We start from the raw sequence: 288,358 nt of genomic DNA on the forward strand, positions 1-288,358 counted from the left end.
TTAGCAGTCTTGGCCAGTCTCCAAGTGAATTCTATTTCTGTCATATAATATTAGAAAAACAAAAGTAGTTTGCCATCTCGAGCACTAGAAAAGTGTGCCGTTTTACTTTCTTGTAACCCTCTGTCCTGTCTTTCTCTCCTACTCCATTAAGTTTCAGAGCAGTTAGAATACCCAGACCTAAGTTTTTACTATAAACAAAGCTCCCTCAAGTCCAGAAAAAATAAAGGGGAGCAGACAAAAGACTTCTTCTGTCTTTACATGATGGCTTTATCCATTTAAAGAGCCAACTGCAACTGTGGGTTTGCATTTCTGTTGCAAACCTACAGTTTCCTTTGGCATAATTTTTTCAGATGGCGTAATTTTTTTTGTAGCCATGTCACAGTCCATCTAAATTTGAATATGTGAGACGTGAGAACCCAGAGTTAGACTTTCTGGCTTATTTCTATAGCAACTGGAATACAGCACTAGATACAGGGGAGTCACTCCATAAATATGTGCCAATTTCTGCACCTCTCAGCCTTACGAAGATGCTGGAACATTTGAGCAGTTCCAAAGAGAGGTGGATGAGAATGACGAGCACAAGAAGGCAAAAGCGATGCGTTGTCACTGATAGCTTAGGTGCCTGGAGCCCCCGTAAGTTAGGAGTGTGTGAGCTGATGTCATCTACTGATTACTATGGAAAATGAAAGGGAGATCCCAGTAAATGCACCAGGAAGAAAACGTTTCTGAAACAGATTGAAATATACAACCGGAAGCGTCATTGCTGTTGAAAATGAAAGGATGGGGAACTGTGACCAAAATTTTGATAATATCATTCAATTTAAAAAATCTATGTGTGCACAGATGACAACGACGGAAGGAACAGTGCTGCCGAAGTGCTACCTCACAAATGAGAGACGGGCTACGGTATGGTAACCGTTGAGCCCGTACAAAGGAGCACGCGTGGGACGGGACGGAGGAAAACCACAAAAATGGTGTTTTTATGTCTTACGGCACTTCCGGCAGCCTTGCTTCCTTCCCTCTTCCGTCTGAGTCAGCCGCGGTGTGAAAGCTAGGGCTCAGAGGCCTTGCGCTCTGCAGACACAGCGGCAGAGCCAGGGAAGTCAAAGGAACCAGTGAAAAGTTTATGCTGTCAAAAATGCATTTGGAACCATAGGCTTCCCTTCCAAAATAAAACCAACAGCAGTCTGGAAACTGATGATATAGGAAGGCACAAGAAGCTGAGTCCTACCTCTGTGACAAGAGCAAGTTACGGAACCTTCCTTAACTTCAGGTTCTTCATCTGTCGAGGCGACATCAGGTGTCTTTTTGCTTTCCTTGGGAAGAGTCATTGAAATCATGTACAAGAAAGTACCCCATGCTCAGTGGGCCTCTGGATTATGGTGGTTGGGTGGGGTTACTGGATGTACTCATTTCCCGGGGATGCCATTAAAAAATGATCACAAACTGGGTGGCTTTGAACAACAGAAATGTATTCTTGTTTAGTTGTAGAGGCCAGAAGCCAAAGATCAAGGTGTCAGCAGGTCACATTCCCTTGGAAGGCTCTAGGGGACAATCTTACCTTGTTTCTTTCAGCTTCTGGTGGATCCACATGTCCTTTGGTTTGTGGCTGCATCACTCAAATCTCTGGCTCTGTCTTCCTTATCTGCTTTTCTTATAAGGATCTTTACCATTTGATTCAGGGCTCATTCAGTTAATCCACGGGGATATCATCTCCAGCTCTCTCACTTACTTATGTCTGCAAAGACCCTCTTTCCAAATAAGGTCACACAAACAGGTAGTGGGGGTTAGGACTTGAATGTATTTTTGGGGGTGGGCCACAATCCAGCCTACTGCCCTATATTTCTGAGTCCCAAGACTTCCTGGTCACTTGTAGCTTACTGTGAATTAGTCTAACCAGAGAATAAATTTATGTAAGGAACAATGAGTGTTGTTCTGCTAAAGACTGAGGGAGGGTCTCTTGGAGCTTGGGACATTTCAGGGGAGGGAAGAGGAGAGTGGCATACCACTGGGGGGGTGGGACATTGAGGATCCTGATAGAGGTTGTGATACCCTGTCTTGGCACTGAGGGAGGGGGTGCAGGGGAAGAAAAGTGGAATGAGAAGTGAAAGACAAACATCACCTTCCTTACATTCATTCCCAGGGCCGTGGTGGTTGCTGCTGTGTGGGGCCCAGAAAATCACTTCCGTGCTGCTTTGGTACACTCGTGCCACCCAGGTCTTAGGTCTGGCCTGTTACATGAATGTGAAATGAGATATACTGTTCTCCCTAAAGAACAAGCACACCTTGGAATCAGGTGTCCAAGCCCTGTGCAATTAATAGACTGTCCTTGCTATGGTGAACAGAAGTAAGGGTATATCTGGGTTCCTGAGCCTGTATGAGGATGCTCTCTGTTAGTCCATCTCATTGCCTAACCCTAATCCTGCTGGAAGCTGCACCTCTTCAGCTAATAATGCAGGACCCAGGCAGGGACCTGACGTTGACAAAGTCCATCACCAGGTTCTTAGGTGATCTCTGGGAGTACTTCTATTGACTTGGACAGCTATGCCTTTTCCTAGCACTCCTGGGATAACTGAAATCCAAAGGACATCTTAGAAAGAGGGATCCAGGGGCACCTGGGTAGCTCAGTCAGTTAAGCATCTGACTCTCGATTTCGGCTCAGGTCATGATCTCACAGTTCGTGAGTGCGAGCCTCGTGTCGGGGCTCTGTACTGACAGTGTGAAGCTTGCTTGGGATTCTCTCTCTGCCCCTCCCATGCCCCTCTCAAAATATATAAATAAACTAAAAAAAAAGAGGGATCTGTACTCTGAATTTCTTCTTTGTTCTGATCTCTGTGATATACATTCATTTATTCTAAACAGCTAATATGGGGTGAACATTCAGTTATACTCTAAGCACTGTTCTACATGCTTATGATGCATTATTTCTTTAACTCTCTTAAGAATCTTGCAAAGTAGGTATACTGTTGTCTCCACTTTTAAGGTTAAGAGATTGATGACCAGAGAATTTAAGTAACTTGCCCAAAGTCACACAGCTAGTAGGTGGAGGAGACAGAAATCAAATCCAGATGTTTTTAATAGCAAAGCTCCTGCCATGAACCACAGCCTCAGGGGTTACAGGGGTAATCCATCGACACAGTAGAAAGTAGGATGGGGTCCAGGCAAAAAGAAGCTTCTTACAAGGAAGAAGGGCTCAGAGACCTAAGAAAGGAAACTAGAGAATTTTCAGACCATGTGGCAGGTACAGTTCTGTCACTGCTCAGCACCCTGGCCTCCCGTGTCCTTCGCTGTCAGCACACAGCCTTTATCAAACACTGAGGGGACAGAGTGGAGCTGCCCTCAAGAAAGTGGCAGAAGCTCAGGTCACGATCTCGCGGTCCGGGAGTTCGAGCCCCGCGTCAGGCTCTGGGCAGCTGGCTCGGAGCCTGGAGCCTGTTTCTGATTCTGTGTCTCCCTCTCTCTCTGCCCCTCCCCCGTTCATGCTCTGTCTCTCTCTGTCCCAAAAATAAATAAACGTTGAAAAAAAAAAAAAAGAAAGTGGCAGAAGCTGAGAGCGTGGAAATGTTTCAGGTCAGCTCTTACTGGCATTTCTGTTTTGAAATCAGGATAGCTTGGGAAACGCGCACGCACGCACACACACACACACACACACACACACACAACAGGACAGATGGTTGTTCCTAGGAAAGCTTCCTTGAAGAAATGGCATTCTGTGTCCTTATTTAACACAGCGCAAACCCTAACTTTGAGTGTCTTATGTGTATTACAACTTTTAAAATAGGAGACTGGCCTCTGCACATCGGCGCTGCACACAATGTTGGAGACGGTGAGCAGAAATTCAGACGCGTGAGTCAATGCGCATCGATAGAGACCCTCTTGCCACTTTAACAAGGTGCTGTGAATAATTCTGAACCTGAGATCACTCACTAGTTAACATGCTCAGCAATAATTGAATACAGCTGTTTGAACATTACTGAATGATTTCTAGTTCCGAGGTAGGAAGCATCAGAAAGATTTTGTTACTCTGATGACAAAAAAAGGAATCTCTTCTTGCAAACTTTAGTTCCAGAAAAATACTTGTACACATGTTTGGGGAGGAAAACCATGGCAAGCTTTTTGACATGTAATACAGAAACGCCAGTTCCAGGCCTTGCCCATCAGCTCATAAAAATACATATAATTTGAAATGTCTATTTTTCAAGTTACTCCAGTGAATTATTGTGAAGAAGGCCCATATTTTATGTTCATCAAAAAACAATTTTTTTCATATGTTCACTCCAGAAAAGGTTTAAAATAATAGAACTTTCTCCTTGAAAGAAAGTGTTCCAGTTAACTTCATAATAAACGATCTGAAAATATAGCAGCTTAAAACAATCGTTTTTACTCTGGTCACAGATTATGTGAATCAGGAATTTGGATGTGTTGACTCTGCTCCGTGATGTCTGAGATCTCAGCTAAGAAGGCTTCACACTTGAGGCTGCTGCAAAGGCTGGAGGCTGGAGTCCTCTGGGGAGGCCTCGCTCCCACATCTGGCACCCGGGCTAAGATGCCGTGATGAACACAGACCCGAGCCCCTGCGTGCGTCCTCTGCATGGGGTCTGGCTTCCTCCCAGCATGGCAGCCTCAGGGATCCAAATGCAAGTGTTCCCAGCAAACAAAGCAGAAGCTGAATCACCTGTGGGGACCCGTACTGTCACTCTGACCACACTCTCTTGGCCAAAGCAGTGAAAGGCTCACCCAGATTCAAGGGGAGGGTGACATACAAATATCTATGGATTCTCCATTGCTGATGGAGTCATGACAGGTCACATCGCAGAAGAGCACGTGAAATGGGAGTTATTGTTGTCTTTGGAAAAATACCGTCTGCCATCGGTGGTTCAGGATGCACGTTACCTGTGAGTAGACGACTGGAGGGAAAAAAATTGAACCGGAATAAGCTCCTTGAAGGAATACATGTTTTATCCAGACACAGTTAACAACAATGGTCATAATGACAGTAACTAAATCTTAAAGGGTTCACTGTGTGCCAGACATTTTTCCAAGTGTCTATATTAATTCAGTTCATCCTCAGTGGAAAATGGGCTGCAAAAAGGTTAAGTAACGAGCCCAAAGTCACAAAGCTAGAAATCAATGAAAGCAGGCCTTGAGCCCTGGCAGCTCAGTGCCCCTTGCTGCGTGCTCTCACCACTCGACCGTGCTGCCTCCCCAATCCAGTGGGAGAAATAAGTAAAGTAAAATGAAAAGCAAACTGTGAATTGACGTTTATTGCTAGGCCATGCTAGGGAATGGGGACCAAGATTTATGGATTCCCCACCACCTGCCAGGTACTATGCCCCCCATATCACCCCTTTTAATTCTCACAATAACCCTGTGAGGCAGATATTACTACCGTCACCTTATAGAAGAGCGAATGGAGGGGCAGAGGTGTGAAGTGACCCGCCCCCAGTCACAGAGCCGGCAAATGGTGGCCCTGGAATTCAGATTTATTACTTGATTTACTCAATTTATCTGCTCTTCCCGTCTTTCTATAGCTACAGTCTACCTCCTCTGAAAGGTTTTGGTGTCTGGGTCCATTTGAATCCTAGCTGAAAAATTCACTACGGAGTGTTTTGCTTCTCAGTAGAATGGCATTTGGACGACACAGCTGAATGATTCCGAGCAGCGAAAAATCTCTTAGTTTGATTATGGAGCTTTGGGGACCAGTACTGCCACATTTGTGTTTATCTTTATGAATTCCTGCTGGACACAAACCATGACTTTTATCTTAGATAATAAGCCTGAATTCTGGAAGGATTTTTTTTTCCTCTAAGAATATGACTTATTGAATACCTGACATTTTCAAGAATTTATCCTTTGCCCTATCAGACCATTAAGTGAGCAGTAAGTGCTCTGAAAAGGCCTGTGTTTTACTTGGTCTTCAGCTATAATTTGATAGGCACTCAACCGTAACATTATGATGATGAAGCACTTAGGGGGAGGACTGTGCCTATGCAAGATGCTTTCTAAATATTTTCTCGTCTCTGCTTCTCCCCTCCAAGTCTCCAGTCCTAACTGTGCTGGGGCCCTTAAGTGATTCTAGGAGAGTTTTGTGAGCTGCCATGGAAGAGAGGGGCAATTTGATTTTGGAGTCCATAGATAGTTTTACATCTACTTTATTCTATTAATGTGACTGACAGCTTCAGCTCTTGTGCCAGATTGCCCTCCTTTGACTTGCTTCATGTGCTGACAGCTGATGTTTTAACGCACTCGTGATCTGTGGATTCAGAGGGTTATACTGTTTGCCCTTTTCTTCAACAACAAAAATGGCGTGAAATATATCATGACTGAAAGACTGACACTGTGTTTTCCAGGGCTAGGACTTAGCAGACTATCCTAGGCTTTATCCACAAAGCAAGTTGAGGGGTTTCTGTTGTAATGCTTTTACCAAGTTATAATGACATTATTTGGAATCACATCTGTCCCTCATGGGTTAGAATGTAAACGAGTGACAGGAGGTCAAGGGGAAGTCACAAAGTTCTTAAAACAGTTGCAGAATTCACCAACACAACATTCAGGCATCAATACAAACAGGAAGCTAATGAGTGAATGATCTCTCTTATGTCATATAAAAGGATATAAAATCCATTTGGATGTATTTATTTTAGCTCACTTTCTAGTACAAAAGCTCTTTGACAAGGAGCCAAGCCTTTTTCATCTTAGTGTTTGGTTAGTGCCTAGTACATAGTACATTTTTAATTGATGTCTGTTGACTTGTTCAGAATTCTCAGACACATGCTCACAGGACTTTGTTTAAACTTGGAATCCCTTGCCAGAGAAACTCAAGAAGGAAAAAGCTGTATTTTTTTACATGTGGCTCAACCCTACCCCCCGACTCTCCAGCCCAGTGCTCTCCGTTTGAAATCATCTTTAGCATTCAATGGACTGAGGTATGTTGTATAATAATTGTGATTTACTCTAGTCCTGCTGGAACCCTTATTTATAGCTCACCTCATCTCCTTGAGGGCTCCAGACTGTTCACAGTGTGTCTGTTCACAGAATGCCTAGTGGACACTCAATATAATTTGCAGAATGACTGCAATGACTGAGTCATCTGTCTTATTAGGAAAAGCTTTTCTACTGAGTTCTTTCCTAGTCACAGAAGTTACTCATCAAATCCCATTTGGGATGAAACTGCTGTCCTTTGCAAATACTTAAGATATGGAAGCTTTGGTGTTTGCCTTCGTTTTTGTTTTTTTGTTTTTTGTCCGTCCCCCCCCCCCCCCCCCCCCCCCCCCCCCGAGCACCGGAAGGGGAAGAGGTCATCCCCTTTTGTCTTTTGAGGCATATTAAATGCAGTCTTCATCCAGATTGAAAGCGTGCACACAAAAAACAATTATCTTCTTCTCATTACAAGAAAAAAAATACACTCGGACTAGTGTAAGTAATGAGGACTTTGTTGTAAGGGTCTCATGAAATCCTCTGAATCTGATGATATAGCTGGGGACTTATGGGAACTCAAATATCTGCAAGCAGATCAGTTTTCTGGGTCTTTCTCAGAGTCTTGTCCTTACTTCTTTCTGCACATAAGCTGCATCTTCCCTGTGGAAATGAGCCTCTTCTACAGGCCTTTTGGGGTCTGCTTTCCCATAACTTCGGCTGCGCTTAACTTTGAATTTAGCTATGTTTTTAATTTGGCCAAGAAGCCAATTCTTCTTCTTCTTTTTTTTAATTTTCCTAAATATATTTTTATTCATTTTATTTAAGAATAACACTACTTGTTATTTTATCTGCCAATTTATTTATTTTATATATTTTTTATGAATATAATTTATTGTCAAATTGGCTTACATATAACACCCAGTGCTCATCCCAACAGTGCCCTCCTCAATGCCCATCATCCATTTTCCCCTCTCTCCCACATCCCCATCAATCCTCAGATTGTTCTCTGTATTTAAGAGACTCTTAGGGTTTGCCTCCCTCCCTCTCTGTTTGTAACTATTTTTTCCCCTTCCCCTCCCCCATGGTCTTCTGTTAAGTTTCTCAAGATCCACATATGAGTGAAAACATATGATATCTGTCCTTCTCTAACTTATTTCACTCAGCATAATACCTTCCATTTCCATCCACGTTGCTGCAAATGGCACGATTTCATTCTTTCTCATTGCCACGTAGTACTCCATTGTGTCTATAAACCACAATTTCTTTATCCATTCATCAGTTGATGGGCATTTAGGCTCTTTCCATAATTTGGCTATTGTTGAAATCACTGCTATAAAAATTGGGGTACACGTGCCCCTATGCATCAGCACTCCTGTATCCCTTGGGTAAATTCCTAGTAGTGCTATTGCTGGGTTGTAGGATAGTTCTCTTTTTAATTTTTTGAGGAACCTCCACACTGTTTTCCAGAGTGGCTGCACCAGTTTGCATTCCCACCAGCAGTGCAAGAGGGTTCCCGTTTCTCCACATCCTCACCGGCATCTGATTTGTTCGCTTAAGCCACTCTGACCAGTGTGAGGTGATATCTCAGTGTGGCTTTGATTTGTATTTCCCTGATGATGAATGACTTGAGCATCTTTTCATGTGTCTGTTGGCCATCTGGATGTCTTCTTTGGAAAAGTGTCTATTCATGTCTTCTGCCCATTTCTTCACTGGATTATTTGTTTTTTGAGTGTTGAGTTTGGTAAGTTCTTTATAGATTTTGGATCCTAGCCCTTTACGAAGAAGCCAATTCTATTACGAAGTTTTTATGACCTTATGGCTCTAGAGCCTAAGATGTAGATGATTTGGTCTCTCTTTCAATATCCAAAATTTCTAGGAGACATAATTTGAACAACCTAACTTGAGTCACGTGACCACTATTGGTCCAGCTGCCAAGGGGATGCATCATACCCCTTTAGGGCAGTTAGCAGGGAAAGTTCTCCAAAAGGGGGGTGGGCAAGAGAAAATGATGGATATATCTAGATCAAGAACCTTCAGAAATTGCTCTGAATAAATGTGTTTTTAGAAGAAGGAAATACTTTTGTTTAGATGAATTGTCATGAGAACATTTAAAATAAAAATGATGAAAATTCATTCTCATTCTTTGTACCTAATACTACTTCACTTTTTATTGCTAAAATACATCTTCATCTCTGAATCTGCTATTTTTCTCCCACAAATTATCTTTAGAGGATGATTTTGTGAACCCTGGTCTTGTAGGTCCTAAGTTAGAAGCCAAATAACAAAGATAAATCCTTCGAACATTTCTTGTTCCTTCTGGCAGTTGCATTTGTAATGATCATTTGGCCTGAATTAAAGTGAGGTTAGAGATAGTGGAAATCAAACTCCAGGGAAAGGATTGAAAAAGCTGGGGACACTTTTGAGGCCTAAGAAGATAAAAGAGATTGTAAGTAGCCTTGAACTTTTCTCTGATAATTTACTCATTTAAAAATCTGCTTTCTTCAAAACTAATACATGAATTTATTGAAGAATTATCTTTGTAAAATACAGATAATCTTATATCTTAACAATTAAAATAAAGACTGACTAGCAATGACTGTAAATGTGAACATTAAAAAAATTTTTTTTAATGATACCATTTTAACTTAATTGTGTAAAATTTGTAATTTTAACGCCCTGTTACCAAGAGCTTGCTTCAATTCAGCCCCAAATATCCCACCTACATTTGGTGTGTTTATGGTAACTAATGTAGAAAGGCCAACGGCTGCCAACTGATATTGGACCGTGAAACTTGATAATATGATATTTATTACACTGACATTGATCCTTTCAGTAATGAAATTTGAGAAAATTGGGGGTTAGCAGCCATGCAAAGCATCTTAATGTTGGCCTGCTTTCCCAAAGCAACACGCTTGGACCTCTCCCTCACCCATGCTGATGCAGGCAAACTTCCCAGCCAGCTGCACTAGTCCCTCTGGCAGCTAGGGCAGAATGCTCTGGGAGAAAGCTGGGTATTGCAGACCTCCCGTAACAGGTCTGCAATAACGAGGAGAGCGCCCAACCTGAGTGGAGAGCGTGTGAGTCTGCGTGCGCGTGCACATCTCTGCGCACATGCGTGGTGCCGAGGTAGTCCAGTAGAAACCGAAGATTGAGCCCGTGGTCACTGGCATCCGCCGGGAGAGAAACGGCTCTCTTTCATGCTAAGGGGAAATACTGGGCCCCTCAAATGGCCTCAGAACCCCAAGCTCTTACTGGAGGGTTGACCCCTTCCCCCACCCCTCCCTATAGTATATTATGAATAGGCGTCTTTGGCCCTGTGCTTTTGGCCACTTTAGGACAAGGAAGTATATCCAGTTGGTTAAATGGTCCTACATGCTAGAAATGTATGTATGACACCAACTATTCATGGTGTGGCCATATAAAAGGACATTCAGCCAATATTTCCAAGAAGTATAAATCAAAATATTTTTTAATTTAAAAAGTAATTACAAGGCATCATAGCATATCACATGGATTCTGGAACCAGATATTTTGAGTCTAAAGCACAGTTCTGCTGCTTACTACCTATATAACCCTGGTCAAGACACTTAAATTCTCTATCCCTCAATTTCTTCGTCTATATCATGAGGATAATGATCTATTTCATCTGGTTATTGTAAGGATTAAATATGTTAATTTGTATAAAGCCCGTACAACTGTGCCTGGAAATAATAAACATTCTGTGTTGTTATTATCATTAGCTACTGCACTTCAAAACTAAGGCTTAGAGAGGTAGAGACTTATTAAAGGCCATGTGATGATCAGCCACAAAGTTCCTGTTTGACGCTGGGCTTTTTGTTAATACTCTAAATAAAATCAAACTTTGCTGACTCTGTGAAAGAAGTATAACATTATCCATATTTAACTTTAGTTATAGGCAGAGAAAACTAAAGAATGAAAAGTGAAATTTTATACTAAAGGTGATGTTCCTTTCTAATTTGCTTTTTTTTTTTTTGTCATTGAGCTGTCCTGACTTTACCGTCATTCTCTCTGCAGTGACACGCAAGAGTAGAATCCTTTGGCTGTCCTCCAGGCAGGGTATACCCTTCAGATGCTCTAGAACCACACCACTCAAACAATCCCAGGGTTCAGCACAAGGTCTGGCACACCGTAGACACTCACTGTCTATTAACTTATTTTAAGTGATTGAATGTCAATATCTCTCCTGCCATTTTGACCTCATCACCTCCTGTTTCAAAACCTTCAACAAGATTTTTTTTTTTAAGTTTGAATTATTCATCCTGTGTTTCAGATCTTTCAGATATCTCGCCTGGAATGAACTTCCTTCTCTCCTTTTATGTAGTTGGCCCCTTTCACTATGCCTCACCTACTTTGCTTAATGTGTCTTCTTTGGCTATGTTCTTACTCATTTTTATCCCACACGTAGTACTAAATATAATACCTTCATACTTTAACATTTTGTTTACACTCAAATGTTTCTGCTCTCTTTCCATTGGAATTATAGTTGTAGGAGACAATTGGAGGTGTTTTCTCAGCCCACATCCTGCCTTCTCGCTTGCTCCCATAGCAGCCATGTTAGAACTTCATGGCCCTCACCCTTTAACCTAGGGTGGGACCAAGGGCGGTTTTTGGTTTTTGGTTTAAACCGCTAACTTTTGGGGGGGTTTTGTTTTGCAGTAATAGATAGCTGGTGTATCATTATCCTCAAAAGTTGCTGAATAAAGTCTCTAATTATGAATGAAAAACTATGCTTAGAGCTATCGACATTTCAACTTAATATCCATATGATTTTATTATAAAAAGATTATAGAGTGCAAGAAAGTTCTGTATTGAATATGATGTATAGTAGCAAACATATGGTGAGTCTGTGATAAATGCCAGAAAGATTATGAATTTTAAAATGCCTAGAGAAGGAGGGGAGGGCAAGGGATTTGATTTTTTAAGGTTTTTTTTTTTTTTAACTAGCTTTCAGCATCTGTTGGTCTGAACATAGACGAAGACACAGTTAATAAAACGCTTAACGTGTAATAAAATGTCCATTATTTCATAGAAGAAATAAATGTGGTTAGTTCGGCTAAGATTCTTTGCTTCCCTTTTATGTATTTATGGCTTGTTTTTGGTGAACTGCAGATCTTTGCATATTGACTTTAGTTAATCACAACCTAAGGATTGAGTGCAAGAGGAGAAAGACCCCTCATGAAACTGATTGGTGACCAGGCAAAGAGAAAGGTTAATAGGAACTTAAATTTACCAGGCATGTGGATTTTTGTGCATTGACACTTTTGATTTTGTGGGTCTTAACGTGTTTAATTTCCCCTTTACCATGAATAAGCTGCAACCTTGGTTCAAGGTCCTTCAAAAAGAATGAAAAATGTCATTTTGCCTTATTATTTAGCTTAGGGGAATAGTTACAACATTTACCTGTTATCTGGTGCTCGTGCCGACTTTCACTGTTGACTGTGGGGATCAGTCCCATCTGTGCTGGGCTGTCTGTATCAGCGTGCCCTTGGATTTTTCATGTGAACTGGCACGTGGTAGTGGAGATTAGGTCACTGTGTCTCATGTGTTGATTCTGCAGCTAAACACATCCAACCACTTGACGTAAGCAATTGTAATGGCTGAATCTAAAAGATCATGAAAAAGGAAGAATAAAACAAATGCATCCAGTGTGATTCAAGGTCAGAGGGACACTCATAAGCAAGTTGGAAGTGGATAAAACAGTAGATCAGCATTTTAGATTTAGCTTTCTGATATCAACTGATCTTTTAGTACTCCCTCATAATCATATAGCTGCGGAGCACCTTACAGTGTAGAGAGCATTCTCATTTGGATTCGTTTCTTATTTAGGTTCTAAGGTTCTAGTTGCTACAACTGGAACATCTCACAACTAGCAGGAAAGCCAGAGGCTGCACAGACCGTGCCATCCAGAGTCCCATACCCTCCCTCTGTCCCTTGTTTTGGGATTAAGAGTTTACCTCCAAAATGTGAGCTCCTGGGACTCCTGGTTTCCTGCTGTCTTTCATGCACTTCTATCATTTGCTTTATCTGTCATGGTGCCATAAAATAATAGGTCCTAAATAAATATTTATCAAATTGACTTATTATTACAGGACTGCACAGAACAAGTACAGGAAGTTTTTAACACATTTACTGGTTCATTTTTATTTAATATTTCCACATCCTCCGCCCTACAAAATTTTTCCTGCAGTTTTATTCAAGAAATGACAAGACTATACACGTTTTATTTGCAGCACCCAAGTTACTGTCACATGCATTATTTCATTTGATTTTCTCAAAAACTTTGTGAGATATATAGGCAGGAAATTATTCTTATTTCACAGATGGGATAAGTAAGACAGGAACAAAGGGATTAAGTGATATGGAACTGAGGTCTCTGGCTCTTAAACTTGCCCTTTCTTTACTCTTTTAGGATGCCTTTCTTCTGCCTCAGTTTAACCTCTTTCCATGTGTCCCCGGCTCAGTGGCGATTGACAGTAAGGAGGCTGTCTTCCAGGGCTATCTCACTGTTCCAAGTATGCTTCATTGTCCACAGTAACTCTGGCCTTGAGCTAAGAATGGAAAAATTAATTCTTTAATCATCTATCGTGGAGCTTCTAAAATGTCTGTCTTGATTTTACATGTTATGGTCTCTACATAGGTACATAGGTAACATTGTTAGGTGATTTTGTTTTTATTGTTTCAACACCCATACCTAACTCTCTAGTGATTTATAGTATCACAGAGAAGCAAAGCAAATGTTCACATCATTATCCTGATGACCTGTATGATCTGGCTTCTACCTACATCTCCAACTTAATTTTATAGTACTTTCCTGCTCACTCAGTAAGTTTAGACAACATGGAGTTCATTCTGCTGCTGGTATAGGCCAAGCTCATTTCTATCTTAGGGCATTTGAACTTGCTATATCTTCTAGATGGAATATCATTGTTCCCTTGGATCTTCCACAGATTTTGCACAGGTGACTCTGTCTTGTCATAATTCAGCTATCTGCTCAAAGCCCTCCTTAAAGAGGTCTTTCCTGGTCTCCTTGGTAAGTGGAAGGAGGTAGGTATAGAATAGTATGTTTAGTGTGCTTCCATTTCTGTGTGTTTTCTTAAATATTATTTATACAAATATATACAAGGAATAGCACTGGAAAGATACACAAGAAATTGATAACAGTGGTGTCTACTAGGGAGAAGAATGGCAGGATGAAAATGGGAGTAAAACATTTTTCACTCTGTTGTATTATTTGAATTGTTTACTACCTGTATGTATTACTTATTACAATAATTAAAGCCTCTGTAAAAGGGGGGGGGAGGACCTATACGATAGCCTAAACCTAATAAATTGGAAATATAACAGAAATAAATATTGAATATTTCACTTAGATTCAGTAATTCAGTTATACAGTTCCTGGTGAAATGTGTCCCGCTTAAAAGCAATTCACCTGACAAAAAGTTAAAATTTTATTGACCACAAGTTCAACATGACCCAACCATGTGTCTGTTTAGAAAGTGACTACCTTCACTCAACAGCAGAACACACGTTTTTCTCAAGTACAAATAGAACATTGTCCAGGATAGGTCACACATTAGATATCAAAACAAATGTTAACAAATTTAAGGAGAGTGAAATCATATTCATATTTTTTTTCTGACCACAATGGAATTAAACTAGAAATAGCAAAGAAAATTAGAGAATTCACAAATATTTGGAAATTAAACAACATATTCTTGAATAATCAATGGGGCAAAGAAGAAATTAAAAGGAAGTTACAATATATCTTGAGACAAATGAAAATAAAAGTACCACATACCAAACTTATGGGATGCAGCAAACAGTACTAAGAGGGAACTTTATAATGATAAATGCCTATACTACAAAAGACACAGAATCTTAAATAAACAACCTAATTCTACACCCCGAGGAACTAGAAAAAGAAGAACAAACTAAGCCACAAGTTAGCAGGAGGAAGGCAATGGAGATTAGAGCAGAAATAAACAAAATAAAGAATAGAAAAAATCAACAAAACTAAGAGTTGTGTTTTTTTTGAAAACATCAAAGAAATCGACAAGTCTTTAGCTAGACTAGCTAAGCATAAAAGAGAAAGACTCCAGGAAATAAAATCAGAAATAAAATAAATATTACCACTTCTTCAGAAATAAAAAGGATTACAAAAGTACGAAGAATAACTCTACACCAACCAACAGGATAACCTAAAAGAAATAGATGAATTTCTAGAAACATGTAACTTACCAAGATTGAATTGTGAAGTAATAGAAAACCTGAACAGACCTATAACTAGTAAAGAGATTGAATTAGCAATCAAAAACCTCCAACAAAGAAAATTCCAGGATGATGGCTTCACTGGTGACTTCCACTATCTATCTATCTATCATCTATCTATCTATCTATCTATCTATCATCTATCTATCTATGTATCATCTATCATTTATCAGTTATTTAATTAGGTTCTTTGTAAGAAATCTAGAACACCAATTTGTGAGGGTACACTCCATTTGTGAGAGAAAACACAAAGTGGATGTAGCCCTGAAGTTGAGGAACAGCTTTGTGGGTCCACAGCTTTCTGGTCAACCTTGCAGTGCTCTATAATCTCATGTTTCTCTTTCTCCGTGTGGAAGACCTCACCTTCCTGGTGTCTGAGTTTACACAGCTTCTTCTTGAAGCAAGCATCAGTGAGATATTTGGGGATTTTTCACATTGCTGATATCAATGGTGGAGGTGCCAGTGACAAATTTCTAGTGTGTTCTACACAGAGGAACTCAGTTGAAGGCTAGCAGTCCAGTCACAGATAGCAAGCCACTGCTCAGCTGCTTCAGGAAAACCACCCTCTTGCCCCTGTGGCACCCAATGAGGATGATCAAAATGGTCCCAGGGGTGATACTAGCTTGCAGCTTCCTCACATGCTGACTGAAAGGTTTTTAGCTGTGGCTCAATAGCTTTTGAGGCACATCTTCAGTAGGATTATACCTACGCATTCTGTCACCACCAACTGGTTTTGTGACAGTAGCAAGAACCCTCCCCTTCTTTTTCTTTTCAACCCTGTATTTAGCTGCTGAAAACTTCCTCTTGCACATGGCCTTTCTGGAATACATAGCTGATCGGGAATATCTGCCAATTCCTCTGACTAGGACAGGATTTCAGCTGCAGTGGGGCTTCCCCTTTTTAGGTGTTTTAGTCTTGAGGTTACTTTTTTTTTTCTTTAATGTTTATTTTTGTGAGTGGGGGGAGGGGCAAAGAGAGAGGGAGACACAGAATCCAAAGCAGGCTCCAGGCTCTGAGCTGTCAGCACAGAGCCCCATGCGGGGCTTGAACACATGAACCGCAAGATCATGACCTGAGCAGAAGTTGGACACTTAACTGACTGAGCCACCCAGGTGCCCCAGGTTTCTTCTCTTCAGTATTGAGCTTCTCAGCATTTCACCTGTCATCTTGCAAGATGGGAAAGAGCAATTCCACTAAACATTTAAGGAATTAACATCGATTTTTCTCAAACTCTTCCAAAAAGTTGAAGAAGAGGAAACACTTCCAAACTCATTTTATGAAGCCAGTATTATCCTGATACCAAAGCTAGAAAAAGAAAAACATCAGGCCAGTATCCCTGATGGATATAGATGAAGAAATTCTCAACAAAATACTAGCAAACTAAGTTTAACAGCATATTAAAAGGATCATACACCATGACCAAGTGAGATTTATCCCTGCTGTATGAGGATGGTTTGACACATTAGCAGAATAAAGGATCAAAATCTCATGATGCTCTTCATATGTGGCAGAAAAAGCATTTGACAAAATCTAACACCGTTTCTTGATTGAAACAAAACAAAACAAGAAAAACCTCAAACCAGGAATAAAAGGAAGTTATCTCAACATAAGAAAGACCACATATGAAAAGACTACAGCTAACATCAAACTCAATGGTGAGAAACTGAAAGTGTTTCCTCTAAGATCAGGAACATAAGGCAAGGATGTCCATTCTTGCCACCTCGATTCAGTTAGGCAAGATAACCAGAGCAGTTAGGCAAGACAAAGAAATCAAAGGCATCCAGATTGGAAAAGAAGTAAAATTATCTCTGCTCACAGATGACATGATCTTATATGTAGGCATGCCTAAAAATTCTACCAAAAAAAGCCGTTAGAGGTAATAAAAGAACTCAGTAAAGTTGCAGGACACAAAATCAATATGCCAAAATTAGATGTGTTTTGATGCCCCCACAATGAACTATCTGATAAGGACACTGAGAAAACAATGCCATTTACAGTAGCATAAGAAAGAATAAAATACTTAGGAAGAAGCCAAGGAGCCAAGAGTTTTACACTAAAAAGTACGAAACATCTATGAAAGAAATGAGAGAAGACACAAATAAATGGGAAGACATCTCCTGTTCGTGGATTGGAAGACTTCGTATTGTTAAAATGTTCCTACTACCTAAAACAACCTACATATTTAATGCAGTCTGTCAAAACCCCAACTTTTTAATAGAATAGAAAAAACAATTTTAAAATTTGTATGGAACCACAAAGAACCCCAAAGAGCCCAAACAATCTTAAAAAGAACAAATAGGAGGTCTCACACCTCCTGATTTCAAAACATATTACAAAGCTACAGTAATCAAAACGGTATGGTACTGGCATAAAGATAGACTTACAGACCAATGGGACAGAGTCCAGGAACAATCATACACAAATATGGTCAACAAATCTTTAACAAGGGTGCTAAGAAGACACAATGGAAAAGGAGGATCCCCTCAATAAATGCGCTGGGAAAACTGGATATCCACATGTAAAAGAATGAAATTGGATCCTCATCTTATACCATACAAAAAAATCAGCTCAAATGGATCAAAGACTTGAACGTAAGATCTGAAACTGTAAAACGCCTAAAAGAAAACAAAGGGGAAATGTTTTATGATACTGGTCTTGGCAATGATTTCTTGGATTTGACACCAAAAAGCACCAGCAACAAAAGCAAAAATAGGCAAATGGGACGACATCAAACTAAAAAGCTTTTCCACAGCAAAGGAAATAACCAACAGTGTGGAAATGCAACCTATAGAGTGGGAGAAAATATTTGCAAACCATATGTCTGATAAAGAGTTAATATCCAAAAAACATAAGAAACTCATATAATTCAATAGCAAAAAAAGAAATAACCCAACTTAAAAGTGGGCAAAAGAACTGAATAGATGTTTCTCCAAAGAAGATAAACATATGAAAAGATGTTCAACATCACCAATTATTAGGGAAATGCAAATCAAAACCACAGTGAGATATCTCACACTTTTTAGGATGTTCACGATCAACAAAACAAAACAACCCCCAAAATAGCAAATGTTGATGGGGATGTAGAGAAATTGGAACCTTTGTGCGCGCTTGTGGGAATTTAAAATGGTGCTGCAATTATGGAAAACTAAAGGGAGTTTCCTCAAAAAAAATTAAAAATAGAACTAACTATATGATCTAGCAGTTCAACTTCTGGGTGTTTACTCAAAATAACTGAAGTCAGGCACCCAAAGAGATCCCCACTTTTGTGTTCATTGCAGCATTATTCACAATAGCCAAGTGGTGAGGACAACCTGTAGCTGTCCTGTAGGCCCACTGGCAGATGAACCTATAAAAAAAATTGTAGTGTATACATAAAATGAATATTATTGAGCCATAACAAGAAGGAAATCCTGTTTTATGCCATGTCATAGGTAAACCTTGAGGACAGCTTGCTAAAAACTAAGCCAGCACAGAAGGAGAAATAATGCACGATTCCACTTATACGAGGTATCTAAAATTGTCAAACTCACGGAAGTAGAAAGTGCAATGGTGGTTGCCAGGGGCTGCGAGGAGAGAGAAATGAGGAGTTGCTGTTCAAGGAGTATAAAGTTTCGGTCATGCAAGATGACCAAGTTAGGGAGAGCTGCTGGATAGCACTGTGTTTAGAGTTAACAATACCGTACAGTACTCTAAAAAAATCTGTTGAGGGTAGATCTCATGTTATGCGTTTTCTACCATGATAATAAAAAGTGGGTACACCTCACAATAGCAATCAAAGAAATGCAAATAAAAAATGATCACCTGTCACATTAGCAAGGGTTTTAAAAGCTGGTGCGAGTTCCCTGAGGCAGCTCTCTCATTTACTGCTAGTTACAGTGTAAATTGGCAGGCATAACCGTTTTGGAAAACACTTTGGAAATATGCATCAAAGGGTCTTAAAAGTGTTTGTACCCTTTGATGTAATAATTTTACTTGTAGGAGTCTGTTCTCATGCAGCAATAACAAATGCAAATATGTTTATTTATAAGACCAAAATTTAGAAATCTTCCCAATGTTCCACGAGAAAGGAATGGTTAGTAGAAGCTGACATATATGATAAAACAACAAAAGTGTTTATGAAGTTTATTGACAAGAGAAAACTCACAATATAACATTAGGTGAAAACGGGGGGAGGTAACAAGCCGTATAAAGGGTGATTACAAATCATATTATCACTGCTCTGTCAAAAAATTAAAACTAAAAAAGATGAAGGAAATCCACAAAAAAATGTCATAAGGCTGTTTTCTGGGTAATGAGACTATGGATGACTAAAATAAAATAAGATTTTAATGTCTCCTTTTACTCTTTTAAGTCTGCAAACATAAACATGTAAGGTAGAATATAGAGTGATCAAAAATTAGACTCTTTCTTCTGGAAGTACTGGAAGGTTTTTGATTAGCTTCATTCAGAGTATGGTTAAGACAAGCAAACTTCTTCACTAAATGTTTTCATTCTAACTTAAAAGAGGTAGACATCACAGGGAGAGAAATCAAGGGAACGCCTTACATTATTTATTTGTGTAGTAAACATATGGCCTTTAGTAGCCCAAGAAATAGCATCAACTCCCTGTGGGATGCAGTGAGTGGGCCATCCTCTTTAGGAGAGTAGTTTAGGAGAGATGTAAATGGAATGGCGAGCAGGGAGGGGATGGGCGGATCTGCCCTGGCAGCTAGGTCGGTCAAACCCACCGTGGCTTTCGGTGGGTTGGCAGATGGCACAGCCAGATTGTCCCATCAGCCTGAAGCTACAAACTAAAACAGTTACATTCAAGAAGAGATAAATTTATGCTACAACCGGATTCCTAATACTAGCTAGGGATGGTAGGGGTAATGTTCCAGTGGGCTTAACTTGTGAGCAGAAAACTCTAAAAAGGATGGGTAGAGAAAGGTGCAAGCCGCCTTGCAAAGGGACATAAGTCACCAACTCTGAAAAAGTTAAGTTTATGCCCCACTGCTCTGCTCCCCTCCCATCGCTGCCATTTGATACCACGTAAAAGTGTTCCTTTACTGGGACGCCAGGGTGGCTCAGTTGGTTAAGCATCCGGCTTCGGCTCAGGTCATGATCTTGTGGTTTGTGAGTTCCAGCCCCATGACGAGCCCCATGACGAGCCCCACGATGAGCCCCGCATCCAGCCCTGCATCCAGCCCTGCGTCCAGCCCCACGTTGAACCTCCCATGGAGCTCCATGCTGACAGCTTGGAGCCTGCTTCAGATTCTGTGTCTCCCTCTCTCTGTGTTCCTCCCCCACTCACACAGTCTCTTTGTCTCAAAAATAAAGATTAAAAAAGAGAGAGTGTGTGTGTGTGTTCCTTTACCTTTACCTTTGTAAGTTTCCTTGAAATCAGAGAATGCAAATTTGCAGACCTTGAGCCCAATGTAGTAAAAAAAAAAAAAATGTGTTTTAAAAAAAATCAACTTGAATGAGTTGCGTGACAGTTGGAAATTGGGAAATTTGGCATAAAATTCCGGATATGGGCTTTAAGAAAAGTTAAATTTAGCAACAGTGACCTGTTATTGTCACATGGTAACCATTATCTGCAGAAGAGCGATGCTCATTTTAGATGGCACAGGCTCGGCAATTTGCCGCAGTCCTCACTCAGCCCATGTGCTCATTTGGATTTCCACTTCTGGTGGCTGTATACATTCCTGAGGCTTTCAGGTCTGGGAGTGATTTATAAACCTGGTCTTCAAGCCCTGAGCTGCCTAGGATAAAAGTCTCCCCTGATACAAAAACTTATTCAAAGCAACAGTTCCTAAATAATTCTGATAAAGACAGACCTGCGTCAGAACCATAAACATGCTCAAAGACATGCTGGGTGAACAGAGAGCACTGCCCTTCTGAAAATCAGGGGTACCATGGGCAGACAGCTAGAATGAAGAACCTTCGAAGACTGGGGCATCCTATGGGACACTCTCAGGCTAGTGTTTGGAACTTAGTAGGAGGTTAATAAATATTTGTTTCTATCTTCCTAAGAGCAGATGCAGAGCACAGCAAGGAGGAAATGGAGCCAGAATAGTGTAATGCAATGCACAAAAGCACAGCATGCCAAGAGAGAAGGAGGGAGGAGGTAATTGCAGCCTAGAGAGCAGTAGCAGCAACAGAACAAGCCTGGAGAAGTTAGAATGACAGGGCCAAGTACTATAATAACAGGGGACTGCATAACTATGGCATGATTCCGATAGGTCTTTGCTAGTAACACTTCTACATGGTAAGTAGAAGCATAGAGTCCACAGATGAAGGTAACATTAATCAAACAAATTCAGACAGAAATTCACATCAAAACACTAGTGAGAAGACATTTAACCCGTTAGTGAAGGATTGTTGGTTTGAAGTAAAACAGAATATATATTTAAAAATACAGAGAATTTATAAAATGTGCAGAATAGCTGTATTCAGCTGAAGTATAGAATTTCTGTACTTAGCTGAAACAAGTTAATGGTTTCAGTTTTGTGTGTGTGTGTTTGGCTTACCAACGGTGTAGCTATAGTTATTGAAGTAATTTATTTCTAAAGCCTCAATTTAAAAAATCAGTTAATAACTGAAGTAAAATTTTCTGAAGCATCATGTAACTGTAGTAATAACGTGTCAGAGAATGTTAGGCAAAGGGTGCCAAATGGCAGAGTGGAAGGTGATAGATGTGATTATTATTTTTCTAGCCCTTTCTTAGGGTCACGGCTAATCAGTCATTGTTTATACACAAGGTAGCTTTTGCAGTATTTATTTTTTTAAATATTTAGCAGACTTGGGAGGCAGTGACTGGCAATAATATGCAGTTTCCAGCATGTTACCAGTGCTTAATAAATGGTAAAACAATAAAGTCCTGCATGATGAAAAACAGCAGTGAGTACATCTATTATACCCCAAACCACATTAAAGCCATAGCATAGTGCATTGTCTACATTATGGTAATAAAGGAACATTTATATTCACTAAAAAGTTCACCCAGGTAAGTTCCTCTTAAATTTCTTAGGGTAGTGAAAGAAAGTATGAGAAAAGTGGATGGAGTATGGATTAAAAAAAAAAAAAAGCAAAAAACCCAAAAACCAACCCCCCCTTTTTTTTTAATCCTGTGGAACTTTGCTGACCACAAACCGGGTAGCTATACCCTATACACTGGCAGGGTGCTCCAAGGGCCTTCAAAACTCAAAACTCCCTCTAATCCAGCACCAATTAGCAAAACCCTCCAGATTTCTAGATACCTCCAAGCTTTGAAAGACTTGATTTTGGAAGAGGAGGAGGCGCCCAGGTGCCTGTGTTACAGATGTACGGCGCTACACAATGGCACCTAGAAAGCAAATGCTAACTCCGAGAGGAAGTTCTTTTTTTACATCTAAGGAAACCCGGGACTGCTAGGATAGGCTTGGGAACCTCGAGGACTGCGTTTCCGGGATCCTGTGCAGTTTTCAGCAGCTAGAGAACCGGTTTGCAAGGGCTGAGAACCCCGTGCTGTAAGTTTGGGGAAGGAAGCGAGAGAAAAAAAATAGAGCTGCTCCTTTAAGAACTTCCTTTCCCTTTTACTCTATGTTTACATAACACGGGGGCCGATCCACCGCGGGGCCCGAGGGGGGCGGGAGAGGGTGCTGGCCGCCCCACGCGCCGGAGGGAGGGGGCGCTGGGAGGGAGGGGGGCAGCGCGGCTTCGGGCGGAGGGCCGGGCGGTTCCCACCTGCCCGCGCGCCCGCGGGGCGGCTCAGCGGTCCTGCCCCCGCCCCTCCCCCGCCCGCTGCCCCCGCCCCTCCCGCGCTGGCTTTCTCCCTCCCTCCTTCCCTGGCGGGGCTCCGGCGGCGGCTGCGGCGGCGGCGGCGGCGGCGCTTGGCGCGGGCAGGTCCCCCTGCTGCCCGGTCCCATTTGTTGCCGAGTCCTGCTCGGAGCGGCGGCGGCGAGCGGAGCTCCGGGGAGCCCGGCGGGGCAGCCGCACAGCCACGACGGAGCAGCCGCGGGACTGGCCGCCCCGCGCCCCCTTCGCCGCCGTGCCCTTCCCCGGCGCGCTCACCCCGTTCTCAGGATGGGATTGTAGCGGCGGCGCGGACTCCGCGGGGATCGCGGCGGAGGAGGCGGCGGCGGCGGCCGATCGGGGCTCCATGTTTTCCCCCGGCCAGGAGGAGCACTGCGCCCCCAATAAGGAGCCTGTGAAATATGGGGAGCTGGTAGTACTAGGGTGAGTCCCGAGATCTCCGAGGCGGCGGGCGGCGAGCGCTCGGGGCTGGGTGACTGCCGGGCGCCCGCATCTCCGAGCGGGGCCAGGAGGACGGCTCGGGCGCTCTCTGGGGGCGGCTGGGGCGCCGGGGGCGGCTCAGGGGCCCGGGCGGCAGGCGCCCGGGGAGCGGTGCTCCCCATCAGCGCGCGCGGGGCGCTGCAGAGACCACCGAGACGCGCCTTCCCGGCGGAGGACGGCGGCAGCCGAGGAAGTGGCGGAGCGGGGCCGGCCCCGGGAAGGGAGGGACTGTGGCGACACCGCGCCCCGCGAGGCGCAGCGTTCAGGGACCAAGTCCCGGTCCGTACCGCGGGGGACCCCTGCTCGACTTCCCCGCGCGTCCTGGGTCGGGGAGGGCTGCTAGGGACCGGACCAAGGCGCCACCGTCGCAGGCACCTCGCGGTGTCGGAGGAGACCCCCCAGTTGGCGAAGCTGAAAGGCCGGTGGAGCCCGGTCCCCGGGACCCCTCTGCCCCGGGGGGCTGTGGTCTCGGGTCCCGGAACTCGGAGCGCGGCGCTGCGGGCTTGGCTGTCGCGGGCAGCGAGATCTGCGGGGTGGGCGTCCGCGGGTAGCGCTTTGCATATTGTTATGGTGACCGCCGCGGGTAGCCGCAGCCGGGGGCTGTGAACTGTCTGTGACCTGGGCGTGCAGGCCGGCCCTCTGCTTTCCCAGCCGCCAGTGTCCGGGGGTTGGGGGGTGGGGGGCAGGGACGCGGCTGCGCCTGCCGGGGCCCCGGGGCGCGGGGCCGCATCCCCTCCGTCCCGGGCCGCGGCCTCGCTGATGTGCTCCTGGCGGCGTGGAGCTCGCCCGCCTCGGCTCCCTCTCCGCTTGTGAAAACCACATTTTGAAGATAGTAATTATCCACAATCGTTAAACGGCAGCAATTAGAGACTTCATCTACTTCCTGAGTTTCCTTGTGACATTTCTATTGTTTACCCTTAATAAGCCGGGAGAGAGGCTTCGTAGGATTAAAGCAGGATAAAGTGGGCAGTGAAAGGGGAGCAGAATGGGGAGGAGGGAAGTGCAGGAAACTCGGGAGAGGAAGCAACTTGGATTTAATATTTAGGAGGAGAAAGGATTATTTTCTCCTTTGGATGTGCCACTCCTGGGAACCGCGCTTTTGTCCTCTCTCTTGAAAGACCTGTGTTCAGACCGTCATCTGTGCTGATAGGTAGGCTTCTCACACATACGAGGAGCCACGGGTATGGAAAAACTCAGGGAACTCTGAAAAACGTGTTTTGATAACTGAATGCCTTGAAGTAAGTGTGGGCTTAAAAATAATTTTGAAGAGAATTTTTAAGAGAAGCTTCCAGACACAGTACAGCTGGAAGTTGTCTATTCCTCCTCACTTTGTTGCTACAGTTGCTACAGTATTAAGTGGAATAATATTGGGAATCTCATTACCTATTTTGAAGTTTGCAGATAAGCAGTTTTTGTCACCTGCATCTGAATTGTGCTGAAAAGACAGATGTCAGGGTTCACCGGAAGGAGGGCGGAATGAGGGAGAAAGCAGGAGGTTAGCTGGTCTTATGTAACTTCAGCCCAACCTAATTTTGTGGAGTTTGATTTTGTTTGTGTGTCTGGCTTCAAAGCATGTTTAACATACTGTGTGAACCTGACAGGAAAGATTAACTTATGCCAGAACTTTATTTCATTATTTCCTTTTGAGGAAATCATTGTTGAGATGTTTCAGAGAAGCAGCGTGTGAGTGGGCCTGGAGAGGTTTTGTGTTTCTAGCTGGAAGTGCAGGGCATTCCAAAGCCGTGGAAAGGATTTAGACCCAGGATTGTCTTGGTATCATAGGCTTACTCTAAAGTAGGCTATGTAAATGCATTACTCATTGCATGTGCTTTGTCCCTGACTAATGGTTTTCCAGGAGACACTAAGTATGACATAGTTGGCACTCGAATATTTTGGACCAGACTCTCGGCAGTTATATGTGCACCTATTATGTGCCAGCACTGCTTAGGCATTGAGGATCCAGCAGTGAACAAGCAGCTTTCATTTTAGTGTGGAGGGACAGGGTAAGCAGAAACAAACGAGTAAACAAATGGATAATAAATGGCATTGTCAGGTGTTGCCAAATTTTCAACAGAAGGAGGTTAACTTAGGGAATGTCTGCCCCAGGTAGGCATTGCTTTCTTTAGCTAGGGGGTCAGGGCAGGTCTCTCTGAGGAAGTGAAATGTGAGTTGACATTCAGACTACTGAGAAGATTCTGGTCAGGTTTTTGAATACTTGAGAAGAATTGTTCTTTTCTTTTTTTCCTTCTTGCTTGCTTTCTTTCTTCCTAACTTCCTTCCTCCCTCCCTTCCTTCCTCCCTTCCTTCATGCCTGCTTGCTTGCTTTCTTTCTTCCTAACTTCCTTCCTTCCTTCGTGACTGCCTGCTTGCTTCTTTTCTTTTCTTTTCTTTTCTTTTCTTTTCTTTTCTTTTCTTTTCTTTTTTCTCTTTTCTTTTCTTTTCTCTTTTGTTTCCTCTTTTGTTTCTTTTTTCTTTCTTTCTTTCTTTCTTTCTTTCTTTCTTTCTTTCTTTCTGAGTAGATTTCTGTATATTAAGTACATTGAAGAATGCTGGGGAAATAGTGAGTAGTAGGTAGACTTTAATGAGACCCTTACTTGGCTCAGTCGGTTAAGTGTTTGACTTCAGCTCAGGTCATGATCTTGCAGTTTTTGAGTTCGAGCCCCACATCAGGCTCTGTGCTGGCAGCTTGGAACCTGGAGCCAGCTTCTGATTCTGTGTCTCCCTCTCTCTCGGCCCCTCTACTGCTCACGCTCTGTCCCTCTCTGTCTCAAAAATAAACATTAAAAAAAAAAGAGACCCTTACTAATTCATATCCTATCCATCGGATTCAAGACAGTCCCCTCTTAAAACAACAATAACAATCAAACATCAACTTTGCATATCTGATCATCTGGGATGTAAATATTGGTAAAGAATTTCTAGTAGGTTTTCTTATTGATAAAATTGGTGTTGATGTCTAAAAATGACCAATATTGATATTGATAGAAGCTTTTGCCTATAAAACACAGTGCTTTTTTTTTTTTAAGCTGTTGTGTAACTACCTTTTTGTTTTCCTCTAAATTTCTCCTTTTTTCTTTTCTCTTTTAAATTTCATGGTAAAATGTTAGTGAGAAATCCTGGCAAGCAGACTGAGGAACTATATATATGTATATATGTGTATGTCTATATATGTGTATACTTATATATGTATGTGTGAAGAGGTTTATATGTATAGCTATTTGCATATAGCTATATGTCTAAATCCATATGCAAATATGGGTCTTTTCACATACTGTACAGTACTAAGAGAATTGCCAGGTAGTTAGGATGTTAGTTGGGTCATCACCTTTTTGGTGGATTAATGGAATTTCATTATTTCTTGATTCCAGCCAATGAATGTGTCGTGCCACCACCCCTTGTTGTGCCCATTACGTAATTCAAAGTAGAGAAAATGACTAGTCTAACCGTCAGGTCTTTCTTGCTATTCCTTTTAAGCCTAAATTGGGGAAGTGTCTGGATTTGAGAGTGTAGTGGAGAGAGCATAAAGGTACAGTCAGGAGACCGGGATTGAATCTCTGCTTTCTTGCCAACCAGCGTTGTGACTTTGGATTAGTCTTCTACCTTCTCTGTCTAAAGTGATAATGAAACATGATTGGATTAGGTGATCTTTAAAGGCCCTTCTTGGTGTATACCCTGTAATACTGTTCCTTGGTTTAATGTGGAAAATGCATAGTTAACATTCTGTGTGTTAATTTTGAATATTCTTAAGGTGATGGTGCTAGAATTCTAATGAAAAGACCAACGCTGTGATTACTTTTTTTGAAGTAGATATGTGCAAAACAGGGTTTTTAAAAAAGGTGGTAATGGTATGCGTATATTTGGCTCATTGGTGTTTGATTATATGTTAAGACATTCAGATTTGGTACAACTTTCTGTTCCAAACTTAAGCAAGGCAATAATGTTTTGAAATTAATCTAAATAGGCTACAAAAGCCAGCATAAGGAAGAGATAATCCAAAGATAGGATTTTAGACCTGGAAGGGACCTGGGAGGTCATGGTGTGTGTTTAGCCCTTTTATTTTACTAACGAAAAAGAAACTGAGGCTCCAGAAAGGAAGGAGATTTGTTCAAGTTCACAATTGAGCTGGATCACTGCACTGCCGGGTCACTGTTTTCCCACTTCAAGGCAGACTCCAGCAGTGCTGTCAGTTTCTCAAAGCTTCAGACATTTTGTAACTTGCATGGGGGAAGCTGAATCCCTTTCTGGATTCAGTTTGAAGCGTGCAGCTCTCTTGCTGACTCAGGACCCATCATGGTTTTTTGGAAAAATATTGCACAGTTGAATGGATAATCTGTTTTCCCAGGCTTTATTTTTAATTTGATGCTTCACCAGATATATTTTTATTGGCTCTCCCAAACCCAACCAAGGGGTTTTAGGGTCCTTCAGGAAGCCCTTGAACTTGGATGGGGGCGGGATGCATCTCTATTTTCACTATAGTCAGATTGAAATTTAGCATTTCATGAGTACAGGCAACAAATAGAACTGCTGCTAGATTTGTTATTTGGTGCATTAATACAGAACTGCATACATTATCGTCTCATAACTTAAAACTGTCTTGATAACTAAGTATAATTATTTTCACTTGTAGTCCTTTGTATTTTATTTTATTTTATGCAATTAAACCATTTTTCTGAGAAGGGCTCAGTAGGTTTTACCAGACTGCCAAAGGGAAGTCCTTGGCACCTAAATGGGTAAAAACCTCTACAAATGTGTACTTCTAAACATGACTGAAAATGAAGTATTTTAGTGGAAACTGATCAAGGTCTTCAAAAGGCTAAAAGGTCAGGGATGGGTGGAGGGACCTGCCTTTTTTCCTTTGGATGGTGCAGCATTCTGTCAGATAAGACAAAGCACACTGTTGCTTGAACAGTTTATGGTCTTTGTTTTTTTAAACAAGCAGCTCCAGATTTCTATATGCTGTTTGTGTTTTAACTTTGGCACTTTGCCTTGACTACCCCTCCCTTCGGTAGTAATAAGAAACCTTAAAATATTCCCTAATACTTTTCCTTTTCTCGTCCCCCTCTCTAATTTGGGCCCAAAGACTTCAAACGCTAGTATCCTTTATAAAGTTAAAGGTCTTTTTGTTTTTCATAAATAAAACAAAATCTTTACTGCCACTCAGCGTGTGGGGTGATCTGAAGAGCTCAGATCTGTTCGTGTGGATGGAGTGTCTAATTCTGTAGGCTATTAAGGGTCATGATGTTACTAGCTTTGGGTTGCTATATTTTGCTTTACTAACTTTAGCCTTGTTTGGAGTATGTGGCTGTCTGTGTGGTTTCTCGTCTGGCTTTCTCAGATTTATTTCTCTTTTTAACACATCCAGATTGACACTTTGTTAGGACTTCGCATTTTTGGTTGTATTTCATCATGTGATCAATATTTGGGGATGCTTTATATAAACAGAAATAAAACCAGGCTGATCGAGAGCCCAGCAACTTTACCAAACATATTTTGTCCAAGAGGTAAAACACAAACGCACAAAACACCAAAAAGCCGAAAACATAGCAGTTGCCGATTTTGAAGGAGACCAGTATTGTCACGCTGGTGCAGTGAGTTTGTATTGCTGTGCAGGGATCAGCAACACAGCCTCCTGGAAGAAAGCTTGTGGGGCTGTGGCTTTTGACTGGAGACAACAGCAACTTGGTGGACCTCATTGGTACCGGAGAAAAATAACTGAAAAGGAATTTTTAACGTCGTTTGCTTTAAAGAAAGGTTTCTCCTGGGGCGAGCAGAACCTATTTTATAGAGAACGGTGAGGGTAAGAATGAGTCAGTTATTAGTTCTTACTGAGTGTATTGTCATTTCAGCTTCTGGAAAATAAAATAAGAGCAGAAAGTGCTTCATGTTTCGTAGCTTTGTCTTAATCAGCTATTCTCAACCACTGTCTCAAACCACCTCATTTGTGATGATCAGTTTTGAGTTATGTGTCCAGTAACTTACGACAAGTAATAGAGTGTTGATGTTTCAAATGACTCTGAGATGTCTCTTTAATCATGCCATTTTTTTTACCCACTTGCATTCTGATACGTTTTCTCAAATGGGAGAGAAAAGGGGTGGAGCTACATGGGGCAAGCCAGGAATTTATTCATTCAACAAGTATTTATTGGGTGTCTTCTCTTCCAGGCACAGGGGAGTGAGACAGGGCGATCACGTTCCCTGCTCTCGTGAACTGCTGTCTTACTCTTGTCACAGCTCCTTAGTGAACAGCCATTGCCAATATGTTGTTCATTTATTTAGCCTACGAGTATCTGAGCATCTACTCCTGTGGGATGCCGTGCTTGGCACTAGGGGATGCACTGATGAATGAGACTGGTACAGTTCCTGCTACTTTGGAGCCTGTAGTCCCGTCAGAGACATAGAAGGCAGTCTGCAGAGCAGAGGGTCACCTAACACCGTGCCGGAGGAGGAGAGCATGGCCAGGAGGAGGGAAGAGGGAAAGAATGCTCTAGGCACTGCAAACTAGGATTGGAAGACCCAGAGGTGAAGTGTGCTTGCTCCTATAAGGAAGGGGGAAAGCCCTGCGTAACCACAAAGAGTGGTTGACTGAAATCACAGGTGAGGCTGGGGGCAGGCATAAAGTCATTGGACTTAGTCAATGACTGGGTCCTTAGAAAGATTTTGGGCCTTATCCTAAGGGCATGGGAGCCGGTAGCAGGGTTTTCAGCTCTGAAAGGGGAGAGTGGAGAAGGCACTTTCACAAAGGGGGGATGCGGCCTTGGGAGAGGGAAAAGGAGGCGCAGGGAAGAGCGGACTCCAATGTAAGCCAGCTGGCAGCTGTTTGGGTTCTAGATTCTGGTTCCTGTCCCTTGTGAGACCCAGTTGCACCCCCTGCCCAGAGCTCTGTGTGTTTGGCTCTTCGTTCAGTGTCGAAAGTTCTGATGGGGAACCCGCACTGCCCTAGCACTGCCGCAGACCGAAGCCGCAGCCGGGGAGATAGAGGACACCCGGGCAGTGGGGAGCTTACCTTTTAGTGGGAGGGGTGGGCCCTGTGCAGGAGCCAGCAGACACATAGCTAAAACATGCCATTTCAGAGGGTGCTATGGGGAAAAGAAAGCGGGAGAAGGGGGAAGAGAGTGAGCAGGTTGGCGTAGGGGACTAGCAGGGTGAAGAGCTAGGGATAAGGCCCTTGGAGGCCCTTGGAGGCTGAATAATCAGCAAGGGCTTTTCTGAGAAAATAATCCCGAGTCCTCTGAGAGCACCCACATTTTTCAATTTTTATTTACTGTTTTCTGTTTAAGCCACCCTAGGTGGGTTCCTGTCTTACAGCCAAAGCGTTCCGAGTATTATATTAGCTAAGGATGCAGAGTACATAAACAGACTACCAAAGGGAAAATAGAAGTGAAAACAAATATAAGGACATGTGTCTAACATCCCTAGACACAAACGCGGTTCAGTCCACTGTGCTGTTGCCGTGTGCCCAGACTGGTGATGGCATTCCACTAGTGTTCGTTGAAATTACCTGGCTTTCCCTTAAAGTTTGCCCCTGGAGGGCGGAGACCCCCACCTCTGCCTGCCTTGGAGTGCCAGGCACACCTTTTCAGGTGTATGCTAGGTACTTACCCGGTACCTGGAAGGAGTGGATTTCCGTGACATCTCCAGTGCCCCGCTCGCTTGGCACAGAGGAGTCCCAGGGCTCAGGGAAGGATTTTGGATTTGGAAGGAACACTGCAGTTCTGTAGCACAGCTGCACTGTGTAAACAACCCTCCCAACCGTAAGGGCCCACAATAAAGGCTCCCTGCAATACTAAACACCCACTTTACTGACATCAGATATTCCGTTTCAACTTTTGTTTGTTTCTCTTTCTGTCAGTCACCTAACAGTCATTTTGTCACCTGCAGAAAGTTCTGCCTTGAAGGGAAGTAGGCCATCTGTTCTGATTCCCCCAGCTGCTCTGAGCTGCATTGCAGTGCGCCGTGGTGGCATTGAAAGGCTGTGGTCATTAGTGCCTGTTAATGATGGCTGGCAGCACTATGGAATACAAGCCTCTCGGACGACAAACCTAATAAATATGCATCGGGGGTATTTTTCAGCGTCAGGTTTAAGACTACTGCAAGTCGTTCTTGATTGAGGTTTTATTTCCAGCCATCCACATAATGCGTCTCACTCTCAAACATTTAACTGTTCGTTCCCTGCTTTTGTGCTCACGCAGGATCTCCTTTTAGGATAAGAATCATTATTTCAAGCTTTGTACTTCCGTTCTAATTGGTGCTAGCCTAACAAAATCCAACCAAAGCAGGCAGTTGTGTGTTTGGCTTCTGAGCTGTTGGGCTAAAACTGCTGTTGACTATTACCAGGGGCCCCTGCTCTTTTCCCATCCATACCTGGAATTCTTGTGCTTCCTGCTATGTGGTTGGAGAGCACTCTTCACAATCAGAACTTGTGAGGGGTAAGCAGTTAGGATTTCTGGAGCACTTGATTGATAAACTGATTACCTTGAGGAGGGGCCCTTATTGCACAGGGACCATAGACACAAAAGAGTGCGTTTCACACCAGATCCCGGAAAATTACACAGACCAGGTCTGTGCGGTAGTACATTAGGTTACACTACCATTTGGGTGCTTTCGTTAGTACATGCCCATGGATAGAATTCAGAATTGGAATCTGTACTTTTGTTTTTTTTGGTAAAGATTAGTCTTTATTTTTGAGAGAGAGAGAGACAGAGACAGAGAGGGAGACACAGAATCCAAAGCAGGCTCCAGACTCTGAGCTGTCAGAACAGAGCCCGACGCAGGGTTCGAACTCATGAACAGCGAGTTCGTGACCTGAGCCAAAGTCAGACGCTCAACCAACTGAGCCACCCAGGCGCCCTGGAATCTGTACTTTTGCTCTGTAGCAATATCTAAGGTAAACAGGAAAGTTATCGTACAGAGAGCCATGATTTGTCAGCATGTTATGCTTTCACGTACCAGAGCTCTTTCATTTAATAAGCATTCATTTGTTTGGCCCTTTAACCTGTCCAGTGAAGCACTGTACCTAACGGCCATGTTGTTGAGGTGGACGTTACCCTGCTTTCCCAGCCAGTCTTGTAGTCAGCTGGAGATCAGGTAAGAGAACTCAGGGTTTTGACTTCATTCCATGCTCTTCCCCTGTTGTCTTCAAATATGGCCGGCAGTGGTTCCCCGTGTGTCCTTGTGTGCGTGCACTGGACCTCTCCTTCAGGAGGCCAATCCCCACCGCTCAAATCTGGGCTGGTTTGGTGATTGGCTTTGACCAGTCCACCTGAGGGAAGTGATACTTTGTGACTTGTGGATGTTGCTGTAAGGGGGTGTTGTAGCTTCCGGTTTTGTCCTGTTAGTTTGCTAGAGCTGCCATAACAAAATACCACAGACCTGGTGCCTTAAACAACAGAAGTTCATTTCCTTGCAGTTCTGAAAGCTCGATGTCCAAGATTAAGGTGTTGGCAGGCTGGGTTTCTCCTGAGGCCTCTCTGCTTGGCCTACAGATGACCATCTCACCCTGTGTCCTCAGATGGCCTTTTTCTCTGTGTGCCCACCCCTGATGGTCCTTCCTTTTCTTATAAAGACACCAGTCCTACTGGATTAGGGCCCACCCATATGACCTGATTTCACTTTAATTACCTCTCTAAAGATCCTGTCTCCAAATACAGTCACATTCTGAGGTGTCCTGGGGTTAGGACTTCAACATATAAATTCAGTCTATAATGCCCTCTTAGAAGGCAGCCTCCAGATGGAGAAGCTGATTGCCTTGCTGGGGACCGTGGCCCTGGCGGGTGAGGGACTACAAAAGGGCAGTGGGCCTGGCCAACCTTCAGCCATTCTAGCCACGCAGCTGAGGCAGCTGGCCTGGGAGTGAAGCTGTTTTAGACCCTTCAGCCCATCGGGCTGCCCAGTCCACACCACGTGGAGCAGAGATGAGCCGTTTCCACCAAGCTTTGCCCATATTAAGGAACTGTGGGTGTCAGTTGTTTTAAGCCACCGCATGTTGGGGTGACTTGTTACACAGTGGCAGACAATTCGGACACCACAGTACTCCGTTGCATGTGGCTCTGCTGTCAGACCTGACAGACTAATGTGAAATAACTCACTGGTCTTGTGTTTTGTTTCTGATTATTTTAATAAGCACGATTTCAGCCTTTTGGATGAGTTATTCCAGAAATCAAGTACCGCATGGTCTGAAAATCTTAGCTAACAAAAGCATTTGTGGAATAACTTTATCATGTGTAAGTCATCTGTGAGTCTCCCTGCATTCGATAATCTCCATAATCAGTATTATCTCCTGAAATTCAGTGAGAGCACGGCAGGTGAAGAATGGCCCCCGCTTTGCTGAGAACCGTGCCTCTGGTACACTCGAACAGAAGCCGCTTGAACCCAGGGAGCTAATGCATGACACAGATTTTCAGGCTTTTAAAGGCCACCTGACATGAAATAATAGAACCAACAGAGATTTGAGTGGGGGAGGTAATCTATACTAGCATCCTGCAGGTACAGGGCGATGGATGGGCCCGAAGAATGTTTTCACGCTGCAGTCGGGCGGTGAAGTGACAAGGTGAAAAGCTCATTTCTGTCAGTTGTACCTGTCTGTGGCTGTCAGCCATAAGACGGAAGCACAGTTCCTGAAATACTTCACGTGCCTCATTCACGCTGTGGAGACCCATCATGTGCCGGGTCAGAGGCAAGCAGTGGCGAGAGATCACTCTGGCATGCACGGTCTGGGGTGGGCCCGTGGACTTGCGACAGAAAGGGACAAAGAGTGACGGCAGCCACCTTTGTGGTCCTCACTCCACCACGCCTCTAGAATCCACCAGTTACCACCTCCAAATTGAGCCCATTGCTGGAGAGAGAAAGAGAGAGAGAGAGAGAGAGAGAGAGAGAGAGAGTCCTGTAGTAGCTGACGTGAATATAACTTCGTGAATTTCCCTAAATGCTCTTTAGGGAATTTTAACATTTGCCATGTTTTATCCGAGGGACTGAAACATGTAAAGTTCAGAGTTTTCATTCAAAATGTATAAACTAAGTGTAAAAGAAATTTAAATTTCTAAACGATCTGTTTTGTAAAAAAACTGCTATAATTCTGTGGTTTTTAAAGTTTAACGCTACGCAAAGACTTTTGGGATACCAAATATAGAGATAGATGCGTTTTACTGCATGTGTTTCCTGTACGGATCTATTTAATTAAAAATGGGAGCCCCTGTACCTAGTAGAAATGAAGCACTTATACACACTAAACGTTAAGCACTCAGTAAGGGTGAGTCGATGCTGTTGTTGTTGCTGTTTTGATGATGCTGATGATTTCATGTTGAGGAGCCCACATAAGGAAATGCCCTCCAGGGGCATACGACCGGAGGTCAAGATGAATAACTTAGCAACAAACCATACACGGTGTAGAGGAGGGGTAGATGGAGGCAGCTGTTTTTTCAGACGCACTATGTGCCAGGTTCCATTAGGTGTTTTGCTTGGTCAGTCCCAGGAATTAGATTTTATTGGTGGAAAGTGAGGCCCCTTGGAGGAGCCAAGATGGCGGAACAGCATGGAAGCTTTTTGTGTGTCTCGCGTCCATGAAATACAGCCAGACCCACACTAAACCATCCTGCACACCTAGAAAACTGATTGGAAGATGAACACAACAATCTGTACAACCTGGAAGTGAGGCCCCGGTTCAGGTCACTCGCCTCATCAGTGGCAGGGCCTGGCTGGAAGGTGGGTCTGTACATGTTGCTCTGAAGCTTTGCTTTTTTCCTCCAGGGTGAGGTCAGAAGATATTCCCGAAAGGTTGGGAAAGATATCCTGGAGGAGGTGACCTGGGAGCAGAGCTTTGAAGGGCGACCTGAGGTTTTAGAGGGCAGTAGTAGTAAAGGCATCGGGGTGTTTGGCTAGAGGCTGAAGTGCCCCGGGAAGGAGAGAAAGTTGGAATACCATCAGCTAGTCAGCAACTACTCATGCTAGGGATCCGGTGGGCAAGAACTGCGTGGTCCCTGCCTTCGTGGAGCTTATGGTCTACCACAAAAGGGGGACTTGACACAAATTAAGCCTGGCAGGGCGCAAGCAAGCACAGGGTTTCACGGGCGTGTAGGTTCAGGGGAGAAACCTTGGGTTTGTGCAGAGGGAAGGATTCCATTTAGTCTGTGATGAGGGGGGTGAGTAAGAATTAGCCAAGGGTCCTGGGGGAGAGTGGTGTGTATAAGACACATTTGGAAGCTGAGGAGCCGAGAGACATCCGGTGAGTTTGGAAATTAGGGGGTTGGAGGGCCAGAGTGACGAGATGGACATGATGGGAAGGGTGCCGTGGGCCCTGTAAAGATTCAGGCCTCCGGGGATTGGGAAGCCTTGACGTTCGGGTGGTATTCCGTGTCTTCTGAGCAGTTGCCTTAAAACTCTGAGGAAGGATTTCCAGCTGGGTCTGCATTTTCTCTTGTAGATTATTTCCCCCTCCTTTGTCTCCAAGGGACAGTGGCTTGTGCTGCGTCTAGCGATGAGAGACGGCGGTGGTGGGATACAGTGAGCGTTCAGTCACTCAGGAGTGTGTTTGGAAAACTTGGGCAGGACCCATGCACGTTTTTGTTTCGGACCCCACTCGTCAGAGCAGATCCCAGAACCTTTACACACTCAGCCAACTGTCCTCTGGAGCCTCGCTTTCCCTCAACGCCCAGGTGATGGCCATCCCTGTGCATCGTCTCCCCGGTGGAGGGGACCTGCAACCCATGGCCATCCTTTCCTGGCCCCCCAGGGAGCCCTCGTGTGCCAGCCTTCCAGCGAATCACCTTCAGGGAGTAAACTGGTGCTCTTGCTTCAGGCTGTTACTGCAGCTCAGGGTCTTGGCTGTCTCCGGCTGAGCTGTGCCAGCAGCAGAAGTGGGGGGACAGCTGGGGCCAGCTCGCTCATGGAACAGCCCCTCTGCTGGTGTGTTGATCCTGCTGCTGGGGGCAGAGTTTTATTCTTGCAGTAGGTGCGGGCTCTCTGGTTTCTGCCCAGTGCTTGCTTTGCTCTCCCATCACTCCCATGTCCACTTCTGCCTTGCCTTCAGGGAGCTCTGCACCTTTTGAATTGAAATGGAGGTCCCCATCAGACCTTAAAATCATCATTAAAGAGGGAGCGCCAGGATCTGAGCTCTTTCTTTTTTTTTGCGCGTGGATGAGAAAATTCCGGCTGGTTCTTTCTTTGGGGGAGGTGCACAGAGCGCTGGTGCATTTGGTCGTGACAGTGATGTCTCAGTAGCCTGTGTTAAGTGCTTACTGTTAGTCAGTCCTGTGCAAAGTGCCCCTCATGCATTTAAGTTCTGACCGAGGCAGCTGCATATTATCACTCGTCATTTTATAGATGAAGAGCTTGAGCCATGCATGCTGTGAGGAGCTTGTCTTGGATCGCTGGATCACTGTCACGTGATTCAAACTCTAGGCTTTCTGACTCCAACACCCTTGTTCATAAATCCTGTCTCTATGTGTGTGTGTTTGTGCAGTTTTGCACCTTATTTATTTAGATAGTGTGTGCACCCGCAGAGGAGGGGCAGAGAGAGAAGGAGAGAGAGAGAATCCCAAGCAGGCTCCCTGTTGTCAGCACAGAGCCTGATGGGGCGCTTGAACTCACAAACTGAGATCATGACCTGAGCTGAAATCAAGAGTTGGACACTTAACTGACTGAGTCACCCAGGTACCCCTATTTGTTTTCTAACCAAACCCTTTCCGTACTGCATATTCTCATTAAACGCAGTGATAATAAACCTCACTCATTTAATGAGGTTACCAGTAAGGTTAATTTTTTTTTTAATGTTTACAACTGATATGAACCTTTTGGGTGGAAAATTGCCTACGTATGTGCTTTACCCACTTATGTATTGTGTTCCTAATGTATTTCCAAAAAAAAACCCAAAACAATGTGATCTCTAGGGAATAAAAACATGCATCCTCCTATTTGCCTTCTTATTTGCCTGAACATATTGCAGTTAAATTCAAGAAAGACTGGCGTTTATAATCCAAAATAATTCTAAGTTCATTTCTCTAGTTTTAAAGCCACTTTGTCAAGTTATTGTTCTTTCCTTGAGAAAAAGCTCTTTAATCCCGTTAGCTGTGGCACGCACTCCTGAAGGCTTTCTTTTTTCTTTTGCTATTGTTGATGAAAACGTAGGCTAGCATTTATATTTTGTTCATAGCTTGGAAAAGGGGCTTCAAGCCCTTGTGCTCTCAAGTAAAGGTCTGTTTGTGCTTAGATACTAATGTCGCTGCGCGTTGGTGTTTCCTTCCCTGTCTGCTGATCTTCCTGTTAGTATTGATTAAGCAAAAAGACCCGCACAGCTTCCCTGCATCTCCTCACTAACAGGACCTAATACAAGGCGCTCCTGCAGCAGCACTGCTTTAGCTAATCCGAGAAGTATTGGCCAGCAGGAGTCCAGGAAAAGTGCCTTTTATTTGCTATTCTAAGTGTTAACTTAGACCAGATGCCAACTTGAAGGCTTTGATGAAATTGTTGGCTTAGACCCTTCTGGAAGCTGGTGAAGCTTTATGCTGTACAGTTTCAACCTTCCTGTGAGGGCAGTTAAGCCTTTTTGGTCACAGATGTGGTGAGGTGCGTACGACCCAGAGTTTCTGAAAACAAAACAAAACACAAACCGAAAACAACAACAAAAACCGTTCTTAACTAACAGGCGTCCTAAGATATCAGGGGGTAAAATACAAAAGGACAAATACAGCATCTTGATAGGTGATATTAGATATTATGTGGGGGAAAAGCAGACACTTGGAAGCCCTGCAGGAAAGTAATCCAATCAGGAGGTTCTGATAATGTAATAAACTGCACAAGGGTGAAACTTGTGGTTTACGCACACTGGAATGTCCTTCAGTTGAATTTATTGTCTTACAGTGGTTGTCTGCCCGTGTTCTACTGTTTTAAATATTAAAAAATAACACAACTCACATTGTCCCCAGATGGGAGACAAAAGACACAAATCTTCATCACCTTAATAATTTGTGGGCCCTCCTTCCCACTACCTCTCCCGCCCCCAGGCTTCTAGTGGGCTATTGGTTGGAATTCCTGTCCCGCATAATGAAGCCTACAGACTTCGGGTTGTATAAGAAGTAAAACTGCTCCTCAACAGTGCCAAGTATAGTTTAGCTATGGTGACAAGCCTGCGGGCTTCTTTAGCTCGAGGGGCCCCCCTGGAAGAGAAGAACCTGGCCCCGCTCTTAACCCATGCTTCAGGAACAGCTGTGGAGAGTTGCTCCTTCTCTGGGAGGTAGCGAGGAGGGCTGAGCAGGGGGCTTTCCCCTTAACTGCTTCTCCCGGCTGCTGTGCAGTTTACTGACCGCAGGAGGCAGCAGGAACTTGGGGTCCCTTGCATGGTGTGGGAGGCTCCCAGGGGGCCCCAAGCCCCTGCCAGATGCTCAGTTGCAGCAGGAGTCAGAGGATGGACTATCATCTCCATCAGAGAAGTGGGGAAGTAGAGATGGCCACAGATCCATTGACTCCTGTGAGCCTTCATAGCCAGGAAAGGATTTTGAAGCTCAGGAATTTGAATCCGGATCTCAGATTCTCAGAAGCTTGTGTGTATTCCATTTCTCAAAGCCTGTAACTCACATCACATCATCACATCTGTAATAACTTTTGATAACCACCCGAAGGGTCACGTTAAGGGTGTAAGTCTTTGTATTTTCGTTAGGTTCTGAAGTTGTGATTGTAATGAAAATTCTGGCGAGGCTTCCCAGGACCAGCTGGGAAGGGTGGACAATGGTGCTGGCGACAGCCCTGCAGGGAGCTGGCCCCTCCTCACTGCCTGATGGCTTTGCCTGCTAACCCTTCCCTTTCTGCTCCTCTCCTTCAGGCCCATGGAAAGGGTCAGAGGAGGCCTGCCCTTGTTTTTCCTGTTACCTCCATTCAGATCAAATTCAGACAATGGAGTCTGCTCCTTGCCTCGAAGGGCTCTGCCTGGCCCCTTAAGTTCAATTCAAGTGAATCTTTCTCTGATCTAATTGTGTTTTTTTTTTTTTTATCCACTTGAATACTCACCGTGTTAGTTAACGTGAATCACATACTCTTTGATTTTGCCTGGGTAATTACTTCACCCCAATTTCTCCCAGGGTTAAACCAGTGTTATGTGTCATAGATTCTTGCAACTTAGATGTTAGCAACTAATCATTAATGCTAATCATTTAGCTTTCCTCTACTGATAAACTTGTAAATGCAGATTTTTTTTTAAGGCAGACCATTTATATTCAGGTAACATGGAATTAATCCTAAAAGCGGTATGCTAAAAATATGATTATGAAAAGAGTATTAATGAAAATATTGGAAGGAAAAATCATCCATATGCTAATACTGTATTTTGCATAGTCACATCTGGTCATTATCCATGTACAAAAATATTTTATGTATTTCATTTTATACACGGTGTATATGCTACTTTATAAAGGATTAGCTAACTCACTTTCATTTTAAGAGAATTTGATTAATACTAGAAAAAGCATTTAGAGTAAGCCAAATCTATTTTTTCTTGATCAGAGCAGTTACGTGCTAATAGGTTATATAACACAAATTCTGTGGGGTTTTTTTCTTTTCCTTTTTGAGGTGGGGGTTATTGCGGAATGAAGAAATGCCATGTGATTTCTGAGGCTTTTGTTCTAAGGAAATACATGGGAGGAGAAGAAATACAGGGTCATTCACTGTTTGAGATCCTTAAAAGACCTCTGAAAGACCCATAGTTAAGCTAAGGGTATGACTGACTTCTGCAAATGAGTTTCTTAGGAGCCTAGAGAAAAGGCCACATTTAAGGACACTAAATTCTACCAGCGTGGCCCAGTCAAGCCCAAGGTGACTTACTTCCTTGCCCTTGGGGCCAAACTTCTGGCTTTTTTTCTTGAACTTTCTTCCTCTTTTACGTCTCCCTTCCTCTGCCTGCTGCCTCCGGCTCACCTGATAGGATTTAGCTCAGGTGTCCCCTCTTGCATAATTCCCTCCCAGACTCCCTTTTCCTCCTGCCTGGAGCAGTTATTTCTGGTGAGCTCTCAGGACCTTCGTAAGGATCCTCCTCGGGCCCTGGCCTCACTCACCTGCGCTCTGTCTCAGCACCTTGAGGAGAACGTGGCACTTGGTGGGTGGTGGAAGATATGGATGAACAGACACCGGCCTGGAAATGTGAGCATTCTCATACAGGTGGCCTCTTCCCCCTTTTCTTTGCTCCCGGCTTGGGTTTTATAGAAAGGATTATTCATTTTGAAATAGGCACTTAGCTTATTTCTGTTTCTTTAATTGGTTTCCAAAAAATATTCTCCTGTTTGCATCTCCCCAAGGTAAATTGCAAGGTTTCTAGGCTACATAAATATATTGGGTACTCATTGAAAATTGACTGTTTCAGCCCTGAAAGGAGATGGTGGTGAATTTAAAATTGTTCTTTTAAACTCTAAAAAAGATAAGGGGTTAAAGTGGAGGAGTATCGGGAGGTAGTCTGAAGCTGACACTAATTTCAGCTTTCAGTTTTAAATGATCTTCGTATGGAGTATTAAAAAACCTCCCTTGCAAAATCAACAAATCCAAGAATATTTTGGCAGTGACAAATCTTTATTTTTACTCAAAATTAGTTTCTCTGGTTTCTTACTTTTCCACTCTAAAGTCAGGGAAATATTCTCTGCATTATGTTTTCCGGATATATATCATAACTGGCTTTTGTTTGTAGGCTGGCTGGCTGTGTGCTTTTTCACCTGTACCTTTAACTCTCCAGCTCCTTTCCTTTGATATTTTTTTTTTTTTGAGAGCTTTATGCTTGTGGATGGGATGTCTGCTGTCTAGCCAATTTCAACATGTTCTTTTTTCATGTCCTTACAAACATATTTGTTGTTTGTTGACTTTTTTCCTCCATCACACCGCTTTGAGTACAGCTTGTTAAATATTTGGAGCAAGACAGCTGGGCTATTCTGGAAGCCAACTGGAGCTATTTTTTCATTTTCTTATATATTTAAAAAAAAATCATTACCATGAGGAACCAGAGATCAAGTCATTAAGCAGGTCCTTTTTACTGGAGAGGGGTTGTGTATCGCAACCCTCTTCTCGGGCTTGCTTTTTATTCTGCCTCCCTCTTCCTCACCTTGTCCAGTTTCCCACCCTGTGTGATTGAGTTTGTAGACTCCTCAAACAAATATTCATCTTTCTCCTGCAGACCGTAATAGATAATAAAATGTCTAAAATTTAGGTCATTCGTGGGATTTACAACAAAAAGGGAATTGTGGAGATACTAAAAGAAATTACATATTGGAGAGCAATATGGTGGTCTAAATTACTCTGACTTAAGGTCCTTGTTCTTTGTGGGGTCTCGGCAACCCCAAAGCTGTATTCCAAGTATAAAGGACGCCTAGATCTCATTCTGGGAACACGTGTGCCCTCATGACTTTCCAAGTAGAAGGGAAATGGTCTGTTTCTGTGTGCACAAGTCCTTGGGAGTGAGCTGCCGTCCATATGATTTGTGAATTGTGGTTTTGTAAAGTGGCTTAATGAATCTGTTCATCTAATTTTGATTGGATTACAATAAGAGACTGTCTTATGGCATTTGCCTGATTAGTTTTGCTCTTTAGATTTTCTTTCGAGGGTATTATGGGCACCTGCTCTCAATAAAAAATGATCCAGAAATTGCAGGTACTTTGTCCATATGAGAAATGTTCAGGGATGATAGTCCAGAGATTTTGGTGGAATGTTGGTGGTTGATGAGTCAGTTTATTACTGAGGATCTGTCTAAAGTAAGATTTCTCTGAGAGCTGACATTTTGGGCTTTGTATAATAAATATATTAGCTACACATGGTGACTATTACTAAATTGAAAACAGCCTTTGCTTTCTGATAGACTATATTTCAAAAGCTGGAACTCGTGTCTGTTCTGGACCAGAAGTAACTGGGTTAAAAAAAAAAAAAAACAAAACAATATGCTGCATTTGCTGCTCACTAAGAACATTTAGCCAAGTATTTAACCTCAGCCTTATACTGTAAAGATCTGTTAAACAGAATGCTTCAGGAGTGGCATACTTACAGGCCATCGAGGTTTTAGGTTAACTGGTAGGTTAAGCAGAAATCTCTGAAGAGGACTGAAAAAAGCAATCACCATTCTGCTTTTCCAAATGCAATATATGGAGTCTGGTTGACTCTTTTTTTTTTTTGATGGGTTAGGCTTGCCTTGTTGATCCTTTTGGACATTAGTAATCATTGGATAACACTGTAAATTTTAAAGGTAGAAACCGGGGCCCACGGGAAACCTCTGAAAATCCCTTGCTAACATTTTATCCTATAAATAAAAAATTGTGTTACCGATAATTTGGCTTTCTGTAAAGGTGGATTGCAGGGAAGGCATTTGTGTTGCCCAAGAGATGCACTGGTGCACTTAGGTTCTGCCCATTTGGGTTTTTGAATATCTCCTGGGGGTGTCTTAGACTGTTGGGGGTCCATAGCTTCTTTGGTTCTGCCCAGAGGCTCTGGATTTAGGTAGCGTGGCAACAAAATAAACATGTTTGCCAGGGGAGCGTATAATTTAGAAGCAACCCTGCTAACTGCCAATTTATATTTTTAACCTTTTAAACTGGTAGTTTCTCTTAAAGCATTAGGCTGTTGAGAAGGAGGTAAAATCAAGGTTTCAGCTGAGGAGAATCAGGACCAGAGCAACGTGCTAGAGATGCCCGATGTGATCTATCATTCCCCAGGGCAGCTCAGTTAGTGGAATGCCTTTTGTTTAAGTAAGAATAAAAATAATTGACTACTTCAGCCCACTGACCTTGGTAATTGTGACATCCTCTGATGTAATTTATTGAGTGCCAAGTGTTTTTAATTGACGTATAAAGCATGGAATTTATACAGGACACCTGCCAATGGTCTCTGAAGTTGAATGGGTGCCTTTCTTGTTCTTGTCTTTTCCTTCTCCTCCCCACCCCCTCTTCTCCCTCCTCTTGTACGTGCGCACTCTGAGATCATTCTTTTACTGGGAGACCTTGGCAGTTTGCCTTGGGCAACTTCCTCTAAGAGTGTCACGTGAAGAACCCACCGGTGTAGAGTTCGTTTTTGTTCCAGCTCCCCCTTGGAAAGCCGCTTCACTCTTCTTCTGGAAAGGGGTGACCAATTATGTTGGGCTGGCCCTACAGCCACTGGGAAAGTTTGGTGGGGTGTCAGCATAATAACAAAGTGAATTTCACCCATTCAGTAAGAAGAAACTTGTTTTCATTCACTTACTGCTCTAGAGGTGAGGGCATCAAGCACACTGTGGCGAGTCTAGGATGGGGTTAGTAACCTCTTTCAAAAAGTAGCTCATGGCTTCTCATTAACATGAGAATCTCACAGTAACTTTGCTTTCCTTGGGAGACCCTGTTAGGTGTGCATAGTAAGGTGATTTTCTCAACGTGAAATTTGAAAAACTTCTTTTCTGTCATTGGAGTGGGTAATAGAAAAAAAGCTTTTGGAGCCACGTGACAAGTACAGTAAAACCTTGGATTGCAAGTAATTTTTTCTGCAAGATGAGAAAACATCTGTAATTTTAACTTGATGAACGAGCGAGGTCTTGCAATATAAGTAGTACATGATGCTGAACATCACATGTGCCCATGGTTCTTGAAATTCACTTTCCTATACAAGTGCTTTGGATTACAAGCTTGTTTCTGGAACGAATTATGCTTGCAAACCAAGGTTTTACTACAATTGCCTGGTATCTGGATTAAAGCGGGGGAGAAGAATGAAAACCTACACTGCCTAGAGTTTAATGGGCCGTTGGTCTGTGGCGAGGATGGCACTTTTTTTTCCAGGTTCCCTCTAGGGTATCCTGACCCTGGTTCCTTGTCACCTACAGAATGTTGCTGTTCTGAATGTCTCAGGTTCGATTCTAATGCCGTGTAGAAAAGGTGTTTGTGTACACTTCCCCCTTGTAGAGTATTTAGCAGTATAATTGATGAAAAACGACTCCTTACACGTATCATGTGTGATCTCTCACTCTATCATCAGTTGCTTCACCAAGACTGTGATTGAATTTGGTGCTGATGGTTTGGATTTAAGATCTTAAACTCTTCTGAGTTTAAGTTGCTAGTGTGCTTTATTGAGAGAGTTAAACAGATTCATCTTTGCAGAAGAGTTCAGAGACCTTGAAGAGAGGTGCTTAGATCATTCTCCTACAAATGTTACTTGATGCCATACATGTCAGTCTTGAAGTGGGGGATAACAAGCTGATCTGCACTGGGCTGCAGTTTCCTGCCTACCATCTGTTCTTGACCTGTGCAGTTTCCAGGAGGCTCCAGGATGTGTTCTTCTGGAGGGCAGCCTTTGCTGCAGACAGCTGCCAGGGGGGAGGCTGCTGGGACCTTACGTGCTCCTGACCCCAGGAGCAGCCAGCCCCGTGCCCCGCCCTGCTCCCCAGCTAGGTCTGGTCTCCCAGCGACAGTTCCCAGGTAGCCTGCCTCTGCTCTGTGCTCACCAGAGCATTACAATGCCCAGAAAATTGCTTTCTCCAAGAAGGGACTGTTTTTGTTTGGAGTAGTCCTTTTTCATGAGGAGGTAAAAGTAACTTTCAGGAGTATTCTTTGAAATTGTACACACAGTTGGTAAAAAGTGCTGAGTCCCAAAAGAGACCGTGTATTTTTACATAGGCTTTGACACAAAGCATCTTATGTTTGGAGTTTCAGTCCTGCCATAGAAATAGCAAAAGCATTTTTCAGGCATTGAACATTTTCTCTTTTTGGAATCATCTGCAACTTTTTAATCCAATCAAAGTGTAGGAGGTTCTGTGTTTCTTCTTGTCTTTCAAAGACTGAAAAATATTCATGAATTCTATAATATCTGTCCAGGAAAAGACTATGAGATGGCAGTTGCTTAATAGGAATATCATATTATAGGGCATTTACAAATTTGAATCTGTAAAGCTCTGACTTAAACTTTGTAAAGTGATCTACTTGGCACACTTAAAAAGTCCTCTTTATTGGACAGGTGTGAATAATGATGGAATAACATTGTAAAGATTTCCTCCCCTAAGTTAATAGCATTTATTTTATTTCCTACTAATTTGTGGCCTAAATAAAAGAGAGAGTGAGCAAATTGTTTTTGCCGTATTGTCCCTCTAGGAATGTCCAGATTGTTCATTCATGCAACTTGTTTGAAGTTTTAGTAGATGATTATGGAAACACTTAGTTCATGTTGAAACAATGATTTCTCCTGTGTTGTTGGTTTGTTTTCTCAGGTGCTTTTTCCCCAGCCTGGTTTTCACTTCTTTCCTGCTGACAAAGTTGATAAACATGTTGGGGGGAGGGCCCTGGTAGAGGGGTGGGGGTGGGATAGGGGTTACAAAAGTAATTCAAGTTGGTCTACCTACAGGGAGCCGGAGGGATTTGGGGAACGTAGGCCACAGGATTGCAGGAACAGCTGGGTAGAGGTGGACTCATTGGCTAAACCACAGAAACCTCAATTATCTGACTATACTCCTTGCTTCTCTGACACCCTAAACGATAGGGCCTTCCATACCCAGTCATTTTTCTGGGTTTGGTGCTGGCTGGTGCAGGATGAGAGAGGTAACAAAGGGTGACAGATGGGCCAGGGAAGGCAGAGTGGGAGGGGAGAGGGCGAGAGGAGAGCACCCGGGGGTTGCCGTGCAGAGTGGGATTAAAATGTACTGGGTTTTCTTTGTATTTGGTAGTTTCGAGATTTAGTTGTCTCAGAGTACTTATGAAACCGTATTGAAACTTGGTCTATCTGTATTTTGTATGCAAGTGCTTATTCTCTAAGCGGACCCTGTATTTTATGGTTAGTGCCATTAAAGTTCTCCCCCCCCCCCCCCGCCCCCCAAGTTTGTTTTGAGAGAGCGTGCTGGCGTGTGCACTTGGGAGAGGCGCAGAGAGCGAGAATCCCAAGCAGGCTGTGCACTGCCAGCAGAGTCCAACCTCATGAACCCTGAGATCATGACCTGAGCTGGAACCAAGAGTCAGATGCTTAACCAACTGAGCCAACCAGGTGCCCCTAAAGTTCATTTTTACTGAGCCAACTCCTTTTCCCCTATCTGTTCCTCCTTTCCCTTTGTTCACCATTCCTTTTTGTCCTCTCTGTGGGTATGATTATAGTTTGCTTTATATTTTTAAATCTTAGATTGACTTTTGAGCCTGAAGGCCTTTTTGTGTGTACTTTGTTTTTTTTAATATTTCCTGCCTTTTATGTTTCAGCTTGCCGTTGTTCTTCGATGTTGCAAATTTTTTTTTTTTTTTAAGTTTTAAAGTTTTCTAGGAATGTAATTCTGGTAACCATTGAGCCTCCCCTAGTACAGATGAAGAACGGAAAAACTAGAGCTAATAGGGACAGTGATCCTATCCTACACCTCTCCCATTTAGCAGGTTTTCTAGCTGTGAAAATCAGGGTCCTTTCTTTGGAAAGGGTGGTACACACCAACTTCCTTATTAAAAAGGAGAAGTGGGGTTTTCATATTCTAGGCTTGTCATTGGTAGGGCAATTCACTGCTGTGTAAATTGGCTTTCATCAAAAATGACTGTCTGAAGATGGGCCTTTCTTTCTTCCCCCTCCTGGTCTTTCTTCCCTTGTGAACATGTTAGCGCATGTCTGAATGAAATGAAAATGCAGCCCCGTTAATGATGGCTAAATCATGCATCATGCCTCAAACATGTGAGGTGACTTTACAGAACTGATTCATCTTTCCCATTAATATCTTTGGGACTTGTAAAGAATAGTCAGGAACACTCCTGCCCTGCAAAACACACATAAACTCCTTCCTGCAATCCCAGATTTCCATTTAAAATAATAGTATCAGTGGTTGCTTTAAATAAACTGTTTTGATGTATTCTTGTTAGGTGCAAATCTAATTTTTCAACAGTGGTAAAAGCAACAGCAAATACAACAGGACTGTATCTTTATAGTGAGGTCTAAAAAGAAAAGCATGTGAAATTTAAGCAAATCTTCGAAAATGACTCCTTTGAAGTTATGAACGTTTCTAAGTAAAGATTATTAAAGGGTTATGTGCAGACACAGCACAGCCCTCAAAGATCGCTAACCTTCAAGAGGCTCTTTGTCAACCTCTCCTTATCAAATGACCGCAGGAAAAGAGAATGTTCAAGGCTTAAAATTTTAGTTTTTAACTCGATGCCAAGGACTCAGGTGTATTTTCAGTTGGAAATTTTGGTTCAGTTGCAAGACAGGAAAAAAAAGATGATGCTAGAACTGGAGTGGATAGGGTCTAGTGGACAAATGGGGAGTTGATTTCTTACCAGGATATGACCGTTCTTCCATAGGCATGGGAGGGAAGGCCAGGAGAATGGGCAGATGCTTGGAGCTTGGCAGGGTTGCTGGCCAGAGCATGCGGAAGTTGACCCACCAGCTGAGTGTCTTATTTCTGTCTCTTTCCCTTTGTACCTTACTGTTGAGTTGTCCTGTCCACTGAAAAGCACATTACTTCAGTAATATAAAAACTATATAGTCGGGTCTGATTTGGTTGGAGCCCAAGGGCTGCTGGCAAGGCTTGGGCCCTCAGGCTAGGATGGCACTTTACAGTACGGACGGACTCTTTCCTTGTGAATCTGGGCTTCTCTTGGATGGGATAAAAGTAAAAGTTGTGTTTTGTTTGGTTGGTTTTCTTCCAGTTTTGAGACCATTCACATTCAGTGCTGTAAGTTTAAGGTATACAGAATAATCCCTTGACTTTCCCTATACTGCAAAATGATTACCATAGTAAGTTAACGCCTGTCCTCTCTTTGAAAAGCATAACTTGTTTCTATTAGTGTGAGAGTGATCATCTGATTGAGAAATGAGAATATTTAATACTTCTCAGGCATTGTCTACTATGCGTATTGATCTGGAAAACTAAATGTGGAGTAGCTGTTAGACCGGACGGAGTCTTGCGTGAGCCCTCAGTGAATGTATGTGAGGACGGGCTGGTGTGTGAATGGCCACTTAGGCAAATAAACACCCATTTCTCTTCGGTTAAGATTTTTCTGAGGTGGAATTTGCTTCACTCTTTAGGAGGTAATTTGATCCATGGACCACATTCATGGATTTGAAGTATTTTATTACAAGGAAGATGCTTTATAGCATTGTATCAAGGCATTGGCAAAGCTTAAATGCAGGGCATATTGCCCGTAGCCATTCGGTACGGGATCAGCATAGTTCTGACCTTTTCCAGTTCCAGAGAGTTCTTTCATGAACAATGATCTCTAACTTTAACATGACCTTGCCCATCCTTTATCAGTGGCCATTTGAAATAAGAAGTAGCTGGGGGCTCATGAGCAGAACTTCACGTATTGATAGTGGTCTCTGTTCTACCTTTAAAATTTTTGCTCACACTTCTAAGTTAAAATAAATTCAAGTTTTCCTCAGGAAAATAATAAATTACCTATTTACAGATCTGTGGGGTGAAATTGGGACATGCTACATCTTGAGTGCTGGAATTTCTGACGGGCTTTGTCCCACCCCCTTCACTGCCTGCGACTATGTGGGGCTTTGGCCAGAAATTTGCCCCCTTTTATCAGTGATTGTCCTCCAGTGTCTCACAGTAAATTTTCAGAGCATTAGGAATTTAATGCCTAAAAGCGATAACTTCTCTACTAACTTGGAACTGCTTGCCAACAGATACTAGACTTCAGAAATCTTTGGAGTATGTTTCATATAGAGCCATTTCCTCCAAAATAGGAAAGAAATTTCTGTTCTTTTCCTGAATACTATTCTTAGAAGAAAGGGTTACAATAGGAAAACTCAAGGTTACTGGAAACGTACAGATAGAGCAGTGGCAAATTGAGGTAACTCTTTTTTTTTTAAATGTTTATTTATTTTTGAGAGTGGGAGTGGGAGAGGGGCAGAGAGAGAGGGAGACAGAGGATCTGGAGTGGGCTCTGTGCTGACAGCAGAGAGTCCCATGCGGGGCTTGAACTCACGAACAGCAAGATCATGACCTGAGTCGAAGTCAGGCGCTCAACTCGCTGAGCCACCCAGGTGCCTCCTCAGGTTTGTTTTTTTTGTTTTTTGTTTTTTGTTTTTTTAAACCAAGTAATTTCCTTTTGTTAAGGCAGCTTTAACCTGTTCACTGTTGAAGATGTGGGCAACAGACCTATATGAATGGGGAAAGACAACACTCACAGGTTCCGCCACATGTGGAGACTTCCGCCACCCCCATCCCTTCCTGCCCCTCCGCCAGGCATGCCTACACAGCGGTGGGAGGGCCAGCATGGATCGGATCATGCATGTCCCCACGACTGCTTATGCTGTTCAGTGACTTTCTTGGGCCCTGGCGATCTGGCATATGCTTACGTGTTCTCTCTCCCACCCAGAGTCTGTCACAACATCCTGTTTCCTTTATAGACCATATCCTTGTTGATAGTTATTTTACAGCTGTTTACTGGGTTTTTGTCTATTTCTCACCAGAATGTGAGATCTCAGAAGTGGGAGGCCCGTGTCACAGTAGTATCCTATAGCTGGCAAGTGCCTGGAATATTGTTGGGGGCTCAGAAATTTATCAAGGGATGAATGTGTGAATCTTTCAGACCATTCTCTTTGCACACTTATAAAGACGTAATTACATATATGTCTTTTACAAAATTCTCAGTTCAATTTCTTTCTTTTTTTTTTTTTTTTTTTACAGATCAGTACTGTACAGTTTTTTTTCTCATTTCAAATAAAGAGGTTGAGATTATAATGGCATATTTTTTTAAAGTAACAGTTGACAATTTTTAGCAAAAACAGGAGTACAATCTTTTTAAATTAGATCTAGACTACTGCTATATTTAAAACTTTTTAAAAATGTGGAGCCAGATTTAGATTTAGATTTTTTTTTAAACTGCAGCTCTTTTTTCTTTGAATAATTTTAATTTTACACACAAACTGCAGAAATTGTACAGAGAGTACATGAACGTCTTTCACCCTGCTTCCTCCAGTGTTACCCTGACCATAGAAAAATCATTAAAAACCAGGAAATTGGGGTGCCTGTGTGACTCAGTCATTTAAGCGTCCCTCTCTTGATTTCAGCTCAGGTCATGGTCTTGTGGTTTGAGTTTGAGCCCCTCATTGGGCTCTACACTGGCAGTACGGAGCCTGCTTGGGATTCTCTCTGCCTCTCCCCTGCATACACACACACACACACACACACACACACTCTCTCTCTCTCTCTCTCTCTCTCTCTCTCTCTCTTTCTCTCTCTCTCTCAAAATAAATAAATTTAAAAAAAAAACCAGGAAATGAACACTGGTACCATACTAGACCTTATATGCATTTCACTAGATTTTCCCCTAGTGTGTATTTTCTGTTCTAGGATTTAGTCCAGACTCTCCTCTTAAATTCGCCATCTTGTCTCCTTAGTCTCCTTCAATCTGTGATGGTTCCTCAGCCTTTCATGACCGTGACTCTTTTGAGGAGGATTGGTCAGCTGTTCTGTAACTTGTCTCTCAGTTTGGCTTGGTCTAGTGTGTTCTCATGATCAAAGTGAGGCTATGCAGTTAAGCGCATAGAAGTCATGTGCTCTTTTCTGTGATGTGTATGTCAGCAGTACACGAAGATGAAAGGTCTTACCTTGATCACTTGGCTGAGGTGATGTCTGTGTGATTTCTCCTCTGTAAAGTTTCTGTCTTTTCCTTTCTAATTGATGAGCATCTTCAGGGAAACACTTTGAGACCAATTTTTGTGTTTCTCCTTAAATTTGTCCACCGATTTTGAGCATCCATCAGTGGATCTTGCCTGCAACAGTTACTACTGTGATTTTGGCCTAAGGGTGATCTTATATTTCCTTCATTCCTTTTACATTTAGTTAACTGGAATTCTTCTGTGAAGAAGAGTTGTCCTTCATTTATGTATTTATCATTTACATCAACACGAACTATGTAGGGGCACCTAGGTGGCTCAGTCGGTAAGCATCTGACTCTTGGTTTCAGTTCAGGTCATGATCTCACAATTGTGAGATTAAGCCCCTGCTTACGATTCTCTCCTCTGCCTCTACCTGGCTCATATGAATGTTTCCCCTGTCTCTCAAAACTAAAAAAATTAAAAAAAAATGAATTGTGGATATCTTTATGCATTATAATCCAAAAGTATTACTGTTTCTTTTGTTCAAAATGTTCTGGCTTTGGCCACTGGGACCTCCTTCAGGTTTTCTCCAGTGTCCTTTGGACAGCCTTTGTCAAGTACTCTCTTGTTTTCTGACACCACAAATGTTTCAAGCTTACCTTGCATTTTCCCTGCCCCAGCCCTGGAGTCGACCACTTTTCCAAGGAACCTTGGTTCCTTTTATTGGAGAGTGATGCGTAGAAACGAAGATCTGGGTGTTAAATGAGCTCAGTGCTAGTGGCATACCTACACTTGCATGCACATCTATATTTCTAGATCTGTGTAAATATATCGAGCATTGGTTTATAGTGATACCTGAGTCCAATACTGCACAGTCCATTCTAGACTTCTCTCTTATTTCTAACTTGTTTCTTAAACAATGAGTAACCTGGTTCCTGTTGTCTACAGTGTTATTTTAGTTATTTGTTTCAGCCCTATTAGGTCATTGAGGGCTCAATCAGAGAAACAGAAGACCAAAGAATGAAATATTGCCATTTGTAACCATGTGGATGGAACTAGAGTATATTTTGCTAAGCAAAATAAGTCAAAGAAAGACCAATATCCTATGATTTCACTCCGATGTGGAATCTAAGAAACAAAACAGATGAACATAGGAGAAGGGAAGCAAAAATGAGATCAAAACACAGAGGGAGACAAACCACAAGAGACTCTTAAATACAGAGAACAAACTGAGCGTTGCTGGTAGGGTGTTGGGTGGGGGGATGGGATAAATGGGTGATGGGCAGTAAGGAGGGCACTTGTTGGGATGAGCACTGGGTGTGATATGTATGTGATGATTCACTAAAATCTATTCCTGAAATCCATTATTATACCATATGTTAACTAACTTGGATTTAAATTTAAAAATTGAATAATAAAAAAAACAGAGCGCCTGGGTGGGTCAGTTGGTTGAGCATCCGACTTTGGCTCAGGTCATGATCTCATGGCTTGTGAGTTGGAGCGCTGCATCAGGCTCTGTGTTGACAGCTCAGAGCCTGGAGCCTGCTTCACATGCTGTGTCTCCCTCTCTCTCTTTGCCTCTTCCCCACTCATGTTCTGTCTCTGTCTCTCTCTCTCTCAAAAATAAACATTAAAAAAAAATTGCAAAACACCCCCCAAAAAAAACTAGTAGAAGACCTACTAAAAGATTTGTTGCAAGGAATTCTCTTCTGTGATTGTGGAGCCTGGATAGGCAAGTCTGAAATCCAGAGGGCAGGCTGGCACTCTTGGCTAGGAGCTAAAGCTGCTGTCCACAGACAGAATTTCTTCAGGGAAGCCTTTGCTTTGTTGTTAAGGCCTTTCAACTGATCGAATCAGGCCCACATAGATTATCTAGGACAATTGCCCTTATTAAAACCACCTGATTATGGACTTAAGTCACATCTAAAAAATACCTTCACAGCCACACCTAGAGGAGTGTTTAACTGAATAAGTGGGGTTTGTGGTCTAGCCCAATTGACCCCTGAAACTGACCATCATACCTCCTAAATCAATAAAGCAGTTATAGAATTGCTAACCCATACCTTCTATGAGAAACAGTAAGGTACCCCAGTCTGGTTTTTTTAAGCAATCTGTTTTCTATGTAAAATTTGTAGAGGCAATGATAAATATAGGATAGCACTTGCCAATCTGCAGTTATTCCTATTGTTGATAACCTTGTTTATCACCTTCCTCACTGGATCCTATTCAGTCTTGCCCTATATCTCCAAGACTTGGTACAGTTACTAGAACAGTGACTTGCTGTTGAATGGACAACGTGAATAAGATCATCCTTCCAATATTTCTTTATCACCAATGTTCCCCTTTGCCAGTGTTTCCACTAAACAAGAGGAATGAAGTCACAAGACCCAGTTTAGAAGGGGGCATAATGAGACCAAAAGTTGGGTAGTGGGTTAAATCCTGGATTCCAAGGAAATGTTGGATAAACATCCTCTGGGGTTAATACTGAAATAGTTCACTGAAAGACCAAAATCCACCCCTTTCTTGGAATGCCTGCTTCCCTTCTCTCCCGCCTCCTCCTCCTCCCCCTCCCCCCCCCCCCCCCCCACCTTCTACAAGTTCTGCTTGGTTAGTTTCTGTGCTTTAGAGAAAAGGATACCTTCCAATAGTTTGAAGCTTCAAAACAGATACATTCAGGGTATTACCAAACGGTGCAATTCACTTTTTTGCTGTTTTGGAATAGTATCATGATGCAAGCTGTCATTTCTCCTATGCCATGCATTCGGGCTATAGAGAGGAAAAGATAGGGACTCTGCTACTAAAGCATATATATTCTAGGGCACTGATTTTCTGTCTTCAGTAGTGCATGCTTCTGTTTCAAAGGGGAAAAAATTATCTGGCATGCCCAGTGTTGACTTCCCTTACTTTTGTAATGTTACTTCAGTACGTACAGTCATGCCACTCGGAATAAACCCCTTATGTCTCCTGTCAATTTGCGATGAAGTATAAAACTAGAGAGTCCCTGAAATCCAAATTAACTGTATTAATTTAATGGGACAGATGATACTGTTTTGCTAAAACACAAGCACCCTCTGCAATACAAAATACTGCGTCAACTCCTCAGGGCCCAGACTTTTCAGCTTGGCATGCCTCTACTGCCCTGGCATGACTCAGACTTCCCACCAGCATACAGAAGTCTTTGTTCTGGATTTCATTGGACCTTCTGTCGACCCAGATGCATCGTCAGCATAGTAGGTCTGCCTTTGTTGGTTTCTCGTTAGTGCCCAGCAACTGAAGTGGGAATAGTTTGCCCCGTTTTGGTTCTAAATGCAGAACAACCTGAGATGCCAGAAGAGAAGATAGAAAATATCCTTCTTGATGTGGACCCCTAAGAATATGTGCACAAGTCCCTGTTGGGGAAAATGCTGGCTCAGTAAGAGAGCCGTGCAAGCACAGTTACCACGTGCTGACGTGGTGCCGTACTCAAGTTCTGTGTGAGGGGCCAGGGATGGTGGACAAGATGCTGACACCTGGGACGAAACTTGAAGGATGAGCAGGAGCGAGGAAAGAATAACATGTAGGAGGCCGTGGGGGCCCGGTGGCATGGGCGGTTCAGTACTGTTGGAATGTACCACAAAGGAGGACTTCTGAACTTGATGGTATCCCCCTTACACAGTCCTTATTCTAGAACTCTGGTGTTTACACCAGGGAGAAACTTCACTTGTGTTATATAGCACTATAAAGTCTTCATTTTTCTGCTGAGGAGTGGTTTTTTTTTTTTTTTTTTTTTAAAGCTTCAACTATAATTTCTACACCATTCCATTTCCCTATTTCAGCATACAGTGCAATGGTTCTACCAGTTTACAGTCACTTATAAATACAGTGTAGAACATTTCCATCACCCCGTAGTGTTCCCTCATGCCAGTGTGTGGTGAATTCGTGCTCCTACTTTCTGTTCCTAGAGTTTTGCCATTTCTAGAGATTTCCTGTAAATAGGATCCTACAGTATGGAGTCTCCCGCGTGTCTGCCTTGTTTCATTTAACATCATGTTTTGGAGCTTGACACATATTGCAGGGTGTGTCAGGGCTTCATTCCTTTTCATGACCAAACGAATATTCCATTGTGTGGATGTACCACATAGCGTTCATCCATTCACCAGTGACCGATGGACACTTGGATTGTTTCTGATCTGGGGCTGTTAGGGATAATGTGACTATAGACATTTGCTTGCAAGTCTTTACATGGACAGATGTTTTAGTTTTTCTTTGGTAGATACTTAGGAGTGGAATTACTAGATGTAAGAAGCGTATGTTTAACTTAAATTTTTTTAATGTTTATTTTTGAGAGAGAGACCGAGCTTGAGTGGAGGGGGGCAGGTGGGCAGAGAGAGGGAGACACAGAATCCAAAGCAGGCTCCGGGCTCCGAGCTGTCAGCGCAGAGCCCGACGCAGGGCTTGGACTCACCAGCCCTGAGATCCTGATCTGAGCCGAAGTCGGACGCTTAACCGACTGAGCCACCCAGGCGCCCCGTGTTCAATTTCTTTTTAAGAAACTGCCGAACTGTTCTTCAGAGACGCTGTGCCATCTTACTGTGGGCATAGTCTTACTGGCAGCAAGTGATTGTGTGCATGGGGCAGGCGGAAGAGAGGACGTGAAAGCCACTGTAGGTGGGATGGTTGCTTGTCTCCTGCTAGGTGTTCTGAATTCCCGCACCAGCACTGAATTGTGCAGGATGGAATTCTGAGGATACTGCTCTCTTTCTGTTCATCGTTTTTCTCTTTTTTCAACGTTTTTATTTTTGGGACAGAGAGAGAGACAGAGCATGAACGGGGTAGGGGCAGAGAGAGAGGGAGACACAGAGTCAGAAACAGGCTCCAGGCTCCAAGCCATCAGCCCAGAGCCTGACGCGGGGCTCGAACTCATGGACCGCAAGATCGTGACCTGGCTGAAGTCGGACGCTTAACCGACTGCGCCACCCAGGCGCCCCAATCGTTTTTCTCTTTATGAGCTCTGGTTTTATGTGAACTTTTCGTCTGACACTGGAATCTGGGAAAAAACACCCCTGTAGTGATCTCCAACTGAGTTAAAACAACCTCTTTATAACTCTGTCTTGCTATTACTTTTAGAAAGTTCTCTGGCTCTGCTTTTAGAAAGTTCGGGAAAAGCCAGGAATATGGAGGAGGATGAGTGGATATTTAAGTGTGTGGTTTGGGTGTGTGTCTAAAAGGAAAGCTAGAGTATCTTTATGTCCTTACCAGTGCAGTGTTTTGACCACAGCATTATTAGTGTGACAAGTTGTATTGGAATCAGATTTGGTACAGGACTGGGTGTTTGAAGTGTAAACAGCCGGGGAGCAGACAGGTTGAGGTTTAATGTTTTAATAGCACTAGATGCAAAGTACAGATTACTTCATACCTTTTTGGTCACAATATGAAGTTTGCCAAGTTTGGTAGATCTCTTGCCCCTGCCTCCCTCCCTGTTTTTGGCACCACAAAGCAGTGATGCAAACCAGGACCTGGAAGTCAGCCCGGATGCTTCCCTCCCCTCCCACATCTTGTGGGTCACTAAATTAAAAAAAAAAAAAAATTTTTTTTTTTCTTCTGATTGGACTCCTCTTTGCTGTTCCCCTCCTCTCCCCCACCCCCCGGGTCTTTTGCCCCCTGGTCCCTTTTTTCTCTGTCCGAGTCCCTCCTTCCCCATGTCTCAATGCTACTGGAGAGATCTGTTAGCAGTGAAAAGCAGTTTATGTGCCCCTGTGAGGATCTGTGTAAAAATGTGTGTGGCGCATGTCACCTAGAGGGTGAAGTGTAAACTTTCCATCGTGTGAAAGGGTTTTCACGGTGCCGGCCCCTGCGGCCCGTCACGTACAGCCTGCAGCCTCAGGGAGCTGCCCATGGCTGCTCGGATGCCCCTGCCTCTCTGGAATGTCCAGCCTTTGCAGATCCTGTTCTGGTGGTTGGGGAGACCTGTCCTCCTCCATCCTTGTCCCCCCCCCCCCCCCCCCCCCAACCCCTGAGTTCATCTTTCCAAGACTGCGGTGCCTAGGTGACCCGAAACCTTCTCAGATGCCTTTACCTCCCCCCGCCCCTCTCTTCCTGCTGCCTCCCTGCACTTTTACCTGCCTCTCTATCGGACTTGGTCCCACAACACTGCAACTGTGAGCCTACTGTTCTGTCCCTCACTGGGCTGTGTACTCCTAGGTAGCAGGGAGTTCTCTAGGTTCGAGACCCTGCCATCTCGTACAGTGCGTGGCACCAAGTGTGAACTCAGAATTTGCAGACAAGGAGCTGAGGAGTCTGGGCTAAAGGTGGGTGGGAGCAGTAGATAATTTGTGGGAAGTGAGATGCCATCTGTGAGCACTGGGAGGAGGCATGTTAGGTCACTCTGTGTCTTTCAGGTAAGTGTAGATGCAAACTCACCTGCTGGTTGGAAGAGTGATCCCACCTCATATTCTTTCAGTACTCAGAAGCCCTCATGTTCAGAAATTATAGAATTAATATTTTACCAGATCCTTGTATACTAGGTTTTAAGTACTCTTTTCATGTTGTTGTTGTTAGCTTTAGTATGCATGGATCCTTCTGTGAAGGCAAATAAACATTTAAACGAGAACCGTAATAAAATTGAAACAAGAGTTGTGAGGTTAGATGCCAAAATGTGTGAACCTATTAAGTAAGCTTTAAACCACACATTCCTGATCATTGAAAGGTGAGAGCTTTGCATACAATGTACTTTTTTTTTTCCTATTTAAATTTCTCTTCATGCATAGTTCTGCTTCATTCTAGTTAGGTATTCTGGACACCGCAGTTCATCCTTTATCCTTTTTTATTTCTACAACTTGCCAAGGTAATCGCACATGGAATTACGCTTTATAAAATAATGCCTGCCCGAAGGAGCATGGGGGCCCAGGAAGACAATACTGAGGGCAGAAATGTAAGAATATATCTCATCACCAAGTATTTTTCCATTCGGTTTCACCAGTTCCAGTTTCCTTGGAGATTGGAGCCCACCTTTTACTTTTTCAACCATATTACAATTGTGAAAAATCTTTTTGTCCTCCTGCTAGATTAATTTTTACCCGACCTTTGGGAGTTGTATTGCCTCAGTTCATTTTGAGATTATATCATTTCTCCTACCTTTGCAGCATCTGTGAGTAAGGTGTTATTGATCTCTATTTAAAATATTGTGTACTTTATATTTCTCTTGGTTTAAGAGCTCAAGTGTCTTTAGAGGATAATGCAAATATTTTCTTATTTTTAAAGGACATTTAATGTCTGTCTTCTCGCATACAAAACATACATCTTTTTTCCTGCCTTTGTTTTTTGGTAGTCGTGGGAGACTTAACAGGTCATGCTTCCTATAACTTTGTATGCTGGTCCCAGCTATGTTGTGCACAAGATCAGTGACTTTCCTAGAAATGTGTAGGATAGATATTACCAGTATTGTTAAGGGGAGACTTTAATAACTTAGATCTCTTATTCATGCTATGTTCCTTCTCAAGGCAGGCATAAAGGTAATAAGGTAAAGTGCTTTGATCTCCTCAAAAGTAAAACAGTTTGCGGAGGAAATATTATACAGATCGTGTCACTGGCAAAAGCACATTGTAACTGTCAGGTGTGTGTGGTGGTTAACATGAAGATCCAGTGTTGGGGTGCCTGGGTGGCTCCGTCGGTTGAGCGTCCGACTTCGGCTCGGGTCTTGATCTCATGGTTCGTGAGTTTGAGCCCCGTGTCAGGCTCTGAGCTGACAGCTGGGAGCCTGGAGCCTGCTTTGGAATCTGTGTCTCCCTCTCTCTGCCTCTCCCTTACTTGTGCTCTATCTCTCAAAAATACATACACATTAAAAAAATAAATAAAAAATAGCTGGTGTGAACTGCCAGAACGCCATCTTGAAGGAAATAGTTTCCCCACACATAACCAAAGTAAAGACATTCACTTAGAATTTCAGATGAAGATGTGCTGTAATGAATGCCATTGTATGTTGATCCCATATAATCTCCCAATTGATCACATTGCCTGCTACCCCCTTTTTTGTTGGTGACCTTTTAAAATACATTTGGTAGTCACTTTAACTTTTTCAGGCCAGCTTATATATCTGACACAATACTGAGCAGTGGTGTTATGCCCAGAATTCGCCATCCCAAAAGACCACCAGGGAGCCAAGTCTGATGCAAAAGCAAAGAGCCTTTATTCAAGCTACCTCGAGCTCAATCCCCTACCTGCACCAACGCAGCAGTGAGATGCGGAGAAGCCAGCGAGTTTCAAAAGCACAAAGGTTTTATAGGGGTCTAGGGGCAGTTGGTGAGGTAATGGTCGTGGCGTCCGCCGATTGGCCGGGGAAGGGTCGTGGCGTCCGCCGATTGGCCGGGGAAGGGTCGTGGCGTCCGCCGATTGGCCGGGGAAGGGTCGTGGCGTCCGCCGATTGGCCGGGGAAGGGTCGTGGCGTCCGCCGATTGGCCGGGGAAGGGTCGTGGCGTCCGCCGATTGGCCGGGGAAGGGTCGTGGCGTCCGCCGATTGGCCGGGGAAGGGTCGTGGCGTCCGCCGATTGGCCGGGGAAGGGTCGTGGCGTCCGCCGATTGGCCGGGGAAGGGTCGTGGCGTCCGCCGATTGGCCGGGGAAGGGTCGTGGCGTCCGCCGATTGGCCGGGGAAGGGTCGGAGTCCTGTTATGCAGGTTGCCGGGCATGTTTTGATCGGGAAGTTTGAACGGGTGAGCGGGAGGTTACTCAAGGGGAGGAGGCATGGTCTGAGGTTTCTGCGGTTTTCCCAGAAATGGGGCCATGTCGGGGACATAATCACTCAAGATGGAGGACACAGAACAAGATGGAGTCGGCCGGCATAGGTCCGCTCGGTCAGTGGCATGTTTATTAATGAATTTTGGGAGTAAAGATTTTACATCAATAAGAAAGTCTAAATATCTTTATGTATTTCAAGGTATTTATGGGGCGCCTGGGTGGCGCAGTCGGTTAAGCGTCCAACTTCAGCCAGGTCACGATCTCGCGGTCTGTGAGTTCGAGCCCCGCGTCAGGCTCTGGGCTGATGGCTCAGAGCCTGGAGCCTGTTTCCGATTCTGTCTCCCTCTCTCTCTGCCCCTCCCCCGTTCATGCTCTGTCTCTCTCTGTCCCAAAAATAAATGTTGAAAAAAAAAATTAAAAAAAAAAAAAAGGTATTTACAATACCTGGAAAAGTCTTTTATGATCTCTTATTTCCACAATTCTAAATATCTAAAAGGCTGTCCGGTAGGAAAGGGAAAAGACTTACTTGTGTTGTTTGAAAAGACTTGATACGGACACTGGGTACACAAGGTAAGGAAGCCAAATTTAACTTGAAGACTCGTCACAGAGGCCTGGCCTCCCTTGTGGCTGCCTTCCAGCGGTGGCTGGCCGGCTACCTTCTGTCTCAAAAAGCAGAGTGGACTCTTGGCAGCAGTGGAGATCCCAAAGGTTGCTTCAGACTTGACAGGTAAGACTGAAGTTGAAGGAGATGAAATGAGATTACCTTTTGGACATTAAGGACTTAAGAAAATGAGAGGTGCCAACACCTCTGTCGCGTTTACAGCTGGAGCTTAGAAAGAAAAGGTGAAATGAGATTGAAGGTAAATTGGGTGCTGCTGGCTAGAGGCTCCGGTGGTGTTGCAGCCCACACCCGCAGTGTGGGGTGTGTGGCCTCTTTGAAGCGTCTCGGTAACTCAGCAGCTGCAGGAGCTCAGGTGCACATAGCCTCTGCATATACAGTCTCTTCTGTCTCTCCCTGCCCTCTTCTTCTGTTTACCGGGGGCCTTTGCGCTTCCTATCCTATGCATTGCTCTACGGTTTCCTTCTCTGTGAACCCTTTTGTTCGGTGTTCCTATTTACCCCATGCTTAACTGACTCAGGTGCTCCGTCCTTGGCACTCCCTTAGCACTGGACACAGACCTGTTTCAAAACGGCACTCTGTTTTGTAAATGGTGTATCTGTCTCGGGGGACTGCACTTGCTAAACATGTCGCATGAACTTGACCTTACCTCAACCAATGGAATGTACCTGTTCAGCCAGGACTTAATCAGAGTGTTCGGATTTTCACCCCAGCTCTGTGATGGCGTGCAGGCTGCCTAACCAGTACCTCAGTTCTCATCTATGGGATGAGGATATTAACAAGCCCCATGCCCCTGCAGTCTTGTGAAGGAGATTAAATGAGTTGATACGTGTAAGGTGCTTAGAATAGAGTCAAGTAAGTGTTTAATGAGTTATAGCTATTATCTGGATCAAAGCTGAGAACCAAGTTATTGAGAAAAAAATTACTAGTAGAGCTTATTTAAGAAAGTGGAGCAAATTTTGGGCTAAAAACAAAATAAAGTTCCTCTTAAAGATACTCCAAAACACAGTAAAACCTTGGTTTGTGAGCATTATTCATTCTGAAAACATGCTTATAATCCAAAGCACTTGTATGTCAAAGCAATTTTCCCCATTGGAAATAATGGAAACTCAGATGATTCATTCCACAACCCCAAAATATTCATATTAAATAAGTAGCAATAAATAATAATTACTGTAATACAAAGTAATAAAATACAAAATATTAAAAATTAACCTGCACTTACCTTTGAAAACCTTCGTGGCTGGCGTGAGGGAGACAGAGAGGGGAGGGTTATTGTGTAGAATGACTTTGACTGTCACTAATGAATCACTGCTATCTATTGGCTCAGTGGAATCTTTTTTCTTTTTTTTTTCTTTTTTCCATGCAGCTTTAACAAGGAAGTTATCCAGTGACACTTACTTTTGCTTCCTTCTGAGGATTTTGCAGAAATGTGACATTGCATTGATGGTCACCCACAGTCCACAGTGAGAGAGGGAACCATTGGCTCAGTTATGATCAGGTGATGTTTGGCATCACGTACTACTTGTATTGCAAGACGTTGCTTGTTTATCAAGTTATAGTTTATTAGAAATGTTTGCTTGTCTTGCAGAACACTTGCAGAACAAGATACTTGCAATCCAAGATTTTACTATATACCTAAAATAACAGAGCTGGAAATCTAGTAGCTATTTCCTCTCTCTTGAAATAGCCCACCATTGAGCTGTCCATGATGAGTGTACTTCCTAGGGGCCTTTAGGAGGCCAGGTCCCTTTTCTTTTATTACTCAAAGACTTGGTCTCACATTGTACAGGCTGTCCTATTTTCTGGCCATGTTCCAGCCCTCAGGGAAGAGAAAGGTCGGGGAGAGTGGTCTCCACTGTAAGGAGAGGAGTCAGAAATTGTTTGCATTGCTTATGGTCCTATTTCGCTGTCCCAAACAGTCACATAACCACAACCAGCAGCAAGGGAAACCAAGGGGGTTCTAGCTTTGCCACTGAATGACACTGAGACTTTGGGGAAGTTGCTTAGCCTCTCTGTGCCTTTTTTTTTTTTTTTTGTCTTTAAAATGAGGGTAGGGGCGCTGGTTGGCTCAGTCGGTTAGGCATTTGACTCTTGATTTCAGCTAAGGTCATGCTCTCATGGTTTGTGGGAGCCTGCTTGGGATTCTCTGTCTCTCCCTTTCTCTCTGCCTTTCCCCCACATATGTTTCTGTGTTTCTGTCTCTCTCTCTTTCTCTCTCTCTCTCTCTTTCAATCTCTCTCTCTAAATAAACATTAAAAAATGGGGGTAATAGGAGCACCCACATCACAGGGTTGTGGTGAGGATTACGTTGAGTTAGTCTATGTAGCACCTTGGACAGCACCTGGCACAAAGGAAGCATTGTGTACAGGACCATGATTGTGAGGATCTCACTAAAAGAAGGGAGGGAGATGAGTAGGGAGGGAGATGAGTATGGAGGGACACGCCCGGTTTTCCTCCATGGGAGGAAAACCAGAGACTGGGGTTGGGGCTCCTGCACCGGCCTCCTTACAGGAGGTTTCTGGGAAGCCAGAGCATTGTTGTCATTACTGTAGGTCCCAGGAACTTGTAGGCTCTTGCCCTGTACAGATCTTGCTTAGGCCTCCCTTGGGTCAGTACAAGAAAGGTTGATGACCCTGTTTGTGGTTTTTGACCTCCATTTTTCATTTCTAGCTCCTCTTTTTACTGTAGCTTGTCATTAATATACCAAGAAAGTAAATTAAAAGGAAACATTGCATTTGTGACCATATTAACTTCTAATTGGAACATTCATTCTTCCTTTATGGTAGTAAAATGATGGCTGTAAAGGGATGTTTCCTGTATTGAAACAGATTTATAATTGATGTCAATTAGAAACTGTGTATTAATTGGGAAAGCTAATATGCAATGTGGCTACTTGGAACTCCCACTCTTCTCTCTCGGCCTTCTCATGTGTTTGTGGTAACCGTGAGCAGCATGGGGTGTCTACACACCGACCTTGGCAGCTCCCGAACTTGAGAGTACAGTTCTGGAAACAGTTACGTGTGTGCCATGACAGTGGGACTCGAGGCTAAGTGATCTTGGGAAATACCACTTGCTGTGTGTGCCACATGGAGGTTCGCAGGGCGTAGTAGCATATTAAAGGCTGCGAGAAGGATGGCAGCAGAGAAGCCTGCCTGACTTTCTTTGGTTTGCTTGACAAACTTGGAAATGAACTTTTGGATTTCTTGGCTTGAGTAGTGCTGCTGTAACTATCATGGAAGACTGGGTTCTGTATATACTAGTTTTGGCAGGAGGAAAATTCCTGATCGACCTCCAAGTTTAATATAATATACACACCAGGCTCTGATTCCATGAGTTGCCTGCAGTTCCTGCTCTTACTTGTTCTCTGTCAGGGTGTAATTATTAAGCCCATTTCCCTGTTCATCTGCAGAGAAAGTATCAGGAAAATGGTCACAGGTGAGAGACAGGAAAAGTGTTGCCTGATTAGTGTTGCTGAGAATTCTATTCTTCTAAGAGTTAATCCAGGAGCAGACTTCAGATTTAAAATTTTCAAAGGCCTATGTCTTAGGCCCTAGGGGCCATTTTTATGCTCTAATAGTAATTTATGAAAGGCAAAAATTTGATTAAGATTCTACATATAAGAATTAAGTGTGTATAGAAGTAGAGAACTTGAGAATTAAAAAAAAATTTTTTTTTAATGTTTAATTTTGAGAGAGGGCACACATGCATGGGAGGAGCAGAGAGAGGGAGACACAAAATCTGAAGCAGGCTCCAGGCTCTGAGCTGTCCGCACAGAGCCCGATGAGGGGCTCGAACCCATGATGTAACCTGAGCCGAGGTCGGAATCAACCAATGGAGCCACCCAGGTGCCCTGAACTTGAGATTTTCTTAAATATGAGATTGATAGGTGCAAAGGGCTTTTTGTAGAGTAACCACTTGCCCAGCTGTGGAAAAACCAAGTCCAATTTGTGTGCTAGAGATAATCCATGAACACGTGGTATTTGTGAATGTGACCACTGTAACAATTTAAGATACCTTGTGGCCTTCTACTGAGTATAAATTTAAATCTTCCCATCTTCAGGGTTGATTTATTTTTTTAATTTTTTGAAATTTATGGGTCTTGTTTCAGATCTAAGTTTATCAATACTGTATCAGAAATAATATGAGGCTACCCTATTTACTATATGCTTTTTAAAACGTTTAATTCTGATTTAAAAAAATATGTTCAACATAGCCCTTTGGGAGGTATAGAAAAATATAAAAAATAATATAATTGTCTAGCAGTAATCATTTAATGTATTGGTATATTTCAGTTTTTTCTAGGAATATTAAGTAACTGAACATATTAAAGATACCATATGTACATTTTGTATTCTGGTTTTTATAATCCTTTTTCATCACTATTAAGAATTTGTGGTAAATACGATTTCATCATGTAGAATTATAGGATCTACTTAATCCATGATTGAATATTTAGGTTACTTGCAGTTTTTGCCATTATAAATAATGACATAATTAACATCTTTGTGCATAAAACTCGCATTTCAAAATTATGTTCAGAGAATAGATCTTTCAAAATAGAATTACTAGGTCAAAGAACATGAGTACTTTTGTAAGCATGTTGATACACATCAAGTTATTTTACAGAGAAATTATACCAATTAACCTTCTCACCAGAGGTGTATTAGTGACAAGAGGTCACTTCAACAGTTTGGTAATTTTACTGGCAAATAATTTTATTTAAAATTTTTTTTAATGTCTATTTATTTTTGAGAGATAGGGAGAGACAGAGGTGAGTGGGGGAGGGCGGGGGATGGGGACAGAGAGAGAGGGAGACACAGAATCTGAAGCAGGTTCCAGGCTCTGAGCTGTCAGCACTTGAACCCAACGTGGGGCTCGAACTCATAAACAGTGAGATCATGACCTGAGCTGAAGTCAGATGCTTAACCAACTAAGCCACCCAGGCGCCCCAGCAGATAATAATTTTAATTTGCATTTCTTTGATTACTGCTGAGATTGAACATTTAAAAAGTGTTCATAAGCCATTGTTTGTTCTCTGAAGTTTCTATTCATGTTCTTTATTTTTCTATTATGTATCTAGGGGAATGTCTGGTTTTTTTTTCCTTCTAAAAACATTTACCTATTAAAGGTATTAAGTTTCTGTCATATTATTGCCAATATTTTTTTTCTAGCTTTGGATGTGTATTCTTATAATTGTTGCTGTGCAGAATTTCAGATTTTTACATATTTAAGTGTACTTGTCCTTTTCTTTGTAATTTTTTCCACTATATGTAGAACATTATTTTTCGTATCCTTGAACCAGTGATCAGCTTTGCTTTCTTTAGTTTTATGACTATTGTTCATATATTTGTTGAATATTTCAGAATTTTGTGGTGGAGGGGAACATGTAGCGCAACACTTTTTTTTTTTTTTTTTTCTCCTTTTAAAGTAGTCGGTTTCCGGGGCGCCTGGGTGGCGCAGTCGGTTAAGCGTCCGACTTCAGCCAGGTCACGATCTCGCGGTCCAGGAGTTCGAGCCCCGCGTCAGGCTCTGGGCTGATGGCTCAGAGCCTGGAGCCTGTTTCTGATTCTGTGTCTCCCTCTCTCTCTGCCCCTCCCCCGTTCATGCTCTGTCTCTCTCTGTCCCAAAAATAAATAAACGTTGAAAAAAAAAAATTTAAAGTAGTCGGTTTCCGTACACAATTCACTGAATAATCCAACTTTTCCCATTGACTTACAGACCTTTCTTCATCTTCTATTACTTTCTTATATACTCAAGATACTATTTCTGGAATATTTCTTTGGTTCCATTGGTTTGTGGGTTTTGTTCTCAAGTAATCGGTTTTAATTACTACAGCAATACCACTTAAGTTGTATATCTTTTCCTACAGTTAATACTTAGTTCAAGTTTTTAGTTAGGCAAGGATTTTTAGAACAGTATTTAGTAAAGATGGTAATACTCATCCTTATTTTATTTCTGATTTTTAATACAACTGCTTTTACTGTTTTACCTTTAAATCATCGTGGGAAGGAAATGTTCTTTGTGGCTCTTAAAAACATTAATCTGTAATAAACTTATCAAATGCCTTTTCGGCATCTATATGAAGTCTGAATTTGGAAGTTGTTTATACAGTGAATTTTTGTAAGTGAATCACACTTCGCGAGAACTTCCATTGCATATTCCAAAATGTGTCCCTAGAGAAAATGCTTAGGCCTCAAGCAAAATACATTTTTTTGATGCCAGAAACTTTGCTTTCCCTCAAAGGCAGATAGAAAAACCTCTTAATTACCAGATAGAAAAACCTCTTCTTCAAGCAGAAAGATGGAGTCTAGAAGACCTTGGCACTATTCTGAGGAACTCTTTTTACGAACCATGTCCAAAACTTAAATTCTAGAAATCCTAAAGGCAGAATTTGAACGAAGATTCAGGAACCTACTACCAACCTAGCTAAGTGCCTCAAAGATGCTTCTTGATTTGACTTGAACATCTATTCCAGCACTGTCCAGTCGAAGCTTCTGTGATGATGGAAAGGTTCCAAAGCCCTGCTGTCCAGTAGGGTGGACACCGGCCACATCTGGCTGTTGAGCACTTGAAATGTGGCTAGCATGAAGAACTGAATTTTTAAGTCCGGTTAAAATGTAAATAGCTGTATGCGGCTAATGGTGCTATAGTGGATAATGCAGATCTGTACAATGAGTCAGGATATATCGGAGGTCACTTGTGGCTCTCAAACTGTGCCTCTCTAATATGGCTAGAAATACCCTAAGAAATCTTAGATTTTAAGAATTTGTAAGTTGGGAGATTTGGGATGGAAACCTCGAAGTTCTGATTTCTGGATTTTTGATAAGATACTCCCTGTATTCAGATTATGTACCTGAGCGTTGACTGACTCTAAGTATCCACTTAAAACATCGTATTTGTGGTAATTGACAAGTTAGTATATTTTCCTGGTGAATGTGAAGTTTTTCCTTTTGTAGTTGATGGGCTAATATGCCAAACCAAAACTAACTTCTAGATCATCTTCTATAGCATTGAAGGTTGGTTGTTATAAAATCTTTCACCACAGCTGCTCAGAAGTCCTTTTGTGAAACTGACCTGATTCACCTACTACTGCTTTTCTAAAATGTGACTTTAGGCCGTGCTTTCATTTTCTTGAAATAAACTTGATTTTATATACTAATATTTTCCAATCTTGTATTGCAACTCTTATATTCAGGTGTTCGAGAAATCTTTTAAAAAAGTTATGTGAAAGGTTCTCCATGTAGTCTCAATATGCATGAGGTAAAGCCACCATTGGGTTTATGTTTTGCAGCCCATTAAAGTATTTATATTTGGTGTAAACCGTTCATTCCCCTCATTCTGTCATGGGTAATTGATTCGAGTGAATATATTGTATAATCCTCTTCAACTTAGTTGTTATACACAATAGCAATTATGTATCTTTTAAATCATCAAGGCATTGGCCAGCAAGGTTTCAAAAGTTAGGTGTCTTGCTCTGACACGCCTGTATTTCTAGGAATTTCTAAATTCAGGTGCGTTTGCTAAAGGTTTACGGTAAACATTTGTTTAGGATACATTAGTAAAGGATAGATTAGTGTGATTCTTCGCAAAATTTTAAAAAAGGAAAAGAGATTGTAAGTAATTTAGTTATTAAGAATAGTTAGAACTTATTTATCTGTATTTATCATACAGAAAAGATTGCAATGCTAGTTTTAGTTTCTGGCTTTAATTATTTGGACCAGTTATAAACTCTTTGTACATCAATTTCTTTAGTTGAAATGCCCATAGCTTTAGTACATGTTAGATGATGGGCCCAATGCTAGTTTCAGATGCTCCCTTTTTAGGCAACGTTTGAGATGTTCACTTTTTAGAGGGCTCTTACTATGGTGGAAGTTGTATATGAACAGATTTAAAAGAATCAGTGCTCTGCCAGATAGTAATTTTATCCTAATTCTTTTATGTCTAAATTTGAATTTTAGAGACTAAGATCTTTATATACGCATGTAGCTGACTTGAGGGACCACAGCTTTTGATTGACATAATTTGTTGAAGACCTAGAATTTGATATTTCATTCCCCTCATTAAAAAGTATACATTAAAAAAATTTTTTTTCTTAATTTAAAAAGGGACACATTTGGAATTCTTATCTTCCTTCAGAATGAGAGAGTCTTTATATATAAAACTTTGGGCATGTATTTGATGGTTTATGTGTCTTTAGCCCAAAGTCTTTAGGTACTGAGGGAGCTACTTAATTTGCTTTTGAAATTCAGAACATCATTTCATTTTTGCCATATAATGCTGTGTAACAGGTCATCCCCAAACTCTGTGCCTTTTAAAACAATAATCATTTATTGTCATGAATCCGTGGGTTGGTTGAGACGGCTCTGCTTTAGGCAGTGATGGAGTGGCTTTGCTTCATGCTGCGTATATGTGGTTTGGATCTCCTCCAAGTGTCTCTCCTTCTCCTTGGCAGGCTGGCTGGGACATAGTCTTCCTATGGCCATGTCAGAGATGCCAGAAGATAATCTCAAGTACCAAGCACATCTCAAGCCCCTGCTTGCATCACATTTGTTAACATTCATTGGCCAAAGCAAGTCACATGGCCCAACCCCACGTCCAGGGCAAGGCAGTTAACTGGAGCTATAAAGTCATGGCTAAGGGCGTGTCTTGTTTCATGTCTACCATGTACAATTTATGCACCTGATCATCTTAATTTAGGTGACGAGAGGCTAAAATAAGCAAATGTTAAAGTGATGAAGAATGAACGTTCGGGATTTAATCTGTTTTTCCAAAATGGCGAAGTACGTAAAGGGGTGTAGAGTGTAAGATGGTACTCATTCAAGAATAAGATGAATCTTTACCTGGTTCTCAAATTGTACAATATCTCAAATTGTACTATATCAAATCCATTTTTTGCCACACTTTTTTTTCCCTCTTTGTGATCTTTTCTCTGTTAGGGATCAAATCACTGAAGAGTAATACTTTAATTCTCACCTATAAGTTAAACAGTTGATTCTCTGTAAAGCAGTAAGATTAATAGATATTTAATTGGAGGTGTTTGGACTGTTGGAGCCAATGACCGAATAAAAGAAGTAGTCTTAGATCTTGTAAGAGTAACAAGTTTTCCCTATTCCCAACATTTTGCGTATCTTTAAGTATTCAGTGAAAAATGTTCTGCTGTTGGCCCCCCAGCAATACTTAACAGTCAAAGGTTCAATACAGTAAAAAAAAAAAAAAAAAAAACAAAAAGAAATACAACTTGTGGATTTAACCAATTTGATGAAAAAGGGGGGAGAAATACCTCAAAGGAGCAAATGGCTAAGTGTGAGATGATAAAGGAATGGTTTATGAAAAGAACATTATTTTTTAGGTAGACTGGATTTGCTGTGCACGTTGGTTTCTTTTGAACGGCCCGGTTGGAGGAGGAAGCACGTAGGGAGGGGTGACCCTCTAGAGTCCACAGGAATGGGATGGATGCAAGAAAGAGTGATGGCACAGGGAGGCTGGGGCCATGCCTCTCCTGAGCTCCTCTCCTAGCACGCTGCAGCAGAATCCAAACCATAGAATGTTCTGCCTTCCTACATTATGGGGAAGGAAAGTGAGGTTCTGAGAAGTTCCAGGACTTGTGCAAAGTCCCCTGTGGGATTAGATGCAGGGCCAGGATGGCCGTCCCCGTACTTCTTGCTGCAAGGGGCGTGTGGGTGTACACACCCAGGAAGAACAGCCTAAAAACCTCCTGGTGTGGGGGTAGTATTGTGTTCCTGTTATAAAAAACTTTTTAATATTTCACTTTGGGAAATACTTTGGTATGCGGAAGCTAAAACACCTCCAGATAAGAAAAGGCAACCTCTGAAAATATAGCTGTCGCGAAGATTTGGGAGGCTTTTGGAACTGTGGCAGCCATAAAAGACAGTCATGTCAGTAATGGCTGAAACAGTCACCTTCCTTAGACAAGAGGACGGTATTTTAGTTGGGTGTAATGCTTTCTGTGCCCTTATGTGCTTGAAACACTTGAAAGAGGCTTAGGTATCTTTTTAAAATTTGTAATTTTGTGTTGCTGTCTTCGTAGCTGAAGGAACAGGCCCATCTTCAGTAAGTTCACAGCACAGGATGGGAAAAGGGTTGCAGCTGGAATTGCTGGTGATCCCTGCACCCCCATCACTATCTCCACACTAATGTGGTGACTGTTTCATTGAGCCCCTCCTCAGTTTGAAGGGACCACGTGGAGGTGAAGAGGCTTATGCATATGAAAAGGAAACTTCTCAGGGCGCCTGGGTGGCTTAGTTGGTTAAGCATCTGACCTCGGCTCAGGTCACGATCTCATGGTTCATGAGTTCAAGTCCTGCTTAGGGCTCTGTGCTGACAGCTGAGAGGCTGGAGTCTGCTTCAGATTCTGTGTCTCCCTCTCTCTCTGCACCTCTCCTGCTCGGCTCTCTCTCAAAAATAAACATTAAAAAAAATTAAAACATTAAAAAGGAAACTTCTCAAAAGCATCCACCAAAACGGTGTAAGAAAAATGGAAGATGAACCTGTGCCATCACACAGGTCAGCTATAGCAGACAACCGTTAAAGGTTCCATGAGTCCCATCCCATGTGTAGGGTGTGGCAAGACCTGTCACTGTCCAGGTTCAGAACTTAATGTTTGGATTCATTTTTTCCCATTGTTTTCTAACTCAATTTCAGCAGCGTTTGTCAGTATTATTTTCCAATTCTGTTACCTTGTCTGCCTTTGCCTGACTCTGTTAAGAGGCAAGTACCTTAAGGTTAGTACCCTTAGCCCCTTAGGCTCTGGCCCTGAGGCCTGACTCCCCCTCCCGCCCTCCCTCCCCCAGGTACTACCCGGGATGCATTCTTGAGTGAACATATTCGTTTCATATTGATTGAACGTTAAGTAGCTACTTGAGGCAAAGACCCTTTCCAGCCAGAAGTGGGGCATTGAAAATTCTCATTTTAAGGCCAAGCCCAGGAAGATTTTCTGAATGAACTGATGTTTAAAAAGCAGCAGGTTATCACCAGAGGGGATACACTGTTCCAGTGTTGTCATAATTAGTTCTCTGGCTAGAAATGAACATCTATTTATGTAACCCTACAGTATTTGTTAGGCACAGAGAAATAAACGCTGTTGGGTCCCAGGGCTTTATATATAAAGTTCATTCGGGCAAGGCAAATCCAGATGCGTTATGACAGATGAAATAATGAGCGAGGCCCTAATAATGTCAGGCTGGTGTCAGGCATTTAATTGGTTTATGTGCATTTTCTTACAGTTCCACTGGTGCATTCACTCTCATGGTGAGTTGGTGTGTGCTCTGTCGAAGCAGGTGCCACAGTGCAAGAGTTTATCAGACTGTGTGCCCTGCCTTCACGTCTCTCATCTGTGGGGTCACTGACGTGTTCATCTGCGTTGTACAGCCTACTTTGGTTGTAGTAGTTGCTTGTGATTGATCTGTGCAAGTGACAGAAATGTTGCTTTCGAGGGAGGGCAGAGCGTTCAGGCTGCAGTGGGAAGCCATGCTGCTTCTGGAATGTGGTTCTGTAATGCTCATGATGCCTCCACTTGTGTACCCCACATCTTCTTCCCCGTTTCCGCGTGGACGCTGCTCTGAGCTCAGGCTGGTCGAGATCAAACGTGGTGCCTCCAAAATGTAACCGGTAACCTCTAGCACACGTCTCTTGCCATTTCCCATAGAAAATTCTTTTTGACGAATGCATTTTTAGGTGGTAGGCATCTTAAGACTGCATCTTTGTGTTGTGTGCCAGGAAATGCCTTGAATTTAAAAATTGTCGGTAGCTACCGGAAAGAATTACGCTTGGAGTCAGACAAAAGTAGGTGTGGATTCAGGTTCAGCCTGTCCTTTCCTAGCTGTGCAAGTTTGTGTTTCAACCGTTCTGTCCACTGGGAGTAATAACACCTCCCTCACTGAGTTTCTTGGCACAAAGCATTTGCTGTGCACTTACTACGGAAAACATGCGAACTCTGAATCTTAATCCAGGGAAAACCCTCAATTTGTGAGGCTTTTTTTTTTTCAACGTTTTTTATTTATTTTTGGGACAGAGAGGCAGAGCATGAATGGGGGAGGGGCAGAGAGAGAGGGAGGCACAGAATCGGAAACAGGCTCCAGGCTCTGAGCCATCAGCCCAGAGCCTGACGCGGGGCTCGAACTCCCGGACCGAGAGATCGTGACCTGGCTGATGTCGGACGCTTAACCGACTGCGCCACCCAGGCGCCCCTTGTGAGGCTTCTTAAACAGGGTTTTCATTGTCCTTTACAGCATCCAAATACTTTTACTGTTAAGACCAACTATTTGCTCTGCGTATGTGAAGAGTTAAGTTTTCATCACATGCTTACTAAATAAGTGGATGTTTTTAAAGTCTCCAGAATTTTTTTTTTTTTTTTAATGGGAAGCTTGAAAAGCGACTTGTGGATTTGAATCAAAATGCCCCTGTTAAGCAGCTAAAACAGGTGTGTCAGCAGCACTTGGAAATACTCTTTCTACAAACTGACTGGCTGAAGAGCTTGCCAGACCAGGGAATATTCTGCCCTTCTTTCTTGGAAAGAAGCCTTTTGCCTTTGTAGGCAGAATCACGTCTTTAGCTCTACTCCGTTACACAGAAGATGGTCGTGTCTTGTCATGTAGTAACCCTGGGTGGGTTTCAGTGCCTGTGAGCCCTGTGCGGTGTGCCAGGTGGTGGGGACGGACTTGATGTTCCCTGGTCTGGATGGGGAGGCAGGAAGTAGGGGGGGAAGATTCTGTGATGGTGTTCAGGAGGAGATGACCATGCTTGACAGATCAGGGGATGGAGGAGAGGCTGTGAGGAGGGAGAAGGGAGTATTGGGGCTTGTTGTAGTGTAACCAACTACCCCCAACTCACTGGCTTGATACAACCACCATCTTATTTATTGCACCGTTCTGTGGGTCAGGAATTTAGGCAGTGCTCAGCTGGGCAGTTTTTCTGCCCCATTTGGTAGCCCTTGGTGATCATCAGCTGAGGGATGATCTGGTCTGGAAGGTCCAAGGCTGCTTCATTCATGTGACTGGCGCCTTAACTGGGTGGTTGGAAGGCTGGGCTCTGCTGAGACTGCTGACTGGACCCCCTACGTGTGGCCTCCCCAGCACGGTGGTCCCAGGTCTCTTCCATGGCGGCTCAAGGCTCACAAAAGACCCAGGCAGAAGCTGCGAGGCTTTTTCAGACCTGGCTTGGGAAATCTCAGAACATCACTTCCTCTGCATCCTGTTGGGAAGCAGGTCCCTTACCAGCACAGGCCAGCGCAGGTCTAGGGAGAGGGGAACTAGACTCACCTCTCACTGGGAGAAGTCATGAGCATCTGTGGTCATCTCTGATCTGCCACTCTGATACAAGAGCCAGTGGGAGACTTTTGGAGTGGGGTGGGGGTTGGAGTAGGGTGGTGGCATGACACATGACCAAACGTACTTTTATTTTTTTGTTTATTTATTTGAGAGAAAGGACATGTGCGAGAGCGTGGGGGGAGGGACAGAGAGGGAGACAGAGAATCCCAAGCAGGCTCCACACTGTCAGCACAGAGCCGGATGCAGGGCTCAAACTCAAGAACTGTGAGATCATGACCTGAGTCGAAGCCAAGAGTTGGACACTTAACCGACTGAGCCACCCAGGTATCCCCAAATGTACTTTTAGATTTGGGGCAAAGATCAAATGATAGCGGATTGAAGAGTCTATGAGCATTAGAAGCAGGGCAGTGGGTGAGGAGCTCTCTTGGCTGTTAGGAGAAGGTGCTATGGGAGGGGAGGCTCGGAGGGACACCCAGGGTCTAGGGGCTGGCTTGTGTTGTTACTTGTTTACTCTGAAGATGGGTGAGGTCACCAATGACCCAGTCTGTTCCAGATCATGGAAGTACATTTCTGTTCTATGAACTGGCCTTTTAACTGATTAAACACTGTAACTTCTCTTGCCTCCTTCATGTCTTTCCCGGGATACCCCTGTAATTCCTGTTTGTCTTCCTAATAATGCCATCCCCCTGGCCTAGGCCAGAAGCCTGTATGCCATTACCTTTCTCTGTCCCTCCCTCTGTGCAGCCAGATGGGTCTCCAAATACTATTGACACTTGTCTTCAGAACCAAGGAGCTCAACTGTGGCTGCAAGTGCACATCCCCTGTGGAACTTGGACAGTGTGCACCCCTGGAGCCCTGTACCAGAACTGCCGACTCAGCATCTCTTGAGACCTAGGTGTGCATAGGTTTGTAAAGCTTCCCTGGTGATTCTGATGCTCACTTAGCACTGAAAACAACTCTCTGCAAGCTTTGTCTAATTCTCCAGTTCCTTTCCTTGCTGCTTGGGTTTAGGCCGTTAAAGTTTCCCGTGGCTATCAGGACAAATTCCCACCAACATGGTGGCTTAAGGGGGCAGAATTTATTCTCCCAGTTCTGGAGGCCTCAAGTCTGGAGTCATGGTGCAGGCAAGGCCATACTGCCTCCAGGAGCCTGGGGGGTGGGGGTGGGCGGCAGGATCTTTCCTTACTTCTTCCTGCTTCCTGGAGGCTCCAGGCATTCCTTGGTTTGTGAGGGTCTAGCCCCAGTCTCTGCCTTCATGTTCCCATGGTCCTCTCTGTCTCTTCCCCTGTGTGTCTCTTTATGAAAATGCTTGTTCTTGGGTTTAGGGCCCTCCAGTGACCTAGGATGATTTCATCTCCAGGGCTTTAACTGCATCTGCAAAGACCCTTTTTTCAAAGGTCTGGGACATGGTCCCATTGACTTGGGGGCCACTATGTGACCCGCTCCACTTCCCACATGGGTAGGCTTCTTCTGCCGTCTGGTCATCTTGAGTCCAGTCTGGCTGTCGTCCATCCTGCGCTGTGCTGTCCTAGCGATGACTTTATATCCAATTGTGTTAGTCCTTTGCTTAATCTTACCAGCTCCCCATTCCCCTTAGGGTAAAAAGCCATGCCCCTTATGGAGTGCCAGGCTGTTGTGTAACCTGGCCCCTGCCTTTTACCTGCCCCTCCCCCCCACCGCCGCCCCACTACTTCTCTTCCCTTGAACTCTTTGCTTTCACAGTAATGAACTGCCTATACTCCTTGTCCTTGTATATAGTATTGCCCCACCTTCCCCCTGTAGTGTTGTTCACATTTCAAGGCCGTTCAAGCATTGGGGCTCCTGCGTGGCTCAGTCAGTTAAGTGTCTGACTCTTGGTTTCAGCTCAGGTCATGCTCTCACGGCTTGTGGGTTCGAGCCCCGCATTGGGTGCTGTGCTGACAGTACAGAGCCTGCTTGGGATTCTCTCTCTCTCCCTCTCTCTCTTCCCTGCCCCTCTTCCCACTCATGTTCTCTTTCTCTCTCAAAATAAATAAAATAAATTTTAACAAACAAAAAAGGCCATTCAAGCATTGTATCCTCCATGCAGCTTTCACTCATGCCTCTTCCCACGTGCTTTGTGCCCTAGTGCATCTTGTTGTTTACATACCTTATCACACTTGTTTTTATGCCTTTCTTTGCTTTTAAGTGGAGAGATCTGAAGACAAGGAAACTGATACTCATCACTGTAGCTCTAGTACTTGGTCATTCATTCAGTTTTCATAATGCCATGTAGCTTAACCTAATTAGAAACTTGTCTCATTGGGACCCTATTTCCAATAGGAAATCCCTCCGATTTCCAGTAGGATTTGTTACTGAGCATGGTCTAGATGGATTGAGTAAGTAGGTAACCTGTGTGTAGGCTGGCTTACTATTTGCTTAACCTGCAGGTATCATGCTTGGGCAACGTAAACATTTCTGCGTATGGTAAGATGACATGTCTGGTTTTTGTGGGTTTATCCTCCCCTTTATGGTAGATAGGACTTTGGGGTTGTAGGTAGCAGAAACCAACCTGAGTTAGCCGAAACTAGAAAGAATTTCGTGAACAAGGGTCAGCGTGCATCTGGGTCACTAGAAGCCCTAAGGATCCTCTCTCTATCTCTTGTTGTTGCTTGTCTCCGTTCATCTGCTTCATTCCTCACTTCTCTGTTGCTTCATCATGTGACACATTGTGACATCCCCACAGTTTGTGCACTTCGATTTTTCAGCCCTGGACTTCCGCAGAAGACTGGCTGGGTGTGTCTCAGGGTCAGCGTTGTGTTTTCTGGGATGAGAAGGTCATTGTCAATGTGGGCCAGCTGTCCACCTCCAGCCATTCAGTGACAGTGTGGTGGGGAGGGTGCCGGCCTGGCCATTTCACTCACGTGTGGTGCTCGGGCTCACCTTAGGGAGTTAAGGGATGGATGCCTGAGGAGGGAGTGTGGTGGTGAGTGGATCCCTGAGAAGCATCTGACATGCTCTTGCTAGGTTTAGTGTGCACTTAAAAGATGCAGTAGAGAGCTGGGGAGACTCGACGGGGCCCGGGAAATCCTGCCAGATCTTGTACCATTTGCCTTGAGGCTTCAGTGGTGAAAATGTTCCTGTAAATTGTTGAGAGCCCTAGTAGCTTTAATTGATTTCCACATGTTTCTCTTAGTACAAAATATTCATCTTGATTTAAGTGATTGGGAAATATGTTAAAGCAAAGTGGGATTATAATGGTGGTTTTCTTATGGGTACATTCATTAAAGTAGCAATCACAAACACGTGTAAGAAAACAATGTATGTTTTGATCTTGCCTCAGATAAAGGAGACTGGAAATAAATCATCTCTGTATTCTGGAGACACTTTTATGTAGCGCGTGTTTCTTTGTGATGGAAATGGGAACAGATTAAAAACACAGCAGGAATAACTTCGAGTGATAATTTAAATCCATCCTCAAACTGTAGCTACCAAATTGTAACAAAAAACCCCTTTGTTCCAACTCTTACTGTTAGTGAGCCTGATGTCCCCTTTGCCATACTGGCCACCAGGTACTTCTGGGTGGGGCTCAACAGAGACAGAGGTAAGACTTGGAGGAGAGGAACGAGCCACTAGATGTGCTATCCCTGACTTTGGTGTTCTGAAGGAGCTGTCCTATATATGTAAAACTCAAAAGATTCCCTTCCCTTCCCTTCCCTTCTTTCTATTCTCTTCTTTAAAGGAACTTCTCCAAAGAAGGAGATGGAGAATAGTCATGTCAGTGTGGCAACATGAGACCTTGGTCAGAACTTACAGAGACCTATTAATCAAGTTAGAAGTACAACTGAAAGCAGAATCACTAACTGCAGTCCTGCATTTCTTTTTTTTTTTTTTTTTAAGTTTGTTTATTTTGAGAGAGACAGAATGTGAGTCAGGGAGAGGGAGAGAGAGAATCCCAAGCAGGCTCTGTGCTGTCAGCACGGAGCCCTATTTGGGGCTCTGTCCCATGAACCATGAGATCATGACCTGAGCTGAAACCAAGAGGTGGGCGCTTAACTGACTGAGCCTCCCAGGTGCCCCCTGCATTTCTTTTAAACACTGGTATTTAACTTCAGGTATTAACGTGGGAGAGCTACATTAAGAACATTGTTTTCCAGATGACTTTTTAAGTTATTTGACAGTTTGGACTAAAACTCCTTTTTTTTTTTTTTTTTTTTTTTTTTTTTTTAAATTTCCGGGCCTCTTTACGGGCAACCCTCTTGTGACAAACATAAAATAGGATTTCACAAGTATTTTTGCCTACCTGACTGTATACGGTTCGAATAGCAATGGGAATGAATGTAGAGAATTCAGAACTCTTAAGACTGCAAGTAACTAAATTTGGTCTTCTTACAAATAAAGATCCTAAAGACATTAACATGATTTGGGAGTGAGAGATGAGGTTTAATTAGTATGCTATTTTCTAACTAGTTCATTTAAAAATATTTCTTGAGTGTTTCTCTGGGGTCCATTAGAACAACACTTGCTAAATTGAGCCAGCTCTAATACAGCCTCTGCAGAATTCTCATTTGCTTATTTATACTGTCTCTTTCCAAAAAGATTTGAAGAGTCTGACTTTATAGAATAGGAAACCTATAATTACTTTGTACATCACCCTTAAATTAAGTTTCTGGAAGTGATTTGAATTTCATTACAGCTGAAGTCTGTTTTACAGCCCGTTCCTTCTATGGGGTGTTTAGTGGGCAGCCTTTTATGACCATCCCTGTCTCTCCCCTTTTTCCATCCTTTATTCTTAAAACTTTAAAAACCTACAAGTAAATGAACTCTTTCATCTTTGTTTATAGGTACAATGGTGCTTTACCTAATGGAGACCGCGGCCGGAGGAAAAGCAGATTTGCTCTCTATAAGCGGCCAAAGGCTAATGGAGTCAAACCCAGCACGGTCCATGTGATATCCACGCCACAAGCGTCCAAGGTAGGCGGTTCCTACAGAATTGGGAAGGCCTTGGCAGATGGTAACTTTTGGTACTTCTTGTCGTCACTGCTCTTTTCTTTCAGTCTCTTTTCTCTGTGAGGCAGTTTCTCAGTCATTTAGGCCAGATAATTCTTTGTGGTTAAGGGCTGTCCAAAAATTGTATGTTCAGCCACATCCCTGGCTTTGACCCACTGGATGCCAGTAGCGCATCCCCACTCCCATCCCCTGTTAGGACAACCAAACAGGTCTCCAGACATTGCCACGTGTCCCCTGAGTGGTGAGGTGGGCAGACCCTCCCATCCCGTTACCCCCTGATGGATCACTGCTTGGGATATAGTGGAACCAACATACGTCACTTTAGAATAGTTGTATTGAAAGATAAATGATGTTCCTTAACTTAGTTTTTGTGTTAAGTCTTCGTGAACCTCACTAAGATTTGTCATTTTCCTATTTTTTGAGCACTAGCTGTTTTTATACAATCTACATGTACCTGGAATTTGGGTCATTATTAGAAAGATTGGAAGTAAACAGAGCTAAGTGCCATAGGACGTTTACTATATCTCTTCTCATAGCTTTGAAGTCTATAAAATGTTAATTTTTCTATGATTTTCTGATCTATAAATGGGGAGAAACCTGAGTTTCCATTCTGGGTAATATATTCTACTTGTTTAGATAGGACAGTTTTTTCTTTTAATTCAATTATTTAATGTGTAATATAGTTTCTTTTTCTAGCAAAATTCGATTTACCTGAAATTTCTATATGGTGCATTGGCTAATACATATTTATCATAATGGGTTTGGATCATCTGGAATAAATACGACTTGATTGCCATTTTTACTGAAAACCCGTGGGTCAGAGAGAATCGAAAAGCTTCGTGGAAGTACGTGTTGTTTTGATACTCAGTCTTAGAAACAGATGACCTTTGTTAATGTTTTTTATTAAAAGACCTCCTGTTGCTGAAGGAGTTTCTGAAGCAGTGCCATGAAAAAAGTTTGCTGGAATGTACCAGTTAAGATTGTCTTGTATTAATGAGGGAATGGCTAGATCTGAAAATATGAAACAACTAGGAAAACAGGAAAGATAACTATTTAGCAGCCAAACTTGGCTAGAGAAGGGGAAATTAAGTTTTATGAAGGGAAGGACACTTGATAAGGAAAACAAAAGTCAGATTTACAAAGATCCTGAGAAAAGGAGGAAGTGAAATAACAATCTTGGAAGGCTAATGAGTATGAGAAGTATTTTATAGTGCAAAAATATTTGGAGGATACCAAGACCAAAGTTTTTTTTCTAACTCATTTGTTTACATTCAAATTAGTTAACATACAGTATAGTATTGATTTCAGGAGTAGATTCAGTGGTTCATCCCTTAGATACAGTACCCAGTGCTCATCACAAGTGCCCTCCTTACTGCCCATTTAGGCCCATCCCCCTGCTTACCTCCCCTCCAGCAACCCTCAGTTTGTTCTCTGTGTTTCAGAGGAAAATAATATAAAAACAGGGAGGGAGGCAAACCATAAGACACTGTTAAAGACAAGAGTTTTTAAGCCAAAAAAGTTCTGATATTATAGACCTGGTCCTTCCATTTGTCTGTGTGTTGATCTTCCTCTAGCTCAGTAACTTTACTTTCCTTAATCTTAGATCTTATATTGATACCATGGATTTACATAGTTAAGAAAATGTATAGAAATCTTTGATTACTCAGGCTTCATTTTTTAAATTTTTTTGTTATTTATTTTAGAGACGGAGACAGAGTGCGAGTGGGGGAGGGGCAGAGAGAGAGGGAGACACAGAATCTGAAACAGGCTCCAGGCTCTGAGCTGTCAGCACAGAGCCCAATGCGGGGCTCGAACCCATGAACCATGAGATCATGACCTGAGCCAAAGTTGGACGCTTAACCGACTGAGCCACCCAGGCGCCACCTCAGGCTTCATGTTATGATAGAATATGAAATATGGCTGGAATATGAAATAGATCTTCCAGTAGCTACTATCGGAAGATCAGTGGCTTTTTCTTTATTCACTACCTACCTCCATGTGCTCCAGTTTAACTTTTCATAAAGGTTTTACTTTTTATAACGGAATTTTACCCGAAGTGATTTAAATTCTGAATCTTTTGTTAGTTGTCTGTCTCAATCTGTGTTTATGGTCTACATTACTAGTAGTAAGAGGAAATTGGAACTTTGTCTTGTAACCTGGGAAAATCATACATTCTCAGAGCCTCTGTTTCCTCATATATAAAATGAATGAGTTGGCTATAGGCAGGAGCCATGCTGAATCAGACAAGATACTTCTGTTAGAAGCAACAAATGATTGTGGCTTAAAAAAAAAAAAAACAAAACTGGAGAAATTATTAAAGCTTAAGATAGGAACAGCTCTGCTGAGTATGAACAAGAGTTAATGTGGGTCTTGTTTAACGGGGGTTGTAAAGTGACTTGTCTCCAGCTACCTTCTGTCTCTTTTAGAGGTTTTTAATTGTCAGGAAAGGGAATCTGAGAGGCCTGGCCAGGGTCAGTCAGCTATGACTAAGGGAGATGAGTAGATCAGACACACTGAGCTGATCACCTAGCCCTTACTGCCTTCCGCTTATGCATGTTACTCATCCTGGTGTCTGTACAATGAGGGCCTCATGCACGGTATTCTGCCCTACCTGAGCCTAGCACCTTGCTCACAAATTCCTCACTCCTGTTCCCTCTCAAACTCTCACTTCTGGTCAGCTGTGCCTGCCTCTCCTCCCACCTGCTCTGTTGACCCCTAGACAAAGTCTCTTACATATTTAACCTTTGCTTCAAATGTTTCTCCTCCTGCCTCACCTTTACTGAATGCTGTTTTTTCACAGGTATGGCCTTTTTCCTTTCTTCCATCTCTCCAAGTTTATTGGACTTAAAATGATTTCCTTCTGTTTCCATTTCAGTGTGTTCTTTTTTTTTTTTTTTTTTAATGTTGACTTATTTTTGACAGAGTGAGAGACAGAGCACAAGTGGGGGATGGGCAGAGAGGGAAGGAGACACAGAATCCAAAGCAGGCTCCAGGCTCCGAGCTGTCAGCACAGAGCCTGATGTGGGGCTTGAACTCAGACTGCGAGATCATGACCTGAGCCGAAGTTGGACGCTCAACAGACTGACCCACCCAGGCGCCCCTAGTTTGTTCCTTAAGTCTACTTTGATGTAAGCTGCTGATTACCCTGCTTCTCCTGACCTCCCTGACCTGCAGTCCACTCTTCTGCATATTCCATTGACTTAGTACCTAGTCCCATCTGTTTCTCCCTGACCTTTGCTAAACCGTGCATTGGCCTCCATGGGTCATAATATTTTAGCTCTTCCAATTTGACCATCACTTGCACTTTTCCCACTGATATGGTGCACTTTGTAGTCCATTGTCACTTGAAGGTGACCATACCCTCCAGTTCATTCTACCTGTGAATAAATAGGCTTTCTTACCTGATCTCAAGACCTCTAGCCCTTTAGCCTGTCCTTATTCTTGTCAAGGTTGTTGGTCTACTTGGCTTTTCCAGTTATGTGTCAACTTTACCCTGGATTTCCTTTCCCAGGTACCTGCCGGTTACCCTTCCTGGTGAGTCCTTGCCTCTGGGCCCTTCCCCGGCCCTCCTGTATTGCGTTTTCTTCCCTCTTGCTCACCCCATTTCCTGTCAGAATGCCAGGGTCTGTGGTAAACTTGACAAAAGCTGTTTGACCTGAATCAGCAGTGGTTCATCTGCCCTGAAATTTGATTGTGCAATACTGGCAGCAAAAGGGTCATCTTTGATTGGAGCTGTAAACAGGAGATCTTAAAGGGTAGTTGTGGTTACCGTTATTAGTCAAGAGGCCAAGTGCTCACATTCCATGTTGTTTCTTCCTTCTGCCCCACAGCCCAGTGGCGTATCAGGATGTACCCTTTTGTTGATGGTAGTGGCTGCTGGAGAATGGGGTCTCCATCTTCCATGCATGCCACAGTCCAAGCAAAGTCAGATCAGGATGGTAAATATGTGCTACTGTTGTGTAATCTCTGTGTAATCTCTATTTGTGTGTGTATTTGCTCTTGAAATAGTAATACTCCAAGATATTTCACCTAATATATAATGTGTTCAAAGAAAACCGGAAGTCTTGTTTTGCTTTTGGCATTTAGCAATTTATTCACTGTTCATTTATTCAAAAATATTTATCTAGCACTTTTCTATGGCCAGGCATCATGCTAAGTATTGGATATACTGCAGTGTGCAAACCTTGTCTGCATGAAGTACATTGTCTAGTGAGGAGGCAGACACTAAGTTCTCATGTGAATACGTGCTAACTGCATGTTGTGGGAAGTGCAGTGCAGGAAAAGACGATGGAGCTGTGAGGACAGCGGGTGGTGGGGGGGGGCAAGAGCTTGGATTGGGTAGACAGGGAAGGGCCTCTGAGGGCATGGCACCTGAGCTTGGAGGTGAGGGGTTAGGAGGAGTTAGCCAGGAGAGCAGAGAGATCTGGAGCAGAGATTTGGGGTTTTTTGTTAAAGGAAACATTGAGGGGTGCCTGGGTGACTCAGTTGGTGAAGTATCCAACTCTTGATTTTGGCTCAGGTTCTCTTGATCTCAGATCTCATGGTTCATGAGTTCTAGCACCGTGTCAGGCTCTGCACTGACCATGTGGAGCCTGCTTGGGATTCTCTGTCTCCCTCCCTCTCTGCTGCCTCTCTCTCTCTCAAAATAAACTTAACACCCTTTACTGTTTCCTCTCTTTTTTTTTTTTTTTTTTTTTAATAAGTAGAGGACATGATATAATAGGACTAAGAATTTAAGTCCATTTTTGTTCATTTCCTTTTAAGGTTGTGGGACAACTGTTTTGCTCTTAATTAATCGGTAAATAGGGTCATGGTGGTGGTGACTATTTTGGTAGCAACATGGTTTAAATTTAGCAACATTACAGAGGAAAACTCTTCATCATGGTTTTCCCTTCTAGGCTATGCTTTGTTGAAATCTCCTGTTTTGGGCATTTTTACTTCTTAAAAGTAACAGAGTATCATTTTGTTCCAGTTGGCATGTTTCAGAATGGAAAAATATCAAAGGTCTCCAAGTGACAGTGTTAAAGCAAGAAGAACTATTTCATGTGATTGTTGCAGCCAGGACTGTTCTTGGGTTGTTCACACTGCAGTGGCCCTCCTGGTTGATGCTAACACTCTTCCGTATCCATGAATAATACAGTAGTAATATGAGAAGTGGTGATATAAAGTGCAGTGTAACTCATTTGTTCAAGCTAATTTTGTAGGCTGTAGTGGGGTCTGCTCTTGAAATTCTGTCTGTACAGCCTGGGTCTTGGTGCCGTGGGTGGCATCTCTCTGCTGTGCAATTATTAGGAAGCCGCAGACATCTGTGCCATAGGAGTCATCTGTGTATCATTATCCTCAGACTATTTAATGCAGCTTTTAACTAGTGGGTTGTTGTTTTGTTTTTTTTTTAACTTTGTGTTCTTTTATTGCTAACGGACTATTCTTGAGTTTCGTGGCGTCTGGTGTTTTGATGTTTATAAGTTCAAGAATTTCATTTTATTGTACAGGAGCAACAAGGTGTGGGTAAGTTTTATCCTTCTAGATCACATCAACATGAACATTCTGAATCTGAAAAAAAAAAAAAAAACTAGTAATCCACTGCAGCCTAGAATATCTTTGTGTGCTATACAGGAATATAAACCTAAAATAGTTTGTACTTACAGAAGGGAATACAGCTTAATTATTTTAACAAAATATAAATACGAGCAACCTGACCCTATACCTCAGTGAACTAGAAATGGAACAACAAGCTAAGCCCAAAGTCAGTAGAAGGGAAGAAATAGCAAAAATCAGAGCCAAAACAAATAGAAAAAAGACAAACGATCAACCAAACTAATAGCTAGTATTTTGAAAAGATAAAGATAGATCTTTAGACTCCCCAAGAAACGATGACTCAAAATTAGGAAGACATTACAATTGCTACCCCAGAAATAAAAAGGATAGTAAGAGATTAGCATGAACAAATTTGCCAACAAATTGATCAACGTAGGAGAAATGGATACATTCCTAGAAATACAGCCTGAGACAGAATCGTGAAGAAATAGAAAATCTGGACAGGCCAGTTACTATTAAGGAGATCGTGGAGGAGTTTGATTGCTAATTGAAAGTAAAGACCAGATGACTTCACTGCTGAATTCTACCAAACATTTAAAGGGGACTTTATAACCATTCTTCTCAAATTCTTCCAAAAAATTGAGGGAATACTTTCAAACTCCTGTTTACAAGGCCAGCATTACTCTGATACCAAAACCAGACAAAGACACTATAAGAGAAGAAAATTACACGGCAATATCCCTGATGAACACAGATGTAAAAATTCTCAAAATGTCAATGAATTCAGTAAAAAGATCATGCACCATGATCAAGTGGGATTTATTCCTGGGATGCAAGAATGAATGATTCAACTTTTGCAAATCAGCAAATAAACTACGTTAACAATAGGAAATTAAAGTTGCAGGATGATCTCAGAGATTAAGGGGAAAAAACCCAAAAAATCAACATCCATTTATGACTAAAAATGTGCAACAAATTGGCTACAGAGAAATGTACCTCAACATAATAAAGGTCACATGTGGCAAGCCCACAGCTAATCTCATAGTCAACTGAAAAACTGAAAGCTTTTCCTCTAAGGTCAGGAGTAAGACAAGGATGCCCACTCAGGATCCTTTTATTGAATATCGTACTAGAAGTCCTAGGCAGAGCAATTAGGCAAGGAAAAGAAATAGTCTCCCAAACTGGGAAGGAAGAAGTAAAATGACCTATTTGCAGATGACATTATATATACATAGAAAACCCTGAAGACTACACCAAAAACTGTTAGAACGAAGATGAATCAGTAAAGTTGCGATGTATAGAATCAATATACAAAAATCAGTAACAAATGCAGGTATCAAAACAATTTCATTTACAGTTGCATCAGGAAGAAAAAATAGGAATAGGTTTAACCAAGGAGGTGAAAGATGTGTTCACTGAAAACTATAAAATGTTGATGAAAGAAATTGAAGAATGGAAAGAATAATTCTAACCCATGAGCATAGGCTAATATTGATGACCATACTAGCCAAAGCAGTACTATCAGAATTCCAACAGTAATTTTCAGAGAAGTAGAATAAACAATTTGTATGGAACAACACAAGACCCTGAATAGCCAAGGCAATCTTGAGGAGGAAGAACAAAGCTGGAGATATGCTTCCTGATTTCAAACCATATCACAAACCTTATAGTGATCAAAACAGGATGGTATTTCCATAAAAACATACATGTAGGTCAATGGAACCAGAATAGAGAGTCTAGAAATAAACCTACACATATATGGTCTATTTGTGACAAAGGAGCCAAGAATAATTAAAGGGGGAAAGCTGGTCTTTTCAATAAAATGTTTTGGAAAAACTGGACAGCCACATGCTAAAGAATGAAACTGGTCTCCTATCATATATCCTACACAAAAATCAACTCAAAGTGGATTAAAGCCTTGAGTATAAGACTTAAAACCATAAAATCCTAGAGTCAAATATAGGGAATAAGCTCCTTGACTTAGGTCTTGGCGATGATTTCTTGACACTAAAAGCAAAGGCAACAAAAGCAAAATAAATGAGTGGCACTACACTATGCTAAAAAGCTTCTGCACAGCAAAGGAAATGGTCAACAAAATGGAGAAGCAATCTCAAGAGTAGGAGAAAATATTTACAAATCCTGTATCTGATAAGGAGTTAATATCCAAAGTCTAACATCCAAAGGAACTCCTACAACTTGATAACAAAACAGTCTGATTAAAAAAAATGGGCACAGCATTTGAATAGACCTTTTTTCAGAGGAGACCTCCAAATGGCCAACAGCCACATGAAATGGTGCTCAAGGACACTAATGATCAAGGAAATGCAAATCAAAACCACAATGAAACATCACCTTATGCCTGTTAAAATGGATATCATAAAGATGAGAGGTTAAGTGTTGGTGAAGATGTGAAGAAAAGGGAACCCTCACACACTGGGAATGTAAATTCCCCCATTGGTGGGAATGTAGATTGGTGTAGCCACTGTGGAAAACAATATGGAAGTTTCTCATGTTAAAAATAGAATTACCATATGATCCAGCAATTCCACTTCTGGGTGTATATCCAAAGGAAACGAAAACAGCGTTTCCAAGAGATACCTGCACCCTCGTGTTCATTGCAGCACTATTCACAATAGCCCAAATATGGGATCAGCCTAAGTGTCTGTCAGCAGTTCGAGTGGTTTATAAAGATAAGGTACACAGTTGACCCTTGAACAACATGGCTGTTAGGAGTACTAACCACCCCCACCACCACCAACACAGTTGAAAACCTTCATAGAACTTTTCACTCCTCCTAAATACTGATCGCCTACTGTTGACTGGAAGTCGTACCGATAACATAAACAGTCAATTAACAGCTAGGTTGTACGTTATATGTATTATATACTGTATTCTTAAAAGTAAACTGGAGAAAAGAAAAGGTTAAGAAAATCCTAAGGAAGAGAAACTACATATACAGGACTTTACCATATGAAAAAGAATCTCTGTAAGTGGAACCTCACAGTTCAAACCTGTGTTGAAGGCCCAACTGTATATGTATATACAATGTAATATTCAGCCATGAGAAAGGACATCCTGTATTTACGACAACATAGATGGACCTTGAGAACATCATGCTAAGTAAATAAGTCAGAGAGAAAGCTCAATACTACCGATCATATATATATATCTCAAATCTAAACACCTGAACTCATAGAAACAGACTGGAATGATGGGATCAGAGGCCAAGGGATTGAGGGTATGGGGAGATGCTTGTCAAAGTATATGAACACTTACACACCTCCACTTATAATTTGAATAAGGTTTGAGGATCTTAAGTACAGCATGATGATTATAGTTAATAAAACTGTTTTATAAACTTGAAAGCTAAGAGTAGATCTTAACTGTTCTTACCACAAAAAAGAAATGGTAAGTATGTGACATGATGGAGGCATCAGCTAAGGATATGGTCGCATCATTTTGCAATATATAAGGGTATCAAATTCACGTATTGTATGCCTTAATGTTATATGTCAAATGTATCTCAGAACTGGAAAAATAGAAGCATGAGTTTCAAAGAAATGGAAATAACTTCAAAAAAATCAGAGTATTGTTAAAGGAAAGGAAAAAATATTTGAGATACCAACAACATACTTCATAGTTGAAAATAATATTCTGATTTAGTGTTTATTGAGACTTCAAAAAATAGCTCTTACCTGAATGTACCATGGCAGTTTAAAGTTATGGTCTTGATTCTTACAAAACATGAATTAGATGAGAACAGCTTCTTGTAAAACTCCTAAATCAGGGCAGTAAAATTCCAGTCGTTATTGACAAGGCTCAAACCATTTCACATAGAAATGATTTAAAAATTTGCTTAAAATATGGTGTTCAAGACTTTGAAGATAGGTGATGACTTTTGATTTCATGGAGCTGGGAAGGAGCCAAGTCTGAAATATATTAAACTTTACTGTCATTCAAGAAACATGGTTTCAGTGAGATGGGCAGCTTGTGGCATTATTGACACAAAAGTCACTTTGGAAATCAAAGACCTGAATATTCGCTTTAATAGGAACTGTGAGATAGCATTTAGATGATTAAATACTTTAGAGATTTGGCTTTATTACATGCCATTCTAACCGTTCTTATTTCTTTGGTTTTAGAAGAGAAAAAATTTCAGTTATTAAAATGGATATTTTTACTTGACAAGTAGGTGATAGAATATATAAAACCAAATACAGAAGCCTGTGATAGAGAAGCAGAGAATATTAGGGAAACAAACTTAAAATCAAAATATTCTAAGAGAAAAACTATTAAATTATCCAAGTTACATGAAAATACACTTACTTGATAAATATGAAGAATATAATTAACAGTTATCATTGGAGTTTGACCAACTGATGTTTTCAAAGCACATAGATTGAAGGTGAACAAAATTTTGTAAAATGAAGCTAAGTAATTGAATAGGACAGCTCAATAAGTGGTTTTCATGGCTTTGGTAATAATAGAAAGAGTGAACATAAAAATTACAGTACTGGTTGGGGCACCTGGGTGGCTCGGTCAGTTAAGCATCAGACTTCGGCTCAGGTCATGATCTCATGGTTCATGGGTTCAAGCCCCACATCAGGCTCTGTGCTGACAGCTCAGAACCTGGAGCCTGCCTCAGATTCTGTGTCCTCCTCTCTCTCTGCCCCACCCCTGCTTGTGCTCTGTCTCTCTCTGTCCTTGAAAAATGAATAAACATTAAAAAAATAACACTTAAAAAATTACAGTATTGGGGCTAGGAAAATATTGAGCTTCATTGATACTAGTTCAATAGAAGGTATCTCTATATCAAGACTCTATTTACTTGTTGGCTTTCAATTAAATGGGGGACGTTATTGGAAGAGTTTAGTTCTATTGAATCCTAGCTCAGACATGGCTTAGTTGTGACAGTTATATCAAATAAAGGATCACACCAGTAATTTCTAACAATTAACAGATGACTTGGAAATACATTAGCATGGTTTGTTGAATGATTGGCACTCCAGCTTGCATCACTTGGGAACAGTTTTATACCATATATAGTTCAGATTATTCAGACCATGGAATGTTTTAAAATTTTTGGCTTACATACTTATTATAAATCCTATTGTTAAATATTATCACTCCTGACATGAATAATTTTTATACATATATCTAGGTGATTATCTCATTTTATGTGTTATATAGCTTGAGTTTTAACAGCAAGAATTGATTATTAACTGCTATATTTCTTTTAAAAAAATTTTTTTAACGTTTATTTTTAAGAGGGAGAGAGAGTGTGAGCAAGGGAGGGGCAGCGAGAGAGCGAGAGAGCGAGAGACAGAACCTGAAGTAGGTTCCAGGCTCGGAGCTGTCAGCCCAGAGCCCGATGCAGGGCTTGAACTCACAAACTGCAAGACCATGACCTGAGCTGAAGTCGGACCCTCAACTGACTGAGCCACCCAGGAGCCCCTTAACTGCTATATTTCTATAAATTTTGGGTAACCAATACTTTTATGGTTTTCTAAGCTTTTTGATGGTTTTGCCATTGCAATTTGGGAGCTGTTCTTTGCCCTTTTTGGGTTTAGCTTTGATTTCTGCGCACAAAGTAAACAGTAGACTTTCTTATTTAAGTACATTTTCTTTCAAATCCCCTACATGTTGACATCTCTACTGCTGTGTTTAAACTAGGCAGTTTGACCTGTGCTGGTTGAAGATCTGAAAGGGAATAATTATCACCATTTCCCCATTCCGATTTGTGTGAGAGGCTTTAAGGTGGGTTTTAAGATATTTTATGGTATTTTTAAAATTAAACTTTGAGGTATGATTCGTAGTGAATAATCCCAGAAAGTTGAAGTTGATTCAGAATATCACATTTTTCTTGGTTTCTGCTATTGTAGTTTGACCCTAACATTTTTGTTTTCTCAAATCCTAACATACATTTTCATCACTTCAAGCACTAACAACAAATGGGCTTTTTCGTGTCCGTTCAGAATCATCACAAGGTCATTGCTGCGGTCTTTTCTGTTCATGGATATTTAGGCTAAATCTCCGCTGTGTGGTGTGGGCAGAATTACTGTTTTCTTGCAAAAGATACATTTCTGTCTTCTATGTATTTATGATTTGGTTGGTAGAGAATGCTCCCTCCCCATCAAAGATGTCCATGCCTTGATGTCTGGGAGCTGAGAATGTGTTCTCTCACATGGCAAAGGGGACGTTGCAGATGGAATTGAAGTCTGGGAACTTAAAATAGGGGGGTTACGTTGGGCCTGCCCCATAGTCCAAGATAATCACAATAGTCCTTCAAGGTGGAAGACGTAGGTCAAAGACTGCCAGAAGTGTGCAGGAAGAAGGGGCTGGGGATTTTGAAGCACAGGCAGGACTCCACATTCCTTTCTTTGAAGATGGGGGCAGGGCCTGTGAGCCAAGGAATGTGGGCACCCCTCTAGAAGCTGAGAATAGCTCTGGTAGGAGCAGTTGGGAAATGGGGACCTCTGCCCTATAGTCACATGGAACTCCATTCTGCTAACAGCCTGAAATGTCCCTGGAAACCATCTTCCCTAGAACCTCACAGAGGAACATAGCCCTAGTGGCCCCTTGATTTTTGGCCTCTTCAGGCTTGGGCAGAGAAACGAGGCAAGCCTCTAGACCAGCATGTCTGAGAAAACAAATCTGTGTTTGTAGCTTGTGGTAATTCGTTACAGCAGTGTGAGAAAACTTACAATACCATTGTGGGAAATTAAATTTTTTTAAGTTTTATCTAGTTTTGAGAAAGAGCACGAGCAGGGGACGGGCAGACAGGTGGAGACAGAATCCGAAGCAGGCTCCAGGCTCTAAGCACAGAGCCGGATGCGGGGCTCGAACTCAGGAACCAAACCATGAGATCATGACCTGAGCCAAAGTGGGACACTTAACCAGCTGAGCCATCCAGGCGCCCCCATTGTGGGAAATTAAATACAGAGTACCTTGTTTTACTGAGCAGCCCTTGACTTTGTACTGGGGGGAAAGAAAGGCTGGGGAGCCATCAGGGAACTGGGGCGGAAAAGAGGTTTTGTTTTCTTTTCTTTCTTCAGTTCTCTTGGATCCAGAGTGTTGGAGCGGTTTGTTGGAAAGCTTGACTTCACCCAATAACTTAATTATCAGTGTAATTATCTGCTTTACTAATCCATAATAATTTTACTATTGACTTGATTCATGTATTAGTTAGAAAAATCAGATTTAATTTGTGTTGTCCTTAAAGCACATGTTTATTAAATAGTTGCTTTTAACATGTCAGTGTGGGAGAATACTTGCATTGGTCCTTCCAATTATGCCTTTACTCAGACTTTCTGGAATTATGACTGATTCAGGCACTTATACCCATCCTGTCTTTCCATGGAGGGAGAGAATCTTTTGCTGTAACTTTTCTTTTTAAAAACATGGAAAGTGAACATTGGAAAGACCCTTATGCCCTCTGACTCCATTTTACACAGGAGGGACTTGAAGTGCAGAGAAGCCCAGTAAAAGTGGCCTCAGGTCACGAAGCCAGCTGTGGTGCCCAGGATCCGGGATAAGGAGTGTGTTGCTGCAGGTAGCAGGTGGAGAGTGATCTGAAGGACGGGAACCATGCCCCTGAGTCTCTCACCTCCTGGGAGTGTGGCTTGGAAAATCCTGTTTATTTCTGAACTAGGAATGCTGTAATGAATGTTACATTTATTAATAAAAATGGAAGTTGCTTTGTCAACTCAAGGATTACTGGCGCTGTTAGGATAATCTGTCCAGTCTGGAATCCAGTTCTCTGCAGAGAGAGCCCTCTCTACAAAAAGCACAATGATGAAGGCTTGCGTTTAGTAGCTGGTTGGTTTGAAGTGGTACTTAGAACGGCAAGTAGCATAAGGTACATCAAAATAAATTCTGTGTAGCTGGAAAGAAGTCCTAACCTTTGGAGGGAGGGTCACAGAGGTATCATTGAGTGACTTCAATTTGCTGGTGGCCTCTTCTGTTAACTTCTTTGCCTTTCACGTTAAAGTGTGCTGTGTTGACCTTCTCTTTTTTCTACTTTTTGTGAAAAGTATGTCAGCCTCTTTGAAGTGCTATGTTGCTGACTAATTCACAGAGAAACCTCCTTACAAGTTCTTTATTGATCACATGCATGTCACAGGTGAGGCATGAATAAGCTTCAGGAAGCTTTGGTTTTGTCTTACTGAAGCTGAGTTAATGGGAGCTTGGAGGAGCCTGGGCACAGGTGCTCTCTGATGGATAAGTGTGTTCTTGCTTTGCTTTTCTCCTTATTCTGCTTCCAGGTGAGCCCTCAGGACCAGCTCTGTCTTCTCTGTGTTCTAGCCTGGCATTCAAGTTAAATTCCCCAGGTGGCCATGTTTTCCTTGCCCCTCACACCTTTGACGTTCTCATTTCCTAGAATGTGCTCCGGCTTTCAATACTAACATAGACTCCCACCATCCTCTAGAACATGGCCCACGTGTCCTTTCCCCTAGGAACTCTGACACTCCTCACTCCTAGTCTCAGTGAAAAGCCCTTTTGTGAACTTTTGAAGTTCAAAAGCGTACACGTGTGTGTGTGTGTGTGTGTGTGTGTGTGTGTGTGTGTGTATCTCAGTGCTCTGAGCTGTATTAGAGTTGTCTGTGTCTTGTCATGCTGGGAAACAAGTCCCTTGAAGACAGGGGTGGTCTTTCTTGTCTGTATTCCCAGCGCCCAGCACAGGTTGTTGAATGAGTAGCTAAGTGCTGTGGCCTGCCTTGGGCATGGGTAGGTGGGACAGCTGGTTGTTGTAATGGGTCAATAACTAATGTGTTGGTATTCTGCAAACCCACAGACACATGCATGGGTTAGTTTATATTTCAGGAACATTTGGTAAATTGAAAATTCTTTCTGTTTCTATATCTTCTTCATTACAAATAATGTGATAATTTCCTCTGTACAGAAACTCATGTTAATTTCTCATCTTCTTCCTTTCAATCTCAGGAATCCCATATTTGAGACTTTTAGGAAGAAATTGTTAAGTTTTATAAAATATGAAAACATGAATAGAATGGAAAGTGTGGGCTTTGGGGTTTAGGCTTCCCGAATTCCTAGTTGGCCCCATTTACTACCTATAGACTCACTTGGGCAAAACCGTTTTCTGTGGTTCACTCTCCAGTTTTTTTAGAAGAACAGATTTGTGTCAGTCAATATAGGCCAGGCTATCCTGTAAAACCAACTCCCGAATCTCTGTAGGTTTATGGCAGCACAGCATACTTATTATTAATTCATCCTGTCCATTGTGGATTAGCACAGAGGCAGTGTTCACCATGGGAAATCAGGGATCCAGACAGAGGGTGCATCTTGACTTCCATTTCAAAGATTGTAGAGGGAGGTAAGAGAATATAGCTCTTAAAACTTCCAGCTGGAAGTGACCTACTTGGATTTCTCTGGCTAAAGCATGTCTCATAGCAGACTGAGTTCAAAGGTTGGGACGCATAATCCTTCAGCAGGGAGAGGCATCACGTATTTGCAAATGGTAGTGCATTCTGCCTCCAGGCAGTGGTTCACGAAGGGAAATACTTGGAATGTATCACATACAGCTAGTACATGGTAGTGATTGATTAATGTGAGCTCATATTAGTGATTGGTTTCTCTGGAAAGTATTAATTATCTGTTATAAGAAGATATAAATGGGCTTAGGATATGATGAAACCTAGCATCTAAGTTATTGGCAGTTTGATTATATATAAAAAAAACTTTTATTTAAAATACTGACAGATTAAAAATTAAAACTTCAGCTTCATGATTTGAATATAGGTTTTCTCTGTAAACTTTGTCGTTTTCTCTAGATCACAGCAACAAAGGCTTAATGAGTAATAGTTTTTGAATTATCAACCCCACTAACTTTGAAAATCAGTGTATTTCCTTACTGGAAAATGTACTTAACAATTAGAACACTTTGATAAGCCATTCTTTTGTGAAAGATGTATCCGGCCTGAATCTGTTTTGGTTCCTCATGCAATCTTCAGACTGCCAACATTGACTTCATTCCTTGCTTTTCAAACAAAGGAGTAGTTCTGTATTTTTTCAAAATAGAGTTAAACCTTGGTTTCCCGTGGATAGTTGAGATTTGGAAACCCCTTTTAGATCTTTCCATATTACCTGGTTGACATGAACATGATATCAGGGTTCCCCCCCCCCCCACTTAAAAAATGATCTTACTCTGCAATCTAGTATCCTAAATCCAAGAATACTATTTTTAAATTTCTAAATACCATCGATATGTATGTTTAATGAGCAAGGTGGAACTAATGTTAAATTGGTTCCCGTAAAATGCAGAAGAATGGAAGTTGTGGTAAACAGATCTTACCTAGCTTTTTGTTTTTAAGAAGACTTTCTTTAGGGTACACCCATCGTAAGTGTAGAGTTGGATGGATTTTCGTAGAGTGAACACGCCCATTTAAACAGTGCCCAGATCAAGAAATGGCACCATCAGTGCCCAGAAGAGACGCCCCTCCCCTTGCTCTCTCTCCTAGCCCACACCAGCTACCTGCCATTACAACCTAACACCATAGACTGATTTCTGTTGTTGTACTTTATATAAATTGGATCTGTAGTATGCATATTTTTTATTTCTTTCATTAGCATTGTGTTTGTGAGTGAAATATCCCACATTGGGTAGGTTTGTTTCTTGGTGTATAGTATTCAGTTGTATAAATATTCATTCTTTTATTCAATATGCATTGCAGTATTAATCACACAAAAATCTGAGTTTTTGTAAATTATCAAACTTTTTTTTAAGTTAACTGTTTCACTTTTTTTAATGTTTGTTTTTGAGAGAGGGAGACAGAGCGTGAATGGGGAAGGTACAGAGAGAGATGGAGACAAAGAATTGGTAGCGGGCTCCAGGCTCCAAGCTGTCAGCACTGAGCCCGATGTGGGGCTCGAACTCCTGAGCCGTGGGATCATGACCTGTAGCCGAAGTCCGGCGCTCAACCCACTGAGCCACGCAGGCAACCCACGATTTCAATTTCAGATATGAAATCAAAATAGACACAATAGCTACCAACATCCACATTTATAGCTTGCAGCAGTTGAAAATGTAGCTACCTGTTACACAAAAAATGTATCCTCACTTTGAAAATTGATTAGCCTGCTGCAACAGTAATGATCTCACAGAATTGAATGTTTGGGGGAAGAACTAATTTTATACTAACCTTCGAATGTTACATACGATGTGTTGTTTTCCTCTCCTGATAAAACATATACCTGCATTTCAGCTAGGGGCCTGCATACCAAATTTTTCTCAGCTTTCACTTTTGTGAACACCCAGGAGGACCTTCTTTCTGCCTCTGCCCCCTTCCACGCCTGGGAGATTAGACAACATGAATTCCTCTTGAAGTCACAACCCCACTATAACTTTGAAAATTTGGCAACCCACACTAATTCTGAGAATAGTTTGACTTGAGCTGTGATACAAGATCAGGGTTTGGTGGGTTTTTTTGTTTGTTTTTTTTAAGAAGTTTTAACTCTGGTTGCTCTTTTTTCTTTGTTTTAAAAGAACATAGTCTATTTTTGTTTAATGAGAAAGTGTTTTTGTTTTGAAACATTGAACAAAGATAATTTTAATACCAATTTATTAAATTTTCTTCCACTCAGTCCTTTATTATGGTGATGTATTTCTAGTTTTGTGTGTTTTTTGTTCTTTTAAAAAATTCTCTAACCGTGAAAGGGAGTTTTACTTTGTATACATCAGAACAGCAAGATGAATTTCATTTTTTTGATTCTAAATCAATTCAGTAGCTGTAAGTTGGTGGTGTTGGAGACATTTTTTTTTTTTTTATTGACGTATGCTTACACAATGTCATTAGTTTAAGGTGTGCAACATAGTAATTGGACAAGTTTACGCATTACGCTATGCTCACAGCAAGTATAGCTGCCATCAGCCCCATTATATCACTATTACAATATCATTGACTGTATTTCCTGCACTCTACCTTTTATTCCCATGACTTATTCCCTGCCACTCCGCTTCACTAATTTTTGCCCATTCCCCAACCCTTCTCTCTGGCAGCCATCAGTGCTCCGTATTTATGGGTCTGTTTCTGCTTTTTGTTTGTTTTTTTAGATATTTCATATAAGTGAAATCATGTGATTTGTCTTTCTTATTTCACTTGGCATAATACCCTCTAGGTCCATTCATACTGTCACAAATGGGAAGATCTTGTTCTTTATTATGACCGAGTATTAGTCCTGTGTGTGTGTGTGTGTGTGTGTGTGTGTGTGTGTGTACACACACAACATGTTCTTTATCCATTCATCTATCAACAGACACTTGGGTTGCTTCTGTATCTTGGCCATTGTAAATAATGCTGCAATAAACATAGGGACACATATATCTCTTTGAATTAGTGTTCTTGTTTTCTTTAGGTAAATGCCCAGTAGTAGAATTACTAGATCATATGGTGATTATGTTAATTTTTTTGAGGAACCTCCACACTGTTTTCAGCAGTGGCTGCAATGATTGGCACTCCCACCAACAGTGCACGAAGGTTCCATTTTTCTCCACAACATTGCCAACACTTGGTTCTTGTGTCTTTGATTTTAGCCATTCTGACAGGTATGAGGTGATAGCTCATTGGGTTTTGCTTTGCATTTCCTTAGTGATGTTGAACATCTTTTCATGTGCCTGTTTGTCATCTGTATGTCTTCTTTGGAAAAAATGTCTGTTCAGGTCCTCTGCCTATTTTTTAATCAGATTGTGTTTTTGGTGTGGAGTTGTACAAGTTCTTTATATATTTTGGGTATGAACCCCTTATTGGATATATCATTTGCAAATGTCTTCTCCCATTCAGTAGGTTGCCTTTTTGTTTTGTTGATGGTTTACTTTGCTGTACAAAGCTGTGTGTGTGTGTGTGTGTGTGTGTGTGTGTGTGTGTGTGTGTGGTCCCAATGGTTTATTTTTAATGCTGTTTCCTTTGCTTTAAGGAGGCCTATTTAGACAAATGTTGCTAAGGTCAGTGTTAAAGATTACTGCCTATGTTTTCTTCTAGGAGTTTTATGGTTTCATGTCTTAAATATAGGTCTTTAATTCATTCTGAGTTTATTGTATATCGTATGAGAAAGTGGTTCAATTTTTTTTTTGCATGTTGCTTTCTGATTTTCCCACCACCATTTGTTGAAGAGATGGTCTTTTCCTCACTGTATTCTTGCCTCCTTTGTCATAGATCAATTGACCATATAAGCCTCAGTTTATTTCTGATCTGTCTGTTCTGTTCTGTTGACCTGCGGGTCTATTGTTTGTGCCAGTTACCATACTGTTTTCGTTACTACAACTTTGTAGTATATCTGAAAACCTGAGATGGTATCTCCAGCTTTGTTCTTCTTCAGATTGCTTTGATTATTTGGGGTCTTCTGTGCCTCCATAAAAACTTTAGTATTCTAGTTCTGTGAAAAATGTGGGTACTTTGACAGGGATTGCATTGAATCTGTAGGTTGTTTTGGGTAGTGCAGACATTTTAACAGTATTCTCACAATCTGTGAGCACAGAATATCTTCAGTTTCTTTCATCAGTGTTTTATTTTGGTTTTTGAAGTTTATTTGTTTATTTTGAGAGAGATGAGACAGCACAATTGGAGGAAGGGCAGAGACAGGGGCAGAGAGAGGATCCCAAGCAGGCTCCATGCTGCTGGTGTAGAACCCAACGCAGGGCTTGAACCCATGAAACCATGAGATCATGACCTCAGGTTTGGCCTGAGCCAAAACCAAGAATCAGATGCTTAACTGACTGAGCCACCCAGGTGCCCATCTTTCATCAGTGTTTTATAGTTTTCAGAGTACAGGTCTTTTACCTCTTTGGTTGAATTTACTCCTAGGTGTTCTTTTGTTGCAATTATAAATGGAGTTAATTTTTCTCTTAGCTATTTCATTATTAGTGTGTAGAAACACAACCAATTTCTATATTTATTGTTATTTATCATTCTTTACACTGAGTCAAATGAAACAGTGGTAAAAGAGAAAAAGATTAAGAAGTTTATGAACGCTATTTAGGTTGGGGTTTCTTGACCTCAGCGCTATTGGCAGTTTGGACAGATTATTCTTTGTTGTGAGGCAATGTTGTATGTTGTATTGAGCAGCATCCTTGGCCTCTAGCCATGTGGTGCCAGAAGGCCCCCCCTACTCCCAGTTGTGGCAACCAGAACTGTCCTCAGACACTGGTGAATGTTCTTTTGGAGGGAGGGATGACCCTGGTGAGGACCATTGATCTAGACTCCTAAGTCTAGCCAGTATGTCACCTGCTTCGGAGTGCGAGCTCTGGCATTAGAGTCCTAGGGTTGATATCCCAGCTTTTGGCCAAGTGACAATGACACCGCCTCTCCATTTTCTCATCTCTCAAGTGACAGAAAAGAACATTCAAATCCTAGGTTGGAATGTGTTAATACACGTAAGGTTTTTAGCTTTTAGAATGGTGCCTGGCCTGCTGGAAATGCTCAGTAAAGGTTAACCACGAGTATTGTTACCGCTTATAAGAATACTGGGTATCATATTATATCTTTTCCTTTCCTTCCTCCTCCCGCTTATTTTTTCACTGTGTCACAGAATGGAGACCTAAGGGGGAAGTGATAATCGAGACAGGGTTTCAGCAAATTAATCTCCTTTTTAAAAGCTGTATTGCTGTGTGCTTTGGCTGGCAGGCAGTGTGGCAGTGAATTGGTATCACTCTCCTGACCGGCTTCCTTTCCTTCGGTGATTGTGTGCTGCTTAGCAGAGACCATTGCTTGAACTCGGGTTTTGTGGGGAGTGAGGGCAATGCTTTGCACACGGATGGTCTTTGGCCTGTATTAAGACGGGCTGCTCTCAGTTCCCGTCTCAGTCCCAAGCCTCTCTCTTCCTCAGGTTGGAGGCACATTAAGACCTTCTGTCCCCAGACTGGGATGGAACGTGGTGAGAAGGCTTCCAGCCAAGAGTATGGGCTGGAAGGAAGGAGGATTTTTCTGTTACCCCAGTCAGTTGAAGCTCTCTCTATCTTGAATTTCACCCTTTATCTAATCTGACAAGGACAAATTCATTTTTGCCAAAGCCTTGATGGTGGCAGTGGCTGCTAATTCATAGAAATAAAAAAAACAAAACAAAAAAGGCAGTGTGTGGGGGAGGTTGGGCGGGGGCTTGGTTGGGGGAAAAGGATCAGCAGAGATTGTTGTGCAGGAAAAAAAATTTCTCTACAGTCTGAGAATGAAAAAAGATGGAGTTGCGAACAAGTAGGCAGGTAGTCATACTTACCAGAGGGACTTGAAACAACTTAAATGCACAAAATAGCTCCTCTGATGATACATGCGATTGAATTGTACTGCTTATAGGTTTTAAAAAATCCATTAGTTAGTCCCAAAAATGTTAATGACAGATACTCTTTTAGTATCTTATTGATCTGAGTCTTAAAACACACTTGATAAAGAGTGGGAATTTTCAAAATCTTTAAAATTTAAAACTTTAAGTTGTTAAGTTTAGAAAAATACTTCAGGGGCGCCTGGGTGGCTCAGTCAGTTGAGTGTCCAGCTCTTGATTTCAGCTCAGGTCAGGATCTCACGGTTCGTGGGATCGAGCCCCACACTGGGCTCTGTGCTTGACAGCACAGAGGCCGCTTGAGATTCTCTCTCTTCCTCTCTCTGTGCCTCCCCCTATCTGCACACATGCTCGCTCACTCTCTCTCAAAATAAACGTTAAAAAATACTTTAATACGTAATTTTATAAGAAAAGTCAGCTTCCTTTTTTGTCAAAGGAGTATATAATTTATCCCTAGCTATGATACCATTTTTCTATAATATTAGGAAGACTCTAGAGCTACCTGGTCATTGTTCCTAGTAGGAAAAGTGAGGCCTACCTAGCATTATAGGACCTTTCTAGGATTGCTTGGGTAGCTTGAGCCTCAGGTTCTTAACTGCTACATTTTTATTGTTGGATCTTCATTTGGTCTGAGAAATTAAGTCTTTTATCACCTTATTCTTTTTTTCTTAATCGTTGTTCCTGAACTTTGTGGACTCTTATGTGGTTTAAAAAAAAAAAAAAACAGTTATAAAAGCCACAGCTGAGTATAAGGTACTTTTATGGCATGCAATGTGGGGTATTGACCGTGAGTATACCCCTGTGGTGGGTGGTGTTTTCCACAGGCTCACTGCGTCTCCCTACTAGAACATTACCTCTGTTCCTGTCCTAAGTGTCTGCTTCTCAACCTGCTTCCCTGCGTCCCACTTGCTCCTAAACTTCCTGTCTTTGGTTCTAGTCCCGTCACCACCTACTTTGTAGTCTTAAGTGAGACCCTTGGTATCCTGCTTAACTTTTCTTTCCCGTGATACCTGGGCATCTCCCCCTGGCTAGTGAGCCCCCAGAGCCTACACAATGCAGATTCATTGACCCCATGCTCTCTTTTCCCCGTCTCTGTTGCCAGTGCCTGGTGCTGACATTTGCAGTAATTCTTGGATGGATGGATGAAGCCTTAACAGTTGTTCTTTTACTCCAGGCCATAGACTCTTCATATCTCTTAGATGCCCCTAAAGCGCTAAAATACTTTCAAGATAATGAGAGGTGTGCTCTTCTTCATACTGCTGGGTCTGCCCAGTGCTTCACTTCCCCTAGTTGAAACTTCCATGATGCATACAATAAGGCCCCATTTTCAGAGAATGGCTTGTGAAGTCTTCCACAGACTGGCCCCTATACCTTTCCAGCTTCCTTTGGTCTACCAGCACCTCTTCTCTCCTCCTTGCAAAGTGAGTCAATTGGGAATTGTAAGGGATTAGTACTTTTAAGATCTTGCTCTTTATGTATGTGAAAATAAGGCCTGAGGGTTGGTCCTGGTATTAGAATTCAGGGGCCAGCTGTATCGAATTCAGATATCCCTGTACTCTGTGCACAGAGACAGCCCCGATGAATCCAGGGGCATTCTCCTCCCACTGATGAGGATTAAGTCTAAAGCTTTAAACTGGATGATCCATTAATTTAATGCTTTTCCTTGATTCAAGATTCTACAGTTTTCAATAAATTTTCGGCACCCACACAGACTAAAGGATGCGTGCAAGCCAGAAATAGTTTATAAAATGAGTGTTCCTTTCTGGTATTCCTTGTAAAAATAACCTTGTAACCATCCTGGGAAAAGGGGACCCCCCTGCTAAAATAAGGTAGAACCCCCCGCTGAAAGTCTCTTGTGGTTCAGTCTTTACGCACTGTCTTTGTGTTTGCTGCTTACCATTTCACCATCGCCTTGTCTTCTAGTGGGGTGTGGAGAGACCAGCACTGCTTCTACCAGGAAAGAGCTGTGCTTGACCTTTCCACATGGAGTGTTCTCCTGAGGCACCATTTCTGTGTTTTTGGAGGATGCTTTTTTTGAACCATCCATTCTCACATCGCTCACAGCTGGCTTCAGGCTGAAGCAGTTTCCAGCAGCATCTGTTCACTATGGCAGCTCTGAAGCTAGGTGGGCATTTTAATGGCCATAAAACAGAATTACTGTGTGAAAGACCTTTCAGCAATTGAGCTAAAGGCTTGGAAGCAGTGGAGACATTTTCACTTACGAAAATTGGCACTAAAGGAACATGTGGTGGAGATACCTTTCCTCGAAATGCCACCACTTTCTATGTTAAATAATAGAGACCACCCATCAGAGGAAACTTTGCCACCTTAGCTAGTTTTAGTTTATGTTAAACCATTTTTCAGATTTTAGAGTTGTTCCATAGAGATCTTTTGGTTATTTAAATATGAATCAGACCCAAAGCCATCTACAGATTCAATGCACTACCTATCAAAATTCCAATGGCATTTTCACAGAACTAGAAGAAACAATCCTAAAATTCATATGGAGCCACAAAACCCCCAATTACCAAGGCAGTCTTGAGGAGGAAGAACAAAGCTGGAGGCATCATGCTTCCTGGTTTCAAACTGTGTTCTAAAGCTGTAATAATCAAAATGGAATGGTATTGGCATAAAAACAGATACCTAGACCAGTGGAACAGCATAGAGAGCCGAGAATAAACCCAAAAATATATTGCCAAGTTATGACAAAGGAGCCAAGAGTAATCCATAGGAAAAGATGGTCTCTTCAGTATATGGTGCTAGAAAAGTTGGACAGCCACGTGCAAAAGAATGTAACTGGACTACCATCTTAAGCCATACACAGAAATCAAAGTGGGTTGAAGAAGGGAATACCTGAAAAGGTAAAACTCCTAGAAGGGAACAAGGGGTAAGTTTCTTGACATGGGTCTTGGTGATGATTTCTTGAATTTGACACCAAAAGCCGAGGCAACAAAAGCAAAATAAGTGGGCTTACATCAGACGAAAAAGCCTCTGTATAACAGAGGGAACCACCAACAAAATGAAAAGGCAACCTGCAAAGTGGGAGAAAATATTTGCAAATTATTTCTGATAAGGAGTCTTAATATCCAAGGGGCGCCTGGGTGGCACAGTCGGTTAAGCGTCCGACTTCAGCCAGGTCACGATCTCGCGGTCCGTGAGTTCGAGCCCCGTGTCAGGCTCTGGGCTGATGGCTCAGAGCCTGGAGCCTGTTTCCGATTCTGTGTCTCCCTCTCTCTCTGCCCCTCCCCTGTTCATGCTCTGTCTCTCTCTGTCCCCAAAATAAATAAACGTTGAAAAAAAAATTAAAAAAAAGAGTCTTAATATCCAAAATACATAAAGAACTGATACAACTCAATAGCAAAAAACCAGCTGATATTTTAAAATGGGTAGAGGAACTGCATAGACACTTTTCCAAAGAAGACATCCAAATGGCCAACAGGTAAATGACAAGATGCTGAACATCAGTCATCGTCAAGGAAATGCAGATCAAAACCACAATGAGATACCACCTTACACCTGTTAAAATGCTTGTTCTCAAAAAGATACACACTTGCAAAGATGTGGAGAAAAGGGAATTCTTATCCACTGTTGGTTGAAATGTAAATTGGTATAGCCACTATGGAAAGTGATATGGAAAACTAAAAATAGAGCTACCGTATGACCTAGCACTTCTGGATATATATGCAAAGGAAATGAAAACAGGGTCTCAAAGAGATAGCTGCACTCCCAGGTTCGTTGCAGTTCTGTTCACAGTAGCCAAGATAATGGCAAGAACCTAAGTATCTGTCAGTGAATGAGTCAATAAAGATATGGGGTGTGTGTGTGTGTGTGTACACACATACATACACGCAAATGTTATTCAGGTACAAGAAAGGACATCCTGCCATTTATGAAAATACAGATGGGCCTTGAGGACATTTATGCTAAGTGAAATAAGGCTAAAAGACAGCCAGTGTAGGCTCTTAAAAGGCTGAATTCAGAAACCGAGACTAGCACGGTAGTTACCAGCTGACGTGTGAGAAAAATGGGAGATGCTGGTCAAAGGTACAAACGTCTGGTTCTAAGCTCTGGGGATCTAGTGTGCAGCATAGTGATTATAGCCAATAATACCGTATTATAGAAAAACTGTATCATGTAGTTGAACTTTGCTGAGGGAGTAAATGTTATGTATTCTCACCCCAGAAGAGTAATGGTAATTACATGGCATGATGGAGGTGTTAGCTAAAGCTGTGGTAATGATCCTTTTGCAGTATACGTGTGTCAAGTCAACATGTTGCACACCTTATTCTTATATCACGTTACGTCAGTGATACCTCTGTAAAGCTGCGGAGGAGTAGGAATCACACATCAAAAAGCTTAACCTGTGTAGCAAGCAGTTTTGAACACCATTCTTAGAGGCGGAGGACTGAAGCGGGCTGCACTTTGCACGTGTAGTTGTCAAGCAGGATGTGACTGGAGCCTCCAGTGGGAGAGCACCATTTACGTGAGCACATTCCCAGTTGGCAGAATCGATGTTTTGACTCCAGAAGGTTGATTTAGGATTACTAGGGTAGGGGTGGGAGGAGAGTCCTATAGAATTAGCCATTTATTCATCTTAATAGGGAAATAAAATAGGATAGCAAAATGCTTAAAATATTAGCTGTGTGTTTTTTTTTTTTAATGCAATTTACCAGATTTGGTTCTATAAATAAAAATGATGCCAAGTGAACTGAAAAGCTAGAAAGAAGCAAGATATTTCTTAGGAGTAATTTCCCTCCTCGAAATAACTAGACCTCTTTCCTTCCAAAGCATTTTGGGGGGGAGGTACAAATTGTAGACCCTGAAATGAACATGTTTGGCATTGATTTCTGAAGAAAGTTCTTTTGGTCCACGTTTAGGAAGGAATTGGAGCCATGGAAAACTTTTTAGTCCTTGATATTATACTTCTGGTGATGAGACCATGATTATGTCACTGTCCCTGGGTTGATGAGCTTTGCTTTGGAAAATGTGTGATCCTCTACTTCAAACAAACTCTGTATGGATTCCTTGCAGAGGTGGCTGTAAGGAAACAGTCTCCATGCCCTTGTGTCCCCACATCCCTTCCTCTCATCAGACCTGTCTGGTGCACTGCATGGAACACGTGCACTACTGCTCATGGGAAAAGGGACCAATAGAAGCATGTTTTTAAAATCTGTGTTTTCAGATTTAAAAAGTATTTTTCATTAATTTTTTTTTTTTTTTGTAATTATGTTAGAGGGCAAGCAGGGGAGAAGGGCAGAGGGAGGGAGAGAATCTTAAGCAGGCTTCATGCTCAGCACAGAGCCCGAGGCGGGGCTCAATCCCACGACCCAGGGATCACGATCAGAGCTGAAAGCAAGAGTCAAATGCTCAACCAACTGAGCCACCCAGATGCCTCTCATTTTTAATTCTAAGATGTCAGTTAATTTTTTGCCAATCTGATGGGTGAAGTGTAGAATTTATGTTAATCTCTTGGCATTTGTTAAAGATCTAATGTTTAGATTTCTTGCCTATTTTTAAATTATAGTGTTGGACTTCTTTATATATGTGATGTATATAACAAAGAGGTCTTATCAATTTCCTTTGTCTTTTATTTTTTTTTAAATTTTTTTTTTCAACGTTTATTTATTTTTGGGACAGAGAGAGACAGAGCATGAACGGAGGGGCAGAAAGAGAGGGAGACACAGAATCGGAAATAGGCTCCAGGTTCTGAGCCATCAGCCCAGAGCCCGACGCGGGGCTCGAACTCACGGACCGCGAGATCGTGACCTGGCTGAAGTCGGACGCTTAACCGACTGCGCCACCCAGGTGCCCCATGTCTTTTAACTCTGTTCACTGTATTTGCGGCTTTTTTTTTAACCTTGATGTAATCATATGTGGAATTTTTTCAGTTATGATTTATGTTTCCTGTTATGCTTAAGAAATACTCTATCCTGGGGCACCTGGGTGGCTCAGTCGGTTGGGCGGCCGACTATAGCTCATGTCACGATCTTGCAGTCTGTGAGTTCCAGCCCCGCATTGGGCTCTGTGCTGACAGCTCAGAGCCTGGAGCCTGCTTCCAGTTCTGTGTCTCCCTCTCTCTCTGCCCCTCCTCTGCTTGTACTCTGTCTCTCTCTTTCTCTCTCTCAAAAATAATAAACATTAAAAAAAAAACTTTAATTAAAACAAGTAATACTCTATCCCAAGGTTTACATATCTTATACTTTTTCAAATGCTTTTTTGACTTTGAGCGAGAGAGGGAGCATGTGCGCGCGCACATCCAATCAGGGATGGGATGGAGGGAGAGGGAGGGAGAGAATCATAAGCAGGTTCTACACTCAGCACAGAGCCAAGCACGGGGCTTAGTCTCATGACCATGAGATCATGAGCTGAGCCAAAATCAAGAGTCCGATGCTTAACTGACTGAACCACCCCAGCACCCCTGACTTTTTTAAAATTTCTTTTATTACACTTATTTATTTTTGAGAGACAGGGTGAGATAGAGCAGGAGTGGGGGAGGGGCAGAGATAGAAAGAGATACAGAATCTGGAGCAGGCTCAGGTTCCGAGCAAGCATTCAACACAGAGCCCGACGTGGGGCTTGAACCCACAGACCGTGAGATCATGACCTGAGCCAAAGTCAGACACTTAACCGACTGAGCTACCCAGGTACTCCCCGACTTTATTTTTTATACTTAGATTTTTCTTCCATTTTAATTTTATTTTTAAATCAATTATTAATTGAGCATCTCCTTTGTGCTGGGCCCTGGGTTCTGTACTGATGAGTAAAACTTGATCCCTCAACCAGTGGAGCTTTATCCTGGCAGAGGCAGGCGGTAAATAGGTTACCAAACAAATACATAATTTCCACCTGTGCCCAGTGCTATCAAGGAAACAGCGGGTCTAGGGTCGAGGGACACAAGCTTAAGCCATGCTGAATTATGAAGGGATACATAGAAGTTAGCTTTGCAGAAAGGGGGGCAGAAGATATAACCGGCAGGATATTCTAAGACCCCGAGGCAGATTTGAGGATTGGTAAGTGGAGAGTTGGAGTCTGGGATGAGACCAGGGTTCAGAAGTAACGGCTTCTTCATGTCTTGTTAAGGGGCCTTGGTTTTAATCTAGGTACAGTAGGAAGCTGTGGGGGGTTTAGGGAGAGAATGTATGAAGGACGAGTGTTTTAGTTTTGATAGGGAAGGTAAGGATGGATGCAGAGAAACCAGATAGGCTACTCTAATAGGCTGGATAAGAGATGAACGGCTTAGACTAGCGTGATGGTTAATTCTATGTGTCACCTTGGCTGGGCTCTGAGGCCCAGATATGTGGTCAAACATTTAGAATAATGTTCCTTGAGGTGTTTTTGGAGGTTAACATTTTAACACATGAACTCTTAGTAACAGATTGCCCTGTATAATGCTGGTGGGCCTCGTCTAATCAATTGAAGGTCTGAATGGAACAAAAGACTGGCCTCCTTGAACAAGAGGGAGTTCTGCAGTAGCCAGGTAGACAGCATTCACACTTGAACTGTAGCACTAGCTTTTCCCTGGTCTCCAGCTTGTAGGCTCATGGTGCAGATTTTGGATTTGCTAGCCTCTATAACAACATGAGCCAATTCTGTAAAACACAAAAACAAAAAGCCAAAACTTTGTGTGTGTGCATGCAAGCGCACACATCCCCCCCCCCCCCCCCCCCACACACACACACACACACTGGTTCTGTTTCTCTGGACAGCCTTGACTAATACCACCAGAAGTGGTGACAGTGAAAATACAGAGAACTGAGCCTGTTTTGGAGGTGGAAAGAGTGGGACTCACTGAGAGGAATAAATTGTAATTGAATGGATGGTGAGGTCATTCGGGGAATTGAAAGCACAGAGAGGAGCCAAGGTAGGGGAAATTCAAGAGTTTGGTACCTGTTTCATTTGAGGTGCCACTGGGATATGAGCAGAAGGGTTAAGTATACAAATCGGAGATACGATTCTGAAACTCAGCAGTACAGACAGGGGCAGAAGATGCAGAACTGAGCACTAGAGAACCCCACCTTTAGAAATACACTGACAGCGGGGCGCCTGGATGGCTCGGTCAGTTGAGCGTCTGACATTGGCTCAGGTCATGATCTCACAGTTTGAGTTTGAGCCCTGTGTCGGGCTCTGTCCCTCAGAGCCCCTCTCCCACTTGCGCTCTCTCAATCAATCAATAAAAATAAAAACATTAAAAACACATATAAATACATGGACAGGGAGTGACCAGAAACATAGGAGAACCAAGAGCTTCGAAGAATGTAGCTGATGTCAGATGCTGTTGCGTGGTACCAGAAGACGAAGGCTAATTAGAGGTGACTGTTAGGCTTGACAGCTTGCTGGTTGGTGGTTATTTGACTAATGCAGAGTTGATGGCGTAGTGGGAACAAAATCAGGAGTGGAATGGGCTGAGTGAAGTGGAGCTGAAGATGGGAAGAACGCACCTGTGCCAACCTCTGGATGTGCAGCAACAGGGAACAGCAAAACCAGGGGAGGAGGAGTTGAGGATTTGGAGCTCGGGGGTATTTCACTCTTACTTTTTAACGATGGATGATAGGAAGGCATGTTCAGATTCTGATGGAGATGATCCAGTAGTGTGGAAGACTGAGGATGAGGAGAAAGAAGGTGTAAAATAGGAGAAACAGGTCCTTGGCAGGTGTGTCTGTTGGGGGAATGAGGAGCTCCCATGTAATGGATTTTGTTCTCCTAGAAAAGGGAATTGGGAAGTAAGGAGAGTATGTGAACAAGGAGGTAAGAGGTAGTAGAGCGGGGAAGAAAGTTAACTCAGAATAGCTAGGATGGTGTTGAAATCCCTCCTTGAGAGTTGAGACTGATTTAAAGGGACGCTAGTCTGTTTTTCTGTTGTAAATGTTTTGCTGCAGCTGTGGAGAAAGAAGAAAGAAGAAAATTGGGTTAGAGTCTGACAAACAGGACCAGGGGAATGGTTTTTATGGGAGTGATAAAAGTGATTGATGAAATTTCAGTTTGATGAAAAGGATACTGATGGATAACTGGTGACATCCAAGAACTGTGGTGGAAGGATGTGATGAGGTCATATATATGCTGTGAGGTGAGGGGTCCACCTGCATTATTTTCAGGAGAAGCAGTTGTGCCCCAACCCTTTATTAAGTAGACCATCCTTTGTTCACTGACTTGACTTGCCACTGTTCCCGTATATTGAATTTCCATACAATCCTAGGAGCCCTCTTTGTCTCTCTGTTCTGTTCTTCAGATCTCTTTGCCTCTTGCAGTGTAGACACACGCTTTCAGTATGGGGTAGAGCAGGGTTAGGGTCCTTCAGGGACACGTGCAGTTTTTCCAGACCTACCACCTGGAATAGAGTTGCTTGGTAAGACAGAAGTTCATCTTCTGTGTCACTATTGCTAAATTGTTCTCCAAGATGTTTGTAGCATTTTATACTCCTACCAGTAAGAGTTTTTATTTCTCCATGTTCTTACAAATACTTGATGTTACCAGACTTATTTGGGGAGAGGACTTCACTGACCTTCCTACTCCATCATGCTGGATGTGCAAGTTGAGAGGTTTTAGATTTTAATGTAGTCAGGCAAATCTGTTTCTTCTCCTCTTCCCCCTTATAACCTGTGCTTTTGTGTCCCTTATTTAAACAATCTTTTCCTATGATAGTGTCATAGACGTTGTTTCTGATATTATGCTTTTTTAAGTGTTTATTTGAATTCCAGTTACCATACAGTGTAATTTAGTTTCAGGTGTACAATTTAGTATTCACCACTTACATACAATGTCCAGTGCTCATCACAAGTGCCTTCCTTAATCCCCATCACCTATTTCACCCATTCCCTCACCCGCCCCCACCATCAGTTCTCTATAGTTAAGAGTCTGTTTCTTGGTTTACCTCTATTTATTCCCCTATGATAATTTGTTCCTTAAATTTCACATATGAGTGAAATTATATGGCATTTGTCTTTTCTGGCTTATTTTGCTTCACATAATACTCTGTAGCTCCATCCACATTGTTGCAAATGGCAAGATTTCATTCTTTTTTTATGGCAGATTAATATTCCATTGTATATCTCTATACATCTATATATAGATATATATCACACCACAGTATCTCCTTTATTCATCAGCAGTGGACATTTGGGTGTTGTACATAATTTGGCTGTTGTAGATAATGCTATTATAAACACTGGGGTGCATATATCCCTTCAAATCAGTGTTTTTGGTAAATACCCAGTAGTGGAATTACTTGATTGTATATTCATCCTATTTTTAACTGTTTGAGGAACCTCCATACTGTTTTCCAGAGTGCCTGTACCGGTTTGCATTCCCACCAACAGTGTAAGAGGGCTACTCTTTCTCCACACCCTTGTCAACACCCATTGTTTCTTGTGTTGTTGATTTTAGCCATTCTGACAGGTGTGAAGTGATATCTCATTGTAGTTTTGATTTCTGATATTATCTTTTAATATGTTTTAAATAAAGTTTTGCTTTTCATGGTTAGGACTTTAAACCAGAGTTGATTTTGTGTAGGTTGTAAGCTAAGCGAAGATCTAGAATTGTTGTTTTTGTCATCAAGAACCAATTTTCTCTGCACTTTACCTGGTTTCCAGTCAAATACTAACTTCCTACGTAAATATGTGGACCCAGATCTATAGCTCTGTATTCTCTTCCATCGGTCTGTTTATCCCTCGACCAACACCACACTATTTCAATTACTACACCTTCACAGTAAATCCTAATGTTTGGTAAGGTAAGCCCCACCCACCTTGTTCTTGAGAAGTGTCTTCATTATTCTGGGTTCTCTTCTCTTCCACGTGAATTCTACGGATTAGATTGCCAGGTCCTATCGAAAGGCATGTTAGAGTTTTGTTAGGAATTGCATGTAATTTGTAGATTAATTTGGGAGTGAAAGTTGTACAGTTGACTCTTCCCATAACCATTCATATCTATGATTATGTCCCCCTTTTTTTACTCCTCTAATCGTATATTTTTGTTTCTCCTCTTTTGTTTAGATGTATTTTATTTTACTCCTACTTTCAAAAAGCCAGATTTTGCCTTATTTTCTACTGTTACTCTCTTAAATTTCATTAATTTTAGTTCGCCTCTCTTCTTACAGTAATTCTGTAAACAACAGCAGTTCTGTTACTGTCATGTGTGAGCCAGAGTTTGTCTTGCTGCTCAAGACTTTTCTCGGGAGGGCGATCACATGATGTTTTCGAGTCCTCTTTAGTGACCGTCCTAAGTCTCTCCACATACTCGTGTTTGGAAACTGAATGTCTCCGTTCCGCTTGGGCTCTAATAGAAGCCATTTACTTCTGTTCCATCTTTGTGTTTAGACAAGAGCAGGATTAGTCTGGGTCATTTTTTCTCTTCCTATGTTGCTGCTGGGGTGGAATCCAGTGAAGAATTAAGAGCTGTGAGGAGGGAAGTGTCCAATAATCACAGATGGTAGATTCCTAAATGTGATTGGAAACCATTCCTTATTATCAGGAATATAAAAATAGAATATTCTAAATGTGCTGATTAAATCTACACAGTGCTTCTGGTTCCTCCTGTTGATTTCTCCAGGTGTGGCTAGCAATGAACCAAGGTTGATAACTGGCAAGTCTGTGTGAAATCCTCATTGTAAATGAGTTTAATGGCCAGTTTGACATATTTATTCTGATTAGACACAAACCCTACTGGTTGCATCGAGAGTTAAAAGTTGTTTTGGTAAATAAAAATATGTGAACATATGTGATAAGCCAATTTCTCAGTTCTTTCTCCAGTATTTATGATTTGCACTCAGCTTGTTGGGATCCAGGGATTTGATTCTGTGCTACAGGTTCTGTTTATGGTTGTGCCATGCACACAGGTGGTGCCTGATAAATCTTCTCTTGCTTGGTGTTGACTTCGTGTACTCACAGTTTACTTGCACTGCAAAAACCTGCGTTACATGTGTGGCGGCCCTTGGAGTATTCACGCGGTAGACACAGCTCTGAATCAAGCTTGGGTCTCCTGCCAGTCGGCAGCTTAAGTGATTAATGAAGAGTTTGTACAAAATCGGGAGGAATGGTTTAAAACCAGAATTCAAGGCCTCTACATAAATGTTTATTTTCTTCATAATCTGCTTCACAATTCATTTTCCAAATATGTGTTGTTTTTCTTCCTTATGGGCAACAAAATGTACTTCCGGCTACTTTTCCTTGCAGCTACCATACCATCCTGCCATAATAATAATTGGAGCTCAAATATAGAGCGCTGCCACATATTAAGAGCTTTTCCTAGATTTTCTTGTTTCCCTTCTAAGTTTCACAACATAGGTCTTTTATCATCTCCATCTTTCAGATGAGGTATCTGAGGCATAGAGTAATTAGGGAACCTCCCCAAGATCACACAGATGGTGAGAAGTAGACTCAAACCTGGTCTGATGGCCAAGCCTGCTTTCATAATGACCACACACTGTATTTTTACATGTAGGTGTTAACCTTAAACATTGTCAGTTATTTTACCAGCGAAAATGGTTTCATTCTGGGAATAGAGAATTGTAATTCAGGACATGCACACTATTGCAAAACCATAAGCAAGTCTGGAGAACAAAAGATAAGCTTTTACAGAGGAAGAGGGGTGGGGGCGAGGGGCTCTTACAAACAAAATGTCCTTTGGAGTAAACTGGGAGTTCAGAGTGTAATGGCTTCTCATTGGCTGAGTTGTGACAGCCTCTCATTGGCAGGACTATTGCTGGACAAGGAGAAAACCTTCCTCCTGTTTAGGGTAGTAGTTACCCACTTGCAAGAATTGTAAGGTTCTTCTATTCTTGTTGGGTCTGTACTTGATGACCAATGGTAGGGTGTGAGAGCTTCCCCTTCTGGCTTCCTGATTCCATTTAAAATGAGGTGGGTTTATGGGGTGCCTGGGTGGTTTTTTGTTTTTTGGGTTTTTTTTTTTCCACATAAGGTACCATCCAGAACTAGAAATTATGACTAAGAAAGAAAGAAATCTCATTAAAAGATTAGGAAATAATCAATATAATCAACACTCAACCATAAATACAATCCTATGTGTTGAAATCTTGGATATTAGACTTTCAGGATGTTGATAATTGCCTGAACTGTACTGTTCACTTACAAAGATGATTCTTGAAAAAGCACGATGGAGTTCGTAACTCAGGTCTCCCTGTATGAAAATTCCTGTTAGATTAATTTTTAATATTGTAGCGGGCTTTAGCAGAAGACCTGCCAGCATTTTCATTAATTATCGTATGTTTGCATTTCAAACATGCTGATTGTTTGGCTCACAGATCTTTGCCTGGTCCAGGGGCTATTAGTGATCATTATTAAATGAAACTACTTGGGGATTTCACAAGTATGGCTGCATTTCACAGTCTTTTCAACATCAAAAAGACGTACACAGTCCTCTTTATTAAAATACATCTGATCTTGACCTAAAACACCAAATTAAAGAACATTAAGCTTCAGTCTATAAGTGTAAACCCAGGGCAGAACACTGGCCTGCAAATTTGGAGGTATAGAACCTACTTCCTGCTTGGGACTCCAAATAAATGATGTGCTCTCTGAGTGAGCCTCAGTGAGGAAGCCAGAAAAGGAAACTGGAAATTTTTCCTGTTGCCCTGCAGCTCTTCACAATTCATTCTTTCAAAGGATGATTCTGGATTTGCTGGTGTGCTTTCTGTGTGCTTTCTTCCTTAGGAGAAATGGAGAAAATATGGAGAAAGAGAAGCTAAAACCTGTGACAGATACTTTCATTTTTCTTTAAGTAGGTTTGCAAGGTGCCTTCTACTTAACGTGAGATAGTCTTTCATACCGAAGTCTTGGATGCCAGTGCATCCAGTGGTGCCAGTTATCCAGGAGTGGGCTAGGGATTTCAAGTACAGCAGTGCCATTCTGCTTTTTAAGTTCGAGTTCGTCTCTACGGTGTATTGTGCATGCATTCAACCAACACTGGTTAAGGGCCTACCATACAAATGCTATTTGAGAAAAATACCTCTCCTTGTATAATCTGGTCGAATAGTATGATCAGATGCCACCTGAGACCATGTAGTTCTCCTAGGCTCTCCTCTATGTCAGTTATGAAGTGATGCTTCTGAGCCACTGATAAACCTCTCTCCGCTGTTTTAGTGGGTGGCTCCCTCCATTGCACTGTGGTTTCCTGAGATGTGGTTAGGAATGTTTCACCAAAAATCCGGCTGCCTAATTACAGTAAAACCTCGGATTGCAAGTAACATGTTCTGCAAGTGTTGCACAAGACAAGCAAACATTTCTACTAAATTTTAAGTTGATAAACGAGCGATGTCTTGCAATATGAGTAGTATGTATGCTGAACGTCACATGATCACAACTGAGTCAGTGGTTCTCCCTCTCTCTCTCTCTCTCATTCTCTGTCTCCTCTCTCATTCTCTGTGTCCTCTCTCATTTGCTGTGGGATTGTGGGTGATTGTCTCCCATGCTCAGATGCTTGGTCTCAGGCCGAGGTGTTTGGCAGAAATCAGTGATTTTTCAGAACGTTGGAAGGTGCCCACAACTGGCACTAGTGTATTTTTTGTCACTTCAAAGCACCTATGGGCAGTCCTTTGCTTTTCCATCCAAGAGTAAGCTTAGGAATGCTTTGCTTCGTTCTAGGTCAGCCTGCCTGCAGATATAGACCCTTTCCTCTGCTGCCTTATTACCAGGTACATTAAATACAGTATACGACAAGAGTTCATGCTGCTCTATGCATCGGGAAACTCATGTGATTTGAATAGGAGGTGAGAGTGTGATGAGGGAGTGGAGTTACATATATTTTTTAACATAGAAGAGTCCTGAGCATGGTTAAACAGGACACGGAAGGGGAGATTGAAAATACAGGGTGGGTAACTGGGCAAGATCCTAGAGAAGGCAAGAGGTGTGGGCTGAGCAAGGGTAAACTCCTCCATCACAACCTGAAGCACGAGGGACGCTGGAAAGTGAAGGTAAAGGGGACGACTGGATGGAAAATTAAAACAGATATTTAAAATGGAAAAGCATTCAGTGGTTTATGGACGTAAGTCCAGGGTTAGACCTCCACATGGTATTCATGCGGAGACCAGATGTGGTGGGTGCTTTTGGCCGGCACAGCACTAGTCCCGAGGAGATGCTGGAGCCCCTCTGCCAGGGGAGGAGGCTGGCTAGGAGCTGCATCTTGGGGTTAGGAAGTAAGGGAAACAGCCTGGGGAGCGGTTAAGTCAGTGCAGTTGAAATAAAAAGCTATTCTAAGTATCATGAGTGTTGAAGAGCGTAATTGGAGAATTGGAATTTTTTTTTTCCTCCGGACCAACCAGTAACCATCATTTTGATGCTTGAAAAGCCCACAGATAACCTACCAAGGAGCAGCTAGTTTGCAAGCAAACGCTGCCCAGCAGGAAGCGTGGCTGCTATTCAGAAGTTTCCTCTCCTTTGCACAGGTTGAGTACTGAAATGACACACCTCATTTACTGGGGTATTTACAGTAGGAAGGTGACCTAATTAGAACAAATGGTAACTTCAGAAACTTTCTCATCATCAGATTACAGGGTCAGTACCTCACATTACTTCCCTTTACTTGACCGAAACGGCTTAGTTCTGCCTTATTACCAGGGCTAATTGGGGAAAAACAAAAGTTATGTCAGAATGGTGGTTTGCATATCACCTTTCCATTTCCCTCTCAAGGAAGAATTTTTTCAAAGTAATCCCTAGTTGACAAAACAGTCTTCTGTTTGTCCTCCTCTTACAAACATTCTTCTTTGCTGAACTTCATAGGTTGACCTTTTAAGAGTTTCCTTCCAGCTCTCATTCCAAGTGCTCTAGCAAGTTACCATTTCAGAGTTCAGGGAATGACTCTTTCTTTCCACGTGCCAGGCTGGATGTGCTAGTTCTCTTTCCAGTGTTTCATTACGGTCTCTTTTTCTAATGGGTCTGTGCGCCTCGAGTACCCAGAGTGCTTTCCCTTCAGATGTTTTAGAGTAACCTAAAAATCCTGGAATTCATCACCAGCTCAGGCGGCATGTAAGACTTCCCGGTCCTCCTCGAACATTTTCTTTGTTTCCTGTTGTTCAGTCTTTTCTCAGTCTAATCCCAATTTCCCTCTCAGTTTATGGCTGTCCTACACTGGCTGTTAACCTTTGATATGGAACTCTGTCAAGTGGTTTCTGAAACTCCAGGATCACCGCCACCCCTTTTATTAAACTGGTCAGTACTGTCTTCTGAGGGGTTCGCTGTGCATTCTGTGGGGATAACTTGCCCTGCCTGGAAACACGTTGGCTGTGCCTAATCAAAATGTGCAGCACAAGTAATCAAATGAGGGCCCATGGATTTCAGTGACTACGTGGCTTTTTAGCTGTGAGTCTACAGTGAAATCCTGGGAAGACAGTGGAAATGAATGACAAAAATTTACCACCCAAGAGCAGAACGAACAGAGGGTTTTAAGATTCATTAACTGTGTCATTTCTCACTGCCCTTGGACACATGCTAAGATCACTGGGTCCTAACAAATAACACTTTGCACATTGTCAACGAGGCCAGTAGAGCAAAAAATTACTGAATCTCTGTGTAAACCCTAACATTGTTGTCAGTGTCATTATATCAAAATCAGATCGGCTTCCGCTGTGTCCTGTGTCCCAGTCACTGTGGTAAGAACTTTATAATATCTCATTTAATCCCTTCAGATATTTTTTTTTGGAGCACCTACTATATTCTAGGTACCATGGTAGTTACTGGGGATAATATGCGCACTGTTCTCCAGGAACTTAGTTTATTTAATAGGAGTTCTTAGTAAGAAAATCAGAAGTCCCAGTAGAATGTGGTATTGCTGGGATGCACTAAGAAAAGGGACCAATTTTCTGGCAGTCATTTTCCCCTCAGTAGGTTATATTTCCATAAAAACGTGGTGTCACATGGTGTGGAAAAAGCACAGCTAAGCTTAAATGTCACCTGAACCCAGAGGGGGAAAGGCATGGTGCAGTTGCCAGCCAGAGGGCTGGAAAGGGGCCTGGAACAGCATCACCCCAGTGGGCTCCAGTGCTGGGCGGCAGTGAGGGCAGCAGAGGCCTTTCTTGTGTGACCAGAGGGGAGAGAACACCTACATTGGCATGACCTACTAGTAGAGAGCAGGCATGGACCCTGCTGCCTCGGGTGATGGCCATGGTGCCTTCTCTCTGGGTGGAGTCTGGATCCTTATCCAGATGATAGGCACATTGAGATTGTTGAGAATTCAGGACTGGGACTCACAGGGCAAACGTAAAACTCTCATCTTTTTCGTTCAGACAGACACCTCTCACATGACAGGCATGGCATTGGTGCCTAAATTCAACGTGCTGTTACCAAGTTGCATCAGTCAGCCTCATGGAGGGAGCTTAAAAGTCGAGGAGACAGTGTGGTGAGCAGAGAATCACTCTTGAGTGCTTGCCAAGATGAGGGGCAGGCGCCAGAGGGTCCCCGATTGTCAGAAGCTCCTTACCAAAGCTCCTGTGCCCTGGTAAACAGGTGCTGTGCAAGTGCCGAGCAGGGTAACCTGACCCCATTTCAGGGAGTCATGGCTTTCCAGAGGAGATGACCTCCCAGATCTGAAGATAAATGGGTGAGGAGAACAGAGGAACTGACTGTTGAGGCGCATCAGAATCTGCTCCAACAGTGAGAAGTAGCTCCATGTGCCTACGAGGTATAGGTGGGAAAGGGAGGCTGGTTAGGATACTGTTGCATTTGTCTTTCCCTCGGTGTTGGGGTAAAACTCCTGGCACCTTAACCTGAAGCCTGGCAGCGAGCGCTCCAAACGGTGGTCATTTTGTTCTTCGTTGCCACAAACACCTGCAAGTTACGAAGAAAATGCAGCTTCACTTGAGGTGGTAACACTCTTATTACATCCCAGCCCTGAGTGCACATCTTTTTATTCATGTGGAAATGAGAAGTACATCTAAAGCACCTGTCGCCTAGCACAGCAGGCTAGTTTCTCTGGGAAAGCACTGGGTGGCTGGACTTGTTGGTGGAACTGGCCAGTGTAACTGAGCAGCATTTTAAAAGGATGATCTATTGACATGGTTATTCAGACTTGGGTGTTTGCTACCCATTTTCGAAAGGAAAACCACAGGGAGTTTTGTTGCCTGTGTTAAAATTCAAACTTTCAAGCCAAAATCAGGGATTTGGAAAACTTGTTGGTCACCGAGGCTAGACTTTCCTGATGAGCTTGGTAGTGATATTAATAAGGTGGTTTTTAAAAATAAATATTAATGTGTTGGGGCTCCTGGGTGGCTCAGTCACTTGAGCGCCCAGCTCTTGATTTTGGCTGAGGTCGTGGTCCCAGGGTCATGGGATTGAGCCCCACATTGGGCTCTATACTGAGCATGAAGCCTGTTTAAGATTCTTTCTCCCTCTCTCCCCCTCCCCCATTTCCCTTCCCCCCCCCCACTCTCCACCTCTTCTTCTGCCCCTTCTCCCTGCTTGCTCACCCTTGTGCTCTCTCTCAAAGTAAAAAATACATATATTAATGTGTCAACATACGGAAGTTTGACATAATTCAGTGAACTAGTATGTTCCAAATGACTGGTTACATCCTTAATTCATGTTACATATGTCACTTGTATGTAGCCAAAAGAGCAAAAGTATAAGTTGGACCAGTGGATTTAATGGAGTAAGAAAAGCTCATTGATGTAATTTCAGATTCTACATTACGACCTTTAAGAAATGGCAAGTTGTTGAGTTTTGGTGTTGTATCACAGTATAATAATGGTATTGTGGTTATGGTTGGGTGAATGTCCTTAACAGCACTGTAAAGTATATAGGAGTGAAATGTAACATTTAAAATGGTTTTGTCCAGGATAAAAATACATTTACATAAAAAAAGGAGCATGTGTGGTAAAAAGTTAACAGTTGGTAAATCTAGGTGAAGGGTCTCATCTGTAGCTATTTGCTATACTATTTCTAAAAATTTGTTCAAACATTGTACTAGTTTTTTGGTGTTTTTCTCTTTTTTAAAAAATGTATTTCTTGTCAAGTTAGCTAACATACAGTGTAGTCTTGGCTTCAGGAGTAGATTTCCATGGTTCACCACTTAAACAACACCCTGTGCTCATCCCAACAAGTGCCCTGCTCAGTGCCCATCACCCATCTTCACCACCTCCTCAACTCTCCACCACTATCAATTCCCAGTATTTTCTCTGTATTTAAGAGTCTCATCTGGTTTGCCTTCCTTTCTGTTTGTATCTTATTTTTCCTTGCCTTCCGCTATGGTCATCTTAACAGGAGGAATCTCATGATATTTGTCTTTTGGAATCTCATGATATTTTCTCAATGGAATCACATGATATTTGTCTTTCTCTGGCTGACTTAATTTTGCTTAGCATAATACCCTCCAGTTCTATCTATGTTGTTGCAAATAGCAAGGTATCATTCTTTCTCATAGCCAAGTAGTATTCCGTTGTATATATAAACCATGTCTTCTTTATCCATTCATTAGTCGATGGACATTTGGGCTCTTTCCATAATTTGGCTATTATTAATAGTGCTGCTATAAGCATGGGGGTGCATGTACCCCTTTGGTTCAGTACTCCTCTGTCCTTTGGATAAATTCCTAGTAGTGCAATTGCTGGGTTGTAGGGTAATTCCATTTTTAATTTTTTGAGGAACCTCCATACTATTTTCCAGAGTGGCTGCACCAGTTGCATTCCCACCAGGAGTGCAAGAGGGTTCCCCTTTCTCCACATATTTGCCAATATCTATTGTTTCCTGAGTTGTTAATTTTAGACCCTCTGATAGGAGTGATGTGGTATCTCAATGGGCTTTGATTTGTATTTCTCTGATGATGAGTGATGTTGAGAATCTTTTCACGTGTCTGTTTGCCCTCTGGATGTCTTCTTTGGAAAAATGTCTATTCATGTCTTCTGCCCATTTCTTCACTGGATTATTTGTTTTTTGGGTATTGAGTTTGGTAAGTTCTTTATAGATTTTGGATACTAACCCTTGATCTGATATGTCACTTGCAAATATCTTCTCCCATTTCATCAGTTGTCTTTTAGTTTTGTTGATTTGTTTCCTTTGCTGTGCAGATTCTCTTTATCTCTATGAGGTCCCAGTAGTTCATTTTTGTTTTTATTTCCCTTACCTTCAGAGACATTTCAAGTAAGAAGTTGCTGCAGCTAAGGTCAAAGAGGTTGCTTCCTGTTTTCTCCTGTCTCACATTTAAGTCTTTCATCCATTTTGAATTTATTTTTGTGTATGGTGTAAGAAAACGGTCCAGGTTCATTCTTCTGCATGTTGCTGTCCAGTTCTGCCAGCACCATTTACTGATGAGAGTATCTTTTTTCCATTGGATACTATTTCCTGCTTTGTCAAAGATTAGTTGGCCGTATATTTGTGGGTCCATTATTTCTATTGGTCTGTCAGTTTTTGTGCCAATACCATACTGTTTTGATGATCACAGCTTTGTAGTAGAGGCTAATGTCTGGGATTGTGATGTGTCCTACTTTGGTTTTCTTCTTCAATGTTACTTTTGCTATTCAGGGTCTTTTGTGGTTCCAAACAAATTTTAGGATTGTTTCTTCTAGCTCTGTGAAGAATGTTGGTGCTATTTTGATTGGGATTGCATTGAATCCCAATGGAGATTGTAGATTTTGTAGATTGCTTTGGGTAATATCAATATTGTAACAGTATTTGTTCTTCTGATCCATGAGCATGGAATGTTTTTCCATTTCTTTGTGTCATCTTCAATTTATTTCATAAACTTTCTATAGTTTTCAGCATACAGATCTTTTACATCTATGGTTAGGTTTATTCCTAGGTATTTTAGGGTTCTTGGTGCAATTGTAAATGGGATCAATTTCTTGATATCTCTTTCTGTTCCTTCATTATTGGTGTATAGAAATGCAACCGATTTCTGTACATTGATTTTTGGTGGAGTCTTTCGGGTTTTCCATGTAGATTATCATGTCCTCTGAAAAGAGTGAAAGTTTGACTTCTTTGCCAATTTGGATGCCTTTTATTTCATTTTGTTGTCTGATTGCTGAGGCTAGGACTTCCAACACTATGTTAAACAACAGTGGTGAAGGTGACATCCCTGTCGTGTTTCTGATCTCAGGGAAAAAGCTCTCTGGTTTTCCCCACTGAGGATGATATTAGCTGTGGGCCTTTTCGTGTATGGCTTTTGTGACATTAAGGTATGTTCCTTCTATCCCAACTCTCTTGAGGGATTTTATTAAGAAAGGATGCTGTATTTTGTCAAATGTTCTTTCTGCAACTATTGACAGGATCATATGGTTCTTATCTTTTATTAATGTGATCCATCACATTGATTGATTTGCAAATATTGAACCAGCCCTGCAGCCCAGAAATGAATCCCACTTGATCATGGTGAATAATTCCTTTAATATACTGTTGAATTCAATTTGCTAGTATCTTGTTGAGAATTTTTGCAACCATGTTCATCGGGGATATTGGCCTGTAATTCTCCTTTTTAGTGGGGTCTTTGTCTGTTTGGGGAAGCAAGGTAATGTTGGCTTCATAGAATGAGTCTGGAAGCTTTCCTTCTCTTTCTATTTTTTGGAACAGCCTGAGAAGGATAGGTATTAACTCTGCTTCAAATGTCTGGTGAAATTCCCCTGGGAAGCCATCTGGCTTAGGACTCTTACTTGTTGGGAGATTTTTGATAACCAATTCAATTTCTTTGCTGGTTATGGGTCTGTTCAAATTTTCTGTTTCTTCCCTTTTGAGTTTCGATAGTGTGAGTGTCAAGGAATTTGTCCATTTCTTGCAGGTTGTCCAGTTTGTTGGCATATAATTTTTCATAGTATTCTCTAATAATTGTTTGTATTTCTGTAGTATTGGTTGTGATCTCTCCTCTTTCGTTTGTGATTTTATCTGTTTGGGTCCTCTCTCATCTTTTTGAGAAGTCTGGCTAGGGGCTTACCAATTTTGTTTATTCTTTCAAAAAACCAGCTCTTAGATTCATTGATCTATTCTACTGTTTTTTGTTTTTTGTTTTTTTTTTTTTTTTTGGATTCTCTATTGTTTATTTCTGCTCTAATCTTTATTATTTCTCCTCTTCTGCTGGCTTTGGACTTTCTTTGCTGCTGCCTTTCTAGTTCCTTTAGGTGTGAGGTTAGGTTCTGTATTTGAGACTTTTCTTGCTTCTTGAGATAGGTTTGGATTACAATGTATTTTCCTCTTAGGACTGCCTTTGCTGAATCGCAAAGGGTTTGGACTATCATGTTTTCATTTTTATTTACTTCCATATATTTTTAAATTTCTTCTTCAATTTCTTTGTTGACCCATTCATTATTTAGTAGTATGTTCTTTTACCTCCATGTATTTGGGGCTTTCCAAATTTTTTCTTGTGGTTGACTTCAAGTTTCATAGTGTTGTGATCTAAAAATGTGCATGGTATGATCTCAATCCTTTTATACTTATTGAGGGCTGTTTTGTGACCCAGTATATGATCTATTTTGGAGAATGTTCCATGTGCATCCAAGAAGAATGTGTATTCTTCTTTTGGATGAAAAGTTCTGAATATATCTGTTAAGTGCATCTGATCCAATGCGTCATTCAGAGCCATTGTCTCCTAATTGATTTTCTGCCCAGATGCTCTGTCCATTGTTGTAAGTGGTGTATTAAAGTGCCCTACAATCATGGTATTAATATCTATACAGTTATTTATGTTTGTGATTGATTTGTATATTTGAGTGCTCTCACATTGGGGGCATAAACATTTTTGTTAGATTTTCTTGATGGATAGACCCCTTAACTATGATATAATGCCCTTCTTCATCTCTTATTACAGTATTTGTTTTAAGATTTAGTTTGTTTCATACAAGTATGGCTACTCCGACTTTCTTTTGCCATTCAGTAGTATGCTAGATTGTTCTCCATCCCCTCACTTTCAATCTGCAGGTGTCCTCTGGTCTAAAATGAGTCTCTTGTAGGCAGCATATAGATGGTTTTGTTTTGTTTTGTTTTGGTTTTGGTTTTTTTTTATCCATTCTGATACCCTATGTCTTTTGCCTGGGGCATTTAGTCCATTTACATTCAGGGCGATTATTGAAAGATATGGATTCAGTGTCATTGTGTTATCTGTAGGTTTTGTGCCTGATGCTCCTTTGTAGTCTTTGTTGCTTTCCATTCAGAGTCCCCCTTGAGATCTTCTGTAGGGCTGGTTTAGTGGTGATGAACTCCTTTAGTTTTTGTTTGTTTGGGAAAGCCTTTATCTCTCCTTCTATTCAGAATGACAGCCTTGCTGGATAAAGGATTGTTGGCTGCTTATTTTTCTTATTCAGCACACTGAATATTTTCTGCCACTCCCTTCTGGCCTGCCAAGTCTCAGTGGACAGGTCTGCTACTACCCTTATGTGTCTACTCTTGTAGGTTAAGGCCCATTTGTACCTAGCTGCTTTCAGAATTCTCTCATCTTTGTATTTTGCCAGTTTCACTATGATATGTTGTGGTGGTGACCTGTTTCTCTTGATTTTGAAGGGAGTTCTATGTGCCTCCTGGACTTGAATGCCTGTTTCCTTCCCCAGATTAGGGAAGTTCTCAGCTATAATTTGCTCAAATAAAACTTCTGCCTCTTTCTCTCTTCTTCTTCTGGAACTCGTATGATGTGGATATTATCTGGTTTCATTGAATCAGTTAGGTTTCTAATTCTCCCCTCGTGGTCTAGTAATTTGCTTTTGCTCTTTTTTTCAGCTTCATAATTTTCCATAATTTTATCTTCTGTTTTGCCTGTTCTGTCTTCTGCTTCCTCCATTCTCACTGTCACTGCATCTAGTTTATTTTACATCTCATTTACAACATTTAATTCATCATGACTATTTCTTAGGTCTTTTATCTCTATGACAATAGATTCTCTGCTGTCTTCTATGCTTTTTTCAAGCCCAGCTATTAGTCTTATGAGTGTTATTCTAAATTCTTGTTCAGATATATTGTTTATATCTGTCTTGGGCAATTCGCTGTCATTTCTTCCTGGAATTTCTTTTGAGAATTTTTCTGTTTCATCATTTCAGCTAGGTTACTGTCTTTTACGTGTTTTAATAACTTGTTCTGTGTCCTGTACCTGCAAGTACTACTATATTAACAAGAGGTCATACATTGTCCAAGGCCTGGCACTTCAGGAAGTGTTTTTGGAGCGTGTTGCATATACTCTGTTGTATCTTGGGCTGCTCTATCCCATCGTTCGGTCCTCCACAAAGCTCCTCCTTGCTTGTAGTGATGGAGTGTTTGGACCAGGTGTACTTTGTTTGCTTGTTGAGGTAACTCTGGAAAAAAGGAAAGGTGGGGAACCTCATTCCATACAAAGAAAAAAAAAATGAAAGGGGTGGAGAAAAAAAGACCAGACAGAGAATCAAACTATAAGGCTTAATCCAGAGAAAGAGAAAAATAAAGAAGGAGATATAGAAAAGGTGTAAAAAGAATACAGTAAAAACATGAACAAAGAAAGAAAGAAAAAAATACATATATATAGTAAGAATTGACCAAAAATGAAGTCAAACTATGAGCCTGATTCCAAAGGAATAAAAAAGAGGAGGGTAGAAAGAAAAAAGAGGGAAAAGAGAAGGAAAGAAAAGAGAAAAATGCACGAATATACAAAACCGCATGACTGTTGTCTGTTGGTGCCTGGGACCAGTGGTTGTGCTGGTCTGGAGGAGAGGCCGTCTGGGTCGGTCAGTGTCAGTCCCGCTTGGGTAGATCAGCGGTTACCAGGCACGGAGTTGTGGGATTTGATGTTAAGCGGCGCTGCCTCCGCTGGGGGCTGCTGCGCTGTTGCCTGAAACCCCACCATGTTGGTGATGGGGAGAAAAATGGTGACACCCCAGTCTCTCCTCCCCAGGTGGGGTGTCCCAAACCACGCTGTTCAGGCAGCCCTCACAGAATAGCCCAGGGGGCTGGCATGTCCCGCTCCCCAGTCTCCCACACCTCCCAGGCTCTCTTCTGGGATTCAAAACCTGATGTCTTAAGGGATCCTGTACAGCCAGACTTGGTTCTGGGGTAGCACCACCCCACCCTGCTGATATGGCTGGCACCAGCAGGGTCTTTTGTCCTTGTTGGGGGTGGGGGCCATATACCCTCTTCCCACAGTACTCAAGGGAGAAGACTGTGGTCTCCCAGTGTGCCCTTGAGATCGCTGCTGAGCCCGGGCTGGCTAACCTCCCCCACACACACATGGCAGCTTTGGTCTGGATTTGAAAGTCTGGTACTTTTGAAAACTCTGATTTTCAGTTCCTAAAGCTGTTTGCAGAGTAGAGACTGGTGCTCTCCTTATTTCTTGTTCCCCAGTTCATGGTCTGGAGAGGTTTTTCTCTTGTCCTAACACAAAAAAATCTCTCCCCTCTGTGCCCACTCTGTCTTATGTCTCCCAATTTGCATACACACACCTCTGCCCTGCCAACCTGCCTCCCTTCACCTGTGGGGATAGTCTAGGAGATTTTTCTGCAGAAAGAATTCCTGGGTGTTCCGTGTGTTCTGACCTCCATACAGTTGTGTTTGAGGGATGAGGGAAATCCTGGCCCCCGCTTCTCCCACATCTTAATTCCTCCCAAGCTGTACTAGTTTTTTAAAGGACTTACAGTTTCAAAGCTTTGCAAAATAAAATGTTGTGGAAAAGTGAGGATAAAAATAAAGGTTTGCCAAATAAATCTCCTAGAATGTAGAACAGAAAAAACAAGTGTTGTAAATTAAGGAGGTAAAAAATAGGATCAGTCTAGGAAGTCTAACATCCAGTTAGTATGAACCTTACAAAGAGGAAGCAAACAGGAAGGAGAGGAGTTATCAAAGGAATAATGGAATCAAATGAGATAAAACATCCCAGAATTGATGATGGATCTTCAGATTGAATATTCACACTAAGTGCCCAACACTGTGGTAGAACAAAAGCCACTTAAAGGCATGTCATTGTGAAGTGCAGAACACCAGAGATAAAGAATCCTGATAGCTTCCAGAGAGAGAAATCATCCCTGTAAAGGTCAAGGAGTTAGAAAGACCCTGGTCTTTGTATTAGCAACACAGTGAAGCAATACCTTCAAAATTGTGAATGAAAATGATTCCCAGCCTAAAGTTCTATTTCCTGTTAAACTATCAACAAGATAGTTTGTGAATGTGAGTGATGTAAACCTTTAACTGCCTGGACCTTTCTCGTGAAGCCAAGAAAGGATGTGCTGTATCTAGGTAAATGAGGGAGTAAATGAAGAGGAATGCATGGGATCCAGGTAATCTCCAGCAGAAGAGAAAGGCAAAGGGGTCTCCCAGAATGATACAGGGAATCCCAGGATGGCAACTGTAGAGCAGGCCCAGGGAATATTCCATCCAGATTGGAGCAAAAGACTGAAGATTTATAAGGGAGAATATCCAAGAAAAAACTTGGATCCAATGAGTGTTACATAGGACTGCGTTGAGAGAGTTCTAGACTCCCATGGGATAGTCTGGGAGTTTATCAATAATCAGCACAAACAAAATAAATTCAAGGATAAGCAAAGCTTTAGGTAACATAACAAGTTGAACAAGAAATTTAACCATAGTTCACTGCAGGGCTCAGCTCTGAACAATGTTAATATAGTAAAAATAATACCAACAGTAAATATTGTTTTAACCAAAAATTGTAGCTAAACCCTATTGGAAGAATGAAAAGGGTGTGTTGATGTTGATGAGGGGAGGGGTATGGAGAAGGAAGAAGGAAAGATCAGTCAGTGGTTAATGCCTGAAATTGGAAAGTATGCTGTTTAAAATTACAAAAGAAATTAAGAAACCACCACCAGAGTTGAAGCGGTTTTCTCCGGGAGGGGAAATCAAGAAAGGGAGAGTGGGGCAGAGCTTCTGTGTTTCTTTTTAAGCCTCACAGAATAATTTGAGTTTCGGACAATGTACATGTATTTTTTAAATAAAAATTTTACAAGAAGGGGAAGCTAGAGACCAATAGGATGGGTTTGATGTATTACGGAAACATGTTGTGGAATTATCAAGTGAAAGACTCAAAATAGGAGTGTTTAGTCAGATTGGTTCAATTTTAAGATGGCCAGATGTAAAGAAATGATGAAGGCTAGAGAACGTCCTTGAGGGTAGATGAATACGGGGAAAGTCTGCAGTTAATGATGTCAATGAACTGAATGGCCAAGGTTCCATTTGACTGCTAAGTGTGTCACAATTGCCCACAATAATGGCAGGATTTGGGGTACCAGGTAGACAGCACCTGGGGTTCGTCTTCAGTCTGAAGCCCCATTGTCAGTAAGTATTACTGTTGACTCCACTATTACTGTCTGACCTGTGGCTGGACCTCTTCAGCGTTTTCCCTCCATGTAAATGAAAAATGAACGTCCGTCTCTCTAATTAAAAATCATTGGAATAAACCATTGTAACTTTTGGTGGTATCATTCGTTTGCTTGTTTTTAAGGAACTACCAGGAGTTTCTGGGTGCAGTTCACACTTTCTGAACATCTTGTATATGCAAGATTTCTAAGCCATTCAGAAGGTTTTTTAGCCTACCTGTGATTCTTTATCCTGCAACGCAACCAACTGAGAAGCCACATAAGAGAAAATAAAAATCTCAGGTCTTTGAGCATTTGCCCCATCACCTCTGCTGGGGAAGGCAGCTTCCAGCCCCGAAGCAACTCTTGCTTGTTACTGTACATGTCCTTGGTTGCCTAGTTGCTGACTGACTGGTTCTGGACGTCGAGAAGGTTGTCATGAGGTCACAAGGTGATTAGATTGTTTTGGGTTGGTAGGTAGACCTCTGGGTTGAGATGTCATGGTATCGTTATGGCCTGTCATCGTCTGTGAAGTATACCATCACACTGTCCCCTCTTCTCCCTGACATCCACAGGCTGGGTTGAATGCTCACATAGTATTTAGTGTGCACCTCTTATAGAACACCTCGTATTTTGTATTGTACATATTTTCAGACAAGTTTCCCAACCTTGTTAGAGTGCAGAGCATATTCTATTAATGTGTGTTTCTTCAGCTCTAAACATAGTCCCTGGCACATAGTGAGAAATAAATAGGTTTTGGGTGGATGTATTAGTGACTGTAAATTAGATAGGCATTTGACTGATATTAAAGTTCTAGAGAGATTTTGTTGTAAAAGCATTAAGTGTGTTATTTATTTACTCTTTCTAGCTGGTGAAGTTGCCCCATGACTGAATTCCAAGTCACAGGCCAGGTAGGGATACTGATAAGAGGCTCGTTAATCCCCCTCATCCCCACAGATCTAGCTAAGTCACTTCTTTCCCTTGTTTGAAGAGGAAAAATCCATGCTACCAAAACTCGTAATCCTACAAATCCATACAGGTTGCCTCTCCCCAGGAGGGGAAGTGTGGTTCTGTGGAACATTGAAATCAGCGATCTGAAGTCCTATAGCTCACCCAGACACCATTGGTCTCAGGTATCCCCTGTTCTCTTCCCTGGCCAGCTGGGCCCCTGGCCTCTGAGGGAGAGCCTCTGTGTCTGTGACCCTGACCTCCCACACAGGTTTATCTGAGCTCCCACAGGGGAATTGGAAGACACAACCTATGAGATGAAAGGGGTGGCCTGTGACAGGCTTTCTGAGGACCACTGAAGCTTCTTGATGCTGCCTTATTGATTTGCTTTTGGAGGAAGAGGATTGTGACTTAGAAATGCTCTGTCATCGTCCTACAGGTGACAGCTTTGCTGCCGAGCTCATGCAGTAAACGTCTGACGGTGCTGTGGAGAACAGTACCATCCACCATAACCCTCACTCTTCCCTGCTGGTGTTCTGGGGGCGGGAAGGGACAGGGACATGTGTTCCAGTGACCAGTCTGGGCAGGTACTCAGGCGGAGCATACACCTGCCCTACAGGAGGGGGGTGGCAGGAGCCATGACTACGAAATCAAGCTGAGGCCAATAGGCAGACACAGCAGAGGTGCTGGGGATGAAAGCTGGCTTGGGAGGCAGGGTCTGGAGGTTTTTGGTCGATGCCTGCTGCGTGTGCCTTTTTTGGGAGCCTAGCCTGGAAGTGGATGGCAGGGTTCTCTTCCCTGACCTGCAGCTTGCCTGTTGTTGCCCCTCCCTCTTCTTACCGACTCACGTTCATCTTTAGAATAATTTCTAAAATCAGACAGTGACTGTACAGGCAGATTGCCTCAAGTATCAGATTATAAAGAACAGGAACTCTAGCCTTGGGAGACATTCTTATCACTTCCTCAGGAAGTAGAGAAACCAACTAGGTAATGGTATCTTTTCTCCTCTAACACATGTGGATGAAGTTACAGTTTGTATCATTATGAATAATTTGTATTTCTCTTTTGCATTCTACCTTTCTTGCCCAGGCAAGGGGTTTGCACAGTAGAGACAGAAGGAGATCCAGAAAGGAATTAGCTTGTTGCAAGTGCCGGGAGCAGCACACTTGAAAGGTCATAGAGGGCAGGGCCAGGTTAGTAGGGGAGGCTGAGGGTGAGCCCCGCTGGGAAGCTTAGGGCAGGTCCCTGGAATAGAGGGGCAAAGGCTAGACTGCAGAACGGGAAGTGGAAAAGAGCTGGGACTGAAGTAGCAGGGTGGACTGAGGTCCCGAAGAAGTTTGGTGATTTGATGATGAAGGGAAGACTGCTGGTGGTTTTAGGACGAAATGGCAAAAATATGTTTGGGAGTGAAGTTAATAAGCCAGTGGAAGGGCAGGGGGGATTGAAGTACCAAGAGCAGGGCTCAGAGTGAGCATTATTGATAATGAGTAGGAAGATACCTAAGCAAAAAGCTTAGGTTTATTTGTTTTAATCCTGAGGGATAAATCAATCTGAATGACAAATAGGGACCTCATGCCGTGGTAATGTTTAATGACTCGTTTATAAGGCTTGTCCCAATGTCACTATGATGTAATTCGGTGCAACTCCTGGATCCCAAATTAGGATCCTTAAGGAAGTATGTTCTTAAATTAATTACGATGCAGAATCGGAACATTTGTCTTGCTTTCTCACCTTAGCTCGGGGACTGGGGAAGCCGCCAGCAGAGATGGGAGTCTGCCACCGTGAGGCACGGAGCTCAGGGTGGGGAAGCTGGGGAGACGGGGCTAGAAGGTATCAAGCCCTATGCTGTGACTTTGAGACAAGAAGTGATGCTATTTTTTTCTCTGAATTCGTTTTCGGACGTTAATGGTACTCATCGCTTGGATTGACTGGGTTTGGGGAGTATAGTGTGAAATATCCACACAGGGATAGCATGCCCATGTGTGCTGCTTTTTGTAAGTATCCTTATTTTTAGTCTCTCCTCCAAGTTTTCCTCCTGAGCATGCCCAATAGGATGAATTTTATCAAGTGATTTCTTCTTGGGTTTGTCCTCTTGGTAGGAAGAGGCTTCAGGCCCAGGTGACCCAAAAGGAACTAAACTTCGGGTCAGTTGTAATTATGCATCCGGGGAAGCTTTGGAGGGAGCTGGTGTGCATGGCCACCTCTAGAGTTCTGAAGATGGATATGCTACTTTCTTTGGTGGAACACTTAATGTATATTTTCTGTCGCTAAGATATTTAGACTTTGAGGGACACAGCAACAGCATTTTAAAGTTCAGCATTTGATGAGTGGGAGAGAAAGTTGGGAGGGTAGCCTTAGCGGGGGCAAGGTTGGGGGGTGATATCGAGAATGTGATGAATGCCACACAGAGGGGCTCCTTTTGGACTTTTCCTCCCCACCTATGGTGTATCAGCGAACTGGACCAAGACAGTCTGACCTTCCGGGTTCATTGCATCGGATGAGAAATGGTCAAGGAGATGACCAGTGTGCTACTGTGCTCCCTGCTCTGAGAGCGGAGCTCATAACTGCAGATGATTGTGTGGGGTTAGCGTTCTTCTTGAACATCTACCTTTTGCTGATTTTCCTCCCTCCCTCCCCTCTCCCCCCCTTTTTTGAGATGCTGGGAATTTTAATAATTGTTTTACTTAAACCTATATTCGGAACATTTCGAGTTACTAGTCTCACAGTTGATGAGCGATTTGAGCAAAGGAGGTATCAGTAATTAATAGGTGCTTTTTGCTTCCCTGTGCCAGCACATCTCCTTCATTAATTGCATAATTGTGATTATCTATGTAATAGTCTCACTTGGTAATCTAGATAAGGCGAAAAAAGATCTTCATCAGTTTTATTTTAAGGCTCAGCAATTACGATTGTTCTTATCCTCAGAAGGATACTTGGTAATAGTAAATCTATAGTGATAGACTTGGATGTGTTTTGCAGGCTAAACCCTTTTCATGAAGCATAAAGTGTTTTCAAGAGAGGGCATTTGAGGATAGATATCTCCCATGCTGTTGCTGTAGCAAAACACCTCACAGAAAAACCAACTGAAGGGAAATGTAGCTGACTCCATTGTTAGAGAATACTTTTGGGTGTACTTTTCACACAGATTTTGGGTTTCCTCAAATAGGCCGGTGGAAGGAAACAATACTTGTTTTCTAGATTTAAGACTTATTTATGGCCTTTAAAAAAAACCTAAGTTCATGAACCAAGACTAAAAGAATTAGTCAAAAACAAAATAAATCAGTTGTTGAAAATTCACATTGGGTGTAAACTATAATAATATTTTCAACTAAAGTCTCCATTTTGGTAGCAGAACACATGAGCTAAAGAGCATTTTATTTTCAAAATTAACGGGGCCTTAAGAAAGAAGCAGAGTCTTGAAATGTAGCCCAGTTTTGCAAATAAAAATTTTAATTGAACTCACGGTTGCTTAATTACACATGTCAGGTCTTGTCACTATCACCAGTGATGTGGAATTCAGGTACCTAATGCGCGCAAGCATGCTTAAAACCTACTTAACTTGACTACAGTGTAATAACACTGGAGTGACTTTTAGAAATCATGCAGTTTCATTTTGTAGTCCCATTTCATGTTGTGACGACGCTCCGGAATATATATCATACCTGTGTTAGTGTTATATTTTTATACAGAGAATACATGTTAGCACTGCATGGGAACTGCTTAATCTGGCTTATATTTTGCAAAACTGTCATCTCTAAGCTTTCAAGGTGGCATTTAATTGTGTTTATTTTTTAAAAATTGTTTTAATGTTTATTTTTGAGAGAGAGAGCGCATGCGTGCGCGAGTGGGGGAGAGGCAGAGAGAGAGGAAGACACAGAATCTGAAGCAGGCTCCAGACTCTGAGCTGTCAGCACAGAACCCAATGCAGGGCTCGAACTCACAAACTGCGAGATCATGACCTCAGCTGAAGTCGAATGCTTAACTGAGCCACCCAGGCACCCCTGGGTGTTTCTTTAATCAGCATTATGGAAAAATGAAAACAAAAAACAAAACCCTGTCTGCACTTGCTTTAATGTGCATAGGAAATAATTCATCTTCTATTTGGTTTGTGTAGATTCTTGACCAGGGGATGGGGTTGAGACTGTTAGGTCTTGGAATGGCACTCAGCTGCACCTGTTTGGCTGTGGTGTTATTTGTTAAGGTTCCTTTCTGTTTTGTCTTCTGCCTTCTGAACCAGTTGTGGAGTTATGCTATGCTCAATCTCGTCCTCTCCATTCATTTCCAAGTTTATTATAACAGTATATTGAACTATTTGTTCAGCCGGATGTGAGCTGCTATTGTTGGATATCCAGGCAGGGCTGTTACTTTGTAAAGTACACATATTCATACCCGACAAGACATACACATAGGCGGTTTCGTCCTGCAAACGTAGTAGCTCCTAAAGGCAGATATTTCACATAATTGGTATCATTTTTTTCAAAAGTATAATTCTCTGTCCTAGCTGCAATGTCTGAGTTTTCATACATTTGATGATAGTTTTTCAGCAAACACTGGTAGGCAGTTAGAAACCAATTGTGATTGCATTCATTTTAATCTAATTCAGAGGGAAGAAAGCGGGCAGGGGCCGTGTTGAGAGCTCCACTGCTATCAGGATTCATGTCACTGGGGCTCAGGTTTCTGGCTCCTCTGAAAAAGCAAATTCGGTTATTTGGCATTTGCTTCCCCGGCAGACACTGGCTCTTTGCCTTGACCTGTTGACAGTTACTGCTTCTCCTGAGGCTGCTTAGCCTGCATTGTTACGGGGTCCCTAAGAATAATTTTGCTTACCTATATCTTCATTTAAGAATTTAATCATTTCCGGGGCGCCTGGGTGGCGCAGTCGGTTAAGCGTCCGATTTCAGCCAGGTCACGATCTCACAGTCCGTGAGTTCGAGCCCCGCGTCAGGCTCTGGGCTGATGGCTCAGAGCCTGGAGCCTGTTTCCGATTCTGTGTCTCCCTCTCTCTCTGCCCCTCCCCCGTTCATGCTCTGTCTCTCTCTGTCCCAAAAATAAATAAACGTTGAAAAAAAAATTAAAAAAAAAAAAATTTAATCATTTCCAAACATGTCCTAAATTATTTAGTCCTTTGTCAGCATCGCAATTCAGTTCTAGAAGTTTTTTTATTTGTTGGCTTTTGTTTTTTAAGCTTTCGCTGTGGGCTTCATAGTGTGTTAAATACATCAAGGAAAGCGTTTCCAAACAGGTGTTCTCATTTTTCTGATAATAGAATTTGTTGTATTCTTTGCCACTTTATAGCTTCACACACTTCTCATTGGATGGTAGTAATAGTCCTGTGAGGCAGAAATGTAAACAGTGTGTCTCCCTTGCTCACAGGTGAGGAAACTGAGGCCGTGGGAGGGTCCACACAGCTTGTAAGCATCACACGTGGTTCTGCCCCCATGAACCTTACAGATGAGGTCAGTGTCTTGTGGCTGCGGTAGGCAGAGGGCTCCTGAATGACATCTGAGGCGGGGCTCATTCTCTCCTCTACCTCACTACAGCAGGAAGCCTTTTGAGTGTGCCATTTTTGACCCTTTTATTAACGTTCTATAGCCTCTTCTCCACACTGAAAGCTAGACCCATGCTTCATCACAGGAAAAACAAAAAACAAAGCTACACGTAATAGGAAAAGGCGACTTATTTTATTGTTGTCTAACCTTTGAAATTTTCACATTTTGTCAGGCATCTGTTCCTTTCTGTGATCGTTGTTTTGATCCAATGTGGACCTATTGCTTCATGGTTTGGTTTGCCTCCCCCGCGGCCTGTCCTTTACCAGCGCTTATCATCATCTCACATATCTGTTGGGAAACGCTATTTGTGTGCTCGCCCTCCTGCGCGGCTAGCTAATGAAGACTCCTGTTTATTAAGGGACGTTTGCCAGGCAAGCACATTCTGAGCCCACTTCACACAGCATCGCGTGTGATTCCTCCCACATTCCCTGTCAGTTGGTATTTTAGCCGTGGCTCTTTTGTAGATGAAAAGAGGGAGTATGATGAAGAGGCCTGTTGGATATCACACAGGTAGTAAGTGACAAAGCCGAGATTCGAGCCCTGTGTTGTCTGACTCTGGCCGGCGGTCTAATAAATGCACAGACTGATTCTGCCCCTGCCTTTGGCTTTTTCAGTAGCCGTGCCCTCTCATTTTCCTGGGACCTCTCCTTTCAGAGAATGTAATTTGTTTGTTTGTGTTAATAGCTAGTAGCTTTTGTACTTAAAAATTTGAATCTTGTTTTTCTGTTCTGATACTCAGTCGAGCAAAATTAATCGAGTGTTTAAAATAGAAGCCAAGAATTTCCGTTTCGTACTTCTGCTTTTGGGGTTGTGGAGCAGAGAAGTTCCTCCAGGGGGATCTTGTGATAATAAAAATGATTGGTGTAGAAACCAACATGGCTGCTTCTTTAATTGTTGCCACTTTGGACACATTCAAGGACTGTAGAAACCTTCTGTTGCTTAGAAGTTAATGTTTTGTGCCAAATTTTAAGGCTAATTTATTGCTGCCTACTCTTCTACCTCCCAGATGTTTTCTTTTATTGTTCCCAAGAGATGGAAATGTTATTCTGCTTTGTCTTTGTGGGTAATACATTTAGAAAATCAGACCCAAGACACCATGGGTGTGGGGAGGGGTGGGGGATGAGAACGTGGGTGGGAAGAAGAAGACAGAGAGAGGGAGATGGGATTTGATTTTCCAAGAAGATTACAGACTAAGCCACAAAAAGCTATTGGTCTGAAACTGGCATGTTTGTAGAGAGCAGTATGGTTCACAGACGCAGAAGATTTGGTCAAAATGAAACGTGATGAGAGTTCTCGCGGACGATGAACACAGAGGAGGTGGTCCTGTGACGCTGTGTGCATATGAAAGCGTAGACAGCATTCTGGGGCTGCTTTTGCCTGGACTTTTTAAAGGGCCTGGTCCTTCGGCTTTCTTGGGCTTGGCCAGGTCAGTTTCTTGTTCTTTTCCTTCACTTGCTTTTCCTCCAAAGTGATGGTATCTTCACATCCAGACCACATTGAGCATTCGTGTCTCTGAATTCTTGTTTCTTTTTTCACTCATGCTGACTTGCCTAAAGTTAACTGTTTTCAGCTCTCAACATTCTTGTAGCTTTTAATGTTCAGTCTCTACTCCTTTGTCATCCTTTCCTCACCCAGGAACTGCGAGAATGGTGTGTTTTACCCTCAGCACTCAGCTCTCAGAGCCATATCTCACCTTCTGCAGCAACCTCTCTATCCATCTCACAGGCTGTACAGTCAGGATCAGCGAGGAAGGTGACTCCAGGCTCTCTGAACTGCCAGGCACTCACAAGAGGCTCCTTAGCCCTGCTCCCAGGACTCATTTGTTGTTTATAGACAATTCTTCACCGACTGATTATTCCATTTCCATTTCTGTAGCCAACTTAAAAGCAGAAAATTAGATGAGGAAAATTACACATAGGTCGGTAAACTAAAAAGTGACATGACATACATTCATTTTATGCAGCTAGATTCATTTATTTCTCCATGTTTATAACTCGCCCCATTCCATAAAGGATTTGAGACTGCTGACATCCTTACAGAAAGAGTCCCTTGTTATGTCTTTAATGGATATAGGCTCCTTAAAGAAGCTCTGGATTGAAAAAACTCAGGCTGCAGAACAGATAACTGAAGTGTTGCGCTAACACTTTTTATTGCTCTATTAATGCTTGCCATGGGAATCCTATCACAAGCCGTCCAGGTAAACAGTAAAAGCAAACAACAGACACTGAGAACTTTCCTGTTTCACCAAACATGTTTCTTATCTGCAAGCTGCAGACACTTAGCTGTGGCCCGTTCCTTGCTTCTGCTGTCTTCAGACGGCACTAAACAAGAGGCACACCACAGATGTGTCCCAGCTGCTGACTCCCTGTGACAGCACGCTCACCAGCACCAGGGCGACTACAGTGGGCCATGCCATGGGAACAATGGTTTAATTCTGCAGCTTTAAAATCAGATTAACTTCATTTGTGCAAAGACGCATGGTCAGGGGAGTGTTCTGCTGTTTGACACACAGATAATATCTGGCTGGAAGCTAGTATTTTTGGGGGAACATGACTAAAACCAAAATGATAGTTTTGAAGCAGCATAGCTATGAGACACAGCATGTGTCTACGGTTTTCTTCTGGGGGGGGGGGGGGGAACAGTCAGAATCTTCCCCCTGCAAAAAATACCCGGAAACTAAGCAGTATCCACCTTGTGTTTTGGCATTTATATAGCAATTTGTACAAAAGGATAATACTGTATGATTCCAATACTACTTGCTGATTTTTTCAAAACCGTGAGATGAAACCGTCAGTACATTTGCTCTTTTGGGTTTGAATTTTATTAAGAATATGACAAATGCAAAGGAGAGAGAGGCAGGAAAAATCTGCCCCATGATGAAGACGGCAGGGTGGCGTAGCAAAACTTGAAAAGCCAGGTCTCCACGTAAATAATAGTTGGTAGAGAGCCAGCACCAAGGTAAGGAGAAGCTGAAGAAGGTGCTATGAAAACGGGGAGCAGGACAATGAAACAACATCCAGTGGCGCCAACCTTGGTGATTCAAACCCAGAATCCAATAAAGATTTCTGGAAAATATAGGTAGCCACACAGTTCAAATTATACAGCTAATACATTTATTCAGAGTTTTTGTAGAAACAGGGCATTCAGCACTGATAACGGAGCTGTACCGGAGATAAGTGGCTAGCTGATAAGTCAGGCGGACGGTCAGGCCTAGTGTGGTTCTGGGACCTGGACAGCAGAAGCCCGCCTGAGACCAAGCCCCCACCCCACCCCCTAAAACTGGCCACGCCCTGTGGGAAGCTGAAGCTGCCTTTCACAGACCACCCCTGAGACCTGTAAAACCTGCCCTTCAAAAGAGCAAAGGCTGCAGGGAACACTGAATTTCGGCCACTGAGAAGGAGAGGAAAGGCTTACCTAAGGAGAATCTGGCTTTGAGACGTAAAGGGAGCCACTCAGGTGACCTGGTTAAAGAGGGACAGAGCAGATGAAGGTGAAGCCACCACAGGGTCACGTGGAGAATGTGGAAACAGGCACACATGCTTTCAGCGCCCTGATCTCCACCTACCCACACAGTGCTCAGGAATGGACATGTCATCTTCTAAAACCAAGTACAGAAGACTGCTGTTTGCCAGATTCCATACTGGGATGGAGTCTCTGCTCCCTCTGAAACGTCTCTAACTGCTGACACGAGGAGGCCTTTCCTGACTGCAGGGAAGAGTCTGACCACAGGGGTGGCTCCATTCCTCTTGTGCAGAAGAGCAGAGGAGACTTAGCCTGAAGGAAGCCTTCAGCTACCGGAAATCATCCACATAGATGAGTTTTATAGAAAGTCGATGGTGGAAACATTCACGTTTTATTTAAACCTTTTGGGTGGTTACGTCCTCCCTGGAGGCCAGGTGTTCTTGTTTCCTTTTTTCTTTTTAAAAAATTTTTAAAAATGTCTGTTTATTTCTGAGAGAGAGAGCGTGAGCTGGGAGGAGCAGAGAGAGAGAGAGGGAGACACGGAATCTGAAGCAGGCTCCAGGCTCTGAGCTGTCAACACGGAGCCCGATGCAGGGCTCAAACCCATGAACCATGAGATCATGACCTGAGCCGAAGTTGGATGCTTAACTGACTGAGCCACCCAGGTGCCCCCCCCCCTTTTTTTTTTAACAAAACAGGGGTAACCATGCTCAGCTAATAGAATTCTGAAGAGCTTAGCGTACATATCCTGACAACATGTGGCATCTACGGGAGGAACTCAAAAGTCCCTTCTTCATCTCTCCCACAAAGACAATAATAGAGCAGGAATTCATTGACTGGAATAACCATTATTTTCTACTAAGGCCTGTTTCCTCTATGCATGATGATCCTAGGCTGCTCTCCTTTTTTAGTTTCGGACAGCTTTTGAATTTTTCTACCTCCTCTCCTTAACTTTTTAAAAAATGTTTATTGAGCTCCCGGTTATATTATGCTAGAAGCTTTTACGTATATTCCCTCATTTTATCTTCTTAGCAGGATGCCCTTCTCATTGGTCTGCATATGTATGGCCTAACTAAAGACATTTTGTAGGTGTGATTTTTTTTTTTTTTCCAATTTTCAACAATCATTTTGCTGGATATGGATTAGAAGCAGGAAAGACCTTGTTCTCTTAATTTGTCTTAGATTTCCCTCCCATCATTATTAAAAGTATTTGAGTTGTTGGATAAATCCAGCATGGCATGACATTTGAAAAGGTAAGAATAAAAACATCTGATATGTAGTTGGAGGTCCCTGTGTAGCTATGTGCCAGGCACTCTTAGAAACCCTTTATTCATTTATTTCAGTTAAAACTACTCTGTTGGATATAAAGAGGAATTGTCTGTCCATGGGAAAAGACATATTAATGTAGTATGACTTCGAATGAAATATTTTTATCAACAGTGATTCACAAAGAATTAGTTTTGATGGAAGAACTCTTTTTAGTTCACAGTGACGGGCGGCGGGGGTGGGGGGGTGGTAGGGAGCAGGGCTAGCCCCAGTCCGTACCAGAGCAAGTAGTGCCCTCTCTATGCAGACACTGCCCCTGTGGCACAAGGCTTGGTGATGGATGGTGCTTTTGTGCAAGATAGGAAAAAGCCTCCCTTTCTCTGGTGGACACAGCTCATCACCAGGGTGTGTGGTTCAGGGAACTGTACAGGCTTGATTTCAGCCCCTTGTCCTCCTTGATGCATGGCACCACCTGACCTAAATTTGCCCCAGCAGTCCGGGAGGGAGCTGCAATGTTGATGGAGAGAAGGCGGAGAACAAATGTAGGAGAGAACAGGCAGGGGTTAAAATGATAGATTGTGAACTGGCCAACGATCAAAAGAATTATTTCAGAATGGGGGTGGGGGAGAATGGCTGTGGTCCCCTCTGCTTGAGGCATGTAAGGCAGTTTGGTCCTCCCAGTGACCCTTGATGCTCATGGCCCCATTCATCTCTAGAGCCTGTAACCAAAACCCAAGGGATGGCTCTGCAAACCCAGGAAAGTTCCATTGCTCTTAACAACCCAGCTGTCAGTGGAACCTTTCTTTCCTTAACCTGAACTCCCTTCTCTGATCTGAATTTCTGTAACTGGAGAACTTAAATACAGAGCTTGTTCAGGAGGGGGGCTTGTTCTTAGGCTCCCAAGGCTTTCAGGAGCAAAGAATTAAGCTGTAGGAACACTGTGAAATGCACTAGAGCCTTGACCGTCTCTCCCTTGATTCATATGTGGGCATCTCCAGAACTCCCTGCCGCTGAGTTTTCTTCGGCCCAGAGGTGGTGAGAGCTGGCCCTTGGTCTTTGAAGAATGGCCTGGTCTCTACTCCCACATTATCCTGTTCTGTGGATTGCAGATGTGCAGAGAAAGGCGAGAATTGTGGGTAGGATGCAGTCCTAACAATAGGAAAGCAAAATATGGAAGCAGATGTGGATTGGATGTGGAGAAAGGACCATGTTGTTGTAAAAGAGCCTATTTATAACTTGGGTACACATCTTGATTATTTTCCTTTTCATACTAGAAGATATTTGATCATTTATTAACTTCATTGAGGACCAGATACAGATTTTAATACCATATGCAGTAACTTTCCAAACTTGGATAAAAAAATCACAGTAGGGTTTTTATTTCTTCCTGTTTGAAAATCATTCTAATTTCACAAGAATTGAGTGCCATTTGCTAAAATTACAGAAAGAGATTAATTTGCCAATTTGTATCATATAATACCTGTTTTCCTCTACCCATCTCCCATGTTGGCAAATGTAAATGTATGGGGATGGTGAGATCAATGTACATTAGAGTATATTTCTGAGGAAGACAAAATGGTTTCACAGTCTACAAAATAATGGGGCAATATAAATTGATCTTATGTAGGAATGTGGATAAACATGGCTTTTAAAAGGAGAAAAGGGGATTGAAGAAGTGTATATATGCTTTAAAAGTTCTGGTTTAGAGGGGCACCTGGGTGGCTCAGTCGGTTAAGCATCTGACTCTTGATTTAGGCTCAGGTCATGATCCCAGCGTTGTGAGATAGAGCTCCGCATCGGGCTCCCTGCTGAGTGAAGCCTGCTTGCCCCTCTCTGCCCCTCTCTTCAGCTTGTGTTCTCTCTCTCTCTCAATGAAAAAAAAAAAAAATTACTTTTTTAAAGTTCAGATTTGGAACGCACAACAGGTTTGGAACTCAGCAGGTTCAGAAGTATCCAGAAGAATACATGGATGGTTAAGACATTCATTTGAACGGACTGGTTTCATGTAAAGGGCTTCACGTTCAGTTAGTGGAATACTTCGATAAAGTCATTTAATATTGCTTTCAAGTATAGGCACTTGTGATTTAGACTCAGTGTCAGGCAGATTCTCTGCTTTGGCCTTCATTTAATCTGTCCCAAATCTCCTGTCCCACCAGGTGGTGACTGTGACTTCACGTGCTCTGTAGTTTTTTTTAAAGTTGGAATCTTCTAACTTGGAAAGTCCACTGCTATCTTGCCCTCTAGTGGCTTTTTAAAAATTCATTGATAGTTCATTCTGAAACAGCTGGTACAGTTGTTGCTCTTGAGAAAGGGTCATCTGTTCAAAGTTCAGTAGGGACAGAATTCCTACAACATTACATAGTGTGTTTTGTGTCTCTCTCTCCTTTTAGAAACCGGAGATCACTAGAGTGTGTCAGGTTTTGTTTTTATTAACCCACAGAAGCAACTCAGAATTTAGATAATCTATTTTTTTGTGTAATAGTTTTAATATCTATGTATAAGTGGAATAAGAAGGTTTTGCTACATTTGTGCAGGGCTTGTTGGCTATCGTTGTATCTTAAGAAGGTGGTCTTTTCTTCTTTGGACTGGGAGACTCATGAAAATGTCAGTACGTAAAGTATAGTTGAGTCAAAATGTAACAACTTTGCCAGCACACGCAATCCTCTGTTGGCTGCTGCTGCCTTTTCTGGGTTCCCTCGTGCTCCTTACATAATCCTGTCGTAGCGACAGCCGCATTACTCTATAATCACTCATCTGCCAGTTGGTCTCTCTCTGGGTGCTCTAACTGGAAGGTCTTGGTATGTGCATATGTCTGTATCTTCAGTGTTATGTGTCCCCAGAGCCTACCATAATGCTGGCTGCTTAGTATGTCAAGAATGAATAAATACATACCCTCATGTGTATGAGATCAGTGTAAATGGTAAAGGGGACCGATGAGAATGGAGATCTGGCCCTGGGAAACAGAATAAGACCCGTCCCAAGAATCCTGAGCAGCTGTATGAACTTGGGGACTCCAGAGATCCAGGCTGTGTTATACATTACACCACTGTTAATAGAACAGTTTCGAAGCAGGGTAGAGGGGCTAATTCCTCCAGCAATCCAGGCACTGGAGAGTGGAAGCTGTGGAGAGTTCAAACTGAGCACTGGGTTTGGGAGGAGGTAAAACCCCAAGAAGGAACAGTGCCCTCAAGGCTACCAGGGCTGGAAGAGGAACCAGAGATGAGAGCAAGACCCTGGATGAGGCTCATGGTGCACTGAGCCTCCCTTAGAGCTCCCTGAGTCACATGAGGTGGGGTCTGTAATTGACCCGAACTGGACGTGCTTCCAGGGAGGCCCTGTGCAAGTTGCATGAATGATAGAAGCCCAGACAGTCCTCCAGCAGATGCAGCAGTTCCAAACTGTTATCTTCTCTGGAGAGCTTTTACGTGCATTTGTTCTTTGCCACTCTGTTCTCCTTGTCCCAGAGAAGCAGAAGCTACCAAAAACAATTGAGGAGAACCTATCCAGAGAAACCTTCTGACTTGGGGCAGCCTCCACACCACCTCCCCACACCTGTCCCAGTGGTCCAGCACTTCCCTGGGGGCGAGGGGGCTCCTGGATCCCCCTTGTCCCCATCCCAGTGTTTAGGATCTCTGTTGTCATGTGGAAGCTGAGGCATAGAGAGATTATGAGCCTTGCCCAAGGTGACACAGTCATGCGTTCAGCTAACACACTGTGCATCCTGGGTTTGAACTCCCATCTGATTTCAGAATCTGTGCTTAAAACAGTAGTCTACATTTCCAGTGTAAGAACTGACTGCCCTAGTTAGGGTTTCCAGGGGAAAACGCACATTAAAACCTCCCTGTGGCCAAAAAACCTCAGGTGCGCCGAGGTAACTCCTGACTGACTCTGTTCTCCCTCCTTTCCTCTGCTTATCTGGTGTAGATCTGACCTACCTGTCTCCTCCTTCCCCGGATTCTCTCCACATCGGCCTTCCTGCGCCTAGTTCCCAGGTTCCTGCACAGGTGTGTTAGTTCTACCTTCCCCCTTTGTTTCTCACCCTTGCCCACCTCCCTGCGTATCAACCTGGGGCCAGCCTGCTGTGGCCACCTGACGCGTGCTGTTCACCAGACTCTCTTGATTCCAGGATCATTTGAGGCAGAAAGGGGCTTTGTTCTTTCCTGATAGCAATTAATGACACAAAAGTGAGGGGGTAGCAATTAATGACACAAAAGTGAGGGGAGGTGGCGTTATGCTCTTTTCTAACCCACTTGGATGGATTTCAGACCATAGTTTCTAAATAAATATGCAGGTAATTACATGTCCCTAAAATTCTAATCATTACATGTTTGCACTAAAACCATTTTCTGAATTCCTAGTTTAACTCTCCCCCCTCCCTCCAGACTTAGATGCACTGACACTCATGTTGAGATGACATTCTGTAACTATTAATTTTCTAAAGGTTCCTTTTAATTGATTTTACTGAAAAAAATTCTCTGGGGTTCAATATTATAATTGGATGATGTTTTGTTTTGCCTACTTAGGCATAAGTTGAAAGATTCTGGAGTACGTTGACTAGTATTAGTGAACTTTATCTCTTAAGTACCAGCATTTTAAAAAAAGCATGTTTGGTGAAATCAAATTTTATAGAATAGCTACATTAGGAGGGATTATTCACATTACAAAATGACTTTTTGCTTCATGAAATAACTTGCCATTGTATTCTTTTAAGTAAAAGCCCCACAGGGCTCTAAAATGTGATTCCTATATAGAAACTTAAACATCTGTGGAAATTTTCAGGATTGTGAACATTATATAAAATGAAAATGTACCACCTATCATTAGCTATATTTTATTTTTATTTGTAAGTGTTACCTGCAGAGACTTCAGAGATGCACCAATCTGGCATTTGTCGTATACCATTCCTCTTTTATATTAAGATCATTATTAAATTATTCCTCCTTTGTTTCCTCAGTGGTTCAGCCCAGAAGCCATTAGACAGGATGGAGCCAGGCAGCCATCTATGTGGGAAGTGGGTTGGGGGTCGCGCTGGTCCAACTGGGGTGAGGAGGGTGTTGTGGAGGGCAGCCCGTGGGGCAGGTGGCCTTGGCCCAGTTCGGGGTGAGGAGGGCAGCCTGGTGTGAGTGTCAGAACCTGCGAGGGGTGAGATTGATGGCCTGGGTGGAATGGGGTGTGACAGTGTTCCTGATCCAGAGTGTTCAAGCCCACGTGGAGTGAGGAGGGTGCCCTAGTGGGATTGGGGGCTGAGTAGCAGCAGTGAGAGATCCATATAAGGGAATTGATCAAATATATAAGTATGTTGAGGATAATGGGAGCCAGATTTGACTTCCAAGAAAGAATTCTGAATATGGAAAGGGAGAAAACTACAGTGAATGCTGTGGTGTTAGATTGGAATTGGATATCAGTACAAATTCATGAATTCCAGTGAATACAGACCTACAGAAACAAGTAGAGATGTATCCGTACACTTAAGTGTAACCTCTGGCTGTGTTCACTGGCAGCCTAGGAGCAGCAACCCACCAGGAACAGTGAACCCACTGACAGCACGCCTGCTTGGGATTCTTTCTCCCCTCCTCTCTCTGCCCCTCTCCTGCTTGCCCTTTCTTTCTCTTAAACTTAAAAAGAATTATAAATTTTTGGAAAACTGGATTTTAAAACATTTAATTATTCGCTTTCCAATTATAAGGAATTGATTTTAGGTAGTAGAAGCGTTAGTTTTTGGAATTTGGTTCTGCTTCTGTTTTGGTGCTAGTGAGATTCCACCCCCTGGAAATCCACCTGTTTTGCGTCTTTCTAGATATTAGTGGGATCTTGAAAGAGAGGTAGCATTAGGAACTGTAACTGGATCACCTTTTAAACTTGAACTTTTGACAGGTGTATCGCTCTAGTTTAACACTTGTTCCCATGTGTAATGCATCAGATAGTCTAATAAACCCACTTTAAAAAAAATTTTTTTTTAACGTTTATTTATTTTTGAGACAGAGAGAGACAGAGCATGAACGGGGGAGGGTCAGAGAGAGAGAGGGAGACACAGAATCCGAAACAGGCTCCAGGCTCTGAGCAGTCAGCACAGAGCCTGACGCGGGGCTCGAACTCACGGACCGCGAGATCATGACCTGAGCTGAAGTCGGACGCTCAACCGACTGAGCCACCCAGGCGCCCCTGATAAACCCACTTTTTATTCATCCCTCTGATTTATTACCATCAACTATGAGACTGATATAGTAGTGATGTTTGGATCATGACAAACCTTTTCTAGAGAAGGAAACCTATGAGGCAATCCTGGGTCCTGTATATCTAGCAGGATCCAATCCCTTTTTATGAGGTCATTGAAACCAGTGGAATGAGAATGATGCTGTCCTTGGATGATTTTGCCTGATACGTGTTCTATAAATGTACGTTAGCGTGAAGGTAAGAACACTGCACTCCCCTGAGAGTCAAAAAAGCATACAGATACTTGGTTATTTTAAACCTTGGTTAACCTCTCCATTTTGTAATGAAACTTTTCAATGTTTCATTTTGACTTAGTCCCGCATTCAGTCAGCTGGAGACTCTGACTTGGAAGCCATACTGCTGAGACCATTTCCCACCTTTTCCTCAAGTGCTTTTTTGTAATGAAAGTGACACATGGAAATAGTAATGCTCTACTCCAAACCCAAGGGGCAAAATCTGCTGCAGAGTTCATGTATCACTTTAATAAATTTTGTGTTTATTGAGTTTTTTTTTAAGTTCACTCTTTTGTGAGGTTGATAGAATTAAATTTTTAGAGTTTATAAATATGCATTTACCTATGCTAGTATGTTTCAAAATAAGCATACTTGATGTTGACTTAAAACACATTTACATAGGCCTATGTATACAAATACTTAGCACTGTTCTATCTACAGCTCTTTGTACAGAGATAAGCTGTCGTCTAATGAATACCAGGAAGAGACTTATTCACAGGGTTTAGTTACTTACGCTTTATGTATTAACTTTTACAGCTGCTCTAATAGTGAGATGGATTATGAATGAGACTTCAGCTTATCCAGAATCTTAGCCAGCTTTGGATATTGTGTGTGTGTGATGCATGTTTATACATGTCTTTTTATCTCCATTCCATTTTTGACCAATGCTGTAGCTAAAGAACTGTAGCTTCTACAGTTCTTATTCTCACTATCGTTTTTGCTGGCTCTTATTCATGGTGCCTTGCTTTTGTGTGTATTTTTGCTTTGTTTTTATGATGAGTCCGTGTTTCTTAGGTTTTATGCAGAATTCTCTGCAACCAGAGTTGAACCAAAGAGGAATTTCCTTTGCTTCTCCTAGATGACTGGAATCACTTTCCACCCCTGGAGACCCCTGGAAACCCAACTCTCAACTTGAGGTTTTGGGTACTTCAAGTTATTTTGGGGCACAATCTTATATAAGGTCTGGCTTGTGGTTCTGAATTCTTGGAGGTGCAGGGATATTCCCCCTTCACTTAGCACCGAGATTTGAACAAGTGTTGTCTTTGCAGTCCTGAGATGTCCAATTCTAAACATGGAGGGTGATGTATGGTCCTTTGGAGTATGTCCTGTTTAGACGGTCCACTTTGGGTGGGCCCTGAGTTGGTTGTTTTTTTTGTTTGTTTTGGTGGTTAGAGGCATTAAAAAAAAAGAGACTGTGCAAACAAAAGCTAAAGTCCACCCAGACCAGCAGATGCCTCTAAAGCAGAAGCCACTTTGACTCCCCTGCTTACTTCTTGTGCTTCCCGCCTTCACTTAATTTTTGGCTTCTCATGTATAGCTATTTTTTTTTAATTTTTTAAATATTTTTTATTTATTTTTGATAGAGACAGCACAAGTGGGGGAGGGGCAGAGGGAGAAGGAGACACAGAATCTGAAGCAGGCTCCAGGCTCCGAGCTGTAAGCACAGAGCCCAATGCGGGGCTCAAACTCACAAACCGCAAGATCATGACCTGAGCCGAAGTCGGACGCTTAACTGACTGAGCCACCTAGGTGCCCCTCTATTTTTTTTTTTTTTTTACGTTTATTTTTTAAGAGACATAGAGCACAAGTTGGGGAGGAGCAGAGAGAGAAGGAGACACAGAATCTGAAGTAGGCTCCAGGCTCTGACTGTCAACACAGAGCCTGATGTGGGGCTCAAACTCACAAACCATGAGATGATGGCCTGAGCTGAAGTCCGATACTTAACTGACTGAGCCACCCGGGCACCTCTCTAGCTATCTGTATTTAATGTTTTAGCCAATATTTTTAGTTCTCTATGTGAGGATAGGTCAGAGTGCCTATTTGGACAGGCTCTCAGAAATGGAAGTCCTCAGTTCTTAAAGTGGCTTTGAACCTTTCTCTATGAAGCCTACTTCCCAACACAGCTGGTGTCCCTTTTACAGAATTCAAGTCAGAGAGGCGCCCAGACCCTACTTAAATATCCAATGCTCACCACTTGTTCAGAATCCCATCTAGTTGAACAACTTTGATTTTTAAATCCTTTTTTTTTTTTTTTTCCTTACATGGAACTAAATTCTAGCTGTCTTTAATTCTCAGTTGTTGAAGCAACACAAGGGAAATCTCCCCTTTCCATGGGGCATGACTCAAAATCTCCACCACCAAGCATCAGGACTGCTGATGATTCCTTCCGTTTGGTGTCTAGTTTGTCAGCTCCTCAGGCACTGCACGTTTAGAACCGCATCAGATATCCCAGATAGGGCCCGGCCATGTCTGAGTGCATGGACTGCCTGGACACCTCTGCTTCCCAGGCTTTCCCGAGCAGCTCTGTCACATGCTTCATTACAGTTCACTGAGCTCATAATAGGCTCTTCCCTCCCACTCCCACCCTGATCTTCATGTCAGCTCTTTGAAGCCAGATCTTATTCATCCCCAAATTGCAGATAATGGTGCATTTTAAAAGGGTAAGTGACGCACTGTTATCTGATTCTTTTTGGAACCGGCGTATTAAACCCCAATATGTTCTCTTTATCTTTGCTTAAGGGTAATTTCCCTCAATGTAAAATAATCTAGGATCTCAAACTCCTAAATTGTTAGTTTGAAAACCTAGCACTTGCATTTCATATGTTGCCAATCAATTCTGTCTGCAGGAATTGATAGCTACTCAGTTATAATTAATAACTAAACCTATTGAATTGGTAATATGCCTCTTGCAGTTATAGAGTCTCTTGAAAGCTGTTTTGTGAAGGAGTTTCATTTACTATCCTTAATTTAAGGAAAGAGATTCAAGTTCTCGAAGTCTCGTGTTATCCAACATTTGCTGTCAATTGCCATTTTATACTGACGGCATTAATTACATTTCCTGCTGATTTCAGTCTTGTAGTCCATAGTATATCCAAAAATCTATTAGTTACAATTTATACTCTTGTAAATATTTCTGGAAGGCTGTTCTGGCAGTGGTAGTACAGTTAAAGGTGTTTAGTGTCCTTAATTCATCCCTACAATTATCTGGCTCCTCTTCCCAAAATAAAACCTTTGTCCTTCTGTTTCCTGTTTTGAATTGCTCACTTTTGGCCAGCGGTCTTATAAGTCTTGTATAGACTTATTGTGATTACATTTATGATAGAATTGTTCAAAATCTCAGACAAATTCTAATCAGTTAGTTACTAAGCCCATTCATGAATTTAATTGTACAAGGACACAAAACATGTGTCTGGAAGCCAGCTGAGTGGCAGTTTCAGTGCCTGTGAGCATACTCGACAAAGATGTTAGCCAGGAGGATTTGTGGGTTAAAAACCTTATTTTAAGGTTCACATGAAAATGATTTATTCAGTGAACTAGAAAAAAAAAATCCTTGCCTAGCCATAAAAGAGGTTAGAAAAATAACAAGTTTGGGAGGTAGCTGAAAACTTCCTTGAAGTCATTAAAAGCAACTCAAGCAGTAAATTAAGCATGCTTTATTGTTAGTGGTTAAAAATATTTTTTCATTGATTTTTGTTTGAAAGCATGAATTAACTGTAAATCATGTCACATTTTTTTTCTTTTTTTTCTTTTTTTTCTTTTTTTTTTTTTTTGCAGAGGACCTTTTTATGCTAACATTTGTTAGTGACCTGGAGATATTATTTTAAAGTATAAATCATCTTAATAAAGGGGCTAAAATCATGGAAAACATTATTTATTAAACCACAGTTGATAGTTATTGCCTGCCTCTGTATAGTTTCAAACTGCAGAACAGTTGTGCTCATCAGTTTCAGATAATCCAGAAAGATAAGATAGACTTACATGTTCTTTCTTGAAATTGAGAATAGGGAAATAAATAGCCTCAAAAGAGAGTATCTTAGAGTATCTGTTTTTAAAAATTCTCGATGGACCTTACAGGAGAAAGCTTGATTTGAATTCAATTTAAGTCATTTGAGTTTTGTAGCCCTATCTAACAGAAGAGAACTGACTTTATTAAAGAGTAAACAGGATGCTGTAATGTTTTCTTTAGTTAAGCATGCTCTAGATTTTTACTTTTAAACCTGCCTTTATTAATACTAATAACATATTTGTACTTTCCTGTTTCTTTTACTTGATTACTTCAAGAGCTCTGTTTCTTTTACTTGATTACCTCAAGAGCTCTGAGAGACAGAGTAAACAATGTTTTGTGTGTGTGTGTCTGTGTCTGTGTGTGTGTGTACACACACACAGACACACACACAAGACAGTATTGTATCTCCATTTAACAAATGAAACCAGATTCAGCCAAGTGAAAGAACTTGAATCCATTCACACTGTTAGTAGAAGACCCAGACTGGAGTTCAGGTCTTATAATGATGAGTTGGGTGCTCGTTAGAGCCCCCTACTCCAAGTCTGTGTAGCTGTGGAGAGAAACTATCCCTCCTCCACACCTGTGATTTGTGAAACCCTCTGGAAAAGCAGACAGAGCACAGAGCCCAGACTGAGTCCCAGCTAGACCACTGAGTGACCTGTAGACAGTTCCCTAAGTCCATGTATAAACGGCACTCCTGGTCCCATTTCTTAATAGAAATGACCAGGAGGATGGACCACATAGAATAGACAGTAAAAGAAGTACTTTATCAGTGGCAGAGAGAAGTAGGGTTTGGACAAGAGAACCTGGGCTCAAACTCTGTTCCCACTGCCGGTTAACCGGCAATTACAGTAAGTCTCTTAACACTTCAGAACTTCCAGTTCTTTATCCATTAAGACCTATGGGTCAGGTCATGAAGGCCTTGTAAGGCTCTATTAAGGATATGGAAAGTTAGGTCAAGGGCAGGGAGATGCCACAGAAGTATTTTAACTGATTAGATTTCTGTTTTAGGAAAGTCACTCTGGGTGCAGTATGGAGGGCAAGACTTGAGGTTGGGGTGCCTGTTGGAATAATCTAGTGGCAGGGTGGTGGGGCCTGGCAGTGCAGATGAAGAGAAATTGACAGATTCCAGAGATGTGTAAGAAGCGGCTTTGACCATCTCAGTAAATGTGATTGGATATGGGGGATGAGGTAGAGGGAAGAGACCGGGATGATGCTGAAGAGTGTGGATGAGGTTTTACTGATGTTGGCAAGAACAGTTTCATTGAAGTTATGGGGATGAATGCCACATTCTAGACAGGTGATGAGTGAGAGGGGCAATCAAGTAGAGACTGTGCAAGAAGACAAGTCTTTAAAGGTGTTCAGCCTTCAAGGTGTTAGACAACATAGCATAATAAGTGGAGGGAGATGTGGACTAAGAGGGGGTTTTAAGAGGAGTGAGTTCTAAGCATGTTTGAATGCTGGCCTAAGGAGGCAGTAAATATAGGAAGGAGCTACAGAAGAGGGATTAGTGGATAATGAGAATTTGATATCCAGGAAGAGGCGGTTCCTAGCACTCCAGCAGAAAGGCTGGCCTTGGATGGACTTGCATCTCTGAGGCCTTGTGGTTGCAGGGAAGATAGCACGTCCTAAAGTCTGGCTACTTGGATTTGAATCTTGCCTCTACCTGATGAGACCCAGTTTCCTTCTCTGCAAAATGGATCACTTAAGGCAATAAGACAGCTATTATTACTGTTATTAATAATTATCACTATTAATAATTTATGGTTTTCTGTATTCTATTACCTCTGGTTTTAAATCAGTACATATTTTTTAAAAATAACAAGCAGAAACTAACAAGGCTTTTTTCAAAGGTGCTAAATTTAAATATTTTTCAGATCACCAATCCACATTGAGGCATGCCATGTGTGTTTTCATTATTGACGTTTATGGTTGGGAACTACCCTCTTACCACGTCCTATGGATCATCTGTCTTCACATGTGTAGTAGCATCATTTGTACCACGCAGCTATTCTGTGACATTTTTTTTAAACGTTTATTTTGAGAGAGAGTGTGCACAAGAGCACGCGTTGGGGAGGGGCAGAGGGAGAGGGAGAATCCCAAGCAGGCTCCACACCTAGCATAGTGCCCGACGCGGGGCTCAACCCCACAAGCGCGAGACCATGACCTGAGCCGAAATCAAGAGTCAGACACCCAGCTAACTGAGCCACCCAGGCGCCCATATTCTGTGAAAATCTTAAGATTCTAACCTTTTCCATTCACGAGATGGATTTGGAGTTACTTTCTTAAAGAACTATAAATTTCTTAACTTTTAAAATCAATGTAAAACATTTATTTTATACCAACAGAAAAAATATAGCCAGCAGGGAGGGAGAACAAGATTGTAAGCAATGTCCCATCCGGTGGCACATTGTGCAGTTTCTTGTGTACGTGAGTCCAGGTGTCTCAGGGTCAGGTGAATAAGAGTGGTAAATCTTTTGTCAGGGAGTTTAAAGGCTGTGGGAGAAGGGGTGGACATATTTTGTTTGTAGAGAACCTGGAGGCCTCTTGGGAGAGAAGGGACTGAGTCCATCTGACTCAGAGTCTATGTGACTCTGACACTCAGAGCCCTGGAAATATGTCAGGGTGTGCTTGGGGAGTGACCAAGTCCCATAATCCTTGTGAGGAGGAAGAAATCTGGCCTGAGGGCAGGCCCACGTTCTCCTTTGGGGGTGTTAGCTGAGAGCAGGAAGTAGTACATTATTGAAGACACTGGGAACAAGTGAATGCCTATGTGCCAGATAGTGAGATCTTCAACTGCCTTCCCTCACTTGGCTCTCCGAACACTGGAAGCCGGATTGATAATATCAGCCAGGAGATTTAAGAATTCTTCTCTGAGGAGACCAACTAGACCAAGAGGAAAAGATTTAAAAAATACTAGAGTTTTAGAATTCTGATCCTTCAGTGAAACATATGGGAACTCTTGATTACTCAGTCCTGCAAGTAAGAAATAACTAGAAGCTAAATATTTGCTAGCCAAAGGTGAAAGCAGCTTGCAATGATAGGAAGATAAAAGTGAAAGAAATCTCCCAGACGGTAGAACAGTGGAGAGGGGGGAGAATATTTGGGTATCCGTTCAAGAGTCTAACACCTAACTTACATGAGTTCCAGAAAAGGTAGTGGGGAGAAAGTTGCAAAGAAGTTAATTCAAAAAAAATATGTATGCCTCCAGATTAACAGGACCCAGCAAGTCCGGGCTTATCTTGTCCCTTCACCTGACCCAGATTCGCTAGGCACCTGCTCTAAGACATGGACGGTCAAATGCACTAGAGGCATAGGAGTGGGGAGCGGTAGATAAACCTCTGTGCCATCATGGAGTTTACATTCTACTGGCATTACATTAAAACTGAAGAATGATTCACATATGGTACTTTGCTACAAATTTTCAGAACACCAGGGATGACGGGAAGATAGTAAAACTTTCCAGGAGGAGAAAATCAGACTATATTTAAAAGATCAGGACTCAAGTAGCATGGAACTTCCAATACTAGTGATACCCTACTTATGAAGGGAGATGAGTTCCAGCCTGTAGTTCTCCATGCAGCCAAACCATCAAGTGTGAGAGTAGAATGAAGATATTTTTAGACAGACCAGGACTAAAAACTACCTGCTGGACTTGTGCTCCACAAAAATGAAGGAGTAAGGTTAAGAGGAAGGAAGACATGTTCCAGAAAACCACAGCTCCAACACGAGAAGAAAGCAAAGGGAATTCCTGGGCGGGTAAGGGGACACACAGTTGTGGAGTGGTCCTGGAGGTCAGCCTACCCAGGACAGTAGGGGCCTCTAAAGGAATGGCTGTGTGTGAGGCTTGTGGAGGTGGGAGAGCCAGCGTTTCTATAGAGAAGAGTTTTACCTTCATGTCAAAGGTTTGGGGATCAATCAATGATAGGAAAATAGAAAACAAAGCAAGTATAAACAAAGTTATATTAAAAAAAATTTTTAACATTTATTCATTTTTGAGAGAGAGAGAGCGCGAGCATGAGCGGGGGAGGGGCAGAGAGAGAGGGAGACACAGAATCTGAAGCAGGTTCCAGGCACTGTCAGCACAGCGCCTGATGTGGGGCTCGAACTCAATAACCATGATATCATGACCTGAGCTGAAGTCAGATGCTCAGTCAACTGAGTCACCCAGGCGCCCCAAATGTTTATTTTTGAGAGAGAGGGAGGGAGGGAGGGAAAGAAAGAGTGTGAGTGGGAGAGGGCAGAAAGAGAGGGAGACACAGAATCTGAAGCAGGCTCCAGGCTCTGAGCTGTCAGCACAGAGCCTGACGCGGGGCTTGAACTCATGAATGTGAGATCATGACCTGAGCCAAAGTCGGCTGCTTAACCGACTGAGCCACCCAGGCGCCCCACAAAGTTACAATTAATTACAGGAGAGACAGAGTTACTAAGAAAGGAAATGTACTCATGGGATATTGCAGACCCAGCTGTGACCATTATATGCATAGTCCTAACCATGAAAACAGTGAATATCAATTTAATAAAAAATTACTTTAACAAAATGACCTATTACAAGAATGGGAGGGGAGTCTACATGAGAAAGCCAAACGCTTACCTTGTAAAAGAGGAAGTCAAAACTAACAACTGACCAAGAAAGAAAAACTTAGAAGGTCATGTAATACTAAACCTGCCAAGGAATTCTGTGTACTTTCCATCCCAGTGTGACTTAGGACACAGGATGGAAAGTGGTCTCTAGACCCCTTGGCTGTTGACTTATCTAATCAGATTCCAGCTCTGAGGGAGGTAGGATGGCTTTATTGCAGCAAGGTCCTTGAAGGAAGCTATCCAGGACTACTTAGGGCAAACTGTTTTAACCTACTCCTTCAAAGGCAGAGCCTTGGGTTATAAGAACTGCTTCAGTGCATTCATTTTACCTATTTGAGAGGGAGCATTGTGTGGGAAGAATGGAGGCTCTCTAGCTGGACTGCCTAGTCCCAAATTCTGGTTCTTTGTGACCTTGGGGAAGTGAGGTCATACCTCAGTTTACCCATCTATAAAAAAAAAGGAGGTGATAATACTACCTCCTTCTTAAGGTGGCTGTGAAGAGTAAATCAATTTTGGGTGCCTGGGTGGTTCAAGTCAGTTAAGCGTCCGACTTCAGCTCAGGTCATGATCTCATGGTTCGTGAGTTCGAGCCCCGCATCGGGCTCTGTGCTGACAACTCGGAGCCTGGAGCCTGCTTCGGATTCTATGTCTCCCTCTCTTTCTGTTCCTTCGCCGCTTGCGCTCTGTCTGTCTCTATCAAAAATAAACATGAAAAAAAATTTTAATATATGTACATATGTATCTTTCAATTAGTACATAGCACATAATCGTGCAGTTGTAAATTACTTATTAACCTTTTCATTTTTCACGATCACGGTTTTCAGTTCACAAAAATGGATCAGTAATTCGAAGCGAGGTATAAAAGGAGTGACAAAAATAGGAGTAAAATACTATGGCTCAAAATAACATCATAAACATAGTGAACAGAAATCCAGTGTAATTATAGAATGTGAATCTTAATGTCCAGGGACCAGTGAACGTGCCAGGTTGGTAATTTCACTCAAGTAACAGAAAAAGAAAAATTTTAAACAGAAAGTACCACAGTGACTCTCTGAAAATTGGATTTTACTTGGTAGGTGATTTATCTGCCCATAGTCTCCGATGATTTGTCTGTTACGAAACTTTGTCAAATAATGGCATGAAACCCTCAACACTTTTGAGCCATTTTCAGGCAAAGTACAGCGGACTCTCTAGCAAACCAGTCGAGTCTTCCCAGATCAAGGAGAAAGTAATGTTTTCCAGGGTGAAATTGGTGAATATTCTGTCACTGAGGGCCCAGAATAGAACCTCAGAGGCACCAAGCTTGGATTCCTCACAGCAAAGGCAGATTTGCTGAGAAGTGTGCAGCAGCAGCAGCCGCAGAGCTGAGGAGAACATCCTCAGGGAGAAAGAGGAACACGCTTTTGGCAAAATCCCTTTATCAAATGCTTCTGTTGCTTGTCACATAATGTCAGTGGTATGCAGTGTGGGGGAGGAGTCACATGTGCGAAAGAATATTTTCCCTTGTAAGTTTGTCGAAATCACTGACGTGCAGGGGATGAGTCAGCCTTTAGCATATGTCTGATAGCGCAGATCAGGGAGAAGTATTCAGTGACTTTTCATTGAAAACTTTTGCTTCAGAAAGGGAGGTTGGTTTTTGTGGGGTTTTTTTGTTTTGTTTTTGGTGTATTTTGTGAGCTCTGATGTGGATCGAAAGGTTCCTTGACATGCCTACTGACAAAGCAGTGGCTGAGCAGGCAGCCAGGAAGATGTCGCTCTACAAATGTTTATCCACATGCTACTTTCCCCCCCCGAGATGATGAAAGCTCTGCCACTGAATGTATATTTCCTACAGGGCAGTATGAGGAAATATTCAGCAAGTGAAAATCCCAGCTTTTCTGTGTTGAACTGCCATTGAGATCTTTCTGAAATAAGATATGAACTATTTCTTCATGGCCGCGATGTGAGTAAAACCATTTCTATGATCTCACTCGGCTTGGGTATTTTTCTCTCTTCTCATTTAATCTATCTCTTTCTGGTCAGTGACAGAAAGAAGATAATGAGAAATTTTGAAAACTAGACGCTGCTGATGATGACTTAATAAGAATTTGACTCTTTACTAGAATATGCTGACTTTCATCAAGAAAGCAATGATACGTTGTGCATATGTGAAAACCTGCAGCAAATTGAAACATTCCATCTCCCAGCTTTTAGGGATGACTTAGGTTCTAATAGGTGCCAAGAGAAACCTTTGATAAGAAGTTTCTCTGTAATGTTGGGATTCATCCTTAATGCAAATACCTAAACTGTCTAGTGGAACAAGGCATTGTAGCATTTTCTGCTGTCCGTACAGCACAATGAGTTAGGATTTTTGAATGGATTTAAACTAAAATATATTAATCATAGATTTGTATCCAGACTATTGCTCAAATTAAATAGGTCATTGAAGCCAGATGTAAGAATGTGCTGATATAGAATACTTAGTAGTTTTAAAACATTTTGATATTCCAAAATATGAATATATGAATTTTTTTATTAGAGTTAATTATCTGCATGTGTACCATATGCCCATTGAGTGAACTCATAGTTGGAAAAATTTGAGATGTACTGCCTTGGAGGTTGGAGAGCTATTCTGACCTGATGTTCAATCTATATGATTTGAACTGCACAGGCGCACTTTCTTCCCTCGGGAACTATTTCTTCATCTGTAACAATGAGAATAGTTAGGGAGTTTCACTGGTTAAAAATGTCAATACTTAACTGATAAACTTCTTGAACTGGCTAGATCCTTTGGGTGTCGTAGAGCCTCTAAATCTTAAAGGCATAGACTTTACGAATATCTAGTCCATTCTTCCTCAGTAGATCTAAATCTGCCCTGCAAGACCTGTGGCATTCCGTCTGAACTTCCCTAGTGGAGCGAGCAGAGGACATGAAGCTTGCTGTAACTAAGAGAGGACTGGGCAACTCAGTTCGGTTTTCCACAGTTGTAACTCTTAGACGATTTATATATATGTACCCAAATCCGACTCCTCTCCCCTGTAACTTGTATGTAGTGGTTTTGGCTCTGTCTGTCAAAGGGAAACGGAAGAAAACCTAATTTTTCTCTTAAATCAGTAGCCCTTTAATTATTTAAAGTCCGCCACTGATCCTTGACTAAGACATGACTTGTAGGGCAGGGTGCTCCAATTCTTCTAACTCTTCTTCACACCTGTTTTCCATCTCCTTGTCTGTTTTAGCCCTCCTGTGTCTCTGCATTCGACTGCTCCTCAGGACAGTTGGGATCTCCCTGTATTGATGAGAATGATTTCTTGTTTGTTATGTAGCAAGCAGCATTTACTGAGGCAGGTCAACTGTGTGTCAGGAAGCGCGGGCTTGGCACAGTCCTGTGTTATCAAACCCATATGACTTTGCACTTAGGCTTGAGTATCACCAGGACTCTGATAAGGAAACTGAGACTCTGATGTTAAGTAAATTGCTCCAGGTAACTTACCCAGGAAGTAGCAGAGTGGTGTCTCCTATTCCCTTTTGTTATTTCATTGCACCATTGACTTCTGTTGCACACCCTTTCTTACACGGCCTGAGCCATGTTTTCTTTTTTGAATAAAAAAGTATCCCATGCTTTCTAAGTACTTTTCTTCGTCTGTTCTATACAGTTTAAAACTCTTCCCCACCCCAGTAACTCTGCTGGTAGTGTGAAATGTGACTGCCTTTTCATATTCTTGCTCAACCACTTAACTTCTGTACCTACCTAAAATGGAGATACTGAATATGTACCTGTTTCACTCTAAAGACTGAACTAGTTAATATACATGAAGGATGTATAGAATAGTTTCTCATATGTAGAGCTGAAATGTTGCTCTTATGTATTTAAGCACACAAACACATGCACATTCATATGTATATGAAAATAAGTACATACATAGTCAACTAATATTGAACAAGGAAGCCGAGAATTCTTCATGGGGAAAGCGTAGTCGTCTTTTCAGTAACTGGTGTTGGAGACCTGGATCTTGATGCAAATGAAGGAAATTGGACCTCTGTCATTTCCACTCACAATAAAAATTACCTCAAAATGAATTAAAGACTTAAGACCTGAAACTGTACAACTCGTAGAAGGAAACATAGGGAAAAATCCCCTTGACCTTGGTCTTGGCAAGAATTTTTTGGAAGTGACCCCCAAAAGCACCAAGCCACAAAAGCAAACTGGTAAGACTACATCAAAGTGAAAAACTTCTGCACAGCAAGAGAAATAATCAACAAAATGAGGAGGCAAGTATGGAATAGGAGGAAAATATTCGTAGGCCATATATCAAAGGGTTAATCTCCAAAATATGTGGAACTCCTACAAGTCAAAAGCAAAAAGACTAATAATCCAATTTAAAAATAGGCAGAGGACCTGAATAGGCATTTTTCCAAAGAAGACCTACAGACGGCCAACAGGCACATGAAAAGGTGCTCAGCATCACTAATCATCACAGAAATGCAAATCAAAACCACAGAAATAGCACCTGATGTGTAAGAATACCTATAATCAAAAAGACAGGAGATAACAAGGGTTGGCAAGGATGTTGAGATAAAGGAACCTTTGCCAATTGTTGGTAAATTAACAGAGCCAATCATTGAAAACAGTATGGAGATTCCTCAGAAATCAGGACTACCATGTGATCTATCAATCCCATTTTTGACTATATCTCTGAAGCTGCAGCATTATTTACAATAGTCAAGACATGGAAACAACCTAACTGCCCATCAACAGATGAATGGATAAAGATGATGTGATATATACATACACACAATGGAATAATAATCATCCATTAAAAAGGAAATTCTGCAGCACAAGACAAGATGGATGGACCTTGAGGGTATTATGTTAAGTGAAATACCACTTAAAAAAACCACCAAACTCATACGAACAGAATGGTGGTTTTAGGGAGGGGTAGGTGGGTGGAAGATGTTGGTCAAGGGGTGCAAACTTCTAGTTATAGGATAAATGCTAAGGATCTAATGTACATCATGGTAATAACTATAATTCACAATATATACTTGGAAGTTGGTAAGAAAGTACATCTTAAATGTTCATAACATTTAAGTTACGTGAGGTTATATGTTAACCTTATGGTACTCGATTCATAATATGCGTGTATCAAATCACATTATACTCCTTAAACTTAGACAACATTATATGTCAATTATATCTTAACACAGAGGGGAAAAATAGATCTTTCTCACACCAGACTAAGAAAATTTTTCCTATTAAAAAAAAAAGTTTAGTAATAGTTTAGAGACAGATGGGAGAAAATCAGTAGGCTGAAAAATAGAACAGAATAAAATATCCAGAATAAAAGACAATAATAGAGTGATTTTTTTTTAAAGTTTCATCAATCCAAAATGAAGCTTAAAATGGGTGAAGGGGAGTGAGAGATCCAGGCTTCTAGTTGTGGAGTGAATAAATCACAGGAATAAAAGGCACAGCATAAGAAATACAGCCAATGATATTGTAGTAGGGTTGTTTGGTGACAGATGGTAGTTACGCTTGTGAGCACAGCAGAATGCATAAACTTGTGCCACGCAGTGATCCAACACCTGAAACTAATGTAACATTGTGTGTCAACCATGTTCAAATTTTAAAAGTTAAAAAAAAAAAATGAAGCTTAAAAAAAGTTACTTGAAACAGGAGTATACCATAGGTAGGACAAATAGAAAGCAAGGAGTTCTTAGATGGTAAATAAGACACAACTATATATAAATACCTATGATGAATTAGAGGTCAGTGGCCTAGACATTCTGAATTTGAAAAAAAATGTGCATATATATGGAATTCTTTTAAAAAGGGGGGACAATCTATATATAATATCCTCTACCTACTTTGATCACCTAAAATTTATCATAGCTATTCTTCCATATCATATTTCAGTCCACTATAGTTTTTTTTTTTAGTAGCTGCAAAGTATACTATAAAGTTAATTCATTTAACTATTCCCTTGTTAATGGATGTTTAGATGGTCTTTGTGCTATTACAAATGGAGGTATAAAGAGCAGTCTTGTACATATATATTTATGAGACTTGATTATCTGAACTTACACATAGAAATTTACATTTTTTATCTCCTTAGATTTGGCCTTTTTTTTATCATGGGTTGTCATTGTATAGAGTTTGACCCTCTTATTCGGTAGATTCACTGTCTTTGGTTTTACATCATTTTTTGCAATCAACCTATTCTCCTTGACATCTTGAAAATCAATGGGTTAAAAAAAGGTTGAATTTTAGGACCTAATTCTGTGATTTCCACCAGAGAGATCCTGTTAGACTGCAAGTGATATTTTTAACGTTTATTTATTTTTGGGACAGAGAGAGACAGAGCATGAACGGGGGAGGGGCAGAGAGAGAGGGAGACACAGAATCGGAAACAGGCTCCAGGCTCTGAGCCATCAGCCCAGAGCCCGACGTGGGGCTCGAACTCACAGACCGTGAGATCGTGACCTGGCTGAAGTCGGACGCTCAACCGACTGCGCCACCCAGGCGCCCCTGCAAGTGATATTTTAAGTATGGTCATTCATCCAAATATAAGTCTACTTAATTATCTGCTAACTGTATTTCTCCACTGTAGGTATAAAAGCATCACAAAAGACCTTGCCAGGTACCTCCATGGAATCTTGTTAAGAAAGTAGTCATTTGGCGAGTAGTCTTTGCTACCCAGTCTGGAAGGATGATACTTTATATTTGGGAAAACTTGAACTATAAACAACAGATGTCTGTAGTTTGGGAAATGTCTACAAATGCCCGGTTGTATTGCACACACACACACACAGTACGTGTGCTATTTTGATTCCCTTAGGCTGGCTGCCACATAACTGGCATCGGTGTTGATGCTCCATTGGGAACTTGTTTAGCAAGATAAAATTTAATATAATTGGTTAAAATACATTTTCAGAATATTGGATTGACTTAAGCCATTAAAAGTGGCTGCATGAATATGAAACAGACTGCAAAAATAATTTTCAGCATCTATGGTAACTATTCTGCAGTGAACATGGCATATGAGCCAATTAAATATGTGGCTTCAGTGAACATAGTAAACAGTGAGAACATTAACTTGTGTGCACATTTTCATTTTATTCACCCTTTAAAAAATGTAGAGACTAGAACAACCACCTACATCACCTCATTCAAGCCTTTCAAGAACTCTGATGTGACAGAATACAGATCATCATTCTAATTTTTTTTAGTTGAAGGAATTGAAGCACAGAGAAATATCCAGAACAAGGAGCGATTCTTTCTGATTATCAGGCAAGTCCTGGAAACCTTTGCAGGAGAAGTGGCCTTTAACCAGGGCTTGACATCTTGTTCTGGAGGTGAATGTGAAAGGCGGCATCCAGGCAAAGCAGTGAGCCAAGGCGGACAGGCATGGAAGAACCAGGAGGCCATGGAAAGTAGAGGGAAGGGCCTGTGTCTGGCACGTAATGGGAGATTGGACCAAAAGGGTAACTTGAGGCTAAATCCAAGAGGGTCTTGAATGCCAAGCTCAGGAATGGGGGCTTGACTCTGTACCAGTGGAGGAAGGGGGTGACTCTCATCAGAACAGGAACAGAATAGAGACCTAAGCAGTGTGGGGAAGGGGGTTGTGGCCACTACCTATTCCAAGTTTAAGTACCCAGAGTGAAGGGCAGTCCTGCCAGCTATCTGTGCTTGCCATCCTGCTTTGTAAGAGGGTTGTCCTCTGAGTGAATGCCTCATAAGCATGGTGAATGCCAATTCAGAAATAAAATGCACAGTCTTCTCTGCCAGTTGTTGCCTTGACTTCTGTATTCATGCTTCTGTTGATTGGGCTTTTCACACAAAGGTTGGAGGTTTTTTGTCAGTTCATCCCCTGGTAGTTCTATAACTTGGCTATGGGAGATGGATTATTTGGTGCTCAGAAATGTTTATTGGTTTCAAAGGATTGATACAGGTATCTTTCACTTTCTAGAAATTCACATATAAGAATTCTAGGCTTAAGGGATTAATTAATGTCTGTTAAAATTCAAACAATGCTGAGCATTTACTCTGTGCCAGGCACTTGTGGGAAAAGGGTTTAAAAAAAAAAGGAGGGGGGTGCAAACTCCCCTGAGCAGTTAATTGTTCCTATCCTTTTTGGTAACACTTAATTACGTTACACATTGGTCTGTTGGCCCTGATCACAGTGTTTGGTTATTCCTATTTACAAGTCTTCCTCACTGTGAATGCCTTCCCTGTCCCCAAGATATCTTTTTTCCTCTGTTCTGTCTAAATCCTGCTACTTCAGTGTCCTGTTCAAGGACTACTTCCTCCCAGAATCCTTATCCAACTCTTCCAAGCCACAGTCAGTTGAATTCCATGAATCCCTCTGGAGTGATCCATTAGGTTCAAGGTCCAGTGTGAGTAACTTAGGGCAAGAACTGTGCCTAACTCAGTCTTTATAACCTCAGTACTGAGCTTGGCGGTAGACACATTGCTGGGGCTCCAAGTGGGTCTTAGAAGGAAGTAAAGCACTTGTGTTCCCTTAAGGCGACAATATGTAAACACACACCAAAGACTTAACCAGCATTTTGGGTAGCGTACGTACCTGTGTGTTGAGTTCTGCAGGAATTCAGAGAAGGGTAGAGACTGGAAACAGCAGGGAGTAGGTCCCGTACTGCTCTGTTCCCTTAGAATGTATGCATTGGGCGCCTGGGTGGCGCAGTCGGTTAAGCGTCCGACTTCAGCCAGGTCACGATCTCGTGGTCTGTGAGTTCGAGCCCCGCGTCAGGCTCTGGGCTGATGGCTCAGAGCCTGGAGCTTGTTTCCGATTCTGTGTCTCCCTCTCTCTCTGCCCCTCCCCCGTTCATGCTCTGTCTCTCTCTGTCCCAAAAATAAATAAATGTTGAAAAAAAAAAAAAAAAAAAGAATGTATGCATTGACTGAGTCAGAGGTTACTGAGTGCCTGCTGTGGTAAGCAGCTATTCTGGGCCCTGTGGATAAGTGAATCTTGATGTCATTTAAATGTTTTTGAGGTGGAGAAAGCAGTTCTGGGAGTTTGTTTGACTTCTGTCAACACAGTGGATTAAGAGGGGTGTTTCATATAGAGAGGGAGGTAGATATTGTCTGATTTTTTTTTTTTTCCCCAAGAGATGGAAGTTCCCTTCACATGTAGGTTTTGGAAAATCTTGTCTTCCTGTCTGAGGATGCTCTAAGCAGGGGTACATCCTATCCCTCCTGTAATACCTTGTGCTCTGCCCACACTTGGCTTCTGGCTTATTTCCGGTATCAACCAGCATTGGTGGGGCTTGCAGGGCACTGTTCTGATGCACCAGGAGGCCTGACTGGGAGCCTTGGCCATCCAGGAAACATTTCCACTCGCTGAGGGTTGTCAGACTTTAGCCAGAAGGTATGGATTGCTTATTAAATAAGGTTCTCTAGGAGCAAAGCCTGTGTTAAGTGCTTTATTGAGGAATTACCGTTATGAGAGACCAGTAAAGAAGCATGGGGAGCTGGAGAGAGCCAGAGAAGAAGCTGAGAAAATGTGCTAGCTGAAGTCTGGCCTCTGCCTGCTCCCCCAAGAGCTCTGACGCATGGGACCACACAGTTGCCCCACTTGAGGCCAGGGCTTGTCCTTGTTAGTGAGGTATGGGCAGCAGGATGCCCTTGGGGGAAATGCATTCTCTCCCACGCATTTCTGCACTAAGCTGTCCAAGGGACCTTCCCTAGAAAAGGATTTCGTTGTGAACCCTCAGTAGCCAGCATTCACTTCCCACTTTCTACCTGATTAGGGGTGATGATTTGCACCGGGCCCTGTGCAGAGTCACCAACAGAGGCGCTCTTCACAAACCATTAACACTTGCCCTTCTTAACCTTAGTGTACCTCTTTCACGGGTTCTCTGAGGTGGGTATTGTTACCCCAGAAGTTGTGATGCAGGAACAAGGAGTGGCATATCCTTGTTGTCAGAGCTGTGCGGGGCGCACTGGTCATTATGATGGCCAGTCTGACTCCACACCTTGCTTCTGGTCCCACCATCCCCTGTGGCCTCTGCAATTGTTCAGCAAAACCAAGACCCCAGGTTTTGATACCCACAACTCTCGGAAAGAGGCCTGCAAGCTAAATGATGGGGGACCATTAGATGTAACATTTGAAGTGTGTGCATTGTTTAAAGCTAGCACAGCCTGTCAGGATGAGTTGTTAAAGCTCTGGTGTTGCTACGTCAAGAGTGGCCACATACGTGATATTTTAGTCCAATTTATAACCATCTTGTATTCCTGTGTAGAGACAGGACAGTGTAAGACTCCAAACATTATGTAGTGTAATTCTCTTTTTTTATTTTCATAGTGAGACATAAGAGGATCATGAGGTAGAACTTGGAGAATTTTTAATTAGAGAATAACACAGGGTAATATCTCAGGCATCTAGAATGCTGGAGAGGATAGGGTATTCTGATTTAATAATTTATTTGGCAAACGCTTGAGTGCTCTCTGTACCAGACATTGTGCTAGCTCAGACAGTAAGGGGCTGACAATTTATAGACAAGTAAATAGCGTAGCACAGGGTAAAGATACTGTAACAGTAGCCAGACTTGGGGGGGGGGGGGAGGTATATATTTAGATCTTTAAAATTATTTTCATAGTTAATGGTAGCATAGTCTTGTTTTAAAATAAGATTTCCAAAAGGAAAGACATTCATTAATATGGCAAAATCTTTATTGGAACACTTATAACCCAAGTCTGATCATGTGCCAAGTCAGCAAGTTTTAAAAGTCTTAGAAAATACACTTATTATATATATATATATATGAACAAATATCTGACCTATAACATATTATAAAATGTGTATTGGTCATAGTGGAATTAGTCATTCGCTTCAAAATAAAAAAATTATTAGAAGTGTCAAAAGCCAGGTGTGATTCTGGAGAAAGGGGTATCAGAAAACATTGAAATTTGACTGAATATAAATATATATACACACATATACATATGTATATACACATATACATGTGTATACACACATATATAGACACATATATATATATGTGTATATATACACATATATATATATGTCTAAAATTTATTTTGTCCTTGGATCTTTTAGCCAAGATTTTATGTTGACACTGAATCTCTTTAATACAAATTGTAGTTAGAAAGCAAGAAACTTTTGAACATCTTGGGAAATGAGTAATATATAGAGTAAATGAAATCACTAGTTGATCCAGCCTAAAAAAAATTTTATTGCAGGTAAACTTCAGACAGATTTCTCCTCCTTCCTTTCATATGCTCTGATTAATATAGGTCCTCCCTTTTAAAAAGTGGTACCTTTTGAGAACATAGATTCAGTTCTCTGTCTGTAGCCTTCCATCTTCAGATTCATAGTAGTATATGCTGCTAGAAGGTGCCAGATGCCTGAATTAGCTACATAGGATGCCCTGCATTATTACATATTATGTACTTTGAGAAACACTAAAGTAGTGTTTTTCCTTTCAAATTATGAATATGAATGTTTACCTTTTTCTTTGTATTTGCCTGCATGTGTACATAGGATCTTATTTTAATTATATAGAGTGGGTATCAAGGGCAAATAGGATATTTTTTAACCAAAATTAGCTTTATAACAAATAAATATCTTTTCTACTGAGAGAGGTACCTGCCAAGACAAAGAATAGATATATACAGATGTCTCAAAAGGTAGTTGTGTGCTAAGTGTGTTCCAGGAGCTGCTCTAGGTCCTGAAGGTAGAAAGCACAGCATCACGGTCTTACCCTCTCAGAGCTTACTTCCTAATGTGAACTTGGAGGAACATAACAAAAGCTGTCATTTATTTACTAAATGCTCAGAAGAAAATAAAATGGGATTAGAGAGAACTAGATTGGAGTACTACTTAATATTTAATGTTACTAGGAGGGATATAATTCAAGAAGTTGAATTGTTTGAATTTAAAATTATCATTTCAAGTGTACTAGATTCTCTCTACCCTCCAAGAGATTTTCTAAACGTGTACAAAACAAAGTTCTGTTTCTATGCACGAAGAATTAACTACAAAAATTCTCTACTTCTTCCTGCTGTGAACAACTGGAACACTGGACAAAATATATTAAATAACTTGTTGCAGACATTGGACACCAGGCAGCTCAGGCTTGTGATCTCTAAGAGAAGGTAACTTAATGAGGCAAGCCTCCTGCCCCATCTTACTACCTGAAGCAGTGTCCAGGCTCAGGCTCTGGGATGAGGAACCAAACAGCCCTGTGATCTCACTGAGCTGAACCAGAGGTTACAGTTGAGGCAGCTAGAATTTTTGAAGGAGAGTACCAGAAATAGGGGGCTTCCCAGGGAGAAAGAGCTCTGGATAGCTGCAGGGGACATGTCTGGAGCTATTAGCTAATTTCTGCTTTACTTATGTGTGGGTAAAATTCCAGGGCAGAAAAAGAACCACCAGGAAGCTGTAGGTCAAATGATTTCTATAGCTCACAGAGTGCTAGGCATTAGTTTATGTTCCCACCTGCAGAGTGGAAAAAACTGCATAATAAAGGGAAATAGGTGATACTCTTCTGAAGCCTCTGTCCTAAGTAATGAGGTTTAATTATCCCTAGATCAAAGCGTTCTCTGGTCTTGCACTGACAAAGCTTTAAAAGCAAGCCTTGAGAGAGAAAAACTTATCTGAAGTAACTTTAACTGCCGGAACAAGTTCAACACCCATAACAAAATCCAGTATCCCAAACTATAAAATTAAGTGTCTAGCATCCAATCAAAAGTTACCAGAAATGCAAAAAAAAAGGCAATAAAAAATGACCTATTACTGAGGGGGAAAATAATAGAAACAAACCCAGAAATTACAAATGGAATTAATAGACACAAAGATAAAAACAACTGCTACAATATATTCCCTGTGGTCAGGAGCTTAGAGGAAACCATGAAGGTGTTGGAGAAAGAAACGAAAGAACAAAAGGACCCACCTGAAACATCCAAAGATGAAAAATTAAATGTCTAAAGTGAAAAGTGCAGATTAGGAACTGAAGAAGAAAGGTCAGTGAACTTGGAAACCTAGTTAGTAGAAAATGTCTGATATGAGGCAAAGAGAAAAGACTGAAAAAAATGAAGAGAGCCCCAGTAGACTGTGAAAAATATCAGGTGGTCTCAAATATGCATATTTGATGTCCTAGAAAAATAGGGGTAGAGGAGGAAGGAAAAGAATGGCCCAAAATTTTCCAGATTTGATGAAAATGATAAAGCCAATACCTAGAAATCTTGAAAGCAACCAGAGGAAAAAAAAAAGAGACAATATGCAGAAAGGAACAAAGGATGAAAAAAAAATCTCATCAGAAATGTTGCATGACAGAAGACAATGGACCGACATCTTTAAAGTACCAGAAGGGAAGTCTAAAAGCAGAGAGAAGAACAGGAAGACTGTCAACCTAGAATTCTGTATTTTGAAAATGAAAATAAAGATCTATTTCAAAGCTGAAAATATCACTAGCAAAGTAGCACAGAAAGAAATGTTCAAGTTTTTCAAGCAGAAGGAAAAAAAAAAACAAGAAAATGTGGATTTACAGAGTACCCCAGACATGGTTAAAAAATATATATATTATATATATATATATAAAATACATAATAATAATTATATATTATATTATATATTATATATTATATATTATGTTATATATTATATATTATATATTATATTAATATATTATATATAATATATATAATATATATAATATATAATAATAATTATATATATAATATATATAATATATATGTAAACATATATTTCTTCTTCTGAGTTCTCTAAGATTAATTGGCTAGAGCAAAATGAACACAAATGCTATGAGCGTATAACATGAGAGTGTAACCGTAAAATCAAGGGCAGGAGGGAGGAAATTGTAAGATTCTTATATTCTTTATCCCTAAAATGCAAGGTTGGTTCATCATTCAAAAATCAATGTAATCCACCATTATCTGCTGATTAGAAAACCATAAGATCATTTCAAGAGGTGCATAAACAGCATTTGATAAACTAAACACTAATTTGCAATGAAATCTCTCAGGAAACCAGGAATAGAAGGAAAGCCCTAACTTGATAAAAAGATACCTGTGAAAAACTTCTAGGTAACTGTACTTAATGGTGAAAGACTGAATGCTGCTCTCCCTTAGATTGACACCAAGGAAGGAATGTTTGCCCCCAGTAGCTCTACTTCTCATGGTAACGGCGGCCCTGTATAGTACAGTACAGCAAGGAAAAGACATAAAGTGCATACAGCTTGGGGGCAGGCAGAGAAATGAAACATTTTTTATCTTCAGGCAATAAGATTATCCGTATAGAGAATCCTACAGTGGATACAAGAGAAAAAAATTTTTTTAATCTCAAACTAATAGAGATTTAGTGGGCTTATAAGATGCAAGACCAATATATAGAAATCATTGTTTTTCTGTACTAGCATTGAGCCGTTGATAATGGAAAATTTGAAAACAAAGCACTCAAAATATTGTGTGGAATACGTGGCAGTAAATAGAATATATGCAGCACTACGTGATGAAAACTGCAAAACATTGAGATAAACTAGAAAAGACCTAAATGAAATGGAGAGATACATGTTAGTGAATTGGAAGACTTGAGGTGTCTGTTTTCTAAAAATTGATTTATAGATTCAACATAATTCCAACCAAAATCCCAGATTTTTCTTTTGGGGGGGGTGTGCAAGTGAATGTACACCTATAACGTGTGAAACAAATGTATATTGGTTTCTGACATGAGCTCCTAAAATCCTTGTAATCTCCTAAGTGATAGGAGTGTCTGACACAGAGCTTATAAATCCCCTGGGATGTCTCAGGTAAGAGTTGTGGCTTTCATTCTTTTTTTTTTTTTTTTAATTTTTTTTTCAACGTTTATTTATTTTTTGGGGGGACAGAGAGAGTCAGAACGTGAACGGGGGAGGGGCAGAGAGAGGGAGACACAGAATTGGAAACAGGCTCCAGGGTCCGAGCCATCAGCCCAGAGCCCGACGTGGGGCTCGAACTCACGGACTGCGAGATCGTGACCTGGCTGAAGTCGGACGCTTAACCGACTGTGCCACCCAGGCGCCCCTCATTCTTTTTTTAAAGTTTATTTATTTATTTTGAGAGAAAGAGAGTGTGTATGCATGGTGGGGGGGTGGGCAGGGAGGGAAAGAGAGAATCGCAAGCAGGCTGCAAGCTGTCAATGTGGAGCTTGACACAGGGCTCAATCCCACAAACCATGAGATCATGACTTGAGCTGAAATCGAGTCGGAGCTTAACTGACTGAGCCACCCAGGAGCACCTTTTATTCTAATGAGATGACCCTTGGTGGTCTTCTAGATGGGGGCTGGTCACTGGAAAGACCAAGCCATGATTAGAAGCTTGGAACTTTCACCCCCACCCTCCCCATTCTCCAGAGAGGGGAGAGGGGCTAGAAATTGCATTAATAATTCATCATAAGCCTACATGATAAAACCTTCATAAAAAGGTTGGTGTTTGGGGCACCTGGGTGGCTAAGTCAGTTAAGCATCTGACTCTTGATTTTGGCTCAGGTCATGATCTCATTGTTCGTGAGTTAGAGTCTGGCTCCTCGCTGACAGTGCTAAGACTGCTTGGGATTCTCTGTCTCCCTTTCTCTCTGCTTCTCCCCCATGCTTTTCTTCTCTCAAAACTAAGTGAACTTTAAAAAAAATAAAAACAGTATGGTGTTTGGAGAGTTTCTGCATTGGCTAACACAGCCATGTGCCGGGGGGGTGGTATACTCCAACGGAACAGAAACTCCTACACTCAAGACGCCTCCAGACCTCTTCTTTTGTACTTCTTTATCCGGATGTTCATTTGAATCCTTTGGAATATCTTTTGTAATAAATCAGTAATAATAAGTATACTTTTCCTGGGTTCTGTGAGTTGCTGTAGCAAATTATTGAACCTGAGATGGGGAGGGCAGGTCATAGCAACCATCGATTTATAGCCAAGTTGGACTAAAGTTGTGAGTAACCTGGGGGCCTAGTACTTGTGATTGATGTGTGAAGTGGAGACAGTCTTGCAGGACTGAACCTTCAACCTTTGGGGTCTGTGGTAACAGAAGGGCATGGTGTGGAAAACTCACAGACTGGGTGTCCAATGTGTTGTGAGTGTAAATAAATAATAAGTTATTTTCTGTTCACCATATGACCGTAAGTGTTTACCCAGAACTGAAAATATATATGCACAGCTTTACTCATGATAGCACAAAAATGGGAATAATGTAAATATCCATCAGCTGATGAATAAAGAAATTACAGTATATTCATACAATGGAATACAACTATAAAAGAAAAAGGAACAAGCTATGTATACACACAGCAACAGACGTGAATCTTAAAAGCGTTTGGTTATTTAGAGAAGCTAAATACAGAAGACTAAGTTTTTATTTATATGAAACTCCAGAAAAGCAGACCAGTGATTGTTGGGAAAGTGGGGAACAGGATTGGCTGCAAAGTGTCTTGAAGGCACTATTTGGGATGGAGCTAAATCTTGAAGAAATGGTTACATGACCGTTTGTCAAAGTCATCAAACTGTGCGCTTAAAATTGGTGAATTTTATTAAATGTAAAGTACACTTAGAGCTTATTTTTAAGGTATTCAAAACAGTTTTTCATAAACTCACGTGAGTAGTATGAGTGCCTTGAGAAACTAATACAATCTTATGCTGAAGTGATACAAGCAGAATTGTTTGCTCATTGTAATCAGCATATGTAGATGGAAGTGTTCTGTATGGAGACCTCGAAATGAATGTAGATGGACAGAACTGGATTCTCCCCAGGAGAATAAAGGGACTTGGAGCCAGGAGTTTTGAAGAAAATTGGAAGGAATGGGAGATGTTTCACTAAGAGAAGGAAACATTGGAAGTGAGATCCAAACCGTTGTCTTTAGATATTGAAGGACTCTTGTATGAGAGGGATTGGATTTTTTTTTCCCCGTAAATGTTCTGGCTGCAGAAAGATAGGTTTCTACCTACCACAAAGCTTCCCAGGCTATTCAGTTTGGGAAGTTTTTTAGACTGGATGGTATTGGCAAGGATGGTGTATTGATTGTCAAGGAGATTCTAGAAACTTCAGAAGAATGTGCCTAAATTTCAACTTGTGTTAATACTTTTTTAATTGGGTACTGTGACTGCACAAATGACCTAAATTCACTGGCCTCCCCGATCTCTCCTGCTTAATCTCTCTGCCCCAGCTGACTGTTTTGATTATGGCTTGCTTTTGTAATTCATTTCTTATAAATTTGGCTTCCCTGATACCATACTTCCCTGGTTCTCCTCTGGCTTCACTTCTGGTTCTTCCTTCCTACTGAGGGAAAGAGGGTTTGATAGGTGACAACTATATCACTTTTGAAGGGATTTGCAAAACAATGATCTGAGAGATTGTAAGTGATTATGAAAATGTATGTAAGTCTCTTCCCCCCCCCCCATTTGGAAATTCTTTTGTAAAACAAAAAACAAACAATGAAATAAATAGAGTATGCAAGGCAATTGTAGACCCACCCATGCACTAAGGAAATCACTTATCCTCTCCAAGTGAATTTCCTTATTTGACAAATGGGGATAATTATGTCTATATTATAGTTGTTGTGTGGATCAAATGATTAAGTGAAATAACATACATGCAAATACTCTACCTTGAGAAAGCACTATAGATGCAGAAACTATTGCTAATTTGGTTATTAAGGTGCAGGTGTTTACCTTATTTTATGAATCTGTTTATTTTTAGTTACACTTGGATCCAAGCAGAGTATTTTGTGCATTGTATATTACTACTCTAATTAACATGTAAATATGTGACTTAGAAATGGCTGACTTCCCAAGTACCATAAATGAGACTTGTCTGCTCTGGTCTCATGTAGCTTTACCACTTAAAAAAAAAAAAAAAAATTTAATGTTACTTATATTTTGAGAGAGAGCATGAGCAGGAGAGGGGCAGAGAGAGGAGACGCAGAATCCAAAGCAGACTCTAGGTTCCAAGCTGTCAGCACAGAGCCCGATGTGGGGCTCGAACCCACAAACCATGAGATCATGACCTGAGCTGAAGTCGGATGTTCAACCAGCTGAGCCACCCAGGGACCCACCCCATCATGTAGTTTCACTCTTGAAGTTTCTTCAATGGGTGGCATCTTGTGGGCTTACCATTCAGCACAGGTTCCATCCACTAGATAGCAATGCATATTCATCAAATTTATTTATATTCTCTTTCCAAAACATTAGATGTAGGGCAGGTTTATTTTAGGCCACAGTCTACAGGCAGAGTCCTAAGGCAGATCTGTTTTTCATGTGACTTCCTTTTAGCTAGATAGCTATACTTAGCAACACAGCATTAACCCTGGTCATTTTAGTGGCAGTTCTAGGAGTTCTGTTCCACAGCATCACCCAAGGAATAAACATTGTGTTATCTACTGCCTGGATAGACCTTTTGATCAATAGTAATCATCTTAATGACTTAATAGCCAAGTCAGATCTCAGTCCCCACCACACTCAATTCCAAGCCGTTTTACTTTCCTATTGATTGTTTGATTGTGTGTAAATGGATTACCTATAGATTTTCCACATCGGACTATTTTCATTGAGATGACCCTTACCCCCATTCTTGTCTTTCAGTCCTTAATGTCTCAAGGAATGTAAGCTAATTTTAATAAATAGCTGAAGTTGGGGAGGGAATGATAAAGATAATTCTTCTCCATACCTAGAATATATTCTTACAATGGAAAATGGCATTTAAAATCTGTGCCACTTCTTTCCTCTTTTACCAGAAATGTGCCCAAGGACTCTGGGAGTTCCAGGGGGCTTACCTTCACCCTAAGTAGCTCGCTCCTGATCTGACGTTCTTTCCATTGTCACACTACGTCTTACTGCTGTCTTCATCACAATTTGATTCTTGTATTTTTAAAAATTTTTTTAATGTTTTTTATTTATTTTTGAGACAGGGAGAGACAGAGCATGAACAGGGGAGGGTCAGAGAGTGGGAGACACAGAATCCAAAACAGGCTCCAGGCTCTGAGCTGTCGGCACAGAGCCCGACGCGGGGCTTGAACTCATGGACCGCGAGATCATGACCTGAGCCGAAGTCGGCCGCTTAACCGACTGAGCCACCCAGGCGCCCCTGATTCTTGTATTATGTAACATACATAATACAAGATTTCTTTGGATGAAGTTCTTAACAAATATAGCCAGAATATAAAAGTTTTAAGATAGAATATGCACAGAACAAGGCATTTTTGTATACGAGACTTTTATCCATTTTTGGTAGTGACCTGTTCACCTGCGCTTGTTCTGAAAGTCCTTGGCGCTACACTAGATGCTTTGACTCATTTGCCTGAGGGTTTCATAATCTAATGACTCAAGATCTCTTTACTTATTCCAGACTTCTTTTAAATATACAGCCTACAGACAAATATTGATGAACATGTGAGAATTGAAGATACGGGGTTTTTAAGAGCCCTTACTGAAGAAATTCCCAAAAGACAAATTTCGGCCAAGCAAGGAGGTAAATGGAGAATCTGTGGCAAAGAGACTGGCATCTCAGCATCAAATTCATTGCTCTCTGTAGGGCCAAAACAAAAGAGAACTTGGTTGCCACAGAAGGGCAATGTCATAAATTCTGACAATGTAGAAATAATAATAAAGGTGACAGGAAGACTTAGAAAGGGTGCGAGGTAGTGTATGCATGCTAATAGCCTCAGATGGTACTGCTGGGAGACAAAAACTGTCACTTAAAGATATAAGTATATTTAATGGTTAAAAAAATTATAAAATCAATTAAAAATATGTGGGAGGATGGTAGAGAGATAATTCAAATATTCTTATCATTGCTTCTGTTAATGAGTACAACCATGTTTATATAGTTGTATACAAAAAAGTAACCACAAGAATAGAAATAGAACCCTTCTAAGTAATCATATAAAACAAAGAATTTAAGGCAAAAACCAGACCATAATGTGAAAGATTTTTTTAAATGACAGTACAGAAGCTCAGAAATAGAAATTTAAAAAAAAATTTTACGATAGCATTTAAAAATGTAGGGGTGGGGCGCCTGGGTGGCGCAGTCGGTTAAGCGTCCGACTTCAGCCAGGTCACGATCTCACGGTCCGTGAGTTCGAGCCCCGCGTCGGGCTCTGGGCTGATGGCTCAGAGCCTGGAGCCTGTTTCCGATTCTGTGTCTCCCTCTCTCTCTGCCCCTCCCCCGTTCATGCTCTGTCTCTCTCTGTCCCAAAAATAAATAAACGTTGAAAAAAAAAAATTTTTTTTAATTAAAAAAAAAATAAAAATGTAGGGGTGCCTGGGTGGCTCAGTCGGTTAATCGTCCAACTTTGGCTCAGGTCATGATCTCCTGGCTCGTGGGTTTGAGCCCCACGTTGGGCTCTGTGCTGACAGATCAGAGCCTGGAGCCTGCTTTAGATTCTGTGTCTCCCTCTTTCTCTCCCCCTTCCCCACTCATGCTCTGTCTCTCAAAAATAAACATTAAAAAGAATTTTTTTTTTTTTTTTAGAAAATGCAAACTACAGTTGATCCTCATTATTCATAGAGTTCATATTTGCAAATTTCCTTGGTAAAATCTATATGTATAGAACTTCCCAGTTATTTGTAGGCATGGGCAGCACGGTAAAAATGTTGAGTTGCCAGCTGAGGTTGAAAAAGTTTTCAATCTGTCTTGTTATTTCAGCTTTCATATTGTAGACAATGATTTTTTTTTTTAAGTTTAATTATTTATTTTAAGGGGGGGAGGGAGGGGCAGAGAGAGGGGAAGAGAGAGAGTCCCAAATAGGTTCTGCAGTGTCAGCGCAGCCCAATGTGGGGCTCAAACCCAACAGAACCAGGAGATCATGACCTAAGCCAAAACTGAGAGACGCTTAACTGACTGAGCCACCCAGATTCCCCAGTAGACCATTATTTCTAAGAAATACGTATTAAACAAGGTATCTTTAAACAGAAACACATAAAACAAGGTTATGTATTGATCGATTGACAAAAATGTGATTAAAAGCTCACAAGAACCTGCATTTTTCCAAGATATTCACTAATTCATTGTTGGCAACAACCTTATAGAACGTAACTGCTACGAATAACAAGAATTAACTGTACTTGGGGATGATTCTAGCAAATAATGTGCAAGATACTTCTACACTGTGAATGAAAAAGGATTGCTAAAATATATATCATATTTCTAAATATGTAGAGAGATATACCATGTTTATAGAAATATGCTATATACAGAAAACTCAGTACTGTTAATTCTTCCCAAAATTATTTGTGAATTCAATACAATCCCAATCAAAATTCCAATAGGCTATTTTTCCTTTTCTTCTTTCTTTCTTTCTTTTTTTTTTTTTTTTAAAGAAATTGACAAGCTAAGAGGGGCACCTGAGTGGGTCAAAGTTGGTTAAGTGTTGGAATCTTGATTTTGACTCAGGTCATGATCTCACAGTTGGTGAGTTTGAGCCCCTCATCTGGCTCTGTACTGACAGCGAGAGCCTGCTTGGGATCCTCTCTCTCTGCTCCTCCCCTGCTCACATGCACACACTCTGTCTCAAAAACTAAACACATATTTAAAAAAAAAAAAAAACTTTAGAAATTGACAAGCTGATTGCAAAATATTCATTTGAAAATGCAGAAACATAAAAACAAAAAATAGTTCTGAAAATTTTTAAAGCTGCAAGAATCAACAGTGTGACATTGATGTAAAGATAATAGAAACAGATCAACAGAATAGAGTCCAGAAATTGACTCACACATATATGTTGATTTTCAACAAAGATGCAAAGGCAATTCATTCGAAAAAAGATAGCTTTTTAAATAGATGATGCTAGAAATGGACATCCATATGCAAAAATGTGATTTTTGATCCATACCTTTTATCAGATCAAACATTAGATCAAAATGGATGATAGACCTAAATCTAAAACTTTTAAAAGGAAACCTAGAAAAGCCTTTATGATTTTGGATTAGACAAAGATTTCTTAGACTCAAAAGCATGATTTATAAAAGAAAAAAATTATTAGAGATAAAAATTAAGAACTTCCCTTTGAACTAAACTCTTCAGAAAATAAAAAGAGGAGCTACAGAGTGAGGGGAAATATTTGCAGATCATACATCTGATAAAGAATTTGCATTCAGAATGTATAAAGAATCCTCAAAACTCCGTAAGAAGACCTAATTTTTTAAAAATAAGCAAAAGACTTGAACACTTTCCAAAGAATATAGAGAGATGGCAGCACATGAAAAGATTGACAACGTCATTGGGAAAATACAAATTAAAACCACAATGAGCTATCACTATGTGGAGCAGCTGGAACTCACGTTCACTGCTTATCAGAATGCAAAATGCTGCAATCAATTTGAAAAATAATTTGGCAATTTCTTAAAAAGTTAAACATACACGTACCATGTGTCCAGCTATTCTACTCCTAGGTATTTACCCAAGAGAAAAGAAAGGATATGTTTATACAAACACATCTACATAAATGTTCACAACAGCCTTAGTTGTAGTCGCCAAAAGCTAGAACCTGATATCCATCAACAGATGAATTATATAAGCAAATTGTACTATATCCTTAAAAGGGAGTACCACTTCACAATAAAATGTAGTAATGAACTGTTGATACATATAGCAACATGAATGAATCTCAAAATGACGATGCTAAATAAAAGAAGCCAGATCCCCCAAAAAGTACATAATTTAAAATTCCATTTCTATAAAATTCTAGAAAATACAAACTAGTCTGTAGAGACAGAAAACAGTTAATTGACTGCCTGAGTATGAGGGCCTGGCAGGGAAGATTGAATTACAGAGGAGCATGGTGAGACAATTTCTGTGGTTTATGGGAATGCACATTATTTTGATTGTAATGGTGGTTTTATAGGTATATAAACATGTCAAGACTTATTAAATTATACATTTTAAGTAGATGCAATTTGTGTCTCAATTCTACCTCAGTAAAGCTGTTTTTAATAAGACAGTAGTAGCAATACATGCAGAAAATATAGCATATATCTTGTACTTATCAATAAATATAAATGTTCTAAACCTACATATTAAAAGAATAGGATCACATAGAGAAAAATACAATTACAGGCTGTGTATAAGGTACATCTGAAAGTGGCTTAGATTCAGGGTAAAATTATGGAGAACATACAGTGAAATGCAAACAAAGCAGCGGTTACAGTCTATAAATGAATTCAGGGTAAAAAAAGTATTAAAGAAGTGTTCTACATAATGAAAAGGAGTACAATCTAATGACAGTCTGTTAAGATTATTATATATCAAATAACATCATTTCCTTAAAACATTGGGCAGTGCATTGAAAAGAAACAAATTTTGTGTGATATGTGTTTAATATGACCTTTATATAATGAAAACAGAAACTGTCTTCTCTACTGGCACTCCTGACTATTAAGACAAGTTACTCAAGTAATATTTTTAAACCTAAACAGCAAAATCCTAAATGTGCTGAAGAAAAATAGAAAATTCTTTGCTTTATCTCAGAGTGAGAAAGCCTTGCTAATTATGAGGTAAAATCTGGAAACGATAAAAACAAACAACAAAAGTTTCATTGTATGAACTTGTAAAAAATCTACATGGCAAAAAAGCCACCTTAAGTAAAATCAAAAGTCACGTGAATAGGGAAATTTGGAACTCATATTGCCAACAGTGAGGAGTCATCTCTTTGATACATGAAGAGTGCCTACAAATCAGTAAGAAAAAGACTATTCCAAGAGTAATAAGCAAAGGATGTAAACAGTTCATAGTAAAGGAAGAGATGGCCTTTAAGCATCTTAAAACATGTTTACCTTCATTTATTATAGTAGAAATGTTCAGTGAAAGCACAGTGACCTAATTTTCCACATATCATACAGTAGAGACCATAACAGTAACTTAACTCCCTATGTTGGTGAGGTAGGAAAAATACACTCTCCTATACATCTGGTAAGAATTTAAATTGATTTAACATCTATGAAAAGTAGTTTGACAATAACTTTGAATATTTATATATCATTTAATCCAGTAATTTTATTTCTAGAATTTATCCTATAGATCTATCCCCCTATATGCACAATGAATATGTGAATATTTATTATAGCATCGCCTATAAAATAGGAAAAAATAAATTATTAGATAAGTCAAACTATATCAAAAAGGAGACAACACTAATAGCAATATATTAGTGTATATATGTGTATAATATGCTATTATCATTGTTTAAATATATCTACTATGTTAGTATAGGCACAGATCTTCCCTGGAAGAATACACAAGAAATTAGTGCCTCTCCCTATGATAGACCTAGAATTGAAAGGAGCAGACTATTTATTGGTAACATTTAGTACTTTGTGAACATATTACCTAATTAAAAATATTCTTTACCTTACAAATCAATTAAGAGCCTGAGGGACCCTATGTGATTAAATTATCCAGTAGAAATTGTGAATGTTTTAGTAATAAAAATAGCTTAATATAATTATTGCATGTTGGACACTGTACTCTGGGTCCTTTACACACATTATCTTAGTTTTTCCAACAACCCTTCAAGGTAGTTGTATTTTACAGGGAAAGAAATAGATTCAGAATATGGACCAAGGGCACACAAATAATAAGGACCCTTGTAAGACGTTCAGTTGAATTAGGGTTGAGGAGTAACATCCAAGAATATATCCAGGCATCTCCCAAAAGCATTTATGGATGGTTTGTGTGGTGGTAGGTACATGTATGTTTTCTTATACTTCCCAGGAAAGGCAGCCATAATTTTACTCAAAATTTTGTGTATCAGGACTGGAACTTGTATGATTCCAGCAAGCTCCACATCTTGAAAATACCAACTGCCAAGATAAATGTCATCTTTGGGGAGGAAATATTTTCATATTTCTGTATAACTGTGATGTGGTCTTTTAAAGAAAATGAGGTTCTTCAGCAGATGGACAAATTTTAAATCTAGGCCAAGCCTTAAAAATAAAAATCAAAGTAAATTGAGAGGGAAATTTAAAACGTTACCCCCTCCCCTTTTTTTAACCTAACACCTTTGAAATGAGGACTTTAGCTTCTGTCACTATAAATAATCAATAAGGTCTTGTATTTTATTTTGAGCAAGGGTAAATTTCAGCCCTTTTATTCTTCATTACTCACGGCATCTTTGTGACAGTGGATCAACTGGCCTACATATATATTAAAACAATCATATGGCACATCTTTGGGTATCTTAGTATGAAGTAGCTTCATATCCGATTCAGTTTATACCATCTGGAAGTTTGCCTGCTCATGGCAATAAATTAGGGCTTGCATTTACTACTGACTCACTGTAATGCATAGTTTGTGGTGGATACTTACATATTTTTTCTCCAGTGCTTTTTAGAAAGAAGATATCCCTTGCAGTTTTTTCCAGTTTTTATTGAGATATAATCGACATACAGCATTGTATAAATTTAAGAGGTGCAGCACAATGATTTGACTTACGTATGTCTTGGAGTGATAAATGCATTTTACCCAGTGTACACATTATTTAAAAAGAAGTATGTAAATGGAATTCTGAACAATGAATCATTCCAACTTAGTCATTTGCAAGATGCTTTCTTCTTCCTTATAATTCATATTTATTTGGGTCCGTTCTTTCAATTAGCTTTGTTTCCTGTGGCAAGGAGCTCATATGTCTGCAAATATGTACTTGATTCAGATAAGTAAACATGTGTTGCCGCAGACAGATTCACATGCATCCTTGAGAATGTTGTCCATTGACTAATTAAATATCTGTCCAGAAAGTTTACCAACCCCTGTTCTTATGGGACACTGCAGTTAGGCATCTCTGTCTGAAGGTGTATGGCAGTAAGAAATCCCATCTTTGTTTTAATTTTCACGGAAATACTTGGCATTTGCAAGAATATCACATCTTCATTTCTTACCTTGCTCCTCCTTGTTCATATCTAGAACCATAACCGGTCCGAAAGCAAAAGCACTGCTTTTTTGAAGAATGACACACTCTTCTCCAGGTTACCGTGGATGTAGGGGGTGGTCCTTGCTGTGGGGTTGACCCTGGGTCCCCATTAGTTCTCACGTCTGTGTGCATAGAGATCGGTGGAGCCTCCAGAGCATTGCCCTGCACTTGCGGGATTGCATCCCTCCTGCACCCCCTCCTGCTTTGTGGGAGCTGCCTCTCCATCAGTGTGGAAAGATGTCTACAGGACCTGCAGTAAAGTGTGTACTTGAAAAGTCACCATCACAAATAGACTGGGGCGCCTGGGTGGCTCAGTCGGTTCAGCCGCTGATTCTTGATTTTGGCCCAAGTCATGATCTCATGGTTCATGAGTTTGAGCCTTGCATTAAACTTATTTTTAATAAAGAAATTTTAAAAAGAAATAGGCTGTCACTTATGGTGACTAGTGTCCAGCATATGATTGGTAACATGAGCGTGTTATGTGTGCCAACGTGTGACTTTGCCACAACGTTCCTGTGTGGGAAAACTGCCCTTCAGTCCTGTTTTCCAAAAGAGAGGAGACAAAGAAGGCAACTAATAAGGAGGAGATTGCACATTAGGTTAGCTTAGTAGGTTCTAAAGATGCCTGTTATGTGAAATAATCCGTACAGACTGGAATCTGACATTTTACTTATTCAGTACTTTATGATAAGATATAACTGAAGCATCTTCGACTTTAGACAGCAGTGACCTTCCCAGACACAGGACCAACACTTATAAGATGACAAAACTGGAGCACGGAGACATTAAATATCTTGTCCAGATTGGGGGGGGGGGGCGGGAATTCACCCTGAGCTTTGCTGTTACGCAGTATACCACCTGAATTGAAGGCTGATTTGAAAAGACAGGAGTTCTTGCCCGCAAGGAGCTTTTCATCCAGCGTGAGTGATAGAGTTCCTTCAGGGCAGATCTCCACAGGCAAAAGAATGTGTTCTCGCCCACCTCTCCAACTACAGCTGTGGATGTTTCGTGTTTTCTGAACTATATCTGAGGTTGTCTCTTGTGACTGGTACCACTCATCAAATCCAGCTTCCGTATAGTTAGGAGTGACTCCAAATTAGAAACAGGTTCTCCTCAAATCTTCTTATCTTCTCTGGCATCTGCATGTGCTGGATGGATTGACCATGTCCTCCCCAGCCTGTGCATGCAGTAAGTTCTCTGCCAAGGTTTATCAGATAGCTCAGTGAGCTGATCCTAGACGGGTGTGGGAGCAGTCCAATGCCAAGTTCAAACCATTGCCTCTAACATATAGGCTTATCTTACTTATTTATTGAGTGAAATGCTTCCTTTACTTTTGAATCATACCTGTGGCTCAGGCACTTGTTTGAAATATGGCTGTTTGAAAAGATAGTATATTTTAAGGAGTATGTTCGTGCAAATAAATTATGAATTCCTTTAGCCACCTCTTCTCTTTAGAAATAGCACTCATACATATTTTATACATAAATTGACAAGGATGGCAGAGACCTCATCTTTCCTGCAGCAGTTTGAGCCAGACTGGTTGAGGATTTATTGCCTAATTATACTTGTCAGCCTGACATAAAAGTCATTAGTTCTGGAAAAACATGTTTGTCATACCGAGATTATCTCTAATTAATACAGTCAATATCCAACATATATTTAAAGCCAAACAGAATCGTAATTCCCAAAGCATATGTTATGGACTACGATGAACTGATGGTAAACCTCTTTGGGTCACGAAGTGGTGATCTAAGAACAAGTTTGTATTTGAGAAGAGAAAATGCCATGTTCTATACCTCATTCCCTCTGCTTTGAATCCAGTGAAATCAGTGCTGCTGACGTTAATTCCCTCTGTTGAATTATAAAGACAGAAAAAGAATCAAAGAGGTCCTGTAATCTGGCTGTAGTTGTGAGTGTGTTAGGATTCAAATCTGGGGTCGTGTGTGTGTGTGTGTTTCCTCAACCTCAGAGTCCGCTGACCAAGTTGATCTCTGCAGTGTCCACACGTGGTCTCATTCCCCTTTCCTATCATGCACGTGAACTTGGAGCTCAGCAGGATAAACCAGGAAGTCCAGTGAGGCAACCATCTAGCACGAATGGCTGCTTCTGCCCAACGTCCAGGCATTGCTGGGTTATGGATAGCTATTACAGCGAGGTTATGCGGCCCTGATGAGCTCCCAGGGCAGCGGTCATGTGCCCATATATGCCGATACCCTCTGGCCCCCTGCTGCACTGCCCCAGCATCGTTATGGACACCCTGCCCTGGATGGTGAAATCATTCAGCAGTTATTTATTTCCAAGCTGCTGTGCAGTCCTCAGCAAACTCATCCATTTGCTCATAAATGTGCCATAAACATAAATGTCAGAAGTTGGTTTTGGACAAAAAAGGTTCAGTTCGTTGGCCTTATTCAATCCTACCCCCAAATAGTTCCCATTATGTTTTTTCATACCAATTAAAATGTTGTTTCTATGGCAATTCACCCTGTCGTAGGAATGGCTGTGAGAGGTCAACGTAGTTATTTATCCATTTTATCAGGTCCTTTCTGCAACCGAAATACTAACTTACAAATTAGAACTAACAGTTAAAGCGACTGTAAATAAACTTGCCTTAGGGGTGCCTGGGTGGTTGAGCGTCCCACTTCGGCTCAGGTCATGATCTCACTGTTCGTGTGTTTGAGCCCCATGGCGGGCTCTGTGCTGATAGCTAGGGGCTTTGGATTCTGTCTCCCTCTCTCTCTCTGCCCCTCCACCACTCGTGCGTGCGTGCATTCTCTCTCTCTCTCAAAAGTAAATAAACATTAAAAAAATTAAAAATTAAAAAATACGCCTTAAACATGCGGAATAATTGGCCAGGGAGACTATACTTACTTTACAATGCCTTATTAAAGAGTGCTGAGTTGTGGACATCATTTAGAAGGGTGCTGGGAACACAAGCTCATAGTTTTCTTCTTGGTGGAACCCAGAAGACAAAGGTGTTCCTGGCTTCCTGAGTAGAGTGTACCAGACATTTCCTAGGAACGTTCCCATTGGGAACAGATCTAACAGATGCTGTGAGAGCATCTCTGACTTCTTCCTGAGATGTTTTGTTGGAAACCGAAGGAGGGGGCTCAGTGAACAGCATCACAGAATACCACCATCTTCGGACATGTGATGCCAAAACTCTTCAGAGCAGCTCTGTGAGACTGTGAGATTTATTTGGAAAAGGTTCCTTCAGTGTATAAGCCACAGCAGGTGTCTCTTTGGAGAGGCGAACACAGCACTAATTATATCTACTCATGGAGAAAACCGTGCTGGGCGCTGCTGTTTGCAAACACTGTGTGGCCCGGAGCATTAACTGCGGTCCTATGATCGTTAGCATCCAAGATGTCTAGACAAGGGAGATTATTAAGCCCTGGAGTCATTTGGTTCTAAGAAAGACACATTAATAGAAAAATTAGATATGGATTCGAAGAAAAAGAATTTCGTTCCTTTTCGTTTGAAACTCAGATTCACACACATACACAGATACGGTATTCCCTTAAATGAGATCTACTCTAGTAAGGCATGCTCCGTTGGTATACACAGTACTTGTGGTTTGCCAAAGTTTGGCTTCAGTGTCTAATGTCAGTGGCTATTTTTTTTTCCGATTGTCTATGGACAACAGTGGCAAGAGAGGGCTGTTTTAAGTGTGAGTGATCGGGAATATGGTTGTGCCATTGACTGAAATAGGAAACCCAGGAGGAGAAAGTTAGGGCCAAACAATATAGGGATGGGTATTTTGTTACGTGCAGTCCACACCAACTAAAAACAAACTTAAAACCCTCATTTTTCTCTCAGAAGAAGTCTGGGGCAGGTAGTTCCAGGTGTGGTTCAGCTCCAAGATGTCAGGGCTTTGTCCACCTTCCTGAGAGTCTTCTAACCTCCTTTCCATGTTGCTAGATGGCCACCTCCACTCCACATGTCACAGTGACATTTTAATAACAGAGAAAGGAAGAAGTCTCCTGATGGCTCCCATCCCCAGGAGGTCCACACCAGATTTCTCCTAAGTCCCGCCGGTTAGGGTTGGGTCAGGTTTCCCTGTGCAAGTTTCAGGGCCTAGGAGATTGGCGTTTTGAGGCTTTTTCATGGAAAACCAACTCAGCAGGGAGAAAGGCACTAAGTAGGTAACCAGCAATGTCTGTCACAGTGATGAATTCCATTTTCTCTCCCTACACAGTTGATAAAGGCTCACTTAGCAGCCTTATAGAGCTTGAATTAGATAGGCTAAATCATAACTGTAATAAATAGTATTTTCTAGAAATCAGTTAGTTTTGCAGTGGGCCTTTCCCTTCTACTCTGTGGTTGAGAGCTGATCCCACTGTTTCATAACAAACACAATATCTGATCATTTCCCTCTTAGAATTTGTGTGAGAACTCTGGCTGCCATGAAAACCTGTATCCATCCCATTTTGCATCGTACAGGATTGCCCTTCTGGCATCGTTACACTTTCTGTATCTCTGTATGTGCTTTTATATACGTATCTTCTGTTTTATATGAGCAAGAAAATTCTGTAGACATTATGAGCCATGTTTGTTTTAGAGTCTGGAAGCTCAGAAAACTCCCTGACGTTTAGTCTGAGTTGAACCAGGACAACCAGTTGTAGCTCTCTTGAGTGGCAGAGGCTGACTGAGCTGAACAGAGTCTGAGACACGAGTAAAGCTAAGAAAATGTAGATCCTTGGCTGGGAAGAAACTGTCTTGGCTCTGAAGGGTCCTAGTGTGGGCACCTGGGATCGCAGGTTAGTGCTCCTACACTATATATACACACACACACACACACATATACACACATATACGTATACATATGTATACATATGTATACGTATACATATGTATACGTATGTGTGTGTATATACATATGTATATGTGTATGTGTGTATACGTATACATATGTATATGTATATGTGTGTATATACATATGTATATGTGTATGTGTGTATAGGTGTGTATACGTATACATATGTATACGTATATGTGTGTATATACATATGTATATGTGTGTGTATATGTGTGTATACATACATATACATATACACATGTATGTGTATATGTGTGTATATACATATGTATATGTGTGTATATATATGTGTATATATATGTAATATCCAAAGGACCTGCCATGATTGACTGTCAGAAGCTGGATAAAGTTGGAATCCTTTATTCTGTGGCTCTGTAGTTGTAATTGTCTAATCTGTAATTGTCCAACTGTGGTATTTTTAACCCAGTAAAAGTCACCTGCAGTAAATTTAAGCCGAGGTGTCACTGTGGGTACCTTTGCAGATGAAAAGGAGGGCAGGGGAGGGGAGGGGAGACCTGAGGAAGGAGGAAGGAAGCTTTAAATCTCACCTTGTATCTGTAGCAGCTCATTCAGTTGTCTGACATTCGTTGAATGCCTGCGGGGCCCTCAGTGCTGGGGACGGAAGGATAGATAAAGGCACTCACAGGGCAGTGAGAGAGAGTCATCGTCTCTGCCCCCTCCTCACAGCAGTAAAGCGGATACTGGAAATCAGCACTGGCCACCAGGGAAGTTGGGCTGGTTTTCCTTACAATTTTAAAGCACCTAGTTTCCAAGTTTGAGTTAGTGTAATAAAAATTACATTATGTCACAGTAATTGTGTTTGAACTACGTTCTAGTGAGTGCCAAGAGAAGGCCTCACTACTCCCCTGTATATTTCAAAAGTAGATTTCAAAGCAACTCGTTACTTTGGGGAAATTTTTATTTCCGAGATTCCTGCAATGATGGACTCAAGTCCGTGAATCTGTAATTGACTAGAAGCTGAATTTCTGAAAGTTGTATTTTAAATGTTTATTTTTGACACAGAGACAGAGCATGAGCGGGGGAGGGGCAGAGAGAGAGGGAGACACAGAATGGGAAGCAGGCTCCAGGCTCCGAGCTGTCAGCACAGAGCCCAACGCAGGGCTGGAAGTCACCGCAAGATCATGACCTGGGCCGAAGTCAGGACACTCAACCGACTGAGCCACTCAGGCACCCCTGAAAGTCGTATTTTAAATGTTAAAAGTCTTGTTGAAAAATGGGTACTTCTAACAAGAAAAGAGCATAATGCCTTAGGTACTTGCCAGAAAGAAAACAAAACCAGATTTCAAGCTTACATGGTCTTCTAATTTTCTCCCCAGCTAACCAAATCTGGCCCCACTCTTGACTTTAATATGCAGACAGGATCACGTGAGCCCAGTGTGTGTCATCCAGGGAAGTCTGCATCTCCGTTTGTTTCTGAGGTTGCCATCAATGGCCTCAGGTGGCCTGGTTTTGACTGCCACCTTTTACTCCAGATCTCAGTCCTGGCTTAACTCCCAGCGTTCTAAGGGCCAGCTCATCACCATGCTTCTCCCTGCGGGTGAAACGTGTCACAACACCAGCCCTGAGAACTCAGGACAGGCAGTGAGCTCCTGGCTTGGCACTCACAGAGGGAAGTCACGGTGAGAACTGGAAGCCACGCGAAGGTGGAGGTCACTCCCATTCTGAAGTTCTTGGCCATCCCTGCCACAGGGAGTACATTACCTGCCAGCTCAGAGCCATTCACCACCTTCTCATTTCTCCCTGCAGAACCTCTTTTCCCACTTCTCCATCTTCCCTACATCAGAGCCATCTGGAATATAGCCCGCTGCTGGTGCTTTCTTCATCAGAAAGTCTCAGGAAAAGCATTTCCCTAACCCAAAAGCATTCACCTTTCCTAACTCCCCAGTTGTTCACGTTCAGCCACATAAAGAGTGGGCAAAAGCTTGAAACTGTAAATTTTCTTTATGTGGGCTCAACACGCAAGGTGCCCTGGATCAGGCATTCAAGGGTTCAGAGTCTCTGTGCTTGCTTCCACGTTTGAGGGGGAGCAGCCGGGGGTCAGCCTAGGTTGTGTGCTTCCCTGTACTGGGAGCAGTTCCTTGGTATGGCTTCTCTATCAGTAGCCCTTTTCATAACTTGGGTCACAAGAATAGTTTGAGTAAACAAGTTAGAACAATGGGGCCCACTAACAACTTGGGGCCTGTAAAATGGCTATTTGCAGGTATTCCCAGAGTGGCCTAGAAGTGTCTGTGGGGTCCCGTGCCCAGGGCTATGCCAGGTTATGGGGTGAGCCCAGCAAGTCTTCCCGGGGCATTAGTTTCCCAGCAAATTTGGAAATGTTTAACTGTTAAAACTAGCCAGTATATTATGAAGGAGAATACAACATTTATAATAAGCTTAAGGTAAAATGTTTTAATATGAGAAACTTCACTGCAGGGTACTTTCTCAGATGTCTCCAAGGTTCAGGTGACTCTCTTCCAGTTCAGGCAGCTTTGATGGAAGTTTGAGAAACACTGTACTTAAGAAGGTACAATCATACAAAAAGGTGTAACTTTTTAAAGGGAGTTCTTTTATGGCACTTGTTAGCTTCTCAGTGTGCAGATAATTGACAAAGTACAGACATTTCTTCTTCATGTAATGTATGCGTCATGAAAGTTGTGTTTTGGGCTGAGATATTTGTAAATTGAATACTTCTAAATGCAATAGACACTTTTTCAGGAAACCTAAAATTAGTTTATAAATAATCACCCCCTGATTGCTAGTTTTAATAAGTTTGAGTTGAATAAAATTATTTTTCTTAAAGTGGGTGTTTTCATATAGCTATAAACATCCATTGTTTATTTATCTTGAAAATAGCTCTTTATTAGCTTGGCTTTCAAAAAAATGTCACTTTTATCAAAACCATTGAATTTACCAGACTCAGACCAATGAAAATTTAAGGCTATTTTTATTAGTGGACTTGAGTAGTCTAAGGAGTCTGTTTTAGATTTCTGGCCATATTAAATATTTAAATTATTTCTAATACTTATATTGTCTTAATGAAGCACATAGAACAAAACAGTTCAGTCACGAAGTTCCTCAGGGCAGATGATTAAATAACCATGAGATTAACCAGGCTAACTTCAAAGTTGATTTGGAATTTTGTACTATTTTTGGCACTAAGCAATTATATTAGTCAAATATAAATGTTCAGAGTACATTTTCATTAACATGCTTTCTATGTCCAGCTACTTCCAAATGCTTTCTTGGTCTTCATAGTGTCATTATTCAATAAATGTTTAATAGAAAGGCTCATTAAAATTTTATTTATTATACTTAATGTAAAAGAGTAGAAATGAAGATAAATGAGGTTGAAGTGGAATGGATAAAATGTAATTGAAATAATTTGGAGTACAATTTAAATAAACTTCTTTGTTAATGTGGAAGTGTTAAAAGTGTGTGACCACAACTTAAGATGTGTTCAAATATATCATTGTGGAGACATTAAGAATATTGTATTACTGGCCTCTAGATTCTTTGAAGAAGACTGTTAGCTTTAGTCTAAAAACAGAAAAGATGAAATTGACTTAGTTTCCTTATTTATTAACTTAGTAAATATCTGGGTTAAACAACTACTTATACTCTGTTCAATGCCATATTGAATCTTGTATGATTATCATTGGCCAGATGGATGTAGAGAAATCCTTAAAGAACATTTACATTTTGCAGTGATATTTTTTTTACTATGATTATCATCTCTATTGCATGGGGAAGGTGTAACAAAATGCCATTGACTTACTACTGTAGTGTTAAATTATTGTTCTTATCTTTTTATTGGAGAGTGCATGCATGCATGAGCAGGGGAAGGGCAGAGGGAGGATAGAGAATCTTAAGCAGGATCCACGTTCTTCGTGGAGCCCGGTGCAGAGCTTGATCTCACAACTGTGAGATCATGACCTGAGCCAAAACCAGGAGTTGGGTGCTTAACTGACTGAGCCATCCAGGCACCCCAAAATAAATTTTTGAATAAACCCTATTAATCTAAAATTTCTATCATTTAGTTATAGTAATATGGAGAAAATATATGTTTTTCCTGAGACATGATTAAATCAAGTCTTGCAAACTGGTAAATTTGATTTGACTTAAATATTGTTCACATGAAGATACGGTATTGGGTAAAACCGGAGTCATGGCTGTTAGTTTGTCTAATTCAGGGCACAGCACAGGAACAGGTTCTGATTAAAAACAAACAAAAAACACGTTGGCTTGGCTTGTATTGATTTGGCTGGCAGAGTGATGTTTGTTAACTACAAACAGAATTGCAGTTGTTGAAACGAGATTTTGTTGAATGTCTATGTTTTTATTTCATTATTAGGCTATCAGCTGCAAAGGTCAACACAGTATATCGTATACTCTGTCAAGGAATCAGACTGTGGTGGTGGAATACACACATGATAAAGATACGGATATGTTTCAGGTAACGTCTTTATTTCTCTTGTTTAATGTGGTGTCCTTACCGTTAGTTTCGGGCATACAGTATGATAGTTCTGTATTTGTGCATATTACAAAATAATCACTACAGTAAGTTCAGCTAACATTTGTCACCACACATAATTACAAAGTTTTTTTCTGGGGATGACAGCTTTTTAAGATCCACTCTCCTGGCTACTTTCAAATATACAATGCAGTGTTATTTACCATAGGCACCGTGCTGTATGTTACATCCCCATGACACAGCTTCCTCTCCTTCGTGGAAATTTTAGCACACTTTCCTTCATTTTGATATGTAGTCAGACCTTTTGGCACAGTAGCGTTTAGTGATGTACAAGGAGAAGGACATAAGGATAATATAAAAATTAATTCCTATTTGGTTTTTGAAAGACTAAGAAAAAACTTAGTTCTAAAATTGCAGACAAGCTACGTTCTTAGCATTATGTGTATAAATACACATTATTTTTATTTTATAATGAAAATTTTTTAAACCAATCACTTTGAAAAGCAAACATGTTCAAAATACTTCCTAAATAACACTTGAATCAGAAAGGACATTGATACTACAAGTATAGGCCTTTTTAAAAAGAACTATAGAACATTATGTAGCAAAACTCAAGAGATGTGACTGACCTCATACTCAGAAGGAAATGTAAAAATTGAAGTGCTTTCATTATAGAAGGGAGGGAAGGAGGAAGGAAATCAAGAAACTAACCATTGGTCTCTAAGAGTTCTCTTTTAAAAATGAAAGTAAGAAAATACAGAACAGGGTCATGAATAGTGGTTCCTATTAGTGGTATATAATAGGAAGTCCAAAAATAGATCAAAAGAAAGCAGAAGGAAGGAAATGAAAAGGGAAAAAAATCATCAATTTAGGAAGAAGAGAATTTATAATATATTCAAGATTTGGTGCTTTAAAACAACAAAAAATTAAAATTAAGGCTAATAAAGGAAAAAAAATCAAACTCAAATTGGGAGCCATGAGGTTTTGCATTTCTTTCTTTCTTTCTTTTTTTTTTTTTTTTTTTTTTTTGAATGCTTTTATTTGAGAGAGAGAGAAGAGAGACAGAATGAGGGAGACAGAGGATCCAAAGCAGGCTCTGTGAGATCATGACCTGAGCCGAGGTTGGACACTTAACCTACTGAGCCACGCAGGTGTCCATAGGCTTTGCATTTCTGTATGGAGAGTTAAATTATTAAATAAACTATATTGAAACAAGTGTCAAAACAATATCATAGATCACATCCTAAAGGGGGAATAAGTAGTTCTGAAAAATAAGAAAATATGCTCAACTTATCTCAAAAAGAGAAATGTGGCTTCGCATCGCACAGCCACATTATGTTTCACTTACCAGATTGGCAAAAATCTGAAAGGTCTTGTCAGAGATGTGGGGAAACCCTCTCCTACTCCTATAAACTGGTATGACCTGTGTGCAGCAGTGAGTTAGAGATGCTGGTGAAAATGAAAAATGCTTGCACTCTTTGCTCTTCTGTTTCTAGAGATTTACCCCAAAGATACCCCTACATACATGCAGAATTACATTTTTACCAAGTTATTGCTCAAAGCAAGATTTAGTAGCCAAAGATTGTGAACAACCTAAATGTCCTTCAGTAGGGGACCGGTTCGGTAAATTCAGGTACAGCCATACAGTGGAGGTCTCCAGGACTGTAAAAGAGAACAAGAAAAAGCTTGTGTGGATGTGGAAAGAGCTCCAAACATAGTTAATGAATTAAATACTAGTATTATTGATTATATTGAGCCATTGATAATATATTCAATTAAGATTATTTAATCTTTGGGGTGCCTGGGTGGCTCAGTCAGTTGAACGTCCGATTCTTGATTTCCGACTCTTGATTTAGGCTCAGGTCATGATCTTGTATTTTGTGGGATCGAGCCCTGCGTTGTGCTCTGAGCTGACAGAGTGGAACTTGCTTGTCGTTCTCTCTCTCCCTCTCTCCCTCTCTCCCTCTGCCCCTCCACGACTCATGCACTTGCACGTGTGCGCTCTCTCTCTCTCAAAAGGAAACATTTTAGGGGCGCCTGGGTGGCTCAGTCGGTTGAGCGTTGGACTTTGGCTCAGATCATGATCTCACGGTTCATGGGTTTGAGCCCTGCATCGGGCTCTGGGCTGACAGCTCAGGGCATGGAGCCTGCTTCAGATTCTGTGTCTCCCTCTCTTTCTGCTCCTCCCCTGCTCACACTCTGTCTCTCTCTCAAAAATAAATAAAGATTTTTTTAAAAACATTTTTTTTAAAAGTAAACATTTTAAAAAAGATTAGCTAATCTTAAATAGTAATAAATTTGTTATTAAATATTAAATAGTATATTATTAAATATTAGCATAGATAATGATTTAAATAATGCTTATATGCGTTAAAAATCTCCAAGAGGACAAATAAGACATTATTACTAAAGCAGCTGCCTTTGTGGGGAAGAGGTCTGGGTAGGGGGGACATGGGGGGCTATTTCACACTATGATTTTTGAACCATGTGAATGTGTTAGCTATTTTATAAAAAGCTAAACAATCCTAGATAGTGTCATAGTCCTAGATATGGACCAATTAATTAAGGGCCCCAAAAGTAATATTTATCATAGACAAAATATTAACAGTGGCTTTAGTCATGCCATTCCATTTTATAACGTTCTAAATGTTTTTTCTTCTCCTTCAACCAGAGAAAATCTCTTCCTAAATAAATGTATGCCTACACTTTCCTGTTGATGATTTTAGTGGACTTCATAATAGTTTTTTAATACTTCCCAAAATTATTTTCCAAGATTCCAAGATTTCCAAATAAATCTTCTATTTACAAGATTTTTTACATAGGTTTTTTACACATGTCTTACCTAGAGAACAGATTCTCAATACCAAAAAAAAAAAAAAAAAAGCATCAAGAAAATTTTACAGTGGTCGGTGGTACAGTTTTTACCACTTTCTTTTTTGTTTGTTTTGTTTTTATTTTTTAAAATTTACATCCAAATTAGCATATAGTCAAACAATGATTTCAGGAATAGATTCCTTAATGCCCCTTACCCATTTAGCCGATCCCCCCTCCCACAACCCCTCCAGCAACCCTTAGTTTGTTCTCCATATTTATGAGTCTCATCTGTTTTGTCCCCCTCCCTGTTTTTATATTATTTTTGTTTCCCTTCACTTAGTTCATCTGTTTTGTCTCTTAAAGTCCTCATATGAGTGAAGTCATATGATTTTTCTTTCTCTGACAAATTTCACTTAGCATAATACCCTCTAGTTCCATCCATGTAGTTGCAAATGACAAGATTTCATTCTTTTTGATTGCCGAGTAATACTTCATTGTATATATATACCACATTTTCTTTATCCATTCATCCATCAATGGACATTTGGGCTCTTCCCATACTTTGGCTATTGTTGATAGTGCTGCTATAAACATTGGGGTGCATGTGCCCCTTTGAAACAGCACACCTGTATCCCTTGGATAAATGCCTAGTAGTGCAATTGCTGGGTTGTAGGGTAGTTCTATTTTTAGTTTTTTGAGGAATCTCCATACTGTTTTCCAGAATGGCTGCACCAGCTTGCATGGCCACCAACAATGCAAAAGAGATCCTCTTTCTCCACATCCTCACCAACATCTGTGGTTGCCTGAGTTGTTAATGTTAGCCATTCTGACAGGTGTAAGGTGGTATCTCATTGTGGTTTTGATTTGTATTTCCCTGATGATGAATGATGTGGAGCATTTTTTCATGTGTCTGTTTGCCATCTGGATGTCTTCTTTGGAGAAGTGTCTATTCATGTCTTTTGCCCATTTCTTCACGGGATTCTTTGTTTTTTTGGGTTTTGAGTTTGATAAGTTCTTTATAGATTTTGGATACTAACCCTTTATCTGACATGTCATTTGCAAAAATCTTCTCCCATTCTGTGTGTTGCCTTTTAGTTTTGCTGATTGTTTCTTTCGCTGTGCAGAAACTTTTTATTTTGATGAGGTCCCAGTAGTTCATTTTTGCTTTTGTTTCCCTTACCTCCAGAGACGTGTTGAGTAAGAAGTTGTTGCAGGCGAGATCAAAGAGGTTTTTGCCTGCTTTCTCCTCGAGGATTTTGATGGCATCCTGTCTTACATTGAGGTCTTTGATCCATTTTGAGTTCATTTTTGTGTATGGTGTAAGAAAGTGGTCCAGGTTCATTCTTCTTCATGTTGCTGTCCAGTTTTCCCAATGCCATTTGCTGAAGAGACTGTCTTTATTCCATTGGATATTCTTTCCTGCTGTGTCAAAGATTTGTTGGCCATATGTTTGCGGGTCCATTTCTGGGTTCTCTATTCTGTTCCATTGATCTGAGTGTCTGTTCTTGTGCCAGTACCATACTGTCTTGATGATTACAGCTTTGTAGTATAGCCTGAAGTCTGGGATTGTGATGCCTTCTGCTTTGGTTTTCTTTTTCAAGATTGCTTTGGCTATTTGGGGTCTTTTCTGGTTCCATACAAATTTTAGGATTATTTGTTCTAGCTCTGTGAAGAATGCTGGTGTTATTTTGATAGGGATTGCATTGAATATGTAGATTGCTTTGGGTGGTATTGACATTTTAACAATATTTGTTCTTCCTATCCAGGAGCATGGAATCTTTTTCCATTTTTTTGTGTCTTCTTCAAATTCTTTCATAAGCTTTCTATAGTTTGCAGTCACCTCTTTGGTTAGATTTATTCCTAGGTATTTTATGGGTTTTTTTTGTGCAACTGTAAATGGGATTGATTCCTTGGTTTCTCTTTCCATTGCCTCATTGTTGGTGTATAGGAATGCAACCGATTTCTGTGCATTGATTTTATATCCTGCAACTTTGTTGAATTCATGAATCAATTCTAGCAGTTTTTTGGTGGAATCTTTTGGGTTTTCCATATAGACTATCATGTCATCTGTGAAGAGTGAAAGTTTGACCTCCTGGCCTATTTGGATGCCTTTTATTTCTTTGTGTTGTCTGATTGCAGAGGCTAAGACTTCCAATACTATGTTGAATAACAGTGGCGAGAGTGGACATCCCTGTCTTGTTCCTGACCTTAGGGGGAAAACTCTCAGTTTTTCCCCATTGAGGATGATATTAGCATTGGATTGTTCATATATGGCTTTTATGATCTCGAGGTATGCTCCTTCTATCCCTACTTTCTTGAGGGTTTTTATCAAGAAAGGATGCTGTATTTTTGTCAAATGCTTTCTCTGCCTCTGTTGAGAGGATCATATGGTTCTTATCCTTTCTTTTATTGATGTGATGAATCATGTTAATTGTTTTGCGGATATTGAACCAGCCCTGCATCCCACGTATGAATCCCACTTGGTCATGGTGAATATTTTTTTAATGTATTGTTGGATCTGGTTGGCTAGTATCTTGTTGAGGATTTTTGCATCCATGTTCATCAGGGAAATTGGTCTATAGTTCTCCTTTTTAGTGGGGTCTCTGTCTGGTTTTGGAATCAAGGTAATGCTGGCTTCATGGAAAGAGTTTGGAAGTTTTCCTTCCATTTCTATTTTTTGGAACAGTTTCAAGAGAATAGGTGTTAACTCTTCCTTAAATGTTTGGTAGAATTCCCCTGGAAAGCCATCTGGCCCTGGGTTCTTGTGTTTTGGCAGATTTTTGATTACTAATTCAATTTCCTTACTGATTATGGGTCTGTTCCAATTATCTATTTCTTCCTGTTTCAGTTTTGGTAGTGTATATGTTTCTAGGAATTTGCCCATTTCTTCCAGATTACCCATTTTATTGGTATATAATTGCTCATAATATTCTCTTATTATTTTTATTTCTCTTGTGTTGGTTGTGATCTCTCCTCTTTCACTCTTGATTTTATTTATATGGGTCCTTTCCTTTTTCTTCTTGATCAAACTGGCTAGTGGTTTATCAATTTTGTTAATTCTTTCAAAGAACTAGCTTCTGGTTTCATTGATCTGTTTTTCTTTTGGTTTTGATAGCATTAATTTATTATTATTTATTATGTAGGTCTAATCTTTATTATTTCCTGTCTTCTGCTGGTTTGGGGTTTTATTTGCTGTTCTTTTTGCAGCTCCTTAAGGCGTGAGGTTAGGTTGTGTATCTGAGATCTTTCTTCCTTCTTTAGGAAGGCCTGGATTGCTATATACTTTCCTCTTGTGACCGCCTTTGCTGCGTCCCGGAGGTTTTGGGTTGTGGTGTTATTTTCATTGACTTCCATATACTTTTTAATTTCCTCTTTAACTGCTTGGTTAGCCCATTCATTCGTTAGTAGGATGTTCTTCAGTCTCCAAGTATTTGTTACCTTTCCAAATTTTTTTCTTGTGATTGATTCCAAGTTTCATAGTGTTGTGGTCTGAAAATATGCACGGTATGATCTCAATCTTTTTGTACTTACTTAGGGCTGATTTGTGTCCCAGTATATGGTCTATTCTGGAGAACGTTCCATGTGCACTGGAGAAAGAATGTATATTCTACTGGTTTAGAATGAAATGTTCTGAATATATCTGTTAAGTCCATCTGGTCCAGTGTGTCATTCAAAGCCATTGTTTCCGTGTTGATTTTTTGATTAGATGATCTGTCCATTGCTGTGAGTGGGGTGTTGAAGTCTCCTACTATTATGGTATTAATATCAATGAGTTTCTTTATGTTTGTGATTGATTTATATATTTGGGTGCTCTCACACTTGGCACATAAATATTTACAATTGTTAGGTCTTCTTGGTGGGATAGACCCCTTGATTATGATAAAATGCCCTTCTGCATCTCTTGATACAGTCTTTGTTTTAAAGTCTAGATTGTCTGATATAAGTTTGGCTACTCTGGCTTTCTTTTGTTGACCATTAGCATGATAGATGGTTCTCCATCCACTTATTTTCAATCTGAAAATGTCTTTAGGTCTAAAGTGGGTCTCTTGTAAACAGCATATAGATGGATCTTATTTTCTTACCCATTCTGTTACCCTGTCTTTTGATTGGAGCATGGAGTCCATTGACGTTTAGAGTGAATACTGAAAGATATGAATTTATTGCCATTATGATGCTTGTAGAGTTGGAGTTTCTGGTGGTGTTCTCTGGTCCTTTCTAATCTTCTGTTGCTTTTGGGTGTGTGTGTGTGTGTGTGTATTTTTTTTTTTTTTCATCTTTTCTCCCTTCAGAGAGTCCTCCTTAAAATTTCTTACAGGGCTGGTTTAGTGGTCACAAACTCCTTTAATTTTTGTTTGTCAATTTTTTACCACTTTCAAATCAACACATCACTGCAATAGCACCTGTAATTTCATCACTATTCTTTAGCGACATGTTGGGACATGGATAGTTCTTCACTATTGTACAGTCACATTCCACTCACATTGTTCACTTTCCCCCTCACCTCTGCAAATTCAAGATGAGCGAAAGATTCATGAGAATCTTAACATGAGATCCATTGTCTTGACAAAATAAGTGCCCAATACAGTACCTTTACCATAGACACAGGGTTATCCAGCAGATCTCTGGAATGCGTTCATTTTGTGGAACTGAAACTTTGTCCCTATTGAACAGTGATTCCCATTTCCCTCCATCCCCAGTCCCTGGCAGCCATCATTCTGCTCTGTTTCTATTGATCGTGTAGATACTGCACATAATCAGAACCGGGCAATATTTGTAATATCCTCCAGGTTTATGCATGTTGGTGCATGTGGCAGGATTTCCTCTTTTGTAAAACTGAATAATATCCCATTGGATGTTTATACCACATTTTCTTTATCCATTCACCCTTTGCAGACCTTTCGGTTGTATCTAGATCTTGGCTACAGTAAGTAATGCTACAGTGAACATGGGGAGCAGATACCTCTTTGAGATCCTGATTTCAGGTTCTTTTGGTTTTTCTTTTGTTTTGTTTTTGTTTAATAAATACCCAGAAACAGGATTGCTGAATCACATGGTAGTTTTGTTTTTAATTTTTTGAGGAACCTCCATACAGTTGTAAACATCTAAGTGCTTTTTGCATACTTCCTATTCCACCACATGGAATATTTCAAAGCCTCAATATTTAACGAGAGTAATTTATTACCACTTCATCAGAAGCACACTTAAGTGAAATTGACGTTATTTTTAACTGCACATGCACGGCGATGAAGAATGCAGTGGCTGTTAGTACACTTTGGTGCCGCTGCCTTGATTCCTGCTAAAGCACTTGATTGCCTGAGCACCATCAGAATAAATGTTAGCACAATGGAAAAGGCAAATGGCACGTTTGTATTATTATGAAAGTGATTTTTGGCTTCATGGACATGGTCCTTAGAAAAGGTCTCAGGGCTCTTAAATATGGAGAACAAACAGAGGGTTACTGGAGGGGTTGTGGGAGCGGGGATGGGCTAAATGGGTAAGGGGCACTAAGGAATCTACTTCTGAAATCATTGTTGTGCTTATATGCTAACTAACTTGGATGTAAATTTAAGAAAGAAAAGAAAGAAAGAAAGAAAAAAAGTCTCAGGGACCCACAGAGGTTCATAGACTACACTGAGAAATACCAAATCATACTATACTAACCTCTTAAATTGCATAGCTGAAGAAATTTGGGTCTTTGAGAGGAAAGGTAACTAGCTACTAGGGGCAGAAAAGGCATTACTGGCAGAAGTAAGATTTACGTCTCTGGAGTTCTACATTCTCTACATAGTACCTCTTTAACGCGTGGTAATTCAACAAGAATTTATAGATTTACTAAGAAAACATAACACATTTGTCATCTTAACTAAAATAATCTGATTCTACTTGGAAAATAACTAGACCTGTGGGAGGATTACTATCAGGTCATTTCTCTGCAGAGTAAAACTAAGGCATTCTCAGAAGGCCCTGAACAATCAAGCTTGTTTTAATTTTTCTTCCTTTTACAAGTTCTTATGTCCCAAACCCACCACAGACAAAGGTTACTGAGCAAAAAGCACTGTAGCATTCCTATATCTCAAGCCTGGACCTTGGTGTTGAGGGCTGTTCATTGTAGCTATTATCTATAAAATGATTTCTAAGTTAATTGAGAATTTAAAAGCAGAACATCAGACTGAACCAAAGAAGGTCCTTGTGCTGCCTTTCCCACTGTGGAACAGACAGTAGGCTCAGAACTTGGAAATATTATTGCCTAAGGAAGAAAATATCAATTATATCTCAATTTAAGAGATGGGTTAAGGGTAAGAAAGTCTGAGTTAATATAGCAATAGTTTCTTAGTAATTTTCTAGAATAGGAGTAAATGAAAGAGGGAATAGTGTAGCTATTGAGAAAGCAAAATATTTTTTTTTAAATGTTTATCAAAGAAATCAAAGGAAGTGATGAAATGTCTTACAGGGTCCCTAAAGGGAAGTATGATGCCAAATGCATATTGACCATCAGGGTAAGGAAATCAGCCAGGCCTCAAGATTTCTGTTTCATAATTTGGACCCTGGGTGCTGCCATACCTTATGTTTTTGGTTTTTGTTTGGTTGGTGTTTAATTTAGTTGGTTTATAGTACTTTTATTTGTTTTTAATGCGTATTTATTTTTGAGAGAGAGAGAGAACATGACAGGGGCATGAGAGAGAGGGAGACACAGAATCCAAAGCAGGCTCCAGGCTCTGAGCTGCCAGCACAGAGCCCGATGCCGGTCTCAAACCCACGAACTGCAAGATCATGACCTGTGTTGAAGTTGGATGCTTAACCAACTGAGCCACCTACACACCCCTATAGTACTTTTTGATGGCAATATTTAAGTAGCATATATCTAGTTGAGAAAAGTTAAAGAATATTTGCTATTTAAATAGTTATTTTTTGGGGTGCCTGGGTGCCTCCATCAGTTGAATGTCCGACTTTTGATTTTGGCTCAGGTACTGATCTCATGGTCATGCGATTGAGCCCTGTGTTGAGTCCTGCTTCAGGCCCTGTGCCGAGAACGGAGCCTGCTTGAGATTCTGTCTTTCCCTCTGCCCCTCTCCTGCTTTCACATGCCCATGCTTGCTCTCTCTCTTAAAAAAAAAAAAAGAGTTATTTCTTAAAGCATTGTGTGTCTCTCTCACAGAGATCAAGCTGACTGTCAGAATCTTCCATTCATCAGTTTCATTTCTTGAGCACCTGCTATGTATCAGATACTCCTGTAGTTACTGAAGACAGCCAGGGCTCCCCTCTCATGGAGGCTGCATCCTAGAGGAGGCAAACGGACCACAAATAAGCATTCCAGGGGGGAGGAATGGGGGGTGCCAAAGCCCCAAGCAGGAGCAGAGTGAAGGAGGAGGACAGTGAAATGAGATGAGCTTGGAGAGGTGGGGCCTTTAAGGCCAAGTAAAAAAATTGAGTTTTAAGCAAGAGAGGGGTATAGTCTAATTGATATTTCTTAAAGATATCTTCACGTACTCTCTCGAAAGGAATGGAGGTGACATGTGAAAACAGAGACCAGTTTGGAGACTAAGGCAATGCAATCCTAGTAAAAACTGACAGTAACTGGAACTAAGGTGGGAGAAATGAAAGGACGGAAGCTGTGTTTGGAGGCAGTGTTGACAAGTGGCTGTGAAGGAAGGTAAACAATCAAGGATAATATTTTGATACTGAGTTTCAGCTTGAGCAAATTGGATACCAGTCGTTGGTGGGGCATCTAGGGATTGAAGAAGAATCCAGGCTCTGTTTAGAACATGTTACATTTTGAGATGCTTATTAGATTCCGAAGTGGAGATTGGGCATGATAGTCTGAAGCTCTGGTAAAGATCAGGACTTTTTGGCTAATAGTAGGATTTAACGAGATTACCTAGGGAGAGAAGAGAAAGAGAAGGGAGGGGGATGATTTACCAACTAGCCTGTAGGGTTTCCTTATTCTTTCTTTTTTTATTTACTTATTTTGAGAGAAAGGGCACTCGAGGGAGCCGGGGAAGGGCAGAGGGAGAGAGAGAATCCCAAGCAGGCTCCACACTCCGTGCAGAGCCCAACACGGGGGCTCAGTCTGACGAACCACGACAGCATGACCTGAACTGAAACCAAGCATCGACCGCTTAACCAACTGAGCTATCAAAGCACCCCGGGCTGCATTATTCTAATACCAGGTACAGATGTGCCAGGATGTGCTGGCTGAGCTCTGCAGTAGTGCAATCAGTACTGCCCTGGGGTAGAAACTCCACAGGTGGGTTGAGAGAAGTTGAGTGAGGGAGGAGTCAGGACATGGGAGGGTGGTAACTAGTGACAGGTTTTTCAAGAAGTATTGCCTCTAACTGAACTGGAGAGATGGGGCCATAGGTTAAAGCCTGCTTGCAGGGGAACGAATGTGTTTTGTTTTTTAATTTTTGTTAATGTTTATTTATTTATTTTAATGTTTATTTTTGAGACAGAGAGAGACAGAGCGTGAATGGGGGAGGGGCAGAGAGAGAGGGAGACACAGAACCGGAAGCAGGCTCCAGGCTCTGAGCCATCAGCCCAGAGCCCGACGCGGGGCTCAAACTCACAGACCTCGAGATCGTGACCTGAGCTGAAGTCGGATGCCCAACCGACTGAGCCACCTAGGCGCCCCAATGTGTATTTATTTTTAAGAGAGAGAATGCAAGTGAGGGAGGGACAGAGAGAGAGACAGAGACACAGAATCCGAAGCAGGCTCCAGGCTCCGACCTGTCAGCACAGAGCCCGATGCGGGACTGGAACCCACAAACTGTGAGATCTTGACCTGAGCTGAAGTCGGACGCTTAACCAACTGAGCCATCCAGGTGCCCTGGAAGGAATGTGTTTTTAAAGATGAGAGAGACTAATCTAAACAGTGCTACTCAAAGTGTGCTCAGCTGAGCATCCAAGCGTCTGTTAATGGTACAGAATGAGCGGAGTAGGACATGGAGAGGACTTTGGAAACCATTACAGCACCTTTTATAGTACCTGAAACACCCAAGCAGATGATCATTTTTCCAATACTCATTTTTATTGTACTTTTAAAAAGTATCAGTGACAAGTTGCTGTTTAGAAAAAAAAAATTGGTCCTTTTACCCCCCCCCCCCCCCCCCAGAGTCACAGAGTTGGAGAAGCTTCACAATGTGTTTGGTAGCTGATGGCAAGATCTAGTATAAAGAGAGAAATTGAAGATTCAGGAGAGAGAGGGGACAATATCAGGAGCAAAATCCTTGGGAAGAATATGGAGACGCCCACATCAGTAGAGAGATTGGTCTTGGATAGAAGCAGCAACATTCCATCCTTGTCATAGGAGGGACATCAGAAAATAAGGTTACAGATACAGGGATATGGGTAGCGTTGGTCCGGGAAAGGTGAGGGAGGCCCTTCCAAGTTCTTCAATGCCATCTTACCTGTACTGACTTTGACTGACAACCAGGCAAACCCAAACCTTTCTAAAATGTATAAAATTTAAAATGCTGAATGATGCCATGTCTGTGGTATCAGTAAAATTCTCCCTGTGGTTACTCTATGAGTATCAGCACTGTATGATTATCAGGTGAAATTCAGGAACATCTTGGCTTGTCTACATGACTCCCCTTAAGATAACGTAGAGTTGATCCAGTATTCAAAAGGATGGGTTCCAAGTTTTGCGCACGGGGTGAGTTTTCAGTAGGAAAGTGGCTTAGAGTTTTGTTTTGTTTTTTTTTTCCTGGCAAAAGCAACATGTATCCGAAAGTATAAAATTTTACTGGCACCCTATAGGTTAGATTTAAGTGGGAGTGAATTGATAAACAAATCAAACATGACCAGTCAGATAAGTATCATGACTTGAAATAATTGATTGTAACGGTATGTTCCAGTTGAAATGTCATGTTTTACAGTCCATTTCAGTTAATTCATCAAGACATTAATATATTGGGATGAAATCACAGTGGCCTTTACGGAAGAGAGTAATCTTTGTGTGTGACAAGCCTGTGACATTCTACTAGAGCATGGCTTTCGCTTTGAGCTTACAACAGAGCTTGAAGAGCCGTTGCCCTCTTCATGGAGGTAACAGAAACGATGTCAGAGACGGTGTCTTTGTGAGAGCTCCAGGCAATTGTAGAACTCACCCCATTTCACTCCCCAGCTTCATTGGACAAGGTTATTCATTGGACAGTACAAGTTTATTCCTGAGTTTAGAGTAGCCTTTATTTTCTTGTTTATACTTTTCTGTATTTGTAGAATATTTTGCAATAAGTATTTGTTACTTTTCTAATTAAAAAAAAATTTTTAAGTGAAATAGATCAAAGGTAAATACTGTATGATATCAATTATATGTGGAATCTTAAAAAAAAAAAAAATCAAAACCATGGAGGCAGAGACTAGAATGGTAGTTACCAGGGGCTGAGGGGGTGGGGGAAAGAGGGAGAAGTTGGTCACATAGTACAAACTTCCAGCTGTAAGATGAATAGGTTCTGGGGATCGAATGTACAGCATGGTGATTATAGTTAATAATACTGTATTGTATCCTTGAAAGTCACTAAGAGAATAGCTTTTATAAAAAGAAAAAAAAAGGCTCAAAGAAAGAGAGCAGTCTGAATCAGAGCTTCTGAGTTATACACCCAGCTTTTAAATGAATCTAGCAGAGGGAAGACTCTCAACTTTAGAAAGATGAATTCTATGGTAAGGTTTTATAATATCTCTTAATTTAGGTTTTATGTTGCATTTTAAACAAGTTATATATTTTCTAAACCTGAAATGCATATATTCAGGCAATATGCATCTATTCAGGTTGATGAGTTTTAGTGAAACCAGAGGTTTCGTTTATGCCAGGCACATTTCATTAGGACAAGAAATTAAGTGTTGTAAAAAAAAAAAAAAAAAAGAGAGAGAGAGAAAATAGATGAATGCTGTCTGTTGGCTTAATAGAGATAGTCTGTGCATAAAAATGTGTGAGATTTACAAAAGAAATACAATAATAATTTTCCAGGAAGCCAACAGAGATAAATGATGCAAGATAATTTTTTTTTTTTTACTTTTATTCATTTGGATGAAAAATACATCTTATGTGTTAGATAGAATTTTGAGATCACGATAAAAATACCTGGGAAATTGAGGGGCCCTTTTAGGAGGGGCTTATATGTACACATCTGGGAGTTCCATGTGTCCCTCCCCTTGTCAGCTTCTGAATCAAAGTCACTAGTGTTAGAACATTAATATCATATTTTAGTGAGAAATGATTTATTTACATATAAATGATTTTAATTTAAAAAGTCTCTTTGGCATATATATAACATTTATCACTTTTTACTAGTTAAGAGATGCATAGAACAGCATTACATGAACATTTTAGTATTTTGTCTTGAGGGTTTTTGAAAATTTTTTTTAAAGTTTATTTTTGAGAGAGAGAGAACACGAGTGGGGGAGAGGCAGAGAGAAAGGGAGACACAGAATCTGAAGCAGGCTCCAGGCTCCGAGCTGTCAGCACAGAGCCCAGTGTGGGGCTTGAACTCATGAACGGTGAGATCATGACCTGAGCCAAAGTCAGACACTTAACCAACTGAGCCACCCAGGCACCCCTTGAGAATTTTTTTATTTGTAAACAAGTACTTAACTCTTCCCAGTTTCCAGGACAGAGCAGTGCCTCCCTTATTTGGATTTATTGAATATGAAAACCTTTTCTAGAACTGTAAGATCTTCCTAATGAAATCTATTCTTTCTGAAGCATTTAAATTTACCAAGGAAAATAAGTCAGCATAATATTATTGACAACTCTTTTAGACTTTCCCAAGAGAGATTTTTTTTTTTTAATCCAAAATTGAAATGTTAAGACCAGCTTTTTAAATATTTCACTTGACTACATCCCAAACTTTGGGCTGACTTGTATAGCCCTTTACATCATTCTCATTTACACTGAGTATGGCAACAGGCATTTAGTCTATGTCTGGGTTAGGGCTATTCTTGCCCCACGCCATGAGTCACTGGATTTACTTAGGGAAAACAATCCCTGTGGCTGGGCAACAGTTCCTTTGTTTCTTGGCTTTCTTTAAAATCTTGGTTTTTTCTAGCTAGAAATAGAGGGGCAGAGGGGGTGAGGGAGAGAATAATTCTCTATGAGAATAATATTTTTACCTGGTCCAAGAAATACAATCCGTTGGGGGGGCAAGACTTCATGTTTTTCTCCCAGATAAAAAATTTAGCTTTTCTCTTAATATTTAAAATCTGATGATCGGTTACTATAATATCTCACTTAAACAAGAAAAGGAACAGAACTACATTTTTTTTTTTCATTAAATTCTTACCCTCAGAGCAGAGATAATAAACGTTAAAAGGATCCTGAACGCTCATTCCATGTGAACAAAATACGGTGACATACTTTTCAAAATGAGTCATGAGTGCATTTGATTTATTTAGGTGGGCAGATCAACAGAAAGCCCTATCGACTTCGTTGTTACAGACACAATTTCGGGCAGTCAGAACAATGATGAGGCCCAGATTACACAAAGCACCATATCCAGGTTTGCCTGCAGGATCGTCTGCGACAGGAGCGAACCTTACACAGCACGGATATTCGCAGCCGGATTCGACTCTTCCAAAAACATATTTCTTGGAGTAAGTACTGTGACTAAGCCCATTGTTTCAAGAATAACACCCATTATTATCAGCTGTAACAGTTAATTGTGGCCAAAAATCTGCTTGACACGACGCCTCTAGTTACATTTGGAGATTTTAGTTTTCAGATGGTGGAGTTTTGTGAGGCTGTTATTAAAAATCTGAAAGTAATGAAGTTCCTTGATACTTGTCCCACTTGCTGTATTATAATATGTACAGTAATTACTTTTTAAAAAATGTATATTAACATTGTTCTTAATGTATTCTTAGTAGATTTAAGGGAGGTGATTTCAGAGGGAAAAATAATGGTCAGATCTACATAAATAGGGTTCAAAGGAAAAAGTGACGTTCATTCATTCAAAAAATTTTCATTGGGTATTGGCTGTGCTCCCGGTCACGTGTCACAGATGTGATATTGCAGAGAACAAAACAGATTAAGGCTTCATAAGGCCTCTCTGGCTTCATAAGGCTTCCATGTAAATCAAACCCAGAAGTTTTGGTGAATGTTCAGTTTTAATATAGTCTTGGGGTTTTTTTTAATCGGGATGTTTTTGCGAGGACAAAAACCATTCGGAATGGCCTAAACAATAATAAAAATGTATTATTTCATGTAACAAGGAGTGCCAGGGAAGACAGTTCCAGGGTTGATTGCTTCAGTGGTTCTGTGACATCCAGGGAACCAGGTTGGTTCTGTCTTGCCCCTCCCTCCCTCCCTGCGCAAATCAGGCTTCCTCAGGCAGCCTTAGGGCTGAGGGATGGCTCCTGCACTCCATGCGTCCCTCCACATAACAACTTGTAGCTGAAGAAGAGGCGGGCACAGGCAGTTTCTATCCTTATCCCTTTTTATTGTTTTGTTGTTTACTTTTTGTAGTTGAATAAATTTGACGTGTACCATTGTGTAAATGTAAGGGGTGCAGTCCTGTTACTTTGATACATTTGTATGTTGTAAAATACGTGCTGATGTAGCAATATTTACCACATTCACAACTATAGTACAATAATATGGTCTATATTCATATTATGGTGCCTTAAATCTCAATGGCTAATTTGCCGCTCATTACAAGTTGTACCCTTAAACACCATCAATCTTACCACTCTCTCCAGGTCCCTCTGCCCCCATCCATCCCTGGTAACCACTTTGCTCTGTTTTGCATAGGCTTAACTTTTTTAGATTCCACCTATAAATGATATCCTATAGTACTTATTTTCTCTGACTTGCTTAGCATAATGCGCTCAGGGTCCATCTGTGTTGTTGGCAAATGGAAGGATATCCTCCTTTCTCATGGGTAAATAATATTTTACTGTGTATATGTACAGTGTCTTTTTTTATCCATTCATTCATTGATGGGCGTTGGGGTGGTTTCCAATAATGGCTGTTGGGAATAATGAGATAAACGTGGGAGTGCATATATCTCATTGAAATCCTGTTTTCATTTCCTGTGGGTATGTGCCTACAAGTGGAAATGCTGGATCATATGGTAGTTCTATTTTTAATTTTTTGACTATTTGGGGTCTTCTGTGGTTGCACACAGAGTTTAGGATTATTGCTTCTATTTCTGTGAAGAATTCCTTTCATATTTTGATGGGGATTGTATTGACTCTGTAGATGGATTTGGGTGGTATGGCCATTTTAACATTATTCTTCTGATTCATAAACATGGGGTGCCTTTCCATTTGTGTCTTCAATTTCTTTCGGCAAACCTCAGTACAGCGTTTTGTACTTTTCATCGTATATAGATCCTTCACTTCCCTGATTAAATTTGTTCCTAAGTATTTTGTTTTTGATGCTGTTGTGAATGGGATAGTTTTCTTTTTGCCTTTTTCAGATGCTTCGTTATTTGTGTAAAGGAGTGCAACTTACTTCTGTATGTTGGTGTCCCGACACTTTACTGAAATCATTAATTCCAACAGCTTTTTGACAGATTCCTTGTGATTGTCAATAAATAAGATCATATCATCAGCAAATAGTGACAGTTTTACTTTCTTTCCAGTTTGTATGCCATTTATTTCTTTATCTTGCCTGATTGCGCTGGCCTGGACGTCTGATACTGTATTGAACAGAAATGGTAAGAGTGGGCATCCTTGTCTTGTTTCCAACCTTAGAGGATACACTTTCAGTTTTTCCCCCTTGAGTATGATGTTTAGCTGTAGGTTTGTCATATACGGCCTGTTGAGGTATGTTCTTTCTGTAGCCAACCTGTTAAGGATTTTTATTCTGAAGGGATGTTGTATTTTGTTAAATAGTTTTTCTGTGTCTATTGAATTGATCGTGTGATTTTTACCTTTCATTTTATTGATGTGATGTGTTACGTTTATTAATTTGCATCTGTTGAACCTCGCATCTCAGGTAAATTCCACTTGGTCATGGTGTCTAATCCTTTTAATGTGTTCTGGAATTTGATTTGTTCATATTTTGTTGAGAATTTTTGCATCTACATTTATCAGGGACATTGGTCTATAATTTTCTTGTGGTATCCTTATCTGGTTTTGTTATCAATGTAAGGCTGGCTTCATAGAATGAGTTTGGAAATGTTCCTTCATTCTCAATATTTTGGAAGAGTTTGAGGAGGATTGGTAGTAATTCTTTAAATGTTTGGTAGCATTCCCTAGTTGAAGCCATCTGGTGGTGGAATTTTCTTAGGATTTTTTTTTTTTTTTTTTTTTTTTTTTTTAACACTCATTCAATCTCTTTACCCATTTTCTGAGTCTTCCTGATTCAGTCTTGCTAGGATGTGTGTTTCTGGCAATGTATCCATTTCTTCTATGTTCTAGCAGTCTTTCATGATTCTCTGTATGTCTGTAATATCAGGTATAATATCTTCTCTTTTATTTCTAATTTTGAGTCTTCTCTCAAAGTCTTCTAATTTTGAGTCTTTACTGAGTTGAGCTAAAGGTTTGTCAATTTTGTTTCTCTTTTCAAAGAACCAGCTCTTAGTTTTGTTGATCTCTTCTGTTGTTTTTCTGGTCTCTATTTGATTTATTTTGCTTGGATCCATATGTCCTTTCTTCTGCTAACTTTCAGCTTGCTGTTTTTGTGTTTTTCTAGTTCCTTGAAGTGTAAAGTTAGGTTGTTCAAGACCTTTCTAATTTCATATATACATATTTATTGCTGTAAACTTCTCAGAACTGCTTTTGCTGTATCCCACAATATTTGATATATTGTGTTTTCATTTTCAATTGTCTCGAGATAATTTTTCTCCTTTTGATTTCTTCTTTGACCCAGTGGTTGTTAAATCTCCACGTTATTTGTAGATCTTCTCAGTTTCCTCTCATTGTAACTTTCTACTTTCATACCATTGTAGTCAGGGAGGATAGTTGATATGATTTCAGTCTTCTTAAACTTGCTAAAATTTGTTTTGTGGCCTATCATACCTCTCCTGGAGACCGTTCTAATGCACCTGAGAAAAATATATTCTGTGGGATAAGATGTTCTGTAAATGTCTGTCAAGTCCTTGTTCTAAAGTGTGGTTTAATTCCAGTGTTTCCTTCTGCATTTTCTGTCTGAAAAATCTATCCATTGTTGATAGTGAGGTATTGAAGTCCCCTACAATTATTACATTGTATATTTCTCTTTTAGATTTGTTATTATTTGCTTAATATAATTTGGTACTTGGATGTTGGGGATGTGTGTGTGTGTGTGTATATACATATACACACACACACACACATTACATACATACATATAATCTCCATACATACATATAATTATTATATTTTCTTGATGTACTGATCCCTTTGTGATTATGTAATGACTTTGTCTCTTATTACCCTTTTTGGCTTTAAATCTATTTTGTCTGATATAAGTATGGCTATAGCTGCCTTCTTTTGTATTCTGTTTGCTTGGAATATCATCTTCCATCCTTTAATTTTGAGCCAAACCATAGGAGACTCTTAAAAACCGAGAATAAACTGAGGGTTGATGGGGGGTGGGAGGGAGCAGAAAGTGGGTGATGGGCATTGAGGAAGCCACCTGTTGGGATGAGCACTGGGTGTTGTATAGAAACCAATTTGACAATAAATTTCATATTAATTTTTTTTTTTTAAAGCTGAGATGAATCTCCTGTAGGGCAGGAGGTTTTTGTTTTTTGTATTTTGTGGGTTTTTTTTAGATCCAACTGCCACTATATGCCTTTTGGTGAGTCAGTACATTTACATTTAGTGTGATTGTTGATATGTTGATACATTAAGTGTGATTGTTTGATACTTATTACTGCCATTTTCTCTTTTGCCTGCTGGTTATCTTGTCTCTCCATTGTTCTTTTTCCTTCTGTTTCTACCTACCTTTATACCTTGGTGGTTTTCCATGGTGCTTTTCGTTCAGTCTCCCACTCTTTTTTTAGTGTTTTGTGTCTCTCTTCTAAATTTTTGTTTTGTCGTTATCATGAGGTTTACATAAAACATCTCACAGATAAAACAGTCCTTTTTCTGCGGATGGCAATTTATCTTCAGTTGCCTATGAAGATTCTGTCCTTTTACTTTTTTCCTTTTATATTTTTGATGTCACAGATGATCTCTTTTTATGCTGTGATTTGGTTACCAAGTTGTAGTAGCTGTATTTATTTTTATTATTTATTATAGGTATTTTTAATGTCCTTTGCCTTTAACCTTTATGCTATAATTGGGAGTTAATATACTACTATAAATAGTTACAGTTTTATAATTCTGACTAACACCTTAATCAGAGTTTTGTGTATTTCTGTCTTTTCATTCCAGCTTGAAAATCTCATTTGAACACTTCTTTTAAGGCAGGTCTAGTGGTGGTGAACGCCCTCTGCTTTTGTTTGTCTGGGAAAGCTTTTAATTCTCCTTCATATCTGAAGCATAACTTTTCTGGGTGGAATATTCTTGGCTGGCAGTTTTTATCTGAGAAGTTTGATAGCCTGCTGGAGATTATTTTGTAGGTTACTGTCTTTTTTTTTTTTTCTTCCTACCCACCCCCCACCCCCCCAGCTGCCTTTAAAATTTTATCGTTGGGGGCACCTGGGTGGCTCAGTTGAGCATCCGACTTCAGCTCAGGTTATGATCTCACAGCTCTTGAGTTCGAGCCCCACGTCAGGCTCTGTGCTGACAGTGAGGAGCCTGGAGCCAGCTTCTGATTCTGTGTCTCCCTCTCTCTCTGACCCTAACCCATTCACATTCTGTCTCTGTCTCTCTCAAAAATAAATATTTTTAAAAATTTTAATTTTATCACTGACTTTTAATAGTTTTAATATAATGTGTCTTAGAGAAGATCTTGCGTTAATAAGGTGTTCTGTTAGCTTAATGTATATCCAGTTCTTTCCCCAACTTTTGGAAGTTCTCAGGAATTATTTCTTTAAATATGCTGCCTGTCCTTTTCTCCCTCTCTTCTTCTAGAAAATTCATTATTCATATATGGGCTTTTGTAATGGAGTTTGCTAGCTTTCGTAGTGTTTCTTCACTTCCTTTAAATCTTAGTTCTCTCTCCTCTTCCATCTGAAGCATTTCTCTATTCCAGCCTTCCAACTTGCTAATTCTCTCTTCCATCTGATCTGCTCTATTTCCAGTGCATTCTAATGCATTCTTCATGTCATTCATTGAGTTCTTCAAGCCCAAAATTTGTTTGGTTCTTTTTTTACAATTTTGGCATCTTTGGCAAAGTATTCCTTCTGTTTGTTAATTTTATTTCTGAGGTCATTGTATTGCCTGAGTTTTCTTGTAGCTCATTAAATTTATTCATAACAGCTGTTTTGAATTCTTTATCAGTTAGATTGTGGTATTCCATGTCTTTGGGTTCATTTGTTGGAAAATTGTCATTTTCTTTTTGTAGTACTGTATTACTATGATTTTTAATGGTATTTGATTAAAAGTGACTCTGTCCTCACATTGGAAGTAAGGAACACCCTATTTAGGCAAGGTTCTGTTTACTTTGGTTCTAACAGTTCAAGTTGGTACCTGGGAACCTTCTTTTCACTTCCCAGAAGGTGGTGCCATAGCACAAATTTTTGTTTTCTCTTGGGGGTAGGAGCTGACTTCCTCCTAAGATTGGGAGTGGCCACCAAGGGAAAAGGAATGGGGGTGCCGCAGAGTTGGAGAAGGTGTGTACTTAGCTCTTGGGGCTTTGATGTGCCCACAGCCTGGAAGGGGGATCCTCAACTTGGGATGGGGATGAAACGAGTCCCAGAAGTCCATGAGCCAGAACCCTGGGGCAAAGAGCAGGAGACCCTTCCCTGAAATTCTTTTTGCCTATTTCCCTTCTCCCACTCACTGCAGCCTTTCCTTGGAGACAACATTCGGTCCTTCCAGCTACAGAACATGCATGGGGCAGACCCCCACTTACCTCCTTCACCCTCCACCTCCTTTTTCAGAAAGGTTACACTATCCTCCTGCCTGCCCACCAGCCACTGCCTTTGCTGCCTTCTGGCTCCCCAGCAGCTCCTCTCTGCTGCCTCCTCTGTGTTTCAATGCACCCACTTTCCGGGCATAGATGTATTGATCTCTTTCAGGTGACCTGGATGCTGTACAGCCATGCTCTTTTTTGGTTACAGATGTCTGATTAGTTGTACATCTGAGGGGCAAGGAAAATGGAATGACCCATGCCACTGGGAGACTGTTTTCCCTTTGCTTTTTAGAACAAAGGACCTTTACCAGGAAGGCTCTTAAAAACCCACTTATGTCTCATTGGCCAGAGCTCAGTCCCTGGCAAGAGGGTTATCCAACTCAGAATTTACTCCTGAGTCTTGTTTGCAACAGCTATCTCTGTCACCAAGAAAGAGGAGAGAAGTCACTGTGGCACAAGCACCCAGGAGTGTTGGTCCTGCCATCACATCAGGTGGTCTTTACATTCCATCTTTGAGGATCCAAACAGTGATATTTATGAAGAGATACTAGCCACAACTTGTCAGACTAACAGTCTTAAAATTGTTGTATGTTTTTTCCTCTTTCTTCTGTATACTTCCCAGGTAATAATTGCATGTAAAGTGCTGGTAGATAAGAGGCGAAAGGATTGCACAAATAGAACTGAAGAACGTGTCTAGATTCCTGGACTCTCCCAGGCGTGAGGGCAGTGGGTAGAAAAGAATCTCTGAGGGAAGGGTCCGGGCCTCAGGTCCTTTTTTTTTTTTTAAGCTCCCAAGATGAATATAATGTATATCCAGTGATAAATCATTCATACATTTTAGCACTTTCATGTTATCAGAATAATTGCATATTTTATCCTTCTGATTATTAGCTTTAAATAGAAAATGAAAATTCATCACTTTCCTTCCTTCTGCCCGTACTGGATATTTTTAAAAGATTCTGGAATCCCTTCATTTTGAACATAATCTTAGCATGCTTTTTCTGTTCTGTGGTATGCTCTCCAGGAAAAGGCAGCAAAATGGAAAAACCCCGATGGCCACATGGACGGGCTCACTACAAATGGCGTCCTGGTGATGCATCCACGAGGGGGCTTCACTGAGGAGTCCCAGCCTGGGGTCTGGCGTGAGATCTCTGTATGTGGGGACGTGTACACCTTGCGAGAAACCAGGTCGGCCCAGCAGAGGGGAAAGCTGGTGAGTGGTCTTCACTCTGGAAAATGCACCGAACTGCAAAAGCCCAGCCTAAGGAGTGTCGTTTTTCTCCCCTGAAATTCAGAACCTTTGTAGGGGTACCAGGGCTGTGTTCCATTGACCCAGGAAAACGAGAATTCCACGGGCCCCTGAAAGTGCTAGGGAAAAAGGCTTATTGCCTTCAATGATTAAGCTTTTCCCATAGTAGAAGAAAATTACCTTTTTGTTCCTCGCCTACCTTAATAGCATATCTTTCATTATATGCTTCACCACAGAATTCTGCTTAAATTCAATAAAGAGGGGCGCCTGGGTGGCGCAGTCGGTTAAGCGTCCGACTTCAGCCAGGTCACGATCTCGCGGTCCGTGAGTTCGAGCCCCGCGTCGGGCTCTGGGCTGATGGCTCAGAGCCTGGAGCCTGTTTCCGATTCTGTGTCTCCCTCTCTCTCTGCCCCTCCCCCGTTCATGCTCTGTCTCTCTCTGTCCCAAAAATAAATAAACGTTGAAAAAAAAAATTTTTTTTAATTCAATAAAGAAAGATAAACTTATTTTCAGTGTAAAACTTTACTAATTTGGAAAAATCCTGAGCTGTCCAAGACTAGTGAAAATTATGAATTACAGAAGTATTTACTAGACTTCCTGGAACTAAAAGAGAATTAAGTTAGCTTTTTTCCTTTGAGTTCATAGTAAGAAATTAATACATAGTTCCCTATATAATTCACCAAAATCATAAAACTTTTTACTTGAAATAATGCATAGAGGGTTTTGATCTGACATGTTAATATTTTCCTATAAATATCACTACTTATCCCAAATGACCTAAAGCAGTGGGTTTTTTAACCCTTTCTTCTATGGAGAATAATTGTTAAACCCTTAAATGGGAAGCTTTGGGTTTCTGATCTTACCACGCCTGTGGGACACGGTGCCGGAAGTTTCTAAGTAAACTTTCTACTCCAGTGCCTTTAATTAATTGTTAGGTAGAAGCCAGAATACGAGAGAACAAATATTTGATTCAGAACACCTCCCTAGAAAAACATAAGAGTCATCTAGCATTTTTCAGCAAGATGACAACCAAGTATTACTAAAACGGAAAAAGAAGATGGCAGGGATGCTGTTTCGCTAGCCTGGTTGACTAGTCTCTGCTAGATGTTAGTTTGTAGGGAATCGTTACTTTTATTTCTATTTTACATCATTACTGAGCTACAAGTACAGCTTCTGCATTTTACAGAAAAGCCCAGTATTAGAACATCCTGGCTGAGTAAATATGAGAAGCGTTTTCTAAGAGAGCCCAAAGCAAATACAGTAATCTCTGTTTAAACACTTTTCAAGAGACTAGGGCACAGAATGTGAAAGCAGGTCTTCCAGATAACTTTGTTTCTGATCACTGGATAACTTTATACAAAAACTGACCTAGTAGGTTGGCTGAACTGGTTATCAGTCATTATAATGGCCACAGTAGAAGTTAGTAAATGGTTGCTGGGGGCAGGCACTACGTTAACATTTCACAGACCATAACTCATTACATCTGAGCAACTTTATTCAAAGAAGTGGGATCATGCCCATCTTATGGATGAGGAAAGTACGGCATAGGGAGGTTAATTATTGTGAAGGGTTACCAGAGTTAGAAGGTAGCAGCAGATGGGACTGAAACTCAGTCCTCCCTGACTGAGGGTCTAGACTCCAGGCCTCCACTAGGTATCAGCTTGTGGGGAGCATCACATGGCTCTCACCCGAGGTGCTTGACACCAGAGCATTTGCTTCCCTAGGAAATACAGAGCGTATGTCAGAGTCCGCGTAGGGCACATCTGTCTTCAAGGGCACATTTATAGGATGGGTTTCTTGCCTACTCTGGTGATTGTGCAGTGACCCAGCTCAGGCTGTGTGTGCCAGAGAAGGTGGCAGTGCTACTGAAAAGAAACCACTCCAAAAATAGCTTGTATTCACGAGCTGTACTAAATCTAGACTATTTTCAAAGTTAGTCCCTACAGGAGACCCTTAGATCTGCCCAACATTGTGCTGTACTGTTTGATAATGTACGATTGGCTTGGCCTACAGTAAAGGTTTCTGAGTTTCCATCAGTCTAACTTTGCACTGTGGGGATCAAAGGACCCATCCTCCCCTGCAACCCCCTCTGATTAACCAGGGGAACAGTTTGAGGTGAAAACCCACTGATTCTTCCAGCTTATGTTTCAATTTATGACTCCTTCTGTGCATGTGGCTGTTGTATTGATGTAAAGTTTCTATCAAGAGATTCGATTTAGAGAACAGTCTCTGACGGTACTCTCCATTTTCAGTTGAACACAAAAATGTGGAGAATAAAGTAATCTGCGAAAAATCCAGAACATTATAAAAGTAGCAGGTGCCTCCTGCTTTCAGTGTGGAACTAGTGCTGGTAGAAGGTTCTGTGTTAATATCCTGCTTGGCATTTAATGTGCCAACGTGTTAACAACTTCCTTGGTTTCTCATCACACCAGCTTTGTCCTTGATCACCACAACCAATTAAATGTGGGGGGAAATGCCCTTTCAGGAGCTTAACCCCCCACCCCAAATAAATAGGTGAATAGGCTTTGAACTGTATCCTATTCCTTTACCTAGTTGATAACTTTCTATCAATAGTCTTATCAATAGTTTTAATATTGCTCTATTAAGTATGAGTGTACTAGATATCTACTAGATCTCTACTAGATATATAGATCTATCAAATTATATTTAGAGTATTTAATTAAACTGTATTGGCTCTGTAAAATTTAGTAAATTCAGCAAAGTTCATTTGCTTACCTAATTTTAGGTGATCTGAAAATAACCCTAGTGTTCCGTGCAGGCTTTATGAAGTGCTTCATATTAAGTCTCTCTTAGGCATTACTCAGAGCAACCTCATGGGATCAGTGTTGTCATTCCCACTTACACATAACCAGGGATTTAAAAAGTTGATACTCAGCTTGTAAGTAGTGGGTGGGGATTTGAATTCTCTACCCTAAACTTAGCTAACTGATCAGTTTTAACTGTCTTACTTCTGAAAGGTAAGTGTCGATTCCTTGGGCTTTCTCCTTGCCTTTTTTTTTTCTTTTTTTTCTTTTTGTGGAATTTGAGAAACAAATATCTGATGAACCTATGCCTCTGCCCAGGGGTGTCTTTACCATGCTCCCTCCTACACACTGTAGTCTGGAGAAAACTACGCTTTGTTCACAGTTAAGAGAGAGCCCACAAAAAATAACAGTTATTGTTTGAGCAGCCTCCTTCCATCACTGGTTCTGAAGTCCGGTCACAGATCCGGGTGCTCATTGCCACTGTGAGGAGTGCTGCAGTCTCAAATCAACGACTTGACCTCTCTGTGCCTGGCTTCATGTGCATTTAATTGGAATAGTGCCTGTCCATACCTTAGCGGATCACAGAGAGAGCAAAGTGCAGATTGGAACAGGACTGCACAGCAGTCCATGGTTGGGTAGCTGTTCTGACAAAGCAGGGGTAGGAGCTGGGAATTCAGCAGTGAACAGGATGCCCAGGGCTCTGCCCTCCAGTTGTCCCATCTGGAGAAGGTCACAGACAATGCAACCAGTCATTAGCATATTGTATGTAATGAACACAGTCTTGTACTAGAAGGGACAGGAGGAACCTATTCTATCCTTGGAGGAGTCAAGAATGTGTGGAAAATAAAAGACCAGGGACTCAAAATTTATAAGATGTTGTTTACCAAAAACTGCTTCGTAGGAAGGAAAGACGGGGTTGTTCACCAGTGTGGCCACTACTGAACCTCAGTGTCTTAACCACATCAGAATTATTCTTTCAGATGTGGTTACATGCTTAGATAAGATGTCCCTGAGAATTACCTGTGGTCAGCACAGGAAGGGAGCCTCGTGCCAGGCTGTGAGAGGGGAGGGGACCATGCAGCACTGGGGAGGGGGGGCAGTGAGGGGGGGGAGGGAGCTGCAGCAAAATTTTTTTAAATACATAATTTATTGTCAAATTAGCTAACATACAGTGTATACAGTGTGCTCTTGGTTTGTGGGGTAGATTCCCATGATTCATCACTTACATACAATACCCAGTACTCATCCCAACAAGTGCCCTCCTCAGTGTCCATCACCCATTTCCCCCCTCCCCCATACCCCATCCACCCTGTTCTCTGTATTTAAGAGTCTCTTAATGGTTTGCCTCACTCTCTGTTTGAATCTATTTGTCCCCCTTCCATTCCCCCATAGTCTTCTGTTACGTTTCTCAAGTTCCACATGAGTGAAAACATATGATGTCTTCTTTCTCTGACTTATTTTACTTAGCATAACACCTTCCAGTTCCATCCATGTTGCTGCAAATGGCATGATTTCATTCTTTCTCGTTGCCAAGTAGTATTCCATTGTATATACAAACCACATCTTCTTTATCCATTCATCAGTTGATGGATACTTGGGCTCTTTCCATAATTTGGCTATTGTTGAAAACACTACTATAAACATTGGGTACACATGCCCCTATGCATCAGCACTCCTGTATCTTTGGATAAATTCCTAGCAGTGCTTGCTGGGTCATAGGGTAGATCTATTTTTAATGTTTTGAGGAACCTCCACACAGTTTTCCAGAGCGGCTGCACCAGTTTGTATTCCACCAACAGTGCAAGAGGGTTCCTGTTTCTCCACACCCTCGCCAGCATCTGTAGTCCTGAGTTGTTAATTTTAGCCACTCTGAGTGATGGGAGGTGGTATCTCAATGTGATTTTGATTTGTATTTCCCTGATACATGAAAAGATGCTCAACATCACTCATCATCTGTTGGCCATCTGGATGTCTTCTTTGGAAAAGTATCTATTCAGTCTTCTGCCCATTTCTTCACTGGATTATTTGTTTTTCGGATGTTGAGTTTGGTTAAGTTCTTTATAGATTTTGGATGCTAACCCTTTATCCAGTATGTCATTTGCAAATATCTTCTCCCATTCTGTCAGTTGCTTTTTACTTTTGTTGATTGTTTCCTTTGCGGTGCAGAAGATTTTTGTCTTGAGGAGAGCTCAGTAGTTCATTTTTGCTTTTGTTTCACTTGCCTTGGGAGACATGTCTAGCAAGAAATTGCTGCAGCTGAGGTCAAAGAGATTATTGCCTATTTTCTCCTCTAGGGTTTTGATGGTCTCTTGTCTCACATTTAGGTCTTTTGTCCATTCTGAGTTTATTTTTGTGCATCGTGTGAGAAAGTGGTCCAGTTTCATTTTTCTGCATACTGCTGTCCAGGTCTCCCAGTACCTTTTACTAAAGAGACTGTCTTTTTTCCATTGGATATTGTTTTTCTGCTTTGTCAAATGGCCATACATTTGTGGGTCCAATTCTGGGCTCTCTATTCCATTTGTCTATGTGTCTGTTCTTGTGCCAATACCATACTGTCTTGATGATTACAGCTTTGTAGTAGAGGCTAAAGTCCAGGATCATGATGCCTTCCACTTTGGTTTTCTTTTTCAACATAACTTTGGCCATTCAGGGTCTTTTGTGGTTCCATACAAATCTTAGCTTTGTTCTAGCTTTGAGAAGAATGTTGGTGCAATTCTGATTGGGATTTCATTGAATGTGTAGTTTGCTTTGGGTAGTATTGACATTTTAACAATATTAATTCTTCCAATCCATGAGCATGGAATGTTTTTTTTATTTCTTTGTGTCTTCCTCAACTTCCTTCATAAGTTTTGTATAGTTTTCAGCGTACAGATCTTTTACATCTTTGGTTAGGTTTATTCCTAGGTTTTTTATAAATATATGTGTTCAGTTTGGGCTTGATCCCGAGGGCAGAGAAGAGCCAGCGAAAACTTTTGAGTCAGAGAATGACAAACAGTTTCTCTGCCTGCCCTTCTCACGGCTCTTTGCCCCTGCCTTGCATGGGGGTGGCCCTGGTTCTGTCCCTGGGCCACTCTGCCCTCCCTGAGACCCTGCCTGGGCAGTCTTGTCCACTTCCCGGGGCTTCACCCCAATGCCGGTAAGTCCCGGACCGGCTTCTCTAAGCCAGCTCTTCAGTCACGCAAGCCTCCTGTGTATCGCCCCCACACGACACTCTGCTTCTGCACACCCAAAACTGAATTTCTGTCCTTTCCCCCAAATCTGCCATTTCTCCTAGATTCCCTGTGCCCGGAAAGCCTCCTCCCATGCAGACAATAAAGCCAGATCCAGAAGCGTGTCTTTCTTAATCCAGGAGCTAAGTCCTCAGTATTCAGTATCTCTGCCTGGGCTGTTGCCACGGATTGTCTTTGTTGAGGTGCACCCATCCCCTCGGCCCAGAGAGAGAACTCCCACGGTGTTCTTAACCCATCCAACCCATCCTCCACACTTCTGGAAGTGACCTTTGGGAAAGGCAGATCTGTTCTTTTATAGCCGCTTAAAACTCTGTGTTGATGCCCTCCAGGCACGGGAGGCCAGCCTGAGGCTCTCGTCCAGCCGGGCTCGGTCGCCTGTGGAATAACTGCTGCCCCCTCGTGCCGTGCTGCTGAGCCTTTGCATGCCACTTTCTGGAGAGTCTTCTAGCCCACCCACTGGGTCCTGGCAACTTTTTCAAATCTCCGCGCCAGGCAAACCCTTTTCAAAAAGCCTTTCTGACCCTCTGTCATCAAAGCGAAAGTAGCAAACGTGTACACAGTGCTTCCTGCATGCCAGTTCTCAGAACTTGGTCTGTTTCAACCCTCAAGATCCCCTTGTCCAGTTTTACGGAAGGGGCAACCTAGGCACAGGCTGCTGAAGTCACCGCCCCAGGTTGGAGCTAGTGCGTGACCGAGCCAAGGTGCAGCCCAAGGCCATGCGCTGCAAAGGCCACACTCTTAGCCTGTGTGCTGAGGTGGCCTCGCACGACAATTTCAGCGCTGTACTGACCTTCGCTGGCTCCTGGCTCTAGCGTGTCTGCCTCCCACCACTAAAGACGTGTCTTCAGGACGGGAGAGAAGCTTTATTACCCACGGGGCTCAGAGCACAGCAGGCACGTGGATGGCACTGGTTGGGCTCCCGCCCGCTGTGTCTGCCACTTCTCGTCAGGTGCCTAGCATTCCATTTTAAAATCGAAACCTAGGGGCACCTGGGTGGCTCAGTCAGTTGAGCAGCTCAGGTCATGATCACACAGTTCATGAGTTCAAGCCCCGCATGGGGTTCCCTGCTGTCAGTGCAGAGCCCCCTCCCTCTTTGCCCGTTCCCCACTTGTATACTCTCTCGCAAAAATAAACATTTAAAACGTTTGTTTTTTTTTAATGAAGGCTAACAGCGAATGCTTCTCGAAACCATAGCAATGCAGGACAGGCAGTAGGTTGTATGAAGCTGAGGGTAACCAGGCAGTGTCCGGACCACTGCGGTCATTATCGCAGGGCCCACAAGCATCTTCTGGATCACTTCTGGTCACAGCAAATCTTCACAGTCAATACTGCATGGACTGGTAGGACATCTCCTGTCCTGTGTGAGATCAAGGAAGAACAGTGTTACTTAGAGTTTCACTTTTCCTCTATAAGATTTGTGATGTTCATTAAATAACCACAGTACAGTAATTGAACATGTAAAGCTGGGTGTATGTGTGCTCTTTAGGGCTTTGTGAGTATGGCAGATCCGTGTTCCATCCAGTGTTCCAGTGAGGAAACCAGCTCCAGGAAGGGGTTACCCACCCCACCCCCCACCCCCAGTCTTGTTCTTCAGGGAGGCAGGGGGTAAGCTGCCTGCCTGTGTTTCCTTGAAAGATGATTTCTATCTTGAGAGCAAAAGAACGTTGGCGTGATTTGCTGAATTTTGCTTTTAAAAGGCATGTATGTCAAACTTGTTCTAGGTGGAGAGTGAGACCAACGTCCTGCAGGACGGCTCCCTCATTGACCTGTGCGGGGCCACCCTTCTCTGGAGAACAGCAGACGGCCTTTTCCATACTCCAACGCAGAAACACATCGAGGCGCTCCGGCAGGAGATCAATGCCGCCCGGCCACAGTGTCCCGTGGGACTCAACACCTTGGCCTTCCCCAGCATCAACAGGAAGGAGGTGGTGGAGGAGAAGCAGCCCTGGGCATACCTCAGCTGCGGCCACGTGCACGGGTACCACAACTGGGGCCACCGGAGCGACACGGAGGCCAATGAGAGAGAGTGTCCCATGTGCAGGACTGTGGGCCCCTACGTGCCTCTCTGGCTCGGCTGCGAGGCAGGGTTTTATGTAGACGCAGGACCACCAACTCATGCTTTCACCCCTTGTGGACACGTGTGCTCAGAAAAGTCTGCGAAATACTGGTCTCAGATTCCGTTGCCTCATGGAACTCACGCATTTCACGCTGCCTGCCCTTTCTGTGCTACCCAGCTGGTTGGGGAACAGAACTGCATCAAATTAATTTTCCAAGGTCCAGTTGACTGATGCCCTTGACAGCCATCTACGACTTTATTAACAAGTTACTGTGAAGATTTTGCCACTAACTCTAGATTTTACCTTTTTATAATGCTGTTTATTAAGGGGAGGGGGGGGCTGAGGCTGGTGGGGGGGGAAGGGGGGGACATGGTGACGAGACATGCCAGGAATTTAAGGCATCGGGTGTGTTGCATGCTCAAAAAAGCGGCATCGTCATTGAAGCCTGCTTGATGAAACCATAATCTTTGTCATAATTGGATTTAAAATGCCATGCTTTTATTTGAACCTTGGGTTTTCAAACAATGTTTTCCTTTGTAAACTTGGATGAGACTTTAAAATCCTATTTTACAAATGTAGAAGAAATTTATTCAGAAGTTGGCTCTAAATGGGCGACCTTCCATGCTGCGTGGTGTAGGTGTGAATGGAAAGACATGCAGGGCCTGGGAGTACTTGATACAGGCTAGAATCTGACCAGCTCCCACTGCGGTGGAGGCGGTGGTGGTGGGGAGATGTTAGGCACAGGTGGTGGTTTTGAAATCCGGGGTTTTCAGATTTTTCTTTTTTTGGGAAAAGAATATTCATATACTGTCGTGTGTTTTTGTTTTTAGTTGGGTGGAATTCGATGACTTTATCTACTCAGTCATCAAATACCTTGGCATTTCAAAGACATTTCCGTAACTTTTTAGTCTGCCTTTTGTTGCTTCTGTTTAAGATGGTCTGTCCCTGATTGTATGGCCACAACCGTTGGGTTGATTAAAATGCAGCAACTCTTAAAAATTCATTAACTAAGGGTGATTATTAATTGCAGCAGTCAGCATGGCCTGGGTACTATACCATCAAGTTCCTTTGCTTACTGAATTGCTCAAGATTTATGAGTGATTAAAAATAAGATTTTACTTTTTAAAACTACTTGTTGGGGTTTCCTAAGGTGTTTCTTTTTTTTTCCTTCCTTAAAAAGGCCAAACTTCTGAGAGCCTAAAAGCAACGTATCACCACGATTCAGTGGCTTTTGTTCACTCCCTCACTGCCATCTGTCACCTTCTCTTGCAGCTTATGGAGCCCTGTAAGTTTTGAAAATGTTTGCAAATCAAACCAAATTTAAATGTGATCATTAGATATATACAACACCAAGCAGTACATCTGCAGGGATAATTTGGAATTCCAGATTTCAAGAGAGCAAATGAGTGTTTACTGAGGAATAATTAAATCAGAATTTCACATGAGCACCACCAACCCTTCTGTTAGCTCCATTTCATTTTGAATAATTCTCAGATACTCATTCTCTGTCCTCAGTACCTACAGTATCCCTGCTACCAGAACGTAAAGGTTCTTGAGGACAGGCGACGGATTGCCACAGCTGGCTGACGTGAAGTAGATTCCTGCCGCACAGAGCAAGTATTTATTTATACTAACATCCTCTAAAATTGACCATTGCAGATTCATGCTACATTTTAACCTTTCTAAAGTTATAGAATTTATAGGCTTCTAATAGACTGCATTTACACTTGACCGTCTTTCCATCTTTTGCCTCCTGGTAAATATGTTGCCCTGTTTTCAATTGTTCTAACACATCTTGGATGTCTTTTTCCTTAAAGGGATTACTGTTGATTGCTACCGCGTAATTTGACCTAGTATCTAAAAAGTTCAGCTGCTCAGTTTTAAAAAAGCTTTACTTTTCAATGGAGGTGATTGTGTGGGAGGAGACATTTTTGGTAATTTTTAAGTGATGCAAAAATCCAACAACAGTCCTCTTACTGATAGGGTAAGTCATAAACTATCTCCAGACAGCTGGAATTGCCTAGATTCATGTGTCACATGCCTTTTTCTTTAGCCTCAGGCTCCAATGACTAACTTTCTCTTAGAGTCTCTTTAATTTGTGCTTCTTTGGGCTCCACAAAATGATAAAGGAGGCAACAGTCCCTTTTCTTGCTCTCTGGCTAGAAAGTGGTTTGAGGAGCCTGGATACCCTAAAAGCATCTTGTAAAGTAAATGGCCTTGCATCTAGAAGGGCTGGATTTTTCCTATCAAAAACATTTCCGGAAAGTTACAATCTGCTGTAATCTTCTGTTTCGAGGACTACAACAGTTCAGGGTCTAGCAGTTTTATGTGTAACACATGCCCCCAGATAATCTTCCAACGTGAAAAGTTCCTTTTGACTTTTAGTAAATGGAGATACCTAAGTAGAAGTCAAATTTTGGCTAATAAATCCCAAGCTCTTGGAAGGGCTAACAGGAAACATTCTCTTCACACCTTCCTCTTTGACTTCCCAGTGAGATCCCCTCCCATTCTGCCTAAGGAACCGCAGAGAGGTGGCAAGTCTGGGAAAAGAAGCCAGGTTCAGCTTGGCCACTTCCAGCAAGATTCGCTTATAACTTGGACTAAGGAGTTTGTTCCAGACATGAGAGCAATTTAGTTTGTGAGAATATACAAGTCTAGCTCGCCAAAGTAGAGTAATATAGTTCAGAAAAAGTAACTTCGCAGAGATGACTTCTGTTTTTGTTTTGCTTGCCTGCTTGAGGAGCGAGCCCTGCTCCCCCAGCTGTACACCTAGGAATTATCCTGATCTTGACCTGATCAAAATGCCTTTTGTGAATAGGTCACTAGAAGTGAAGCCCCGGTGATGTATTCCCATAGTAAATTTCTTCAGTTGTCAGTTTACTATTTAAAATAAAATAAAATGGATGGGATACAACCCTGAATATTTTTCTAGTCGAATTTTTTTATTAATAATTGGTGCTGTCAGGTCATGCATGCTGCAACTCAACATTTCCCTTATTTGGGTTTTGTTTTGTTTTTTTTTTTTTTTTTTTTTTTTTTTTTTTTGCAAAAAGGGCTACAGTTCACACTGCAGAGTAAGTATTAAACTTTCTGGGTTTTTCTTTTCCCCCCACTGTGGCCCAAAAGAATTAAAATCTTTTTATATAGAGAGCATATTTACCATTCCTCAATAGTTATAGAGTTTGGTACCTTTGTGCCTCAGGGAAGCCACGTGACGTAACTGGTTATAGAATTTCAGGGTTAGGGTTTAAAGAAAGGAGAAAGCCATTGGAAAAATGATGGGCTCCATTAAGGAGACTAATGAATCTGGATGCAGAAGTATGCCAGGACCTGGCATATGCATGATTGTATTAGAATTTATTTCCAGTGTCAATAGGGAAACCTTAAGTTATTACATATACTGTATTAGGAAAGTCGAGAACTCTTCTTCATCAAGCTTCCATGCTTTATTTCATTTTTGCTGACATGAAACTTCAAACCCCTTTTGGGAGAGCTCAGTATTGTTATTTGGGCACTTTTGAAAGTTTAAAGGGAGTGTGTTTTCTCCTGAATTTTCTCCTAGGTTGAAGAATTGTTAGCTGCAGTTCTGTGATTTTGATCAACTTTTTAAAAGCTATTCTGTGCTTTGTATTTGTGTGAAAGGAGGTGCGATTTCAGCATTGTTCATGCTGACTACGATCTAGTGAGCTTCAGGCAGTTTTGCCTTGCAAGAGTGGAATTTCTGATAGGCAAACCACACAACCTTGATTTTAAGCCAGATCCAGCTCCGTTCCCTTGGCAGGTGATCTTATAGGCCCCTAGTTTAGCCTTCATGGGCTGAGGGGATGACGTTCCTCTTCCAGGGCTGAAAATAGAACACAGCTCTGTTATCATTTCTTTAGGACCCCAAGGCCAAGGAGACAATTCCAGGATTTTTTTTTTTTAACAATGTAAACATTACAAAACTAGTAAAACAAAGAAGGTTCAGTATTTCTTTTTAAGTAAAATTTATATCCTCTCAAGTTTTCACCTTCATGAAAAAGCCCTAGAGGAAGATAGGAAAAAGCAAATATTTTTCCAGTCCTACTTAACCGTTTCTAAACAAAAGTAAACTTGATGAAAGGGAAATTATTTCTTTTTAGGTGAGATGACAGATCATTTCTCTGTATTAAATAAATAGTCTAGAAGTTAAGGGGTGGTCCTATTTACCATGTATAGTGTTACAAGCAGTTAAATTTTATGGATATATTTGTAAAACTGTTCTTTTATATTTCATGTCAAATTGAAAAGTTTATTTCTTCACTATTGTAACCTGTGGAAATACAAGCCATTTTACAGGAAAAATCTTCAAAAATTATTAAACGGATCTCATTATGTTTGTGAGTTGTTGTCTTCAGACTCTGTATCAAATGTCCTGATGAACCCCAGACAGCTACAAAGATACAAAAGTAGACTTGATTTTTGCATTTCTCAAACTTCCAAGTTGATCCCATATAGTTGAGCTTATTGTATTATGTTCCACACAATACATTATTTAAGTTGGATTTTGAAAATCCATGCTTTTTCTTTAAAAATTCTATCAGTACTTAAATCTAACTTCCAGGAGAATTTAATTTCCTTCATGTTCATTCTCATATTGCTACTTTTGTGACCGTCTTCATTTAATGTAAAGATTATGGGTAAACCTTCAAGCCTTAAAGTAATAGGTCTTTCATCAGAAGATATAGTATTTGATAGTTTCTCATCACACTGATATTTAAGGAGTCTTAGTATTTTTGAGGGAAATGGATTTTTCATTTCCCAAAAGTAAATGCACATTTACATGGGCTTTTATGTCAGGAGTTAAAATATTGGAACATTTAAGTTCCATGAATTAGAAAATTGGCTGTTTTTCTATAACCTCTTGCAATTGTGAGGTAGATACATCCCATTTGACAAGGGTGCTAAAAGTATTCAACAAATGGAGTTGGCATAACTAGATAGCCACATACACAAAGGATGACATTAGATCCCTCACACAATACACAAAAAATTAACTCAAAATGGATCCGAGTGTTAAAACTATGGAATTCTTAGAAGAAAACAGTAAAACTTTATGACCTTGGATTAGTCAGTGATTTAAGACCCCCAAAAAAACACAACACCATAAATTGGGCTTTAAAATGTTTTATTTTTCCCGTGTTCATGTTTTAGTTTCTTAAATTCCACATTGAAACAAATTCAAATGTTTTATACACCAAAGGACTGTCAAGTAAAAAAACCCAGAAAAATAGAAAGTAACTTGAAAATCATAAGCCTTGTATCCAGATTGTGAAGAACTCATCAATAAAAAGAACCCAGTAAAAAATGGAAAAATGTCTAATCTGTTGACCAAAGATGATCTAGAAATAACCAATAAGTGCATAAGATTCCCGGCATCAGAGAAACGCAAATTAAAATCCTGAGCTACCACTTTATACTATAATGGCTAAACCAAAACAAGTGTTGGCAATGTGTTGGAAAATTGAAACCTTCATACACTTTTGGGGGGATTGCAGAATAGTACATACAGCCACTTTAAAACAGTATGGCAGTTCAGTTCCTCAGAAGGTAAAATATACAATTGCCAGGTGACTCCTTAGATATGTACCCAACACCTGAAGACATGTTCACACACAGACTTGTACGTGAATATGTAGCATCCTTATTCATAGTAATCAATAAGTAGAAACACCCCAAAAGTGTTTATAGCTATATTTAGCTATAAAAATTAAGTACTAATATGAACTTTGAAAACATGCCAAATGAAAGAAACCAGACACAAAAGGCCACATATTGTAGGTCAGAAAATAGGCAAATTCACAGAGACAGTAGATTAATAGTGGACAGACACAGAGGAGAGAAGAGTTAAGGAGGGACTATTACTTTCATGATTACATGAAAATGTTCTAAACTTACATAGCAGTGATGGTTGCACAACTCTGTATATACTAAAAACAAATTTTATACTTTGAGAGGGTGACTTTCAATGCCTGAATTCTATCTCAAAACTGATTTTTTTAAAAAGACGAAGTTCAGAGACACTAGATCATGGAAAAAATTGCACCCTAAAATTTAAATACAGCACTATAACCTTAGTGCTTCACATAAAGAAATTCAGGATCATCCAATGCCTAGCTTGAGATGTTTTCCAAAGTCTTAAAACACAGCTTGCTCCTATCATACTTCCACTTGCCATTAGCTAAAGAGAACATAGAAACCCACTAAGAAGATTATTAGAGAACTTTATATTCTTAAGGATTGACTGCCATTTTTTGCAATTAGGATGAAAAAATAGAATGGTATTTCTGAAAGAATGGAATATTATTCTGAGGCCTCAAAATCCACTTTAAAAAGTATTTAAGTGAATTTGCTCCCAGGACAAGATGGCAGAACAGCATAGAAGTCTTTTTGGTTTTTTGGGTTATTTTTTTGCATCTCTCATCCCTGAAGATCATCACTAAACCATCCACACCTAGAAAAGTGATTTGAGGATTAAACAACAATCTGCTCAACCTGAACCACAGAACTCGGCAGGTACATACATAGCATAGAGATGTGAACTGGGGGAGAGAGAAGCTGTAGAAGGCAAGGAGCTATTTTTGCTTGAGGAGAGAGGATGGAGTACAAGAAAGCATCCACTCCCTCCCGCCTGAAAGCAGCTGGAGAGAAAAAGAGGACATAAGGGACTGAACAAAAAGGAGAAAGAAAAGTGTTTAAATTCCATTAAGACTCTATAAACAGGTTGAGGGCAGAGTCAAACTCTGCAGCTCGATACCTGGAGGTTCCCAGGTGGGAAGGGTGAACCGCAAGGAGCAAAGAGCAAGGTCTGAGGGGTGCTCGGCTCACAAGGGGAGAGGTGGTTCACCTTCTGGGAGGACATTTGTTAGAGACTGTGAGGCCACCCCACAAGCAAAGGTCCCAGTGGACCCCAGACAACCACATTCGCTGGTGCTGGAACAAGAACGTTAAGGGAGAAGCTTAATGCCAGATGTGTGTTATGATTTTCCATAATCCTGAGATACTGCTGCTACACAATTAGGTGAACTTTTTCTGGGGTGGGCTGGCACCCAGCCACAGTATCTGGGCATTGCCAGAAACAGAGTCTCCCGAACATTCCTGGGGGCAGGCAGGCACCCGGACATTGCTCAGTGAGACCCTCCCCCAGAGGGTCAGAATGGGTCAAAGCCCCAATCACTCAGGAGTGAGGGGTTGGGAAACACAACTGCATTTGAGATAAAACTTAGGAGGGCGGTACCCCCTGGCAGCCTGATGGCTTGGTCACAGACAGTGTAAAAGCAGGGAGTGGATGGAAGCTGGAGACAAGGCAGGGGTGCACAATTGCTGGTCAGAGAGAACATAGAGTTCTGATACTAGAGACCGGGTAGGTGGGTGATGCCATTTTCACCCCTCCCGTGCATGCGCATACACACCTACAGGTGCCACAACAATCCACCCCAGTAAGCTAAGCAGTGCCATCCAGCGGAGGATGGGGCAGTTACACTAAGCCCCGCCCAACTGGGCCAACCTCACTCTTCAGGAACACCGCAGTCTCTCTGCCTGCTTAGTTTATGGATTAAAAAAGTGCTTCATAGTTTGACTTCTAGGGTAACCTGATGTAATTTAAATCATATGTCAGTCTGTTCACTGGTCCATCTATTCAATTTTTTTTTCTTATTCTTGAATACAAAAAGAAAAATTTTCCATTTTTATTAAAAATATTTTTCCACTATATTTTGTAATTTTTGTAATTTTTTTCAAATTCTACTTCCATCATTTCATTTCATTGTATTCATCTTTCCAACTTTTCAAATGTTTTTTTCTTTTTTTTCTTTTCTAATCTTTCCCTTTTTTCTCTAATCAAGTTCCTTTCAACAACCAGACCAAAACACACTTAGGATCTAGCAGCCTTTATTTGATTTGCGTGTGTGTGTGTGTTGTCTTTAATTTTAGAAAGAACAGGAAGAAATGAATCTACACAGATACAAACAAGATGTCTGAACCAGAATTTAGAGTCACGATAGTACTACCAGCTATGGTTGAAATAGATTAGAATCCCTTTCTGCAGAGATAGAAGTCAAAGCTAGTCAGGATGAAATAAAAAAAAGTTATAACTGAGCTGCAATCTCGAATAGATGCCATGGCAGCAATGATGGATGAAGCAGAGCAGCAGATCAGTGATATAGAGGACAAACCTATGGAGAATAATGTGCAGAAAAAAAGGAGGAAGACTAAAGCAAAAGAGCACAATTAGAGAAATCAGTGACTCATTAAAAAGGAATAACATCAGAATCATAGGGGTCCCAGACGATGAAGAGAGAGAAAAAGGGGTAGAAGGGTTATGTGAGCAAATCATAGCAGAAAACTTTCCTAAATTGGGGAAAAACACAGACATCAAAGTCCAGGAAGTACAGAGGACTCCCATTAGATTCAACAAAAACCAACCATCAATAAAGCATATCATAGTCAGATTCACAAAATCCTCAGGCAAGGAAAGAATCATAAAAGCAGCAAGGGAAAAAGAGTCCTTAACCTACAAGGGAAGACAGATCAGGTTTGCAGCAGACCTATCCACAGGAACTTGGCAGGTCAGAAAGGAGCGGCAGGATATATTCAAGGTGCTGAATTGGAAAAAATATGCAGCCAAGAATTCTTTATCCAGCAAGGCTGTCATTCAAAATAGAAGGAGAAATAAAAAGTTTCCCAGAAAAACAAAAATTAAAGGAGTTTGTGACCACTAAACCAGCCCTGCAAGAAATTTTAAGGGGGACTCTTTGAGGAGACAAAAGAGGAGGAAAAAAAAAAAAAGACCAAAAGACCAAAAGCAACAAAGAATATAAAGGACCAGAGAACACTACAAACTCCAATTCTACAGGCAACATAATGGCAATAAATTCATATCTTTCAGTACTCATTCTAAACATCAATGGACTCAATGCTCCAATCAAAAGACCTAGGGTAACAGAATGGATAAGAAAACAAGATCCATCTATATGCTGTTTACAAGAGACCCATTTTAGACCTAAAGACACCTTCTGATAGAAAATAAGCAGATGGAGAACCATCTATCATGCTAATGGTCAACAAAAGAAAGCCAGAGTAGCCATACTTCTATCAGACAATCTAGACTTTAAAATAAAGACTATAACAAGAGATGAAGAACACATTATATCATAATTAAGGGGTCTATCCACCAAGATCTAACAATTATAAACATGTATGCTCTAAATGTGAGAGAACCCAAATATATAAATCAATCACAAACGTAAAGAAACTCATTGATAGTAATACCATAATAGTAGGGGACTTCAACACCTCACACAACAACAGAAAGATCATCTAAACAGAAAATCAACAAGAAACCATGGCTTTGAATGACACACTGGACCAGATGGACTTAACACATTTATTCAGAGCATTTCATCCTAAAGCAGTGGAATACACATTCTTCTCCAGTGCGCATGGAACATTCTCCAGAATAGACCACATACTGGCACACAAATCAGCCCTCAACAAGTACAAAAAGATCAAGATAATACCATGCATATTTTCAGAACACAGCGCTATGAAACTCGAAATCAACCACAAGAAAAAATGTGGAAAGATAACAAATACTTGGAGACTAAAGAACATCCTACTGAAGACTGAATAAGCTAACCAAGAAGTTAAAGAGGAAATTAAAAAGTACACGGAAGCCAATGAAAATGATTATACCAAAACCCAAAACTTCTGGGACATAGCAATGGAGGTCATAAGAGGGAAGTATACAGCACCCAGGCCTTCCTAAAGAAGGAAGAAAGGTCTCAGATACACAACTTACCCTTACACCTTAAAGAGCTGGAAAAAGTAGAGCAAATTAAACCCAAAACCAGCAGAAGACAGGAAATAATAAGATTGGAGCAGAAATCAATGCTATCAAAACCAAAAAGCAAAAAAACAGTAGAACAGATCAATGAAACCAGAAGCTGGCTCCTTGAAATAATTAACAAAATTGATAAGCCCCTGGCCAGTTTGATCAAAAAGAAAAAGGACCCAAATAAATAAAATCAAGAATGAAGGAGGAGATCACAACCAACACAGCATAAATAAAAATAATAAAAGAATATTACAAGCAATTATATGTCAATAAAACAGGCAATCTGGAAGAAATGGACAAATTCCTAGAAACATATAAACTACCAAAACTGAAACAGGAAGAAGTAGAAAATTTGAACAGACCAATATTCAGTAAAGAAATAAAATTAGTAATAAAAAAAATCTCCCAAAAAACAAGAGTCCAGGGCCAGATGGCTTTCCAGGGGAATTCTACCAAACATTTAAAGAATAGTTAACACCTATTCTCTTGAAGCTGATCCAAAAAAATAGAAGTCAAAGTAAAACTTCCAAACCCTTTCCATGAAGCCAGCATTACCTTGATTTGAAACCAAAGACCCCACTAAATATAGACCAATTTCCCTGATGACCATGGATGCAAAAATCCAAAATATAGACCAATTTTCCTGATGAACATGGATGCAAAAATCCTCAACAAGATACTAGCCAAGTGGATCCAACAATACATTAAAAAATTTATTCACCATGACCAAGTGGGATTTATACCTGGGATGCAGGGCTTGTTCAATATCCACAAAACAATGTGATACATCACATCAATAAAAGAAAGGACAAGAACCACATAATCCTCTCAATAGATGCAGAGAAATCATTTGACAAAATACAGTATCCTTTCTTGATAAAAAAAACCCTCAAGAAAGTTGGGAATGCAAGCTGGTGCAGCCACTCTGGAAAACAGTATGGAAGTTCCTCAAAAAACTAAAAATAGAACTACCCTATGACCCAGCAATTGCACTAGTAGACATTTATCCAAGGGATACAGGTGTGCTGTTTCGAAGGGACACATGCACTCCCATGTTTATAGCAGCACTATCAACAATAGGCAAAGTATGGAAAGAGCCCAAATGTCCATTGATGGATGAATGGATAAAGAAGATGTGGTATATATATACAATGGAGTACTAGTCAGCAATCAAAAAGAATAAAATCTTGCCATTTGCAACTACGTGGATGGAACTAGAGGGTATCATGTTAAGCAAAATTTGAGAAAGACAAATATCAGATGACTTCACTCATATGAGGACTTTCAGAGACAAAACAGATGAACATAAGTGAAGGGAAACAAAAATAATATAAAAACAGGGAGGGGGACAAAACAGAAGAGACTCCTAAATATGGAGAACAAACTGAGGGTTGCTGGAAGGGGATGGGCTAAATGGATAAGGGGCACTAAGGAATCTACTCCTGAAATCATTGTTTGACTATATGCTAACTAATTTGGATATAAATTTTGAAAAATTTAAAAATTTTAAAAATTTTTTAAAATATACAAAAAAATGGGGCGCCTGGGTGGCGCAGTCGGTTAAGCGTCCGACTTCAGCCAGGTCACGATCTCGCGGTCCATGAGTTCGAGCCCCGCGTCGGGCTCTGGGCTGATGGCTCAGAGCCTGGAGCCTGTTTCCGATTCTGTGTCTCCCTCTCTCTCTGCCCCTCCCCCATTCATGCTCTGTCTCTCTCTGTCCCCCAAAAAATAAATAAACGTTGAAAAAAAAATTTAAATATACAAAAAAAATGTAAAGAAAAAATATATAAACATAGGAATAGACTCAGAAAACATTTGGTAAAATTCAACACTGACTCACATAAAAACCTTCAGCAAGGAGGAAAATAGAAAGTCATTGTATTATAAAATATTTGTATAAGTACATAATAATGATGGAAGCTAAGATCACCAGGTCAAAGTTTGAAGAAAAGCAAGATATATGTATAGTCTCAAGGTCTCTCTCCCAAGTTTTTTTTTTTTTTTTTTTACAACAAAGAGAAAGGTGGTAACTCTTTGTGGAGGAAAATGGCAGGCACCATCTTAACCAAGGAAACCCAGTAATGCGGCATTGACTTCATGTATCCTTGTGATACACAGAGAAAGGCACAATGCCCTTCCTGTGGTAGTTTTGCCAAAAGTGCATAACTTCAATCTAAACATTAAAAAAAAGGATCAGGCAACCCCAAACTGAGAACATGTTACAAAATAACTGGTTGGTACTCAGCAATCATGTCAAGATTATGAAAAACAAGGAAGCTTCAGGATCCAGCTGTCACAGATTGCTGAAGACCAAGGGCCCATGATAACTAAATGTGAAATGGGATCCTGGAGTGGATCCTGAAAAAGAAGCAGGGTATCTGTGGAAAAACCAATCATACTTAAATGAAGTCAGTTAATAGTATTGTGTTTCTTGTGTTGATCATTGTACTACTTAAGTTATCAACATTAGGGGAAGCTGGATGCAGGGTACTGTGTTTTTTTGCAAACAGTTTTTTTTAATTTTTTTTGCAACGTTTTTTTATTTATTTTTGGGACAGAGAAAGACAGAGCATGAACGGGGGAGGGGCAGAGAGAGAGGGAGACACAGAATTGGAAACAGGCTCCAGGCTCTGAGCCATCAGCCCAGAGCCCGACGCGGGGCTCGAACTCACGGACCGCGAGATCGTGACCTGGCTGAAGTCGGACGCTTAACTGACTGCGCCACCCAGGTGCCCCACAAACAGAGTTTTTAAAATAAGATTTTGAAAGCATTTCTTGGATGACTTTATAATATCCTCATGAGCTTTTTTATGGATAGACCTAACCTCAGTTTCGATATATAGTATGAGATTGTAGACATGGTGCAAGGCAGCAGTGAGTTACGTTCCATGGCTTGGGTTGAATTTGTATTCTAATGTTCATAAAACATATTTTATGTATAAGCGCATAAAAGTATAAAAAGTCAGATTATCCAAAAGAAACCCTCAAGAAAGTAGGGATAGAAGGATCAAACCTCAAGATCATAAAAGCCATCTATTAAAGACCTACCACTAATATCATCCTCAATGGGGAAAACTGAGAGCTTTCCCCTAAGGTCAGGAACAAGACAGGGATGTCCACTCTCACCACTGTTATTCAACATAGTATTGGAAGTCTTAGCCTCGGCAATCAGACAACACAAAGAAATAAAAGGCATCCAAAAGTGGCCAGGAGGAGGTCAAATTTTCACTCTTCGCAGATGACATGATACTCCATATGGAAAACCCAAAAGATTCCACCAAAAAACTGCTAGAACTGATCCATGAATTCAGCAAAGTCACAGGATATAAAATCAATTCATGAAAATTGGTTGCATTCCTATACACCAAGAATGAAACAACACAAAGAGAAATCAAGGAATCAATCCCATTTACAAATGCACCCAAACCCATAAAGTACCTAGTAATAAATCTAACCAAAGAGGTGAAAAATCTATACACTGAAAACTTTAGAAAGCTAATGAAAGAAATTGAAGATGACACACACAAAAAGGAAAAAATGCTCCATGCTCCTGGATAGGAAGAACAAATAACGTTAAAATGTTAATACTATCCAAAGCAATCTACATATTCAATGCAATACCTATCAAAGTAACACCAGCATTCTTCACAGAGGTAAAATAAACAATCCTAAAATTTGTATGGAACCAAAAAAAGACCCCAAATAGCCAAAGCAATCTTGAAAAAGAAAACCAAAGCAGGAGGCATCACAATCCCAGACTTCAAGCTATACTAAAAAGCTATAATCATCAAGACAGCATGGTATTGGCACAAAAATGGACACCAGATCAATGGAACAGAATAGAGAACCCAGAAATGGACCCACAAACATATGGCCAACAAATCTTTGACACAGAAGGAAAGAATGTCCAATGGAATCAAGACAGTCTCTTTAGCAAACGGTGCTGGGAAAACTGGACGGCAACATGCAAAAGAATGAACCTGGACCACTTTTTTATACCATACACAAAAATAAATTCAAAATGGATGAAAGACCTAAATGTAAGACAGGAAGCCATCAAAATCCTCGAGGAGAAAGCAGGCAAAAACCTCTTTGATCTTGGCCACAGCAACTTCTTACTCAACACATCTTCGGAGGCAAGGGAAACGAAAGCAAAAATGGGACCAAAAAACTATTGAGACTTCATCAAAATAAAAAGCTTCTGCACAGTGAAGGAAACAATCAGCAAAACTAAAAGGCAACCAACAGAATGGGAGAAGATATCTGCAAACGACATATCAGATAAAGGGTGAGTACCCAAAATCTATGAAGAACTTAGCAAACTCAACGCCCAAAAAACAAAGAATCCAATGAAGAAATGGGCAAAAGACATGAAGAGACACTTCTCCAAAGAAGACATCCAGATGGCCAACCAACACATGAAAAAATGCTCCACATCACTCATCATCAGGGAAACACAAATCAAAACCATAATGAGATACCACCTCACACCTGTCAGAATGGCTAACATTAACAACTCAGGAAGCAACAGATGCTGGCAAGGATGTGGAGAAAGGGCAACACTTTTGCACTGCTGGTGAGAATGCAAACTTGTGCAGCCACTCTGGAAAACAGTATGGAGGTTCCTCAAAAAATTAAAAATAGAACTACCCTACGACCCAACAATTGCACTACTAGGCATTTATCCAAGGGATACAGGTGTGCTGTTTCAAAGGGGCACATGCAATGTTTATGGCAATGCTATAGATAATAGTCCAAGTATGGAAAGAGCCCAAATGTCCACCAACAGATGAATGGATAAAGAAGATGCGGTGTGTGTGTGTGTGTATGTATACGTATTATGTATACACATAAATATGTGTATATATATGTATATATACACACATACACACACACAGTGGAGTATTACTTGGCAATCAAAAAGGTAAAATCTTGCCATTTGCAACTACATAGATGGAACTAGAGAATATTATGCTAAGTAAAATTAGAGAAAGATAAATATATAACTTCACTCATATGAGGACTTCAAGATACAAAAAAAAATGAACATAAGGGAAGAGAAGCAAAAATAATATAAAAACAGGGAAGGAGACAAAACATAAAAGACTCAAATATGAAGAACAAACAGAGGGTTACTGGAGGGGTTGTGGGAGGGGGGTATGGGCTAAATGGGTAAGGAGCATTAAGAAATCTACTCCTGAAATCATTGTTGTACTATATGCTAACTAACTCAGATGTAAATTTAAAAATAAATTATTTTAAATAAATTATTAAAAAAAAAGAAAATAAAAAGAAGTATTTAAGTGATAACTCTTGCAATCTAAATTAAAAGACATTGGAGGACCACTATGAAAACATTTAAATCTGGGAAGCATGAAGAATAAAACTTATTCCTCCACCACCCAAAGATAAACTGTCAACATTTGGAGTTCCAGCTTTCTATACTTAAATGAATTTTTACTTGTGACTTTAATTTCATCTGGTGTTTACTTATTTACTTACCAACACTGATGTACATTTTGAGATGTGGTTTGGGGAACAGGGGGAAATGATCTGTAGGTCTGTAGTGGGTTTCTCAGTGAATAGCTACAAAAGAAGTTTGCTCTCCTAAAGCACAAAATGTGTCCAATGTTGGCAAAATGAGACCATGGTGGTTAGGGCTGCCGAAACTGTAAGCCTAATAAAACTGTTTTCAAGCCACTGGGTATCCCTAAATACCCGTGGCCAACTATGGGACATGCTTTGGGATGCCCAAATGGTCTATTCTTAAGCATTATCTCCTTCTTTTATCTTCTAAATAGGTGCTAGATTAAGAGTAAAGTTATTCTTATTAGTTAAAGGGGGAAAAAATGGATTCATTCTTGCCTAATTCCAGGCTCAAATTTGAGGTTACACCAGAGTGCGATGGGGTGTTTGCTTCAAATGCAGTTTCTTTAGTGGCATCTACAGAGGCTGATGATCTTCTACTTTTCTAGATCTCTCCAGTAATTTACACTTTGGACAGACAACCTAGATGATTCTGCAGGTAATGCATGTTCCATGCTTAGTTGAAGAAAAATTTCTTAAAGTGATTCTATGAATTGTACACCTCTGTAGTACAAGGTACTGAATCCCCGCTGTGTTTATTAGTTTTGGCTGACCCAGTGTGGTTTCCTGGAAACTTGAAGTATACAAGTACAAATAGAGATGGGAATGGATGGCCCACCCAGTCAAGTGTTTTTCCTACCCTGTGATTCTACCTTCCATCTTCTGTCAAATAGAACAGACTCAACTCCATTTCCTTTTTTCTTAACTTCCATGCCCTATTCTTTAGCATCGATTTCTTTAGTTCATGCCTGTAACCATTTCGACCTTACAGGGAAAATCTCTAGAAATTCTCAAATTATTTGAGAGGGTTCAGAGTTAAAGATGAGATTTGTACAGACTTCTGAGAGCTTGCTAAGCTCTCAAAAGTGTTATCAAGCTGGTCTGAAGGAAGATGGCGGCGTAGGAGGACGCTGGGCTCACCGCGCGTCCTGCTGATCACTTAGATTCCACCTACACCTGCCTAAATAACCCAGAAAACCGCCAGAGGATTAGCAGAACGGAGTCGCCGGAGCCAAGCGCAGACGAGAGGCCCACGGAAGAGGGTCGGAAGGGCGGCGAGGCGGTGCGCGCTCCACGGACTGGCGGGAGGGAGCCGGGGCGGAGGGGCGGCTCGTCGGCCAAGCAGAGCCCCCGAGTCTGGCTTGCAAAAGCGGAGGGGCTGGGCGGACTGTGTTCCGACAGCAAGCGCGACTTAGCGTCTGGGAGGTCATAAGTTAACAGCTCTGCTCGGAAAGTGGGAAGGCTGGAGGACAAAGGGAGGGAGAGCTGCTGAGCCCCCGGAAGACAGAGCTCAGTTTGGCGGGGAACAAAGGCGCTCGCTAGCGCCATCTCCCCCGCCCATCCCCCAGCCAAAATCCCAAAGAGAACCAGTTCCTGCCAGGGAACTTGCTCGCTCCGGGCAAACACCCAACTCTGCGCTTCTGCGGAGCCAAACCTCCGGCAGCGGATCTGACTCCCTCCCGCTGCCACAGGGCCCCTCCTGAAGTGGATCACCTAAGGAGAAGCGAGCTAAGCCTGCCCCTCCTGCCCTTGTGCACCTTGCCTACCCACCCCAGCTAATACGCCAGATCCCCAGCATCACAAGCCTGGCAGTGTGCAAGTAGCCCAGACGGGCCACGCCATTCCACAGTGAATCCCGCCCCTAGGAGAGGGGAAGAGAAGGCACACACCAGTCTGACTGTGGCCCCAGCGGTGGGCTGGGGGCAGACATCAGGTCTGACTGCGGCCCCGCCCACCAACTCCAGCTATATACCACAGCACAGGGGAAGTGCCCTGCAGGTCCTCACCACGCCAGGGACTATCCAAAATGACCAAGCGGAAGAATTCCCCTCAGAAGAATCTCCAGGAAATAACAACAGCTAATGAGCTGATCAAAAAGGATTTAAATAATATAACAGAAAGTGAATTTAGAATAATAGTCATAAAATTAATCGCTGGGCTTGAAAACAGTATAGAGGACAGCAGAGAATCTCTTGCTACAGAGATCAAGGGCCTAAGGAACAGTCACGAGGAGCTGAAAAACGCTTTAAACAAAATGCATAACAAAATGGAAACCACCACGGCTCGGATTGAAGAGGCAGAGGAGAGAATAGGTGAACTAGAAGATAAAGTTATGAAAAAAGAGGAAGCTGAGAAAAAGAGAGATAAAAAAATCCAGGAGTATGAGGGGAAAATTAGAGAACTAAGTGATACACTAAAAAGAAATAATATACACATAATTGGTATCCCAGAGGAGGAAGAGAGAGGGAAAGGTGCTGAAGGGGTACTTGAAGAAATCATAGCTGAGAACTTCCCTGAACTGGGGAAGGAAAAAGGCATTGAAATCCAAGAGGCACAGAGAACTCCCTTCAGACGTAACTTGAATCGATCTTCTGCACGACATATCATAGTGAAACTGGCAAAATACAAGGATAAAGAGAAGATTCTGAAAGCAGCAAGGGGTAAACGTGCCCTCACATATAAAGGGAGACCTATAAGACTCCTGACTGATCTCTCTTTTGAAACTTGGCAGGCCAGAAAGAATTGGCACGAGATTTTCAGGGTGCTAGACAGAAAAAATATGCAGCCGAGAATCCTTTATCCAGCAAGTCTGTCATTTAGAATAGAAGGAGAGATAAAGGTCTTCCCAAACAAACAAAAACTGAAGGAATTTGTCACCACTAAACCAGCCCTACAAGAGGTCCTAAGGGGGACCCTGTGAGACAAAGTACCAGAGACATCACTACAAGCATAAAACATACAGACATCACAATGACTCTAAACCCGTATCTTTCTATAACACTGAATGTAAATGGATTAAATGCGCCAACCAAAAGACATAGGGTATCAGAATGGATAAAAAGACAAGACCCATCTATTTGCTGTCTACAAGAGACCCATTTTAGACCTGAGGACACCTTTAGATTGAGAGTGAGGGGATGGAGAACTATTTATCATGCTACTGGAAGCCAAAAGAAAGCTGGAGTAGCCATACTTATATCAGACAAACTAGACTTTAAATTAAAGGCTGTAACAAGAGATGAAGAAGGACATTATATAATAGTTACAGGGTCTATCCATCAGGAAGAGCTAACAATTATAAATGTCTATGCACCGAATACCAGAGCCCCCAAATATATAAAACAATTACTCATAAACGTAAGCAACCTTATTGATAAGAATGTGGTCATTGCAGGGGACTTTAACACCCCACTTACAGAAATGGATAGATCATCTAGACACACGGTCAATAAAGACACAAGGGCCCTGAATGAGACATTGGATCAGATGGACTTGACAGATATATTTAGAACTCTGCATCCCAAAGCAACAGAATATACTTTCTTCTCGAGTGCACATGGAACATTCTCCAAGATAGATCATATACTGGGTCACAAAACAGCCCTTCATAAGTTTACCAGAATTGAAATTATACCATGCATACTTTCAGACCACAATGCTATGAAGCTTGAAATCAACCACAGGAAAAAGTCTGGAAAACCTCCAAAAGCATGGAGGTTAAAGAACACCCTATTAACGAATGAGTGGGTCAACCAGGCAATTAGAGAAGAAATTGAAAAATATATGGAAACAAACGAAAATGAAAATACAACAATCCAAACACTTTGGGACGCAGCAAAGGCAGTCCTGAGAGGAAAATACATTGCAATCCAGGCCTATCTCAAGAAACAAGAAAAATCCCAAATACAAAATCTAACAGCACACCTAAAGGAAATAGAAGCAGAACAGCAAAGACAGCCTAAACCCAGCAGAAGAAGAGAAATAATAAAGATCAGAGCAGAAATAAACAATATACAATCTAAAAAAACTGTAGAGCAGATCAATGAAACCAAGAGTTGGTTTTTTGAAAAAATAAACAAAATTGACAAACCTCTAGCCAGGCTTCTCAAAAAGAAAAGGGAGATGACCCAAATAGATAAAATCATGAATGAAAATGGAATGATTACAACCAATCCCTCAGAGATACAAACAATTATCAGGGAATACTATGAAAAATTATATGCCAACACACTGGAAAACCTGGAAGAAATGGACAAATTCCTGAACACCCACACTCTTCCAAAACTCAATCAGGAGGAAATAGAAAGCTTGAACAGACCCATAACCAGCGAAGAAATTGAATCGGTTATCAAAAATCTCCCAACAAATAAGAGTCCAGGACCAGATGGCTTCCCAGGGGAGTTCTACCAGACGTTTAAAGCAGAGATAATACCTATCCTTCTCAAGCTATTCCAAGAAATAGAAAGGGAAGGAAAACTTCCAGACTCATTCTATGAAGCCAGCATTACTTTGATTCCTAAACCAGACAGAGACCCAGTAAAAAAAGAGAACTACAGGCCAATATCCCTGATGAATATGGATGCAAAAATTCTCAATAAGATACTAGCAAATCGAATTCAACGGCATATAAAAAGAATTATTCACCATGATCAAGTGGGATTCATTCCTGGGATGCAGCGCTGGTTCAACATTCGCAAATCAATCAACGTGATACATCACATTAACAAAAAAAAAGAGAAGAACCATATGATCCTGTCAATCGATGCAGAAAAGGCCTTCGACAAAATCCAGCACCCTTTCTTAATAAAAACCCTTGAGAAAGTCGGGATAGAAGGAACATACTTAAAGATCATAAAAGCCATTTATGAAAAGCCCACAGCTAACATCATCCTCAACGGGGAAAAACTGAGAGCTTTTTCCCTGAGATCAGGAACACGACAGGGATGCCCACTCTCACCGCTGTTGTTTAACATAGTGCTGGAAGTTCTAGCATCAGCAATCAGACAACAAAAGGAAATCAAAGGCATCAAAATTGGCAAATTTGAAGTCAAGCTTTCGCTTTTTGCATATGACATGATATTATACATGGAAAATCCGATAGACTCCACCAAAAGTCTGCTAGAACTGATACATGAATTCAGCAAAGTTGCAGGATACAAAATCAATGTACAGAAATCAGTTGCATTCTTATACACTAACAATGAAGCAACAGAAAGACAAATAAAGAAACTGATCCCATTCACAATTGCACCAAGAAGCATAAAATACCTAGGAATAAATCTAACCAAAGATGTAAAGGATCTGTATGCTGAAAACTATAGAAAGCTTATGAAGGTAATTGAAGAAGATTTAAAGAAATGGAAAGACATTCCCTGCTCACGGATTGGAAGAATAAATATTGTCAAAATGTCAATACTACCCAAAGCTATCTATACATTCAATGCAATCCCAATCAAAATTGCACCAGCATTCTTCTCGAAACTAGAACAAGCAATCCTAAAATTCATATGGAACCACAAAAGGCCCTGAATAGCCAAAGGAATTTTGAAGAAGAAGACCAAAGCAGGGGGCATCACAATCCCAGACTTTAGCCTCTACTACAAAGCTGTAATCATCAAGACAGCATGTTATTGGCAAAAAAACAGACACAAAGACCAATGGAATAGAATAGAAACCCCAGAACTAGACCCACAAACGTATGGCCAACTCATCTTTGACAAAGCAGGAAAGAACATACAATGGAAAAAAGACAGTCTCTTTAACAAATGGTGCTGGGAGAACTGGACAGCAACATGCAGAAGGTTGAAACTAGACCACTTTCTCACACCATTCACAAAAATAAACTCAAAATGGATCAAGGACCTGAATGTGAGACAGGAAACCATCAAAACCTTAGAGGAGAAAGCAGGAAAAGACCTCTCTGACCTCAGCCGTAGCAATCTCTTACTCGACACATCCCCAAAGGCAAGGGAATTAAAAGCAAAAGTGATTTACTGGGAACTTATGAAGATAAAAAGCTTCTGCACAGCAAAGGAAACAACCAACAAAACTAAAAGGCAACCAACGGAATGGGAAAAGATATTTGCAAATGACATATCGGACAAAGGGCTAGTATCCAAAATCTATAAAGAGCTCACCAAACTCCACACCCGAAAAACAAATAACCCAGTGAAGAAATGGGCAGAAAACATGAATAGACACTTCTCTAAAGAAGACATCCGGATGGCCAACAGGCACATGAAAAGATGTTCAGCGTCGCTCCTTATCAGGGAAATACAAATCAAAACCACACTCAGATATCACCTCACGCCAGTCAGAGTGGCCAAAATGAACAAATCAGGAGACTATAGATGCTGGAGAGGATGTGGAGAAATGGGAACCCTCTTGCACTGTTGGTGGGAATGCAAACTGGTGCAGCCACTCTGGAAAGCAGTGTGGAGGTTCCTCAGAAAATTAAAAATAGACCTACCCTATGACCCAGCAATAGCACTGCTAGGAATTTATCCAAGGGATACAGGAGTACTGATGCATAGGGCCACTTGTACCCCAATGTTCATAGCAGCACTCTCAACAATAGCCAAATTATGGAAAGAGCCTAAATGTCCATCAACTGATGAATGGATAAAGAAATTGTGGTTTATATACACAATGGAGTACTACGTGGCAATGAGAAAAAATGAAATATGGCCTTTTGTAGCAACGTGGATGGAACTGGAGAGTGTGATGCTAAGTGAAATAAGCCATACAGAGAAAGACAGATACCATATGGTTTCACTCTTATGTGGGTCCTGAGAAACTTAACAGGAACCCATGGGGGAGGGGAAGGAAAAAAAAAAAAAGAGGTTAGAGTGGAAGAGAGCCAAAGCATAAGAGACTGTTAAAAACTGAGAACAAACTGAGGGTTGATGGGGGGTGGGAGGGAGGAGAGGGTGGGTGATGGGTATTGAGGAGGGCACCTTTTGGGATGAGCACTGGGTGTTGTATGGAAACCAATCTGACAATAAATTTCATATAAAAAAAAGTGTTATCAATTATGATGGAAACTTGCTGTGTGTCAACAAAGTAGGGGTCATCACAGCACCTTTCACAGGCTTTGGGTTTCTACATCTAGTAATATACTTTTAATAAAACTTGCAAAGGGAAACTTTTTTAGTTACAGATTTCTGCATGTATTCTGGAAATGTTATGTTAAATACATTCATTGGGTTAAAGGGATGCACAAGTATATCCTCATCTATAAAATAGAAATGACAACAGTGCTTCTACTCCTTAGAGATATGAAGGTAACATAATACATGTACTGTAGTACATAATAGAGGCTCGGTAAAGAATGGTTTTTACTTTTTGCTTACAGAAATATTTCCCAACATGTAATCTTTGTATATAAATTAAGTCCCAGAAATTTTTCTTTTAAAGATCATGTAACCCATGATACTATATATAGAAAACCCTAGTGACTCTACCAAAAAAACTACTAGAATAAATGGATTAAGTTGCAGGATACAAATATACACCAATCTGTTGCGTTTCTATACACTAATATGAAGTAGCAGGAAGAAATTAAGAAAACAATCCCACTGGGGCACTTGAGTGGCTCAGTGGGTTAAGCATCTGACTTCAGGTCGGGTCATGATTTCACTGTTTGTGAGTTCGAGGCCTTCATCGGGCTCTGTGCTGACAGCTCAGAGCCAGGAGCCTGCTTCAGATTCTGATTATGTGTCTGTCTATCTGTCTCTCTCTCTCTCTGCCCCTCCCCTGCTCATGCTCTATCTCTCTCTCAAAAATAATAAATAAGCCTTTAAAAGAAAAAGGAAAGGAAACAATCCCACTTACAATAGCACAAAAAAGAATAAAATACCTAGGAATAAACTTAACCAAAGAGGTGAAAGACCTATTATCTGAAAGTTTTCCAAACTATGATGAAAGAAATTGAAGATGACACAAACAAATGGAAAGAATTTCATGCTAATGGGTTAAAAGAATATCATTAAACTGTCCGTACTACCCAAAGCAATCTATACATTTAATGCAATCCCTGTCAAAATACCAATAGTATTTTCCACAAAACTAGAACAAATCGTCCTAAAATTTGTATGGAACCACAAAGACTCTGAACAGCAAAACAATCTTGAAAAAGAACAAAATTGGAAGTATCATAATCCAAGATTTGAAGATACATTACAAAGCTGTAGTAATAAAAACTATATGGTACTGACACAAAAATAGATACATAGATCAATGGAGAACAGCATGCCCAGAAATAAATCCACGATTAGATTGTCAATTAATATACAACAAAGGAGGAAAACATATACAATGGGAAAAAGCCTCTTCAACAAATGGTGCTGGAAAATTGAACAGCTGCATGCAAAAGAATGAAACCAGACCACTTTCTTACACCACACATAAAATAAACTTGAAATGGATTAAGGATCTGTATGTGAGACATGAAACCATAAAAATCCTAGAAGAGAGCACAGGCAATAATTTATCAGACATTAGCAACAACAACACTTTTCTAGATATGGCTCCTGAGGCAAGGGCAACACAAGCAAAAATAAACTGTTGCAACTACATCAAAATAAAAGGCTTCTGCACAGCAAAGCAAACAACCAACAAAACTAAAATACAACTTAATGAATAGGAAAATATATTTACAAATGTCGCATGCAGTAAGGGGTTAGTATCCAAATTATATAAAGAATATACTATTATACTACTCAACACCCAAAAAAAATCCAATTTAAAGATTGGCAGAAGACTTAAACAGACATTTCTCCAAAGCAGATATACAGATGGGCAACAGACACACGAAAAGATGCTCAACATCACTCATCATTAGGGAAATACAAATCAAAACTACGAGAGGTCATTTCACACCTTTCAGAATGACTACTATCAAAAACACAAGAAATAACAAGTGTTGATAAGGATGTGGAGAAAAACGAACCTCGTGCATTATTGGTGGGAATATAAACTGATGCAGCCACTGTGAAAGACAGTACATAAGTTCCTCAAAAAATTAAAAATCGAACTACCATATGATCCAATAATATCACTGGATTATCTAAAGAAATTTATCCCCAAAAATTAAAACACTAATTTGAAAGGATGTATGTACCCCTATGTTCATTACAGTATTAGTTACTATAGCCAAGGTATGAAAGCAGCTCAAGTATCCATCGATGGATGAATGGATAGAGATAGTGATAGGTGTATGTATATGTGTATATATATATAGTGTATATATATATATATATATGTATGTATATATATATATATACACACACACACTATATATATATACACACACACATAATATATAATATATACATATCACATGGAATATTACTCAGCCATAAAAAATGAAATCTTGCTATTTGCAACAACATGAATGGACCTATAGAGCATAATAAGTGAAATAAGTCAGAGAAAGACAAACACCATATGATTCACTCACATGTGGAATTTAAGAAACAAATGAGAAAAGGAAAGAAAAAGTAACAAACCAAAAAATAGACTCTTGGGGCATCCGGGTGGCTCACTCAGCTGAGCCACCGACTCTTGAGTTTGGCTCAGGTCATGATTTCACAGTTCATGCTGTGATGCACAGCACTCCACTGTGCTGACTCAGCAGAGACTGCTTGGAATTCTTGATCTCCCCCTCTCTCTGCCCCTCCCCAGTTCACATTCTTTCTCAAATAAAACATTTAAGACAAAAACAAACAAAAAAAACTCTTACTGTGGTTACCAGAGGAGAGGTGGTTGTGGAGACAGGTGAAATACATGAAGGAGACTAAGAGTATGCTTATCTTTAACCATTCATCAGTCAATGGACATCTGGCCTCTTTCCATAGTTTGGCTATTATTGATAATGCTGCTATACATATCAGGGTGCATATGCCCCCTTTGAATCAGTAGTTTTGTATCCTTTGGGTAAATACCTAGTAGTGCATTTGATGGGTCATAGGGTAGTTCTATTTTGAACTTTTTGAGGAATCTCCATACTGTTTTCCAGAGTGGCTGCACCAGTTTCCATTCCCACCAACAGTATAGGAGCGTTCCTCTTTCTCTACCTCCTCACCAACATCTGTTGCTTCCGGTGTTGTTAATTGTAACCATTCTGACAGGTGTGAGATGAGGTGTGTATATATACACAATGGAATATTGCTCCACCATCAAAAAGAATGAAATCTTGCCATTTGCAATGACATGAATGGAGCTAGAGCGTATTAGGCTAAGCAAAATAAGTCAGAGAAAGACAAATACCATATGATTTCACTCATATGTGGAATTTAAGAAACACAACAGTAGAACATAGGGAAAGGGGGGAAAAGGGGAAGCAAACCATAAAGAGACTCTCAACTATAGAGAACAGACTGAGGGTTGATGGAGGGAGGTGGGGGGATGGGCTAAATAGGTGTTGGATATAAAGGAGTCCACTTGTGATGAGCACTGGTTGTTATATGCAAGTGATGCATCACTAAATTCTATACCTAAAACCAATTTTGCCATATACATTAACTAGAATTTAAATAAAAACTTGAAATAAAAAAGAATACACTGATCTTAATGAGCACTCAGTACTATATGAAATTATTAAATCACTATATTGTATACCTGAAAGTAAAATGACACTATATGTTAACTACAATTTGAAATTCAAGTTGAAATAAATAAAACCAAGTTTGGCTGAGATCCGGGGGTGGGTGGGGGGAGGTCATTTTTAACCTTATGACCTTGGTAAATAAATCTAGTACATCCCAAATTTATTTGACCACAGACCTGCTCTTCTCCCATCTAATGTGTTTTACTTTCTTAGCGAGTGCTATAATTAGTAGGCTGTAGAAGTTATGGACCTATTGCCATACATTCTCAAAATTATTTTAAAGACACAAAGGAGCATGAGCTCAATGTTGACCACTGATATTCATGGAGTTCTAAACTCTACTATTTATATATACTATTTGTTGCTGTGTACAGTTCTGTATCACAGCCTCTATGACTTAAAGCATTTAAATGACCATGTAGTATTTACTATATATTTTCATAACATAAAGTTATATTTGTGACTATATATAGGAGAATAAGGCTGACAAGTATATACCACCTTTTCAGTTAGTAGATGTTTCTCAATTTTAAAAGTATTTTATTTTTCACAATTTCAAAGTCCTATTCTGTTCCTTAGAATTAGTTAATTCACAGGGCTCCTGGGTGGCTCAGTCAGCCAAGTATCTGACTCCTGATTTCAGCTCAGGCATGATCTTTCAGTTTCATGAGTTTGATCCCCATGTATGGCTCTGAGCTGCCAGTGTGGAGTCTGCTTGGGAATCTCTCTTCCTGCCCCCTCTCACTCTGCCCCTCTCCTGCTCACATGGGGTCTCAGTCGGTCTCTCTTTCTCTCTCTCAAAAAAAAAAAAAAAAGGTTAATTCACTAATCCACTTGGATACGAAGCTGAGTTATCACTGGATTATTACCCCTTGTTGCTGGTGGAAAGCATCAGGATTCTTGACTGATTATCCTGTTAGTTTCTTGTATAGAGCAAGAGTAAAAACTCATTGAAAATGCTGCAACCTATGCTATAAAATCTAATAAATAGTCCAATAAAATCAGTCTCTGCCGCCCACCAAGATTTCCATTGGATGAGAACTCCTTAGTTACAATGTATTATAGTTTGATTTTTAATGGAGTTGCCTACTTGCCTCTGTAAATCTGTAGGATAAAATCTGCTTTAGAAAATAAAGGTGTCTATGATACAGTCAGTCTGAATCAACAGGATTAGAATTAGAAAACAAAGCCAATGTGGACAGAGGAAAGAGCACCAAGTTAGGTGTCAGTTTCTGGTAATTATATGGCTGCTAATTGTGTGGTCCTATGCAAGTTGCTTAATCTTTCTGCCTGTTTTTCCTACGGGAAATGATGAAATGGGACTAAATTGATCACATCAAGTCACAAGTCTCAATTTAAAAGACTGAAATTATACTAAATATCTTTTCCTATCACAACAGAAGGAAACTAAAAAATAATAGAGGGATGGGGCGCCTGGGTGGCGCAGTCGGTTAAAGCCTCCGACTTCAGCCAGGTCACGATCTCGCGGTCCGTGAGTTCGAGCCCCGCGTCGGGCTCTGGGCTGATGGCTCAGAGCCTGGAGCCTGTTTCTGATTCTGTGTCTCCCTCTCTCTCTGCCCCTCCCCCGTTCATGCTCTGTCTCTCTCTGTCCCAAAAATAAATAAACGTTGAAAAAAAATTTTTTTAATTAAAAAAAAAATAATAATAGAGGGAAAACTGAAAACTTCACAATAATGTGTAAATTAAATAGCACACTCCTGAACAATCGTTAGGTCAAAGGGGAACCTAAAAAGAAAATTAGAAAATACATTGAGACAAATTAAAACAAAACTACAACATATCAAAACTTATAGTAAAAGGGAAATTCACAGCAATAAGTGCACATATTAAAAAAGAAAGAAGATTTCAAACAACCCAACTTTATACCTCAAGGAGGTAGAAAAAAAAAAAAAAACAAGCCAAAAGGTAAGAGAAGGAAGGAAATTACAAGGAGCACAAGAAACAAAATAGAATATTCTAAAAATAGAAAAAAATTGACAAACTAAGAGGTTTTTTTTTTTGGAAAAGACAAACAAAATTGACAAATCCTTAGCTAAACTAAGAAAGAAGAGAACAAATGCAAGTAAAACCAGAATGAAAAGATATCACAACTGAGGACATAGGAATAAAAAGAATGATTGACTACTATGAACAACTTCCACCAACAAATTGATAACCTAGAAGAAATGGATAAATTCCTAGAAACATAGGACCTACTAAAACTAAGTCATGAGGAAATATAAAGCTTAAACAGACTCATAACTACTATGGAGATTGGATCTGTAATCAAAAACTTCCCAACAAAGAAGAGCCCAGGACTAGATGGCTTCACTGGTAAATTCTACCCAACATCTAAAAGAAGAATTAAGGCTAATCCTTCTCAAACTCTTCCCAAAAGCTAGTAAGGATGGAATCCTTCCAAATTCATTTTATGAGACAAGTATTACTTTGATTCCAAAACTAGACAAAGCAAACTACAGGCCAATGTCTCTGATGAACATAAACCCAAAAATCCTCAACAAAATAGTAGTAAACTGAATTCAATAGCACATTGGAAGGATTATACACTATGACCAAGTGAGATTTATCCTTGGGATGCTAGGATGATTCAATATACAAAAACTAAAGTTATATATTACATCCTAAGAATAAAAGATAAAAATTACAATTGCCTCAATAGATGCAGAAAAAACATTTGCTCAGATTCATCATCAATTCATGATTACAATTCTCAACAAACTGGGAATAGAAGGAAAATATCCCAACAAAATTAAAGCTATATATTAAAAGCATGTAGATAACATACTGATGAAAAATTGAAAATTTTTTCTCTAAAATCAGGAGTAAGGCAAGGATGCTCACTCTTACCACTTCTGCTTAACACAGTACTAGAAGTGATAGCTAGAGCAATTAGACAAGAAAAAGACATAATGCAAATTGGAAAGGAAGTAAAATGATCTGTTTGCAGATGACATTTTATATACAGAAAACCACAAGAATCCATTAAAAAACTATTATAACTAATGAAACTAATAAGCGCATTCAGTAAAGTTGTAGGATACCAAGTCAACACACAAAAATCACTTGTGTTTTTGGAGTTCCTGTTCAAGAGCAACGTAGGAAGACTCTGAACTCCTCTCCTCCATGGAACACACCAAATTACACCTATTAATAGAACAATTCCTCCTGAATAATTGAACTCTGACTGAACAGCTTCTGAACAACCAAAGATAGAACAGCAAGAGAATGGCAAGAGAGACAGAGACACAGTAACAAAGGGAACCCCCACCACTGTGAATGACAGTGGTGAGTGATAGTTCTGAGGGACTAGGAACAGATCCCTCTGTCCTTAGGCACAGAAAGAAAGCCATAGCTTAAAGGAGCAACTAGTACATAAAGGAAACAACACTAGAGCTGTGCCAAGTGGCAGAGGAGCTGCAGGAATGCTCTCCAGGTCAGAGGAACTAGAGAATGACACAGTTTATGTTCCCCCCGCTCCCCCCCCACCATAAAAATCCAGACCAGAACAGGGTCTACACACCATAATGGGCATGTTGTCTGTTGTCTCGGTAAGCTCATGACCTCAGCAAGCCTCGGGTATGAAAGTCCACACCAACGCCTCACTCTGGGATATAGAAAAACAGGCCGGGTTTAAAAGGGTCAAGCAGCAGTGGGAACACTCTCCCCTCTCCCCCTTAAAAGCTCAGACCTGAGCAGGGTCTGGCTCACAGAACGCTTGCAGCCTCAGTGAGCCCAGGGTCCATAAGTCCACAAGCCCATGGCAGCTGCCCTGTGGTGCTGAGGCACAGAAAACAAGCCATAGGTTCCACCTAATCTATAGAAATAAACACAGAAAGTTAAGCAAAATAGGGAGACAGAGGAATATACTCCAAAAGAAACAAGACAAAACCTCAAAAGAACTAACAGATAAGCAATATACCTGATAAAGAATTTAAAATAATGATCATAAAGATACTCACTAGACTTGAGAGAAGAGACGTAAGAACTCTGAGGCTTTCAATAAAGAGAAAATATTAAAAAGAACCAAGGTTGAAGAATACAATAACTGAAAATAAAAAACACACTAAAGGGAAACAACAGTAGATTAGCAGAGGCAGGAGTACTAGGTGATATGGAAGACAAGATATCGGAAAACACACAAGCTAAACAGCAAAAAGAGAAAATAAATTTTTTTAATGAAGATAAATTAAGAGATCTCTTAGAAAACATCAAGTCTAGCACTGCTGGGGGTCCCAGAAGAAGAAGAGAGAAATGTGTAGAAAACTTATTTGAAGAAATAATAACTGAAAACTTCTCTAACCTAAGGAAGGAAATAGATATCCCAAATCCAAGAAGCAGAGTTCAAGACAAGATGACCCCAAGCAGGCACAGAATAATTAAAACATCAAAAGGTTAAAGACTCTTTAAAGCAACAAGGAAGAAAGTGACCTACCAGGGAAAACCTATAAGGCTATCAGCTTATTTTTCAGCAGAAACTTGGCCAGCAAGAAGCAAGTTGCATAATATAGTCAAAGTGCTGAAAGGGAAAAACCTGCAACCAAGAACACTCTACCAGCAAGGTTTCATTCATATTTGAAAGAGAGATAGTTTCCCAGACAAAAGATAAAGGACTCTATCACCACTAACCCAGCCTTACAAGAAATGTTAAAGGGACTTCTTTAAAGTAGAAAAGAAATAGCCATAATTAGACATAAGAAAACTATGAACAAAAAGATGTAAAATATGAACACAAATACACCAACTTTGGAGAAGAGAGTAAAAAAGGGGTAAGGAAAAGTAATTTTTTTATTTTTCTGGTTTTTTTGTTTTTGTTGTGGTTATTGGAATGTGTATGAACCTAAAGGACCAATAAATACAAACTGCTATTTACTTAGGATGTTATTTATGAACTTCATGGTAAACACAAACCCAAAACCTATGGTAGCCACACAAAAAATAAAGAGAAATAAACCCAAACAAAACACTATAAATACTCAACACAAAGCAAAGGCAAGAGAACAAAGAGAAAAAAAAACAGAAAACAAATTTTTAAAAACAGCAATAAGTACAATACCTATCAATAATTATTTTGAATGTAAATGAACTAAATGCTGCAATCAAAAGACAGTAGCAGAATGGAGTTTTTAAAAAGACCCATCTTTATGCTGCCTGCAAGAGACTCATCTTATACCTAAAGATACCTGGAGATTGAAAGTTAGACAGGATGGAGAAGCATCTAACATGCTAATGGAGGTCAAAATAAAGCTGGAGTACCAATGCTTATATTGGACAAACTACACTTTAAAACAAAGACTGTAACAAGAAACAAAGAAGGACATTATATAATAATAAGGGGAACAATCCAGCAAGAAGATACAACAACTATAATAATTTATGCGTCCAACATGAAAGCACCCAAACACCTAAAACAGTTAATAATAAACAAAGAAACTAATAATAATAGTAGGGGAATTTAACACCCCATTTACATCAATGGAAAGATCATCTAAACAGAAAAATCAACTAGGAAACAATGGCTTTGAATGACACACTAGACCAGATGGATGTATTAACAGATTTTTCTGAACATTCCTTCCTAAAAAAGCAGAATACACATTCTTTTCAAGTGTACATGAACATTCTCCAGAATAGATCACATATTATGTCACAAAACAGGCCTTAACAAAAAAAAAAAAAAAAAAAGATTGACGTTATACCATGCACCTCTCTATCAGGTTATAAAACCAGAAAAAAAATCTGAAAAGAACATAGATACACAGAGGTTAAACAACTTGCTAGTAAACAATGAATGGGTCAACCAGGAAATAGAAGCAGAAATAAAAAATTACATGAAAACAATTGGAAATGAAAAAAACAGTCCAAATCCTTTGGGATGATGCAGAAGTGGTCCTATGAGGGAAGTTTATAGCAATACAGGCCTACATTAAGAAGAAAAATCTCAAACAATCTGACCTTAAACCTAAAGGAGCTAGAAAAAGAACAAACAAAACCCCAAACCAGCAGAAGGAAGGAAATAATAAAGATTACAGGAGAAATAAGTTATATAGAAACAATACAACAATGAAACCAGGAACTGGTTCTTTGAAAAAATTGATAAACCTCCAGTCAGACTTATCAAAAAGAGAAAGGACTCAAATAAATAAAAATCATAAATGAGAGAGGAGAATTAACAACCAACTCCACAGATACAAATAATGAGACTTATGAAAAACTATATGCCAACAAATTGGACAACCTAGAAGAAATAGATAAATTCCTCGAAACATATAACCTACCAAAACTGAAACAGAAAGAAATAAAAAACTTGAACAGACTGATAACCAGCAAAGAAATTGAATCAGCAATCATAAACTCCCAAAAACAAAAGCCTAGGACCAGATGGCTTCATAGGCAAATTCTACCAAACATTTAAAGAAAAGTGAATATCCATTCTTCTCAAACTATCCCAAAAAAACAGAAAAGGAAAATTTCATTCTATGAATCCTTCAAATTCACTCTGTGAGGCCAGCATTATTGCCCTCATGCCAAAACCAGATAAAGACACCACAAAAAGAATAGTTTCAGGCCAATATCTCTGATGGACATAGATGCAAAATTTCTTAACAAAATACTAGCAAAACAAATTTAACAATAAAGAAATCATTCATCAAGATCAAGTGGGATTTATTCCTGGGCTGCAAGGGTGGTTCAATATTTGCAAGTCAATGTGATGTAACACATTAATAATAAAAAAAAGAATAAGAACCATATGATCATTTCAATAGATGCAGAAAACACATTTGACAATGTAAAAAATCCATTCATGATTTAAAAAGCCCTCAACAATAGGTTTAGAGTGAACATATCTCAATATAATAAATACCATATGTGAAAAACCCATAGCTAATATCTTGAGTGGGGAAGAACAGAGCTTTTCCCCTCAGGTCAGGAATAAGATAGGGTTGTCTACTCTCACCACTTTTATTCAATATAGTACTGGAAGTCCTAGCCACAGCAATCAGACAACAAAAAGAAAACAAAAAGGTATCCTTGGGGTGCCTGGGTGACTCATTTGGTCAAGCATCTGACTCTTGATTTCAGCTCAGGACATGATCTCATGAACCAGGAGATGGAGCCCTGTATCAGACTCTGCACTGACACAGCACAGTCTGCTTAGGATTCTCTCTCCCCCTCTCTCTTCTCTTCTCTCTCTCCCTCTCTCTCACAAAAATAAACATTAAAAAAAGAGGCAAAAGGCATCCAAATCGGCCAGAAGTAAAACTTTCACTATTTGCAGATGGCATAATACTCTATATAGGTACCTTGAAAGATTCCACCAAAAACCTGCTAGAATTGATACACGAATTCAGTAGAGTCACAGGATACAAAACCCATGTACAGAAATCTGTTACATTTCTATACACCAATAAGAGAAGGAATCCATTTACAACAATCCATTTACAATTGCACCAAACCATAAGATACCTAGGAATAAACCTAACCAAAGAGACGAAAGATCTGTACTCTGAAAACTATGAAAACTATAAAACACCGATGAAAGAAATTGAAGACAACACGAAGAAATGGAAAGACATTCCATCCTCATGGGTTGGAAGAATGCTGTTAAAATGTCTCTACTACCTAGAGCAAACTACACATTTAATGCAATCCCTATCAAAATACCAACAGCATTTTTCACAGAGCTAGAGCAATCGTATGATTGGTATGGAACCACAAGATTCTGATATCCAAAGTAATCTTAAAGAAAAGCAAAGCAAAAAGCAATCACAATTGCAGACTTTAAGTTGTATCACAAAGCTGTAGTGATCAAAACAGTATGGTATTAGCACAAAAATAGACACACAGATGAATGGAACAGAATAGAAAGCCCAGAGATGAACCCACTATTATATGGTCATTAATCTTTGACAAAGAAGGAAAGAATATTCAATGGGAAACAGATGGTCTCTTCAACAATTGGTGGTGTTGGTGTTAGGAAAACTGGATAGCAACATGCAAAACAATGAAAGTAGACCACTTCCTTACACCACACACAAAATAAATTCAAAATGGATTAAAGACCTAAATATGAGACCTGAAAATCAAAAAGGCCTTGAAGAGAGCTCAGGCAGTAATTTCTCTGACATCAGAAGTAATAACTTTTTTCTAGATAGGTCCTCAGAGGCAAGGGAAACAAAAGCAAAAATACATTGATGCGATTACATCAAAATAAAAAAACTTCTGCACAATGAAGAAAACAATCAACAAAACTGAAAGGCAACCAACAAAATGGGTGAAGATATCTGCAAATGACATTATGTGATAAAGGGTTTGTATCTAAAATATATCGAGAACTTATAAAACTCAACACTCAAAAACTGATCAAATTAAAAATTGGGAAGAAATGAATAGACATTTCTCCAAAGACGATATTCAGGTGGCCAACCATCACATGAAAAGATGCTCATCATCACTCACCATCAGGGAAATATAAATCAAAATTACATGAAGATATCACTTCACACCTGTTAGAATGGTTAAAATCAACAACAGAAAAAACCATCAGGTGTTGGGGAGAATGTGGAGAAAAAGGAACACTTGTGCACTAAATGATAGGAATAGAAACTTTTGCAGCCACTATGGAGAACACTATGGATGGAGTTTCCTCATAAAGTTAAATATAGAACCATGGTATGATCTAGCAATTGCACTACTAGGTATTTACCACCCCCCAATACAAAAAATACAAAATCAAAGGGATATACATACTCTTATGTTCACTGCAGCATTAGCAACAAAAGCCAAATTATGGAAACAGCCCAAGTGTCCATTGACTGATGAATGGCTAAATAAGCTGTGGGGTGTGTGTGTGTGTGTGTGTGAATGAAATCTTGCCATTTGCAATGACATGGATGGAGCTAGAAAATATTATGCTAAGCAGAATAAGTCAGTTAGAGAAAGATAAATACCATATAATTTTGCTCACACAGAATTTAAGAAACAAATGAGCAAAGGGAAAAAAGAGAGGCAAACCAAGAAACAGACTCTTAACTATAGAGAACTGATGGTACCAAAGTAGAGGTAGGGGGATGGGTGAAATAGGTGATGGGGATGAAGGAGTGCACTTGTGATGAGCACCACGTGTTATATGGAATTACTGAATCACTATATTGTACATCTGAAACTATTATGACACTGTAGGTTATCTAAAATTAAAACAAAAACTTTAAAAAATTAAATTAAAATAAATTTTAAAAAGCCTTTACTCCCCCCCCCCCCAATTCAGTCATGTTTTTATATGCTAAAAATGAACTATTTGGGAAGGAAATTAGAAAAACAATCCCATTCATAATAGTAGCAAAAGAATAAAATACTTAGGAATAAACTAAGGAGCCAAAGTTTTTTTAAAGTTTATTTATTTTGAGAGAGAGAGAGAGTGAGCAAGTGAGCATGGGTGGGGGAGAGGCAGAGAGAGCGCGCGCGAGCGCGCGCACGAGAGAATCCCAACCAGACTCCTCACTGTCAGTGCAGAGCTGGACACGGGGCTCAGTCTCCTGGTTTGTGAGATCAGGACCTGAGCTAAAAATCAAGAGTTGGATGCTTAACCAACTGAGCCACCCAGGAGCCCTTGAAAGATTTTTATACTGAAAATTAAAAACATTCATGAAAGAAATTAAACAAGACACAAATGGAAAGACAACTTATGTTAATGGATTAGAAGACTTAATATGGATGTTCATGGATTAGAAGACTAATCAAAGCAATCTACAGATTCAACACAATCCCTATCAAAATTCTAAAAACATTTTTTTACAGAAATAGAAAAGGCAAAAAAAAAAAAAGAAAAAGAAAAAAAGAAAAGGCAATTCTACAGTTCGTAAGGAACCACAGATGACTATGAATAGCCAATTCTAAGAAGAAAACTGGAAGCAGAACACTTCAAGATTTCAAACTATATTACAGAGTTTTAATAATTAAAAGAGTATGGTACTTGCATAAAAAGACATATAAACCAATGGAACATAAGAGAGCCCAGAAATAAATCCATATATACATGATTAAGGTATTTCAGCAAGGGTTTAAGAAAACACAATAGGGAAAAGATAGTCTTTTCAACTACTTGGTGTTGGGAAAACTGGACCATTCTACATATAAAAGAGTGAAGTTGGACCTGTAACTCACTCTATACACACAAAAATCAACTCAAACTGGTTAAAGACTTAAATGAAAGACCTGAAACTGTAAAGATTTTCAGAAGAAACCATAGGGAATAAACTTCATGATATTGGTTTTGATAATGATTTTATAGATATGACCGCCAAAGCACAGGCAACAAATAGACAAGTGGAACTCAAATTGAAAAGCTTCTGCACAGCAAAGGAAATGATGGAATGAAGAAGAAACCTATAGAATGAGAGAATATTTGCAAACCATATATTTGATCATACAACTCCACGAGAAAAAACTAATAACCTAATTTTAAAATGGGTTGAAGACTTGAGGAGCTTGAACAGACATTTCTCCAAAGATGACATACACATGGCCAACAGGTATATGAAAAAACGTTCATCACTAATCAAAAAAATGCTAACCAAAACCACAATCAGGGGCACCTGAGTGGCTCAGTTGGTTAAGCATGCCACACTTCATTTTGGCTCAGGTGATGATCTCATGGTTTATGGGACTGAGCCCACTTTGGGCTCTGTGCTGAAAGTGGGTGAAGCCTGCCTGGGATTCTCTCTCCTCTCTCCCTGCCCCTTATCCATGCACGTGCACTCTCACTCTCAAAATAAACATTAAAAAACCAAACAAAAAAATCCCCACAATCATCAGGGAAATACAAATCAAAACCACAATGAGATATCACTTCACACTTGCCAGAATGGCTAAAATCAACAACACAAGAAACAACAGGTGTTGGCAAGGATGTGGAGAAAGAGGAACCCTCTTCCACTGTTGGTGGGAATGCAAACTGGTTCAGCTACTGTGGAAAACAGTATGGAGGTTCCTCAGAAAGTTAAAAATAGAACTATCCTATGACCCAGTAATTCCACTACTAGGTATTTACCCTCAAAATACAAAAATACTAATTCAAAGGGGGATACAAAGGGATTCATTCAAAGGGATACAAAGGTATTCATTCAAAGGGATACATTCACCCTGATGTCTATAGCAGCATTATCTATAACAACCAAATTATGGAAATAGGAACAGCCCAAGTGTCCACTGACTGATAAATGTATAAAGACGATGTGGTATATATGTGATGGAATATTACTCAGCCATAAAAAAGAATGAAATCTTGCTGTTTGCAATGACGTGGATGGAGCTAGAGAGTATTGTGCTAAGTGAAATTAGTCAGAGAAAGACAAATCCCATATGACTTCGCTCATATGGAATTTAACAAACAAAACAAAGGGGGAAAAGAGAGAGGGAGGCAAACCAAGAAACAGACTCTTAACTATAGAGAACAGATGGTTGCCAGAAGGGAGGTGGGTGGGGAGATGGGTGAAACAGGTGATGGGGATTAAGGAGTGCACTTGTTGTGATGACCACCAGCTGTTGTATGGAAGCGCTGAATCACCATATTGTACACCTGAAACTAATATTATACTGCATGTTAACTAGAATTTGCAAACTTAAAAACACAGTGAGATATCATGTCACAGCTGTCAGAATGACTATTATCAAAACAAAACAAAAACAAAACAGAGGTGTCAGCAAGGATGTAGAGAAATGAGAACCTTTGCACACTGTTGGTGGGAATGCAAAATGGCACAGATGGAAAACAGAAAGTTCCTCAAAAAATTAAAAATAGAACTGCTTTGTGACCCAGCAATCCCTCTTCTAGGTTTACATCCCAAAGAAGTGAAATCGGAATCTTGAATGGATATTAGCACTCCCATTTATTGCAGCACTATTCTCAATAGCTAAGATGTGGAAACAACCCAAATGTCCCCTGACAGATGAATAGATAATGTGGCATATGTATACAAAATAATATGTAGCCTTAAAACAGAAGGAAATGCTACAATATGTGACAACATGGACGGACCTTGAGGACATTATGCTGTGAAATAAGCTTGATCCAGAAAGACAAACACTACGTGATTCCACTTATATGAAGTATCAAAACTAGTCAAATTTATAAAATCAAAGATTGGAATGGTGGTTACTAAGGGATAAGGAGGGAGGCAGATATGGGGGTGGGGTTATTAACCAACAGGCATGATATTTTTGTTAAATATGATGAATAGATGAATAAGCTCTACCACCTTTTAACACCTACACAAAAAGAGACTCTGAACAGATTAAAGACCCGACATCGTAAAAATCTTAGAACACAGGCAATAATTGCTCTGACATCAGCCGTAAAGACATTTTTCTTCTACATAAGTCTCCTAAGGCAAAGGAAACAAGCAAAAAGCAAACTATTGGCACTACAAAGCTTTTGCACAGCGAACGAAACCATCAACAAAACAAAAAGACAACCTACGGAATAGGAGAAGATATTTGCAAATGATATATCTGATAAGGGGTTAATATCTAAAATATATAAGGAACTATACAACACCACTAAAATAAAAAACAAAAACAAAAAAACATCCAATGAAAAAATGGGCAGAGGAAGTGAGCATTTTTCCAAATAAGACCTACAGATGGCCAACAGACACTTCATGATGTTCAACATCACTCATCATCAGGGAAATGCAAATCAAAACCACAAGGAGGTATCACCTCACATCTATTAGAATGGGGAAAAAAAAGAAATAACCAGTGTTGGCAAGGATGTGGGGGGTGGGGGGTAAGGTACCCTTTTGCATTGTTGGTGAGAATATAAGTTGGTATAACCACTGTGGGAAACAATATGGAGGTTCCTCAAAAAATTGAATAGAATATCATATGATCCAATTCCACTACTGGATATTAACCCAAAGGAAAAAAAAACTAATTCAAAAATTTATATGCACCCTTATGTTTGTTTACTGCAGCATTATTCATGATAGCCAACCCAAATGTCCATCAATATATGAATGGATAAGATGTGGTACACATACATGCATACACATACACACAGGGGTGGGGGGTGGGGGTAGATATTATGTAGCCATTTAAAAGGTGAGGTGAGATTATGCCATCTGAGGCACCATGGAAGGACCTAGAGGGTATTATGCTAAGTGAAATAAGTCAGACTGAGAAAGACAAATACCATGTGATTTCATCCATAAGTGGAATCTAAACAAAATCAACAAAAAGTTAGAATCAGACCTATAAATACAGAGAACAAACTGATGGTTGCCAGAGGGCAAAGGATAGAGATTTGGGCAAAATGGGTAAAGAGAGTGGGAGTTTCAGGCTTCCATGCATGGAATGAATAAGTCATGGGAACAAAAGGCACAGCATAGGGAATACAGTCCGTGATACTGTAATAGCGATATGTGGGGACAGATGGTAGCTACACTTGCTGTGAGCATAGCCTGATGCATAAACTTGTTGAATCACTGTGTTGTACACCTGACACTAACGTAACATTGTGGGTCAACCAGACTCAAGTAAAAAGCTCTAGAGGGCTGTACAACATTTTAAGTATGGTCAACAATAATATATACTTAAATTCGTTAAGAGGACAGATCTCACATAAAGTGTTCTCATTACAATCAAAACTTTAAAAAAAAATTGTACTAGCCTGGGTGGCTCAGTCAGTTAAGCGGCCGACTTCGGCTCAGGTCATGATCTCGCGGTCTGTGAGTTCGAGCCCCGTGTCGGGCTCTGTGCTGACAGCTGGGATCCTGGAGCCTGTTTCGGATGCTGTGTCTCCCTCTTTCTCTGACCCTCCCCTGTTCATGCTCTGTCTCTCCCTGCCTCAAAAATAAATAAAACGTTAAAAAAAATAAAAAATTGGACTAAACCAATGGCTTTCAAAGTGTAGATAGTGTAGAACACTTTCAAAAAATCAGATGACTTCTCATTCAGATTCCTAATATGTAAGTGGGTAAAAGCAATATTTTAGTGGCATAAGTTTAAAAAGCTTAAATGGGTAAAATTACTCAAATGAGAAAAAAATGATAAAATCTAGGATTATGGAAAACAGTTATAGTCCTATCAGCCTTATCAATCTTTCTGCTTCATTGGGGGAAAAAAAAAAAAACCTGATTCATAGCTCAACTTCCATCTTAATACTCTTTAATTCAAACCAGAAGCTTGAAAGAGAATAGAAAATGTTCTCCAAGTTAAATCACTAACAATATCTAACAATGAGAGCCATTCTTATAAATGTGTCAGACAAAAATTGCCTAATAAATACAAAACCACTCGTAGCATTATGTCTTGCATAATATATAAGTGTAGGCAGGCACCAAGCGATAGGCCTGAGCTACATTCTTGTTGCAAACCTGAATTTAAAAGGAAACAGCAACAATTGTACTCATGGAGAATGAAAGTTGTTGGTATCCTGTGTACATTATACTCACAGCATCAGCTTGATTTCCCAGGAGCTTGCATTTCACCAATGGCCTAACATGCCACATCCTACAAGGCAATTTGCAATCCATTAGTTTAGAGCTTCTGATAACCCAAACAGAGTCAGATTCTGTCCATCAAACCCTTTCTTTTCCTCTGAAAGTGACGCATGAAGACAGTGAAGGAAAGCTTTCAACTTCAAAGAGACTGAACATGGTAGAAATATCATTTATGTTAAGTATGTTAATTGAAAACAAATTAAATATTTAACTATGTATATATTACTATATATCTACATGCATTGGTGAGATATATAGAAATAGAAATATATATATATACATATATATATATATATAATTCATTCTTTATAATAAAATTTTAACCAATACTTTAAGGTAGCTTAACTTGTATAACAGTTAAGTATCACCTGTAAATACTCTGGAACACTTAACCTTTGCTAAAGAAAGGTGTTCCTCGGGGCGCCTGAGTGGCGCAGTCGGTTAAGCGTCCGACTTCAACCAGGTCACGATCTCGCGGTCCGGGAGTTCGAGCCCCGCGTCAGGCTCTGGGCTGATGGCTCAGAGCCTGGAGCCTGTTTCCGATTCTGTGTCTCCCTCTCTCTCTGCCCCTCCCCCGTTCATGCTCTGTCTCTCTCTGTCCCAAAAATAAATAAACGTTGAAAAAAAATTAAAAAAAAAAAAAGAAAGGTGTTCCTCATCTAAATAACTCTTTCAGTGGAAGCTCTCTTATCTGACCTCTACTTCGCCTTCTTACAGAATTCATCACTGTTCTCCATTCCTTCCATGGAACATGCTAATGGATTCTAGCATGAGGCTAGTGATTTGCTACCCTCTACTAACTTGGTCTTTCAAACCCTAGAAGACTGTCAAGACTGGTTTCTCTACCGTCTTCCGTGCCAAGACGAGACTCTCAGGCTCTGACTCTAGCTCCCCAATCTGCAAATGTCTCAGGGTAAAGGAACCTGGAAATCAATAGCTCACCTCTCTGTGATCCTATAAATCTAAGTATAGACCTGCCTAGTTGCGGGTGGGCATCAGCTGCCCTCTTATGCCTTTTAACAGAATTTTTAAATTGTATCTTACATTTCATTTCACTTTATGGCCTTTCTAGTTATTCTTGGTGAGAGCATTAGTCTGTTGCAGGATCCTGCGTAGGGGCAAGAGTCCCAAGCCTGTATTTGAGGCCACCGAACAAGAGTGGGGGTTCAACCACGCAGCTTTTGTTTATCTAATTTCTATTGTAGGGCCCTAAAAAAATTCTCCTCTGCTCAAAAAGTTAACGTTCCTCAAGCTTTGACAACCACGTACCAAAATTGTTCTTTTTTTCCCCTCTCCTTTTACTTTCAAATGATCTTTCTTCACAAAAACACGAACTCATGGCGTTTAACGGTTCTACTTTAAATGTGCCATACAGCAGTGATTTGTTAATTCAACTTTATTTTAATGGGGCTTGAGACTCACTTGGAATTGACTAGAATTTATTCTGGGGGATGCATCCTCTCCCTGCGTCTTCTGAAGACGGTGTTGTACACGGAAATGGAGAGACGGTCCGGGCTCTGCTGCTCAGGCAGGACAGACGCTCAGTTTTGCTCTGAGGTTCTCTAGTCAGTAACTCTAGGCACTTGTGCATAAAGAACCGGTGGCCCCAACTAATCCCAAGTACCTGACTTTATGGAAAATAGCTTATTATCCTTAGTGAACTTTCTTTGCAATTGGCTGTTTCCCGAGGCCAGACAATGCCCAGGGAAGCAGGAGAACAGCCTTCTCCAAATCAGAGCCCACATAGAATTGAGGACTCATAAAGGTGTCTGGCGGGCTTGCTCCTTGGCTAAAAATCAATTTTATCTTCGACCTTGAGGAAACCAGAGTGTAGGTCAATGCCCATTAAGAAAAGTGTGCAGAAATGCTTATAGAAATAGTACCACCTTATTTTCTGTCTGCATCCCTCTCTCCCAGCCCTCGGTCTCCCCTGTTACCTATGAACAATCTGAAAAGAAGATCCCCCTGAGCTACCAAGTTCCTTTAAAGATAATTGTATTCTCTCCCTACATTGCCCCTCCATTTGAAAAGCAAACCTCCTGTCACCCCACTGCAGAGTATCTAGATGTTACAAACCGTGCCACTATTTTAATGTTCCTGCTCTTGAAAAATACTTGGCATTCCTCAGGGGAAAAGATGTGTATACTTAATGTTGCTACTATTCTCATTCCAAAGTTAAGAGTTGCTCTTTCTCTTAGCGGTCCTCAGCCCGCCCCGCCCCCCCCCCCCCCCCCCCCCGAGCTCTTGGGGCTGCATGCCCTCCCCGTCAGCGCTACCGCTCATTTCAAAAGCAACAGCCAAAGCAGATGCGAGGGAGATGCTCCCCTGCTCATAAATTCTAGGAGCGAAAATAGCAACAGCTGTAGCAATTGCAGGATTTCAGCAGGTAATCAAGTAACTAAGTGCCAAAAGCGGATTGGACAATTCTACTGGGGCCTGGGACAGAGGGCAGCGAGAACTTGAACTTGGAGAGGAATCTTCCCTGCAATCAACGAAAATGTAAGCCCAGTGACTGCACCCTGCTACGCACAGATTTTCCTGCTTTCAATGCCAGTCCCTGAGCAGTAGGAATAACCTTCCTCATAACATTTGGCTTTCTTGGATATATTTACCTCTATTGCATACTGCCAAGGTTCACCTGTGTATTTTCATCACCGGTTTAATAACATTTTTCAAGACCCTTACGTACTTATGAAAGGATGGGTATGCCTGTTTAGGCTGAGGCTTATGGGTAGAATTTCTTCTGAAATGTTCTTCTCCCAAATCTAAAGGGCAGCGATTCTCATAGCAAAGGTTTTAGAAGGTACAAGAGGGTCAGTAATGAACCTCCAGGCTAAGAAGGCACTTTAGGACCAAAACGACACAAGCCGCTCCACAGTGTTTACAGTTTCGTCCAGGGTAACTTACTGACAAGAAGAATCCAGCAGGCAAACAATCCAAAGACCGCACGACAACTCTCCACCCTGCCAGGGCCTTACCCCCAGCTTTTATAGAGGGAGGGGCACAGTGGTGAGGTCACAGCATAGTTATTTAAAGTGGCACCATCTGTGCTCCAGAGGATCTCTACTAGTTATCTACAGTGGGCCCTTCTGTGCGCCACTTTAGGGAAGATCAGAAAAAGCCTTCTCTCATTGTGATCAGGGCTTACATTAACCTCTTAGGGCCTGGAACACGTAGCTCCGAGGGAGGTCACTGCGCAGGCGTGAAGAAGATGGCGAGCCAACGATGGCGTCAGAGCCGTCAGCACCCCTACAAAGGGAGACCAGACTCTCCTGCTCATCTTTGGAAGTTAGAACAGCACTCAGGGGCCAGGGAGGCCTATGAGGCATGGAAAGGAGAAAGGATACTGTGCCTGTTCTCTTTTGTTATTAGACGTAATTATGAAAGACTTTCCCATTGAGAGGAGAGAACCAGGCTCTAAGTACTGGCCTAGTGGCTAAGAGCACAGACTCTGCCTGGTTCAAATATAGGCTCTGTGACCTTGGACAAGTGTTCAGTGTGCGGGTTTCCGCATCTGTATAATAATGCTAGTAATACCCACCTCCAATGATTTTATGAGAATGAAATGATTCACTACATGCTAAGTGCCTAGAACAATACCTAGCACATGGTAAGCTCAGTAAATATTATCCCCTTATATGAATCATGTATCTCCTCAATATTAAGCATGTGTCCAACTGTTGGAACTTTAGAAAATAGCTCTATAGAGTAAAAATATGCCTTTGGTATATATTTTTAAATGTTCTTCTATTAGTTAGAAGTCTGTTGGTTGCAAGTTCAACTTTAAACTAGCCTACGGGGACAGAAAAATAAATTTATTGGCTCTCGTGCATGCCTAGGAAGTTCAGTGGTCCATCTTGCTTGGACCCAAGGTCTCTGTCTCTGTCTGTCTCTCTCTCCATCTCTTGGCTGAGCTCACATGATGTCTTCCACCTTCCGCCTTCCTTATACCCTCCTGACCTAGCATCTCCAGTAAAAACAATCTCATTTGACACCCCAGCAGAAGAGACCCAGCAAGGACTGTGATTGGCTCAGCCTAGAACCGGTCACTTTAGGGTTAACCTAGCTTTCTGGGTTAGCAGGAACCTACATTGCACATTTTGTAAGACAAAGATTCATTGTAAATATAGAAATATTAAACTATGTCTCTGATTTTCTGTAGTCAATAAACTAATTTATTGATTACCTTTCAATCTACAACTCTAAAACCTAAATTCTAAAAACTGGTTGTGAATTCCTAGAGAACTGTGTTGACAGAGATTTTGAGGTTGCATTCTTGCTCAGACAAAACAATACTGGCTAAGGGTATGGTTTGGGCAGTGATGGTACCTATGCCGGGTGATAACTGTCTGTTTTATGCCAGGTTAAGAACCCTTACCCACAAACTGAGGACATTACAGATGGAGAGACTTTCAATTGGAGCCATGTGTCAGAGCTGAGCTTCCAAGCAATGCTAGAGTTAATTCAAACAGCCAGTCAACACCAAGCATGGCAGGTTATGCACTTAAGTGAGCAGCTTTACAACACCACAAATGAGTGTTGACAGGCTGACTCATCTCTGTTAAGAAGGAAGAACATGCTGATTTATCTCTTTCAAAGCCCTCTGGGTCAACCTCTTGTAAACCCTACCTTGAGGTGCTTTACCATGAAACAACAGATAAATAAGGACAAAAGGGTAACTTAAACTTTTCTTTTTCATGTTGGCATTCTTAGAGTTCAATACTTCAAATGACATAGTACATATAGTGTTTCACCAGTTGCTAGATATAGTAAGTACTCATCAATGATAGCTGTTTTCATGATTATTTCCACAACTTTTCTGTGTATAAAGCGTATGTTTTATCACCAAATAAAAGGTGAGAGACTTGTATAGCCAAATTCTTAAAGATTTTCTTGGAAGATGCCAGGCAAGATCTCCCTGTGTTAATCATGTTTTTTTATTTTTTATGTTTTATGATGTTTGACATCTTGGGGACCACATGAACATGGGGAGAGACTGCCCTTCCAGAGCTGGGGTAGCAAACAACTTGCCTGTGAGCACACCTTTCACACACCAACCAACTAATCCAAAATCCATATTCCCATCTACCTCCTTTATCAAAACCTCACACACCAAGCCCATATTTCCCCTGCCCCAAATCACCTCAGGGCCAAGTACTAGGCAACTGGAGACCACTCTTATAGCCCAGAGCCTGCCTTTGCTCAAACTTGCCTACCCTGCCTCACCCAGTCCTTCCGCCAGGAACCACAGTAGAGTCCCTGGGCCACACTTCTCTGGTTGCTCTTTCTGCTTCCTGCCTTGCCCGGTGCTTCCCCTGGTGGCCCTGCATGGAGCTGCATGCCCCCTCCTCTTGGGCCTTGTAAGTAACAAACTCTTTCCAAGTCCATTGTCTCCATGTCTGTCATCTCAGGAAACCTGATTAAAACAAATCCCAGGTACATATGAAGACATTCCTATAACCATAAACAATAGGGTTGAGGAATAATATGCAAAGAAAAAAAATACTCTCAAAATTGAAATGGAAGTAAAAATGTGGGAAGAGAAGACCTTTGAATACAGTATGTTGAGATCATTTATTATTTGTTGTCTTTCTCTAGTTGTGTTTGGGAAAGGAGTTACCCAAATCCAAGCATACACTTGGAACTATGGAATTTATATAGGAATAAATATCCACTTTCTTTAGGGTAGGGTACAGAGTTTAACAAAATTATGGATAGTATTAATATTAGCAGAAATAATCTCCAATATAATCTTTAGCAATGTAGCCGTTAATTAAGTCTCATCGAAACATGTTCAAGCTTGGACTAGGTTTTTTTTGTTTTGTTTTTTTTTTGCATTTTCTTCTTTTATTTTCAAGAATCTTTTAAGTGATTTCTCTTGGTTTCATTGCCAAGTTTTATTATTTTATATTATTTTTTAAGTTTATTTATTTATTTTGAGAGACACAGAGAGAACACCGGCAGGGAAGGAGCAGAGAGAGAGATTATTCCCAAGCAGGCTCTGCCTTGTCAGTGCAGGGCCCATGCAGGCCTCAGTCTCCCAAACCATCAGATCATGACCTGAGCTGAAATCAAGACTTGGAGGCTTAACTGACTGAGCCACCCAGGTGCCCCATTCACTGCCAAATTTTAAAACACCAAGCCCTTGGGTTAGATATAACATGCCCATATATAAAATTAATCATCAAAAGAAATGCTTACGGGTGCCTGGGTGGCTGAGTCGGTTCAGCATCAGACTCTTGGTTTTGGCCCAGGTCATGATCTTACAGTTTTGTGAGTTTGAGCCCCATATATGGCTCTGCACTAGCAGCATGGAGCCTGCTTGGGATTCTCTCTCCCTCTCCCTCTGCCCCTCTCCTGTTCACGCTGTCTCTCTCAAAATAAGTAAATGAACTTAACATTAGGAAAAAAGAAATGCCTAGTTAGAATGGCTTTTTGGAGTAAAGAACAAAGAGAGCGGCTGTGGGGAGGAAACGGGGAGACCTATAAGGAATTGCAGCACCCGGGTGCAAGGGAGCAGCACCCACAGGGCCATTATGGAGACGGAAAGCACAGCTACTCGAGTGTATTCTGCATAGACACTCTGTGCACCGGAAGGAGGGAGAAACAATTTACAGACCAAGGAAGGCCTGGACAAAATTATCCATTTTTGGAGGAATCATTTGTGCTGCAGCCATGAACACTTTCTGGAGAGCTATTTGAGGAGGCAGATGTTTAGATAATATATTGCTGCTTTGCATTTCTATAACACCTTCCATCTAAGAGCTGCAGAGTGTAACACAAACATTAACTAATAAATTAAGCCTTGTGGCACCTCTGCATGATTGATAGGCATAATAGCCATTTTTATAGTGTGAGAAAGGCAGCACCCTGCTCAAAGGTGCTCAAGTCATTTACCCAAGGTCATGAAGGGGGAAAAATGACAAACTGTTTCAAATTGGAGCACCAATTCTCCCCACACTCACATAATGTGTTTTTTCTCACTTGGCAGGTCAGCAACTTCAAGAGCATGTGTTTGTTTCCATGGGACACTTTAGCGGTAGAGGGGGATGCGATGTAGAGCCTGGTTTCCACTGATCTGCTTCAGGAGATAGCTCTTTAATTTAACTGGGAGATGGTTTGAAAATATTAAGTCTTGGATCAAAGCCTTACTTCTTTCTCTCTGGTTTACCCAGGAATTAATTTGTTTGCTAATGCTGGTCTCTTTCCTGGGATGACAGTGGCCTTTCGCTCTAGAGTTGTGTGTTCATGTTGCTTAATCCGATTATGCAAAGGACTTAAAATATTACAAGAATATCAAACAACCCCAACACATCTGTGGAGGCATTAATGTAATTATTTTTATTGCTGTTTTAATTTCTGAAAAGCCCATAAAACTGTCATTGAAAGTAGAGTGTGATATGTCAACAAAAGACAGGGCCAACCCTTAACAGAATCTAGTGGGCTTGTCAGTGAAATCTTTTTTTACTTTGGTCAAACGTTACTATGTATCTTCCTAAAGGCTACTCACTCCATATCACAGGTTGCACTTAGTAACAACTTGTTCCATAGTGGTATTGTCTTTTTCCTCTTTCTCTCCATAGCCCACACAGTTTTTCCAGTAGAATAATCAGGTGGAGGGAAAACAAAGTAAGGAAATCAAATATAAATCCTTGGTACTCACGAACTCTTGGAAAAAAGATGGCCACCACTGTTACACAAAGCTGTGGGGATTTCTACCTCAGTGAGCATTTTCAAACTTCTCAGGAAGTAACGGGTTCACCTCGAAGTCACTCATGTCCTTAATTGTCATTTGTTTTCCTCTTTCCTATAGCTAGAAATATAAGTTTGTTTGTTTTTTTTTTTTCAAACGAAGCAAGATATGATTTGCTTGTCCCTGGTTAACAGCTTCCTTTCTTCTCCAGACCCTGTCCTGTGGCAGCATTAGCACTCATGTCAGATAAGACTATTACTCATCATGTTAACAAATTACATTTAGGCAGCACTTTGCATCACTCCCCATGTCCCCACCTGTTTTCTCCCCATTTGTCACAACACCTCAAATACAGGTACTGACTAGGGGATGGTGAGGTGACAGAGCCAGGAGGGACCTGATCACCTGGCTCCCACCGTGTGCTGAGGGCACTAGAAACCACATGGGCATGGAGGCATTTGTGCTGGATGCCCATCCCAGCCCTGGGAACTGGTCATCCTGAAGAAATCCTGTCACACATTTGCCCTGGTCATGTCAATGAGGAATGGGTGCTTATCCAAATGGGGGTGGGGGTGCTTATCCAAATGTGTGTTTGGGAGAGGAAGCAGTGAATACCCATAGTTTAGGAGGGGAAAAAAAACCACCCTACATGGTTCTGATACAGCCTTCTGGGAGGCTGGTTGAAACCATCCTGACAGACTACATAGATTTTTTTAAAGCATAGTTTGTCCTAGAGTTAAGGTGTAGACAAACTTCAATGTACAGTCCATTCCTGACCCATGTGGACAAATTGCCAGGGTCAAAGAACAGGAGGCGAAGAAGGGCAAGTTCGTGGAAATAGCACGTGGGTCAACCAGCAGGCCGAGCCACTGTGCCACGGCTGGTGCATTTTCATACTCACTGTTGCCACAGTTTCCTTAGAACTCTCTTTTGTAGCAAGGCTGATAAAGGAAGAACTACCTATATGCTGGAAGAGAAACCATTCCAGAGCCCTGGGAGAGGGAATAAGATCATTTCTCGGCACTGGACTCTGTGGTTTGGCCTTTGGAGCCTGGCCCTGCTCAGTTTGAGGCTCATTTGCCTGACTCCAAGAATAGAGCTAGGGTTGGCTGAAGTGATGTGGCTACTGTGCACATCCTGGTCATTAAGGATTTTAGGGAAAATACAGCCTCTTCTTTGGAAGTTTGTACTGAAACCTTTGAAGCAGCCAAACAAGCAAACCAACAAACAAAAACAAAAAAAAAAACATTGGGGCGCCTGGGTGGCTCAGTCGGTTAAGCATCTGACTTCAGCTCAGGTCATGATCTCACGGTCCGTGAGTTCAAGCCCTGCGTCAGGCTCTGGGCTGACAGCTCAGAGCCTGGAGCCTGTTTCAGATTCTGTGTCTCCCTCTCTCTCTGACCCTCCCCCGTTCATGCTCTGTCTCTCTCTGTCTCAAAAATAAATAAAACGTTAAAAATAAATTAAAAAACAAAAAAAACAAAAAAACAAAAAAACAAAAAAGCCAGAGCACATGAAGTCAGTCCTTCTGATTTTCCCAGGGAATTTGTGTATTGTGATGGGAAAGAAAACTATTTCTTAACCATTTGAGCCTCTGCTTGACTGAAGATTAGCAGGGTTGAGTGGTTTTGTGAAAACAGAGGAAGATTTGTGGCTACAAATTCAGCTAAAATTCTCACTTGAAATCATCAACACGATAAAAAGGCAACCTACTCAGTGGGAGAAAATATTTGTAAGTCAGGTATCTGATAAAGGGTTACTATCCAAAATATATAAATAACGCATGCAAATGAATGGCAACAAAACAAAAGAAAAACCCACACAATCTATTAAAAACGGGCAGAGGAACTGAATAGACATTTTTCCAAAGAAGACATGTGAGGGGCGCCTGGGTGGCTCAGTTGGTAAGTGTCTGACTTCAGCCCAGGTCATTGTCTCACGGTTTGTGCGTTCGAGCCCCGCATCAGGCTCTGTGCTGACAGCTCGGAGCCTGGAGCCTGCTTCGGATTCTGTGTCTCCCTCTCTCTCTGCCCCTCCCCTGCTCATGCTCTGTCTCTCTCTCACAAATAAATAAATATTAAAAAAAATTTAAAGAAGACATGTGAATAGTCAACAGGTACATGAAACGATGCTCAACATCACTTACCAGGGAAATGCAAATCAAAACTACATTTGGATGTTTCCAATAATTTTCTATTACAAGTAACAGTGCTGACACTGCTATGAATATCCTTGCATGTATATGGTATTTTTATGCAAGAGTTTCTCTAAAATATACCTAGGAAACTGCTGGACTATATTCAAGTTTACAATATAAGGCTAAAGATCTTTTCGAAAATGGCTGTACCAATTTATACCTTCCTCAGCAAGGTATAATTTCCCATCGATCCATATCCACTCCAACAGTTGATATTGGTAGATCTGCCTTTTAAATTTTGCCAATTTAGTGAATATGTAATGTCATACCTTTGTGGTTTTAACTCACATTTTCTTGATCATCAATAAAATTGAGTACATTGTTACACATTTCCTGGCCATTTGGATTTCCTTTGTAAATGTCTATCCAAGCCTTTTGTTCATTTTGCATCAGTTTGTCCTTTTATTATTGATTTGTAGGTATTAATTATTGATAAAATTTTACTGATTTGCAGGTAGTAATTCTGTGTCAGTTACATGTGTTGTAAATTCCATCTCCTGATTTGTGATTTGTCTTTTTATCCTCTTTATGGTGACTTTTGTTGAATCAAAGTTCTTCCCCTTAATGTAATTGAATTTATTGGTCTTTTCTTTCATGGTTAATGCTTTTTATGTTTTAAGAAATCATACTCACCTCTGAAGCAAAAGAGATAATAAATCATGCCTTTGATCTATTAACTATTTGTCCTTAAAAATTATATAATTTAATTTCCTTGAAAGTATTCTACAATTTTAACTAGTATTTGGGATTCATAGGATGACCTGTATCACAATCACCTAAGTAATTTTAAAATCCTAACTCACAGGTGGATGAGTGATGGGTTAAATAGGTGATGCGGTTTAAGGAGTGCACCTGTTGTGATGAGCACCAGGTGATGTATGGAATCGTTTAAACGCTATACTGTACCTGAAACTAATATTACTGTATGTCAACTTGAATTTAAATAAAAACATTTAAAAGTTTAAAAAAAGCAAACCTACAATGAGATATCACCTTACACCTGTTAGAAGAGCTATTATCAAAAAGACAAGAGCTAAGTGTTGACGAAGATGTGGAAAGAAGGGATCCTTTGTACACCGTTGGTGGGAATGTACATTGGTTCAGCAACTAGGTAAAACAGTATGGAGATTCCTCAGAAAATTAAAACTAGAACTACCATATGATCCAGCAAGCCTATTTCTGGGTATATATCCAAAAGAATTGAAACCAAGACCTCGAAAAAATATCTGCATTCTACATTCATTCCAGCATTATTCACAACAGCCAAGATATGACAACAAAAAGTGTCCACCAACAGGTGAAGGGGTAAAGATATGCTATTTTTCACAGAGTAATACTCATATTATTTGTATTTTTATTATATATTATATAAGGCAATGTTATTCAGCCGTGAGAAAGAAGCAAATCCTGCCATTGTAAACATAGATGGGCTTTACGCTAAGTGAAGGCTCATTATACTAAGTGAAGTAAGCCAGACAGAGATAGATAAATACTGCATGGTATCATTTATATGTGAAATCTAAAAAAAAAAAAAAAAAAAAAAAAGCCAAACTCGTAGAAAACTAGTTGTCAGGTGCTGGGGGATGGTGGAGGAAATAGGGAGAAGTTGGTAAAAGGGTATAAGCACTCAGCTACAAAATGACTAAGGTTAAGGCTCTAATGTAAAGCATGATAACTATAGTTCATAATGTGTTGTACCATTGAAATTTGCTAAGAGAGTTAAACTTAAATGTTTTCACACCCAAAGATAAATATGTGAGGGGGCGCCTGGGTGGCGCAGTCGGTTAAGCGTCCAACTTCAGCCAGGTCACCATCTCGCGGTCCGTGAGTTCGAGCCCCGCGTCAGGCTCTGGGCTGATGGCTCAGAGCCTGGAGCCTGTTTCCGATTCTGTGTCTCCCTCTCTCTCTGCCCCTCCCCCGTTCATGCTCTGTCTCTCTCTGTCCCAAAAATAAATAAACGTTAAAAAAAAAATTAAAAAAAAAAAAGATAAATATGTGAGGCGGGGGATGCATTAATTAACTCAATGGGGAGAATCCTTTCGCAGGGAATACATCTGTACCATTATGTACACTTTAAATATTTTATAATTTTATATGTCAGATATACCTCAGTAAAGTGGAAATGAGGTAAAATTTAAGAAATTCTCGCTTGGTTAAAAAAACAAATTAACTTCCATTTTGACTTTTACTTCAAGTATTACTTGTCAATATGGAAGAAATGGAATCTTTTCTCTTCGTATTACCATTCATGTGACAAACTTCAGAAGTTAACAAAGTAACCTAAGTGGAAAAGGAATTTACTAGAAGGATTTTATTGCAGAATTCACAGAAGGGCTGGAGAAACCAGGAAAATGGGCAGGAACCAGAGGAGACAAGACCTCAGAGCTGTCCATGTTTCGTGGAGGGTACAGCCCCTGCAGTGCTCCCTTGTCACTCGCCATGCCTCCACTCACTTCCAGGGCCTGTCTGGCTGGACCTGCGTCTTTGGGCCCCTCCCTTAAGAGTTAGAGTCTTGGGCATGAGCATTTTATGGGATGCTTTCCAGTTGGTCTAATTCTCCAACTTTCAGAGAACAGTTGAGGGAACAACTCCACCCTTCAGCTTCCATCTTGAGATCCTTCCAAAGTAGAACAGGTATTCTCACATTAGGCCCAACGCCACAAATGTCTACCACAGCTTACCACATTCTTGACTGCTTAGGAAATTCCCACCATACTTTGCAACTCATTCTTTATTCTCTCTCTGTCTCCATATATAACCATATATATGGATATATATATATATATATATATATATATATATATGGATATCCAATGTCATTCCATGTCTCTCTCTCCATATATTATGTATATCATATATATATGATATATATCACTCATCATATATATATCACTCTTTTTTAAAAGAAAGCTTGATACATTTTTTATTGTGGTAAAATATATATCACATGAAGTTTAGCATTTTAGCCATTTCTAAGTGTATATTTCCATGTTATTAAGTACATTCACAGTGTTGTGTAATGCTTACATCAAAAACAAATGGAGACCAGACCTGAAAATTCCCTGAGCAGACTAAACCAGTTTAATCATACAAGTAAAGCTTAATTTAGCTTAATTTGCCGGACAAGTGAAACTCCCTTGACCTGGGTCACTCCTTATTTATGTCTCTGAAAATCGTAAGTGAAACATAGATCATTCTTCAGTATTGATACGAGGTAGCCACTAACTAAGTAGGTCCCTTTCGTTGAAGACAATTCCAATATAGTAGCCAATCACCATGAAGAATAAACAGTCATTGCCTCCACTCTATGAAAGCTGCTTTATAAAAATATACCTCTGAGCCTCATTCCATGTTTTGGTTTGAGTGCTCCCAGTTTGCAAACTGTTTGTTTGTTTGTTTGTTTGTTGTGTGCACAATAAATTTTTACTAATTACTACTTCAGTGATTCATTGGTTTTCCTTTGTTTTTCTCTTTGAACTTCTGACAGTAACCACCATCACTCTCTCTGTCAAGCTAATGTCAATCACAGTTATTACTCTGGTGAATGTGATCAGAGGGGAGTAGAGGTAGTGTTATGGGCCAGGATGGAAAGGGATCTATTACTAGAAGGGATGCCTGGCTTCCCCTTCTCCTGCCACAAGGCAGCAGCTGACAAATAACAGTTATACAGTGGCACAGCTTTCATGACCACGGTAGCTTAGTAGCTCATGGCGGCTGGTTTGTGCTGCAAAGTAGACTTTGGTTGACATGTAGCCAGTTCACCTCACACTGTGGTCCCTGTCCGGCTCCCATTAGCTGTTTCATAAATAACTCCCCAATGCAAAGTTGGGAAGCTGAATAAATTCCTCTTGTGAGTCAACTCCTAATAAGTGAAATCGTCTACAGTGTAACCCCAATAAAAACAGGAATTGTCTTGATAATTAAGAAGCTCTTTATTTGCCCACGTGTTATCTGTAAAGGCATTCTAGACACACTTAACATTGCCTAAGAAGAGAACCCTTCTTTGGTGCCCACTCCTGTGACAATTCTAATGAAACTGACTTTGCCTCAGAGCCCTGTCCCCTCTAGCATTTGCTTCCAGTGCAAGAGGAAGAGCGCTGTTGACAATAGCCGCACAATTGATCCCATGGTTGATAGCATTTTGGAATCTTTTTTTTTTTTTGGTTTATTTATGTATTTTTGGGAAAGAGAGAGAGAGCATGAGCAGTGGAGGGGCAGAGTCCAACACGGGGCTGGAACTCACAAACCACGAGACCGTGACCTGAGCCGAAATCAAGAGTCGCACACACAACCACCTGAGCCACTCAGGTGCCCCACCTTCTGGAATTCTAAGAGCTAAATAATTTCAATCCCTGCCTGTAATAATGTCCTTAAGATTATTATGGTTCTTGTTAACGTTTTCTGACCACATTAGGCAAGATACCCGCTCAGTAGATGGATTTTATAATCCATCAGTTTTCGTATAGGTATTTCAAACAGAGAAATTGGGACTCTCAGAGAATCCCGATTCAATATGGCTTGAATAAGGTAAGGGAGAAAGCAAAGAACTACACCGAAAGCCTAAAAAGTTTTCATCAGTTGCGCCCAGCTTCATGAAAGGGGGGAAATGAGACCTGATGGTCAGCCATCTGACCATCCTGTGCTCAGCTCCATTCTGTGCTCAGCAGCTGTGGAAGGGTTCAGTACTCAGTGTCTGATGATTTCCAGTCCTCAACATACAGAGCTACTGGGAAGGGAAAGCGTGCCTGCAGGTTGTGAGTTTGGTTCCAGTTGCTTCTGTGTTGTCCCAGGTTGGTAAATGGCTTGGAACAGTAAGCTGAGGGTGGGTTCAAATCTAAGGGTTGGACAGAATCCTTCCCCTGGGGGAAGCACCTGCTTCCTGCCATTCAGAAGCCATGATGCCACTTTCTCCTTCGAGCTCATCGTTTTGCAACAGCCTCATCTCCCTGCATTCTCCTCCCATTTCCTATTCTGCTGAGAATCAACTTTGAACGGAATTGGCAATTTTAGGGAGCTTTGAAATGAAATCGTTCATGCCTTCTTACTGTTTTTCCTCCACATGGGGAAAGCTGGCAAACAAAATTACAGAGGGCTTATGTCACAGATTAACTCAATTTCTGAAGCTAGTATCTCCTCAAATATCTCCTCGAATTGTTTGTCTTCTCCTTTCTAGGCTCTTGACCAGGAAGGTACAGAATTACAACAGGATGAGTTACCATGGCAACCCCTATACATTCTCTGTTAAAGGGTCCGGACCCACAGAGCCTAATTTGATTGTAGAGATTTTAATTAATGATTTCTGTGTTTTATGTAAGAACACATTTTTTAATTCATGAAGTGTAAGAAAGAAAAAGGTAGACAAATTAGTTTTGATTAAGAGATAGTTCCCTTATTTAGATACGCTGCTTCAATTTATGTTGTCCCGACAAATGGGTCTTATTTCAATCCAAATCTTTACCACTAGAAGACTGGTCCTCGCTTCTGTTTCAGGCTGCAATACTGATGGGAATTTCATTATTAGGAAAATCTAGGAAACTTGGCCTTGCCACACTGGTATTTGCTTGCTTGTTGTCTAAGGATGCTATCAATGGTTGGTAAATAATGAACTCTACCAAGGAAGAAGAGTATTTGAATTTTAATATGCCTTTTGAGGGAAACTTTAGGGATAGTGCTTAAACCTCTTTTAGCCTGTGTGCTCTTAATTAGCAAACATTTGCCTGTCAAAGGAGTTACTGCATGGGAAGCACTTAGAAAGGTGCCAGGCACTTTGCAAGCATTATATTGTTTGCGTTTTTATGATGATTCCAGTAAAATGAGCTTGAGCCTCTCCTCTCCTCACCATGTTGGGCTTATGAATTCTGTTCACAGGTTTCTCACTCTTGACTTTCTCTACTGTGAGCTCTTTTTATTATTATTATTATTATTATTATTTACAATCAAGTTAATTAACATAGAGTGTAGTCTTGGTTTCAGGAATAGAACCCAGTGATTTATCTCTTACATATGACACCCAGTGCTCATCCCAAAAAGTGCCCTCCTTAATGCCCATCACCCATATAGCCCATCCCCCCATCCACCTTCCCTTCAGGAACCCTCAGTTTGTTGTCTGTATTTAAGAGTCCCTTAAGGTTTGCCTCCCTCTCTGTTTTTATCTTATTTTTCCTTCCCTTCCCCTATGTTGATCTGCTGTGTTTCTTAAATTCCACATATGAGTGAAATCATATGGTATTTGTCTTTGACTGATTTATTTCACTTAGCATAATACACTCTAGCTCCACCTATGTCCTTGCAAATGGCAAGATTTCATTCTTTTTATGGTTGAGTGATATTCCATTGTGTGTGTGTGTGTGTGTATGTGTGTGTGTGTGTGTATACCACATCTTCTTTATCCATTCATCAGTTGATGGACATGTGAGTTCTTGATTCAAGTGTTCCACATGCCCTCTGACCTTTAAGCTTGGATGTTTTTAAAAAGTTTTTTGAAAAAAAAAATTAAAAAAAAGGGGCACCTGGGTGGTGCAGTCGGTTAAGCGTCCGACTTCAGCCAGGTCACAATCTCGCGGTCCGTGAGTTCGAGCCCGGCGTCGGGCTCTGGGCTGATGGCTCAGAGCCTGGAGCCTGTTTCCGATTCTGTGTCTCCCTCTCTCTCTGCCCCTCCCCCGTTCATGCTCTGTCTCTCTCTGTCCCAAAAAAATAAATAAACGTTGAAAAAAAAATTTAAAAAAAAAGTTTTTTGTTTCAAAAAAATTTAGAAGGAAGAATTTCATAGCCTCTTGAACTACAATCTTCTTTGGAGGTTAATGTGAACATAACTTGGGTTGTAAAATCACTATTAGAGGAATCTTCACTAAGTTAACGAAGCAACAGAGAAGTTGCATCACATTGTCTGTAGCTTCTGAAGTTTTTTTTTCCCTAGTGCCCCCCAAGAGCTACTGGCATCTGTCCCAGTGCCTCTACCCAAAAATGGCTTGGAGAATGAAGATGCCTTGGTGGAAGAAGCTCTTTACTGAAAGGGCAGGCAGTTCCAAGAAGGGCATCAGAGTCTGGGAGAAGTGAAGGTTGAAACAACCAAAAACAGCAACTCAGCTCTCCTCTTGTGGCACAAATGGGAAGAACCACCTAAACACAGATGCTCATGATTCATATTTTCCTGGGACAGATTCTCCCATTCCTCTCTGCTCTCAGGCTCCAGGCACCTCCTCCCTCCCTGACACCCCCTGGATGACCTAGTCCCTTTCCCCAGGAAGCTCTAACTCTCCTCCAAAAGGGAGTAGGATCCTCAACTCCTTCCTATGACTCACAACTTGAGTAACGCCTTGGTGTTTCAACCAGTATTTGTTGGTATTTTCCTCTTCTTGGGTGTGGTAAACTCTGGGGTAAGATACAGACAGGTGCAAGACATTTATGAACTGAAGCACTCCAATCCCAGACAAGTCTCACCACCCAAGGGAGCTACAGCTAAGGGTAAACAGGGAAACATCTTTTTCCTTAGAGTCAGTAGCCTAATTTCATGTCAGAGAAAGAATGTCTCTTCCAAAGCTATGACTTTGGTCTTTCTCTTCTCATATGATTAACCCTGTCTCTTGACCCTTTTTTGCCCCGAGCTCTGATACCTCTGTAGAGAAACCATTTAGCTGTCTATGGTAGTTCTCCTTTTCATTCCTGGGTGGGGCAGAACTTGGTCTAATATACCACATTAGACTGTTGTATCCCCTAGCAGTGGTCATGGTGGAGGGGGGAAGTGGAATGAAGGGGAAGTGGCACGAAGGTGATTTTGGATTCATCCCATCACCAGGGCTAGAACGAAAAATAACTCTTTTGGCCTTGAGTGCTGGGGGGTGGGGGCAGGTATTGTGGGTAATGGCTCACTCTGTAGATAGAGAATATACCCACAACACAGCAGGTGCTTGATGACTCTTTCCTCTTAAAGTTTAACTTCTTGTCATCTCATTGCTCCTTTGTACCTCCAGAAAAGAGTAGTTGGAAAACAAAAGGAGGATAATATGGTTTTCACTGGCTTAAAAACAACAGGATGTTAATTTTATCAAAGACTTTTGAAGCACATTGATGATTTAATCATGGAAGTGAACATAATGCATTTAGAATTTTTCCTATTCTTATGTTCATCTTCATCTTTGACTTGTATCAATGGACAGAATGATTTTTACCATTAGGGAACATGAGACCATAGAGAAAGCCACAAAGCGTCATGTGCTTATAGGTGAAGATTGGATACATGAAGAAATAAAATATATTCAGTCTGTATGATCTATGTCTCGGCAGTTACTAGAAAGTGTTTATTCAGTGTGTCTCTGATTTTGGCCCTTGGAAAGGTACCAAATAGAAATCTACCCCAAACTCTGCTATTCTAGGATCTTGCAAGCAAAGCTTACAAATACAAGCAAAGCTGACTGTATTGGTGGCTGTGGAGCGTCCTGTGTGGAGCACTGCTACACATATGTCATGTGGATGATTAAAGCAAGACAACTGCAAAGGAAACTCAGAATGCCACCCAGCTCCACATCTCTGTTCAGCTCCATCCGTTCTTATTGATGCATGGCTTCCATAGGGTCAGTCCAGCCTGGTTCACAGATCCTTACCCCCAATCTCAGTCCATTCCATGTGGGGGAAGACAATCCCTTGACAGCCCCAGCCCAAGCCTGAGTGTGATGGAGAATTAGCCAGGTGGGAACCTGTGACTCAGCCTGCCAGATCTTCCTCTCCAACATCTACTCCACATGGGAACTGACTGGGGCCAAAGACTAGGCATCAGCATCCTATCTCTATAACAACTTAGAGCCAAGTAGGAAAAGGGCTGGTAGCCCAATTGAGAGATGGTGTAGCAGACGGAGCCATTTTGTTCCTTAATTAACATAACAGCTGCAAGCAATCTCTCCACTCTCCCCATAATCCTACCAACAACACTGGTGGGTTCCACGTGTGTTTGTTGGCTATGTGTGCTGTGTGTTTCAAATAATTGATAACATATGATTTTGTCTCTAGACACAGAGCATGCTTTATTCTGCATATTCATTTTAAAATAATTTTTAAAACTTTGTATATGTCAGATGTTTTGCAGATGCAGAGTCATCGTCTAGCATTGAACTAGATCCAAGAATTTTTATTTGCCCTTATCATAGCATGATAAGAAAGATTCATGGAAAGTGTGGGGTTTGGTGGCTTAGAGTTCTCCGGTTGCTCCTAATTTGTTTACTTTTAGAAGGCAAGCTGTAAATATTAGTGGTAATTATGTGCTGAGTGGAACCACATTCCTACCTCTACCTTGGAAAGATTATACTAATCCAGAGGCCAGAAATCTGCTGAACTTTAACCAATTCTTGAAGTTTTGAAGGTAAGTTCTTCCGGGTAGTTGTGGTTTGAATGGCATATTCCCTCTGAAATTTGATTCTATTTGAAAACATAAAAGTATTTCTGTGTAACATTGTTATATCATACATAATATATAGAATGCAGATAACTGTATAAGACAGATCATCAAATTGTACCCAGCATGTAATAGGCATTGAGTAAGTACTTGATAAATAAATAAACTAAAGGAAAGATGCCATACGTAACAGGGTCCTCGCTGATCCTGTGGCTAAGGAGTACAGGGGTCTGTGAAGATAACACCAGATATGGCCAAATGTGGCCTGCAGAAGCAGATTACCAACATGGACAGCACTACAATATGGTGAAGACAGTGAAAATACATGTTTGCTTGCTTGAGAAATCCCTATAAATCAAGTTAAATTAGCTACGTAAGTATTTCTCATATGACTTTTATGTTTTCCTCTATAAACTCTAAGTGGGCTGGGACTCAAGGCATTCTCCTGACTGCTGGGTACAGCCAGAGAGGTTGGCTGGCTGTGGTGGAATCTGGTCCAAGGAACCTCTGCAGCATCCTCCTCCAGCCCAATGTCAGAAAAGTGGAAACAAGCACACTTAGTTCGGGGCCCAGAAGGTGTTCCTCTTGCAGCTCAGAGGCCGCTGAAGAAGGTGCCAAAAGGGTGAAAGAGGGGTTTGCAATTGCGGATAGTGGTCTCTAAACATCGAAAGATGAGGAGCGTGGGTAGGAGCCTGTGGGTTGATGGTCCTCAGAAGAAATCTCCCCAGCAAGGAACCATGTAAGACAATTAAAGGACTGTTAATAATAATAACCAACATCTACGGAACACTTGTCAATGCCAAACACTACACAGCCTCATAATCTCGTAGCAAAGCGTGAAGGAGATACTGCTAATACCTTCACTATGCATTCATCTGGCACAGAATGATAAAGTCCCTTGCCCACGATATACCATTAGTGAGGTTTCAAACCCAGGTGGTTAGACTCTAAAATGGAGCTATTAATACTCCAGTGAAGTGCCTTTTCATGAATAAGATGATAAGGAAGTAGCTCGTAAGGTCTTACTGTGACATCATGGTCACAGATCTCTTCACCACCTCAGGCATTTCTGAGTCATGTGCTAGCACAGGGTCCACCTGCAAATGACTGCACCACCTTGAGAAAATCACAGATCCTCTCAAATGTAGGGCAGTCGCTCCATGGTCCCCACTCTCGCTGTCCCTCCCCACCCCCTTGAGTGTGTCTACCTCAGGTCTTTACATATACCACGGTACCCCTTCCTTCCAGGACATCCTTTTCCTGCTCTTCACCTGTCTACCAGATTCACCCTCCTTTGAGATCCATGTTTTCCTTGGTCAGTCCAATGCCAGCCATGACTCCTGGTGTTTCAATGCCTGGTTTTTCAAAGCATCTGTCTACTCAGTCAACAGATATTTACTGGTACGCTTTCAGCATCAAGTTACAGAAAAGCCATCTTAAATGGGATTTAGTCACAGCAAAATGGTTGGTTCATATTTCTAGAAGTCCACAGTGGGGGCCAACGTTTGGGTTGCTCAGTCTAGAGCTCTATCTCTGTTTTTCTGTGATTCTATTGACTTTGCCCTGCTCTGTATCTTGGCTTCATCCTTACTCTGACAGAAAGATGGAAACAGAATTAATTCTGGAAGCAGAAGACTGAATTCTTCCAGAAGTCTCTAGGAAGCTTCTCATTGGTCTTATTTGAGTGGCATACCTGATCTCCAGACCAGGCCACCAACAAGCAAGAATTACCCCATGGAATGATTCTGTGGATTTACCACAGAAGTGTGAATAAGGCGGCATATCATGTTATATTTCCTCCACTCAAGTGCATGCTCCACTGTCTCATCAGATTTACAAATTAACAAGTTCAAAATTAAGTTATTAAATATGCCATCTAAACCACAAACTACCCTTAAATTTCAAGATGGTGATAGCAGAGCATTAAGCCAAGCATAGAGCCCTTCTGAGCATGAGGCCCTCTGTACCTGTACAGGTCACACATCCATGAAACTGGTCCTGGGTATGTAATTACCTCAACAAAATCAGGGTCTAGTTAGAAAGGAGGGCATCTGGGGGCGCCTGGGTAGCTAGGTCGGTTAAGTGTCCGACTTCAGCTCAGGTCACGATCTCGCGGTCTGTGGGCTCGAGCCCCGCGTCGGGCTTTGTGCTGACAGCTCAGAGCCTGGAGCCTGTTTCAGATTCTGAGACTCCCTCTCTCTGACCCTCCCCCGTTCATGCTCTCTTTCTGTCTCAAAAATAAATAAAGGTTAAAAAAATTTAAAAAAAAGAAAGGAGGGCATCTGGATCAAATTCCCAATAAACATTGGCCTGCTTGGTATTATCTTCATTTGGGAGATGAGGACTCAGACACTCTAAGATGGCATCTGTCTAGTTGTCGTAAAGCTGATATTCAAACCCAGATCAACCTACAAAAGCAAATGCTACTCCCATTCTCAGTTGATAACCTATAACTGGGGATTGCTTTCTGCCTCCTGAGACTTGTGTCCCAGTGGACTGTCACTGACTAGAAATCTGTGCTCCTGGGCCTTCCATGGAAAGTACCTGAAATTCTGCATAAATGTAGACACTTCATAACGGTTTCTAGGGAGAACCATTTAGAGTGGGTTTATTTATTTAATTTGTTATCCCTGCTCCTCTTGCTAGGAGGTGTGCATAAAAGTGAGATAGATTCAAATATGACATGAAGGGAAGCCAGTAAAAGCTCCGTTAGAGGGGAATCAGATACCAACTCTTTAAATGGCTTAGTCTCATGCTCACTTTTCAAATGGCTGGGCTTTAAATCTGGAGGTTCTGCGTTTCCTTCTCTGTGCTCACAAGTTTCATGGGGCACGGCCGTAGGGATGTATTTCTGAGAATGACACTCAGGTACTGGGAAGAAAATGATGAATGAGCAGACATTATTTGGGAATGTGGTTTTCAGACAGGGGCTGCAAGAGAATATATTTTCGGGTGCTTCTGTTGGTATTTAAGTTGGAGACTGTATATACAGTAAATCAGGAAGGCCAATAATACAGTACATAGGGGCATGTTTTATGTATGGTTCTGACGGCATCCAGCGGCTGCCTCGGAGGGAGGGGTGTGGATTTATGGCTCCACACTTGCAGGTGGTGGCTGCTAATATGTGGCATGGCTCTCTGTCTGCGCCTGGGAGTATTTGTTTTGTGGTTCATCCTAAGGTGAAGGAAAAGTGTAAGCAAGCTATGGACTTTTTGACTCAAGAAACGCAACCTGTAGCAAGAGTGCATAACTTTGCAGGGACAGACAGAGTGCTTAGATACAACACACTTGTTCAGAGATCTTTCCAAAGCTGTTTCTTGGGGCAATAGCACACGGTAGGGGGGTGGTTATCTGACTCCCCAGTGGTTCACTCGTTATATCCGTGGGGCAGGACTGACTTATCGATAGGCACCATGCCTGGGGCCCATGACACTTTTAGGGCCACAGAATAATTTCATTTTAATTTCTCTTAAATACGAAGAAAAAATAAATGTAATAGTAATGAATATATCATGATGGATCCAGTATAGATTATACTTGTCTTTATACTCATGAGGTTGTCAAATAACTTTTCATGGCTTTTCTTTTTTTCAATATAGGAAAAAGCCCACAAACATTAAGTTGCCTCAGGCCCGTGAAAGTTATCATGTGTCCCTATGCTAGAGGTAACACTAGGCTTAAAATCTAACTTTTTTTTTTTAATGTTTATTAATTTATTTTGAGAGAGAGAGACACCAGGGGAGGTGCAGAGAGAAAGAGGGAGAGAGAAAGAATCCCAAGCAGGCTCTGTGCTGCCAGCACAGAGCCGGACGTGGGGCTGGAACTCACGAACCGTGAGCTGATGACCCAAGCCAAAAGCAAGAGCTGGACGCTTAACCTACTGAACCATCCAGGTGCCCCCAAATCTAACTTCTTCCCTCTCCCCGGGCAGGCACCAGAGACAGCCTGTGCATCAGCTGTTTTGTGAGGGTGAGCTGTTCATGGCCTGGAACAGTCTCCAAAGAACCTCAGTGCAGGGTTGGGGCCCCTTGGCCGGTGCAGGAAGGCTCCTACAGCCTTGCCTCTCTTTGCATCCCACCTCACCCATGACTGGGCTCATCATAGCCTTCAGATGACTCCAGTTTAGTAGTTTCCCGGGATCGTTGCAACAAAGCACCACAAATGGGGGGCGGGGGTGTGCATGTTGCTCACACACTGAGATTTATTTCTGCACAGTCCTGGTGGTGAGAAGTCCACATTAAGGTGCCAGTAGAGTCGGTTTCTCCTGAGGCCATGATGAAGAATCTGTTCCATCCTTCTCTTCTAGCTCCTGATGCCTTGCAGGCAACCTTTGGTGGTCATTGACTTGTAGAAGACCGCTCATTAGGGCCATGTCTTTCTTCAACTTCGTCTTCACATGGCATTATCTCTTGGGGAGTGCCTGTGTCCAGATTTCCCCTTCTTATAAGGATATTAGCCATTGAATTAGGGGCCACTCCAGTATGACCTCTTCTTAACTGATTACATCTGCCATGACCATGTTGCCAAAAAGGCCACATCCTGGGCTGCTGGAAGTTAGGATTTTGAGGGGACACCACTCAGGCCCAAACAGCAGTTCACACTGACCTGCGATCTCAGTATGGGCCTTGGGTGAGAGCTTCTTGTGCCTGAAACTCCATAAAAGCAGCTAGCTCAGTATGAATTGCCTGCAAATCTCTCATTTTCCCCTTTCCCAGCTTCCACCACGAGGCTGGTGTGTGCACCCTCACTTCCAGGAGTGTAATCAGGGACTCCGGTGCCAGAGTGGGCTGTGGAGATAAGGTTGAGACAGAAGGTCACCAAACATCAGAACAGAGCAGGAGCAGAAAGACAGGACCAGGTCCAGCAGGCTTTATATGATGGTCTCTGTGTCAACTACACATCACTCTTTTTCGTTAATAGGTTGGAGCATCCATTGCAGGCAGGGTCAGGAGCATAGAGGCTGAGTCTGAAATGCGGGGGTGGGGGTGGGGGTCAGGAAGGCTGGCATCCAGCCTGGAATGTGTGGGAAGCACTGAATAGCTCAGCAAAGCAGCTGTGGGCATTAGCCAGGCTTCATCAGCAATGCAAGCCTCCAAGACTCAAGGCATCTTTGCACAAATATCACACTGGGCAGGAGTGGGTGAAGTGGAAAAAGAATAAACTTGGGAGTTATATGAACCTGCATTTAAATCCCAAGTTCGGAGTCCACTTGGCTTTAGGCAAATTGCTCTGTCTTTCAGGCTGCAAGTTCCAACATCTGTAAAATGGGAACAACAACAACAACAACAACCACAACAACAACCCTTACCCCATAAGGTTGTTAGGAAGACTAGATATTGTTCTATGAAGCGCCTAACAGTCCTGGCTTGTGGTAGGTGATGAAGAGTCACAGTGATGAGACAGTCTAGTACTAACGAAATGTCAGCATCGTTGAGACAGGCTCTGTGCACGAAGTTGACTTAGACTTCGACTTCCAGGAGCTGTTCTTTAGTTCTGGCCTTAAAACGCACATGCAAAGTCTCGAGTATTGTCTCTAGGTTCAAATTCTTTTAAGACAATTGAATGCGGCAAACGGGCGCCCAGATTGCTCTGGACACTTTGCGCTTTGCTATTTTTGATGGTTAGTGTCCAGTTAGTGTCCTGGCACTTTGACCTCTGCTGTGCTCTCTGCCTTCCTTCAAAAGTGAGTGAAAACGAAATGATAATCAACCCTTATATGGTGTTAAATGTGTGCCACATCCTGCTCTTTATATAATCCCTACAACAACCCTGTGGGGTGTGTGCCACTCTTATATCCCCATTTTTGCAGATGAGCACAGTGGAGGCACAAGAACACAGAGGCAAAGTCGGGTCGCAGAGTACTTGCTCATAGCGACTACAGTCTACTGCCTCAGAAACTGTACTCCCTCTCCACGGTGACTCCACTGAAGTGGGATACATGTGTCTGCTGTTGGGTGTCAGAGGGCACCCAACCCCCGCCTCCCAGCCGCTGGCAAGAAGGCAGGGGTGAGTAGTTTCATGTCAGCTGTTCTCTCTGCTTTTTGCAGAACTTGTTGTCCCTTGAAGGATATGGACGCAAGAAATGAATAAAGAGGGGCTTCGAAACAAAGTTGAGACCAAGATAGCTCGTGTCTTGTGCATGTTTGATACATCAGCCCTCAGAGTAATAAGCTCCTCGGTACCAGACTTCTCTCCCTGGAATATGAAATACTCCAGCACTTACAAATAATGGTAGCGTGACTCATTTTGTAAACTGTGTCAAGGCCATCTGCTCAAATGCCTCCCTTCCTTTTCCTGTGTTATAATGGCTCACCAGCTCTGTGGACTCTCATGCAACTTTCAAAATGGTAACTTTTAAACTTTCAAAGTTAACATGTGTAACAGTGTGGGAAATGTTTACAATATAATATTGAGTAAAATAGATACACATGAGGACAAGACCCTGAAGGATTTGGAAAAGGAAAATTGTCCCCCAAATTTCAGACTTGTTACAAAAAATCTCAGTTGCTTAAAAAAAATGCAAAGAAAGCAAGATATTTACCTGTGCCATCAATGGCAAACATTATACAGACATATAGACTCATAGTTTTTTGGAGCTGGAAAGATCTCTAAGATTGATAAAAATAGCTATTAAAACGGCAGAGATTACACTGGATGTTGGAAAATTATTATAGGATAAGTTTTGTGCTTTCCTTATCCTGCTTGAAATTCCTAAGTGGTTGGACTTGAGAGGAAGGAGGAGGTAAAGATAAAAAGATGATCTTTTCCCTTAAAATGTTACCTTTCACTAGGTACACAGTATAAATGAGCAGCCTCAAATCCTTTGAGGAAGGAAGCAGGACATAAATAACAAATAAAATATGGACTAAATGAAGTATTACTTAAGAAATCTCCCTAGATACATTTTTCAATGAACCTGGAATCTATTAGGTATTTTTTCATTCTTCATTTTCTTCACTAACTTAAAATCTTATTTGCCCTTGTTGCTTTTTTTTTTCTACCTTTAGTTTGCTCACTGAATGATTTGCTGCCAGCTTTGGGCACTTGAGGTGTTCTGGAGAGAAATGAATTTTTTATCATTCAGCTCTGTTTATTAACATGTCTTCTTAAAGGTGGATATTGCAAACAAAAAGCATTTTTTTAAGTGCAATGCCATTTTGCTTCTGTACTTCATCTGCTCTGTTGGTCTGGATCAGTTTTTAAGGCTCCAATACATCTTCAGTATGGATGCATCAAAGGACTTAGAGCAATTAATCTACTGCCTTCCAGAATGGAGCCCTCATTCCACAGGAAGTGTGGGTCATTAACAAAAGCTATTTTTCCCCATTTCAAAATGTTATAACATAGAAAGGGAAATGAAAATGAAATGACTTAGACTAAGTCCAGCCCCAGATTAATTTCCACTTAAGGTAAACTCTTAGATTGGGCTGGAACTAGACAAATTAATTGTCTCCCAGTTCTTGGAGGTCAAATCCAGCATATTCATGACTGTCCCGTTGCCAAAGTCCCTGGAACAAGGGATGGGTTTCCCAATTCTCCTTAAAGACTTTGATGCTAAGGATATCCCTTGATATCCTTGTAAATGTAAATGATGTGTGATACTGGAATGAAAAAGCAATGGTAAAAATAGTCCAGAAGACTGTGATCAAGGTCCCAGTGGACAAGGACAATAGGATTGTGAAAATGTGTTGAAGTTTCCATCAGTATAGCCATTGGCCTGACAGTGACTAGACTTGTCTCTAGTTGACTTGTGCTCTCACTCCGCTCCTCAAGGTGTGGCCATTGGGAGAGTGTCACGCTCAGTCTCCATGTCACCTGGATTTCTGCTACAAATGCAGATAGGCTGTGAGTGGGCTTCTGTCTTCTTGTTCACTTGTATTTCCCTTATGTCTTTAACAGTGTCCAGCACGCATAATTACTGGTTGAATAAACTCTCTGGAGGCAGGTCCCATGAATCTGCATTTAAACAGGATCTTCAGGAGGATGTTAGGCATAGTCAAGTGTGAGAACCATTGCTCGACTGGGCATTGATGCTGACCAATTCACTATTAGGTTGAGTGGTCCCCCTGAACACACCACAAAAAATCTAGAAGATTAAGGTGAAGGAACAGCTATTCCTTGGTTTCTACTATGGCAACAACAACTGTTCCCTGACACTGTACAAAACATTTGGACCCATTATCTCTAGGTGTTAGGTTGGGTGGTTATTCTTATCCCTGTTTTATAAGAGGAGAAAGCTGGACATATGCCAGGCCAAATAATGAACTAAATAGGAATCAAAACCCACCCCACTAGATGGAGGTTAGGAAATTCTTTGAGTTGCTTGGGCAAAAGGCCCCGCGTAAATCCCCAGTATTATTATTCCCCACACTTTGCATGGTATTAGATCACTTTCCAATAATCACTCCATTCTCTTTTATGAGACTTGAGGTTTAATTGGAGTTTCCAATAAGAGATTTTATGTGTTTAATGGATTTTGGTGTAATAATCAAGGGTCTGAAATGCTAGTCAGAAAGCCAGCTGACTTCTAATGAAGTTGAACTCGGGGGAAAGCAGATTTTTAAAAAGACATTACAAGTCTGTACTATAGAAGCAGATGTGCAAATATTTAGGGAAAAAATACGTAAGGTGTCTGGTTACTTCTGAAACCTTGGATACCGACAGGCATGTGTATTCCAACACCCACTGTTAGAACAGTGTAACTGGTGTTAGAAATTTAAATTTTGGATCTGCCAGCCCAGTTTTTAGGAAGGACCCAGTGGAGATAGCAATGGGATGCTTAGACAGTTTCTCCCATTTGGCACTTCTAGGGGCCAGAGACTGGGTGCACTTTCCTTTCCCCAGTGCTCCTTCCTGACCCCCACAAGCCTCCCCCATGCAGAATGGAAGGGGGGCTTTCCAACTTCTCTAACTGCACCCCTTCTTTGCTGTCTCCAAAACAAACAGGCACTCACCCACTTCTTTTTAATTGCCTAAGGCGTTTTTCAACTGGGCACCACAAGAAAAATGGGATTAACGAAAAGAACAAGAAATGAGGAAGTTAAATATTATGGGAAATCTTATATTTATAGCCACATCAGAGCAATTTCCCCAGAAAATTTTATGGCACATTGCTAGCTAGGTATTTCCTTACATTCCCAGCACTCTTGGGAATATTTTAAATACCAGACAAGCACTCTTACTGCAGAGATATATTAAGTTTAATATACTTAGAATACTACATAGTACATATCTCAAACCTTAATGCCTGGTCTACATGGGGAAACCAACTATTCATAAGTGACCTCACTCACAATCAATGACTTTTTTACTTTCCTGAGGTGGGAATGTGACACAAGGATCCTCTTTGCTTCTCCATCAAGACCACACCACTTTTGGTCCTGGAAATTCTCTGATTCTCCCCATGTTTTACTAGAATGCCAGTGATGCTAACCAGCCTATTTATCATTTTTCTAGACTTGGTGATCAGTGGTTCTCAAACCTGAATGTGTGTGAGAGACACCTAAAGTACTCATAAAGAATTTAGATTTTCAGTCCCCAATCCCACAAATTAATTCAGCAAACTGGAGTGGGGCCTAAGAATCTGAATGTGCATTTGTAAAAAGCTCCAAGGTGATTCTGAAGACTGCTCATGGGGCACCTGAATGCTAGATCCTGCCTGGAGAAGCCCAGTGCTTCGTTCTACCTGGGTTGGACACTTGGATGACAGTTGCCACCCTGCAAAACATAAATGAGTCTTTGGGTCACTCCCCGGGGCCCCAGTCATTCCACAGATACTCGAGTTCTTTTGGGTGGAGCTTTGGGCTTATGAATGAAGAACTCTTCCCTATGTACGATCTCCAAAACTTCCTTTCTGTCAGCTACAAGACACTCTGTATTAATAAGGAGCATTAATTAAGCTCCCTCACCTATCTGGGAGGGCCTCAGTTGTTTCAATAAGTTGTTTAATTGGCTAGCAACATTGGCTAATAATTTCAGACTA

General features: G+C 41.0%; 1 protein-coding gene, 2 long non-coding RNA genes and 1 pseudogene across 4 annotated transcripts; 2 read left to right on the forward strand and 2 right to left on the reverse strand.

Annotated features, from left to right (window-relative positions):
* Nucleotides 1-15,408: 15,408 nt before the first annotated feature.
* On the reverse strand, nucleotides 15,409-23,328 carry LOC125168126 (60S ribosomal protein L6-like; annotated as a pseudogene).
* PELI2 (pellino E3 ubiquitin protein ligase family member 2) lies at nucleotides 22,960-219,075 on the forward strand. Of its 2 annotated transcripts, XM_047863857.1 has the most exons (6): nucleotides 22,960-23,403; nucleotides 78,355-78,484; nucleotides 187,633-187,734; nucleotides 202,957-203,154; nucleotides 210,477-210,665; nucleotides 218,418-219,075. In XM_047863857.1, exons 1-6 carry the CDS (start codon nucleotides 23,327-23,329, stop codon nucleotides 218,982-218,984), a joined length of 1,263 nt encoding a protein of 420 aa, XP_047719813.1. In that variant the 5' UTR covers nucleotides 22,960-23,326; the 3' UTR covers nucleotides 218,985-219,075. The 2 variants fall into 2 exon arrangements, with proteins under 2 accessions (XP_047719813.1, XP_047719814.1); XM_047863858.1 differs by lacking the exon at nucleotides 210,477-210,665.
* A 46-nt stretch (nucleotides 219,076-219,121) lies between these two features.
* Nucleotides 219,122-223,115, forward strand: LOC125168657 (uncharacterized). Its single transcript, XR_007153238.1, has 2 exons — nucleotides 219,122-220,038; nucleotides 220,269-223,115. It is a non-coding gene; the product is annotated as an uncharacterized LOC125168657 (long non-coding RNA).
* Nucleotides 223,116-258,399: 35,284 nt separating this feature from the next.
* LOC125167476 (uncharacterized) lies at nucleotides 258,400-262,064 on the reverse strand. Its single transcript, XR_007152789.1, has 3 exons — nucleotides 262,009-262,064; nucleotides 259,054-259,111; nucleotides 258,400-258,441 (listed from the first exon to the last, which is right to left on the reverse strand). It is a non-coding gene; the product is annotated as an uncharacterized LOC125167476 (long non-coding RNA).
* Between the last annotated feature and the right edge of the window lie 26,294 nt (nucleotides 262,065-288,358).

Source organism: Prionailurus viverrinus, chromosome B3 (genome assembly GCF_022837055.1).
Source record: "Prionailurus viverrinus isolate Anna chromosome B3, UM_Priviv_1.0, whole genome shotgun sequence".
NCBI classification, from domain to species: Eukaryota; Metazoa; Chordata; class Mammalia; order Carnivora; family Felidae; genus Prionailurus; species Prionailurus viverrinus.

What these genes read in the sequence shown, in the direction of transcription:
- PELI2 (XM_047863857.1), top strand. Translation starts at nt 23,327, where the DNA reads ATGTTTTCCCCCGGCCAGGAGGAGCACTGCGCCCCCAATAAGGAGCCT. An exon ending in CCACGCCACAAGCGTCCAAG is followed by an intron (nt 78,485 to 187,632) that starts GTAGGCGGTTCC and finishes TTTCATTATTAG; the next exon opens with GCTATCAGCTGCAAAGGTCA. An exon ending in CCCAGCAGAGGGGAAAGCTG is followed by an intron (nt 210,666 to 218,417) that starts GTGAGTGGTCTT and finishes AACTTGTTCTAG; the next exon opens with GTGGAGAGTGAGACCAACGT.